The 269632-nt window shown below is 60.2% G+C and overlaps 14 protein-coding genes across 55 annotated transcripts in view; 8 read left to right on the top strand and 6 right to left on the bottom strand.

Moving 5' to 3' along the window:
• Nucleotides 1-36402, top strand: part of DPP9 (dipeptidyl peptidase 9) — a 40797-nt gene extending 4395 nt beyond the window's left edge. For 4 of the 14 annotated variants that reach the window (XM_042977826.1, XM_042977824.1, XM_042977827.1 and 1 more), the window contains exons 4-23: nucleotides 1264-1454; nucleotides 3663-3916; nucleotides 8895-9007; nucleotides 10025-10198; nucleotides 10281-10449; nucleotides 11180-11293; nucleotides 14504-14632; nucleotides 15711-15772; nucleotides 17170-17270; nucleotides 18929-19106; nucleotides 19297-19459; nucleotides 22462-22541; nucleotides 25329-25481; nucleotides 26009-26144; nucleotides 27732-27877; nucleotides 28827-28973; nucleotides 29688-29840; nucleotides 30521-30663; nucleotides 31956-32067; nucleotides 34802-36402. In XM_042977826.1, the coding sequence (XP_042833760.1) occupies nucleotides 1387-1454; nucleotides 3663-3916; nucleotides 8895-9007; nucleotides 10025-10198; nucleotides 10281-10449; nucleotides 11180-11293; nucleotides 14504-14632; nucleotides 15711-15772; nucleotides 17170-17270; nucleotides 18929-19106; nucleotides 19297-19459; nucleotides 22462-22541; nucleotides 25329-25481; nucleotides 26009-26144; nucleotides 27732-27877; nucleotides 28827-28973; nucleotides 29688-29840; nucleotides 30521-30663; nucleotides 31956-32067; nucleotides 34802-34894 (2688 nt within the window). In that variant the 5' untranslated portion in view covers nucleotides 1264-1386 and the 3' untranslated portion in view covers nucleotides 34895-36402. Of the gene's footprint in view, nucleotides 1-1263; nucleotides 1455-3662; nucleotides 3917-8894; nucleotides 9008-10024; nucleotides 10199-10280; nucleotides 10450-11179; nucleotides 11294-14503; nucleotides 14633-15710; nucleotides 15773-17169; nucleotides 17545-18928; nucleotides 19107-19296; nucleotides 19460-21784; nucleotides 22424-22461; nucleotides 22542-23816; nucleotides 24223-25328; nucleotides 25482-26008; nucleotides 26145-27731; nucleotides 27878-28826; nucleotides 28974-29687; nucleotides 29841-29963; nucleotides 30099-30520; nucleotides 30664-31955; nucleotides 32068-34801 lie in introns of those variants that run through there. The other 10 variants (XM_042977831.1, XM_042977834.1, XM_042977830.1 and 7 more) reach the window with 7 other exon arrangements.
• On the bottom strand, nucleotides 28864-40578 carry LOC102957255. 2 transcript variants are annotated; one of them, XM_042977844.1, is made up of 3 exons: nucleotides 40505-40578; nucleotides 38439-38665; nucleotides 28864-28958 (listed from the first exon to the last, which is right to left on the bottom strand). In XM_042977844.1, the coding sequence occupies exons 1-3, from the start codon at nucleotides 40529-40531 to the stop codon at nucleotides 28931-28933; spliced, it is 282 nt and encodes a 93-aa protein (XP_042833778.1). In that variant the 5' UTR covers nucleotides 40532-40578; the 3' UTR covers nucleotides 28864-28930. The 2 variants fall into 2 exon arrangements, with proteins under 2 accessions (XP_042833778.1, XP_007075210.2); XM_007075148.3 differs by lacking the exon at nucleotides 28864-28958 and adding an exon at nucleotides 36971-37849.
• Nucleotides 40386-52758, top strand: MYDGF (myeloid derived growth factor). 2 transcript variants are annotated; one of them, XM_007075204.2, is made up of 6 exons: nucleotides 40392-40971; nucleotides 42292-42342; nucleotides 47904-47965; nucleotides 49430-49511; nucleotides 50758-50830; nucleotides 52268-52758. In XM_007075204.2, exons 1-6 carry the CDS (start codon nucleotides 40435-40437, stop codon nucleotides 52345-52347), a joined length of 885 nt encoding a protein of 294 aa, XP_007075266.2. In that variant the 5' UTR covers nucleotides 40392-40434; the 3' UTR covers nucleotides 52348-52758. The 2 variants fall into 2 exon arrangements, with proteins under 2 accessions (XP_042833773.1, XP_007075266.2); XM_042977839.1 differs by lacking the exon at nucleotides 42292-42342 and having other exon boundaries at nucleotides 40386-40971.
• A 2949-nt stretch (nucleotides 52759-55707) lies between these two features.
• TNFAIP8L1 (TNF alpha induced protein 8 like 1) lies at nucleotides 55708-68373 on the bottom strand. Of its 3 annotated transcripts, XM_042977842.1 has the most exons (3): nucleotides 68231-68283; nucleotides 67788-67967; nucleotides 55708-56594 (listed from the first exon to the last, which is right to left on the bottom strand). In XM_042977842.1, the coding sequence occupies exon 3, from the start codon at nucleotides 56587-56589 to the stop codon at nucleotides 56029-56031; it is 561 nt and encodes a 186-aa protein (XP_042833776.1). In that variant the 5' UTR covers nucleotides 56590-56594; nucleotides 67788-67967; nucleotides 68231-68283; the 3' UTR covers nucleotides 55708-56028. The 3 variants fall into 3 exon arrangements, with proteins under 3 accessions (XP_042833776.1, XP_042833774.1, XP_042833775.1); XM_042977840.1 differs by lacking the exon at nucleotides 67788-67967 and having other exon boundaries at nucleotides 68231-68373; XM_042977841.1 differs by lacking the exons at nucleotides 67788-67967; nucleotides 68231-68283 and adding an exon at nucleotides 67068-67215.
• A 48340-nt stretch (nucleotides 68374-116713) lies between these two features.
• SEMA6B (semaphorin 6B) lies at nucleotides 116714-127310 on the top strand. 5 transcript variants are annotated; one of them, XM_042977823.1, is made up of 17 exons: nucleotides 116714-116984; nucleotides 117759-117908; nucleotides 118053-118176; nucleotides 119757-119817; nucleotides 119973-120035; nucleotides 120675-120776; nucleotides 121181-121271; nucleotides 121619-121738; nucleotides 122225-122313; nucleotides 122974-123191; nucleotides 123788-123919; nucleotides 124153-124302; nucleotides 124488-124670; nucleotides 124748-124894; nucleotides 125523-125600; nucleotides 125721-125779; nucleotides 126178-127310. In XM_042977823.1, the coding sequence occupies exons 2-17, from the start codon at nucleotides 117788-117790 to the stop codon at nucleotides 127134-127136; spliced, it is 2697 nt and encodes an 898-aa protein (XP_042833757.1). In that variant the 5' UTR covers nucleotides 116714-116984; nucleotides 117759-117787; the 3' UTR covers nucleotides 127137-127310. The 5 variants fall into 5 exon arrangements, with proteins under 5 accessions (XP_042833757.1, XP_042833756.1, XP_042833755.1 ...); XM_042977822.1 differs by having other exon boundaries at nucleotides 116714-117014; XM_042977821.1 differs by having other exon boundaries at nucleotides 116714-117132.
• A 4488-nt stretch (nucleotides 127311-131798) lies between these two features.
• LRG1 (leucine rich alpha-2-glycoprotein 1) lies at nucleotides 131799-133820 on the top strand. The gene is made up of 2 exons (XM_015543856.2): nucleotides 131799-131875; nucleotides 132809-133820. The coding sequence occupies exons 1-2, from the start codon at nucleotides 131844-131846 to the stop codon at nucleotides 133818-133820; spliced, it is 1044 nt and encodes a 347-aa protein (XP_015399342.2). The 5' UTR covers nucleotides 131799-131843.
• Nucleotides 133821-134966: 1146 nt separating this feature from the next.
• Nucleotides 134967-142966, top strand: PLIN5 (perilipin 5). Of its 3 annotated transcripts, XM_042977817.1 has the most exons (8): nucleotides 134967-135281; nucleotides 136226-136405; nucleotides 136943-137138; nucleotides 137702-137784; nucleotides 138297-138480; nucleotides 139795-139994; nucleotides 141449-141565; nucleotides 141826-142966. In XM_042977817.1, exons 2-8 carry the CDS (start codon nucleotides 136331-136333, stop codon nucleotides 142354-142356), a joined length of 1386 nt encoding a protein of 461 aa, XP_042833751.1. In that variant the 5' UTR covers nucleotides 134967-135281; nucleotides 136226-136330; the 3' UTR covers nucleotides 142357-142966. The 3 variants fall into 3 exon arrangements, with proteins under 3 accessions (XP_042833751.1, XP_042833752.1, XP_042833750.1); XM_042977818.1 differs by lacking the exon at nucleotides 134967-135281 and having other exon boundaries at nucleotides 136154-136405; nucleotides 138300-138480; XM_042977816.1 differs by lacking the exon at nucleotides 134967-135281 and having other exon boundaries at nucleotides 136154-136405.
• Nucleotides 142967-145774: 2808 nt separating this feature from the next.
• On the top strand, nucleotides 145775-157430 carry PLIN4 (perilipin 4). Of its 4 annotated transcripts, none has more exons than XM_042977810.1 (8): nucleotides 145775-145848; nucleotides 145960-146027; nucleotides 146551-146686; nucleotides 147562-147620; nucleotides 149450-151406; nucleotides 151704-153449; nucleotides 153547-153734; nucleotides 155073-157430. In XM_042977810.1, the coding sequence occupies exons 2-8, from the start codon at nucleotides 145977-145979 to the stop codon at nucleotides 155562-155564; spliced, it is 4629 nt and encodes a 1542-aa protein (XP_042833744.1). In that variant the 5' UTR covers nucleotides 145775-145848; nucleotides 145960-145976; the 3' UTR covers nucleotides 155565-157430. The 4 variants fall into 4 exon arrangements, with proteins under 4 accessions (XP_042833744.1, XP_042833743.1, XP_042833742.1 ...); XM_042977809.1 differs by having other exon boundaries at nucleotides 149450-152693; nucleotides 152793-153449; XM_042977808.1 differs by having other exon boundaries at nucleotides 149450-153449; nucleotides 155073-155159; nucleotides 155232-157430.
• A 4-nt stretch (nucleotides 157431-157434) lies between these two features.
• On the bottom strand, nucleotides 157435-178370 carry HDGFL2 (HDGF like 2). 4 transcript variants are annotated; one of them, XM_042977812.1, is made up of 16 exons: nucleotides 178198-178370; nucleotides 175751-175827; nucleotides 175519-175657; nucleotides 169289-169480; nucleotides 163498-163614; nucleotides 163322-163393; nucleotides 162234-162399; nucleotides 162044-162122; nucleotides 161661-161970; nucleotides 160478-160575; nucleotides 159774-159847; nucleotides 159559-159629; nucleotides 159172-159273; nucleotides 158751-159018; nucleotides 158084-158216; nucleotides 157435-157738 (listed from the first exon to the last, which is right to left on the bottom strand). In XM_042977812.1, the coding sequence occupies exons 1-16, from the start codon at nucleotides 178267-178269 to the stop codon at nucleotides 157636-157638; spliced, it is 2073 nt and encodes a 690-aa protein (XP_042833746.1). In that variant the 5' UTR covers nucleotides 178270-178370; the 3' UTR covers nucleotides 157435-157635. The 4 variants fall into 4 exon arrangements, with proteins under 4 accessions (XP_042833746.1, XP_042833747.1, XP_042833748.1 ...); XM_042977813.1 differs by having other exon boundaries at nucleotides 157435-157735; XM_042977814.1 differs by having other exon boundaries at nucleotides 158805-159018.
• A 7615-nt stretch (nucleotides 178371-185985) lies between these two features.
• Nucleotides 185986-196049, top strand: UBXN6 (UBX domain protein 6). Of its 2 annotated transcripts, none has more exons than XM_042977805.1 (10): nucleotides 185986-186126; nucleotides 188626-188789; nucleotides 189114-189178; nucleotides 190441-190569; nucleotides 193338-193435; nucleotides 193999-194074; nucleotides 194648-194732; nucleotides 194853-195203; nucleotides 195416-195564; nucleotides 195899-196049. In XM_042977805.1, exons 1-10 carry the CDS (start codon nucleotides 186044-186046, stop codon nucleotides 196025-196027), a joined length of 1329 nt encoding a protein of 442 aa, XP_042833739.1. In that variant the 5' UTR covers nucleotides 185986-186043; the 3' UTR covers nucleotides 196028-196049. The 2 variants fall into 2 exon arrangements, with proteins under 2 accessions (XP_042833739.1, XP_042833740.1); XM_042977806.1 differs by lacking the exon at nucleotides 185986-186126 and adding an exon at nucleotides 187091-187696.
• A 2318-nt stretch (nucleotides 196050-198367) lies between these two features.
• On the bottom strand, nucleotides 198368-224288 carry CHAF1A (chromatin assembly factor 1 subunit A). 5 transcript variants are annotated; one of them, XM_042977803.1, is made up of 17 exons: nucleotides 224109-224287; nucleotides 221102-221152; nucleotides 219444-220324; nucleotides 215817-215969; nucleotides 214506-214562; nucleotides 211751-211980; nucleotides 211526-211586; nucleotides 211143-211211; nucleotides 208381-208607; nucleotides 207678-207846; nucleotides 207452-207532; nucleotides 206896-206988; nucleotides 205721-205973; nucleotides 204929-204978; nucleotides 204488-204814; nucleotides 199541-199637; nucleotides 198368-198847 (listed from the first exon to the last, which is right to left on the bottom strand). In XM_042977803.1, the coding sequence occupies exons 1-17, from the start codon at nucleotides 224158-224160 to the stop codon at nucleotides 198747-198749; spliced, it is 2952 nt and encodes a 983-aa protein (XP_042833737.1). In that variant the 5' UTR covers nucleotides 224161-224287; the 3' UTR covers nucleotides 198368-198746. The 5 variants fall into 5 exon arrangements, with proteins under 5 accessions (XP_042833737.1, XP_042833735.1, XP_042833734.1 ...); XM_042977801.1 differs by having other exon boundaries at nucleotides 204488-204978; nucleotides 207452-207529; nucleotides 224109-224288; XM_042977800.1 differs by having other exon boundaries at nucleotides 204488-204978; nucleotides 224109-224286.
• A 2632-nt stretch (nucleotides 224289-226920) lies between these two features.
• SH3GL1 (SH3 domain containing GRB2 like 1, endophilin A2) lies at nucleotides 226921-257278 on the top strand. The gene is made up of 10 exons (XM_042977797.1): nucleotides 226921-227124; nucleotides 252020-252088; nucleotides 252393-252465; nucleotides 253393-253536; nucleotides 253880-254013; nucleotides 254109-254267; nucleotides 254570-254673; nucleotides 255188-255312; nucleotides 255411-255467; nucleotides 255914-257278. Exons 1-10 carry the CDS (start codon nucleotides 227080-227082, stop codon nucleotides 256108-256110), a joined length of 1107 nt encoding a protein of 368 aa, XP_042833731.1. The 5' UTR covers nucleotides 226921-227079; the 3' UTR covers nucleotides 256111-257278.
• Nucleotides 248873-251013, bottom strand: LOC122236544. 2 transcript variants are annotated; one of them, XM_042977799.1, is made up of 3 exons: nucleotides 250873-251013; nucleotides 250413-250592; nucleotides 248873-250238 (listed from the first exon to the last, which is right to left on the bottom strand). In XM_042977799.1, the coding sequence occupies exons 1-3, from the start codon at nucleotides 251000-251002 to the stop codon at nucleotides 249625-249627; spliced, it is 924 nt and encodes a 307-aa protein (XP_042833733.1). In that variant the 5' UTR covers nucleotides 251003-251013; the 3' UTR covers nucleotides 248873-249624. The 2 variants fall into 2 exon arrangements, with proteins under 2 accessions (XP_042833733.1, XP_042833732.1); XM_042977798.1 differs by having other exon boundaries at nucleotides 250413-251013.
• A 66-nt stretch (nucleotides 257279-257344) lies between the features above and the next one.
• Nucleotides 257345-265960, bottom strand: MPND (MPN domain containing). Of its 7 annotated transcripts, none has more exons than XM_042977790.1 (14): nucleotides 265885-265960; nucleotides 265478-265779; nucleotides 264512-264748; nucleotides 262734-262866; nucleotides 261909-261993; nucleotides 261638-261734; nucleotides 261285-261357; nucleotides 261128-261204; nucleotides 260903-260956; nucleotides 260169-260337; nucleotides 259949-260019; nucleotides 259362-259451; nucleotides 258607-258699; nucleotides 257345-257807 (listed from the first exon to the last, which is right to left on the bottom strand). In XM_042977790.1, exons 1-14 carry the CDS (start codon nucleotides 265889-265891, stop codon nucleotides 257721-257723), a joined length of 1575 nt encoding a protein of 524 aa, XP_042833724.1. In that variant the 5' UTR covers nucleotides 265892-265960; the 3' UTR covers nucleotides 257345-257720. The 7 variants fall into 7 exon arrangements, with proteins under 7 accessions (XP_042833724.1, XP_042833726.1, XP_042833727.1 ...); XM_042977792.1 differs by having other exon boundaries at nucleotides 260169-260250; XM_042977793.1 differs by lacking the exon at nucleotides 259362-259451.
• Nucleotides 265961-269632: the final 3672 nt, after the last annotated feature.

Raw genomic sequence — 269632 nt, 5'->3', positions numbered from 1 at the left:
GACTGCTCACGTGGGGCCAAGCCATTCTCTGTGGGGGCGTCCTGGGCGCCGTGGGGGGTGGAGCAGACCCCTGGCCCCCAGCCCCTCGATGCTAGGAGCACCCCTGTGTGACAACCACAGACGTCCCCGGACATCACCCGGTGTCCCCTGGGGCAGGATCCGGCCCGGCTGAGAACCGTTGGTCCGGAGGTTAGAATGTGGGCTCGGGGTCCGTCAGACTCGGGTGATATCTGATATCGGGCGGGTCATTTGATCCCTCTGAGCCTACTTTGCAGCCTCCCAGATGGGGCTGGCCCCAGAACTCACCTGTCAGGGTCACGGTGAGGAGTAATCATAACTGTCCACGTGAGGCCCCGGGGCACTTGGTGAGTCTCACGTGTGGGGCCGTGCACGAGACGGAGGCCACAGGAAGCCCTCCGGCCAGTGGGCTTCTAGCCCCCGTGGCTTCGTTTGCTTTTAGCCGGTGGGAGCGACCGGGCGGGCAGGAAGGGAACTAAAGAGCTCCTGGAAGACAGGGGTGACGTTGAGCAGTCTGCTTCGCTCCCCGGACGCGGGCTCCGGTGTCCGGTGGGGAAATGCATCAGCAGGTCGGCTGGTGACGGAGACCCGAGTGCCCCTTCTCACGGGCGTTAGGTCCCGGGCGGCCACGGCGTGGGCTGCAAACTGAGTCTGCGCCGGCCAGTCGTGACAGTGGGAGGCCCGCACGGTGCCGGAGGCAGGCCTTGGAGGGCAGAGCACGGCCCCACGGGGCCAGGGGCCATGAGGGCCGCTCAGGCATTTCCTCCCCGAGCACGGCGGGCCCCCGCCCCTCACCTCCCCGGCGCCTGCCTCCCTGCCCGCCTTCTCTCTCTGCGGTTGGCCGAGTGCTCCCAGACCTGCGGCCGGCACCGAGAATCCGCAGTTCCTTCTTCCTTCTGCCCGCTGCCCTCGTCACGGGCCCCGCTTGGGTCTCTGGCGGATGCCCCGCGGGGCGGTGGTCCTGGCTCTCGGAGCACCAGTTCGCGGGCCGCAGACCTCCCGTGGGGCCTTGACGGTGATGGCACCACTGGAGGGCCCGAGCCGCCTGCCCGTGGCCTCGTGGTCCGCGAGGCGTCCTGCCGACTGGCAGAAGGAAAGCGTAGGTGGACCCGGCCCAAGTGGCTTGGAATCCGCTTCCGTTTCCCCAGCTGTGTAAACCCTTGACTGGAGGAGCTCAGGCTGGCCTAGGGTGGGAAGCGGGGCACTTGGTCACCTGTTCCTCCCCTTCCCCCGCCTCCTCTGCAGTCTCTCTGCACTTCTGGGGAAGAGAGAGGTGAGTGGAGGACCAAGTCATAGCACCAAGCCTTGGCCTGTCTGGGAGCTCAGACCGCCTGGCCACATCTAGAAGATTCCTAGAAGTTTCTCCCGATGTTTCATTTCATTTCTCATCTCCTGGATCACATTTTTGCTCCTTGGGCTCTCTGCAGTGATCGGAGGCAAGATCATTTTTATTGTTCCTTGCTATGGAAATAAGCCACATGATTCTGTGAGCGTTTCTGCCCGGCTCTCAGCTTATGGGGTCCCCTTTGGGAACCCTGGAGGTTGTGATCGGTTTTGCTGCCGTGCGCAAGGCCTGAACGGTGGCCGCAGTTTCGGCGGGGTGGGGGGTGGGGTGGGGGGGCTGCTGGGCCGGTCGGAGGAGTCCCCTGGCCTGGTTTTCTGGGCTGGTTGTCAGCAGCGCTCGGGGCCATGTAGGTTCCGGAGCGCTCCGCCCATCCTGGCCCCAGCCCCTGCCTGACACTGCTCATGCCCAGCGCCGCCGCCCGTGGAGGTAAACCACAGCTCTGGGGGCGGGGTGGGGGGGGAGGACGAGGGCGGGCCAGGACTTGCTGCACGTGACCCTCACTGGGTCTCCCGTCTTTTCTGGCTTGGGTTCATTTGCCCCGAGGGTTCCCAAAAGCCCTGATGGCCTGTGATCCCTGTCTTCAAAGCCATCGTAGGAAGTTGTGAACCGAGGGCACTCTTTGTGGCTGGGGAGCAGGAACCGCCTGCTTGCCGTGCCCCCCGAGTCCTGGCTGGGTCCAGTAGGATGGAGTCAGGGAGGCTTTTCTGTCCCTCGTCTGATACAGGGTCGGGGTGGAAAGGGAACTCTGAAAATCGGCCCACAGAGGCCATGCTCAGAAGCGTCTCCTCTTGCCCCTCGAAGCAGGAGACAGGGGTCCTTTCTCCCGTATGGGGACTCGGGGGGGTGTCTTGCCGTGAAGGGGCAGGCCCTTCTGGGAATTGGAGGGCACCGTGTGAAGGTGGGCACAGCTCTGCCTGGTGCTTCTCTGAAGCCCTCGGCCTGGGCTGTCCCTGTCCCTGTGTAGCAGCAACAACTCCCACTTTTGACCAGTGAAGCCCGGGCTCCGCCTGTAAAGCAAAGCCACTAATCCCGGAGCAAAGCCGCTAATCCCAGAGCACAAGGAGGCCCAGCATTCAGCGAGACCTTAGGCCGGCCGATGCCCACGGAGGAGAGGGAGGCCGCCCTGCTCACCTTGGCGGCCTCGCTAGAGAGCCCGGCTCTTCCGGAACCGGGTCACTGTGGCTATGTTTAGATTTCCCTAAAGCAAATATTTGCCTGGCTAGTCCAGTCTGCTCAAGAAATGTGCCCAAACAGCCAGGGGGAGAGAAGGGAGGGACGGGGCCTCGGCCACAGCTGCTCAGGGAGCGGGGGAGGGGTGGGGGGGCTGTCCCGAGGGGCGTCCGTTCTCTCTGCTGGGGTACTCACACCGTCTGTGCACAGCTGCTTGTCTCTCTGAGCCTGTCCCGTGAGGCACGAGTTTCCCCCGCTGGACCCCAAGCTGGATGGCATGGGGGACGAGCTGTGCCGATTAATTCTTTACGCTCAGTTCTTTGCGTGTGAGCGAGCGTGTCTCCCCAAGGGCTTAATGCAAGATAATCATTCCACACGGCCCTCTGTGGAATGCGTCCTGGGAGCCAGGGGCCTCCTGAGGTTCTGGGGCCACTGCCATGAACGGGACAGGTGATCAACAGACAGCCCTTGTGCCAGTGCTCTGAGGGCAGGGGACATTAGTCGCTGACGCGCCTAATGGAGAGACCAGCCTCGGTACAGATGGTCATGGAAGGTTTCTGAGGACCCGACAGATACTTACACTGAGATCTGATTGGACGTTAGTCAAGCAGAGAGAGGGGAAAAGTGTTTCAGGCAGAAGGAAGCACGTGCAAAGGTGGGAAGGAGTCTGGCCTGTTTGAAGAGCCAACGGAAGGCCAGTTTGGCTGGGCAACTGATAAAAAGGGGATGAGGTTCGAGGGGCTGGCGGGGGTCAGAGGACAGAGAGCCTTGAAGGCCGTGACAGGGACTGGTTTTTACCCCCAGGACTGTGGAAAATCAAGGAAGACGTTTAAGTGATGGGGTCAGATCTGCGGTGGATGTGTTGGGTCCGTTAGCGAGATGTTGGGGTCATTCGTCACACAGGTGGCAGCGGCTTGGGTCTCGGAAGCATTTGTGGTGTTCGAAAGAAATAGAACGACGCATTTGGGACATATTTGGGGGGCTGGGATAGTTGCAGGGGGGCTGGGACAGTTGCAGGGGGGCTCGTCGGGGGGGTTCAGGAGCGTCTGACGAGGGGGCAGCTTGTCAGTGACACATGGGCGTCATCCTCCCTTCTCATCGTCTCCCCGCTGTCCCCTCCCCCTTACAGCTTGTCGCTGAATTCTGAGGGGACAGAGAGGATGGCCACTGGGGCGCCAGCGTCTGAGCGGGGTGACGCGGTCGGGACGGAGGACCCGGCCTCCCGCTTCCAGGTGCAGAAGCACTCGTGGGACGGGCTCCGGAACATCATCCACGGCAGCCGCAAGAACTCGGGCCTCATCGTCAACAAGGCTCCACACGACTTCCAGTTCGTGCAGAAGACAGACGAGTCGGGCCCCCACTCCCACCGCCTCTACTACCTGGGTAAGCTCTCCAGGCGCCCTCAGGCCCAGCCGGTCCTATCGGTTAGGAGGCCCAAAAAGAAGGGCCTGGCCCTGGGCAGATGTCCCATGAGGCCGTGCCACCGCGGTGACCTCCGTTTGCAGCAGAGGTCTGGCGCAAGGGTGCCGCGGGGGGAGGTGGGGGGGGGCAGGTGTGCAGGTGAGTGGAGCAGAGGGCGGCCCTGCCCCGTTGGGTTGCAGCCGTGCCGTGGCTGGGCCTTGGATGTGGCTCTGAGCCGCTGCGATCGTCTCCAGAACCAGGGCGGCTGGGCCTGCCCCTGAGTCGTTTCCCAGCCCCCTGGGCCGGGCCGGGCCGGGCCGGGCCGGGCCAGTGAGCGGCTCCTGGCCGTCGGAGTCACAAGTAACTCCCGTGGGTGCGTGCCGTGGGCCCACGCGTGGGAAGGCTGTTTGAGTGCGCCCGGGGATAAACGACACAAGCGGCTGGTCACACGATCGCGGTCCTCGCCCCAGACGCCTGGATAAGCACGTTACCTGCTCGTCGCTTCCTTCTGCGCCACGTGCCTCGGGGGTAGCACCGTCTGCATCCCCGGCGGCCGTTCGTGGGCTTGTGCTCCCTGCCGGCCCCGGGAGGGCCTGTGGGGGAACCGGTGGGGCCTCACGCAGGCCTGGCTCCTGGCAGGTGGGCGGCGAGTGTCTACTGAGCAAGCGGACGTTGCCTTGCTTTGCCCGAAGGTCTCGCGGGGCCCCTGCGGCAACAGGGCCGGGCGTGCCCCTGGGGAAGCAGCAACGGCCCACGATTGGTGACCCGGGGCAGGTGTTCAGCCTCGGTCCTCGACTCGACATTCAGGGCCTGACCGTCCTCTAAGGACCCACGGCCCCTCCGGGACGATGCTGGCCCCGGCCGGGCCCTCGGTCAGCATCGGCGTGAGGGGTGGCACGCGCCGGTCGGCGAGGGGCGTCCTCTGCCTGCGGCTGACCCCCGCCGAGGGCCACGGCAGCGACTGGACGCCGGGTGGCTCTGCCCTCCGCAGACTCGGTGCAGCACCCCTTCGTAGAGACAGACGTGTGTGGAAAGCACGTTGGTGGTTTGGTGAGCGCGGGGTTGGAAGAGGAGGGATCGGGAACAGAGCTCAGCAAGCGACCGCCGTGTGTTTTGGAGATCTGGTTGTGCTGGGCCTCAGCCGCCCCCATTCGTCTCTGTCCCCTCCGCGGCCGCTCCCGAGCGTAGTTGCGGCAGAAGCCGTGTGTCCCCCGCCGCCGCTGAAAATCTGCACCGCGTGGCCCTTTACAGAGAAGGGATGCCAGCTCGGGCCTGGGAGAGACGAGGATTGGGCGTGCTTCGGGCGACGGTCATCAGGGGGCGTGGCTCTCGGGGTCAGAGGTGGCCGGGACACGTGGACTGTGGCGGCCGCTGCTTCTCTCTTCCCCGTGGTTCCGCGGCCCCCAGCTCGGTTTTCCAGCCCTCGCCGCCTCAAGGCCAGGCTGCCGTCCTGGACCGGATACGTGTATGAGTTTCGTGGGGCTCCCGCTGTCGCAAATCACCGCTGACTCGGTGGCTTAAAACAAACAGAAACGTACTCTGTCGCGGTTCTGGAGACCAGAAGTCCGAACTCCGTCTCTCCGGGCCAAAGTCAAGGTGTCCGCGGGCCGCGCCACGCTTCCTGCAGAGGCTGTGGGGGAGGACCCGTTCCTTGCCCCTTCCGAGTTCAGCTGTGGCCGCCGGGGCACGGGGCCTCCTCCTCTACCTTGTGTCTGAGGTCTGCCTCTGTCTCCCTTATGAGGGCACGTGATTCCATTTAGGGCCCACCCGGGTAATCCAGGCTTCTCCCCAACTCCAGACCCTTAACTGCATCCCCTCCGCAGGTTCCCTCTTGCCGCAGAAGGTGACGTACTCACAGGGTCTGGGGATCAGGACCTGGGCATTTGGGGGCCACTGTTCAGCCAACCGCAGAGCTGCCGAAAGGGATGGAAACCCCCTGAGCTGGTTTGAACCACCAAGGGCACCTCACAGGAAGGACTCGGGTGTGCCGGGGAGCCCCCACCCCGGGCCTCAGGCCGTGGCCCTGGGAACCAGGAGCTGCGAGGGGCCCAGGCGTCTGCCCCGCACACGCTCTGCTCCACACATCCGCCCCCACTGGACACCTGCCTTCCACCGCCACGCGCCCAGGGTGACCCATCTCAGGTTCCGGCCACCCGCACAGATGGACGAGCTCTCAGAATTTCTGGGAGCGGGAACTAGGTCCGTTCGACGTAGGTCAGATGTCTTGTCTGCGGCCCGTGCGTGTGTCTGGGGCTGGGGTGAGTGGGTCCCTGCAGTCCGTAGGACGCCTGCCACCACGGCGGGTAGGGGACAGACGGCCCTAGACAAGGGCTGTGGACTTGGCGGAGACGCCAGAACCTTCCCCGGACATCTCCGAGCCATCCTGCTCTTTTGGGGTGACGTAGCTCACGTTTGAGGTCATCCGTCTGCATCACTCAGTACCTTCGGGGTGCCCCGAAGCTCACTTCGTGTCCAGGTTCTTGGGGCACGCCCCCCTGGAGCCCCCGAGTACTTTCGTGATAGGTCATTGTGCTGGTCTGGCCCCAGGAACGCTGCAGCCAGCCGTGTTTGTGGATGGAACAGAAGGGGCCTCCGAGGGCCATGCCGGCGTGCTTCCCCTGGGAGCCCCTCCCCCCTGAGTGAGCGCCGGCCTCGCCGTCACCTGGGCCTCAGGGAGGGCTTTGTCGGATGCACACGACGGATGAGGTCCGGCGCAAAGAAAATCAGCAGAGGAGGGAATGTGCCGGCTTCCGGGGCCGACGATGGTGGCGGTCGGGTTCCAGGGCTCGGACCGCAGCTTCTCCGGCTCCGCGGGGGTTGGTCGGCTCGTCCCCCTGCAGGTGGGCGTCTCCTGTAGGACAGAGGACGACGCAGGGCCCGTGACCACTCTGGGAGTCCCTCCGCAGGGGGTGGGGGCCTCTTGTGTCCTCGTGACCTGAGGAGAGCCCGGGCCCAGTGCGGGTCACATGCCCATCACGCTGGCTCCTGAGGCCACAGTGCCCGAAGATGGTGCTTGTGCACATCTGGGCCACCTGCCACCCCGGTGGATTTTGGGGGCTGGGGTGCTGTCCCCAGAGGTGGGGTGGAGCTGGCAAGGGGGGAGGCAGGGGAGGGGCAGGGGCAGCAGAAATCAGACCCCGGGCTTACACGCCCAGCGTGTGACATCACCGTCACAGGTGCCAGGGCGCCGCAGGGAATGTGCTGCTCTGTGCCATTTGGTGCCGTCACTTACTAATGCGCTGGGCGGAGGAGGTGGCTCTGATGTCCTTGGCAAGGCCGTTCTGTTGACTTCCTGTTGGGAAGCCTCTGGCTCTCCCGCTGAGCCCCGAGGACAGGGGTCCGGAGCTCGGGCTGCCGGCTGCTTCCTCCCGGCCCTCCACGCGGCTCCCGCGCGGCTCTTCTTAACGAGGTGTCACCCACAGAGCCTAAAACTCGCCCTTCTAAAGGTGGGCACCTCTGGCTTTTAGCGCACTCACAGCGTTGTGCAACCCCCACCGTCTAATTCCAGAACGTTTCCGTCACCCCAGAAAGAAACTCTGGACCCATTAGCTCTCGCTCCCCTCCCGCCCCCGGCTCCTGGCAACCATGAGTCCGCTTCCTGTCTCTCTGGGGTTGCCTGTCCTGGACGTTGCACGGAAATGGGGTCATGCACCGTGAGATTCTTGTCCCCACCTGTCTGTCCCCACCTGTCACATGAACTTGAGAAGGAAGGACGCCTGGGGTGGTGGGGGGCGGCGTCACACCTGTGCCTCGAGCTGGGGATGAGAGGCAGACGGCACAGTGTCGAGGGGCCTTGGCCGTGAAACCGTGGGTGTGGCCCAGGCGCACGTCTACATCACCTTTGCGTTTTCTCAGCGTGAGCTTCCTAAGGTTGCCCTTGAAACCTTTCCTCCTGAGATACGTTCTTCTGTTGCTAACTGAGCTTCCCGTGCCACGTTCTTCGGAAGTGGAAAGCCCTCGTGGATTGCCACATGAACCAGCTGCCCGTAAAGAGAGTCGTGACGAGAACAGACATTATCTGTCGGGCTCTGGCCCCAGAGGCGCCGAGCGCGGGGCCTCCCCGTCCCCCACTCGTAGAGGCGAGAGCGCGTACGAGGAGGTCCCCGAAGAGGCCGCCCCCGCCACGTGGAGTCTTCCCCCTGGAGGGCACGGGACCGAGAGGGGCCCGGCGTTGTAGCCCGTTAACAACAGCCCCGCCGTCATCCGTTGACTTGAAGACGCTGCGGGTTGGAAGAGAGGCTGTTGCTTCGTTTGCCACTAAGAACACGACCGCCCCTCTGACAGTAAGACGCAGCCGAGAGGCAAGAACACGAGAAACAGCGGCTTCACTGGCGAAGAGCCCACATCCCTCCGAGCGACCCATCGGGGACACCGCGTGACGCGCCTTCTGCGTCCGGCTCGTTTCGGCCACACGGAGTCCTCACCAGGCGGCTACTGTCCTCTTGCAGACAGGCTCAGATTAGATCAGTGGGGGGCATCTGGGGGCGTCTGTGGCTGTCCCCACCCGGGCGCTCCTGGTGTCGAGTGGGTGGGGGCCCAGCGGAGCCGAGGGGAGGGGTGCTGGTGGGGTGCACGGTCCCCGGCTCCCTTCCTACGTTTGCTCTTTCTCCGACCCTGGATTGGTCCTTGGCCTCCGCAGAAGCCTTTGACGGGAGCAGACACCCGAGCCCCGAGCCTCGCCTGTTGAGAGCTGGGTTTCCCCGACCCCTTTTGTTCTCTTGCGTGCTAGTCCTTCGGTAACTTAGCACAAGACGTCTGTCCAAACCTCTCAGATGTGAAAGATCCCATTACTGTTGCTAATGGGCTCGAACCCGGGGGGGGGGGGGGGGGGAGGTCGGAGAGGAGCCAGCCGCGGGGAGCCAGGGGAGCCAGCGTCACCGCTGAGGCCAGCCCTTGCCCCAGGCCCTCTCCTCGCCCTGGGCAAGGTCACCCATTCTGGTTTTTCTCTCTTCTCCCCAAGGGATGCCTTATGGCAGCCGCGAGAACTCCCTCCTCTACTCCGAGATCCCCAGGAAGGTCCGGAAGGAGGCTCTGTTGCTCCTGTCCTGGAAGCAAATGCTGGATCACTTTCAGGTGAGCCCGTGCTGCGGGGCTCCGGCCGGCGCTGCCCTGGGCCCCCCTCCACCCCGCCACCCCCACCCAGGGCGAGGGAGACAGGTGCAGGCCCCCCTGCCCACTGTGCTCCAGCCCCAGTGCGGGCCCTGATGAGCGCTCCTTACCAGAAGTTCCTTTTCCACGCCTCACAAAGACTTGGAACCAACCTGGTTCCTGCAGGGGAGACTTGGCTAGTACTTAACCGCATCCAAAGTCGGCTCACCTAGGGAGAAGAGGGCCGGCGAGGGACGGGGGTGCCTTTTGCCGTGGTTTGTGTTGATTTCTTTGTGGTCGTGGCAGCACGAGGTGCTGGGTGGAGGGACATCGTGCGTTTCTCCACAGCCGTGTGACCGCCCTCACTTCTGCCCCAGGCCCACCGGGCAGGGCGTGCGGGGGGCGGGGGCGGGGGGCAGTCGTTGCACTCCGGGTTCTGCTTTTCAAAAACGCGTTTCTTGCCGGGAACATTGCCCCGTCGTGTTCAGAGTTCTCCTCGGGGCAGCCGCGTGCCCAGACCCCTCCGGGTTGGGTGTTTGGGTGGCCAGGTGGTCCTGAATTTGCCCCGCTCCCCCCCCCCCCCCCGCCCCGTGCAGAAAGCAGAAGTGTGTGGTGGAGGGAGGGTTCACCCAAAGCTCTGGTTGGACGGGATGGTGCTCAGGGCAGGAGGGAGGGCGTCTGCGGCATTGGAGTTGGGGAGCAGGGGAGAGTACCTTGGGTAGCCGCCCGTGCCGGCGGCTAGGGGAGAGCCCCGTCTGCCTCAGAGAGGACCTCTGGGCAGATGTGGGCGCAGGCGAGCCCAGAGACGGGCCCAGAGGGGAGGAAGCCTCGGGTGAGCCCGGAGCCTGTCCACCAGCCCTGTTGCCGAGCCCGCCTGGGCACCTCATGGCCCCCGGGCTCGGGCCGCTCTGGCCTCCTGGTCGGGGAGCTGCGCCGGACAGCTGTGCTCAGCAGAAAGTTCTCTCTGGCTGCTGACGCGGGCCCGTCCGTGTGTGTCCCCAGGCCACTCCCCACCACGGAGTCTACTCTCGGGAGGAAGAGCTCCTTCGGGAACGGAAGCGCCTGGGGGTCTTTGGCATCACCTCCTACGACTTCCACAGCGAGAGCGGCCTCTTCCTCTTCCAGGCCAGCAACAGCCTCTTCCACTGTCGGGACGGGGGCAAGAACGGCTTCATGGTGAGCCCTGGTCACTGGCTGGGGGCAGGGCGGGTGGCCGGGCAACCTCCCGTCCCCCTGAGCCAGACCTCTGTGTCCCCAGGTGTCCCCCATGAAGCCCCTGGAAATCAAGACCCAGTGCACCGGGCCCCGCATGGACCCCAAGATCTGCCCTGCCGACCCCGCCTTCTTCTCCTTCATCAACAACAATGACCTGTGGGTGGCCAACATCGAGACGGGCGAGGAGCGGCGGCTGACCTTCTGCCATAGAGGTGAGGCCACGCAGGGGGCCGCGCTCCTGTCCCGGGTGGGTGCTCGTGTGGACGGCCGCTCCGGCCCCCAGCGCAGCTCCCAGAAAGGCCCCTGTTCCCACTCCCGTTACCCCCGACCACCGGGCGCCTTCTCGGACCCTGCTGTCCCGGTTCCCCCGCCCGTGTGTCCTGCGTGGCTCTGCCCCGGCCTCACGGGGAGTCCAGCTGCCTGGTCCATAGTTTTCTCTGTGTGAGTCAGCCGGGGTGGCCTCTCCCCCCACCAGGTCCTTGTTCTGCCTCTGCTCACGCGAACCCCCCCCTCCCCCCCCCCAGTTCCCGTCCGTCTCCTCCGAGTCAGGCTCGGGTCTCACGTGCTCCCTGAGTTCTCCCTCACCCCCCTGCTCCCCAGAAGTGACCTCCTTCTCCTGCATGTTGTGTGGAGCTCTGCCCCAGTCAGGGGCTCCGGTCACACGGCCCTTCCTGCCCGCAGCCCCAGCGCTCTCTCCCTAAACCTGAAGCTTAGCCCAGGCGGCACGGACGCCGGCCGCGTCCGGAGACACCGTTAGCTGTGGTGGCTGCTTAAGGACGCTCCTGGCATTGCGCGGCAGGGGCCAGGGCTGCGGGTCAACCCCTCAAGCGCTCTGGACGCCCTCAGCCGTAGGATGTTTCAGCCTCGAGTGTGCGCGGTGCTTGGGGCGGAGGCCGGCTGTGCGCCGGGTTCCTCACCTCGTGCGGCTCTCTCCCTGTCCAGGCTCACCCAGTGTCCTCGATGACCCCAGGTCTGCGGGCGTGGCCACCTTCGTCATCCAGGAAGAATTCGACCGCTTCACCGGCTACTGGTGGTGCCCTGCCGCCTCCGGGGAGGGTAGGCGCCCTCGCGTTTGCCAAAGCGCTTCCCGCGCGTCCCTTCTGGTAGCGGAGCCACGGTCTGCCTGCTTCTCTGCTCTCGGCTCTTTTCGCTTGAAACAAACCGCAGAGCCTTTTGTGTCGATAGTCGTGTCCCAAGCCGTTCAGGCCGCTCTGACAGGACCCCACAGGCCCGGGGGGCTGGGGAACAACAGACATCTTTTCCTCCGGGTTCTGGGGGCGAGCCGTCCAAGGCCGGGGCGCCAGCAGATACGGCGTCTGTTGAGAACCTGCCTCCTGGCTCACGACCACTGTCCTCTCCCCGCGTGCTCACAGGGCAGAAGGGCGGGGCACTCGCTGGGCCTCTGTCGTGAGGGCTCGTCTCATTCCCGGGGCTCCCGCCCTCCTGACTTAATCCCCTCCCGGAGGCCCCACCTCCCCCTACCAGCGCCTCCGGGTAGGATTTGACATTTGAATTCGGGGGTACGAACTTTCTGTCGGTTGCAGTCAGGACACAGAGGACTCTGATGACTAACTGTCCCTGGGGTGACGATGGGCCACGGCGTGTTTAACCGGTTCCACACCTACCGACACTTCGGCTGTTGCCGGTGTTTGGTTTGGGTTTCGCTTTTTATTGTAAACGGTGCTATGGCGAACATTTTTTTAAAAATTTTTTTAATGTTTATTATTTTTGAGATAGAGACAGAGAGCAAGCAGGGAAGGGGCAGAGACACAGGGAGACACAGACTCTGAAATGGCTCCAGGCTCTGAGACGTCAGCACAGAGCCCGACACGGGGCTCGAACCCACGAACCGTGAGATCATGACCTGAGCCGAAGTCGGACGCTTAACTGACTGAGCCACCCAGGCGCCCCTGAACATTTTTATATACACCTTCTGATCTGGGAGTTTCTCAGTGGCTCTTAGCCAGGGACGATTCTGCTCCCAGGAGACCCCAGGTGACGTCTGGGGACATCTGTGGTTGTCACGACTGGGTGGCTACTGGTACCGAGCAGGCAGGAGCCACGGGTGCTACTCTGCGCCCTACAGTGGCCAGGACGGCTCTCTCCCACAAGGAGTGATCCAGCCCCAAATGTCAGCAGGCCCGAGGATCCTGAATCCTGCCACACAGAAAATTCCAGCTATAAGAGAGCTGAGCGGGAGCTACACACGGCTTCGATCTTGATGGATTTCCTCTTTATGGAAGAAGCCAGATCAGTGGGTCCTTTTGTATCTCTGTGTCTTTGTCCCCGTAGTGCAGGGGGTATCTTGTCCCCTCCAGTGTTCGGTCAAGCAAGATCCATCTGCTCTGGGTGGGGGACTTGTTTCTGGAACGTGCCGGTAGCATCAGACCCTCTTGTGCTGCTAATTGATTTCTCCGTGGCCTTCGTACCCCTGTGAGCTTCAGCGGTGCTCACGTCCCGGCCCCGGGCTCCGGCCGTCTGCCGTCAGAGCCCCGTCTCCTGTTCGCTCTTGCCTCTAGTTCAACTCACCTTGTCCTTAAATTGACTTGAAAGAAGACTTTATGGTCCTGCCATCAACAGAAGCAAGACACTAAATCCTGTGATACAAAGAAGCCAGCACGATATGTTTAAGTTGGCTCCCAGGAACAGGAGGGGTCGCCCCATCAGAGGGGCACCTGAGGCCGCCTGGTGCTGCCCGAGACTCAGGCCGGGTCGCAGGTTACAGGGGACAGCGCCGTGACCTCTCCTTCCACCTGGGCCGGGCTCCTCAGCGCGCTGAGGAGTAGCCCCGGGGCCCGTGCCTCTGGAGCTAGGGTCCGGGGTCAGCTCTTTTAGCCTGTGGCTGTCTGCAGGCCTGAAGCGTCCCGGTCGGTAAGATGGGGTCCTTGGCCACGAACCGGATCTCTCCCCCTCGGCACTCTGGACTTCGGGGCTGGCTCATCCTCTGTGCTGGGGGCCGTCCTGAGCACTGTGAGGTGTTGAACAGCATCCCTGACCTGAGGTGTTCCTCGGGTTCTGACCAGCTCAGGTGACCGACCCCTGGGCACACAGAACGGCCCTTGGTTGGGGTCCGCTGGTCTAGATGATCTCAGAGGTCCTTTCTCTGGCGTGCTGGTGCCGGCTCAGAAACCCCTTCGAGGAAGACCCCCCCCCCCCAACTCCATGGCCGTCAGCCATCTGGGGTAGCCCCCTCCCAGACCCCACACCCGGGGTCACCTCCTGTGCTGTCTCGCGCAAAGGGATGGCGCTTTTCCTCGGCCACAGCAACCCGAGAGTATTCTTCCTGGCTGTCGGGGTCTGGGGCTCAGGAGTCCTTCGTGCGGGGCAGGTGGACGCAGAAGTCTGAGGCAGGGGTTCGGGCTGCGGTGCGGCCAGTCCCACCCCGTATGGCCTCAGGCCAGCGGCTCACCCCTCCTGTGCCCCCTCCCCCCCTGCAGACCGGGTGGGGCTGGGCCGCTGGTTCTGGAGGCACCATAGGACGCTGCAGATGGGGACCCTTTTCGGCAGCCTCAGGAGGAAGCAGCAGCCGTGGGCTCCCTCCCGTGAGGTCAGCACTGCCCGTGCCGCGTTCCTTTCCAAGCGGCCACCGCTCGGGGATTCACGCACTTCTCACGATGCTTATCCCGAGCCTTCTTGAGCCGAGCCCTGCGTGTTACTCCGCTGGGGCCGCCAGAAGCAAGCCCCCCAGACACGGCGGCTCAACAATAAGCATTTACCGTCCTGGTCCCGGAGGCGGGAGGTCGGCCATCAGGCATCCCCGGGGCTGCTTCCTCCTGGGGCCGCTCTCCTCGGTGTGCAGACGGCCGTCTTCTCCCCGTGTCCTCACGTGGTCGTCCCTCTGCGTGTCTGTGCCCTCATGTCTTGTTAATGAGGACACCAGTCAGATTGGATCGGGCCACTCTGATGACCTCCTCTCAAACTCATCATCTCTCTAACACCCTGTCCCCAAATAACAGCCCCATTCTGAGGTGCTGGGGGCTCCCCACACGGGATTTCAGTTCGGCCCCATAACACCACATAGAGCCACCTCTCATGCCATCTCCTAGGAACGGCTCAGTTCTTCCCATGGCACAGGTGAGAACACTGAGGCCCTGGCATGAGATGTAACGGTTACAGTAAACAGCAGGGCCAGGCTTCTAGCCCGGGGGGCTCAGGCTCTTATCCGGGCCCTGCCGTGGTAGAGCTGGGTCCCCTTTCTGTGCGGCAGAAGGTGGGGTGACAGCAGGGACGTCTGGCGCCCCCAGCAGCTCCCCCTGCCCCTTCCAGGTCCGGAAGGCTGCAAGACGCTGCGGATCCTGTATGAGGAAGTTGACGAGTCTGAGGTGGAAATTATTCACGTGCCCTCTCCCGCGCTAGAAGAAAGGAAGACGGACTCCTACCGATACCCCAGGACAGGTGAGGGCACTGGGCAGTGGCCCGGGCTGCCCAGCAGGGCAGGCGTGCACCAACCAGGACCCAGAGAGGCAGGCCGGGCTCGACAACGGCAGCGGGGCCGGTGCCACTATCGGTGATCTCGGGGCCCGGGGAGACGGTGCGAGAGGGGGGCCCTGGGGGTGCGGCCCCATCCGAGGGCGCGTCAGATCCTTGGCACCCCGTGAGAATGCAGGCTCGAGTTTGCCCTGTTCTCGAGGAGGCCAGAAATCCAGATGGCTCCAAGAAACCGCCTGCTTCTTAAACGCTCCTCGAATTATTTAAAAATGCTTGGCGAGCTAATTGAAAATACGTTGCAGCCGGGTTCGGCCTGTTTTTGGTCCCCTGGGAAGCGTGTGGGAAGCGCCTACTATGTGCTCCACCCGACAGGGCCTTGCAGGGATACTTCCAGTCCCTGGTGCAACTGGGAAAGGTCGGCCCTCCTCCTGCCCCGCTGCACGGGTGGGAAGCTGAGCCTCGGAGGGGCTGCCTGTCCCGGGGTGAGCACCGTGCAGGCCACGGTGGGGACTGATCGTAGGTGGGGCTGGAGCCTGACCCGCACCTGTCTGTGGCGAGTGCCATTTGGCCATCCCAGCCAGTAAGCCACGTGCCTCCCGACAGCTCGGGGCCCAGCTGAGGCACGGGGGACACGTGTCACCTGTCCGCATCGTTGACGGTCTTATTGTGGACGTGCCCTGTCTTTGCGACCAACTCTCAGGCTCTCCAAAGGCAGGGAGGCATGTTCTTTATGTTTGTCCCCCCACGACCCGCCTTCCCACCCAGCACGGGGTCTGGCCTGCGTTCTTAAATGGTAAAGACGGTTGTCACGGAACAAGGTCCAGGGCCAGAGTCAGAAAGGCCTGCCCGAGGGACTTTGTGCCCGGACCAGAGCGTTGACGTGCCCACGGAGAGACCTTTGGATACCTGGTCCCTTCCTGCCCCTCCCTCCCACGCTGGCTTTGTCACCTTCCTAGGGCATCACCCCACAACCTCCACCCCAGACACCTGCTCTCAGCCCTCACGGGCGACACCTGCCGGCCTCACCTCCCTTTCATTTCTGCAGGCAGCAAGAATCCCAAGATCGCCCTGAAGCTGGCCGAGTTTCAGACCGATAGTCAGGGCAAGGTGAGCGTGGCCAGGGTGCCCGGGGGGGAGCTGGGTGAGGAGGGGTGGGGCCGGGGTAGGTGGTGGAGATGGGGGGACAGTTGGGCGACATCAGCAGGCCGCTTGCCCCCTTTCCAGGGGCACGCGAACCCGAAAAGGCACTGCCTCCGTAGCGCCCCGTCACCCCGCCTCGGTCTCGAAAATGAGTGGTGGCCCGGCCTCATCTGCCTCTGGGTGGTCCTGGGGTGTGAGGAGGCGATGCTGAGGAGCGGCCCTTGAGCAGAAGGTCCCACAAGAGCTTCCAGAACAGTCTCCAGAGCAGAAAGCTCCGTTGGGTAGTCGTCCAGGGGACTAGAGCTCCGCCCCGGCCACTCCCCGTCCCTGGCATTTGGGCAGGTCCTCACCTATAACTTCGCCGGGATGGTCAGTGCTCCAGACGCTTCTCTCTGTCACCCCGGGGTCAGTATCGACAACAAGCGTCCTTATCACCCCGGGAGCACTCGCTCAGGACCCCGCAGCCGGGAGGGCAGGAGAGGCTATAACCGAGAAGGGCTGAGGGGATGCCAGGTCAGACGGAAACCACCTCCCCCCCCCTAGGTCAGAGGTCAGAGTACTCAGGCTGAGGAAGCTCTGGGACGTTTGTGCCGGAATGACTTTTTGTGTGAGGTTTCCCAAAAGGCGGAAGATAAAATGTGCTTATTTTCACGATCGGGGGTTAGGTTTTGGTTTCGGAATGATCAGACCCTGACCAAAACCTCCTTTCTACACTCCGTACCAGAACGTTCTGGCAGATCTTACACAGACCTGACGTTAGGTGGCTTCACTGAGCCCCTGCCAGCAACGTGGTTCTCGGCCCATCCTCCGGAACCGCCGAGCGCCGGCCCCGTTAGCCTCCGGGAAGCCGCGGCAGCTGGACGTTGTGTCGCCCAAGGCTGCCTGGCTCTGTGGTGACAGCCCAGGCCAGAGCCCTCGCTTTCCTGCCAACAGGCTGTCCTGACAGAGCCCCACATGCCGGGGGCTCGGATCACAGAAGCATGTTGCCTCCTGGCTCTGGAGCCTAAACGTCTGATAGCAAGGTGTGGGCAGTCCGGCTCCTTCTGCGGCCGTGACGGGGTCTGTTCCCGGCCCCGCTCCTCGCCTTGTCCTGCCTTTTGTCACAAGGTGTCCTCTGCCTGGCAGCTGAGTCCTCACATCCCCCTTACGAAAGGGGGCTACCCTATTCCAGCACCACCTTAACTAATGACACTGTAGCCGCCCCGCTTCCGAATAAGGCCCTTTCTGAGGCACCGGGAGCCAGGACCCCAAGATAGGGATTTGGGGGACACGGTATCCCCCCACCCCACCCCCAGCAGCGGCCATCTCCTCCCAGGCACCATGTGGTCGGGCCCAAGTGTGACCTGAGTCTGCTCTCCCCTTAGATCGTGGCGACCCAAGAGAAGGAGCTGGCACAACCCTTCAGCACGCTCTTCCCCAGGGTGGAGTACATCGCCAGGGCCGGGTGGACCCGGGACGGCAAATAGTGAGTGTTGCCTCGTCACTCACCTCGTGACCCTGCGGCCACATCAAGGGCAAGTCTCTGGAGCCGGGCCCCGGGCCACCGCACGCAGGCCAGGCAGCCCGATGTCAGTTTCCGTATGGCCCGCGAGCCAAGAGCGGCCTTCGTGCTTTCTAAACACTTAGAAGTCAGAAAATCCAAAGAAGAATACCTCCTCACACACGGAAATGATATGAAATCCACATTTCAGCGTCCAGGAATAAAGTTTTATGGTCACTGGGCCACACTTGCTGGTGTACAGATCGTCCGCAGCTGCTTTCACGCCACGTTGGCGGGGTTGACGGGCTGCTTTCGAAAGGAACTGTGTGGCACACGAGGCTGGAATATTCACTTGCCGGCCCCTGTATCACAGAGGCAGCCTGGACCGAGGTGCCGGGCCTTTGGCGGGCGGCAGGCTCTGGCTGGAATCTCCTGTCCCTGTGGCATCGCTCTTTGGTTTTAGTTGTTCTCGTTCCGTGTTGAGACTCAGCTTCTCTACTTACGGTACCGACATCTCCGTTTAGAACACATTGTCCGTTTACAGTCGGGGAAGGTAGAGGGGCACCTGGATGGCTCAGGAGGTTAAGCATCATGGGTTCAAGCCCCGTGTCGGGCTCTGTGCTGACAGCTCGGAGCCTGGAGCCTGCTTGGGATTCTGTGTCTCCCTGTCTCTGCTCCTCCTCCCCTGCTTGTCTCTGTCTCTCTCTCTCTCTCTCTCTGTCAAAAATAAACATTAAAAAAAGTTTTTAAAATAAAAATAAATAAATAAAATTAAAATAAAATAAAATAAAATAAAAAACAAAAACATAAGGCACCTAGGTGGCTTAGTCCGTTAAGCATCCGACTTCGGCTCAGGTCATGATCTCGCGGCTTGTGGGTTCGAGCCCCGTGTCGCGCTCTGTGCCGACAGCTCCGAGCCTGGAGCCTGGAGCCTGCTTCGGATTCGGTGTCTCCTCTCTCTGCCCCTCCCCCACTTGTGCTCTGTCTCAAAAATAAATCAGCGTTAAAAAAGAAAAGGTACAGAGAACTTTTTTCCCCCCAGTTTTGAGAAGTTTTATTTCAAAACAGTTGTTTTGAGGACAGAACATAATGATAGAGTAGCTCCCAAACGTGATTTTTAAGTGATACCTACACCAACGCGGGGCTCGAATTCACGGCCCCTCCACCGACTGAGCCAGCCAGGTGTCCCCACCTCCAACGGGATTTTGTCTTTTTTAAGTTGCCGTTTGCCTGCCTCTATCCCAAGTCCTTAAGGACTCCGGTGGTTTGACAGGATGAACAATTTTTTAACACACACACACACACACACACTAAAGTACAATGTCCATTCAGAGCAAAACAGGAAATAAAGGGTAGTGAAGGAGACGTCTTCGAAACGCTGCTCTGAGTCCTAATGACACGCGATGTTTCCAGAATGGTTGAGTTAGAGTCCTGTCGCCGCCCCCCCCCCCCCCATCTTCTCTGGAGGGCCTGTGCTAACGAGAAGCCTTTGTGTGCTACGGGGTTACCCGGTCGAGTGTAGGCCAGGCCGCCAGAGGAAGGGTGGTTGTGACGCCACGCGTTCGGAAAGGGAGGCGTCTGTCACCCGGCTTCCCCCGCTGGGCCCTGAGGCCTCCGGCCGCTCTCTCTTGTCGCCCCCTCAGTGCCTGGGCTATGTTCCTGGACCGGCCCCAGCAGCGGCTCCAGCTCGTCCTCCTCCCCCCGGCCCTGTTCATCCCCGCCACCGAGGATGAGCAGGAGCGGGTGGCCTCGGCCAGAGCGGTGCCCAGGAACGTCCAGCCGCACGTGGTGTACGAGGAGGTCACCGACGTGTGGATCAACGTAAGCGTGGGGAGACGCCGGGTGTTGCGCCCCGCCCGGGCCCCCAGATCCCCGGCTGGGCGGGGCCGGGGCGGGGGCGGGGCGGGGGCGGGGGCGGGGCAGCAGGCCGAGTTCGCCTTCCACGGACGGACGCCTGGCCACGCGGCGGCGGCCCGCCTCCTGACGCACGGTCCGCCTTCTGCCCGGACAGGTTCACGACATCTTCTACCCGTTCCCCCAGTCCGAGGGAGAGGGCGAGCTCTGCTTCCTCCGTGCCAACGAGTGCAAGACCGGCTTCTGCCACTTGTACAAGGTCACCGCCATCCTAAAGCCCGGAGGCTACGACTGGAGTGAGCCCTTCAGCCCCGGGGAAGGTGAGCAAGGCCCGACTGACCCCGCCCCGTGAGCGTGAGCGGTCCGCGAAGGGGCGGGGCTGGGAGGAGTCAGAAAGCCAGCCTCTCTGGAACGTCTTTCGCGGTCTGGCAGGGGCGGTCTGGCAGGGGTTCTCGGTCGGCAGCGTGTATCCAGCGCCGACCACGTGCCAGGCCCTTCTCACACCAGGGGCGGGCACACCACGGCCACAGATCAAATCCGGCCCGCTGCCCGTTTTTGCAAATAAAGTTTTATTGGCACACGGCCGCGCTCATTCATTTACAGGCTGTCTGTGGCTGATCTCATGCCGCGATGACAGAGTTGAGGAGGGTGGCGGCAGTGTGACCTATGTCTTGCATCGCTGAAAACGTGCTGTTTGGCCCCTTATGGGAAAAGCGGCCGACCCCTGCTCTAGGTGCCAGGGGTATGAATCTAAAGAGAGAAAGGAAAATCCCTGCTCTTGTGGAACTCTCTAGTGGAGGAGGGTGGGCAGCCATCCAAAAACAATTGAAGACCATACCTCGGGGTGAGTGTGGGAGCACGTGCAGCGGGACAGGAGGTTAGAGAGTGAGGGGCCTTCTTTCTAGCGGGGGGGGGGGGGTCAGAGGGGCGTCTCTGCCCATGGGTCATGCGCAGAGACCCGGAACAGGTGGCCGAGGCAGCCACACAGGTCATTCCAGGTGGAGGGCACAGCCTGTGCAGAGGTCCTGGGGCAGTAGCCGCCTGGCCTGGTGGACACACAGCAAAGAGGCCCGTGTGGCTGGAGAAGAGTGAGCTGGGGGAGGGGGGGAGGGGAAGAGGGAGGAGAGGGGCCAGGGCACGTTGTACCGGGCCTTGGGGGCCTCAGGGAGGACTTGGGCTTTTACCACTGATCTCACATCAGTTTAAGCGGTTCCTGGGGTTGCTGTGTGGAGTGTAGCCAGGGTGGGTCAGGGCAGCAGGCTGGGCCAACCCAGGCAGATTCGATTCTGGATGCACTTTGACCTCTGAGTCAGCAGTCTGCCGGTGGATTGGACGTAGGGTCTGAGAGAGAAACCGGAAGGTTTTTGGAGTGTCGGCGTGAGACAGAAAGAGTGTGGGAGGGACAGATTTAGGAGAGAAACGTCCAGTTGAGGTTTGGATGTGTTCACGTCGGAGTGCCCGGGAGTGGACATGCTGTGTGGGCAGGTCTGCGTGCCTGGAGTCCCAGCGAGCAGAAGGATACCCGCAGCGGGCATGCGGGGGTCCTCACGCAGATGGCGTCTCGGCCTCGGGACGGGGTGGGGAAGCAGCGTGGGCTGAGAGCCAGCCAGGGCCCCTCCGACACCCCACCCCCGGCCACTGCGGACGCTGGGCCGGGTGGTCCTCAGCGGGGACGTCGTAGGCTCTGTTGGGGGCTGAGCGGCATCCCTGACGCCCCCCCCCCCCCGCCCACTCAGTGCCAGGAGCCCCCCTCGTGACAGCCCCAGATGTCCCCGACATCGCCCAGTGTCCCCCAGCGTAGAGTCAGCTCCCGCACAGGGAATGGAGGCCTGAGAGCGTGTGGCCCGAGCGTCAGGAACAGGCGAAGCCTCGAACTGATGGGACTCGAGTAAGACGGCAACAGAGGAGTGACTGCCGTCTCGGGGACCTGTCACTGCTGTCACTCGGGGTGCAACACAGCACGGGCTGGCTAGGCCATCCCGAAGGCGGGCTTCCTGTGGCTCACTGCTCTTGAGCTTTCCCGTCGTGTGTCCCTCTGACTTGGCCGCCACCACCTGACGTGAGCTCGGGAGTCTTCGCTTGGAACAGCCTCATTCCTGCCTGTGGTGGTCGCTGGGTGGAGCTCGTGGCAGGTGCCCCTCAGGGACCTCCTGCCTTTGCAGTGGGCACGCCAGCTCTCCCTCCCACCCCGTGCGGCCCGCCTGGTCCCCAGCTCGCGCTTACCATCGCGTGGCTCGTGCCTGCTAGGCGGCCGTTGGGTAGCCGAGAAGGCGAGACCTCGGTCCCTTTGGACCAGAAGGCATGAGTTCTTGAAAGTTGCCATCGGGGCGCCTGGGGAAGAGGAGGGAAGGTCAGGAGCCTGGGGCGCCAGCCAGAAGTGGGACGCCGGCTGGGGCAGTGTGTCCAGGCCGCGCGAGGGGCCCTTCGCGGCAGAGGGTCCCGCGAGAGAGGGCCGAGCCCGTGTGGTGGGCAGCCCCTCCACTGAGAAGTGTGGCCTTGAACCCGGAAGGCTGAGAGGACGTGGCAGCCGGGAGGGCGGCGCATGGCCCGCCGTCAGCGGGTGCGCCGGGTCCTTCCCCAAGGGGCGGGGCTCCAACGGCGGCCACGAGAGGTTCCACTCCCGGGCCTGCACCCGCTCCCTGCAGGCCCGACGCCGGACGGGCTCCGGTAAGGATCTGAAGGAGCGAAAAGTCAGCCGTGTCCAGCCTCCGCGAGCGGGGACCGCGGGAGGAGCGTCCCTCCCTCCCAGATCCAGCTGTGACCAATCTCTGGGCCCAGATCTCTGCAGCAGGAGTCGATGTCTGCCGGGCCTCTGTCAGGCGGGCACGGCATGAAACCGCGTCACTCGTAAACCGTCTTAATAAATTTGTAATGTGTGCCTACTAGCATCCGTAGTTATTTGCCTGATGGAAATTCAAAAGTGAGATCTACCAAAACAACAAAAACCCCAAAGGTCTGTCATAGGATCTCAGCTGAGCCTTTGCTCAGCCCAAGCGTTCTAATCAAGACCTCGTTCTCCAAAACCTAACACATTCTGAGAGGTCACCGGCCGAGAGTCCGGAAGTTGCTGGTTTGGTCCGTGCCGGGTTCTAAAATCGGTGCTTCCGGTAAAAACGCAGAGGTCTGGTTTCCCCCGGGAGGTGCCAGCACCCTGCACTGGCCCCGCACCTTACCGTGTCCCAGGCTCGGCTGGCTCGGCCTCGCCTCCCTCCTCCCTCCTGGCCCCGGCCGCCTGGGCTCCGGTGGAGTTTGGCCTCAGTGCCTTTGCGTCCCCTTCACGGCTTCCTGGGCCCCTTTCACCTCTTCCTCTCCTTACTTGCAGATGAATTTAAGTGCCCCATCAAGGAGGAGATCGCGCTGACTAGCGGCGAGTGGGAGGTTTTGGCAAGGCACGGCTCCAAGGTACCAGAATCTCTTTGCAACCCTCCCCGCCCGCCCTGCACGCACGCTTGTACACACACACGTGCACAGACACACGCGTGCGCACGCTTCAGCTGCCCTGCCCACCCCGTGTGCCTGTGGCTTCTCTCTTCCCTCCTGGCTGCGTCCTCCTCCTGCTCTGCTCCGCCCGGCTCCGTCCACGGCTCCGTCCACGGCTCCGTCCACGGCTCCGTCCACGGCTCCCGCGGGCCCAGGGCCGCGGGGCTCCGCTTCCGGCCAGCCGGACAGCCCCGGTCCGGGAATCGGGGGCTGCTCTGTGCACCTGTGGCACCCCGTTAGCCTTCCCCGCTCCGTGAGACCACCTCTCCCTGGGAGAGCAGCTTATGGGACACTTGTCCTGCAGCTTCTGGCCATCGTAAGGACGTGGCAGGACTTGCCTCTGACCAAATCTTCACCTGGGTCCAGTTCTACAAAATTCCAAATATTATGGAGAAACCTCTCTTTTTTTTTTTTTAGTGTTTGTTTTACTGTTTTATTTTATTTTTGGGACAGAGAGAGAGAGAGAGAAAGAGAGCGTGCGTGAGCACACAGAGGTGGGGGAGGGGCAGAGAGACAGGGAGACGCAGAATCCGAAGCAGGCTCCAGGCTCCGAGCCGTCAGCACAGAGCCCGACGCGGGGCTCGAACTCATGAACCGTGAAATCGTGACCCGAGCCGAAGTCGGACGCTCAACCGACTGAGCCACCCGGGCCTTTCAGTGGAGAGAGCTCTTAATCAGACTTCCTGTGTCCCTTCTCCACACCAGCATAAGTGCCTCCCGGACCAAAAGCAGACGTGAGAGATGTTAGCCCACGTGCGTGCCTCACAGGGCCGTCCGTGCAGCCGCGGTGGTTAGTGGGCACTTGAGTGAGCAAGCGAGGAGTGACGTGGATAGGTCCAGGTCCCTTAGACACGGGCGTTGATTAGAGCATGCCCTCCCCCGACCGCGGACCCCTCCACTGACTTGGAAGGACGTCCCTGTGGGTTGTTGGAAGGAAGCCAGTGGGGACGCCACGTGGTACGTGCGGTCCTGATTCTGTCAGATTTCACACCCCGCTCTGATTTGCGAGGCGAGGTCGGGAGGCCGGGTGCCAGAAGGTTAAAGGCTGCCTCGTTTGCTCTGCTACGGTCGATGCGCGCGAAGAGGTGCCTCCTGCCTCTCAGCAGCCGGGAGCTAACGCTCAGTTCGTCGTCTGTGAAATGGGACCATCAGAGGGCTCTGGTCTGCTCGCGTTTACAGCAGAGTCTCTGCCCCCAGCGGGGCGTCCCGAGCACCGTGGGGCATCAGCAGCCTCCCCAGCCCCAGCCGCCCCAGGTGTGACAACCACAGAGGTCCCCGGACATCGCCGGATGGCCCCCGAGGGGACTTGAACCGGAAGCCCCCGGCACAGCGTCTGGCGGACCCACCAGCCAGGATTCTCCCCTTTTCCTCTGCCGCTGGGGGCGTTATGGTGTTTGCTCGCCTGGGTTTTTACCCAGAAATTAAAAAAAAGGAAAAAAAAAAAAAGCCGTGGCAGCACCTGATGTTATTTTTAACTGAAGTATGGTCGACGACGCAGCAGCATTTAAGACTTACAAAGGGAAGGGAGGGCCTCTCGCGTCCCCTCCGGAGGGTCTGTGCCGCCCGTGCTGTTTGCGGACCTGGGAGGGTCCCGAGCGCCCCCTTCGTGTGCCTCGTCTCACGTGGCCCTTGTGACAAAACCGGCGAATGACTGCAGGTGCCTGGGGGTTTTCCAACAACACCCTCTGTTTCTAGAAAACGTGCGTTTATCTCGAAACGATGGCGACAGTGGATACGTCGTGTTTGTTGTGCGGACTGAACCGTTCTGAGTGACCCTGCGTTTGCGAATCCCCTCACTTGCCTCACCCCAGACTCCCCGTAACCTCTTCCCCCGGGAGGCGACCGACCACGGTGGAAACCCCGGCAGCTCTTTTCTGTTTGCACACGGCTCCGCAGGACATCGTTTTAGGGGCTACGCAGGGTGTTTTTTGTTGTTTTTTGTTTGTTTTAGAAAATATGGTTTTACGTGGCCACGGAGCACTGTGCCGTAATTTTGAAAGCGATCTGTACTCGGGGATGTTCGAGTTGTTGTCTTTTTTTAGTATTAAGAACACAGCAGAGCCCTCTGGAACAGTTCCCGGGAACCTACTTGCTGCATCAGAGGACACACTTTTTTAAGGGTTTTGCCTCCGTGTTACCAGGTCGCGGGGTTGTTTCCTGCTTTCCCCGGAGGCTTCACCATGTCAACGTCACGCTGGAGTCTGATGGGGGTTCACCCAGGAAGCAGGCGGGGGGGGGCCCACTTCTTAACCCTGAGCACCTGGGTCCAAAGGGCGGGCTGACCCCTTGGGGGACCAGGCTTGGGGACTGGGGGGCCCTCAGGCAAGGCCAGCCCCTCCTTCAGCCCCTGTCCCAGGCCCTGTGCCCTCTGCTTCTGCGTCTCGGTCTGGGGTTGGCATTCCGACTTCAAGTCCTCCCAGAGGACACCCGGCGAGCTTAGCGAGGTCGCTGTCCGCTCCTGCCCCACCAGGTCCGAGAGGCGCTTCTCTCCTAGAAAGTTCTTCTCCAGCTGGTGGGCTAAAGAAACTGGGGAGAGGGCGAGTCTCCCATCCCCGGAACTCTGGGCCCTCCCTGTGGGGGCAGGGAGAAGAGCCTGGGTCTCTCCGCCGGGCATCGGCCCCCTCCCCCAGCCACCGCGGGAGCAAAGGCCTGGGGAAGTTCAGGGTCCGGCCTGGGGCTGCTTCACGAGGAGCCCCTGTGTCCCCACAGATCTGGGTCAACGAGGAGACGAAGCTGGTGTACTTCCAAGGTACGAAGGACACGCCCCTGGAGCACCACCTCTACGTGGTCAGCTATGAGTCGGCGGGCGAGATCGTGCGCCTCACCACACCCGGCTTCTCCCACAGCTGCTCCATGAGCCAGGTGGGCACTCCCCCGACGCGCCTGAGGGCACCATTCTTGCCCCCCGCCTTAGCCTGTGGGAACGTTCTAGAAAGTCAGCCAGGTGGGCACTCCCCCGACATGCTGGATGGCAGCATTCCTGCCCCACCCCCTTAGCCTGTGGGAACGTTCTAGAAAGTCAGGCCGTGAATGTGCACGGGGCTACTTCCAGTCCAGGGCAAGCGTTTGGTAGTTTGCCGGCTCTAGAGCCAGCGACGTGAGCACGCTCTGGCATCGGAAGGATCCGGGTGCGACCCTGGGTCCGTCAGTTAGCACGGGGGGTGGGGTGGGGGTGTGCCCCTGGCCAGAGGACCGACTCCTCTTGGCCTCAGTTTGCTTACCTGTGAAATGGGCGTGCCGGTAATAGCGCCCCTCTCGCGGGGGCAGAGGAGTTTGAAGCTTAAACAAGTGAGCACCCAGGGCAAAGACAGCAGATAGGTTGGTGGGTGACGGGGGGCGGGGAAGGACGCTGGTGTCGTGCGGTGCTCAGCGCCCCGTCCCGCCTACAGAACTTCGACATGTTCATCAGCCACTACAGCAGCGTGGGCACGCCACCCTGCGTGCACGTCTATAAGCTGAGCGGCCCCGACGACGACCCTCTGCACAAGCAGCCCCGGTTCTGGGCCAGCATGATGGAGGCGGCCAGTGAGTAGCCCCACATCCCTGGGGACCTTGACCGAGGCCCCCACGCCCACCAGGAACCTCGGCTTGCCCATCTGTGAAATGGGATGCCACCCTCTCAAGTAACACGATGAGAGGGGGCCGTCCCGGCAGCCTCGAGGCCACGAGGGGCCCAGGGTCTTGCCTGCTGGCCCCTCCCCGGAGCCCTGAGAGCTCTCCATTGGGCATTACCGGTGGCCCTGCCTGTCCCGTGGGGCCTGCCACCTGGACAGCGTCTCATTTCTGTGCCACAGTTAAGGAGGACACGGCACAGGGCGCAGATTCCGCTCACGACCGGCTGCCACACACGGGCAGGCCCCGTGCGGGGCGTCCTCACCCGTGGGCAGCTGTCTCCGAGGGCACCTGCCCGGGGCGCACGTCCCGATGGCTTTGTGTGTGGTGGAGCCGGGGGCGGGGGCGCGAACACGGCCTCGGGGGACACGAGGCATCTTGCGGTTTGCCCGGGAGCCCGCGGGGTGGCCCCGGAGCCCAATGCTGGCCGCGGAATCCTAGGCAAGGCGGTCAGGCTCCCTGAGATGTGTCCCTTCTCTATGAAATGGCACGATGGCAGGCGGTCCCTAGGAAGAAGGCCTTAATATTCCGTACCTCGCCTGGCACACGGGAATCACTCGCTAAAAAAGACACCCTTGCCTGACCCCAGAGCTGCCGTCTGCTAGATTTCCAGAACATTCTAGGTAATGAGAATCCCTGGTGTTTGTGGGCTGGAAAGCATCTTGTTACATCGTCACGCTCTGGGACCAGCTCGGTCCGTGACGCGCCCCACATCACCACGGACGTGACAGAGCAGGGACTCTGGCCCCAGTTTCACCGACGGGGACACCCAGGGGAGGATGGGGCCTACCGGGACACACGGCACAGCAGTGGGGACAGCAGTGGGAAGTCAGGTGTCCTGGCCCCGGGCTTGCAGGCGGGTGGACCGAGGCACCATGTCCCGAAACTCCCGATCTTGCCATGTTTGTAGACCGTCTCTATGAGAAGTCGGCGCGCCGTGGCCTGGGGGCCAGGTCTGGCTGCTCCCGGTCCCTTAGGTACCACGTTAGGGCCGCAACAGCACAGCTGTGTAGTTAAGACACGGAGACGAGAATACTTACCAGCTGACCCTTTACACGGAGCAGTTGCCAGCCCCCAACCTACCTTACAGTTGACTCGTTTTTCTTTTTAAATCGCCTTCCTCTATCTGCCACCTAAATAAACTTGCGAGATAAGCTTCAAAGATTTTGCCTCACTGTCATGATTGGAAAACCAGTGTTGCTTTGCAAAACCAAAGGTGAAAGTCAGAGAAGCAGACGATTAAAACTGGCTGCTACTCAGATCCCAGGGGTGGCGTTGACACCCCCACAGGAGGTCAGAGGAGCGGGTGTCAGGGGGCTGTACCCCGGGCACACTGCCAGGACCAGAGTCCCCCCGGGCCCTCGGATTGTGATTTAAACTGTCAGGAATCACAGAAGGCGCCCTCTGCAGCTGAGGGCCGGCCGGCGGAGCGTGGGGTTCGGCCAGAGTGCTTCGCGGGCGCCCCCGGCCCGAGAAGCCACAGCCGCTGTGTCTCTGCAGGCTGCCCCCCGGATTACGTGCCCCCCGAAATCTTCCATTTCCACACGCGGTCGGACGTGCGGCTCTACGGCATGATCTACAAGCCACACGCCGTGCAGCCAGGAAAGAAGCACCCCACTGTCCTCTTTGTGTATGGAGGCCCCCAGGTGGGTGCCGGCCCTGCTCCCCACACCCCCCCGTCCTTCGCGCCGGGACCCGGGCACCAGCCAGGCCAAAGAAGGGTTAGCGCACGGAGGCCCCGTCCCCAGTGACTGCACGGGATCCTCGGGTCTCTGTCCACCCCACCCTCCCGTGCAGCCCCCTTCCCCTTTCGCCTGCTGATGTTCCCTTGTCCCTCTGGGAAACCCCGCTAACACCCATGTGTCCTTCTGGCCCACCTGCCCAGCAGTGACCCCCTCTCGCCCCTGGTCGCCAGCTTGGGGACAGAGGTGGCCCTGGGCCCAGTTCTCCAGCAAGGAGACAAGACAGGCCCAGGTGGCCGGGTTGGAATTGGGGTCCATCTAAGACAGCAGTTCTCACCCGGGGGTGTTCCGTCCCCCAGGGGATACTTGGCGATGGCTAGGGACATTTGTAGTCATCACAGCTGGGGGTGGGGGCCTGGGTCAGTCAACACCCTGCGGCCCCTGACATGGCCCCCCATGACGGAGACCGATAAGGCTCCGGACGTCAGTAGGGCCAAAATGAGGAACTGGATGAAGTCAAGTGACTCAGGGAACACAGCTGTCTGGCGCGACAGCTCTCGTCTATTTTCTTAGAGGTGACTGCGGGGTAGAAAGAGGGCAGACTGTGGCTCAAGAAATCAGGGAGTCATTCCAGGGAAGGCCAGCGGGAGAGGCCCTGGCCGAGGAGGGAGCCTGAGCGGGGCTTTCCCTTCTGTTTTCCTGAGCACGGGCTTGGGGCAGAGTGGGCCCGTCTGACCCGCTCCCCCGTGGCTAGAACCCTTCCGGGGCAGTGAAGTGTCGATGAGGCTGTGAGACCCCCCGGCCCCGGCCCACCGGCCTCTGGCCCACCCGGCCCCTCCCGCTTGGTGTCACGCACTGGGTGCCTCTCCACTCGTCCGGAGCTCCATGGCCCCTCCTCGCCTTCCCCTCGCAGGTGCAGCTGGTAAACAACTCCTTCAAAGGCATCAAGTATTTGCGGCTCAACACGCTGGCATCCCTGGGCTACGCCGTGGTCGTGATCGATGGCAGGGGCTCGTGTCAGCGGGGGCTTCGGTTCGAAGGAGCCCTGAAAAACCAAATGGTAACATGTCTTCACGGTCTCTCCGGGCCTTTCTGCGTGGTGAGGGGAGCCCTGGGGTGTGGGGGCGGCCCCGGAGCCCCTCCCTGAGGGCAGGCCCGGCTGGGATGCCAGGAATAAGCAGGGCAACCTTTCGGAGCCAAGGAAGATGTGCGCTTTGGTGCTCCCCTTTGAGCGGCACCCCACGGGAGACAGGTATGCGCCCGTCCCACCTGGTGCCTGAGGCCCGGGTGAGCCAGACACCTCAGCATAGGCCCCGTCGGCAGGACGTCCCAAGGGCTGGGCCAGCCGGGGGCTGGTGGCTATGGAAGCGGTTCTGATGGTGATGGCGGTGGCGGTGATGGTGATGGAGATGATGAAGGTGATGTTCACCGAGCCCTTAGCAGGTGGCAGCCTCTGAGTGCAGGACACTCGGCGTCCCGTTTCCTCTTTGTGCCCACTGTGAAAGGGGCCCCATCGTGCCGACATCCTGTTTTAGGGATTAGGAGACAGAGGCCCAGAGAACGCACGTGACTTTCTCGGAGCCAGCCAGGAAGAGGCAGGGCAGGGCTGGCGCCGGGCCCGTCTGGCCGCCACCCCGGAGAGCAGGCTCGAACAGGGTCTGGAGACAGGGGCAGCTTCCAGAGACCCGTTTCTGGTCCACAAGGGACGGAGGCGGGACGGCAGGGTGCACGTGCGGAAGGAGTCCTCTGAGAGGTGCCCGGCCTCATCCCTCAGGGCCAGGTGGAGATCGAGGACCAGGTCGAGGGCTTGCAGTTCGTGGCCGAGAAGTACGGCTTCGTCGACCTGAGCCGGGTTGCCATCCACGGGTGGTCGTACGGAGGCTTCCTCTCGCTCATGGGGCTGATCCATAAGCCCCAAGTGTTCAAGGTGGGTCCCGCACCGTCCCCCCCCGCCCCCGTTCGCTGGCACCCTCCCGTGCCCCTCGGAACCCGCCCCCCCCGGAGAGGCATCTCGGCAGGGGCCTTGCCACGTGGCTGTTTCTCCCCGCAGCAGCCCCGTGGGGCCGAGCCCCCCTCCTCATTGCCCGCCACTGCTGACCCCAGGATGGCATCCGGCTGCACAAAACCCCACCGGCAGCTCTCTGTGGGAGGCTGAGCCCGGGACCCCGGCCTCGGATGGGCAGAGGTGGGGCATGGTGTGAAGAGCGTCGGGGGAGGGGCCCCCAGGCCGGCGGCGCTGACAGGGCACCGCGGGGCGGCGATGAGGAGGAGGAGGAGGCAGGAAGGCGGTGGGACCGGGGAGGGGCCGATCCCGGCCTGAACGTACTCGTTCCGCTCACCCGCCCTCCCTCGACGGCGCTCGATCCACGATCCACGGGGGCGCACGGTCTGAGGGCCCCCCCCCGCCAGCCCCCCCGTGCATGCCCGTTCCTCACGTCCTGCGGGGGAGGCCCCGGGACAGCCGGCAGGCGAGCGAGGGCTCCCGAGACCTGACCTGTGCGTGTGTGTGTGTCTCTCCTCTCCTCTCCTCTCTCTCTCTTCTCTCCCTCTCCCTCCCCCCGCCCCTCTCTGTCTCTCCAACCCCACTCTGTCCACTGTGGCCCTCAGGTGGCCATCGCGGGCGCCCCGGTCACAGTCTGGATGGCCTACGACACCGGCTACACTGAGCGCTACATGGACGTCCCGGAGAACAACCAGCTCGGCTACGAGGCGGGATCTGTGGCTCTGCACGTGGAGAAGCTGCCCAATGAGTAAGGCCCCGCCCGCTCCCGCCTTCTGGGTCACCAAGGGCCCCCCCCACCCCACTTTCTCTCCCACCACCCCTCCCCGGCCCCTGCCGTTTCTGTGTCCGGGAGGCCGCCCCAGGCCGCTCCTCCACGAAGCTGGGTGTCCACGGTGCCTCCCGCATTGGCGCCTCCCGCCCCCTTGAGGGCCTCCCTGCTTGCTGCCTACCGAGGCAGGTGGGCACCCGGGTGCTCTTGGAGGGAGGAGGCCTCGGCCCTACCCTCAGAACGATGGAAAGAAGGCCCTAGAGTCCCACTGCCTTGCACACGCGGGCCTCCCTCCCTCCCCAAGCACGTGTCCCGCTGTGGGGCCATCGGTCGGTCTTGAACCTGATCGGTCTCTGTTCTGTGGGACTTGACGTGCGGTGGTTCAGGACACAAGTCCACGTGGTTGTAACATCCGGGTCCGTGGGACCGGCTTAGACGCACCGAGTCACGCTTTGCTAGTGGCCTTTCTCTGAAGGAAGGAACTGTGTCGCCACCTTCTGGCGTGGCTCTGTCTGGCGAACGGCTGCCCTGGGCCCACGCCTTAGTGCCGGGCACTCCAAGCAGGCTGACCCCACCGGGCCCCCTGTCCCGGTGAGGCTGCTCTCCTCGGTCTGGAGTGTGGTCCGGGCTCCCTGGGGACAGCCAAGCTGGAACCCCAGTGCTCTGGGCCTGTGCCACCCAGTACGGAAGCCGGGAGCCGTATGTGGCCCCTGAATTTAAGCTCGCGTTTGTGCACAGCCACCAAACGAATAACTCCATCGAGGCAGATTGGTGGTTGTGGGAGGCCCGGGTTGGGGCGGCGGGGAGGGGAGGGCCTTTGCCAGAACTGGATGCAGGTGGCAGTCACACAACGCTGGGAATGCGCCAAATGCCCCTAAATCGTTCAGTTTAAAATGAGGTATTTTTAGGTTAGTTTTAAAAATCCACTTAAACAAGCCAACAAACTACTGTTCCTTGGCCACTCTTGCCACATTTTAAGTGCTCGGGAGCCACATGTGGTGATAACTGTGATAACCGCATTCGGTAGGGCAGGTCTAGAACATTCCATCGTCCCACAGCGCCGTGGGGCAGCACTGCTCTAAAAACTTCCCCGTAGCTCAGGGCATCCCACACGGAGAGCCCACACACCCGCGCCCCTCCTTGCCTGGAAGGAGGCGAGGGAGTCTCCAGACCCACCTGTGCCCCCGGTGCTCTCGCGCTCTCCTGGCCGCCCCTGGGGCCGAGTGTGTGAAGAGGGTCCCACCAGACCCTCACTCAGCCTTGTCTTCCAGGCCCAACCGCCTGCTGATCCTGCACGGCTTCCTGGATGAGAACGTGCACTTTTTCCACACAAACTTCCTCGTCTCCCAGCTGATCCGGGCCGGAAAACCTTACCAGCTCCAGGTGGGTGGCCCCTCCCCCCAAATGGCCTCCTCCAACCTTCCCCAGGCCCCGTGTCCCCCCCCCCGCGTCCATTCAGCAATCACTACTGATCACTGATGGTGCCGGGGGCCCCGCTGCCCTCCGTGCCGGGCACGCCGAGGGGACAGGCCAGACCCACCCCAGCCCAGCCTGGTGGAGAGAGGCCGGTGTTCTGAGAATCCTCGCTCACACGCCATTTTATCTGGAACCGAGAAACGGTACAGGGTGCTGAAAGCATCTGTGTGTGACTGGGCTCAGAGAAGCGCTCCCCCAGGAGGGGACACTTGAGGGTGCTAGAGAGTAGGGATGGGATTCAGCCTGGGGGGGGCAGTGGGGGCGGTGGGCAGACACCAGGCTCAGGACACTGTCAGAGACAGCAGCGCAGGGGCAAAAGACCGGGGTGGACGGAGGGAGCAGGAGAGGCGTTGGGGCCAAGGCGGGGCAGAGGGCGGCCCCTCTGGCGTGGGGTGGGGTTTGGGGCAGCAGGCTTCCCCGGCTTATAAGGGGCGGGGGGTTGGAGGTGAGGGGCGGGGCTTCAGTGGTGGAGGCGGGGCCTCGGCTGGATTTTGATCAAAGGGTGAGGAGAGGTGTCAGCCAGCTTCCGGAGTGACCAGCCTCTGGCTGCCTTGTGGACAGGGGCCCATGGGAACCAGAGGGACGTGAGCCATAGCCCGTTGTCCCAGCAGGAAAGGGGCCGGCTGAGCGAGTGGGAGGCCTGGTAGACTCAGGAGGAGTTGGGGAGGTGAGAGGGACAGATTTTATCACAGGCTGCCACCCCCAGATGCCTCCACGCGCCCTGTCCTCGGGGAGTGCCGTGTTGCCAGTTCAACAGATGGGGAAACTGAGGGCCACAGGGCAGTGGGGACGGGCCATAGGGACCTGTGGCTGGGCATGCCTTTCCAGACAGGGCCGGAGGGTAGGCAGGGCTCACTCTTGGGAGGCCCCCCCAGCCGCACACACGCCTCACAAACAGACCAGAGGCAGCTGCACATCAGGGTGAGGCAGGGCCAGGATGAAACCTCAACTGTCTTTTTTTTTTTTTTTTGAGAGAGAGAGAGTGAACACACACGTACACACAAGCAGGGAAGGGATGGGGGAGAGAGAGAATCTCAAGCAGGCTTCACCGTCAGCGAGGAACCCGGTGCGGGGCTTGATCTCACGACTGTAAAATCATGACCCAAGTGGAAATCAAAGGTGGACGCTTAACTGACTGAGCCGCCCAGGTGCCCCCTCACACATCCTTTTTGAGCGTGAGACCCTGAGCCGGGTGGCTGGGATGGCTTCCGTGTGTGGCCGTAGGTGAGGCTTTGAGGGCCAAATGGGTTCCCTCGGGAGAGCGTTGAGCACCCGGGTGGGCCCGTAGTCCTGTACCCCTGCCTCCCGGGGAGAAGCTGGAGGCGAGCTGAGACACTCCACTGGGGATGGGAGCCTGGCAGCTTGTGAAGGAGGTGGGACGCACCCCCCTTTTGTTTCACAGTTGGCTGGGAGCCTGGTGGCCCCAGGCCCTCCTTGTTCACACATCGCACTTGTCCCAGGCCAGGCCCGGGGCACAGCGGGGAATGCACAGACCCCTCTCCCTGCCCTCAGCCAAGAGGAGGAAGAAGTGACCAGGCAGCCAGGACCCAGGCTGGTGTGAAGGGTCTGTCACAGGCAGTGCTGGTGCCCAAAGTGTGGAAGGAGTGAGGCCTGGGAGGACGTAGGGGCAACGGGACTGGGGAGGCAGGTCTTGATGTCAGGCTGGCAGGTCCTTGCGGAGCTCTGAGCTGGGGACAGTGTGATCAGAGTCGGGCTTCATCGAGGGATGGATTAAAGAAGGCAAGGGAGGAGGAGGGGAGACCCCTGGGCACTTGGACATATTCTAGGGTAGTGAGCTGGGCCAGTGGCCATGGGCCTGGAGAGGAAAGAACAGTTCACAAACCTGCCTTGCCGGCAGGAAGAGGTGAAGAATGGGCCCCCGGCCCTGATACCAGCCAGCCCTGTCCCACTTGAGACCAGGGTTGGGTACTTTGGGAGAGTCTGGAGCAGGTTTCAAAGCTGTCCCGTGAATCCCCATGGTCTGAGGCCTGTTCGAGTGCCAGGGCCCTCATTTCGTGGTCGGAAGCAAGGCCCGAAGGCCTGTCACCGTCCACCCTAGGGCCTGGATGTCAGCTCCACCAGGTCTCAAGGACCGGGTGATTCCTTAGGTGTGGTCCTTGGCACCAACATGTCACTGCCCCCCTGTGGGGATAATGCCCCCTCGGGTGGTAAGACAAAGCCTGGGGCGGGACGCCTGTCCTGGGGGCCTCGGCACGTGCAGTCCTAATGTGGCCTTCCGGTGAAGTCGAAGTGGCCCCAGTGGACAGCAGCAAGTGTCCCTGAGACCTGCTGCAGCGCCCCTCTGTGTCCCCAGGTTTGGGGGGCAGCTCCTAGGCGGGTGGAGCCTGGAGCTTGGCGAGCCCTTGAAAGGACCTGCAAAGAAAGGCCCGAGTTCTTCATCCGGTTCATTTTGGGGGTGGGGCTGCCGTCAGAGAGCTCGGCAGGGGCCCAGGGTTGCACAGCACGAGGGTGGCGGACGGGGATTGGAACCCAGGTCCGTGAGCCCAGCGTACCTGCTCTTTCCTCTCCACGACCCCCCAGGAGCCCAGGGCGGGAGCGGGGAACACAGGATGCCGGGGTGGGTCAGCACCTGGGGCAGAGTCCCTCCGTGCCACCAGCCCCGCCTTCTCTGTTCCCCCAGATCTACCCCAACGAGAGACATAGCATCCGCTGCCCCGAGTCCGGCGAGCACTATGAAGTCACGCTGCTGCACTTTCTACAGGAGTACCTCTGAGCCCCGCGCCCTGGGGCCTGCACATTCAGAGCACAAGTGGCTTCGCCGCCGCCGCCGCCGCCGCCCCCGCAGGGGGAGCCGGCGGGAGGGGCCGAGTGGCCCCCGAAGGCCCCTCCGCTCGGCGCCTCCTCCCGCCGCCCCCGCCGGCCAGCCCCGCCCCGGGGCCTCCGCCTTCGCCGCCCCCGCGCCTTTTATCATTGTTTTAATGCTCCTGGCTGTTTTGCCTGCTGCTTCTCGGTGGCTTGGACGGCGAGATGAGGCCCGCGCCCCAGAGGCGCGTCCTCAGGCCATCCCCTCCTCCCCACGCTGCCCGGGAGCCCCGACTCCGCCGGGCACGGGGCGGGGGGGTGTGGAGGGGAGCGAAGACCCTGGGGGGACCGGGCCTCCGTCGCGGGGCCTCCCCACGCGGTCCCCGGCCCCGCCCCGCAGCGCGCCGGCCGCCACCGAAGCATGCGACTGCCTTGCCCTCCAGCCCCGCCCACTTCATGTCGCGTTCTGTTGTTGGGGGGGCGCTTCTGACGACTATTTAAGAGACCGAGCAGAGCAGAGGGTGCCTAAACCGGGGATGGGGTCCGCCGCCAGCCCCGTCCTCTCCCGGCCCGGAGCGGGGAGCCTCCTGCCCGGCTCTGAAGCGCGCGCAGACCGGGGGGCTCCGGGCTTGGGACGGAGCCGTCCCCGCCTCAGGGTTCGCCTTCCCCCTCCCCTCCCCTCCCCTCCCCGCCAAGACTCCTGCCGGGGGCGGGCGAAAAGGAAAACAAAAGAAGCAAAAAAACAAAACAAAAACCACACACACGAACGAAAACCCCCACCGGAAACGAACCACCTCTACATATTATGGAAAGAAAATATTTTTGTCGATTCTTATTCTTTTATAATTATGCGTGTAAGAAGTAGACTCATTAAACAATTCCGGACGGAAGCGCTGCCACCTGCCTAAGGTTCCTTCCCAGCCGCGGGGCCGCCGACGGCTGGGCCTCTGCCTGGGCCTCTGCCTGGGCGGGTCCCGGGAGGCGACCGAGCCGCGAGCTGCCCGGGCTGGAGGGTGCCCCGCCCCCATCAGGCTGGTCCCGTCGAGGACGGCCCCGGGGTCCTGATGCAGCCACCGCAAGTCGCCTAGGGACCCAGCCCAGGATGTCACGGCCGGCCTGCTCCAGCCCACAGGCTTCCTCAGGGCCACAGCGTAAGCCAAGGCGCAAGTCCTCCTGGCGGCCACTCTGCCCTGGCTGCCTCCACTTCCTTTGGTGCCTGTGTCTGTCCAGAGGCTTGACTCCGTGGTTGGGGCGTCGGGAAATGCCGACCAAGGAGGGCAGGCCGCTCCCCTCTCACGTCCGACCCAGCAGCCCTGACCCAGGGAGACCGGAGACTGCCTGAGCAGGTGGCACTCTGGTACATGAGTTCCTAACAGCAGGACGACCTCTCCTTGCGCCTTCACCCTCTCCATACTTTGGGAAGCTCCGCTTTTATTTTTAATGGCTTAAGAAATATAATAAAACTTGAGTGCAAAAGCATATATAGAGGAAACATGCCTTCGCTCCAGACAGGGAATCACATCCCAGTCTCTATTTTTCAATATCTGTATTCTATTCCTGCTTATGAATGTGCCATAATCTATTTTGCCAGGCACCTATCAAGGAGATAACAGGTTATTCGGGGCTTTTTGAATCCGCATAAATCAGGGGTCAACAGACTTCCTCTGTAAAAGGCCAGAGAGTAAATATATTCGGCTTTGCAGGCCAGACCGGTACAACCACTCTGCTCTCCTGGCCCCAAAGCAGCCACAGACAATATGTAAATGTGTGCGTTTGGCTGCGTGCCAATAAAACCTTCTTTACAAAACCAGGCAGCTGACCAGATTTAACCCCCAGGCTGTGGTTGGCCAGCCCCCAGTGTAAGTGATAACTGCTCACAGTCTTGTACACATTTTGGGCATATGTTTGAGTTTATAGGGGTAACTTCCTAGAACTACCCAAAGGCATATTCGATGTTAGTTTCACCGAGCATTGCCGAATTGCCTTCCAAAGAGAACACCTCAATGTAAACTTTTCCAACAAGGATGAAGTACGCCTGTGTCTCCATTTCTTCACCAGTACCACCTGTGATCAATTATTTTTTTTATCTTTGCCAGTGAGGTGTGGCATCTCACTGTAATTATACCTGCGGCAACATTTTCATGTTTTAAGATACTTGTTTACCAGTGACCATTTGTCCACCTTTCTTTTGATCTGTTGGCCTCAACGATTTGTGGACACTCTTTATATATGAAGGAAATCAGTCCCTTGTCATCCATGTTGCAAACTGAACCGTGTTGTCGATCTCCATGTGTTTTGCAGATAGGAAGCTCAGCCAGTGAATGTTTTAAAAAATCAGTCTTGGGAATAAGTAGTCTTTCACTTAAAGTCAAGGAGGGGACTGGTCACAAGTCACAGAATGACAGAACCGGTGGGAAAGGACACTGGGCGGGCTCCAGGAGCCTTGACAGCTGGAAACCTGCATTTGTCTCAAAGCAGGAACTCCTCGTCGGAAACTCCTACCCCTGCCTCCCACAGTCAGTACTCAAGACTGTCGTGAGACAGCATCCATTGGCCAAACTCCAGTCACATTCCTACCCTGACAGTGAAGCCCGGAAGTGTCAGTGGGGTGCCAACAGGAAGGAAGGATGGGTGAAGGGCAACTACAAGAGGACAAGTGTCCGCTGGCCGAAAGTCTCGGTCGCGGAGGTGGCAGGGAGAGGCATCTGTTTCTTCCAGGCTGATACGTGGGCCACTCTCCTCCACCACTGGCGGGGGATCCGTCAGCGGGAGGGTGCCCGGTACTGTCTGAGGTTGCCTGTGCCCGGGCTGGCTTGCTTTCCTGCTGGAAAAGTTCCTGTCTTCCCTAACTGGTGGGAACCCACACGTGATGGACACAAAAGCCCGTGTCCTGCTGGCTGGAGCTCTTTCCCGGTTTGTCATTTGCCTAACAGGTTTGTCGCGTTTCAACACAAACAGAAAACAAAGACACACAAGAATTTTAACTCTGGACACACAGGAAGTTGTGAAAATAGTACAGAGAATCCCAGGTGCCCTCCATCCAGCTCACATCTTACCTAACCCTCGGCCATTGTCAAAATCAGGAAACTGACAGGAGTGCAGTGCAATTAACTAGACTCTATTCCTGATTTGGATTTTATCAGCTTTTACATGTGCTGGCTGGTGAGAGCGTGTATGTGTGTGTGTCTTTTCCTTTCTGTCGCCCGCATGGATTCCTGTAACCAACACCCCAATCATAATACTAAACTGTTTGTTCTCCAGAAAGGAGCTCCTCCGTGCATCCCTGTTATGTCCACACCCACCCCATTTATGGTGTCCTGAGCAGAGAGAGGGATGTCCACTGACATTTGTGTCATCAAATGGTGTCCTTAAGGACTGCCAGAGTTCATGTCATGATTAAAAAGCAGGATCTCTGGAATGATGTTTATTTTTTCTTTCAATCTCTCCAGTATGTGTTTTGTTGTTGTTGTTGTTGTTTTTAGGCAAAAAGGAAAAACACGCACACGCCAACCTACCTCTCTTCGGTAGGAGACTCAAACAGCACACAGTTGAAGTATCTTGCTAGCAACGGCACATGGCCGCTAACTGAATCCTTCACAGTGAGGGGCCGAAGGTCAAACACAGCAGGGGAGGTAACGGGGAAGACATCAACGGAACCGGAACGTGCTCTGTGAAACACAGCAAGACTGTGATCATCTGGTTTCTGGAGCCGATTTCCTTTTAAGGGGTCCAGAGCAGGCAACTGCAAGGAGAAAGAGATTTCTTCAAGCAAACAGGTATCCCAAGTCAGGCCAGGCTGCCCATTCCCTGAAAATGGCCTTCACCCTCTTGAGGCCCCGAAAGTTTGCACTCGAGCTCAGCTTAGGGGCAACCTGTGAGATTTTCTTTCTGGATTCTGTTCTCTCAAGTCAGGAAGGACCAGGGAAACAAGTTTAATCCTGGACCCTCTGGCCCTCACCATTGTGGTGCTTCCTCGGAAACTCAAGCCATGTGTGACCAAAAAAATTGGAGGGGAAAGCTACAATTCAGAGTCCTTGTAAAAAATGTCACCTGCATGTTGTTCTCAGTTAATTATCCTGACAACCCCATGAGAGAGGGACTGTTTGCTTTTTAGTTTATTCTGAAATAACGTTAGGCTGACAAAAAAGTTGCAGAAACAGTACCGAGTTCCTAGATGCCCTCCACCCAGCTTCCCCTCATGTGAACATCTTAGGTAACCATGGTTCCATCAGGAAATGAGCATCAATACAATCCTGTTACCTAATGTGTAGAGGCCATTTCTCTGGTCCAGGATTGTTATGCACGAACCGGTCCCTCCCAAATTCCTAGGGTGAAAGCTGAGGTGGGCCTCCGGGAGGAGGTTAGGTCAAGAGGGTGGAGCCCCCGGGATGGGATGAGCGCCCCCACAAGAGACGCCCCAGAGAGCGCCCTGCCCCTTGCGCCCTGGGAGGACCGAGGACCCGGAGAATATGAGCACTGAGCTGCCTCCGAAGCAGGAGGTGGGCCTCACCTGACGCCAAATCTACCGTTGCCTTGCTCTTGAACTTCCGGCCTCCAGAACCCTGAGAGATAAGCATGTGTTTCTTTATAGGCCGCCAGATTGCGGTGTGTTTGTTAGAACAGACTGAACTAAGACAAGGAGCCAATCCAGGAGCCCGCATCGTGTTTTGTTGTCCTGGTCTCCCCATCCTGTGATGGTTCCTCAGCCTTTTTTTCTTTTTTTTTTAGGAGTACTGCCCAGTTACCTTGTGGAATGGCCCTCAGCTCCGCATTCTGTCTGACATTTGCTTATAATTAGATTGAAGTCATGCATGTGGGGCAGGAAGGCTAGAGGCGCCACTGAAAATGCCCTTCTCGGTTCACCCTGTGAGCGGCTCCGCGTTGCGGCCTCATTGGCGCCCTTAACTTAGATCACTGGGCTAAAGACGTGTCTTCGTTGTAAAATTACTATTTTTCCCTTTATAACGAATAACTATCTTGGGGGAAAGTACTTTGAGGCCACAGAAATAACCTGTTTCTCATCTTTTCCCCCACTAATTGTTAGATCTCTTAACCTTAAAAAATAAAACTGACAGTTATTTTACCACTAAAAACAGGAATGGCAGAGCACTGCAACCTGGGACAGGCAAACTAAGGACGGCAAAACCATTGGGAAAGCTGCAGAACAAGGGAGAGGGATATTATCTTACAGAAGAAAGAGGAACTTGCAAGGGCCTCTTCTAAACAAAAAGTCCGCTGCCCTACCTGCCAGGTGTGGTGGCTTCTCATTGGCTGGGCTGTGGCTGCCTCTCATTGGCTGGGCTGTGGCTGCCTCTCATTGGCTGCGCTGTGGCTGCCTCTCATTGGCTGCGCTGTTGTGGGGCAAGGGAAAAACTTCCTCTTGCTGGGCCTGCGCAGTAGTGGCTAACACACTGTGGACTTGCGAGGCGCTGGACTTCCTGTTGGGCCTGCAATTGACCAGAAGTCCTACGGTGCAGAGCTTTCCCTGCCGGCCTCCCCATTCCATTCTAAATGAGGTTTCCCGTTATTGAACTTCAGATCCACCCAGGGATCTTGGCTGCAACAATTACAAGGTATTTACCCAATGGCCATCGTCCATTTCCCTCATTCCGTCTACATGCACGAACTGGGAGAGCTGTAGGGTCAGTCGCAAGGCTGGGCATGGAGGCAGAAAGGCAGTCTATGGCCACTCCCCCCCGGAGACGCCCCCCCTGGAAGCCTAAGCCCCGCCCCAACATGGCGGCCAGAGCCAGGGAAGGGGCGGGGCGCGCCTGGTCACGTGCCCGCGCCGCCGCCGACGTGGCCTCCAGAGGTCGCCCCACGTGTCCCTTGCCGCGTCCCGTCGCCACCCTGCCCTGCGGATCCGATCCCAACATGGCGGCGCCCAGCAAAAGGAGGAACGGCGAAGGCGCGAGCTGGTGGGCTGCGTTGCTCCTGGCGGCTGTGGCGTTGAGGCCGGGGGAGGCGGTGTCCGAGCCCACGACGGTGGCGTTCGACGTGCGACCTGGCGGCGTCGTGCACTCTTTCTCCCAGAACGTGGGCCCGGGGGTACGTATCGCCGCCGCCCCGGGGGCTTGAGCGGTGGCGCCGGTGGGGGCGGGTCCTGAGAAGGGGGCCTGGACCGTCAGGGGCGGGGCCTGGCTTGGGAAGGGACTCTGGGGGTGCGGTCATCCCGGAGATAGGGCTGAATTTACGCGGAGCGGGACTTCCTGGGGTCTGGCGACTTGGAGGGGGTGGGTCACTAGCCTCGGTCCCTGTTTCCTCTCGCGTGCCTCGCGTGGGCAAGCAGCCCTAACTCCCAGACCGGCCGAGTCCCCGGCCATTGGAGGGCAGAGCCGGCCCAGAAGTGGGGGGAGAGGAGGCCGGGGGGTTCTTCACCTCCAGGCCCTGCAGAGGGTCAGCCTCGCTGCGGCTCTGACTGCGGAGGAGGTGGACAGACGTTGCCCCTTCTCCATTGCACCAGGAGAAGGATGTCCTTCAACCCTTTCACCGAGGTGGGAGGCCAGGCCCTCCTTAGCCGTCAGTCAGCAAGGCTGGGGCTAGCCCAGCGCTGCCCCTAGCTCCTTGGAGAAGCCCTTCCCCTCCCATCTTCATTTTCCCTGTCTGTTACAGGTGTCACTAGCTGCGACATACTACTTCCTCATAGCCAGATGTCGCCCCAAGTGCTTTATTTGCTAGGACCGTTTCACAGATGAGGAAAACAGACTCAGCAAAGTTTTCACTTGTCTGAGGCCCACAGCAGAGCAGAGAAGGGCCTCCTGGTGCCCCTGCTTCCAGAGTCCCCAGATGGGTGGGTGCTTGGGGGGTGGGGGACTTCCCCCTTCCCGTTCTCCCTCCCCCAGAAGCCACGTGGGCTGTTTGTCCTGACTTAGGAGCTCACTAGCAGGGAGACAGGCAGGGGAGTTCTAGGTCTGTAGACACTGGGAGGCCCTGTGGGGCTGGCCTCCAGGCACATCAGCCAAGCATCGGGCTCTACCTCCTTTCCTTAGTGCAGATGTTCAAAAGCCGGATGTTATTTATTTTTTTAATTTTATTTATTAGTATTATTTTGTTCGGAATTAGTATTTTTTAAATGCTTATTTACTTTTGAGAGAGCGTGAGTTGGGGGGGAGGGGCAGAGAGAGAGAGAGAGAGAGAGAGAGAGGAGGACAGGGGATCCACAACGGGCTCTGCGCTGGCAGGAGCAAGCCCAACGCGGGGCTCGAACTCACAAACTGCGAGATCATGACCCAAGCTAAAGTAGGACGCTCAACCGACTGAGCCACCCACGTGCCCCAAGAGCCAGATCTTCTGGATTTTGGATCTCGGAAGGACACCCGCCGTAAGCGCTTCCTAACAAACTTTTTTCCGTCTTCAATTTGTCTCCAGGACAAATATACATGCACGTTCACCTACGCTTCTCAAGGAGGGACCAACGAGGTGAGTTGTTCCCAATTCCACGTAGTTTTGTATGGCGGCATCCGTTGTCGTGGAGAAATGCTCTCCAGGGAACAATAGAGCTGGGTCACACCCACATTAACTCACACTCGTGGAACTGTTCTTGCGTCACCCATAAAAGAACATACTCCAGTTCACTAACGATGGCAGGTTTCCCCCTATAATGCCACACAGTGAACAAAAGTCTGGATGCGAAGAGGCACGTGAGGTGCGGCTCTGTCCCCGGGAGCCTCTGTCAGGGGCGTTTTGTTTGCCTTCCGTGATGCATGACCAATCATGATAAATTTAGCAGCTTAAAACAACCCCCATTTACTGTCTCCCGGTTCTGATAAGGTTAGAAGCCGTGGTCAGCGCGGCCGGGCGCTTCATAAAGCCAAAATCAAGGCGGCAGCCGGCCAGCTCTCATCTCCAGCCTCCTCCGAGTTGTCGGCGGAACCCAGTTCCTCGCCACGTACGACTGAGGTCCCCATTTCGTGGTGGCGGTTTTCTCCGGCGGCCGGTGGCCGGAGAGGAAATAAGATTCGAAACATAAGAAGGATGTGATTCACCCTTGCTGGCTGGGGGGGGGCGGGGAGCGCGAGGCAAGGAGCGCAGATGGCCTCTGGGAGCGGATGGCAACTCCTGGCTGGCGGCCGGGCGTCAGTCTTCCAGCCGCAGGAACTGAGCTCTGCCCCAAGCACGTTGGCAAGAGTTGGAAGGGGAGAGTCCAAGCCTCAGGTGGGAGTGCATTTCGCTGACACCTTGCGTCCGGTCTTGGGAGACGCGGAGTAGGGCCCACCATACCCGGCTTGCGTCGGGGACCGAGAGCTGCTTAGGGGGCAGTGAACTTGGGGACACACAAGGGTAGTGAGCTGAACGGTGCTCCCCCAGAAGCCACGGTCGCTTCCTAATCCCTGGAACCTGTGACTTTAACCTTACTTACGTATTTATTTTCATTGGTTTTTTTAACGTGTATTTTACTTTTGAAAGATGGACAGAGACAGAATGTGAGCAGGGGAGGGGCGGAGGGAGAGGGAGGCACAGGATCCGAAGCAGGCTCCAGGCTCCGAGCCGTCAGCACCCAGCCCGACGCGGGGCACGAACCCACGAACGGTGAGATCATGGCCTGAGCCAAAGTCGGACGCTTAACCGACTGAGCCACCCAGGCGCCCCTAACCTTATTTAGAAGAAAAAAATATATATCTGCAGGCGTAAGTTAAGGACTGTGCAACGAGGAGATCGTGCTGGGTTATCCCAGTGGACGCTGAATCCAATGACAATAACTCTTACAAGAGACACTCCGGGGAGATTTGATAGAAGAGGAGAAGACACTCAGAGGAAAAGGCCAAGTAAAGACAGGGGCAGAGATGGAGGGACGCGGCCACAAGCCAAGGGACACCTGGAGCCACCAGAAACCAGAAGAGGCGGGAAGGATCCTTCCCTAGAGCCTTTGAACTGTTCTTGCGTCACCCATAAAAGAACATACTCCAGGTCACTAACGATGGCAGGTTTCCCCCTATAATGCCACACAGTGAACAAAAGTCTGGATGCGAAGAGGCACGTGAGGTGCGGCTCTGTCCCCGGGAGCCTCTGTCAGGGGCATTTTGTTTGCTTTCCGTGGCAGCCTGGCGGCGACACCTTGGTTTGGACTTCTGGCCTCCAGACCTGGGAGGGAATACAGCGTGGCGGCTGTAAGGGAGGAGGTTTGTGATACTTCGTTACGGCAGCCCCAGGAAATAATGCCCGCGGCCACAGACTACGAAACAGCCAGGAACGGACGCACCAGTACAAAGAAGAGCTCCGAGAATGAGGTACTGGTTTATTCAGGAGGGAGAGCTTCAAGGGTTCGGGAAGAGGCGCAAACAGACTTTCTCAAAATCGTTAGAATTAGAAGAAAAAGGGAAGAATTCATCGTCCCTGTAAAAACCAGTAAACAGCATCTCCCTGTATCCCTGATTGTGCTTTGCTCCCAATCGACCGGACTTTGGGGAAAGCCTGCTCTCCTTCCAGAACAGTCTGTGGCATTGTGTCGCCCTACTGTGGCCGTTCATCGGGTGCCATGCGCTGTGCTGAGCCGTGCACACGTCTCATTTCTTCCTCTCCACGGCCCCAGGCGGCCATACTGTTCTGCCATGACCTAGTTTCACACACGAGGACACAGAGGCCCGGGGTCCCCCAGCTGGGAAGTGACCGAGGTCCCCAGGGCATGCACCCCTAACCACTGCTCTGTGCAGGAAACACCAGCAACTTGGAAAAGAGCGCACACGCACACACACGCACACACGCACACCCGCCACCGACGAAACTCTCAGAGCTACAGCATTGGGGGAGGGAGAGCCAAGTTCAGTCGCGCCGGCCGGGGTGACTGTAGGCTGCAGCCTTGTCTTGAAGTAGCCGTTGCGTCACAAACTGGAATTCCAGCACTGGGCTGCTTTCGTTCATCTTGGAGGAGCAGTTCGTTCATCCAGGCTCATCCTGGAGGAAACCACCTAAGAAAAGCAGGTGCGCTGTGGTGCGGACTCGTTCCAGGAGCACCCGTCTGGAACTGTGACCGAGATCACAGGTAGCCGGCTGCCAGGGCTGGTGGCGCTGTGGGAGCCCGACGGGGCGCTCGGTGGCTCCTCATCTCTCCGTGCCCGCCAGGAGGCCCGGCAGCTGGAGCGCTTGGCCGTGGCCGGTGGGGATGCAGAGTGGCCGTTTCTTACCAAGTCAAACGTACGCTTGCCCTGTAGCCCGGCACTTCCACTGCTAGGGGTCTGCCCGCTGGTAACGTGCACGACCGTCCCAGCAGCGGGATTCAGAATGGCCAACGAGGGAAACAGCCCGAGTGTCCTAACCCTAACCCTAACCCTAACCCGCGGACAGCAGCGAGGAGGCGCCCACACCCGCTGCCCCGTGACGGACCCTGAACACACGCCGCCCAGGGAAAGCACCAGACACGAGAGGCCCCAGAGTATATGATTCGACTTATGTGAAACGTCCAGAACAGGCAACGTGCGCGCGCGGGGGAGGGGTGACTGCCGAGGGAGATGGGGTTCTTTTCCGGGGAGGCGGAATGTTCCGGAACTAGGTCGTGGTGATGGGATGCACACCTGGGAACGTGCTAGAAAACACAGACTTGTTTGCTTTAGAAAAGCGAAAGGTCCGGTACGGAAATATTGCCCAACGAAGCCACTGAACAAGTGACCTGTGGTCGCCCGCAGCAGCGTGGGTGAGCGTCCGGGGCCGCGTGCTGAGTGGAAACGTGTATACACAAGACCTGCCTACTGCCTGATTCCTCTCGGAGGACGGTTTTGTAAAGGCCCAGCTCTGAGACGGGAGACGAGGTCTGCGGTTACCAGGATTTCGCGGGGAGGGGTTAAATGCAGAGGGAAGGGGCCGGGGAATTCGGGGAGACAGAATGGGTCTGTACCTTGATGGGGTGGGGGGACACACAACTGGAGGCGTTGGGCTCTGTCGTGTCCCATCTGTCGTGTGTGTCCTAATAAAAAGTGCTAGCAGCTGCCACTTAGGCGTCCTCTGTCACACCCAGCCACTTCTGTGCCCGGTTCCCCTAGCTGCACAGACAAGGTCCCAGGGGCCCAGGCTGTCCCAGAACACACACTCACGGGCGTCTGATGCCAGAGCCGGAGCCTTACCAGCTGCCCACCGTGCCAGCCACGAGACCACAGTCAAGTTCATGTAACCACAAGGTCACTCACAGTTGACCCTGCTGCTTAGAAGCTCTTGGTTTTAAATTGGGTTGGCGTTCATTTTTTCAAACCATGTTTAAATGTTTGCCTCGGGGCGCCTGGGTGGCTCAGTTGGTTAAGTGTCCGACTTCAGCTCAGGTCACGATCTCGCGTCCGTGAGTTCGAGCCCCGCGTCAGGCTCTGGGCTGATGGCTCGGAGTCTGGAGCCTGCTTCCGATTCTGTGTCTCCCTCTCTCTCTCTGGCCCTCCCCCGTTCATGCTCTGTCTCTCTCTGTCTCAAAAATAAATAAACATTAAAAAAATAATAATAATAAATGTTTGCCTCATTTTCAAGAACCTTTTCAGAGCCGTGGCAAACCTCTGTCTCACAGCATAAAACCATTTCCAGGTGCTCAGAGGCCTTGGGGCTATGGACAGGTGCTTTTAAAAGTTTTTTTCAGTTTTTAATTAATTTTAGACAGAGTGAGGGCATGATCAGGGGAAGGGCACAGTGGGAGAGGAAGAGAGGGAGAGGGAGAGAGGGAGAACCTTAAGCAGGCTGCATGTTCAGTGCGGAACCCAGTGCGGGGCTCAATCCCACAACCCTGGGATCTTGACCTGAACCTAAATCAAGAGTCAGGCGCGCAACCGACCGAGCCACCCGGGCGCCCCTGGACAGGTGCTAATTTTAAACAGGGAGGAAAAAAAGTCTGAGTCTGCGGGTATGGCCTGCAGCCGTCCCGCCAGAATAATCGGTCCCCACCTCCACGCTGCAGGCAAGCGGCATCTAGATGACCATTTACTCCCATTATAATTAACCTAAACACGGCCTTGCTCTCCTTAATGAAGACGCTCTAACTTTAAATCAGGAATGCCAGTACTCGGTGTCTATTATTAGTCCCGGGAGGGGACTGTAAACTCGCATTTTACTAGCAAAATACACAGATGCCGCAGGCAGCCCAGAACCGGCCGTGGTTGTCTGTTTCCATTCGCCGGGTTTTCAGAGGCCATGAAATCTAGAAGAAACTGGTAGCGGTGTATTTGGGAATCACAACGTTTTTGATTTAAAAGAAAATTTTTTTTAGCGTTTATTTTTGAGAGACAGAGACAGAAGAGGGGCAGAGAGAGAGGGAGACACAGAATCCGAAGGAGGCGGCAGGCTCTGTGCTGACCGCGGGGCTCGAACTCACGGACCTCGAGATCGAGACCTGAGCCAAAGTCGGCCGCTCAACCGACGGAGCCACCCAGGCGCCCCTTTAATTGGATTTCTAGAAAGCTAACACCTCCACGTCACTGAAAAAGAAAAACACATAAAAAAGCTTTCTGGTGCCTTCCATTGTCCAGGCCCCACCCACGTCCTCCGTGTAACCATGAGTATCACAGTCTTGGCATTTGCGCTGAGGACGTTATGGTCATTCAACGAGCATGAATATACTCTGTTGCCTTTTAGTTTTCTTGATAGGCTTTATTTTTCAGGGAAGTTTGAGATTCACAGCCAAAGTGGGCAGAAGGCACAGATTTTGATAACCACCCCCCCCCCCCCAGGTCCCCCATCCACGGCCTCCCCTGTCAATGACGGCCGCCACCAGAGGGGACATCTGTTAGAGTCGCCGAACCCGCCCTCCCGCGTCATTGTGAGTCCCGGCCCGTAGCGGACACTGGGGTTCACGCTTGGTCCCGCTCCTGTGGGTTTGGACGAACGTGTGAGGGCACGTCCCCACCGTTATGGCCTCACCGCCCCTGAGCCAGGCTCCAGCCGGCTGGCCCAGGGAAGGTTCGCTCACTTTGCAGAACCAGAGCTGAACCTGAAACCCACAGAGTGTGCCGTGAGCAGTGAGGCCGTGAGCAGGGAGGCCGCAGGCCCGGGGCCGACCTGTATCTTTCTCTCCCCAGAAGTGGCAGATGAGTCTGGGGACCAGCAAAGACCACCAGCACTTCACCTGCACCATCTGGAGGTAAGTCAGGGGTCCCGGGGTGGCGCCTCGCTGAGTCTGCTGTGGGTGCTCGCCTGGGGTGCTGGGAAGACAGGGTCCTACACCCCAGAGGGCGCACAGGCTGGGGGCAGACGTCACACAGGTACAGATCGGAGAGGGGGTGTGCCACTGTGCGGGGGGTCGGTGGGGCAGGGAGGGCGCCCCAGGCAAGCGCACTGACACTGAGGCCAAGAGGGGAGGGGGGAGGAAAGCAGCCCCAGGGGAGGGGTGGGGAGGGGTGGGGCTCCCCCCCCATCGTTACCCTCAGTCCCCCGCCCAGGCTTTGCAGTCCCGGAGCGCCACGAGCGAGCCACTGCCCAAGAAGGGACAGGAACGGGGGTGCTCAGCCCAGTGGGGGGTAGGGTGCTGGGGCTGTGTCCCATCATGTCCCTGCTCCCCTGGACCCTGTGGCCTGGAACCGACTTCTCAAGCACTGGTTGTGGGTCTGGCACAGTGCCGGCCCTTTGGGGGAGACACGGAAGTCCGGGCCGGGGTGCCCCCCTCAGGGGGCTGGGGTGAGCACAGGGGGACAGATCCACAGACAGGAGATACTTGGGTTGTGGCAGCAACAGCCATGAAAAGACATGGGGTGTTTTAATTCGCTCATAGGCGCCACCTCACAGTCCCCTGCCTGGTGCTTTACAGACAGCAGGTGCCTGCCAGCAGAGTCGGGGATCTTCTCCCCCACGCTCTGCACTGGCTCCTGTTGGCAACGGGCAGAGGCCCCAGGGGCCAGGAGCCCAGCGTCCTAGTCAGGCCCTGCCGAGAGGAGACCCGTCCGCAGCCCCCTGGCCTCAGAAGCGTCCCCGGGGCAAGGGGCCCCGGGGCGTCCGTCTGTCTGCAGATCACCGCCCGGCACCAGGGCGTGTGAGCACCAGCCCTCTAGGTGCCCAAGGACCTGCTGGCCGCAGGGCCACCCGCTCAGCAAGAGGTCACGCCTACCTGGGCTGGCCTCCCGGTTCCGGACACTGACCGATCAGGCCCTGGCAGCCACCAGGGCTTAGAGAATCTGGGAGGCCCCCTGGACCCCCCCCCCCCACCTACCCTCCTGGTGCGCCCCCAGGGGGGCTCTTCACACGGCACGCGCTGCCGGCCCCTCTCAGCCCCTCGCTGCTCTGGCCGCGCTGACCTTGTGGTCCTTCGCATGCCCCCATTTGCACCCTCCCCGGGACCTTTGCCCTCCGCCCAGGGCAGCTGTCTCCCTCCCCTGCCTAGTTAACTCCTGTACTTCTCACCGCCGGGGATGTTGCCATTTCTTGGTCCCCAGCACAATGCCTGGAAATGCCTTTGGCCTCTGATGACAAAGCATTCAGTGAATGAACATAAGGCTTCCCATCCTAGCACAGCTGGGGCCCAGAAGGAGAAACAGACCTGTCAGGAAATGAGCCGGACGAATGTTCTAGCAAAGAGGAAAGGCTGACCCTCTTGCCTGCCCCTCTTTCTCAGGCCCCAGGGCAAGTCCTACCTGTACTTCACGCAGTTCAAGGCGGAGGTGCGGGGCGCGGAGATCGAGTACGGCATGGCCTACGTGAGTACAGGCCGCGCGTGCGGGGGTGGCTGCCGCGGTTCGTGCCATCGCAGACTGCTCCTTTCAGACCACCGGCAGGGGTGGGGAGGCGGGTGGAGTGAGGAGACAGACCTCAAGCCCCCAGGGGGAGATTCTGTAACCCGGGAGGACACGGGATGCCTCGCAGACTCTGGACCCGGACGTGTCAGGGAGACGGCACTGGGCCCGGAGACCCCTAGAGACCCGCTGGGCGGGGCAGGACACCTGGCCTCCCTCTCCTACCACCTGCCAGTCTCTGGCCAGTGCCCCGCTGCTGGCCAGGCCAACAGGAAGCCAGAGGGGAGGGGCCCACTCTCAAAGTCCTGGATGCTCAGCCCTGGGGACAGGGGCAGGGAGGGCAAGGGCAGCAGAGCACAGGCGGTGGGGGAGGGCCCCACGTGCCTCGGCTCCCGTGACCTGCCGTTCATGGCCCGGGCAGCCCCTTCTGCCACGCTCCTGAGCCCCGCTGCCCCCGCCAGGGGCCGGCCACACTGCGGAGCCCCTCCCCTGGTCCCCCCTTCTGCATTTGGGTCAGAAACAGTTGGAAAACCACTTTATTGGTCCAAGAAGCGGAACCAGGAGGGACAGGCATGAAGAGATCTGTTGCCAGGAACTGGCAAGGCCCTTGCAAAGCCTGCAGGCCAGGCCGGCTCGCGGGGGGGCGGGGGGCGGGGGGCGGCTGGCACTGTAGGGACTTCTGCAGGGACCTCGGTCCTGCTCTGAAGGCCCACCCGGGGTCGTTGAGGATAATCTCCTTTTCTTAAAGTCGGCTCCCGATGGACTTTGATCACACCGACACAATACCTTCCCACTCTCGAGGGCCTGATTGCAGAACTGGGGCAGACAGACACGCCGCTGATCGAATTGCTCTCTGGGGTCCTGTCTTGCTTTAAAACCCATGTTTAGCTGACTTGAGACACAAGTCTGACGTTTAAAAATTACAGTCGAGAGGCTGCTGTGTTTGCGTCCTTTCCATACGTTAACTGAAGGGAAAAAATGAAGGAAATAACCTTCCTCCGAGGATTTGCAGCAAAGGTGTGACGTTTTAAGCCGGTTGACAATCTCTTAAGTGGATTAACCACCGGCTCCTCTGGATTTTCTTTCGTGCTTAGAAAAGCGTCAGGCGCCCCTTTGGTAAAAGCAGGTGGCTTTAGCCTGTGCTGCTCTGGGAAGCAGACCGGATCGTGTTCTTTCCTGATTAGAAAAGCTTCCACGGGTTCTTTTTCAGTCCAAAGCTGCGTTTGAAAGAGAAAGCGACGTCCCCCTGAAAAACGAGGAATTTGAAGTGACCAAAACAGCAGGTATGAAAGGATGATTGTTGGGGGCCCCTGGGTGGGGCGCAGTCGGTTAAGCGAGCGGCTCTCGGTTCCGGCCCAGGGCATGATCTCCCGCTTTGTGGGTGTGAGCCCCTTGTGGAGCTCTGCGTGGACAGCGAGGGGTCTGCTTGGGATTCTGTCTCTCTTTGCCTCTCCCCCACCTGCTCCCTCTCTCTCAAAATAAATAAGTTTTTAAAAAACACTTAAATAAAAAAAAAAAAAAAAACAAGGGATGTTTGGTGCAGATAGGCCCCAGGTACACAGGCAGAGAAGATGGGGGGGGGCAGGGCGCCCCCATCGGAGGGAGGGGAGGCTACCCCTCAGCGCCCCAGCTTATAGCCCAGCGTCTGCGGACTGTTGCCCGAAAGGGCCACTAGTTATTTTCGGCTTCGTGGGGCAGACAGCCTCTGAGAGGGCAAAGGCGATCCGTGAGGCGCCACAGGTCACTGAGTAGGCGTGGCTGCGTTCTAATAAAACTTTATTGTATGAACACGGAAGCGTGAACTGCCTATCCCTAAAATACCATTTTCCTGTCGGTTCTTGTTAAAGTTGTTTAAAATGTAGAAGCCGCCCTGAGCTCATGGCGCAGGCCACGCTTGGCCAGTCAGTCCCTGCTAGAGAACGGAGGGCGCGAGAGTCTGCTCGGAGCCCTGTGGCCCTTGGGGACACTCGGGGTCGCTCCACAGCAAGGGGTCCTGTGACACCCGCACGGCCTGGCCGTCCCGGGCTCTGTGACGAGGAAGAGTTCCTGTGCTTTTCACGCAGAAGGTGTCCGCGAGGCATCGAGGTTGCTGCCTGCCCCGTGTGTCACGGGGAGGCGGGGTTACCTCTGAGGTCGGGGAGCCCCTGGTGTCCTGAGCCGTGTTGGGCTCTGCGGGGCGGGTGCTGGGCAGGAGGAGGGGTGGGAAGCTCCACAGCCGGGGCTCCGGGGAGGGCGAGCGGTTAGGACGATGGACACGGGAGTGGGGCCATGTGGCGGGGAGCCCTGAGGGTCCTGAGGGACAGCAAAGATAAGGTGAAGGACCCCCGTGATTGTGGGAGTCACCAGGCATAGGGATGGAGGAGGGCGGTGCGGTGAGCGGCGGTTTGGGGCATGAGGGGCCTTGGGTCTGGAAGGAGCCCTGTCCTACCTGCAGGTCCTTGGAGGTGTGGGACTGTAGCGGTCAAGGACAAAGGAGGTGGGGTTGCCAGTGCAAACGGGAGGTGATGCAGCTCGGCCACCATCCATTTTTACAGGACGACCTCGGCTCTTCCCACGCTGAGCTTTCCGGGGGCTTCTGCTGCCCTCAGGACAGCCTCCCCTGTGTCCCTCACCCAGCAGACTTCAGGCCTGGCCTTTCCGTGTCGGGTCCACTGTGGGGACGGCGCCCGGGCCTGGCCCAGGGCCCGGAGCGTCTCACCCCAACGCTTCTTCTCTTGCAGTGTCCCACCGGCCCGGGGCGTTCAAGGCCGAGCTGTCCAAGCTGGTGATTGTGGCCAAGGCATCCCGCAGTGAGCTGTGACCGGGAGCCCCCGGCAAGGGTGGCTCTTCCCCATCCCCGCCGAGGGAGCTGGGCCCTGGGAGAGCTGGCGCGTTACTGGTCTTCTGGGGTGGGGGGGACGACTGTCGGTCGACGTCCTCTGAGCGTGGAGCACGGGTGTGGGACCCACTGCCCGTCTCTCTTACCGAAAGAGGCACTGACTGAGGCACTCGGTGGGGGACTCCCAGGGGGACTCCGGCTTTTCTGAAACCAGTGCGCGCCTCCCTGTGGATCCGGCCAGGCTCCAGGTCCCTCCCTGGAAGAGCGATCCTGCCGCCCTGCCTCCAAGCCTGCCGCTTTCTTGCAGTTTCCCTGGGGGACCTTCTTCCAGACTACCTGGGAGGAAATGAAGTGTTCTTTCGTATTTAAATAAATAAGACGATCGAAGAGCTACCACCCAGACCTGGCGACCGGCAGTAGGGGCTGCCTGTCTGGGCGCTCGGGGCTGGGGGCCCAGGGACGGGGCAGGGCCCGGGTGCCGGCACGCCCCTGCCTTGCCGGAGACCTGCGTCGGTCCGGGCACCTGCCCTCTCCGCGTTGCCCGCAGAAGCGCCGGGCCCACGGGGGCCGAGGGCTCCAGGGTGGTTGGCTCAGCTAATCTCCTGGATGGCGGCATGGCGACTTAAAACACGAGTGGGGACAAACACCCACAGGCAAACATAAATAAAACCCCCAAGTGTCCCAGCCACTCAGGAGGGCCCTGGTCCTCCCAGCGGTGGGCCTGGGAGTGTGACCCCCAGCTTGCCCGTCAGCCTGCCCTCTCACCGTGTCCTCTCGTGAGCACACGAGGGGAAGAGAAACCGCGAAACTCTGGGCTTTGGTCCGCCGGGCTGTGAATCGGATCCTTGCTAACGAGACGCACCTCGTGGGCTGGCCTCCCTCGTGCCGACCTGAGCAACGGGGCGCTGCGGTGACCCCAGTTGCCAGAGAAGAGGCGGCTGTTGGGGCTCCCGCCCAAGAGCGCACACCTACAGGAGGTGGGGTAGGCCCGCCACCCCGTCTACACCCGCGGCGGGCACCCGTGTCAGGAGCAATTTCAGAGCTCGGTGTGGGCGCGTGAACAACGGCTGTTTCCAGAACAAATGACAAAGGGGAACTTCGGGGGGCCCACTTGACCCGAGAATGGATGGGCTTTGAGGTCTGGTAAGCACAGGGACCTGTGGGTGTCACAGGGACCCCGGTGAGGGCCGGGAGCCTCTGCCACTCCTGGCTGTGAGGCTCGATGGACTGAAAAACCAAGTGAATCTCAACAGGCCCCCGGAGGTGGATGGCTGTCCGGGGCCTCCTGCAGAAACAAGGCAGCCGGAAACCGGCAGAAGGGACGCGGCCCCCGGGGCCGCTGAGGGTCACGTGGGCTGGACGCCGGCAGGAGGGACGGATGCTTCCACGGTCGGCCCGGAACCACCGAGCACGTCTGAATCCCTGGGCGTCCTCAAGGACGCAGAGCCCCGGGACGCGGCAGGACATCTGGACACAAACTGGTTCCTCCTCGCCCCCGCCAGCCACGTGGGGGCATCCCCTTGTAGCTTTCGGGCAAACCCGCAAAGGACGCCACGCTGGCCCCGGGGGCTGTGGTCGTGATGAGGGGCCGAACCCGACCGAGCCATACAGGCCAAGCTGTGCGGGCCCGCTGGTCTGTCCCGGCGCCCGCTGGAGCGGAAAGGGAACCCGTCAGCGAGGCCCACGGGTGGGTGACGTTGCACGCAAGCTCGACTTGAAAGGCAAAAGCCCCGAGCCCCGGGAGGACAGGAGAAAGCGGTCAGCCCCAGTGATTCAGTCGCCAGTTGCACATAATGCCGACCGAAGATGGGTGCTTTTATTTAGAGAGCCGTGTCGTGCTCTTTGGTTTTTCTAAAGTAAATCTCAGATTTATGGAAAGAGTCAAGGCAGGCTGGACAGCCCAGCAGGGCACAAGTACGAAGCGTTACGCACGTTGGTTGATGGAGTCCGCGTGCAAAGCTGAGGACAAAGGCTCTCATGGGGGGCTTCTCGGGTACTCAGAATGCGCGCTCCTTCTTGAACGTGAACTGTCTCCCGACGGAAGATGGGAGGACAGGTTTGCCTTCGAGGGCTGGGGCAGAGGTGGGAACAGTGGCTCTTGGGCAAGAGAACTTGGGCTTTTTCAGGGAAAAACCACAGAAAGGCCACCCTGCATCTGGGGCTGTAATGTCTTGTGGGCCGTTGCAGCAGGCCGGGGTGGGGGGAGGGTGGGCGAAAGGGCCAGGTGGGGACTGTGGCAGGCCAGGGGGGCCGCGTCCATGCGGCCTCACCAGCAGGCAGTGCAGGCTCAGGCCAAGTTTTCGAGAAAACTCCAAACCTAGATTGGTACGTGTAACTTCCTTGTTTTTAACTAATGCCAAACGTCTCGAACGATGGACGGAGTCAACCAAACCCATCTTCTGGCCTAAAAAGGCCTGCAGGCCTCCCGTGTGAAGGCTTCGCCCAACAGACCTGGCTCTGCAAAAAACGGTCACGGGACGTCATTTTCCTCCTCCCCGCGGGTGCCCACAGTAACCTTCCCGGCGCGTCAGGGGGCCGGCCTGTAGAGCGTTCTGCGGCCTGTTAAAACGCGAGTCCCCTTCCGACACACAGAAGTCACAGATTCACCCCTACACCCCACGTGCCCATCTGTGCCCCGAGGTGAGAGTGGCGCGTCTTCCGGGGCTGTCGCCAAAGCCAAAATTGGCTGAGCTTTGCTCTCGGAGGTCTTGGGAAAACACCTGCCGCCAACCACAAGTGAAATAACCAGTTTTAAACGGGCGCGCATCTCCGATGGCTTTCCCCTTGAGCCCCGAGCAAGGGGCACGCTCCGTCCCCTCCCGCGTGGGAGTCAGGGCAGCGATCCCGACCAAATGGAGGCATCCTCGCCCACAGCCCCCCCCCCCCCCCCCCCCCAGCGCTCTCCTGGCTGCCTGCGCGCGACCCCCAGGGCAAGAGCGGGAATCTGTGCCCTCCTAGCCCTGGAGGCGGAGGCGGGAGTCTGCAGTCAAGGTGTCCCTTGGGCCGGTTCCTTCCGAAGGCCGTTCGGGCGGCTCTCCCAGCTTCTGGAGGCTGCTGGTAGACCCAGCCATCCAGAGTGTGCCCCCACCTTCACACGGCCTTCTCTGTCTGAATGTCCCCTTACGAGGACACCAGTCATGCTGCATCAGGGGCCCACCCCCACTCCAGCGTGACCTCAACTGATTCCATCCGCGAGGACCCTATTTCCAAACAAGGGCGCAGAGGTTCTGGGGGCTAGAGCTTCAACCAAAGAATTTGGGGAGCTGCAGCTCACCCCCACAACACTCCCTTTCTTCCCGTTCACCACGACCCTGTCGGAAGGAACAGGCAACATCGTTAACATGACGAGGTGGCAGGTGCCAGCCTTCAGAAGCATCGAGGGAGTGTGGGGGTGCTGGGGGTCAGGTCAGGCAGGCCTGGGTGGGCAGCAGCCTCGGGGTGCGTGGGGAGGCCGCGCCCCCGCAGGCTGAGCTCTTCTGCTGTTGAGGCGGTGCGGGAGGAGAGGCGACCAGAGTCCTTAAAACCGCTGCCTCCAGCGGATCAGCATCCTCTCGGGGGGGACGGGCGCCTGTCCCGGGGATTTGGCCAGAATCGGGCGGGAGAAAAGAGGTTCCAGAACGACCCCCACCCTCCCTCCCCCCTCAGGAAACCCCGGGCCGGAGGTCATATGCTGTCCTCGTCCAGCATCCGGGTAAGGCCCTCGCAGATCCGGCGCAGGTGCGAGCGGTAGGGCTCGGTGGGGCCATAGAGCGCGGCCAGGAAGTCGCAGTCGGCCAAGTGGCCGAAGACGTGGTTGATGCGGCCGTGGGACTTGGCGGTCAGGTGCGCGCCCACGGCCTGGTGCAGCAGGTCCCGGCACTCGTGCAGGCCGGCGGCCAGCACGCGCCGGTCGAAGGTGAAGTCCACCTGGTGGAAGCTGACGGCCGTCATGGCGAGGCGGCGCGCCCCCTGGCGGAAGCGCTGCAGCAGCGCCAGCTCCTCGCCGCCCAGCTGGCCGCCGCGGAGCAGGACGCCCAGCTTCACGGCCACCTTGACCAGGTTCTTGACCATCCTCTGGGCCTCCTTGCGGCTGCGGGTGAACTCCTTGGTGGCGCGGTACAGCTCGTCCAGCACCTCGCCGCTCGCGTCGTCGATGAACACGGCCACCGTGGCCTTGGACGCCATCTTGCCCAGCAGCTTCTTCTGCGCCTGCAGGGCCAGGCTCTTGGTGCTGAACGTGTCCATCCGCCCTGCCAGGGGGAGAGGCAGAGGGTCGTCAGTCCCCGCGGCCCGTCGACTTCCGGGGGCCTTCCCGGAGGGCCCCTGTGGGGTGCTACCGCGTCATCCCAGTCTGTGAAATGGGCCCGAGCCCGCCAACCCACGAGCCCACTGCGAGGCACACGACTGGGTGCAGGGCGGGGGCACGTCGGCCGCGACCGGGAGCCACGCGATGCCACGGCGTGGGCTCCCCAGAGCTGCCGGGCACAGGCAGGCCTCCCGGAGGAAGCGACAGGTGAGAAAGCGGGCGGAGGGGCACTGCCGGGGCCGTTTTGTTTCTCCGTTTAAGGAAGCTCTGTGCCCAAGGCGGGGCTTGAGCTCAAGACTCTGATGCTCGGGGCACCTGGGTGGCACGGTCGGTTGAGTGACTCTTCGTTTGGGCTCAGGTCATGGTCTCGGGGTCGGGGGATCGAGCCCCACCCGAGGCTCCGTGCCTAGCGGAGGAAGATCCTCTCTCTCTCACACCCTTTCCCCACTCTCTAAAAAATAAAAATAATTAAAAAAAAAAAAAAAGGAAGGAGGGTGTCCACTCAACAGAGTTGAGGCATGACGGTGACATCTGGGCAGGATGTTCTGAAGGCCACCGCTTGCGGGCCCCCCAACAGCCTTGCCGCGGGGTTGAGGAGGACCTCGCGGTGCGTTGCGACAGGTGGATTCCAAGCCCCTGAGGTCCCGCCCCCATCCTGCAGTGCAGTGAGACGGGGTCCCAGGCCCCGGCTGTTCAGAGTGGCGGAGCCCAGTTGTTCCCAATCCCGCAGCCTTACTGGCCCTGTGCGTTTACGGCAGAGGGCCCGAGGCCCGCCTCCGGCGTGGGCAGCATCCTGGGCTGTGGGGCCTGGGGGGGTCACGAGCGAGGTTTCTAGAAACATTGCTCCAACGACACCGCCTGTGATATGGAAGCACTGACCTGTGACAGCTCCCACCCTTCCTGGGCTGGGACAGTGGCAAGGGGCGTGGCAGTCCAGCCCTCGGTGAACAGGGACCTGTCTCCATGTCAGACTTCTGGATTCCCCAGGCTCTGGAGCCTCCCTCCAGCCGCCTCCTTCCTATAGTGCCAGAATCTTCCTAAGCTGCACATCTGGGCATGGACCCTTTTCTTCTGAGGACACGGGTCCCAGGACCAAGCCCCACACCCCATTCAGATCCCGCCATCTTTGCCGGTAAACTCCTATTCACCCCCCAAAGCCCTGGCCCCTGAGCCCCGGCCTCTTCTCGAAGTTTCATCCCTCAGCTCCGCTTCGATACTGTCTCTAGGAAGCCATCCCCAAACAAACCCGCGGTGAGGCACGGCCACACAGTGCCCCTCCGTCCCCCATCACTGCTCCGCCCCTGCCCCGGGCTTCACTCCGCAACCGTCCCTTGTCACCAGCCCACGGGGGAGGGAAGGGGCCTGATTCCTTACCTGCTGTGCCCTTGGAGACTCCAGAAAAATGAATGAGGCGAGCCTGAGAGCCACCTCCGGCCCTCACCCATCGCCCCAGGCCCTGGTCGAAGCCACCCCCACCCCCGCCCCAGGCCAGCCGGACCAGGAATGCCCCGTGGGTGCCCACTCAGCCCGGAGCCCCCACAAAGACCATCTTTGTGCGAGCTCACACCCCGGGAGAAGTCCCCTCCGCCTGCGCTGCCCTCAGAGGTCAGGGAGGCCACGGCGAGTACTAGACCGCCTTCCCTGCCCCCCACACCAGTCACCTGAGCCCGGGGCTACGCGGGCCTGGGCCAGAGCAGGGGTGCTGCTGACTCAGCACCACGGGGCAGGCCCTGAGCCGGGAGCGTGTGACCGTTTCCTCATATCCGCCGGGTATTAGGCTGGCTGCCAGTTTGTTGAAGAAATGACACAGGCTCAGAGAGCCTGAGCCACTGCCCCAAGGCCACACAGCAATACCCTTGACCGCCCGCCTCTGCGTGCCTAACTTCCTCCGCCTTCCCTGCTTGACGCCTGCAAATCACCCGAGTTTCTCAGGCGCCGGGAGCTGTGTCAGCCACAGATCCAGCCCCCCAGGGCCTGACCGCTTAGCCAAGCAACATAACCGCCCCGTGCCTCAGTTTCCCCATCTGTAAAATGGGGAAGATAGAACTAACTCTGTCCTAGGGCAGAAGGTTGTGGTCAATCCAATGCCCCCCCCCACCCCCACCCAAGCTGCAAGCTTCCCTTGGGCCAGAAGCTGGATGCCATGGCCTAGAATTCTGCCATTCAAGCTCCCTGAATGCACACACCTACTTCTCTGTCAGACTCTCTGGAAAAAGAGCGGCTTGGCACAAGGGGTGCCCGTGCCTCCCCGATGCCTCCCACCCGTTTCTCTAGAATGTTCTGTCCTGTTCCCTCTACCGGGGCCCCTCCTCTCCCTATTACTCATCCTGTAAACTGCTCATCCAAATCTCAGCGTCACAGTCGCCTCCTCCTGGAAGGCTTCCTGGATGTCCCAGGCTGGGCCAGGTGCCTGGCGTGCTCCATTTTGGCCTCGCACGCTTCGGTTTCACTGCTCATCTCCCTGGCCTGACGGTGCAGGCCGGGACTGGGTCTCCCTTGTCCACACTGTGCCTCCAGCAGTCAGCCCGGGGCCTGGTACACAGCGGGCACCCCGCAAGCGTTCATTGAATGCATGAGGGAAAGGACGTCCGCGAACGCAAACGAGAAGAAACCCCAAGGTCTTGAGTCCGGTCTCCCCAGCTTACAGATGAACAAACTGAGGCTCGGAGAGGAAAAGGCCTTTCCCTGGGTCCGGGGATGAGGCCAAGGTACCTGACCCTAAGTGCCCTGGAGCCCTGGTCTTGCGGCCTATCTCAGTCGCTGTGTGACCCTCGGGAGGATTCCATCCGTCTCTGGGCCTTGGCTCTCCAATCTGCCAAGTCCTGAGGTGGGATGTGCCGGGAGGGGAGCTGGGCCCTCAGCAGGACCTGCCTCCTGAGCCCAGAAGGAAAAGGGAGCCTCCCTCTCGGCCTCCACACCCCTAACCCCTCCGGCCAGTCCCCAGACCCGCTGACACCTGGGCCAGCCCAGCTGCGTGACCCCCCCATCCCCGACCCATTGTTCTGCCAGGAACCCCCCATCCACGCAGCCAGACAGGGAGATGACTACTGTCCCGGGGGAGCGGGCCACAGACTAAAATAGACCCCGGCCTTCCTTCCTTCCTGTGCACTCACCCAGGTCTGAGGGCGGGCAAGCCAGGAGGCGGCCAGACGGCCACATCAGCCCTTCTGGGGCGGGGGCTTCCCAGGGACTGCCGAGGGGCTCGGGGACCAGACGGTCAAGTGTCCACAGTGCCTGATCACCAAATGCCAGGGCACCCCACTGTCCTCAAAGCTGAAAAAGCCTGCTAAAGGATCAAGGGCATGGCTGGACCATTCACTCGGTCACTGTATGAGCATTTATGGAACACCAACTGTGTCCCAGGCACTTGGGGGTACTGGAATGACCAAAAGAGCTCCCGTCCCTGCCTTCCGGGGGACTCCAGCCCTCTAGAGCCAAGCCACCTTGTCACTCACAAAATACTTTGGGAGGGGGCACCCAGCTGGCTCAGTCGGGAGAGCGTGCGACTCTTGATCTTGGGGTCGTGAGTTCGAGCCCCACCTTGGGTGTAGAGATTACTTAAAAATAAAATCTTTTTGACATAAATAAGGCTATGAAACAGATGGTGATAAAGGTGCACACTTTGAAAGGGTAAGTTTTATGGTTATGTGAATTAGATCTCGATCACACACACACACACACACACACACCCTCTAACCTCTCTCCAGAGAAGATCCATAAATGGCCAGCCAGCAGCTGAAAAGATGCTCAGCATCACTGGCCAGTAGGGAAATCACGATGACTTCACCCCCCCACACACCCCCCACCCCCCACCTCCCCGCCAGGATGGCGGCCGTCGCAGCAACGGACAACGGCAAGGGTCAGCAAGGGTGCGGAGACACCACGGCCCTCGGACACGGCTGGTGGGAGTGGGAAACGGGGCAGCTGCTGTGTAAACCGGTTTTCCGGCAGCTCCTCAAACACCCGCAGACTTACCCCCACGACCCAGCAATTCCGCTCCCAGGCATCTGCCCAGCAGACGTGGGAACGCAGGGCCATGCGGACCGCGCACGCCGCACGGCAGCGCGGTTCACGTGGCCAAGGAGTGGCGTCGGCCCGAGTGGCCGTCAGCGGGTGAAGGGACAAACAGGGCGTGTCCGCAGGGTGCTGGAATATTGCACTGGAACGTCACTCGCGCCGCGAGCAGGAGCGAGGCGCCCGCGGACGGACCCGAACACTCGCCACTCAGGGAGGGGACCCGACACGAGAGGCCCCACGGGCTGTGAGTGTGCGGGTGTGAAACGCCCAGAACGGGCTCGTCCAGGGACGGGAAGGGGCTCGTGGTTGTCAGGGGCTGGGGAGGGGGTGATGGCTGATGGGGATGGGGCTTCATTTGGGGGAGAGGGAATATTCTGGAAGTTGAACACTTTAAAGCAGTGAATTTTATATGAGGATTACATCTCCTCAAGCCAAACACTTCCTATATATATTAAGTGTATATATTTTACACCTCTGTGCCCCTTCCTGTATACACTTTAGGCCTCATTTTGTAAATGTTAAATAAATTTATCAGGATTTGGCCCATATTGTGGCACAAATAAAAGGGTGGCACGAGTTGAGATCCGTAAATCACTTCCACCTTGCCAGGCACACGGCGGGCCCCCGGGGATACGTGGCTGATCGACAAGGATTCCCTCCTGGCAAGGTCGGGCCCCCCGCGCTTGAGGACAGAGCGTCTCTTACAGGTTGGCATAGGGGGCGTCGCGGGGACCTTGTAGCTACAAATTCCCATCAGAGAGCATCCCCACCAGGCGCCTGGCTGGCTCAGTCGGTTAAGCATCCAACTCTCGGTTTCGGCCCAGGTCACGATCTCACGGTTTGTGACATCGAGCTCCAAGTCAGGCTGCACGATAGCAGAGTGGCACCTGCTTGGGATTCTCTCTCTCCTTCTCTCTGCCCCTCCCCCAGTCGTTCTCTCTCTCTCTCTCTCTCTCTCTCTCTCAAAATAAATAAACTTAAAAAAATTTTTTAAGTTAAAAAATAAAATAAAACCGTGCAAAACCCCACTCAGTGGTTTATGGTTTTGGTAGAACGTTAGGAAGCGGGGGCCCGGGGGCTGCTCCAGGCACGTGGCTGGCTGCCTCGTGTCTCTGGTCCCTGCCCCCCCCCCCCAGTGCCAGAACATCCTGTTATCATCACAAGCAAAAAGAAAGCCCTCCAAATTTCCAAAAAGGCCCCCAAGAGGCATCTCCTTTGCCAGAAGGCAGAGACACCAGAACCCAGTGAACACAAAACAAACAGGGTAATTTCAGAGAGAGAGAGAGGGGCCAAGGAGGGGGTGGTGGTGACAGCCAGGGACAGCAGGTGACCTTGGCCAGGGTAGTCAGGAAAGCCTCTCTAGAGGTGGAGCTGCTGGAACTGGGGCCTGGAAGGACAAGGTCTGGGGGAAAGGTGAGCCAGGCAGAGGACATAGCTAGTGCAAAGGCCCTGGGGCAGGACTGTGCCTGGTGTGTTAGAGGAGCAGCGAGGAGAGTGAAGGCCACCGTCCAGGTCCTCCCACAGCCCCGACCCCTCCCCACTGGGACTCCACACAGGCCCCATGCCCTTGGGGGCAGCTTTCCTATCTATGAAATGGGTGTCCAGGTACAGAGTCCTCGGCTCTGTTGACTCTTGCCCTGCCCCGGCACTCTAGAGCCCAGGCCTCCTCTGCCAACCCCACTTTGTCTTCTGGACTCCAAGCTTTGCCCTCGTCCCCAGTATGGACACTCCAAACGCCCTGCACTCTGGCCACCGACGCCGACCTTGAACCTGCAGACGCAAAGGTCGGAGGCAGGACTGTACCTGAGCCTCCCTGGGCAGGTGCAGGGCACACACCCGTCCCCCCCAGTGGCCCCTGTTCTGTCTGACCCCCTCGGTTCCCAGACTCAGGAGCCGGGCCAACCTCCCCCTCGCTCGGGCCACGACCCCGTCCACCAGTCTCCCCGGGGCTCAGTCGGTTCCAGCCTCGCCCATGCCCTCGCCGCCCCTGCGTGTGCGCGTGTGCGGCGCCTCCGGGGTTGGGGGTAGGGGGCCTTCTCAGCCTCGAGAACCCCCTCCCCCCCGCTCCGAGAGGCTCTCCCTGACGTGGCAAACCATTCACCCCTGGTGTCCCCCGTCCAACCTGGTCTCGCTACAACCCACCCACACATGCCCAGGGCACAGTCCCACTGCGGGGGGGCCCCTCAGCCCCCACACGTTTCTAGTTGGACACCCTGGGCGGGGGGACGACAGGGATGTGGAGGTGGGGGGCGGGGGGGACAGGGATGCCCCAGGGCAGGAGATCCAACTTTCCGGCGTCCTCACTGCCCCACAGGTGCCCCGCGAAGGCGACATCCCATTCGCCGCGCGCTGAAAGCTTCGTAACCGTTAGCAGCTTTCCAGAAGAAACAAACGTGCCCCCATATGTTTCTCCCCACATGAAGGACGTGCGCCCCACGATTTGCAAACACAGTAAACTCTACCGGCTCGGCGGAGCCGATCGAGTCTCACCAAATGCTCCCGATGGGTTTTGCCCAACTGGTTTCGGTAGCGAAACCAGGGGCGTGCTTGGCAAACACGTGCGGGGCCGGCACGGGTGAACAAGCCAGACGAACGTGAAACAGGGAGGACGAGGACTCCGCGCATCCATCAGCAGGGAGAGCAAGTTCCGGGCCGAATCCGACGGGTCGTTTTCCGACAGGGGGAGGAGACCGCCTCCTCGGGGCTTTGGTGCTACCCACAAGGACACAGCCGCAGATGGGACACTCTCTTAAGTTTAATTTTCCTCATCGACGGTTTGTTCGGCGCCGCTTTCTCGAGTCAGACCGGGAGGCGGCAAACCAAGGCAAACCACCGCCTGTTTGTATCAATAAAGTTTTATTGGCACAGGGCCGCAGCCACGGGCTCCCCTGCTCCCTATGGCTGTCTTGACGCTCTAACGGCAGCCGCGAATACACCGGACGCGACCCAACAGCGTAAGAAGCAGAAAACACTTACTACTGGGCCCTTCGTGGAAAAAGTTTGCCAACCCCGGGTCTAGACGACCGACCGAACAATAAATCACACCCCGATCTGTGGTAGTTGCCAATTTCCGTGTGTAAATTTCCCCACCGTGGCCAATTTCAAGCTTGCGACTGGACGTGAGCGAATGTGGGGGCTCACCGTTTCCCCCAAACACATACGGCAGATAAACGTGGCTTCAAGAGTGCAGATTATAGTAAGAGACGGGAGAATAATTAGAAAGTTACGATTTATGACTATCTAGGACTTTGCTTTTTGTAAGTTTTATCAACATACGATTCACATCCCATAAAATCCGCCCTTTAGTTTTTGAGGTTTATTCATTTTTTTTAGTAATCTCTGCACCCAACGTGGGGCTCAGACTCACGATCCCAAGATCAAGAGTCACGCGCTCTGTGGACTGAACCAGCCAGGGGCCCCAAACTTCGCCCTCTTACAGTGTACAAGTGAGGGGCACCTGGGTGGTTCAGTAAGGGAAGCTACCACCTCTTGATTTCGGCTCAGGTGGCGATCTCACAGTTCGTGGGATCGAGCCCCAGGTCGGGCTCTGCAATGACAGTGTGGAGCCTGCTTGGGATTCTCTGTCTCTCCCTCTCTCTGCCCCTCCCCTGCTTGTTTTCTTTTTCATTTTTTTTACATTTATTTTTGAGAGAGAGAGAGAGAGGGAGAGCCAGCGGGAGAGGGGCAGAGAGGGAGACACAGCATCCGAAGCAGGCTCCAGGCTCCGAGCTGTCAGCACAGAGCCCGACGCGGGGCTTGAACCCACGAACTGTGAGATCATGACCTGAGCCGAAGTCGGACGCTCAACCGACTGAGCCACCCAGATGCCTCCCCGCCCCACCCCCTGCTTGTTTTCTCTCTCTCTCAAAATAAATAAATTAACTTAAAAAAAAAATAAAGTGTAAAACTCAGCGGCTTTGATACCTTCATAGAGTTGTGGAACCATCACCACTAATTCCAGAACATTCCATCACCCTAAATAGAAGCCCCATCCCCATCAGCAGTCACCCCCCCCATCCCTGGCCCCCACGAAACCCCTTCCTGTCCGTGGAGGAGCCTGTTCTGGACGTTTCACACACGCGGACTCACGCCCCGTGTGGCCTCTCGTGTCCGGTTCCCTCCCTGAGCGTCATGTGTTCGGGGCCTGTCCGCGGGGGGGCGGGGGTGGGCGCCTCGCTCCTTTTTATGGCCAAATAATATTCTACACCTCCGTCAGAATAAACATTATTAAAACATAATGTATTGAACTGTAGGGTCACAGTCTGTCGTCTTTCATAAGGGCTGTGTTTAACAACCCGACCGTGAAATTCCTGACCGGGTGGCAAGTGACTCCCGCGGGCTGGGACGAGCCAGCTGCCGCAGGCCCCTGGTCCACGGGCACCCTGGCCCCACCACATGAATTCTTTATGTCCCACACAAAGGGTGTTAATAATTCATGAGCCAGCTCAGCAGGGCCAGGCCGCCACTCCACCCCGCGTCTCCGAGCCCCGGCTGCGGTGGCCCACGGTGGCCTCGGGGGCCCCAGGCCTCTGTCCACAGCAGCAAATGCCCCCGCCGTCCCTGTTCCCGCACGATACCCCCGCTGCCAACACGAGGGCACCCAGTGCGTCGGGCTCTGACCAACCGTCGCTCGGACCTCACACTCCGTGCCCGTTTTAAGGAAGGCAAGAGGAAGAAAGGAATCTCTGGTCTGAGGGGCCTGGGGGCACCCACGGTTTTCAGAGCGGGTTCTCCAGAGCCCTCGAGTGGCCTCCCCGAGGACGGGCGGGGTTTGGCCACCTGCTGGCGGCAGCGGGAGCCCGATTTCCGCTGAAGCAGAGCTTGGGGGCCAAGCAAGAGCGTCGGGAGACCACGGCCCACCCTCTGCAGGAAAGGCCAGGCCGGGCCGGGGCCCGGGCCAAGCAGGTGTTTAGCAGCAAGCGGAGGCGGCTTCAGGGTCCTGTGGCAGGAATGTGGACGCAGCCCCGCCTCCCCTCTTCACAGCCTGAGCTGGGCCCCTGGGCCCAGGGCCCCCCCTCCCCGGGATCCTGCTCTCACAACTCCCCATCAGGCCTCCCTGCAGCCGCCACCGGGGGGCGCCCGTGAGCACCTGAGTCAGGACCCAGTCTTCTGCCAGGGTAAAAGTCCAAGTTGTCCCCTTTGCCCACAAGACCGCTCGGGACCTGCCTCCAACTCCATCCCCTCGCTGCCCTCCCCTCCTCCCTCCTCCCCTCACTCACTGTGCTCCTGGGCCTCCTCACTATTCCTCCAGAACTCCAGGCCTGGCCCTGCCCCAGGGCCTTTGCATGGGTTGCGTCCTCTGACTGGAATGCCCTTCCCACCAGGCCTCCACGTGCCTGTTTCTTTCTTGCCGTTCAGGCCTCAGCTCACACGTCACCTCGTCAGGAGTCCCTCCCGCATCCCCCACCTAAACTGACTTCCACATCCCGCCCGTCTGTCTCTCTATCATCTTCATGCAGTTACAATTAAGCATGAGGATATTTCTGGATGGATGAACACCCATATCCCCCAAGTCCGATCTGAGAGCCAAGCGAGGGAGGGCACCGGCTCGGCCTTGGTCGGTGCTGGGTCCTCGGCGCCCTGCACCAGGCTGTGGCTCACAGCAGGTGTTCAGAACCTGTCGAATGAATAAATGACCTCCCAGCACCAGGGAGGGATAAAGTCCAGGAGCTCATACGAGGCCCTCACTGTCCAGCCAGGGAAACTAAGGCCCACAGAGAGAGACAGAGGCAGCCCAAGGTCCCATAGCAGTACAGCACGAGCCCCTCTAGAGGGGGGCTCCCCCAGGTAAATGCTCCCCAAATTCCACTACCCCACTGGCTAGCAGTGGAAATCGAGGCCCGGAGAATGGGGCCTTAGGAGATCCCAAGGGCTCAGCCAGAGGAGCTCCCAGGAAAGCTCAGGCGGGGGATCCCAGGGAGTTATCTCGTGGTGGGGGGCCCAGGGGAGGCGCCCCGGTACCTGGTCCTGGCCTGTCCATCTCTAGGACCCCACCTCTAGGTCTCTAACCCCTGGGGCTGCACCCGGACAACCTCCAGTCATTATTCAGCATCTGCCTCTGGGCGGGGACCTTTCCGCCACAGCAGCTGGAGCTGTGTCCTCAGGCACCCCCTCCTGGCCCCATGGGACAGACAGGGGCACTGAAGCCTCTGAAACCCCACCACATGGGATCACCAAGCAACGAAAGGCCCCTCTCCTCCCCAGGCCTCAGATGAGGAAACAGGTTCAGAGGGGCGTCTGACCTGCCCAAGGCCACACAGCCAGAGGGGACATCACGGGGCCTCCAATCTGCACCTGTCTGACTCATCTACTGGCTTAAGGACCTCCCGCCTTCATCAGAGCAGGGTTCAAGCCCCCCCTCGAGCACTCCCCCCCCCACCCCAGGGGCGTGGGCACTCACCCACCACCAGCATCCCAGACCACCAGGCCTGTCGAGTGGGAAAAGCACAGCCCAGGTGTTTGTGTGGCTGGGGCTTTGTTCCGGTTTCCATAGGTACGGCGTCCCTGGGCCGGGCCCTCTAGGCTCCTCCCAGCTGCCCAGCCCTTGCCCGGCAGTCCCCTGGCCCAGCCCATCTAGGCAACTTGTTATGTTTTAAAATTGGTGCCCACGGACCCGGCACAGCCGTGAAGGAACAGCCCGGGCAGAGACCCTGGGGCAGGGCCCCGTCTGGCGTGTTGGAGGAACGTGGAGGTTGGTCAGGCTGGAGCAGAGCGAATGAGTGAAGGGGAGAGAGGGAGGGCCAGGAGGAGACACATTCCTGCATTTAATCCTGGAAGCAGCCCTCTCCCCCAGGGAACTGTGGTCCTTCCCACTTTACAGACAGGAAACTGAGGCTCAGAGAATCCAATCACTGGTTTCTGATACAAAGGTGAGTGGCAGAGCGGGAACCTATCCCTCTGATTCCAAGGTCTAGACCCTACGACCACTAGGCTGAACTGCCCTCACCCCACTGTGCCCCCCCTCCCGGGCATTCAGCTCCCCAAGCTGGGCTCAGGTATGCTCAGGAAGCAACCTCGGAGGCCTGTTTACAGCTGTGACTGTCCCTCCTCCAGGAGAACGCCCCCAGGATAGAGGAGGCGGTGATGCGTGCGGATATGGGTCAGGTCACCCGCCAATTACCTTGGCAGCTACAGTCCCAATTCACAGCTGACAAAACTGAGGCCAAAGCTTCAGGGCACTGAGGAGCTCCGCCTGGACCAGTCAGAAGCCACACGCATGCCCATCGTCACACCTTTGGCCAGGCTGTCCACCACTGGAATGCCCTCCCGACTCTGGAATCTGGCCCTAGCGCCTGGCACCCTGCACCGTGAAAGGGGCAGAGTCCATCAGAGTCCCCAGGCGGGTGAGGGGACGCTGGACTCAGAGCACAGCCCCACGGTAGGGAGCGCAGTTCACCCAGTCTGCCTCCCCCTACCCCACACAGTCAGAGTGACAGGGACACCGAAGGAAAGGAAGAAACAGAGGCAGGAATACAGACAGGAGGAGCAGGGGCATGGGGGCGACACAGACAGGACGTCCAGACGGCCCCCGAGGTGCGGAGCGCCGCGGCATCGCTCGCTCACCTACTCTCCGGGTCCTGTCCGTCGGTCCGACCGTCGAGGCTCCGTAAGGCCGCTCCCGAGGGGCCGTTGCGGCGGCCGCGGGACTCGCGCGGGAGGACTGAGAAGGGACTGGACGGGCGGGGCGGGGCGGGGAGCTCGGCCCCGCCCCCATCGCCCCGCCCCGCGGCTCCGCCCCGCTCCGTCCCCGCCCGCGCGGAAAGGCCCGACGAGGGGCCGGCGGCGGGGGCGGGCGGAGGACGTAGGCTCAGCCAATGGCAGAGCCGGCGACGTACGAAGAGGCCAATGGGAGAAAGCCGCCGGGAGGGGCGGGGTCTGGGGCGGGGCCAAGCAGCTGCGGGGAGATTCCTCCGGAATCGTGAAATGGGCCGGATGCGGCGTGGGGCGGGGGCGAATGAGGCAAAGAAAGGAGAGGAAGGAGATCCTGAGTCGAAAACAGCGAGAGACCCGGTGGGGAGGGGGCGGGGAGACAGAGACTGAGAGAAGCAAAAACAAAAACAGGCCGACTCTGGCTCCGGGCAAGCCGCTTCCTCCCTTGAGACTCCCTTTACCCACCTGGGTAATTGGAATTTGGGCCGAGCACGTTTCTTAGAGTACGTCCCTGAGGAACCCTTTCTATGAGAATCACCTGGGAGCCCCTTTAAAAAATGTAGATTCCTGTAGCCCCAGATGGGCTGAATCTGACCCAAGGTTGGACATAAATCTTCCTGGGCTCAAGCAAATTCTCAGGTGAGGTTTGGGGCAGTGGCTGGGTGGACGGAGCCTGGAAACCCCACCAGGGGACTCCCAGATCCAGCCTCGATTTCCATGGGAATGAGCCGGCAGAGCACACTGGAGCCTCGTGGCCGCCAGCGGGTAAGGTGGCTGGGCCAGCTGCCCCCCCGCCCCCCCCAGGAGGATGCAGCTGTGAGTCCTGGGAACTGGCCCCAGGAGCGGCTCCCAGCTCCCCTGCTGCTCGGTTTCCTCCCCGCATCCCGGCTCTGGGTCCCAGTTCCAGCGAGGGCCAGGGGTGGTCAGGGGTGGCCAGGGGAGGCCAGACAGCACATGTCTGTGAAGCGCCTGCCGTGTCCACATGGGACACACACAGCCCCGGCACAGATTTTTGCTCATGAGGCAAAAATAAATGAAATGTCCCCTTATCCCATTTTGGACAGGGAAAACTGAGGCCCAGAGAGGGGCAGTGACTTGCCTGAGGGCACACAGATGCAGGTGGCTAGCCCATTCAAAGCTAGGAATGCTGGTCCCACCTCTTGCCCTCAGCCGGGTCCTGCCCTCTCCCTATCCAGTGCTTATCCTGGGCACTGTTGACATTCAGGTCCTGTATTCCTGCTGCGGGGGGTAGGGGGACGTCCTGGGCACTGTGGGGGCTGAGCAGCATCCCTGGCCCGCACCCACTGGCCACCAGGAGCCCCCTATCCCCCCTCCAGGTCCCGACAATTAAAAATGCCACCAGCCGTTACCAAGTGTCCCCTAGGGGGCAGAATCACCCCAGCTGAGACCCACTGTTAGAGCTCCATTTCTTGGAGCCTGGGCCCCAAACTGTGAACACCCCTTCTTTCGATCACGGTGGCTAATGAGGCCGCAGAGGCCCAGAGAACTGTTCTTAGCGTCTCATCAAACGACCGCAAATCGTTCCCGTGAGTCCAGGGTGGGGCCTGGGTGGAGTGTGGCCAAGGTGGGCGCGCACGCAGCTCTTTCATGGTCGGCCCGTACGTGTTGACCTCTCAGAGCCCTGGTTTTCCGAATCTGTGACGTGGGGGTAAGATGGGCTACGGGTTCTCGAGTGAGGACAAAGGAAAAGTGCCCACACGGATGTGAAGAAATCAGATCGTCCGCGCATTGTGGGTGAGAATGCGAAAAAGGTGGAGGCAGACGCAGTGGGACAGTCTGGTGGGTCCTCGGAAAGCGAAATGACCATATGATCCAGGAGATCCCCTCCTAGGTGTCTCTCTGAAGGCAGGGCCTCGAACAGATGATCACACGAATGTTCGTAACAGCGGTATTCACGAGAGCCAAAAGGTGGAAACAACCCAAATGTCCGTCCGCGGATGGACAGGTAAACAAAACACGGGCCAAACATACCCTGGAATACTATTCAGCCACAGAAGGAAGGAAGCTCTGACTCATGCCGCAACACGGAGAAACCTCGAAAACATACGTTTACGATGCCAGGCATAGGACAAGTATTGTATGATTCCAATTTCCTTTTTTTTTTAACTTAAAAAAATTTTTTTTTAAATTTTTTCAATGTTTATTTTTGAGAGAAACAGAGCGTGAGCAGGGGAGGGGCAGAGAGAGAGGGAGACACAGAATCCGAAGCAGGCTCCGGGCTCTGAGCCATCAGTACAGAGCCCATCGCAGGGCTGGAACCCACGAACTGTGAGATCGTGATCTGAGCCGAAGTCGGAGGCTTGACTGATTGAACCGCCCAGGCGCCCCTTTATTCCACTTTCTAGAGGGACCCAGAGTAGGCGAATCCATAGAGATGGAAAGTAGAACAGAGGTGACCAGGAGGCTGGGGGGAAGAGAATGGTTAGTTAGTGTTTAATGCACACAATGTGTTGGGGACGATGGAGAATGTCTGACGATAGATGGTGAGGTGGTCGAGACAACAGTGTTCGTGGGCTTAATGCCCTGAGTTAGACATGTAAAAATGGTTATAAGCATACGCTTTATATTGTATATTTACCGCAATTTTAGAAAACGAATAATGTAATATACCGAAACCACTGACTTGGATGTTTTAAATGGGTGAATTTTATGGTGTACGAATTACATATTTTTTTTTTAATACAGCTGTTTTTTTTAAGTGCCCAGCAGCATACCTGGTAAGAATAACATCAGAGCAAGGGGTTGTTTTTTTTTTTTTAATTTTTTTAAATGTTAAAATTTAAATAAATGTTATTTATTTTCAAGAGGGAGAGAGTGTGAGTGGAGGTGGGGCAGAGAGAGAGGCGGGGCTGGGGGCGGGGCCGGGGGGGGGTTGCGGTCGGGGACACAGAATCCGAAGCAGGCTCCAGGCTCTGAGCTGTCAGCACAGAGCCCCACACCGGGCTCGAACTCACAAGCCGTGAGATCATGACCTGAGCCAGGGTCAGACATTTAACCGACTGAGCCGCTCGGGTGCCCCTCAGGGCTAGTTTTTATCCAGCACCTATTACGTGGCAGTCACGGGTTGGCTTAAAGTTAATCACTGTACGTAGATTAATTCACCAAAACTTCACAGCAACTCTGCGTTGGGATACAAACGTCCCATTTCACCGATGATGACGTCGAGGCTCAGAGGAAGCAAGTGACCGTCCCAGGTGGTGACAGAAGTAGGCTCAGAACCTGGGGCAGTATGGATTGTGTGTCATGTGCACAGATCCTCTGGGCGGCCCCGACATCCTTGGGGTCTCCCCAGCTGGGCGGGGGTGGGGAGTGGGGGGCTACACCCAGCAAAAGACCAGGGGCTCTCTCTGGGGTCAGGGACTCAACTCGGAATGGAGGCTCGGCCCGGGATAAAGGGCTATATCCACGGCTGTGGCTCTGCCGGGATCGGGGGACACTCAGCGGGCGTCGCAGCTCAGCCCAGAGCTCCGGGCTCCACCGGGAATGCGGGCTCAGCGGGGACAGGGGCTCTGTCCCACGTGGCTGGGTCCTAGCTGCGCGGATTCCGGCCGCGCCCGACAGGGGGCGTGTTCGGCGCGCAGCCCGGGCCGCGGTGCCTTCCCTTTGCCCGGAATAGGCGGCCGGGGCGCGAGCGGTGTGCGTGCAGCGGCCGGGTTCCCACGGCCAGGTCACCCTAGACGACGCATCCAGTGTCACCTGCACCCCAAGACCAGGCCTCCCACCCCGCTGGGCTGTGTGACCCACTTCTCTGGGCCCCCGTCTTGCGCCTACGCGAAGGGAGCACCGTGGTGGGGCGTGCGGGAGGAGTGGGGGAGGTCGGTGCTCCCAGAAGCTCCCTGAGCCCCTCCGCGCCCTCCTGGCGGCTTCCCCCGTCGCCCCGGGCGCTTTTTATACCGGACTCGGGGGCCAGAGCACCCCAACCCCCCGCCCCAAGCCCGGGCGTAACTCCCACGTGCCGCGATCCCGCAGTGCTCCCAGCCCGTCTGCCTACCCGGAAAGACCCCTCCCAAGGCCGCTTAGGACGGGAGGACGGCGGGCAGGCCCAGAGGCGCCCGGGAGGAGGGAGCCAACCTTGCTGACGCCCCCACCGCGGCCCGGCCCCGGGGGGGGGGGGGGGGAGCCTCATGGACCTTGCCCGAGAGCACTCAGCAGGGAGGTGGGGGGCTGCCTTCACTCCGGGTCACGGCCGGCTGTAGCCTCGGGTCAGGGTCACGGGGCCCGGGCAGCTCTCTGCTCCCGCCGACGGGAAGGCGGAGGAAGGTGGGGCGGGACGGTCCCCAAGCAATTTCAGTGCCCAGCCTCCGCCGCCCCCACCGCCTGCGCCTCTCGAGCTGCAGCAGCCGGGCGCCGGGGCCCCAGCCGAGGAGGTGTTTGCAAGGGACAGCCGCGCAGACGCCGGCCGCCTGCGTGTGGGAGGCGGGCGTGCGCTGAGCCCAACCGCGGGTGTGGACGTGGGTGCGTGCGGTTCAGGAGGGGCTGGGCCCGACCTGCGGCTGCTTCTGCGGGTCGCGAGCCCCCCGTCATTCCTCGGCACGCACGAGAGGCCCGGCGGCAGCGACGGGGCTGTGATGGGGAACACACGGGCAGCTGTGGGAGCCCGGACCGGTCGCCTGACCCCAATCCGGGGAGGCTTCCGGGAGGAGGTGACTAGTGAGCTGAGCCTTTAAGCAAGGGCGGGAGTCAGCCATGGAAGAGGCAGGAAGGAGGGCTCCTTTTATTCTTGGCTTGCTGACCGTGGGCAAATCGTAGGTCCTCTCTGAGCCTCTGTTTCCTCATCTGTGAATCAGACCCATGATATCCGTCTTTGGGGGGCAGCTGCAAAGACTGGCAGAGAGGATTCGGGAAGGTGCTTACCCCGCTGTGAGGGCCCAGCCTGAGGACCCGCTCTTACTATTTGAGGCAGGTCTTTCCCTCCGGCCCGGAGCTCCCAGGCTAAGAGAAGGAGGCATAAAGACATTGTGGAAACGGCTGAGGTGTTGATGAAGGAAAGGCACTCCAGAAAAGGGAGGCTCCTGAGCAAGGGTACAGAGGTTGGGAAGTTCTGGAAGCTGACAGGAAACAGTGTGCCCTGATCAGACCACAGGGACCCTCGGGACATCAAAGGCTGGGTATAAAATTCCAGACTTCACCCTGAGGGCAACGGGGAGCCATGGAGGGTGTTAGAGCCCGAGAGAGATTGGGGTATCGGGAAACTCCTCTAGTAGCCAGAGTGGGGTAGACAGCAGGGGGCAAGACTGGAGCCGGCAGCCAGGGCGGAGGTGTAGGGAAGGAGAAGGGGGTGCCCTGTGACGCCCTAGCCGTTGGGGTCCTGAGAAGAGGACACTGCAGGCCCAGCCGGCGTGTGCGGGCACCTGGTTGGGCTGCCTTTCCCTGGGGACGTAGCTGGGGGCAGAGGCGACCGGAGGGAGTCATTGGCAAGATGGGAAAACCAGCTGTTGGGGAGACGGCAGGGGCCAAGAAGGGTCAAGGTCAGAGTTGGGGGCACAGTGGGTGCTGAGCTAGATTTGGCTGGGACTCCCCCACCTCCTTCCTCACCCCAGGCTCCCGGGATCCCACAGCCCTGTCTCTCCAGGCGGGTCCCCTCAGCTCACCTGTTCCCTACAGGGCTGGATGGCCCTCCCGCGCCGACTTCGGCTCGGGTCGTGATCTCACGGTTCGTGGGTCCGAGTCCCCTGAGGGTATGTCGGGTTCTGGTGGGCGGGCCCCCGTGTCTGCGCCGTGCCTCCAAGCTGGCTCTCGCGCATGGCTCTTGGTTGGGGACCTCCGCTCTTTACCACGTGGTCTGCCTGGGTGGCCTTGCCGCATGGCGGCCGGCCTCCCCCGGCAAGGGCGATGAGCCAGGGGAAGCCGGCGCTGCGACTCGATTTGGCATCACAGGAGAGGCGCCCTCAAACTGGGGAAGCATCGGGCCGGGATCGGCCGAGGGCCAGTCTGAGAGGCGGGTGCTCTCGGCCCAGAGGCCAATGGGGGACGGCAGAGCCGAGTCGCGGGTGGAGAGTGAGTTCCCAGGCTCTTTGATCAAGCTGTGCCTGAAATCCTCAGGCTTCCCGGCTTCTGGAATCCGCGGATCCAGCAAGGCCATCTCCTTCGTTGTGCTTCTGTCAGCACAGAGCCCGACGCGGGGCTCCGACTGGTGAACCATGAGATCACGACCTGAGCCGAAGTCGGACGCTTAATCGACGGAGCCCCCCGGGCGCCCCCAGCGGTCACCTTCGAAGGCAGGTCCCCCTTGATCTACCGCCCCTCCCCGCAAGCTGAATCAGGGCCTCCCCTGGGGTCCCCGGGGCCCCAGGTGCCCTCCACCAAATCCACGATCACCCAGCGTCCCGGCAACCCGGGGATACGTCCGTCTCTCTGCTCCGGCCTGAGTAGGCCTCGCTCCGGGCGGGTCCCTCCCTGGTGCTTCCCGATATTTGTTGAGCGCCTTAAGGAGGTGCGATACTCCCAACGGTTGGCTCATCCTCGCCTCTCCCCGAGGCACAGGGCACAGGGCACAGGCAGGAAGTCTATTTCTACAGCCGTCCTCACACCCACCCCTCTGACTTGGTGACTTCATCGGGGCCAGAACCGGGGTGGTGGGGGGGGGGGGCGGCTGACCTCATCCTCCCACCTCGGGGAAGATGTGTGAGCAGAACCCGGACACCGGGAAATACTAACTCAGCAGCCCCACGGCCGGCCAGAATCTAGGGCAACGAGCACTTTCTGAACCTTGTCTCAGAGCTCCTGCCGTGGCGCCTGGGGGAAAGGCCCGGTGAAGGCCCTTCTTTACTAGACAAGAAAACGGAGCCCAGAGAGGGAATTGGCTTGCCTGGGGACACACAGCGAGGGGGAGACAGAGCTGAGGCTGGTCTCCCCTCAGCCACTGCCCTCCCTCTCGCTGCATTCTCCCGGAGGCCACCAGAAGAAGCCTGCGAGGACCCGGGTCGGGTTACAGCCTCCCGTGACCCTGGGCCTCCAGAGTTCCCACCCCTCTGGGGGTAAAAGCCCAAGTCCTCCCTATAGCCCCCAAAGCTCTGCCCCATCCCCTCCCCGCCCGCCCTCTCTGCCCCCTGTTCACTCTGCTCCAGCCACTTGGGTCTCCCCACTGTTCATCGTGCCAGGCAGGTCCCGCCCCAGGGCCTTTGCACGACCTTCCCCTTTCCTGGGCGTCTGTTTCCCCATGCGTAAAACGGACAGGTCACATCTCCCGGAACTGTGCCAATGGTTTGTACCACGTTACACCCTCCCTAAGTCCGTGATCGTTTAATTAACATTGTCCTTGAAGCCCGGCCCACATTTGGAACACCAGTAAAGGTACTGGGATTTTTTTTTTAATTTTTTAATGTTTATTTATTTCCGAGAGAGAGACAGACAGACAGACAGACAGGGCATGAGTGGGGGAGGGGCAGAGAGAGAGGGGGAGACATGGAACCTGAAGCAGGCTCCAGGCTCTGAGCTGTCAGCACAGAGCCCGACGCGGGGCTCGAACCCACGAACCGTGAGATCATGACCTGAGCCGAAGTCAGACGTGTAACCAACTGAGCCGCCCAGGCGCCCCAAGGTATTGGTTTTTTCAAAGTCTTTTTCCTTGAATCGCAAAGAAAAATTAGCCTCCTCCTCGTGGCTGGGAGGTAACTGAAGGATGTCATCTGAATCTCACTGGTTACGGCGGCCTTCCGAACCGCTGGTCCCCTGGCAGGTGACAGAGTCACAGGTGGAAGAGATGTCACAGACCCCCCGGGACCCGACTGGGACTTGAGAACGATGGAAATGGCATTGAACTGAGCCTTCGCAACCGGATTTTAAGGTTATTCCGTACCCTGCTGAGTACCCCCCAGAGTCACGCTATGGGTGACGAGGGACGTGGGGCGCTTTGGGCAAGTCTGGCCACAAGATTCGGGGACCGGGTGCCGAGACGTCACCCTCTCAGGCAGGCCCTTCCGGACAGCGAGCGTCAGACACTCTGCTTCCTCGGTCGTGTTTCCTGTCTCTCCCTAGAATTTATGTCCGGGTGACTGTCTGCCTTGCTCCCTGCTGTGTCTCCAGCACCTAGAACAGCTTGGTATACAGCAGGCGCCAAATAAGTGTCTGCAGCACGAATGCATGCATCCAGGTCCGCATCTCCTCGTGCCTGGCAGAATGGCGATCGTCCCCCAAATGACGTCCCCGTCCCAGTCCCCGGAACCGGTGCCCGTGTCACCTCGCCATGGCAGAAAAGACTTTGCAGGTGGGATTCAGTTAAGAGTCTGGAGATCCTGGACTGTCCGAGGGCTGTTACCAGAGGGAGGCGTCTGAGAAGTGACAACGGAGGTGGAGAACCGCTTTCTCGATGTCACTCGAGAAAGACGTGACCGGCGCTTCCCGGCTTTGAAGGTGGAGAAGAAGGTCGTGGGCCAAGGAGCGCAGGAAGCTTCTGGAAGCTGGGAAGAGCAAGGAACCGGGTTCTCCCCTGGAACATCCAGAAGGAGTGGTATCCTGCTGACGCCTCGATGTTAGCTTAGGGGGAGCGCAGGATGGAACCATCGGGAAACAAAAGCGTCAGGACCCCGGAGAGCTGCCTCCAAGCCTGATACCTGCCCGGCAAGATCTATGAGACGCCCACCGTGCGCCGACGCTGTTCTGGGCGCTGGGGATACAGCAGTGCAGACGATGACAAAATTCCCTGCCTACACGGAGCCGACACTCCAGTGGGGAAGACACGCAAAACACAATGTAATAAAGCGCATAATATAACGGCAGGTCGTAAGTTCTCCGACCAGAGACCTGAAGGAGTAGGGAGCCACGTGGGTATTTGTGGAAAGAGCGGGCCAGGCAGAGCAGCAGCACGTGCAAAGGCCCTGAGGCACTAACTCCGGTGAGCTGGGGCGTGCGGGGGGCGGGTGGGAGATGAACGGGTGTTCACTGAGTGCACACCGCCAGTGCCCCGGAGATACCACCTTTAGCCCTCGTCCTTAGGGAAATCCTTTGCCAAGTACCCAGCGGGATGCGTAGAGGCTGTTCGCAGCAGCGCCGTTTGTCATATTAAAACCAGGCATTCACGTAAAAGTCCGTCAGGAGGTGAACAGGTACAGGAAGGCGTATTCATACGGTGGAAGCGTACAGAGCCGCCAAAGGTGAATTAATTAGATCCGTACAATAATTTCGGACATTTACTGAGCACCTACTAGGTGCCGGGTGCCACGCGAAGCATTGTACGTGTGATAACGTAGAACATCTCTTAGAAAGCTACTCTTGGGGCGCCTGGGCGGCTCAGTCGGTTGAGCGGCCGACCTCGGCTCAGGTCACGATGTCGCGGTTTGTGAGTTCGAGCCCCGCGTCGGGCTCCGGGCTGACCGCTCAGAGCCTGGAGCCTGCTTCGGATCCGAGGGGAGCCCGGGGCGGGGCGGGGCGGGTGCTCAGTCGGTCAAGCGTCCGACTCTTGATTTCGGCTCGGGTCCTGATCTCACAGTTCACGAGATTAGTCCCGCGTGGAGCCCGCTTGGGATTCTCTCTCTCTCTCTCTCTCTCTCTCTCAAAAACAAATAAAGATATTTTTAATAAAAATAAGAGGAAAAAAGCAAGCTGCAGGAGTACAGCAATGCATTTTTTTTTTTAGTAATGCGTATTTTTAATGCACAAAATAGTCGTATTCACTGTCGGTGGCCGTGACGGTGGCCACGCGAGCTGAGCGTCTCCTTAGTTCTAACGTTTTGTCTGCTCCTTACGAGATGCAAAAAAACTTGCAGCAAACAGGACAGGGGTTAACCCCTCATAGCCGGTCCTGGCTGGAAGGTGGACCGGCGTTTGCTAAATTCATCTTCGCGCTTTTTCTCGTTGCCTTTTTTTTTTCAAAATTAAAAAGAAATGATTCAAATGCGGGGAGAGAGTCTTGGGGGGTTGAAACAGGTGGCGCAGAGGCGGGGAGGGTGTCTCGGGCAGGAGCCCGGCTTCGGCAAAGTCCTGGCGGGAGCAGGGAGCGCAGCCTTGTGGGAAATGAGGAAGCCTGGAACCTTCGACCGCGTGCTGGCACGTCCCGGTCTTGTGCCCACCCCCCCGACTCCAGACCGAGCCCTTCAGACTCTCCCACGTTGTGGGGGATGGGCAGGGCAGGGCAGGAGGTGGCGGTCAGAGTCAACATCTCCCCAGCGGATTGTAAGAGGCACACACGGTTGGGAACCAGCGGATACACGGTCTAGTGCAGTAGTCGCTCAAAACGTGTGTGCTGAGTGGTGAAGGAATTATTTGGGGAGGGCAGCTGAGAAGGAGAACGAGATGCACAGGCTACGTCCGGTTCCCGCAGTTGTACTTTATGACTTGCTGTCGTGAGCCATGAGGATGGCAAGGGGACAAAGAGAACGTAACATGACGGCAGGGCGCCCGGGGAGCTCAGTCCGCTAAGCGTCCGACTCTTGGTTTTCGGCTCAGGTCCTGACCTCGCGGCTGCGGGTTGGAGGCCCGCGTCGGGTCCTGCGCCTACAGTGAGGGGCCTGCTGGGGATTGTCTCTTCCCCGCCCCCTCTGTCCCCCCTCCTTCCCCCCACCCCCCGCTCGCACTCTCTCTCAGAGTAAAGAATAAAAAATAAACAAACGCAAGAAGATGTAAGACGATGGCATAGAAAGTGAGTGGGGCAGCTTTCCGGGCTGGGGTGGTCAGGGAGGGCTTCCCGGAGAAGGCGACACGGGAGCTGAGACTGATGCGTGGGGCAAGTTGTGCCAGGTGGAGGGGACAGCCGAAGCAAAGCCCCAAGGAGGTGACAAACATATAAACAGGCGGGTTCCAGAACAGGGCGACCAGGGCTGTGACTGGGGACCCCAGAGATGACCCCCTGGCTCAGACGGAGGGGGGAGGGGGTCAGCGTCAGGTTTCAGGGAGGAGGCAACTGGGATCCGGGTGTGAATCTTCCCGACTCAGCCCGGTGCCCCCCGGCCGGAAAGCACGCCCCCCCAGCCCCGCCGCCCAGCACCCCGACAGAAGCAGCACCTGAATGGGGGCGTTTGTTATCTTTTTTCCAAGGAGAGTAAGAGTGAACGTGAGATCCCCCTGCAGCCATCCGGTTTTAAATTTAGCCCCGTGCGCATGGAACTCGGCTCGGGGAAAACAAGAAGTTACAAAAATACAATTCCCTTCTCCGTCGCGGGCAGTGGGGGGGAGCGGGGCAGGCCGGCCTGCGGGTAGTTCGAGGGGGAGACAGCTGTGGAGTCCAGAGGGCAGCCCCAGAGTGGGGGTTCCAGGACAGGGGGCTTCTGGGGTCTCAGCTCGGGCCCCCAACCCGCTCCAGTCCTGCCCTCACCCTGACAGCTCCGTCCCCCCCACACACACACAGCCAGGAGCCATCCAGAACCTGGACTCACCCCAGCCCAGCCCATCTGGCTCTCCCAGACCACCCTTGGCTCCCACCGCCCTGCGACCCCAGCCCAAACGCCCCCTCTCTGAGCCCCGGCCTGTCCCACGGCTAAGCCCCTGCCTCTGCGGTTCCCTCCGCCTCTCTCCCACCCCTTCCAGAAGCAGCCCCCAAGGAAGAAACCCCGCCTGCCGTCTCCGTCAGACGGAGACGTGAGAAACGACCCCGAACCTGGAGGCGTCGAGGAACACGTATTTCCTGTGGGTCCAGACCCCAGGCAGGGCTTAGCCGGGTGTCCTGCTTCAGGGCCTCACAGGACCACATTCCAGGAGAAACCGGGGTGTGGTCTCATCTGGGGGCACGACCAGGGCAGGCTTGGCTGCTGAGTCTGGTCGTGTGCATGTGGGTGGCGTTCGCTTTCCCGCCAGGTGGCCTTCTCCATCAGGACAGGCGTCTGAGAAGAGTCACGGGGGGGGGGGGGGGGGAGGAGAGGCGGGGTAGAGGGAGGGGGAGGTCCTCTGTCCCCCTCGCTCTCTGCCCCTCCCCTGCTCGTGCTCTCTCTTTCAAAAATAAATAAAACATCAAAAAATCATTTTCAAAATCGTGACAAGGGAGTTTTGAGTCAGTTTTTCCCCGTTGCTGTTAAAAAAGAAAAACGTGTATGTATAAACATCCCTCATAATCCAGTTCACAGCCCTGCCTCAGAGCCTTTACACATGCCGTGCCCTTGGCCCGGAATGCTCTCGCTTCGTGTCTCTGCATGGCTCCCTCCTTCACCTCCTCCAGGTCTATGTTCAAACGTCACCTCCTCAGAGAGGCCCTCCCTGACCACAATGTCTAAAATAAAAATCCCCGCGGGGCGCCTGGGAGGCTCAGTCGGTTGGGCGTCCGGCTTCGGCTCGGGTCACGATCTCGCGGTTCGTGGGTTCGAGCCCCGCGTCGGGCTCTGTGCCGACGGCTCAGAGCCCGGAGTCTGCTTCGGATTCTGTGTCTCCCTCTCTCTCTGCCCCTTCCCCGCTCATGCTCTGTCTCTGTCTCAAAAATAAATAAAACATGAAAAAAATTTTTAGTAAACAAAAATCCCCTTCCCCGACCCCCACCCTACCTGGTCTGGTCCCCAGCACGGCTCACCTTGTACATTTATCTTGTTAACCCTCCGTCTCCCCGACCGGAATGTCGACTCCATGAGGGCAGAGACTTCTGTCGGCTTTGTTCACTGTGGTGTTTCTCTTACCCAGCATACAGTAGGCGCCTCATGATGGATAGAACCAATGAATTCACACGCACACGCACACACACGCACATTCTCTGATTACTCTTGCCCCCCCACCCCCCAGCAGAATCCTGAATGTCGACCCCCTTTTCTCAAGTGCCTCCCCACGCCTGTGGCCTTGACCCTGTCTGTCAGCTCTATGCTCGTTGCTAGGCAACCCAATGCTCAAGGTGTCCCCAGCCCGCCACAATCCACCCTCCTTTCTGGGATAGAAACAGACCGGCCCCTGCACCCCCAGTCACCCTTCCTGGGAATATCCGTGTCTCCCCTGGGCCCCATGACTCCATTTTTCAAACGCTCTAGGCGCTTTCCCTGTGCTGGCTTGTTTAATTGCCACCCCTTGAGGCGGCACTCTCGCTGTCCCCAGACAGATGAGGAAGCTGAACTTCTGGGGGTCACACAGTAAGCAGGGACTGAGGCTGTGCGGGGGTGGGGGGTGCGGTTTCAGGCCAGTTGCTGTGTGACCTTGGGGAGGCTCCCTTCCCTCTCTGGTCCCTCCACCTCCACTCCGCCAGAAAAGGAGAAGGTGAGGCCACAGGATACATTCCAATGCCGCCTCCCAGCTCTAAGTTGAGTACCTGGGGAGCCGGGGGAACAGATGGAGGGACCTGGAAATAGAGGAAGGGGGGGCCCCCCTCGGTAGAGAAGGGGAAGGTGGAGCTCAGAGATGGGCAACACTGGGGGAGGGTGCCCAGCACATCCGATCTGAGATCCCTGCTACCAAAGACAGAAATAGAATGTCAGGGGAGAGAGGAGAGGCAGAGATGGGAGGTGGAGGTTGGGGGGGGGGCACGGCACTGATGAAACAAGGTCACACCCTCCATCCCCCTCCACCCCCCGCCCTGAGACCAGTGATGGAAGGGAATGCGGGCCCACAGCGGCGTGGGGGAGGGGAGAGGTGGGAGGGGGGCAGGGAGGGGCACCAGGAGGAAGAAGTTGAGGGAGGGAGGCAGGTGCCCCATGGGAGGCACAGAGACAAAGGGGAGAGAGAGGCAGACACAGAGGGAGGCGCTCGGGATCAGAGACGTGCACAGATGAGGAGAGAGCCTCGCAGAGATCCGGGAGAGCCCTGGTCTTCCTCAGAAACTCAGAATGACATTCAGATCATACGTGGTTTGCTGTTCTGTGTTCCTTCAGAAGCTATTTGGGGTGCCCGGGTGGGTGCTGAAGCCCAGGAAGTTCCTCCACAGACCGCTTCCTGGCCCTGGTGGTCAGGCTGGAGGGGAAGGAGACAGGGGCTCCTTGGGGAAGGGCAGTCCAGACAGAGGAAGCGCCCCGTGCAAAGGCCCTGGGGCAGCACCATGTGGCTAGAGCAGAGTGAGGGGGAGAGAGGGAAGGGGGGAGGACAGAGAGTGGATGGGGCGGGTCCTGCCCTGGGGGGCCATAGGGAGGACTTAGGCTTTTACCCCAGGGAGGCGGGAGCCCCTGGAAGGCTGTGGACAGAGGAGGGATAGATCCGATTTAGATTTCAAATTGATCACTCTGACTCCTTTCACATGAGAACAAAAACAAAAAGCTCAGGCAAAAATGACAAAACATGAACCGTATTCATTAACTGAGGTGGTCTTTATAGGATATGATTCTCTGGACTTCATTAAAAAAAAAAATCCTCCAGCCATAAATCAACTAATAAATGAGCCACAACAAGTTGAACCCTGGTTGGTCTCCAACTCCAGCTCCGGCTGGACCCCCTGACCCTGGGACATCCACATTTGACCCTTTCCTGGGCCTGGGCCCCCCCCACTACTACCCCCTCACCTTGAGCCTCTCTGGCAGGGAGACTGGCTTCTTCCCTGAACTCGTGTACAAATGCCTCAGCTCTGAAGGCCTAATTGTGCATGAAATCCAATCGAATTATCAGACCCCGATGAGCAATTCCCAAGATTATTTAGCTCAGTGAAGTAAATAATGACATTAGCATCCTCCTTCAGCTCCTGAAGCCCCCTCATTTCAGTCCCACACTCCAGTTGCCGCACAGTCTCCTGCCTGAGTGGTGGGAACAAAGGAGAGAGAGAGGAACTCAAAATCCAGATGTTAGCACAAGAGAGACTTGGGGCGCCAGGCGGCTCAGTCGGTTGAGCGTCCGACTTCACGCCCCTGAAGTCACACAGAGAGTTAGGACGTCTGGGATCTGTATGGACTTCTGCCATTCCAGCCAATGACGACCCACCCGGGCACACCACTCTCCTCTCCATCCCTGGGGGTGCATCGCTGGGACTCAAATACCAGACAAGAGTGGCATGCAGAGTGGAGGCGGGGTGGGGGGCAGTGTGCATGTCTGATGTGCATGAATCCTAAGACCTTGTCTTGTCGTCAGATGCAAAGAGACATTGATTACCTTTCTGCTATGATAAGCTAAGTATGCATGTTGGAACATATAAGGAGGACTGCCCAGAGGACAGGAGTAGAACCAGTAATTTCCGAATCACCAGAAGGAATAGAAAAGGAAATAAAGAAAACCCAACAAATTCAGCAGACAGTTGAAGAGGAGGAAAAAAGGAAGCAACAGAAAAGATCACATTGAACAGAAAACACAGTGAAAGAAGGTGATGACCATACATCCACATATGTCTGTTAATGCAATAAATGTAAATGAACTAAACTCACCACTTGAAAGACACAGACTCTCAGGCTGGATGCATGGAAACAACCCCAAACAAACAAAATCCATCTCTATGTTCTTTTGAAGACGCACACCTAAAACAGAAATGCTACATCATCAATAAGGAAATTGCAGAGAAAACAAGAGAAGGACGGGAACCCATAGAATAAAAGAGGCTTAAAGACAAATCAGCCAATGATGTGTGTGGATCTTACCTGGGTCCTGCTTTAAACGGTAAGAAAAAAACTATAACATTTCTTACATAATTGGAAATTTAAAGACTGATGAGCTATTCGATGATATTATGGAAGTGTTGTTAAATATTTAGCCATGACTCCTTATCTTTTAGAGAAACACACTGATCTATGCATGGATAAATTATATGCTAACTAGAATTTTCATCAAAATAATATCCGAAGAGGTGTTAGTCATGAAACAGGATTAGTCATGAATTGATAAATGTTGACTTGACTATGGGTAGCTGGGGTGTCATTACAGTATTTTCTCGTCTTTTATACATCTTCATGATTTTCCATAGTAAAATATATTTTTTAATTTTTTTAATGGTTTTATTTATTTTTGAGACAGAGAGAGACAGAGCATGAGCAGGGGAGGGGGAGAGAGAGAGAGACACAGAATCCGAAGCAAGCTTCAGGCTCCAAGCTGTCAGCACAGAGCCCGACGTGGGGCTCGAACCCACAGACTGTGAGATCATGACCTGAGCTGAAGTCAGACGCTCAACGGACTAAGCCACCCAGGTGCCCCATAGTAAAATATTTTTAAAAAGCGATGCAGATAAGCTTAAAAGTCAACGGATAGAAAAAGATTTATCAGGTAAATATGAAGCCCCCCAAAAGACCTCAAAATAATAAGCCAGATCCACCCCTGCATGGGCTGAATTGTCAGCACAGAGCCCGACGCGGGGCTTGAACTCACAGACCGCGAGATCATGACCTGAGCTGAAGTCGGACGCTTCACCCACTGAGCCACCCAGGCGCCCCACATGGGTGGGTTCTTATCAACATATCCACCATATTCCCTTCTTCAGTTCTTATAAAGAATCTTTACTCTGGTTCTCACCCCAGGCCTTTTGCACATGCTGTACCTCTGCCTGGACCGTGCTCTCTCTGCTCCCTATCCTTACTCAGCTTTCAGGTCTCAACTTCAATGGCCCTTGCTCTGAGCAGCCTTTCCTGATCCCCACACTGGGCCAGGTGCCTTGCCTGCCTCCCCAAAATACCTGGGGGGCCCCCATCATGGCCCTCATCATCCTAAGTTGTAAACCCCTGGTGTCAGTGCATCATTTCTACAGGACTGTGAGCCCCATGGAGACAGGATCCCCCAAACAGTCTTGGCCACTGCAATGAACCCAGAACCCCCAGCATAGGATCTGGCCCACGTAGGTACTCAGAACCATCTTCTGGGTGAATGAACCTGTGCCCCTTGACCATCCCTCCCTGTCTCTAGGCCTTGGTTTCCCCCCACTGTAAAATGGGTGACACCCTCCCACACAGGCTCTGGGTGAGGTGTTGGAGAGAAGGCAGGGAAAATGCCCAGGCGGTTGCAAACAGTATGGGTAACATAAATGTGGCCTGTCAGTTTAGGCCTGGTCAGTTTAGACCAGGTCCTGATCTCTGGCTCTGGCTGAGTTGGGGGGCCGGACCTTGATCCCCAGAGGGTCTCAAGGCTGAGCCCAGGACCTCCGTGGTGGGGAGACCCCACATTAAAGACTATGGCCCCTCGGGGCGGGGCCTCAGCCAGGGGAATGGGAAGGGGGCCAGGACAGGGCCAGGGGTGCCCGAGAGGCGACAAGGGGGCACCTGTACTGGGGGGTCTCCCACACACCTCTCTTTCTGTCTCTGCCTCTCCTCACCGCCCTCATCACTCCGCGTGGGCTCTTCTTCTCCCGGCCCACCCCCATCTTGGTGCACGTGGGGAGCCCCCCACCCAAGCACACATATCCTGAGTGCCTACAGTATTCCAAGCACAGGGGACACTGCGGGACCCAAGATGGGCCGAGCTCCTGCCCCCCTGGCGTTGGCACCTCACGGGACGAAACAGACAAAAGTCAAATATGAATCTGTTGCCTCCCCGGCCCTCAGAACGAGACCTTATCCGGAAATAGGCTCTTGGCGGGTGCGATCAGTCCCTACCTCCCGGGAGTGGCGGCTTCGTACCAGAAGGGGGAGGACGGTGCCTCACACCGGGGCTCGGCCGCGTGAAGACAGGGAGACAGGGCCACAGGCCAAGGACCCCCCCCAAGGTGTGCCCCAAAGGTGTGGCTTAAAACAACGCACGTTTCTTATTTTAAAGTTCTGGAGGTCGGAAGTCTGGCATCGGGTCTCGCCAGGTTGAAGCCCAGGGGTGGGCAGGACGGATCCTCCTGGAGGCTCCAGGGAAGACCCGTGTCCCAGCCTTTTCCAGATTCCTGGGCCCTGCCCTCCCTCCGCTGTCACACTCAGCAACTAGCCTTCCCACATTGCTTCCCGTGGATCCTTTTGCTTCCCTTTTATAAGAACCTCCGTGGTTCCCTTGGGCTCACCCGGATAATCCACAATAATCTGTTCCTTTTGACATCACCCGATTAGCAGCCTTAATTCCCTCTGCAGCCCGAGACGTCAGAGAACACACAGGCACAGGTCCCGGGGCTCTGGACGTGTCTCGTCTCGTCTTGCACGGTTGGTGATGCATCTGTAGACAACCGGAACTTGTGGGGTGATTCCTAACCACGCCACGATAGTCTCTCTCCCTTCCCTCCTTCAGGACTCGTTTCTATTCATCCTTCAGCTCTCGGTTTATGTATCACCTCCTCCGGGAAGCCTGCCCTGATGTCCGATGCCCCCCCGGTCCCCACTGCGCCCGTGCGTTCCCATCACAGCCCTTAACACCCTGTGTGGGTTACCTGGGGACACGTCTGCCACTCCCACCAGACCTCGAGGCCCCCGGGAGGGCACAGCCGCTGAGTCTTGCCCCCTGCCTGCCGTTCACAGCCCTTAACACCCTGTGTGGGTTACCTGGGGACACGTCTGCCACTCCCACCGGACCTCGAGGCCCCCGGGAGGGCACAGCCGCTGAGTCTTGCCCCCTGCCTGCCGTTCTCTTATACCCGGTCGCCCCAGCCCAGCCTGGCTCGGCCCAGCGGCTGCAGCCCGCAGAGCTCGTCCGGCCTCCTCATTAAAGGAAGCCTTTTACTTACGCAGCCCTGCCAATTCGAATTGATTACCTGCATCCCCGCGGGGGGACTCAAGTTCCCGAGGCTGGCAGCTGGGCCGGGGCCAGGCCACGGCAGGTGGACACATCCAGACAAACCCACATCCCACCAGATGCAGACAGACGCAGAGCAGCAGGGTCGCGGGGTGCCTCAGGGCCCCCACGGAGGCTTAGAATTAAGTTGGTTACCATTACCAAATGTGGGGCGCCTGGCTGGCTCAGTCAGCAAGCATGCGGGTCTTGATCTCGGGGTTGTAAGTTCGAGCCCCACATTGTGCATAAAGGTTGCTTCAAAATAAAATCTTAAAAAAAAAAAAATATATATATATATATATATATATATATATATATATATTTACGGTCGGTTAAACGTTCAAGCCGAGACCTTGATCTCGGCTCAGGTCACGATCTCGCGGTCGGTGAGTTCGAGCCCCGCGTCGGGCTTCGTGCTGACGGCTCGGAGCCTGGAGCCTGCTCGGGATTCTGTGTCTCCCTCGCTCTCTGCCCCTCCCCTGCCCGCGCTCTGTCTGTCTGTCTCTCTCTCAGAAAAGCGAACATTTAACAAATTAAAAAGAAGAAGAAGAATTTAAAAGAAGTCACTGTTGGAATGCGCCGGGGGTGGGGACAGAGGTGGACACGTGCATCCACACTCACAACCTGAGGGACTGTCATCGTTTCCGTTTCACGGGTGGGGTAAGTGAGGCTCCGAGAGGAGGATACAATGGGCTTGTTCGGGGCATGTGGCCCCCGGACCTTTGCCAGGCACCCTTCCTTCTCCCCTCCTGTCCTCAGCTCAAGGGTCTCTAGCTCCCTCTCTCCTTGTGAGTCTCTGATTCCTTAAAACCCGGGCATCTGGGAGCTGATTTCATTAATATCTGGCACAGCCACCACTGAGTTCCCAGAGTCCCAGACAGGCCCGGTACACAGTAGGCACTCAATAAATGTGCACAGGCAGAAAGTACCAGCATTCGGACCCAGTTACTTGAATCTGCAGGCTCCTGGGCTTTGAAACCAATGCATGAAAATGGAAACGACGCCTCCACGTGGACACCCTTGGGTCTAGACCTCGGGCTTCGAGCCCCTGGCGCCTGCTGTCCCTTTTAGCCCTTCCTTGGTGGGCTGAAGGCCGTGACAGACTTCGGGGCCGTTTGGGAGTTGCCCAAAGCGTCGGCAACTGATAATAACCGTCATTAGGATAATGATTTTAATTATTATCTAATAAAAGTATATTCAGCAGCGTCCGTTTGCTGAGCGTTCACACTGCTCAAGGCACTTTTGGTCTTTTTAAGCCCCTCTGGTTGATTCCTCTCCAGTGACCAACCCCCCTGCCCCCAACAGGAAAACACACTCCGGGAAGGTGGTCCCCGTAGGAGCACATGCCTTGGTGGCAGGGGACAGCCAGGCCCCACCTCTGCTCGGGGAAGCTGCCGTCACCTCACTGGCCTGGAGCCCTCGGCCCCCTGCACCCAGCCGACTCACGGCCCAGGAGGGGGGGAATAGGGGCTTTGCACCCCACTCTCTAGGGATTATCCAGACGGGCTCAGGGTTGGGGGAGGGGGCTTCCGGCTTCGGGGGCTCCGGGTCATTGATGTATCCACAGTCCAGAGGGAGGAGAGGGGGGCCGAGGTGGAAACCCCATATACCGCTCAACGCGCAGCGGGATCAGTCCCAGGCACACCCACCCCAACCCCTGACCCCAAGCCTGGGGGCCCGCGAGGCCCTGGGAGTACGATGCCCCGATACACACAGCACCTCTGAGCCTCGAAAAAGCCCCAAACGGAGAGGGAAAGGATACAAGTAACAGCGGCCCCCGAGGACGGTACTTCCCAAGGCCCCTTTACTGTCTCGGGAGCCTTAGGAAGCACATATCGGGACAATCCCCATTTTACGGATGAGCAAACCGAGGCACGGAGCAGCCAAGTGGCCTGGCCAGGTGCACAGCTGGTGAGCGGCCACCTGAGCTTGGACCAGCCTGGGCCCGGCGTCCTATTTCCCACGAGGGAGCCACGGGGGTCCACAGAAGAGTGCCGGGTGGCCCAGCTCCCTGCACAGGGGACAGAGCAGGAAACAGGTTCAGGGGACAGGGTGGGCGGTGCTGGGAGGAAATGCAGAGCGGGGGAGGGGGGTCTGAACCCCGGAACCTGGTCCCCAGACCACTCCAGTCACCAAATGGGATGACTGGGCCGGGGTTCCCCATGGCTAAGGTGGGTCTCGGGGCAGCACGCAGAGGGGAGGTTGGGAGGGGCGCACAGCACCCATGTTGGGTCTGGAGGAAGGGGGGCTGTTAAGTGAGTTGGGGGACGCAGTGCGGACAGCGCAGGGAAGAGGTCTCCCATGCCCCACCCACCCCCACTCACCTCTCTCCAACCTGGGGAGGTTAGATCCGCCTGCTGCCAGAGCCCCCCCTTCCCCAGCTGTCACCTAGCGCCCCGCCCCCCCCCCCCTCTGGCCGCGCCCGGGGGACAGCGCCGCCTCTGTGTCCAGGCTCGCGGGGCCAGCCGTCCTCGAGGCCTGCCAGCGTTGCCCAGAGACCGGTGGGCAGCAGGCGCGCTCCAGCCCCCTGCGCGCAGACCCCCGCCCGCCCAGCGCCGCGCACTCGGATCCGGGACAATGGGCAGGGCAGAGGGGAGCCGGGGCAGGCGGGGCTGGGGGCCTTGGGGGCCTGGGAACGAGGCGGCTGCGCAGGGAGGGGGGCTTGAGATCGGCCCCGGCCCCGGGGGGCTCGAGGGCGGGTGGGCGGGACAGGAGGGGGAGACTTGGGGAAGGGGGCGGCAGGAGGGGCGGGGCCTCGGAGAGAGGAGGGAGGCGGGGCCTAGCCCCTCTCCCACCACTGCCGCCCCCTGCCCCTGGCCTCGAGGCTCGTGCCGGGAACAGGTGTGGGGGGGGGAGGGGGGGTTCTGAGGGCAGGAATCGGGGACACAATCCGTTTCGGAAGTACAGCGACATGGGCCCTCTCCGCTATAAATACGGACACAGCTGACTGGGGGGTGGGGGGGGGATACAGCCCCAACCTGACCCGCAGTCTAGGGGGGAGCTGGTCGGTGGGCTCGTGGGGGTCAAAAGGCTGTGCCGGAGGCACCCAGGCAGCCAGGCGGGTTAGGGAGCCGGCGGACTGGGGAAGGTCTATTGCACAAGGTGCCACCTGAACAGGACTAAAGGCGAATCGGGAGGGGGGGCGAGGGAGGCAGCGAGGACAGCCAGTGCAAAGGTCCTGAGGCAGGAGCAAGAGCCCCCGGCCTGCCATCCCAGCTTTGCTGTTCTGACCTGGACAGGTGACCGTCTCTTTCTGAGCCTTAGTTTCACAGTGTTTAAGGAGAGGGCTCGGCGGGCCACATGGCACCCAGCGAGCGCTCCATAAATATTTGCCACATGTTGAAGGAATGGAGGCCCGGAGGACGGTCGTGAAAGACAAGGCTCAAGGCCCCTGTCTGGGGGTGGCTTCGTGGGGGCCGCGCATGACCTCGTTTCCTGGCCAAGGTGCCCCCCTTCCCCCCGGGCCCCTCCTCCCTGGCCCACCAGCCTTCGCCAGCTGTCCCTCCATGTGTGTGTGGCCTGTGTCTGGAACAGGCGCCTGTTCCGGAACACCTGATGCCTCGCTTCCCAGGGATTTCAGACGGGTAGATGCACGGAAGTTCAGCTGCCGCGCGGGCTTAACCCTGGAGCCTGGGTGCCGGGTCCTCAGAGGCCTGCCGCCGTCCCTCTTGACCCTGGGGACGCCCCTGGCACTGCTCTGACCTCAGCTCCAAAGACCCCACGTCAACTCCTGGCTCTGGGGCCTTGGGAAGCGAGTCCGCGTCTTTGGTCAGAGCCACCAGCAAGGGTAACAACAGTTCGGGGCGTCTGGGGGGCTCGGTCGGTTAAGCGTCCGACTCCGGCCCGGGTCACGATCTCGCGGTCCGTGGATTCTGTGTCTCCTTCTCTCTCTGTTCCTCCCCTGCTCATGCTCTGTCTCTCGTTCTCAAAAATAAATAAAGATTTAAAAAAAATTTTTTTTGAAATGACAAATGAGGCAGGCCGCCTCCCCAGGGGAACAGCTTCCCATAAGCCCGCCTCATTTTACAAATGGAGAAATTGAGGCCCCCGGAGGTGAGGTCTAGACAGGGTCTCTGCCCTCTCGTGGCCATCCACGGACACAAAATAAGAAAACAAGGAATGACTAAAATAATTTCAGATCATTATAAGGGCCAAGGAAAAAAAAAAAAAAACAACACAATGAAAAGCAGTAACCGTCTGGGGGCATCAGGGAGGACCTCTTGGAAGAGGTAACATCTGGGCTGAGACCTGAAGAAGTAAGAGCCCCTTGGGGGCAAAAAAAAAAAAAAAAAAAAAGGCAGAGGGAACAGCATGTGCAAAGGCCCTGAGGTAGGACGGTTCCTGGCGTGTTGGAGGAACCACGAGGAGATCCAGGAGGCCAGAGCAGGTGAGCCAGTGGCAGGGAGGGGGAGCAGGGGAAGGTGGGGAGAAAATGGGGACCATGGAGAAAAGTTTGGATTTTATTTCAGGGGCACTAGGGAGCCAGGCGAGAGTTGGGAGTGAGCAAGTGAGATGCTCTGATTTCACTTGCACAAAGGTCCTTCCGGCTGTCCTTTGGAGAAGATGTAGCCGGGGGGTCCCAGGGGGACCGTGGAGGTGACTGCAGTAGTCCAGGAGAGCAAGTCGGGAGCTCTGGACTCTGAACCCCTTCCCCTGAGCCCCTCCCCCCACCTGCCTCCTCGCCCCCCACTTTTTGGGGGCTCAGCTCATATCACCTCCTCCAGAAAGCCCTCCGGACTGCCCTGGCCAAGTCTCGAGTACCAGCCTCGACCCCGCCAACGTCCCAGTGCTCCGCACAGCCCAGAAGCCCCGCGTATATTCCCTGAGAGGAAGAAGGAAGATTCCGGGTTTCTGGGATCCGAAGATTCTGACAACCCAGTAGCCCTCACTTCTGGGCTTAGAATCTCATCTTCGCCTCCCGGGGGGACCGGCCCCAGAGGTCCTCCTCTCTTCTCAGTCGCCCGGCAGGGGAGGGAGGTTGAGCCCATTAGGGGAAACCGAGGCACCAGGAGCTGCTTCCCTCCACTGCTTTCCGGTAGGGGTCCCTGGGGCTGGGGGGCGGGGGGCTGGGGGGCTTTGGCCCAGCGACTGGAGTAGGAGCCCAGCCGGGAAAGATCCAGAGTGGGAGAGAGGCGAGCCCGGGAGGGGCTCGGAAACTCTATTTTTCCTCCTGCAGCTGTATTTATAGATTCCCTTTGATGTCCCAGCGGTTGGCTGACCTGGTTCTCGGCTGCGGCGGGAGGAAGACAGGTTCTTGGAGCTGCTTCTTGGAGCTGGGCAGGGGTGGGGGGGGACGGTGCCCGGGCGCAGAGAGCCCGTGTGTGTGTGTGTGTGTGTGTGTGTGTGTGCAGTGACCGGGCCCCTGGGCCGGGGAGGGGGAAGGCCGCGAGCCGGCCTCCGTTTCCCTGTCTGCAAAAAGGACTTCTATCAAGTGTCCCTGTGGTCTCATTTGCATGAAAAATAGGAAGAAGACACACAGGGTGGGGGGTACCTCGGGGGCTCAGTCGGTCAAGAGACTGACGCTCGATTTTGGCTCAGGTCGTGATCCCGGAGTCCCCGAGATCGAGCCCTGCGTCGGGCCCTGTGTCGACAGTGCGGAGCCTGCTTGGGATTCTCTCTCTCCCTCTCTCCCTGCCCCTCCCCGGCTCATGCTCTCTCTTTCTCTGTTTCAAAATAAATAAACTTAAAAAACAAAAACAGAAGACACACAGTGAGCTCCAAATGCGTGTTCCTGCCGCTACTGTTGGCTGGATTCTTCCACCCTGGGAACCATAGAACCTTGCTGTTTGCACATCTGTGAAATGGGGTCAACAATCCTTGAGGGGGGCTCCTGGCCGGCTCAGTCGATGGAGCGGGCGGCCCTCGATCTCCGAGGTGTGAGTTCGAGCCCCACGCTGGGCGTAGAGATTACTCGAAAATACGATCTTTAAAAACACCAAACCCAACGCCTGAGAACTCAGAATCTCGCTATAAGACAAGTTCCTTCGTAGAAAGGCTCTAAACGCGGTTCCAGGCACATGGCCGGGGCTGAGGATGCGGTAACTGTTATTACTTTTTAAAACATTTTTTTTATTTTTCATGTTCATTTATTTCAGAGAGAAAGAGAGAGAGAGACAGAACGTGAGCAGGGGAGGGGCAGAGAGAGAGGGAGACACAGAATCCGAAGCAGGCTCCGGGCTCCGAGCTGTCGGCACAGGGCCTGACGCGGGGCTCGAACCCGCGAACCGTGAGATCATGACCCGAGCCGAAGTCCGACTGAGCCCCCCAGGCGCCCCCTCATTTGTCATTAAATTTACTATTTCCCTTGCCGGTTGACTCCTTCATTATGCACATTATGCTAATTGTGCAGCTTTTATGTAAATGATATGTGAGTATATTATTCTCCCCCTCCCATCCCCCCGCCCCCCCCAGCAGCCCTCACCCCCAGAAGTCCCCACTGGCCTTGGGGACCTGGAAGCTGGGACATGAGTCTCAGCCCAGGGCCACATGGGGATCCACACTCAGGGGAGGGGGGCGGGAACCCAGAGATGCGGGCAGACTGGGACAGAGACTGGAGGAGAGCGAGAAGGTGAGGCGGGAGGGCATGGCAGGGGCCTCCTGCCGCCCCCCCACTCCCACCCCCTCCCCCAGCCGCACGCTTGCGTCACAAGAGTCACCTTCTGTCATCACCTCCATGGCAGCCTGTTGGAATCTTCTGGAAAGGGAAACTGAGGCTGGACGAGGGGAGCCACTGGCCTCACAGCAATTCCAGGGCAGGGCTGGGATGAGAGCCGGTCCATTGCTCTGTTGGACCCTGGAGGCAAGGAAGTTTCCCTGACACCTGCTGGGACCTTACCCAGGCAAAGGCCCTGAGGCAGGGGAGAGCGGTCCCCAAAGCACACGTGCCCTGCACGACCTGCCCCCTGCCCACCCCCCCCCCACCATTCCCTCCTCCCTCTTTCCCCCCTCACTGGCTCCTACTCTGGCGGCTCCAGCCAGAGGCCTCCTCTAACAGGTCAGGCCTGGTCCTGCCTCAGGGCCTTTGCACTGGCCGCTTCACACCTCCCCCTACCTGGAACTCTCTTCCTCCCATATGAGCACGACTCTTTCCCTCACTTCCTTCAGGTATCCGCTCAGAAGTCACCTCCTTTATGAGTCTTCCCCTGACCCCCTGTTTAAAATCCGCCACCACCCCCCCCGCCCCGACCCTCCCCATCTTCTTTCCTTGCTTAATCTTTCTCTTTAGCAACATCTGGCCCAGAAGCGACTTCACCCATGTCTACTGCTTCCTACGTCAGCTGCGCAAGGCTAGAGATTTGTCTGTTCTGTTCGTTGCTGGGCTCCCAGTGACCAGAACAAGCTGGGCACCCGGCATCCAGTAGGTGCTTAATAGACGCTCGTTAACTAAAATAATCTTCTCTCCGCCAGGACAGGGTCTGGCTCTGTGCTGGTCACCGAGGGATCCCCGGCAGCGCCCGGATCAAGTTCGCTGGGTAAGTAGACGTACGAGGGTCAGGGCCCCCGGGCTTAGCTCTGCCTCTAAAGACCGTGGAGGTTTTGCGACCGGGGCAGAGGCCATTGGGGGGGTGGGGGGCACAAGCGCACAAAACGTGTGAGCTCAGCACCCACCCACGGCACCTCCATACACTGACGTCAGCATCACTTGAGTCGAGAGCCCCGGTGGCAATGACAGAATTGCCACTAGCTGAGGTCATTCACACACACCCTCCGCTGTCGCCCGTCTGCTATTTCTCCCCGTGACAGTTTTGATTTTCTTTCTCTCTTTCTTTCTTTCTCTTTCTTTCTTTTTCTTTCTTTCTTCCTTTTTCTTTCCTTCCCTTTTTCTCTTTCTTTCTTTCTTTCTTTCTTTCTTTCTTTCTCTTTCTTTCTTTTTCTTACTTTCTCTCTTTCTTTCCCTTTCTTTCTTTCCTTCTTTCTTTCTTTCTGTCCTTCTTTCTTTCTTTCTTTCTTTCTTTCTTTCTTTCTTCTTTCTTTCTGTCTTTCTTTCTTTCTTTCTCTTTCTTTTTCTTACTTTCTCTCTTTCTTTCCCTTTCTTTCTTTCTTTCTTTCTTTCTTTCTGTCCTTCCCTCTTTCTTTCTTTCTTTCTTCTTTCTTTCTGTCTGTCTTTCTTTCTTTCTTTTTCTTTCTCTTTCTTACTTTCTCTTTCTTTCTTTCCCTTTCTTCTTTCTTTTCTTTCTTTCTTTCTTTCTTTCTTCCTGTCCTTCCCTCTTTCTTTCTTTCTTTCTTTCTTTCTTTCTCTTTCTTTCTCTTTCTTACTTTCTCTCTTTCTTTCTTTCCTTCTTTCTTTTCTTTCTTTCTTCTTTCTTTCTGTCCTTCCCTCTTTCTTTCTTTCTTTCTTTCTTTCTTTCTTCTTTCTTTCTGTCCTTCCCTCTTTCTTTCTTTCTTTCTTTCTCTTTCTTTCTTTTTCTTACTTTCTCTCTTTCTTTCCCTTTCTTTCTTTCCTTCTTTCTTTCTTTCTGTCCTTCCCTCTTTCTTTCTTTCTTTCTTCTTTCTGTCTTTCTTTCTTCTTTCTTTCTGTCATTCCCTCTTTCTTTCTTTCTCTTTCTTACTTTCTCTCTTTCTTTCTTTCCCTTTCTTTCCTTCTTTCTTTTCTTTCTTCTTTCTTTCTGTCTTTCTTTCTTTCTTTCTTTCTTTCTTTCTTTCTTCTTTCTTTCTGTCCCTCTTTCTTTCTGTCCTTCCCTCTTTCTTTCTTTCTTTCTTTCTCTTTCTCTTTCTTACTTTCTCTCTTTCTTTCTTTCCCTTTCTTTCCTTCTTTCTTTTCTTTCTTTCTTTCTTCTTTCTTTCTGTCCTTCCCTCTTTCTTTCTTTCTTTCTTTCTTCTTTCTTTCTGTCCTTCCCTCTTTCTTTCTTTCTTCTTTCTTTCTTTCTTTCTTTCTTTCTTTCTTTCTTTCTTTCTTTCTTTCCTTTCTGTCCTTCCCTCTTTCTTCTTTCTTTCTTTCTTTCTTTCTTTCTTTCTTTCTTTCTTTCTTTCTTCTTTCTTTCTGTCCTTCCCTCTTTCTTTCTTCTTTCTTTCTTTCTTTCTTTCTTTCTTTCTTTCTTTCTTTCTTCTTTCCTTCTTTTTATCGTGGTAAACTGTGCATGATGTGATATTTACTGTCTTAATCATTTGTAAGTGTGCTTTCCATGTTCCAACAGAAACCGTCCCCATGAAACGTTGACTCCCCACCCCCCACCCCACGCCTGGCTCCCAGCCTTCTGCTCTCTGTCTCTGTGGACGGGACTCCTCTGGGGACCCCCTGTGAGTGGGGTCACGCAGGGTCCTCCCGCGTCTGGACGGCGTACTATCCTCAAGGTTCGTCCATGCGGTAACGTGTCAGATTTTCCTGCACAGAGCACCCCCCTTCCAGCCCCAGCTGGCTCGCTTCGGACGAAGGGCAGCTCACCGCTCCGTTATTGGTTCGAAAACGGGTTGACAAGACGGTTTTCGAGGAAAGAGAACAGGGTGGAAAGAGCTGCCCTGGAAACACTGGCCAAGCGCGCAAGGATCTCCCCAAGCAGAAGGGGCAGCAGGTGCAAAGGCCCTGAGGAAGGACCGAGTGCTGTGTGTTCACTAGCCTGGGACACAGAGCCCAGGGGAGGCATAGGGAGATTTCGAACAGGAATAATGTGACACTCTTCCCCCCTCCCGTCAGGGGACGGCGGACCCGTGCCCTCTCTGTGCCTCGGTTTCCTATCCACAGCCAAGGACAGACCCCGGGAACTCACAGGTCCGTGGTTCCCTCCTCACTTCCCGCTTCTGTGACCAGGGTGTCCCCTGCCTCATTTGCACATGAAGCCTTGGGGGAGGGGGTCCTCTGGGGGGAGGATTTCACTGGTTCTGGGCTGAGGAAGTACTTGGAACTTCCTCGCACATCAGGCCGCGCATCCTGCAGCTTGTTTCTAATGTGTCCTGCGTGTGTGTGTGTGTGTGTGTGTGGCACTTTTAGCCCCTGTCGGACACAGCCAGCGACAGCCCCTGGGTCCAGGGGGCTGGAGAGGGGGTGTCTGGCCGGGCAGCCCTCAGCCAGTCCCCACTGCCTGCCTGGCTGAAGGCCTACTGTGCGCCCAGGCCTTGCACACAGCCTCTGTGGTGGCCGAGGGGGTCTTGGGCAAACTCTGGGGCCAGGTGTCCTGGGTTCAAATCCCCGTCCTGGCGGAAAATGTGCAAAGTGCCTGGGGCCTACTGTGCACACTGTAGGTGCTTAATAAATGTTCCTGTAATTATTATTTCACTGGGTACCCCTCCCCCGCCTGAAGAGGTGACCTCCTGTTGCCCTATTTTGCTACTGAGGGAATCAAATGACCCTGGGCTCCCTACTGAATGTCAGTCCCCCACTCCATACGATAAGAACAGCTTCAGAGAGCTCCTGGGCCCTCATTCATTCATTCGTTCGTTCATCTGTTCAACACACTTTGTCGAGTGCCTACTGTGTGCCGGGCCCTGTTCCAGACCCCAGGGACACAGTGGAGACCAAGGTCGGCTAACTGGCAGGGGATGGGGGTGAGGTCAGAAGAGAAAGAAAGAAACAGAAAGAAATGCCATCAATACAAAGTACAGCAAAACAACCACAACAGAGAAAAGGGAAGTGGTTATTTTGCCTTATTTCTTATGGTTTCCCCTTCAGTGGGATTTCCATTTTTCTTTTTATTCATTTGGTTTTTTTTAAGTAATCTCTACACCCAACACAGGGCTCGAACTCACAACCCCCAGCTCAAGAGTTGCACGGTCTACCAGCTGAGCCAGCCGGGTGCCCTAAGGGTCGTGATTGTTTAGATGGAGACATGTGGGGGCGCGGGGAACATTTGAGCTGAGACCAGAGTAGGTGGGGGAGGGAGCCATTCAGAGATCCAGGGGCAGAATATCTCCACCAGGCAGCAGGCATAGCCTGTGCAAAGGTCCTGAGGCAGGACTGTTGGGGGAACAGGGAGGAGGTTGGTGTGGCTGAAGCAGAGCGATGGGGGGAGGGCAGAAGGAGGTGGGGTCTGGGAGGGCACTTTGGATGAAGGGGGCACAGGACGGGGTCACGGACATACACCAAGACAGAACTACCACAGGGTCCTTCCCCCTGGCTGCCCTCCGCCCTCCAGCCCTCTATGCGTGCGCCTGTCCCCGAGGTTTCTGGAGACCAAGCATTTGTGGAGCACCTACTGTGTGTCAGGCAGTAGTTTCTAGGCAATGGGGATTCGGCAGGGAGCAGAACAGTGCTGGGGGGCGGGGGGGCGGGGAACAGGGTACAACATTTTGCTGTGAAAAATAAAATGAAGAAAACCAAAGCAGGGTAAGAGGACAGAAAGTGATGGCGCAGCTGTAGACGTGCCGGTGACATCTGAACTAAAACTTGAAGGGCGGAGCGTAGGCGCGTAGGCCCTATGGGAGATCTGCGGGGACAATATTCCAGGTGGGGAGAACACAAGTGCAAAGGCCCTGGGGCAGGATGGGCTGGGTATAAAACTACACCTTCGAAGACCCACTCAAGCCCTTGACAGCTACCCCCCCCCCCAACGTTTCAGAGCGGGGCTGCCTCCGCTTCCTCCTCAGAACTTCCGGATGACAGTGGCACCCAATGGGGCCAAAGAAGCAAAGGAGGGAGGGTCTGTGCCCCGCTCGGGGGGGGGGGCCCAAACGGAGGGCAGGGAGTGGCCACCAAGAGCCCGCTCGTTCAAGTCCAAGTGCGTGACCCCCAAGTCGTTTGCCTTCCAAGCTAAGGGGTCCCTAAGCCCCCCGGAATTATTAAAAGCACGGGGTTCAAGTTCCAGCTCCGTTTCCTGGCTGGGTGGCCTCCCAAGCCATTCCTCTCTGGCCACCAGCTTCTCCCAGCTCCTTCAAGAGCTCCTGGAGGGTATTTGAACTGGGGGGGGGGGGGGGGGTCCACAAGAGGAGCCCCAACCCACCCCGGCCTGCGTGGGGGACAGGGGGCAAAGGGCAAGGGGCAGGGCCATGCCCCACCCCCAGGCGCGCACACACGCGCGCGCACACACACACACACACACCCCTAGCCACCCACCGTGGGTTCCAGGCGGTTAGCTCTGCGGAGGGACCAGCTGGGCGGATTTAACCGGCGCATCTGCCGCCTGAGCAGCTGCCGTTCTGGGGGGGCTGGAGGGGGATTTGGGACGAGGGAAAAATCTGTCCGAGGAGAATCGCGTCTGCGCTGCCCAGCTGCCGCCTCGGGCTGGGGGCGGGGGGACACCCCGAATCCGCCCGGACCCCGGCCCCTCCCCGGCCGCGGCCACCCCCACGTGCCTCTGGGGGGGGGGAGGGGGCGTCGGGGAGGCCCTGACGTCACGCGCAGCCTCGGCCAATCGGAGCTGCCCTTTCCGAGCCCCCGGGGGATTCCCGGGGGCCCGAGCCGCTAACGGGGGCGCGACCCGCCAGCGACGACCCCCTAAGCCGGGTTTACAAGAGCGCCCGCGCGCGGCTGGGGAAACCGAGGCTGGGACCCGCCGGGAGGAGGGGGCGGGGCGGGGGGGAAGCGAGACCCGGCGACCTCTCTGAGGCGCTGCCCTCCGGCCCGGCTCCGGAGCGGCCCAGAGAGGGGCAGGGACCGGCGGGAGTCACACAGCGGGGCGGCGAGGCCGGGAGCGCTCAAGGGGGGCGCGCAGGCAGCCCGGCGGGGTCTCCCTGCCCCGCAGGCGCCAGGCACCAGGCCAGCCTCGGCCCCAGCCCACCTCGGGGGGCCCCCCCAGGCCTCCTGGGCCCCTCCGCGTCTCCCCCCGGCCCCCGCGGACCCTGGGCTGCAGCCGGGCCGCGCCGGGAAGAAGGTGTCGAGGTCCGCGGGCGCCGGGCAAAACCCGCACTGGAATCCGCCAGGGGTCGGAGCAGGACGGGAGCGCAGCGCTGCTCTACCCGGCGGCTCGGGCGGAGAAACTGAGGCCTCGAGGGGCAGGCTTTGCTCAGAGCCACCCAATTAGCAGGGTGTTGCTGGTGCCGGTGACCTCGGGCGAGGCCCTTCCCCTGCCCGGGCCTCCCTAGCTCCCCCGGAGGGCAAACTGTGAACTTCCTGCCACCCCCTCCAGGTCAGGGCTCAGACAGTCAGGAGCCCAGGGCTTGGGGGGGGGGGGGGGGGGAAGCGAGCAGCCGGCCTGACCTTGCCCTGGTCCAGAGCATGAAAAACCCATTCATGTCCTCCCAGGCCTGGGTGGCAGCTGAGCCGGCCTGCGGGGGGTGGGGCCTCCCTCAGGGCCTTTGTCCCAAGCAGGCCCCTCTAACTACTATAACCTTCCCACCCCCCACCCCGCATCCCGTGTGCATCGCCAGATCTGTCTGTGGTCCTTCTGTGGCCCCCAGATCACCCCCTCGTGGTCCTCCTGGACCCTCCCCTGGTCACAGTGCCCCCGCCCACCTCCGCCTGTATCTTTACCTTGAGTTCTGCCCCCCCCCATTCTTCCATGCGCCCCTCCCCCACTCTGAAGGTAGGGGAGAACCTGGCATACAGTAGGCGTCCAATAAATGTTTGTTGAAGGAATAGACTGCAAAGGAGTCCAGTGGGGCCAAGGCCACGGGCAAGGGAGGGCAAGCCCCCGGGGTGGGCATAGATAGTGGAGTGGAGGTGGCACCAGGGTGCAGAGCCTGGGGGCCAAGCTGGGGTGCTGAGCTTAGCCCCCTCGCTGGTCGGGCAGGCTATCTTCCCAGGCGGGCAGGACACAGGGGTAGGGCTGGTGGAGAGCAGGTGCCGGCTGATTTGCCTGGGACTCGGGGTTCGGCCGGAAAGCGGGTCAGGGCAAAACCACTGGCAGGAAGGCCTGGCGGCCTGCGGAGGCTTGTGGTCTCAGGGACGGCCCCCTGGCTGGTCCCTGGACTAGGGGACCTGCAAAAACTGGGTTGTCTCCACAGATGCCAGGGAGGCCGCAGGTTCCCCCGGACCCAGTGTATCCTGAGGAGTAGGGTTCAAAGTCTGAAGCCCACTTCCCTGCCGCGTGCGTGGCCAACGGGAAGCCACATGCCCTGTCCGAGGCAACCCCCCACCCCCACCCCAGGCTGCTGGGAGCCAGCGAGGGGACAAAGTGGGTAAGGCGCTCAGTAACCAGCAGCAAGAGAGGTAATGCTTTCTTCTCATCCCTGTGTGATGTCAGGCAAGGTCCGTGACCTCTCTGTGCCTCAGGGTGCCATCTAGGGCTGCCTCCGTGGGGCTTCCGTGAGGAATGAATGAAATGATTTGTTTACTGGTCGTTCCGAAGAGGCCAGCGTGCTGCGTGTGTGTGTGTGTGTGTGTGTGTGTGTGCGTGCACGCGCGCCCAAGAAGTGTCCCTAGATAAATACATAATAGCATCAAACATTTATTGAGCACCTACTTTATAGCGGGGATGCCAGAGGGCCCAGGACAGCACACGACCCAGTGGGGGAGATATACATGTCACACTTGCCCCCCCCCCCAGGGTCTCTTGCTGTCCTAAGGTCACAGAGGGTCAGGGAGTCCTCCCAAACCGAAAGAGGGGTTTGTCTCAGAGTCCTGAAGGCAGGGGGCGGGGCGAGAGTGCTCCCCACCGACTCAGGGAGGCCTGCAGCCCCCCCCCCCCCCCGGAAAACCCTTCCGGGACCAGGCCCCATGGGCGCTGGACAGAGGGCAGCCCGTGCGCCAGGATGCGGCCGGCTCGCCCAGGTTCAAGTCCTCGTTCTGCCAATTTCTGACTGGGTGACCTTGGCCGAGCCGCCTTCCTGTGCCTCAATTTCCTCACATGTCCACTGGGGGTTGTTGAACATTATGCCTGTGGGTTGAATAAATGACCTCATGGATGAGAGGGGCCCCGTAGACCAAGGGGTTCGTGATACCGCATCACCTCCATCATCCCCTTGGGTCTGATTGGGGATGGATCCCGGAGACGCGAGTCTGGCCAGAGCGCACGAGACCGGGGAGTCGGGGGGGGGCAATTAGGCCCCCCTACCTAGACAAAAGCAGGGTGCCTTCTCTTGGGCCGCTCCCCTACCCCCACGTCCGCCTCCAAGCGCCTCCTGCCGCCCACCAGGCTCCTCCCTCCGTTCCGCGCCGCCGTAGCTCTGGGCCGGGTTTTGCGTGGCTCCAGCCCCGCTTTGGGGTGGGGGGGGGTGTCCGAAGCAGGGGGGGGGGGGCGGAGGTGGCGGAGCCGCGAGTCGCAGCGGCGGCCGCGGCGGGCGGAGGAGATGCGGCCGCGGCGCGCCCCGGGTCCGGCCGCCGCGCAGCGCCCCCCCCGGAGCCGACGCCAGCGCGCCGGGGGCCGGGGCTGAGCCCCCTCCCCCAGCGAGGCGCCGCGGGCCGGGGGCGGGGAGAGCGCGCGCCCCCAGCCCCCTCCCCGCTCGGGATGCCCGGCTGAGCCGGCCGGGCCGGGACAGGTGCGCGCACGGACCCCCCCCCCCCCCCGCCCGCGCCCTCCCGCCCTCGCGCTCCCTCCCGCGCACTCGCGGCGCGGCGGCTTCGAGGTAAGCGCCCCGGGGCGTCTGCGAGAGGGGGTTGGGGGAGGCGCAGCCCCGGGGTGTCCGTCGGCACGCAGCAGGGGGGCTCGATCGCTGGCCCGGGTGGCCGGGTCAGGCGCCAGGATGGGGGCCTGAGGGCCCCGCCGCTCGGAGGGGTGATGGATTGGGCCGGTGAGGGGGTTTGGGGAGCGCTATCGCGGGAGGATCTGTCAGCAACGCCACCGGGGAGGGGGCTGGGTTTTAGGGGGGTGGCTGCATGGATCGGTGTATTGGGGGTCCGGCGGCAACGCCGGGAAGGGGCTGGATTGGGGCCTGGGGCGCTGAATGAGGCACCATAATGAGGGAGTCTAATGGCACCGCAGCTGGGGGGGGCCTGGATGGTTGCCTGGGGGCCTGGATGTGGAGCTATAATGGGGGTTCTGTCGGCACCGCAGCGGGTGGAGACTTTGTCCGGGGGGGGGGGCCGGGGGAGGCACAATAACGGGGCTCGCGGCTGCGCCGCCGGGGAGCTGGATTTGGGCCCAGGTGGGGGGGTTCAGGGCCGGCCGGGGCCTGCTGGCCGGGGGTGGGGGGGGGTGGTGGTGGTGCTGGGGGGGCGGAGCCCGGAGAGCTAAGTCGAGGCCGACCCGGCACCGGTGTGGTGGTCCCGGCACGGCGAGGCCCCTCCACCCCACTCCGCGGTCCAGCCGCCGCACCTTGGGTGCCCCTGAGCCCTTTCCAGCCTCACGCCCGGCCCAGAACGAGTCCAGGGCGCGGGCCGCGGGGGAGGGGCCGCGGGGGGGGGGGAGAGCCAGCCGGTCCGGATTCCCCCCCCCCCGTTGCAGCGGGGGCCCCGGGGTTCGGGGGCCCCCCAAGAGCTGACAAAGGGACAAAGAAAGCGTCTCTCTCCGAGCGCGCCGGGAGAGGTGGGGGCGCCGAGTGTGGCCCCCCTCCTGCGGGCGCTGATTGGTCCCCGGGGTGGGGGGTCACGTGCCCCCCCCCCCCCCCCGCCCTGCTCTCCGCCTGCAGGCGCGCTCCGAGTTTAGGGCACCTCCCAGAGGGGGCGCTGCCGGAGGACTCCCCCCCCCACCCCCATGCCCCTGCCCCTGCCTGGGACGCGTAGATGCCGGAGCCTGGAGTGCGATCCACGGACCCTCGCCCGCAGTTCGTTCGGCTCTCGCTGGCTGAGGTCTTTGGCACCTCCCCCTAAGGTTGTTACCTTTGACCCACGGACCAGAGGGGAACTGAGGTTTGCAGTCAGGAGAAGGGGCCCTCAAGCTTTGGGGGTCTGGGTTTGGGCTTAAGGAGGAAGGTGGGGGGGGTGGCTAATGGCTGGGACCACAGAAGGGACCCCCCCACCCCGTTTACAAAACTGCATTTCTTGGTATTTCTCTGGGTTCCCTCAGCGTGTCACAGGGTCCACATTGTCTCTCCAAAATCAAAGTTGGGTATCGCTGGGCACCCCCCCCCCCCGCCCCACTCTATGGGCTCCCCACCCAGCCTCTTTCCCACATCCTCCTAGACGCTGTTGGTCTCCTTCAGGGGCGAATTCGGGGATGTGCGTGGGGAACTGCTCAAAACTCTATGCAGACTGAGTGCAGGATGTGGCTGGGGCTCCCTGGTGCGGTCAGGGCCCACCTGGGAGAGGGTCCCAAGCTCTCCGGGAAGTTGGCTGGGAGGTCGCTGAGGCCCCCAGGACAGGTGGTAGCAGCCTGGCGGAAGCCTCATCGAAATGGTGTCAGCCCTGAGTTGGCCCCGTTCCCGAGAGTGGATGGGGAAACTGAGGCCCAAGAAATTGGCAGAGCGGGCAAAGAGGGAGGCCGGGCCTGGCCTCTCCCGGGCTTGCTAGACAGGGTGAAGGAGGGAAGGAGGCGTCACATCATTTGAAACTGGATCCCACCCCCTGTCCGTTCTGGGCTGTGTGGAAATTTAGACCTGAGGCTTCCAAGGCCCCAGCCCTCTCCAAAAAGGGACAGGCTGGGACTAAGAGGAGGAGCGCAGCTGTGCGACCTCAGACAGGTGTCTAACCCTCTCTGGGCTGCCATCTCCGCGGGAGGCGATCTTGGGGTTTAGGACCTGAGCGGAGGGAGATGAGACAGAGAGAGGTCAGGCAAGAATGCCCTGGATTCGCCCCCCTCCACTCTCCCTGGTTCCCACCTACCTTCTGCCAGAGCTGAGCACCCACGGTCCTCGGGGTCCTGTCATCTCCGCTTTGAGGAGAGAAGGTGCCCGGGAGGGGCTACCCCACTGCTAGGCTTCTGTGCCCGCCTTTGTCCACTGGGCAAAGAAGGTGCTGGAGACGGGAGTTGCTGGGGTTACCTGGGGCTGGACCTGGAAGATAGAAATCAAACTGTCCTTGGAAAGGTGACCCTGACGTCAGCCAGCAGGACAGGTGAGCTGGGTCCCTGGAGGCTGGAGGACATGCCGGTCGCTCCCGCCTCCTGGGAAAGTGGTATCCCTGGCTGACCCTGGGGTGTGGCCCTGTCCCGTGTGCCTGGCCCTTTGTCAGGAGATGCTGGGTGTCCAGGGAGGCCTGGAGCCAGCGTCGGGACAGGTGGAATCAGGGAAGACTGCCTGGAGGAGGGGGAGGTGGCATCAGACTTGAGGGAGGGGAAGGATGTTGCCAGGAGAAGAGGGGGACAGGGATTCGAGGTCGAGGGGGTGCCCAGTAGAGCCACGGCGGGGTGTGTTGGGGGAGCCCTGAGCGTCTGGCCCATTTTAGGGGTGGGAGACCACAGGCAATAGACCCGAGAGGTGGCTGGGGGCTGAGAATGCCAAACTGAGGAGCGAGCTTTATCCCAAGAGCAATTAGGAGCCATGGGAGGTGTTAGAGCAGGAGAGGGAATGGGCAACGTTTTAGACCTTGAGCAGCCAGAAGGAAGGGTAGCTACCAGGCTCCTGGAAACCAAGGGAGCTGCCTGATGAGGGGTTGGGGGGCGGGGGGAGAGTTGTCCGTCCCGAGAGGTTGGACAGCCGTCTTTGCAGAACCCTGGAAAAATCATTCTGGCATCGGTCAGGGCCCAGGTGACCCTCCACATTTCTTTTCTTTTTTTTAACTTTTTAATGTTTCTTTATTATTTTTGAGAGGCAGAGCGTGAGCAGGGGAGGGACAGAGAGAGCGGGGGGAGACACGGAATCCGAAACAGGCTCCAGGCTCTGAGCTGTCAGCACAGAGCCGGACGCGGGGCTCGAACCCACGGACCGCGAGATCACGACCTGAGCCGGAGTCGGACGCTCCACCGACGGAGCCACCCCGGGCGCCCCCTTCCGAGTTGCTTTTCAATGTCCAGGTGCCATGGGTGTTTTGAACTGTCATGGTTAGGATCCGGTAATTCTGAAAGTCTAAGCCACTTGAGGGGCTGGGGACCCGTAGGCGGATTCCTCCAAGGCCCAGCAGTGATATGGTTTGACCGCGAGCGTGGCCTCATTTAGCAGAAGTAGGGAAATTGAGGCTCAGGGCAGCCCCAGACGCGGGCTCCAGTCACCTGCCCCCCATCCTGTGGCTGAATTCCCCGGGAGCCGGCTGCAGACCGACCCCCCCCCCCCCCGGTCCTAGACACCCCCACCGTTGCCCACAGCGCAGGTCTGGCCTGTCAGAGCCAAGGTTCAGCGGGTGGCCTGATAGGTCTGGACCCGAGCCATGTATTCTCTCCTTAGCACGCTCATTGTCACCTGGCCTTTGGGGGTGTCCACGTAAAGTGACAGCCATTAGATTATGCTACAGAGGTGACTTGGGAGGCCAGAGACTCTCTTCCATTCCTTTGGGCAGGGATACGGGGCCCCCCACCGGCTCTGCCTCTGTGACCCTTCACTGGTGGCCGTCCCAGGGCCTGCCGGGAGGGAGGCCGAGGCTGGTGAGGACTACATTTCCCAGGATGCACCTTGGCCCTGGCTGAGCCTGCCTTCCAAGGGCAGATCTAGGGGAGAACTTCCCAACTGCAGGAGCCCAGAGGAGGATTGTGGATGATTCTCAGAGGAGCCCTGGGGGAGACCTGGTCCCGGGGAGTTCGGGAGACGCTCCTGGTGGCCCCCGTGTGCCGTGCTCCATGCCGGGTGACACTGGGATCCCCGAGAAAGAGGCTTTAGCTCTAGTGCTTAGTGAGCTCTCAAGGGGCTTCCAGGCTGGAGAAGAGGAAACAGGCAGACGCCAGCCTTTTCTGCCACGTGGAGTCAGAGCCCAGGCACAGGGAGCAAATGGGGCCGGGAAAACTTGGTCTCTGCCCAGTGGATCCGAGAAGATGAGTGGAGGAGGGGCATGGAAGCTAGGGCCACGACGGATGTGTAGGAGTTCCCAGTGCAGGCGGCTACACGTTTTCTGAGAGTTCCAGACCCTCCTCCCTTTCCCGGAGCCCCAGGAGTCAGAGCCCCTGGGCAGTTGAGACAACCTCACTGAATTATTGGCCTTAGAGGATTGCCCACCTGGATCAGACTTACCTGGGTTGGAATCCATGGCTTTGCCCTCTTTGAGGCTCGGTGTACCCATCTGTAAAACAGAAATACTATTCTCTCTCCTTTACGGTTGACCATTTGAAGACGGAGACACAGGCAAGATGGCAGGGCAAAGTCGTGTTGTTTTTCTTCAGAAAAAGTAACAAGTTTGAAAAGCAGGAACTTGTAGCCTCTGGCCCCGACCTCGCTTGGTGCTGTGCGGTCTTTGCTTTCATCTGATGAGTTGACACATATTTAATCAGTGTCTGTCATGTGCTAGGTGCTGGGTCCCCAGCAATGACCAAGACAGATTGGGCCCTGCCTTTGTCGAACTCACAGCCGGATGGGGACACGGATCCCCACTAGGGAGGTAAAGTAAATTCAGTATAAGTTTGCTGAAGACGATCATCCGGGATGATGTAGCTGAGAAGGGCGGGGCTGTTTTAGCCGATGGTGTCAAAGAAACGTGTCTCTGAGGAGGTGGCATCTGAGCGGAGACCCGGAAAATGAGAAGGAGCCAGAGATCTGGAGGAAGAGCATTCCAGGAAGAGGGTATAGCCAGTGCAAAGGCCCTGGGGCAGAACCGTACCAGGTGCGTTGGAAGCCCGTGTGGCCGGAACAGAGTGAGGGGGAGAGGGGGAAAGAGGGGGGGGCAGATTGTGCAAGGCCTTGGGGGCCTCAGGGGACGGCTTGGGCTTTTACCCCCAGTGAGGATGGAACCCTGGAGGGCTGAGGACCAAGGAGGGAGGGCGGCACCTGACTAAGGTGCCCACAGGCGCCCTCTTATGACTGACGTGGGGAAGACAGTCTGGGAGCGGCAAGGGCCGGGAGCTGGGAGGCCAGGGCGGAGGCCACTGCGCTGGTCCAGGCGAGCGATGCTGGGGACCAGACAGGCTGCGGCAGGAGAGAGGGAAAGGAGTTGGCGCATGGGATAGACTTGGGACTTGCCTACAGAAGGATGTGGCGAGAAACTGAGGGCCCCTTTCTCTGAGGGGTAGGGAGTACTGGGCTTAAGAGTGTAGTGTCTACACCATCTGGCCTGGGTTCAAGTCCTGGCTTGGCCATTTCCTGGCTGTGCAACCCTGGGCCTGTCACTCACCCACCCGGGCCTCAGTTTCTTCGACTGTAAAATGATAAGAAGAACCCCTCCCACCGGAGCACAATACATGGCCCGAAGTGTTTGCTCTTACTTCCCGTTGCAGGTCTGAGCTCTGGGGGGAACGGGGCACAGACCGGGGTGGCAAATCTCCCGGGGTCACCCAGCAAGCAGGGGCCTCCGGCCCTCACTGTTTTTCTCCACTGATGCGCCGTTCTCACGCCCCATCGTCACTCTGCCAGCATTCTCTGCCATTCCTGAGCCCTGACTCACCAGGACTTGTGGTCCATTCTGACCCCAGGGCCGTCCCCCAGGACCTCTCTCCCGCCTTTGTCTTCTTCAAGTTCATCCTTTCCCAGCAACACTTAGCCCAGCCCCGCCTGCCCGCCACCCACCCAGCGCCTCTTAAACGCTGTCCCCTTGCAGACCTGTCCTTCTGGTCCCGTCCCCCTTGGGGATCCCTGTGGCCTTCCAGACGGCACCTCTGGGGAGGGGCAAAGTGACTGGACGAATTCGGGATGGAGGGGTGAGCCTGAGTGGGGGGGAGAGGAGGGCTCCCAGAATCCCAAGAAAGGAGGACCGGGCTGGCCGTCTTCTTGGACCCCAAGGGCAAGAACCGTATCTCTTTGTCCTCCCGGGAGTAGACCCCCTGGGGCCAAGCCTTATACCCCTCTGTCCCCCTAAACTGGGCCCCAAGAGCAGGGCCCAGCTCCTGTGTATCTCCTTCAACTTGGGGCTGAGCACGGGGTCCGTCTGCCCCCCCGGGCCTACTTGGGAATCTGTGGGTGTCTGCCCCCCCCAACCCCAGCCTCACTCTGGATTCCCTAGGAGCCCCCAGCCCCCTCGAGTGGCCCCCCTCCTGGGCCCTCTAATTACCCGCTGGGTATAAATGACACTTTAATTTCCTCAGAATGGTCGCCGCATCACGGAGAAAGGAGCCCCCCCTTCCCCGTTCCTAATTACAAGTTGCTGCTTCCGATTTGCCTCCTGGCGGCCCAATTTCCAAACAGTGATTAAAATTAATTACCCGGGAGCCCCCCCCCCTTCCCCGTCTGGGCCTGGAGCCCCGGGGGCCTGTCCGTGTCCCCTACTTGAGGTCCTGCCGTCGTGCCCCTGCCACCTGTTCTCCACCCTGGCTCCCCGAGTGGCCTGGGGACAGGAGAGCCTCTCTCGGGGTCTCTGCTCGCTTATCCGCAAAACATTCATTGAGGCTGTGCAGGCTCGTGGCCAGATGGCACTTGGTGGGCCCGCGGCAAGAGGCAGCCTAGCCCCGCGGCCTGGGTTCGGATCCCGGCCGCACCCTTCTGTGGGCTGCGTGACCTTGGCCACGTGGCTTGGCTTCTCTGGGCCCGTTTTTCCCACCCGGGAAATGGGGATGATGGTGCCGGTCTCTGCCCCACTGGGGTGGGGTGGGCAGGATGTGTGAATGAAGCCTGGGGCACCGTAGGGGTTTCATAAAATCTTAGCTGAGGTCCCCGCTCCGCTGGGCCGCTGGGGGGCGGACGCGGGAGGTGACTCGGGTGCTCTTGAGTTCTGTCCCCTCCAAGTGCAGCACGAACTGCGCGTTTCCTGCTGCGCCGAGCCCCCCGCGACCCCCCCACCCCCCCACCCCCCGAGCATGATCCCCACGGAGACTCCTGCCGTGAAGGTGCACAGAACAGGTGCTCAGAGAGTCTGGAGCAAACGTGTCCTTGCGGCTTTTTGTACAAGTAGGGACTGCTCGCGGGACACTGGTCCAGCCGGTGTTAGTGGAGCACCTACTGTGCGCCCCGGAGCTGGGGCCGTCATCCCCAATTTGCAGAGGGAGGAAGCAGAAGGGTAGGCCGCTGTGTCCCGGGCCGGGGAGGGATGAGTTAATCGGCATCGGGCAGGCGTCGGGGGGCGAGGGGGCCTCTCTCCCAGCCCCTCCGTGGCCAGGGCCCCAGGGACTCCCTCTGGGTGCTCTGCCAAGTTCCTAGACAGCCCCGAAGCCCGGCTGGGCTGAGACCGGGGGCGACTGAGGCAGCTGGAGAAGGCAGCTGTAAGCAGAGCCGGTAACTGGACCTGGATGGCACAGGGGCCGGCTGCCGGGCCGGGTTACTCGATCCCCCCGGGGACACCGGGCCCCGGAGCCGGAATCCTGGGGCGGTCAGGCTGTCAGGAGCTCCTTCTATGGAACTGGAAACGGGCATCCCGCCCCCATCCTTGCCGTGGCAGATGGAGAAACAGGGGCTCCGAGCCTGGCCCCGAGTCACCGAGTCGCATGCCCCTGTCTCCCCGCTGGAGCCCCACAGGGGCAGGGCTTTGCCTGGAACTGTGCCTAGCATACAGCTGACACTCAATAATTGCTCCTCTCATGAGTCACTGAATAGCTCCCAAGGTACAGGGAGCCAGAGTTGGGGAGTCGTCTCCAGGATGGGGAGGGGTGGTGGCTGGGGGAGCCCAGGGAGTGTCAGGCTCAGCCAGGGCAGTCAAGGAAGGCTTCCTGGAGGAGGGGACATCCGCATGTAGCTCATAGGGATGGCGAGCAGGAGTTGGCTCCAAGGAGGGAAAGCAAGGTTACTATGTCTGGGTGATTGAGGGGTTCCTGGGGAGCAGCTGGGCCTTGAGAAGGCTGAACACGTCCCTGGCAGAGGAAGACAGCCTCAGCAAAGACCTGATGTGGGACTGGTGAATTCTGGGCATGCGTGGCAGAAGATGAGGGCAAGTGAAGATTAAGGTCATTGCCAGGGCAGGAGGGGTCCTGAAATGTCCGCGGATAGAAATCGGTTCTCTCTTCCGTGGGGGTACTAGGGAGCCATTGCAGGCCTTTGAGCAGGGTGTGGGCTGAGCTTGTGAAGCCCGGGAAAGAGTTGCTTGCGGGGAGGGGGATCGGAGAGGAGGGTGGCACTGCCCTTCGAGGCGAAATTCTCAAAGGCCCAGGGGGGGGAATGCCCAGCTTGGGGTCGAAACTCCAACCTCCAGGCCTTTTGCTTCTGGGAGCCTCCGGAAGCAAGAGGGGTTTCTGGGAGACTGGAAGGAGAACTTCCCTGCTAAGGCCCAGAGGATGGGAGGCCTCCCCCAGGGGCCCCCCGCTTATTCCTGAGGAGCAGTGGCCACACCCCCCAACCTGCACTTGGAAATCAGGGGTGATGTTTGCATAATAACAGCGACGATGATAGGGGCGCCTGGGTGGCCCAGTCGGTTGAGCATCCGACTTTGGCTCAGGTCACCATCTCGCGTTTCCTTGAGTTCCAGCCCCGCGTCGGGCTCTGTACTGATGGCTCAGAGCCTGGAGCCTGCTTCGGATTCCGTGTCTCCCTCTCTCTCTGCCCCTCCGCCGCTCATGCTCTGTCTCTCTCTCTCTCTCTCTCTCTCTCTCTCAAAAATAAACATTAAAAAAAAATTTTTTTTTTTAAATAACAGCGACAATGATAGGAGTGACCACTGTGGGCCAGTCACTCTGTTCAGCGCTTCCTCTGGAGCTGGGCTGTCCGGGGCCACTGGCCACGTGTGGCTGTTGAATCACGTGCGGCCGGCCTGAATCCAGATGTGCTCTCAGTGTGAAACACCAGATTCCAAAGATTAAACGCGAAAAACAGCGTGTTGAAATGTCTCGTTAATCATTTTCACATTGATTACTTGTGGAAATAACAGTATTTTGGATCCATTGGGTTAAATAAATTACTAAAACGAGTTTCCCCCTTTGAGTGTGGCCACCAGGAAATTCAAAGTGACGCATGTGTGCACACGGCTTTCTGCTGGATGGCGTTGGTCTGGATTCTGCCTGCCTATCGCCACAGCAACAGTGTCGGGTTGGGCTCGTGGCCGCCTGCTGCGTATAGGTGGGGAAACTGAGGCCCACACGGGGGAAGTGGCCGTCGGAGGGCTCACAGCGGACAGGAGGAGGCAGTGCCGGGATTCGGACCGGGGCCATACGAGTCTGGAGACTGCTGCCCTGGAGTTCTTCAGCTGGCAGGGTTTTCTGTCCAGCCCTCATTCTGGGCCTCAGTTTCCCCAACTCACCAAGATGGGGTGGGGTGGGAGGGTGGGTAAGACCCCGGGGTTGGCCAGCTGGGTGCCCACAGTTAATTGAGGTCCTTGGAGACAGTTTGAGGGCCAGAAAGCCATCAGTGGGGGTCGCAGGCAGCAGCCTCACGGGGGGCACGTGCACACACAGGCAGACGGCCTGCCATTGCTGGGGCACACGCGTGTGCCGTGGGCGCATCTACGGATACGCGTGAACACACAGAAGCTCACAGGGGCCCGGGGGCGTCTGCGGGGAGGACCCACACACCTGCAGACACTTGCGTGTTGTGGGGGTGACAGGCAAAGTGGAACCAGGGAGGAGGGCAGATCCGGATTCAAGCCCTGATGCTGACACTTGGTGCATTCACTTACGAGCCATTATTGAGCACCAACGGTGTGCCAGACGCTGTGGGGACACCAGTGGACCGACACACACCCAAGACTGCCTGCCGTCACAGGGCTTGGCGTCCAGGGGGGCGGATGGGTGGGCGACTAGGTATCGACGCATAAAGTTTGACGTGCGCCCCGATCCCTGCGAGATCTGACTACAAGCGGCCTCCGGTTGGGCAGGTCTGGGTGGGGCCCTGGGACTCTGCATTTCTAAAAAAAAAAAAAAAAAGAATTTTTTTTTTTTAATTTATTTTTGAGAGCGAGAGAGAGACAGAGCGTGAGCGGGGGAGAGGCAGAGAGAGAGGGAGACACAGACTCGGAATCAGGCTGCTGGCTCACAGCTGTCAGCACAGAGCCCACCGTAGGGCTGGAACTCGGGAACCGCGAGATCATGACCTGAGCCCAAGTTGGGCGCTTGGCCCCCCGAGCCCCCCCCCCCAGGCGCCCCCTCCCCCATTCTGTATTTCTAAGGGCTCCCAAGTGAGGCTGATGCTACAGGTCTCAGGAGTGGCAAACGGGCTAAATCGGACCCTTTGGGAGTGTGACACCGGGTAGGGAGGGGAGAAGGGGTGCGGGGAAAGGGTAAGGGCTACTAAGGTGAAAGGAGGTGGGAGCCCTCGAGGGCTGTGGGCGGAGGCGGGGGGGGGGGGGGGCAGCGGGGCGGGACCTGACTCCGGTGCTCACGGGCGCCCTCCGGTGGCCGCTGCGGGGAGGACGGCTGGGGGCGAGGGCGGGAGCCTGAGAACCGGGGTTGCGGGGGGGACCGCGCTGGTCCGCGCGGTAGATGAGGCGGGCGCCCCGGGAGCGGACTGGGAAGGGAAGGGGTGAGAATTCCGGATAACTGTGAAGGCAGGGCCCACGGGGCTTGCCGGCGTTGGGCGTGAGGGTGAGGGAATGAGGCTGGGGGCGGGGGAAGATCCGCAGGCGGGGCCTGAGGCATCAGCGGAGGCAGGGATGACGGCGGAGGGGGGAGGGAGGAGCGGGGGGAGCACCGGCTGGCAGTCAGCACATCCACCTGATCTGTATGATCGGCACCGTTCCGGTGAAAACCCCGCCAGGTTTTGTCTTCTCTGTGGTTTGCAACTTACCAGCTGATCCTAAAATTTATACCGAAGTGCCGGTGGGGGTGGGGCGGGGAGCGTAGCCCCGACGCCTGGGCCTGAAGGAGGGCCGGGTGGGAGTTTTCCGGAAGGAAACTGGACCGAGCCTCAGAGCCGTAAGGTGCGGGGCAGACAGGAGGGCCTCCGGACCGGCGGAGGAGGTGGAGAAGGCTTGAGGGATGTCTCCGTCCGCCTCAGTCTTCCCGTCTGTACAATGGGAGGGTGCGCCAAGAGGTGGCCCGATGGTCGGGGTTCCAGGGGAGAGGCCCTGCCCCAGCGTGAGCCCTCCCGGATGGGGGCTGACGCTCTATTGCTCTATGACCGTCCCTTCTGCTCCCCAAGGGCACGAGTGTCTGTCCTCGGGGCTGCTGGCAGGGGCGCCTCGAGTTTCATGGAGAGGAGCAGGTGGTCGGGGAGGGGGGGGACGGGGGGGACGTGCTGAGGCCTCTATAACCCCGGGTCAGGGGGTAAACTGAGGCCACGCGCAGCGGGTGGGCGTCCGAGGAGCCCGGGCTTCCCAGAAAGGGCATGTGGGTTTCAGTTCTGCATTATAATCCAAATAACTAATGTGGGCCGAACAGGTTTCAGTCTCAGCTCCGTGCTTCCATTTGGGCCAACGCACCTCAGTCTCCCCGTCTGCGTAAGGGGCACGTTAACGGCACCCACCTCTTGGGTTGCGTTGTGCTTGGATTCAATGAGTCCACTTCGGTTTTTGCAATGCCCGGCGAGGAGCAGGTGCTTGGCGTTTGCCACCTGTATTTTTTTCTTTTAATTAAAAAAAAAATTTTTTTTATAACGTTTATGCATACTTGAAAGAGAGAGGCAGAGCGGGGGCGGGGGAGGGGCAGAGAGAGAGGGAGACACAGAATCCGAAGCGGGCTCCAGGCTCCCAGCTGCCGGCACAGAGCCCGATGCGGGGCTCGAACTCACGAACCAGGAGATCATGACCTGAGCTGAAACCGAGAGCCAGACACTGAAACGACTGAGCCACCCAGGCACTCCTGCTGCCTTGATTATGTATTGAGCTCCCACTGTATGCCGGGCCCTGCCCTGGGTGGTGGGGACACACAGCAGCCAAGACCCTGTCCTGCCCTCTCAGGAGGCCCACAGTCCAGTGAGGAAGACGGACAGCTGGTAGGCTGATCAGGGCACTGATGGGGGGACACACAGGCCCCTAGGAACCTGGAGGAAGCCCATTTGGGGTGATCTGGGAAGGCTTCCTGGAAGAGGCGGCTGAGACCCGAAAAACAAGTTTACCAGGCTACTGGGAGCAGGAAGGTGAACCAGGCAGAGGGAACAGCGTGTGCAGATGTCCAGGGGTGGAGACGGAAAGGTGGGGAGAAGCTGGGATGTCATTTTGAGGATACTGGGGAGCCATAGAAGGGTCTAGCGCAGAAGCGTTCAGCTGGGGGTGATTTTGCCTCCCAGGGAACACTGGACAATGTCTGGGGACATCTGTGGTTGTCACACTGCAGGGGGACCCTGGCATCAAGTGGGTGGGAGCCAGCCTGCTGCTCGACACCCCACGGTGCCCAGGACAGCCCCCCCCCTCCCGCCCCGAGAGAACAGTGGCGCGTGAATGCCACGGGTGCCAAGGGCAAGAGACCCTGGTGAGATCTGCATTCTAGAAAGATTCCTTCGCTACCTCGAGGGGCATACTGAAGGGGCAGGAGGCGGGACTGGAGGCGGGAGCTGGGTTACAGAGCACTCAGGGCAGGGGAGGGGCGGGGAGGTCGAGACCCCACTCTTTGCCTAGGGGACCACCGGACTGTCCTTAAGTAGGGAAACTGGTAGGAGCAGCGGGTTCCGGCGAGAGAAGGCCAGTTTGGGACCCAGGGGTCCTTGGATGGATCCGTGGGGCAAGGGGCAGGTGGACAGGAGGAGGAAATGAACTTCCCAGCCTCCAGGTGCTGCATCACAAGGTTAAGAAAACCAGGAGAAGAAATTAGCCTGGGGTCCCACCCCAACCAGGGCCTCAGTCTGCCCATCCGTGCACTGGGTCTTAACTTACTGCCAGCCCCTCTGGGTGGAGGGTCGAGGGAATGGCCTGGGTGATTATTAATCTCGCGACCAGTTGTATGCTCAACAGCTAGGAGCAGAATCCTGAAGCCAGAGAGCCCTGGGTTCGACCCAGCCGCCACATCCTCTCTCGTGGGGCCATAGCCCCCGACTTGGACCCTCAGCCTTCACATCTGCAGAGTGGGCCGAATATTCCACCCCTCCTACTACAGCCACCGGGGGGCTCTGTGAAGTAATTCCTGGGAACCCCCCAGCCTCGCTTCTGGTATTTACTATGCCAGCAGCAACAACAGGAATCAGAATAGTCAGCATTTATTGAGCACCTATGGGGTGCTAACACCCACCACAGGCCTATGAGATCAGCGCTGTCACTGTGCCCAGTTTACAGATGAGGAAACTGAGGTCCAGAGGCGGGGGGGGGGGTAACCTGTCCAGAGTCACACAGCCTGGAAATGGCAAAGCTGGGATTTGGACCCTTGGAGCCTGGCTCCGGAGCCAGGCTCCAGAATGGAATGGAAGGTTCGTTTGACCCCACTCCTAGGCACGCACCCACAGGAGTTGAAAGGAGGGTCTCAAAGAGATGTTTGCCAACCCACCTGCACAGCAGCATCACTATCACGATAGCCAAGAGGTGGAAACAACACACGTTTCCGTCGACAGGTAGACGGATAAATAAAATGTGGTCCATCCACACGCTGGAATATGATCCAGCCTTAGGAAGGAGGGACGTCCTGCCGCCCGCCACCACGTGGATGGACCCAGAGGACACTGTGCGCGGTGACGGAAGCCGGACACAGAAGGACACGTCCCGCGTGACCCCACGCACAGGGGGCCCTAGAGGCGTCCCGTCCACAGAGACAGAGAGTAGATGGTGGGAGCCAGGGCTGGGGCAGGGGCGGGGAGTCCGTGCTTCATGGGGACACAGTCTCAGTCTGGGGAGATGGAAAGTTCTAGAGACGGAGGGTGGGGGTGGTTGCACGACAGCGTGAATGTGCTTCACTGACGTGTATACTTAAAAATGGTTAAGATGGTAAATTTAGGGGGCGCCTGGGGGGCTCCGTCGGTTAAGCGGCCGACTTCGGCTCAGGTCATGATCTCGCGGTCCGTGAGTTCGAGCCCCGCGTCCGGCTCTGTGCTGACAGCTCAAAGCCTGGAGCCTGCTTTGGATTCTTTGTCTCCCTCCCTCTCTGCCCCTCCCCTACTTGTGCTCTGTCTCTCTCTCTCTCTCTCTCTCAAAAATAAATTAAAAAATGTAAAAAAAGGTTTTTTAAGATGGTAAATTTATATTATATACATTTAATAAAAGGGCAAAAGAAAAATGTTTGAAAGACAAAAAAAAGGACAGAATCCCTGAGAAGCCAGGGTGACCCAGGCAGGTGTCGGGGAGGAGGTCAGGGGTCCAGCAGCAGGAGGGTTGTGGGACTTGACTGCTCTGCGGTGGCTGTGGCCCGGGGCCTAGATCGGGGTCACTGGGAGCCATGGGTGGCTCCGGAGCAGGGGAGGGGCCAGGGAAGGAAGCTCTTAAGGAAGCAGAACCATGTCCCACGAACATGTGGGATCCGGGCGTCTGCTGAGTCACAGATCCCGGAAGCCCAGGGTCATGGAGAGGAAGCCACGCTGGTCCACGCAAGGCCTTCCTGTTTTTTGGCCCCAAATCCTCAGAGGCAGGGACTCCAGGGCCAAAGTTCCCACGCCACCTTCACCTCCAGAGGTTCAGAAACCTGGAGCTCCGAGGCCAGGACACCGTGTGCCGATGTCCCTGCTGCTCAGACGGGGAAACTGAGGCACAGGGCTTGCCCGAGGCTTCCCGGAAGGACGAGGCTGCAGGTTTCTTACTCAGGACGTCCGGACTGCACCCCTGCGGGTAGGGGTGTGGCGGGCTGGGTTCCAGAGAGTGAGTTCTGCTCACTTCTATCAACCGATCGTTACGTGAGGGGAAGTCTCCACTCTACACACCGGGAAGGTGCTTCAAATTATCTTCGACGGGAGGGTGACGCCAGCTCCCTTAAGAGGTAGTGAGGCGCCTGTCACAGAGGTATTCCAGCAGAGGCCAGAAAGGCCGGACTTGGGAAGGAAGTCAGACTAACGGGGGGCCTCTGAGGTCCCAGGCCAGCTGGCATATTCTGCGATTCTCGTGTGGCAATTCCCAGATGGCGGTTTATAAAATTCCACGAGACTTTGAGGGTTGTTGTTGTTGGTGTCGTTGGTTGTTTGAGCCTTTCATTTTACGAATGTTGTGTTTTAATTCGAAGGATTCTTGAATACATGTTTTGAGGCTGAATTATTTAAATACGTGTCTTGAAGTGTTGTTGTCTATCGTGACCGTTCAGCGTTTTACAATGATTGAAAACCCCCTTTGTTTAAAAGTTATTTAAACATTGTCACTATGAAGTTGTTGGAAACCGTTTCCTGAGCTTTCACTGCGCTGTGGCCGGAAAGTTTTTCGGATAATTAGACTGAAGTGCGGGCATTACCGTTATTGCCGTGGTTGGGGGTGTTTTTTTTGCCATCGTCCCCCATTGATGGGGAATTTTTTGGCTGCTTGAAGGGCCAGGCCGCTGCGGCTCGTGTGCGCCATCTCTCGGCGGTGGGCGGGACTGCAGGTCGCGCCGCTCACCGCCAGGCCCTTCGCTCTCAGGTGTCACTTCTCGTCACCCCGACCTCGCCATGCGGACCCCGCGAGCGCCCCCTCCTCGCCCGGCCCCACTGCTCCTACTGCTGCTACTGGGGGAAGCTAATGGCCTCTTCCCCGAGGAGCCGCCGCCGCTCAGCGTGGCCCCCAGGGACTGTGAGTGGGGGGGTCCCAGGGGAGGGGGAGTCGCGAGGGAGGGTCTTGCTTCCCAGCTGGGTCTGCGGCCCACTTTCCTCAGGGGCTCACCAGGCCAGGCTCATCCCGGCCCGGGATCACACCCCTCCCCAACCCCTCCCCCAGACCTGAACCACTACCCCGTGTTCGTGGGCAGCGGGCCAGGACGCCTGACCCCAGCAGAGGGTACTGACGACCTCAACATCCAGCGGGTCCTGCGGGTCAACAGGACGCTGTTCATCGGGGACAGGTATGAGGGATTGTCGGGCAGAGTGTGCAGGGTGAGGCGTGGAGAGCAGGTGATAGCATTTGGGGGAGGTTTGCATGATGGGGCAGGTCGTTGGCTGGAGTACAGATTTGTGCCCTTGGGGTGTGATTTTATAAAGGGTGCTGACTGAACTCTCTTGTGGGTACAGCCCGGTTTGCCCCCGGTGGGGACAGCTCTTTGGTCAAAATTCACTGGGTTTCTACAGAGGGTGCCGATGTGGGGCACGAGGGCTTCTCTGGGAGGGTGACATTTGAGTTGAGACCTGAGTGGGGTCCCCAGGCTTGGGGACATCTCAAGGGGGAGGGAGGAGAAATCTGCGTAGAGAAGCATAGTCTGTGCAAAGGCCCTGGGGCAGGATCCGGCCCGGTGTGTTGGAGGAACATTGAGGAGGCCCAACTGACTGGAGCAGAGTGAGCAAACTGGGAGAGGGTGAGGAGGGAAGGGCAGGGAGGGGACAGAGTGAGAAGGGAGCCCTGGAGGGCTGTGGGCAGAGGAAGGCAGGACCTGACCCAGGTGCCCACAGGCACCTTCTGGTGATGGCTGAGGGGAGGACGGACGGAGGGCAGGAGCAGGGGCACCAAGGCAAGGCTACCGCCCTGGTTCAGGGTAAACTAGGGTGGTGGCCGCGGAGGGCATGAGAAGTGGGTAAATTCTTGATAGACATTAAAGGCAGTGCACATAGTATCGGCTGATGGGTGTTGAGGGTGACTCCTAAGTTGTGGCCTTCGTCCCTGGAAGCAATGAGCAGCCTCGGCCAAGATGAGGGACAAGGCAGGAGCAGGTGTGGGGGACAGTCGGGTGCAGCGTGGCCAAGCTGAGTGTGAGATGCCCGGGAGCCCCCCACACGGAGACTCCAGGATCAGCCGGACCCCGAGTCTGGAGCTCCAGGGGAGGCCCGAGCTGGAGACAGGGCTGTGGGCATGTGGGGCTGAGACGCGGTTCCAGTGCTGAGAGTGGACGAGGCTGCCCTGGAGAAGAGGCCCGAGGGCCCAGCCTGCGCACCAGGGAAGGGGTGGGAGACGGAGGGGACTGGAGAGATGGGAGGAAAGCCAGGTCCCCGAGGCGCTCCCAGCCGGAGGGGGGACGGGCCAGACGCTGCGGGCTAGGGGGAGGAATAGAGACCATGTGACTGCTGGACTTCGCACGAGGTCGCCAGTGACCTTGACCAGGGCAGTTTCTGCGGCCTGGGGGGGAGGGGAAGAGCCTGGGGGAGACTGAGAGGTGCTGAGAGGGCACCCGATGAAAGGGCTTTGGACAGTTCATCACGTTGGGTGTAGCCCCCTACGGCAGAGGGGCGTGTGAACGTGAGGTGGCCTATGTCAGGGTATGTGGGGCGTGCTGGAACCTGTGGGTCACTTTAGGGGACGAGGAGGCATGTGGTGCCGGCGCAAGCACACGAAGGCTCGTTCGGTGTTGCAGTTGCTTGGGGCTGAGGCTCTGGCACAGCCCTGCGTGTTGGGTGTTGGATACGACTTCTGCCCCAGGGAGAAAGGAGAGTGGGGGCAGGGGCTGGAGACTCCCTTGCTCACGAACTATACCTTCTCCGCCCCCCCCCCCCCCAGGGACAACCTGTACCGGGTGGAGCTGGAGCCCCCCACGACCACGGAGCTGCGGTATCAGCGGGTGAGGAGGGGACACAGGTGGGAGAGGTGGGGGCGCACTTGAGGCTTCTGCCTGGGGGGTGGGGCCTGACACGGTGCTGGGGAGCAAGAATGGGGCGCGGCCCCGCGGGGGTTCCTAGGGCTGCGGGGATCCCTCACCACTCCCTGTGCCCTCAGAAACTGACCTGGCGCTCCAACCCCAGTGACATCAACGTGTGTCGGATGAAGGGCAAGCAGGAGGTGACTGGACCCTGGCCACGCCCCCAGCCCCTCCCCGATCCCGCCCAGCCCGGGGCAAGTCTTCCTCTGCCTTCATCCCAGGCCAGCTCCCTCGTGTGGCCACGGCTCCGCCCAGAGCCTGGCCACGCCCCCATAATGTCCTCGGTCCTGGTCACGCCCACATCCCCGCCCCGCCCTCCACGGTCCTAGATCTGCTCTGTCCCGCCCCGCCCCCTGCACTGGGCACGCCCACAGCCTGGCCCCGCCCCGCCCCCTCCCGGATCTGCTCTGCCCTGCCCCCGCCCCCTGCACTGGGCACGCCCACAGCCCGGCCCCGCCCCGCACGCTCCCAGATCTGCTCTGCCCTGCCCCCGCCCCCTGCACTGGGCACGCCCACAGCCCGCCCCCGCCCCGCCCCCTCCCTGATCTGCTCTGCCCTGCCCCCGCCCCCTGCACTGGGCACGCCCACAGCCCGGCCCCGCCCCGCACGCTCCCAGATCTGCTCTGCCCTGCCCCCGCCCCCTGCACTGGGCACGCCCACAGCCCGCCCCCGCCCCGCCCCCTCCCTGATCTGCTCTGCTCTGCCCCCGCCCCTGCACTGGACACGCCCACACCCGTGACCACGCCCACCATGGCTTCTCTCTCCCCGCCCCATCCCAGGGCGAGTGTCGGAATTTTGTAAAGGTGCTGCTACTTCGCGACGAATCCACGCTCTTCGTGTGCGGTTCCAATGCCTTCAACCCCGTGTGTGCCAACTACAGCGTGAGTCTCCGCCCTTCGAAGCCCCGCCTGCCCCAGGCCCCAACCTCCTGGTCTTTGCTCACCTGCCCTCTACCGGCCCTACTCTTGCCTCAGGCCACATCACCTCCTTCGGGAAGTCTTGCTGGATAAGCCCTCCTCGGCCCCTCAACGGGAGCTTCCAGAGGAGGCTTCCAAAGGAGATCAGGGAAGCCACAGCTACTTAAGCTACAAGCCAGTTATGGGATTAACTAGGATCGACTCTTAGACCCGTTCACAGATCAGTAAACTAAGCCCTAGAGGGGCTAAGTGAGCAAATCACACAGCATCCAGGGTAGAGCCACGATTCCCTGGGGGGGGTGGGGGGGGACGGGGCTGCCAGGTGTGGCCAGGAGCTCTGTTACTCAGGTCCTGTCCCCCCCCTGCAGATGGACACACTGCAGCCCCTGGGGGACAATATCAGCGGCATGGCCCGTTGCCCATACGATCCCAAACATGCCAACGTTGCCCTCTTCTCTGGTGAGTGTCCCCCAACTCTGACCGTCTGATGGGACCCCAGCCCTGAGCACCGTGTGGCATTTTCCTCTCTTGGAGTTGGGTTATTATGAAGGCGGCTGGGAGACCATCTGTCCAGCTGGGAAGCGGGTAGAATCTCAGCCACAGTCAGGACTCAGCCAAGGTCAGGGCTCAGCTGGGGGGTTGGAGATCAGCCTGGGTTCGGGCTTCGATGGGGTCAGGGCTCAGCCTAGGGACAGGGCTCCCCTGGGCTCTGGGCTCAGTCTTGGAAGATCAAGTACTGACCCACCCCACCCCTGGCCTCTATGATCTAATTTCTCACCTGCTTCCCCCCACTCACACCCATCCAGAAGGGATGCTCTTCACGGCCACCGTTACTGACTTCCTAGCCATCGATGCCGTCATCTACCGCAGCCTGGGGGACCGGCCCACTCTGCGTACCGTGAAACACGACTCCAAGTGGTTCAAAGGTGGGGTAGGCATTCATCAAATCCCCCCACCAGAATAAGAGTCCCAGCAGAGACGGAGGCGGGGGGGGGGGGCTCCTATCTCATCTTTGCAACTCACTGGCCTCTTTGAGGATAAAGCCAGAGGAAAGATTTGCGTTGGAGCTAAAGTAGAACTTGCTGGAAGCGGGTAGCTTAGAAGCCTGAAGTAGGAATCACAAGAGGGGGGATGGCAGGAGCTTAGCTCTTCAACACATTAGGGAGGAAGGTGACCAAAATAGTAGACATTGCTGTTTGGGGAGGGTAGACAGAGTGATTTTAGGATTCTGACACCCCACCCCACACCGCCCCCCCCTCCGAAAATTCTTTGAGTCTATTTTATTTTGCCTGGGTAATCAGCGAATGTCCCCCCTTCACTATAAAAGCAGTCACCCCAGCCGATGTGTTCACAGCCCCAGAAACACCATTTCTCGTATCGGGGGCTGGCTTCTGACCCCTCCTCTCCTACAGAGCCCTACTTTGTCCATGCGGTGGAGTGGGGCAGCCACATCTATTTTTTCTTCCGGGAGATCGCGATGGAGTTTAACTATCTGGAGAAGGTAAGGTCCGATCCTCACCCCTACCCTCCCACTGAGAGGCCCTTGCAGTGGGGCCTGGAGCTGAGAGGCTCTGGTCAGGGGCAGTGGGGAGCAGAGGGGGATCCCCGAATCTCCACCTGGGGCGAGAGGGTCCGCCCTCTACCTCCAGTCCTCAAGACCCTCCACTCCAGCCAGGACCCGGCCTCTGAGGCCGGAAGACATTCAGGGGTGCGGTTCCTGGGTTTGAGGGCAGGCGACACTTCTGGCTCCCAGTCCTAGCGCTGTCGCTGTTGGCCTGTCCCCCCGCCCCGTCCCCCAACCCTCTGTCCATCCTCTACCCGCTGCCCACTCCTCTGCCCACCCACCAACTCAACATCATCCGACCACGCATCTGTCCCTCCCCCCCACCCACCGATGCACCCTCCCGCCCATCCGTCTCTACCCATCTGTCCACCCATCCACACACGGATAAAGTCCCTGGTCCATAGTGGGCGATCCGTAAACAGACGAGGTTCAGGGCCGCGACGATCTTCGCTGACGTCCCCCCGTTTCCGCTGGGGAACGCGTTGCTCGGAGGGGTGTGGCGACTGGGATCCCTCAGGGCCACACTCCTCCGTCGTGGCCTGGCTGGCGGACACAGGGCTCAGACCCCCCCCCCCCGTCTGTCTGCTGTTGCACCAGGTGGTGGTGTCCCGAGTGGCCCGGGTGTGCAAGAATGACGTGGGGGGCTCCCCCCGGGTGCTGGAGAAGCAGTGGACGTCCTTCCTGAAGGCGCGGCTCAACTGCTCCGTGCCTGGCGACTCCCATTTCTACTTCAACGTGCTGCAGGCTGTCACGGGCGTGGTCAGCCTGGGGGGCCGGCCGGTGGTCCTTGCTGTCTTCTCCACCCCCAGCAACAGGTCAGAGGACCCCGATGGGAGCAAACTGGGGCACTGGGTGGACGTGAGCGGAGGGGTCCCACATTCATCATGTAGTTCCCGGGTCCGTTCCAAGTTGGAGGAATAACATGTGCAAAGGCCCCGAGGCAGCCGTGAGTTTGGTAGGTTTCACCAATAGAAAGGAAGCCCCTGTGGCTGGAGAGGAGCAAGCTAGGGCGACGCTAGAGGATATGAGGGCAGAGAGGTGACGAGCCACTGGGAGAAGAGTGGACTATATCCTGAGAGCTCTAGGGAGCCATGGGAGAGTGAGGAGGAAAAGAGAGACAAGGTCAGATTTGCGTGTTTGGAAAGCCCCCTGGGGAATGGTCTGGAAGGAGCCACGAGTGGCATCTGGGAGACTGGACGTCAAGCAAGTCATGGGGCGGGGGGGCGCCTGGACCCCGGTGGCCACAGAGGAGCCCTGTTCAGGAAGCAGAGCGACCGGGATGGGTGGGGGCATCTCCGGCCCAGGGGGCTGGACATCCGACAGCCTCCCAGGGACAAAGACTCTCTCCCACACGCGTCCAAGGCACTGCCCTCCGTCGGGCTCACCGCTCCCTCTCACCTAACTCCCCCAGCATCCCCGGCTCGGCTGTCTGCGCCTTCGACATGACGCAGGTGGCCGCCGTGTTTGAAGGCCGCTTCCGTGAGCAGAAGTCCCCCGAGTCCATCTGGACCCCCGTGCCGGAGGACCAGGTGCCACGGCCCCGGTAAGAGGCCCCCGCCCCCCCCCCCCCGGATCCCGGAACGGGTGCCCGGGTGGGGGTCCTGACCCCGCGGACCGAGGGCTGGGACTTCCAGGTGGTCATCTGTGGCTGAGTTCAGCTGTACCCATTATACAGATGCAGAAAGCTGAGGCCGTTTGGGCAGGGCGGCAGGTCCCCCTGGCAAATCAGAGCCCCTGGGTGGGGATGTTCAAGTCCACCGCTTCCTCCCCACCTAGACCTGGGTGCTGCGCGGCTCCCGGCATGCAGTACAATGCCTCTAGCGCCTTCCCCGATGAGATCCTCAACTTTGTCAAGACCCACCCCCTGATGGACGAAGCGGTGCCCTCTCTGGGCCACGCGCCCTGGATCGTGCGGACTCTAATGCGGTCAGTCCCCATGCGTGGCGGGGGCGGCGGCGGCGGGGCGGGGGGGGGGCGGGCAGGCCTAGACCGGAGCCCGGCCTGGTGGTCTGTCTGTCCCGGATACACACCCACGTCACCGCCCCCGTGTCTGCCTTGCCTGGCCCGGGTGCGGTCTCGTCACGCCTGACCCCTGCCCGCCCTGGCCCCAGGCACCAGCTGACACGAGTGGCTGTGGACGTGGGCGCCGGCCCCTGGGGCAACCACACCGTCGTCTTCCTGGGTTCCGAGGTGGGCACCGTCCTCAAGTTCCTCATCTGGCCCAACGCCAGCGCCTCAGGCACCGCTGGGCCCAGTGTCTTCCTAGAGGAGTTCGAGACCTACCGGCCGGACAGGTGGAGTGCACAGAGGCGGCCCGGCGGGCGGGGCGGCGGGGCGCACCCTTGACTCTTACCAATCCGCTCACCCCTAGGTGTGGACGGTTCAGCAGCGGTGAGGCGGGGCGGCGGCTGTTGAGTCTGGAGCTGGACACGGCCTCGGGTGGCCTGCTGGCAGCCTTCCCCCGCTGCGTGGTCCGCGTGCCCGTGGCCCGCTGCCAGCAGTACTCAGGGTGCATGAAGTGAGTGCCCCTTGGGGCGGGCTGTGGAGGTGACCGGGGGGGAAGCAAGGGGCAATGAGCACGGGAAGTGGGGAAAGTCCAATTCAAGTCCGGGGCCCGGCAGCCTCCTGGCTTAGTGAAGAATGAGCCAGGCAGGGGACACCGCCCGTGCAAAGGCCCTGGGGCAGGATCGGGCCTGGTACGTTGGAAGAACAGCAAGGAGGCCAGATTGACTGGAGCAAGAGTGAGCGAGGGGAAGAGAGGGAAGCAGGGAGGGCAGGGAAGACCTGGGCTTTACCGAGGTGGGAGCCCTGGAGGGTTGCGGGCAGAGGAAGGCGTGAGACCTGGCTGACATCTTTAAGAGCATCAGGTGCGGAAGAAGCTGGGGACCGGGGAGGCAGCTGTCTCCCCGCCTTTAAAGTGGGTGCCAGGAGCAGGTGTGCAGGCTGAGACCCCCTAGTCTCAGTGTGAGCGAAACCTCAACGCGGCGAAACCCTTTCCTGAGCCCGCTGTCCCGAGCCTCATCTCTAAGGGGGGGCGGGGGGAGGGATAGGAGCCTCTAGTGCCGATTTGTCACAAGCACCCCTGGAATTGACACTGAAAGGTGCCTCCTAAGGGACTGTGGTTGATGGGTCACCGTCTGCTCTAGGAACTGTATCGGCAGTCAGGACCCCTACTGTGGGTGGGCCCCTGATGGTTCCTGCGTCTTCCTCAGCCCCGGCACCAGGTACTGGGGGACAGGGGGTGGGGGAGGGGGTGGGGGAGGGGGTCTGCCCCCCCCTCTGACCATCAGGCTCTGAGAGAGGTTTCTGCTGACTGCCCCTCTCGCCCCCCACCTCCCCGTCAGAGGCACCTTCGAGCAGGACGTGTCTGGGGCCAGCACCTCAGGCTTAGGGGACTGTACAGGTAAGTGGAGAGCGCGCGCGCGCGTGTGCGTGTGTGCGCGCGTGTGTGCGCGCGTGTGTGTGTGTTGGGGGCGGGTGCCGGCCTCCGTCAGGGCATGGGAGGGGCGGGGGGCCTCACTTCCAGCAGGGGTGGCGGGGGAGGGACACAGAGAGAGAGAGAGAGAGAGAGGCCAAGAGACAGACACAGACTCGGAGAGGACACACGGACCCCAGCGGACAGAGGGACACAGAGATGCTACCGAGCGGCCGGACGGACTCACTGGCGGAGGGCGGACGGCCGGCGGGGCCGGCGGGGCCAGCGGGGCGCGGCGGCGGGGGGGTGGGGGGGGCGGGCGGTGCGGGGACCCCAGCGTCCCCGCCGCCCCGGCTCACGCGGCCCCGCCCGCCCTCCCCGGCCAGGACTCCTGCGGGCCAGCCTGGCGGAGGAGCGCGCCGGGCTGGTGTCGGTGAACCTGCTGGTGACGTCGTCCGTGGCAGCCTTCGTGGTGGGCGCCGTCGTGTCCGGCTTCAGCGTGGGCTGGTACGTGGGCCTCCGCGAGCGGCGCGAGCTGGCGCGCCGCAAGGACAAGGAGGCCATCCTGGCGCACGGCGGCGGCGAGGCGGTGCTGAGCGTGAGCCGGCTGGGCGAGCGCAGGGCGGCCGGGGGCCGGGGCGGCGGCGGGGGCGGCGGCGGCGGCGGGGGCGGCGGCGCCGGGGGGCCCCCCGAGGCCCTGCTGGCGCCCCTGATGCAGAACGGCTGGGCCAAGGCCACGCTGCTGCAGGGCGGCCCCCACGACCTGGACTCGGGGCTGCTGCCCACGCCCGAGCAGACGCCGCTGCCGCAGAAGCGCCTGCCCGCCCCGCACCCGCACGCCCTGGGCGCGCGCGCCTGGGAGCACGGCCACCCGCTGCTCTCGGCGTCCGCGTCCTCCTCCCTGCTGCTGCTGGCGCCGGCCCGCGCCCCCGAGCCGCCGCCCGCGCCCCCCGCGCCCCCCGTGCCCGGAGAGCCGGGCCCCGACGCGCGCCTCTACGCCCGGCCCGGCCGCGCGGCGCACGGCGACTTCCCGCTGACCCCGCACGCCAGCCCGGACCGCCGGCGCGTCGTGTCGGCGCCCACCGGGCCCTCGGACCCGGCCTCCGCCGCCGCCGCCTCCGCCGACGGCCTCCCGCGGCCCTGGAGCCCGCCGCCCACGGGCAGCCTGCGGAGGCCCGGCCCCCACGGCCCGCCGGCCGCCGCCCTGCGCCGCACGCACACGTTCAACAGCGGCGAGGGCCGGCCGGGCGACCGCCACCGCGGCCGCCACGCGCGGCCCGGCACGGACTTGGCCCACCTCCTCTCGTACGGGGGCACGGACAGGACTGCGCCCCCCGTGCCCTAGGCCGGGGCCCCGACGCCTCGGCGGTGCCAGCCACGGGAACCAGGAGCGAGAGGGCCGGCCCAAGCCCTCCAGTGGGTGCTCACGACCCCCGCCCCGCCCCGCCCCGCGTGGGGGGCCCCCTCGGCCGCACGGAAGCACAACGAGCTCGGCGCCCCCGCCCCGTCCCGCCCGGGGCCGCGGGACACTGAGGCGGCGGTGGGGGCGGGGGTGGGGGCGGGAGGAATGTGCTACGGATTTGAGGTTGACCTTCTGCGCGTGGATTTGGGTTTGTTTTCCAGTTGGCGTTTCTTTTGCAGATTTCTATCCAATTGCACAACTCCGTTCTTGGGGTGTCAGCCGGGGGAGGGGGGGAGGGGGACGCGGGGCGGGAACGCTTGGAGGCGGTGGGATGGGGAGGGGCCGCGTCTGCGACCCGAGCTCCCCACCCCCAGCCCCACCCCCCACGCCCCTCCTCAACCCAGGTTCCTGGCGTGTGTGGGTGTGTGTGCGCGTGTGCATGCCGTGTTCGTGTGCAAGGGGCCAGGAAGGGGAGGGACGTGTGTGTGTGCGCGTGCGTGCGCCCACGAGGGCTGCTGCCGGCGTGTGTGTGTGTGTGTGTGTGTGTGTGTGTGTGTCGGGGCGGGCCGCGCGTGCCGTGTACGTGTCCGTGTGCGAGGCGGTGGCCCCAGTGGCCTGGGCGTTGGCTGAGCCGGCGCCGGGGCTTCCAGAAGGCCGGGGGGCCTCCAAGGTGCCGGTTAGGACTTTGAGGGGAGACAAGCAGGGGTTTCGGGCAGGGGGGCCGGGAGGGCCTGCCCGGAAGTCACATTGGCAGCAGCTGTCCAAAGGGCTTGGTGGTCCGGGGGCGGGGAAGGCGGGCGGGCCCCACTGTAAATACGGCCCCAGGGTGGTCAGAGGGTCCCATGCCACCCGTCCCCTCGTGACCTCCCCCTCCACCTCCAGCTGACCATGCATGCCAGCTGAGTGGCCAGCTGAGTCCTGGACCCTCTCTGGACTTTGCCTCCCCCAACCCCCTCCCCATCAATAAAACTGTTTACAACCACCGGCACCCCAAGGCTTTGGCTCTGCTCTGTCTCCTGGGGGCGGGACCTGGACCACGGTATTGCCCAGGGGGCAGCTGGGAGCCCCTGTGTCACTCTCGGTGGCAAGCAGAATTCTGGGGAGCTGGGTGTGGAAATGGGGGGGCATCTTCCTCTGGATGGGGCCGGTTCCCGATTCGTTCTTGAGCAGATATTTACTGTGCACCTGCTATATGCCAGGCACCGTCGGGGACAAAGATCCCTGTCCTCATGGAGTTCGTAGCCTAGTTGGGGACTTGCAAATTAGGACTGGACTTGAAGGAGTGATGCATGCAGTGGGGAAAAGGCCAGGTAATGTGCTAGGTAGAGGGTGAGGGTGTGGGGGGTGGCCAAGGAGGGCCTGTCGAGGTGACCCTTGAGCTGAGATGTGCTGAGTGAGAGAGCAGCTGTGGGGAGGCGTGCGGGCAGAGGGAACAGTGTGGGGGACGTGGGAACATGCTTGGAGGAGGGGGCGAGGTGGCCACAGCGGCCCCGGCGGGGGGGGGGAGGCGGCAGGAGCGGGTGCAGATCAGGAGGGAGAGGAGGGCCAGGGCTCGGGGCAGGCAGGGCCCCACAGATCAGGAGCGTAAAAAAATGTTTTTATTGTGGCAAAATCCACATAAATCCACATGAATTCAAATGCACCATGGGAAGTGTTTTAACGTGCACAGTTCGGGGGCGACCAGGTGGCTCAGTTGGTTAAGCATCTGACTTGGCCTCCGGTCATGATCTCAAGGTCCGTGGGTTCGAGCCCCGTGCCGGGCTCCATGCTGGCAGCTCAGAGCCTGGAGCCTGCTCGGGATTCTGTCTCCCTCTCTCTCTGCCCCTCCCCTGCTTATGCTCTGTCTCTCTCTCTCTCTCTCTCAAAAGTAAACATTAAATTTTTTTTTTTTTAAGTGCACAGGTCAGTGGCATGAGGTCCGTTCACACTGTTGGGCACCCATCCCCACCATCCATCTCCAGAACTTTCTCATCTTTTCCAAACTAAAACCCTGCCTCCATTACACATTAACTCCCCATCCTCCTCCCCCCAGCCTGATGGAGTTTAAGTGGGACAGGGAACCACCCGAGGCTTTGAAGCAGGGGCGGGCTCTGCACGTTCTGAGATCTCTGTAGCATTTTGCCTTTAGGGCTCACACCCCTTCCTTCCCGCCCACTTCCGATGAAGCACCTACTGTGTGCTGGGCTCTGGGGGTGGAGCAGTGGAGGAGACAGATCTGGCTCCCCCTTGTCCCAGAGGAGACTGTTAGCCTAGTAAACAAATGCAAAACACCGGGAGGACATCGCCTAGCTTCTCCTGGACGCGTGAGAGGTTTGACCTACAACATTGTGTAAGTTTCAGATGTTTGATACATGCCAATATCGCACCATGAAATGTTAACAACATCCATTACTTCAGGTACTTCTGTGTGTGTGTGTGTGTGTGTGTGTGTGTGTGTGTGTCTGATGGGACCATTTAAGATCTACTCACCCACCGGGCGCCTGGGTGGCTCAGTCTGTTAAGCGTCCAACTCTTGACTTCAGCTCAGGTCATGATCTCAAGGTCCGTGGAATCCAGCCCTGAGTTGGGCTCTTCGCTGCCAGCGCAGAGCCTGCTTGGGATTCTCTCTCTCCCTCTCTCTGCCCCACCCCCACTCTCTCAAAATAAATAAAATTAAAAAAAAAACAAAAGATCTACTCTCTTAGCAATTTTCAAGTATGTAATACAGTAACGTTAATGATAGTCACCGGGCTGTACGTTACAACTCCTGGATGTATTCGTCTTGTAACCATGCATTTGTACCCTTAGACTCACATCTCCCCATTTCCTGCACCCCCAGCTCCAGGCAGCCACCATTCTACTCTCTTTCTAGTTTTTTTTATTTTAAAGAAGTTTTTTAATGTTTATTTTTGAGAGAGAGACAGAGAGACAGAGTGCAAGCAGGGGAGGAACAGAGAGAGAGGGAGACACGGAATCCGAGGCAGGCTCCAGGCTCCGAGCAGTGAGCATAGAGCCCAATGCGGGGCTCGAACCCACAGATCATGACCTGAGCCAAAATCGGATGCTTAATCGAATGAGCCACCCAGGCGCCCCTTCTGTCTTTTTGATAATAGCCGTTCTGACAGGTGTGAGGTGGTATCTCATTGTGGCTTTGATTTACATTTCCCTGCGGATGAGTGAGGCTGAGAACCTTTCATGTACCTGTTGACCATCTGCATGTCCTCCTCGAGAAACTATTATTCGGGTCCTTTGTCTATTTTGTGCATATCTGTTTTTGTGTGTCCATCTCAACGAGTCTGTTATTCTGTCCTGCTTTGTCTGTGTCTCTGTGTTGTATCTGTACCTGTGTATTCATGAGGGTATTCACCCGTCTTTCTTTACACCTGCCACGGTCAGCTTGCACGTATGTCTCTGAATCTGTATGCCCACAAGACAGAACTCACATTCATTCTCACCGTTCGAGACAAAACTCTTCAGAGATTGGGCTGTGGAGAGACTGGGCCATGGCCAGGCGTGACCAAAGTCCAGGTGCATGTAAAGTTAACACATCACCCCTGAATGTTTAGAACCCAACAAGAATGAAAGCGCTGAGTAACCAAACCCGTGAGATGCAGCCAAAGCAGTTCTCAAAGGCACATTTGTAGCTTCCGGATGCATTTCTTAGGGAATGAGGGAGACCCCAAACAAATAGCTCATTAGCCTTCAGATGAAGAAAGAAAGAGCAGAAGGGGCCCTTGGAGACTTGAGTTCCACTTCACGGATGTGGAAGCCGAGGCCAAGAAAAGTTAAGCCGCTCGCCTAAGATCACAAAACAGAGCAGTTTCTATAGATCTGGGAGCCGGAGCATGATTTAGTCCCTCCCAGGCCATTGTTTGAAGACTGTGGAGACTTTAGGCATCACTCCCTTTTGAATTCTATTTTTTAGAAATTATTTCACTTGGGGGCACCTGGGTGGCTCAGTCGGTTGAACGTCCGACTCTTGACTTCGACTCAGGTCATGCTCTCACGGTTGTGGGATTGAGCCCCCCGTCAGGCTCTGTGATGCGTGTGGAGCCTGCTTGGGGTTCTCTCTCTCTCTCTCTCTCTCTCTCTCTCTCTCTCTCTCTCTCTCCCCCTCCCTCTGCCCCTCACTCCTGCTTGCACGCTCTCTCTTACTATTAACAAAACAAAACAAAACACCCAGAAATTATTTCATTTAGAAAAAAGGTCAACAACAATATGTCATGAATTCAAGACAAGTCCTCTTTGTTCCTTCCATTGAACTTCCTGGTTGCTTAGATTTATTGCAAAGACTAGCTCTTGCTTAGAGAGCTGTCCCTCCCCTGCCCAGGAACGGAGCCTTGCAAACGTGACCCTTAATTCCTGGAGTGGGGGGAAGTGAGGATTCAGCCCCAGAGACTCTGGGAGTACTCACCCCCCAAAAGCAGGAATCAGGGGGATGAAACACCAGGGAGAAGCAGGCGGAGAAGGGAGCACGCCCCTCCCCTGCCAGGAAGCAGTTTTGCAATTCTGACCACCCCCTTTCCCCTGCCTGGCTCAGGGCCAGCCACCAACGGGAACAGGATGTGGGTGAGGACTTCCCTGGGGCGGGAGGCCCTGCCCCCAGTCCAGGCAGGTATCAGGCTACCTCACCGGGCTGAGCGAGCCCAGACGGAAAAGAGGGAGGCCATCATGTCTTCTTGGAGGCCACAGCGAAAGCACAGGTGAGTCCCCCCACCCTGCCCATGGTGGGCAGAACTGGATTCCAGGCAGTTCCGTCTGATGCACGGAGGTCACGGGGCGAGATGTAGACCCACGGGCTGGAACAGAGCGACAGGCTCTAACCGTGGACAGACTCGCTGTCACTCACCCTTGCTACAGCAGTGCTCCACGGGCCACACAGAGAGCGGGAGGCCCACCAACGCCTCCCGACCAACACCCCACCGGAGGCCTGCCGGAGGGACCGCGAGGGGCAGAAGCCCAGCCCTGGAAGGATTATGGTGCCGCCTGTAAACCACCCCACCCCAGGGCCAAATGCCTGCTCCGATCTGCACAAAGCTGGATGCACTTTCCGTGTCCAGGGTTCCCTTTGGAGCCCTGGGTTGCCCTCGAGCACTTTGGAGCAAGATAGAGCTGGACACAGCAAGTAACCTTGTTTGGCCGGCGCTGGGCAGAAAGGGCAGAAAGTTTCCCAGAGGGGACAACTTGGGAAAGTCGGAGAAAGTTTCACGGGAAAGGGCGCATCGGAGCCGGGGCTTTGCAGGACAAGTAGGAGTTCGCTGCCCCGGCCTTCAACATATGGAGCCGGGGAGGTAAGAAATGACCCAGAAAACAAGCTAGAGCAGAAGGAATTAGCCCATGTGACTGTAAATAATGAACAACCCGTTGGGGCAAGGCTGGCAGTCAGGGGGTTGGGTAACACTTATGGGTCAGACTGAGAAACGCAGTCTTCAGAGAGTTCGAATTCTCTCTGGAACAACAGCTACCTCTGGCAGCTGTGAGGCATGAGGGTGGAAGCGAGGAGAGGAACAGGAGGTGACTGCACTCGTCCCGGGGACCAATGCGGTGGCATGGTCCCGGGTGGTAGACAGGAACGGGCTGGCTGATTCTGGGGACGTTTTCACCAAGCCGGGTGTCTCTTCTGTCGTTGCCCGCAGCTCCGGAGGCCTGGACCCCCAGCTTTCTAGAACGCTGCTCCTGCTGCTGCTGTCTACGGCCTCCGCCCAGGAGGTCGCCCCCAACCGTGCCGCCTGCGTGGTGTCCCATGCGGTCAACGGCAGCTCCGTCTCCTGCCACCCCCCTGCCCAAATCCCCCGCCGCTTCCCGGCCGACACCGTCTACCTGGTGGTGGAGTTCTTCAACCTCACGCGGCTGCCAGACGACACCCTCCGGGGCCTCGCTCGCCTCCAGGAGCTGCACCTGTCCAGCAACCAGCTGGAGAGCCTCTCGCCCAACTTCCTGCTGCCCGCACCTCTGCTGCAGGTGCTGGATCTAACCCGCAACCGCCTGGCCCGCCTGCCCCGCGGCCTCTTCCAGGCCTCGGGTGCTCTCCACACCCTGGTGCTGAAGCAAAACCAGCTGGAGGCTCTGGAGCCCTCGTGGCTGCTCGGCCTGAAGGCCCTGCGGCATCTGGACCTTTCCGAAAACCGCCTCCAGACCCTGCCCCCAGGGCTGTTGGCCAACGTCACCTCCCTGCGCATCCTTGACCTCAGCAATAACCAGTTGAAGGCTTTGCCCCCAGACCTTCTGAAAGGCCCCCTGCGGTTGGAAAGGCTGCATCTGGAAGGCAACAGACTGCAGGTGCTTGGCGAGGGGCTCCTGGCACCCCAGCCAGACCTCCGCTACCTTTTCCTGAATGACAACAAGCTGGCCACCGTGGCAGCGGGCGCCCTCCGGGGTCTGCGGCAGCTGGACTTCCTGGATCTGTCCAACAACTTGCTTACCGGCACGCCTAAGGGGCTCTGGACATCCCTGGGGCAGCCCACCCGGGACATGAAGGATGGCTTTGACATCTCTGGTAACCCCTGGATCTGTGACGAGAACCTGGAAGACCTCTACGGGTGGCTTGTGGCCAATAAAGACAAGATGTTCTCTCGGAACGCGACGCGCTGCGCTGGGCCTGAAGCCTGGAAGGGCCAGACGCTCCTGGTTGCAGCTGAGTCCCACTGAGGCCCGGGGCTGGGCTGGGGAGACAGGCCTGGGAGCACGCTGCCTGCCAGTTAGCAAAGAATTCACCTCCAGCTTTCCAGAGCTGCTGGCTGGACCCGCCTTGGGCTCTCTGGCCTCCTGGTACCCTCTCCCAAGAAAGCCTTTCCCTGTTTTCCGGATCTCTTGGCCTCCAGGCGCCCCCAGCCTGCACGGCCTCCCTCTGGCCCAGCCCTGGCCACACTGGGGTTGTCTCTGTCTGGCTCTGTCTCCCCCACTTTGAGGGGCTCTCCGAATGCAGGGCCTGGGGCCGGGGTGCCTTCTAGCCAGCATCACTCAGTTTGGGGTCAGAACGGAGGGGTTAATAAATAACTGTGGAAAGGGACTGGGCGTACTGGAATTCAGTGTTACAGGCATCTCCCAAGTTGACTTCCTAGGTCTCCAGGGGGAAGGAGAAGGAAAGAAGAAAGAGGAGAGACCCAGGGCCTGGGGGCGCAGGACACAAGCTTCTAGAGCTTCTAAAGGGATTGCAGTTGGGATATGATGGCCTGTGGCTTCCCCTCTCCCTCCCCCCATCCAGGACTTAACTCCAAATAAAACCCTGACCGTTGCCCAGAGTGTCATTTGACCGGTGGATTCCTGCCACAGCTGTGTCCTGGGGAAGGTTTAAATTAAACTGGATGCTTCAGGTCTCCAAACAATTCATCATGCTGGCCGGTGACAACCTAGGGGGATAGCCACCCAGGGCAGGCCTGAGCAGGCTGGGCGAAGCTGAAGGCTGTGTTCTCCCAACTCGCAACCTTGAGCCACCTGCTGACACAGGGCTGGGCATGCTGGAGCCCGAGTCAGACTTGGGGGACCCCTGGGTGTTTGGGGGACATGCCCAGTGTTTTCAGCTCCCTGGAAGGAGGGTCGTTGGTGGTCATTCCAGGTATGATGACGAAAGCCAGAGAGGGGCCTGGAGTCTGGCAGAGAGGGGTTTGAATCGGATTCCTCAATTTGCTCATCTGTAAAATGGGGATCCAAGGGAACGGGCCGGCCTGAATCCTGGCTGAGTTCCACGGCAGATTTTTCTAAATAAAAACGCCTTGAAGACTTGCCCAAAGTCACTCCTCAGCGACGGGGTGGGGGCTGTGATCGCCCACCACCGTCTGCGTGGCAACGGCAGGGTGACGGGAGGCCAAACCTGGTCAACGGAAGTAGTCCAATCCTGGGGCATCCAGCGCCCCCCAAGTTACCATGACAACCGCGGAGCGCCGGCGAGAACCCCAGGGAAGCGCCGGGAGGTGGGCGGGTGGGCTGGGTCGCTGGAGCCCCGCCCCCGGGCCACGCCTCCGCACGGCCTCTCCCCATTGGTCAGTAGGGAAGGCCCCACCCTCTCCCTCCAAGAGGCTATAAGGCGGGCGGGGCCGGCGGTGGGCGGAGCCTCGAGCCCTAGTCGGGGGTCGGCGGCGGCGTCCGGGGGCTGTGGCTGCGCGCGCCCGGGTGAGTGCCACGTGGGGGCGTCCGGGAGGACCCCGCAGGTTGGGGGCTCCTGATCGGGTGGGCGGGAGAGGACCCAGCGGCGTGACAGGGGCGGGGGGTGAAGGGCTGGAGCAGGTGGCCGAGACCCTTGGCCCAGTTGGCTAAAGCTCAGGACCCAGTTGAGCGGCGACCAGGGCCCTGAGGGCACAGGGTGGGGAGAGGGGAAGAACTTCGAGCGAGCGGGGAGTCTCGGTCGAACTCCCCACTCTGAGCCTGCTCACATGTGTGGTCCTGGAAGCAGCATGGACCTCACCTCGGGGTGCCTCAGTTTCCCTGTCAATCTTTAGGTTTATTGGGATCCCGCAGCTACCACCTCCACCCCTGCAGGGGGCTGCTTGTGCAGTTCTGTCCGGGGCGGGGGGGGGGGGGGGGGGAGGGGAGGGGGAGCTGGGGGGTGCGCAGGGGTAAGGGGCCTCTTCTCCTTTGCCGAAGAGGAAAGAGCTCAGAGAGGGGAAGGCACTTGCCCGAAGTCACACAGCAGGTAACGGCAGGATGTGAACCCCAGTCTTTCTCTTTCCAGAGCCCATGCTTTGAACCCCTGCAATGTCCCCACCTTGCCAGAGGCTCTCTGTGTGCACCTAGTGTGTGCAGAGCCCTGTGCATCCAGTGTCCGTGTCCCTCACAACGCTGCGAGGAAGGGTACTATCATAACTCTCTTTTGAGGGGCGCCTGGGTGGCGCAGTCGGTTAAGCGTCCGACTTCAGCCAGGTCACGATCTCACGGTCCGTGAGTTTGAGCCCCGCGTCAGGCTCTGGGCTGGTGGCTCGGAGCCTGGAGCCTGTTTCCGATTCTGTGTCTCCCTCTCTCTCTGCCCCTCCCCCGTTCATGCTCTGTCTCTCTCTGTCCCAAAAATAAATAAAAAACGTTGAAAAAAAAAATTAAAAAAAAAATAACTCTCTTTTGAGGAAACGGAGGTTCCAGGAGGGAACAATACTTTGCCCAGGTCGCAAAGCCCAGCGGGACAGACCCCAAGGCCTGGAAGGCCCTCCCACTCGGCCCTGCCCCTCAGGATGTCTGCAGTCGACACGTCAGAAGATGAGCCTGTGCGGCCCCCCAGAGACAGCCTGTGGGAGCAGGACAGGCAGGTGAGGGGCCGCCCCTCCCGAGGACAGGGGCACAGGGAGGGGTGGGGGGACTGTCCCTCCCGGGACAGTTTCGGGCCAGGGGCGCCCTCCCATGCCCATCCTTGCTGGACCTTGCGGGGGAGGGCTGCTGGCACACGCTACCCACCTCCCAGAGGGGCGCGCGAGGCCCGGGGCGGGGAGCATCTCTGCCGCCACACCCGGCTCCCCCTCCCCCACCTCGGGGTCTCTGCCCCCGGGTCTGTCTCTGTGCCCACCGTCTCGGCACTCTCAACGGCAGCAGCACGAGTGACAGCGATCACAGGACCTGCTCTGCACCGGTCCCCGTTCCACGCGCTTCGCGCACGTCGGCTCCTTGAATCTCCCGGCTCTAGAAACCCATTTTACAGATGGGGAGGCCGGAGCCCCAAGCTAAGCATGCAGCCCCACCCCCACCCCCTCGCTCGCCCCTCAACCCGGCCCAGAGAAGGGCAGCGGACCGAGGGGCGGCCGAGCTCCCCGCACCCCCTCGGGCCCCTCTGATGCCACCCGTCCCCGCAGAACGTGGTGCAGCGCGTGGTGGCCCTGCCCCTGGTCAGGACCACGTGCGCCGCCGTCTTGGAGGCTTACAGTGCCGCTAAGGACAGGCACCCGCTGCTGGGCTCCGCCTGCCGCCTGGCCGAGCACTGCGTGTGTGACCTGACCGCCCGTGCCCTGGACCACGCCCAGCCGCTCCTGAGCCACCTGCAGCCCCAGCGTGAGCACCCCCCCTCCCCGCCACCGCGTCCCTGGGTCCTGCCTTTGATCTCCTGGACCTCCACCCTTAGCTGTCTGCTTGTGGCCCCCTCATTCTGTGTCCTGACGCCCTCCCTCGTGGCCTGACGTACCTCAGGTATCTGCCTCCCCATCTGCCTCTCTGTCCTTGCCTCTGCGTGTCCTGAGCCCCACGTGCCCCCCGGACTCCTGTGATCAGCTGAGGGGTCCAACCTGACAGACGGGTGGGGGGCACAAGACCCTTGGCCTCACGTCTGACCCAGGAAGGGGGTCACCCCCTCCGCTCGAGGCCTCCCCCGCCTCCTTCTCAGCCAGTGTGCGTGACCTTGAGCCTGCTCTCTGGGGCATCTGAGCCGGCGAGGAGTCACCTTGGTGCTGGCAGCAGCCGGGTGGCAGGGGCTGAGGCGGGGAGGGAAGCGCAGGTGGGGCCCGGCCTGGTGACCCACCCACACCCTAAGGGTCCCCAGCCCCTCCCAGGGTGGCCCGGGCCTCCCTCTGCCTCTCCCTACGTGTCCCTCCCTCACTCCCTGACTCTCCCCCCTCCAGTGGCCTCCGTGAACAATCTCGCCTGCAGGGGTCTGGACAAACTGGAAGAGAAGTTGCCCTTTCTCCAGCAACCTTCGGAGACGGTGCCGTGGGGACCCAGAGGGGGCTGGGGGTGGGAAGGAGCAGGGTAACCTCCTCCGGGACCGGACCGGTCGGGACTGCACCAGCCAGATTAAAATAATCAGCACCCGGGGCGGGGGAGAGGGGAAAGGGGTGACAGGCATTGAGGGCACCTGTTGGGATGAGCACTGGGTGTGTATGGAAGCCAATTTGACAATAAATTACATTTAAGAATAGAATAGAATAGAATAGAATAGAATAGTAGAGTAGAGTAGAATAAAGAAATTGAAAAAAAAACCCAAAAGTAATAATAATAAACAGCACCCGAGTTTACTGAGCATTTAACACGTGCCAGGTGGTGCTGGTAACGCCTTCCACGACCCTGTAAGGGAGAACTTTCTTACTTTCCTCCATGTTTTAGAGGGGAAACTGAGTCCCAGAGCCAGGAAGGGCCAGGGACCCTGGGCACCCGGCCCCAAGGAGCTGGGGGAAGGGAAGGGAAGGGAGCCCAAACCTGGAAGGGGACCCCTCTCAGCAGGTGGTGACCTCGGCCAAGGACACGGTGGCCAGCAGTGTGACGGGCGTGGTGGGCCTGGCCCGGCAGAGCCGCCGCTGGAGTGTGGACCTGAAGCGCTCCGTGAGCCACGCCGTGGATGTCGTGCTGGGCAAGTCAGAGGAGCTGGTGGACCACTTCCTGCCCATGACCGAGGACGAGCTCGGTGAGCCCGGCTCGCGCCCACCCTGCCCCCGAATCCTTCTGCCCACTCCCCATCCCCAGAGGTTACGGATCAGAGAAGCCCGGGACTTGGCCAGGGCCGCACAGCAGTTCAGGAGGAACCGCCCGGGGCTGGAGCCCAGGCCTGAGCCCCCCCGGGCATTCCCACGGCCCCCCCGCCCCACCCCCTGCGAGAAACCAGACCACGCAGACCCTAGGGCTGTACGGGGCTTGCAGACTTGAGGGCCCCGGTCTCAAACTGGTGTCCCCTCCGATGGTCACACTGGCTTAAGCAGTGCCTTTAAAATGCTTCAGTGCATCGTGTGCATTTAACAATCAGATTTTGCCCTACAAGTCCTGATTTGTGGCTGGTCCTCAAAAACTAAACACTTGGGCTGAACGGCATCTGCCCCTTCATACGGTTCCCGTAGCCCCACCATTGTCACAGGGCTCCAGGCTGGCTCAGTCAGTGGAGCATGTGACTCTTGATCTTGGGTTTGTAAGTTCGAGCCACACGTTGGGGGTAGAGATTACTTAAAAAAAAGAAAAAATCTTAAAAAAGCAAAACAAAAAAACAGCATTCTCCAGCTTTCTACATCTTGTTTCTGACCCCAGAGACGATCTGACTTCTCTCAACCCCTGCTTTAGGGGGGCGAGAAGAACGTGCCGATGCACTCCCTCCTCTGCAGAAAGGCTTGGAGGCATTTATGAGGCACCTACTGTGTGCCGAGCGTTTGTAGCATACCCTTTTTTTTTTTTTTTTTTAGGATTTTTTTAAAGTTTATTTTGAGAGATCGCTTCTTGGCCTGTTGGCTAAGATCGAGTGTAGTAAAGTTTATTTTGAGAGAGAGAGAGAGAGAATGGGGGAGGGGCGGAGAGAGGGAGAGAGAGAATCCCAAGCAGGCGCCTCACCATCAGCGCGGAGCCCGACGCGGGGCTCGAACTCACAAACCATGAGATCATGACCTGAGCCAAAGTCAAGAGTCGGACGCTTACGCAGCTGAGCCACCCAGCTCCCCATAGTATATTCTTAACAGACCGTTTCACAGAGGGGCTAAGAGTGTCTGGGTTGGAATCCCGGGTCTGCCTCTTGCACACTGTGGGGCTTCATCGCCCCTTGCCTCAGTGTTCCTCATCTGTAAATGGGGCTAATGATAGTGCCTACGTCATAGGGTTTGGGGAAATGAGTTGATGTCCCTAAAGGAAAACTATAAATTTGGGAGCCCGCGGGCTTGTCAACGCACAAGGAGGGTGAGCAGACGTGGAGGGGGCGGCCATGCTGACCCCCATCCCCCCCCCCCCCCGTCCCGTCCTCCAGCGGCCCTGGCAGCGGAGGCCGAGGGCCCGGAAGTGGGGTCCGTGGAGGAGCAGAGGAGACGACAGGGCTATTTTGTGCGCCTGGGCTCCCTGTCGGCGCGGCTCCGCCACCTGGCGTATGAACACTCTCTGGGGAAACTGAGGCAGAAGAAACACCACGCCCAGGACACGCTGGCCCAGCTGCAGGAGACCCTGGAGTTGGTGAGATCCTTCTGTTCACTCCTTCCCCGTGATGCGGGCCGGTGAGCGTGGATCGAGTGCCAGCTGGGGACCCGGTCCTGAGCTGGTCTGACGGGGGAGGCAAAGCCGGGCTCAGCTGCCTCCAGCCCGGTGTGTTCAAGGCTGGGGCGGAGAGGGCACATGGGTCTGGGGGAAGCTCAGGGGGGTCGAGGTTCAGCCTGGGGAGACAGGAAGGGGCTTCGGTGGGGGGAGAGCCAGCAGGAGCTGGAATTTACAGGTAGTTAAAGTAGTTCAGGAGAGAAAGAAAACACCCCTCCCCTTGCTTTCCTGCCACCAATCCCGATCCACTCCAGCTTTTAGGTTCCAGTCTCTGCCCTCACTGTGTGTCCCTCCCTGCTCCAAAGGAACACGGAGCCCCCACTTTTTTTTTTTTAACTGTATTTATTTTGAGAGAGAGAAAACATGAGCAGGGGAGGGGAGGAGGGAGAGAAAGAATCCCAAGCAAGCTCTGCACGCTCAGCGCAGAGCCCCCGGCGGGGCTCGAACTCACAAACCGGGAGATCGTGACCTGAGCGGAAGTCAGAGCTTAACCCACCGAGCCACCCAGGGGCCCGCGGGAGTTCCCGCTTGGCTCAGCTCGATGACGTCAGACACCCCCAACCTGCTCCCGCATCTGAACCTCCATTCACCTGGGGGGGGTCAGGTCTCGACTTCCCGCTTCTCCGCACCCACATCAGACACCTCAGCCGGGATGCTGGCTCCGCCCACAGATCCCCTCCCCCTTCCTCACCCCCAGGCCCAGCCCCCCAAGCGGCACCTGGTCCCCCAGCTCCGTCCTGGTCCCAGGCTGTCGTCCCCGCAGCGGCCACCAGAGGGCGCCGATGCGCGCCCGAGTGGGTTTCTATCCCTGAACACCAAGTCCTCAAGGTCAGGTGTCAGAACGGGCTTCCTTTTTAAGGCTGAATAATACCCCAGAGTACAGATGGACCACAATTCCTGTTTGTCTTCTAATACCTGCCCCGTCCTGGGCACCGAAGGCACAGTGGCCCCGTCCTGGGCACCGAAGGCACAGTGGCCCCGTCAGGACGCTCAAAGCGCAGTAGGGGAATGAAGGTCATGATGAAAAAACATACCAGGCGCTGGGGCATCTGCCCAGCCAGGAGGCAGGGAGGGAAGACTTCCGTCCGCTCGGAAACACTGCAATGAGCCAGGCAGGGGTGTGGGGCGGAGGGAGGAGTGCACCTAGCCCGCCGGCCGGCGTGGCCGAAGTGAGTCTGAGCGACGGCGGAACCGCGAGTGGCGGCGTCTGGCCAAGAGCAGAGGAGAGAACGGGCCGGTTGGCCAGGCTGGATCAGCAGGGGAAGGTTGCAGGGAAGAATGTTCTCTACATGGTTATCGAGACCAGATCCACGCTAGGGTCCTGGCTCCCCCGAGCCCCCGGATCCCCAGCTGCACCCCCGCCCCTGTCCCCTCAGATCAACCTCATGCAGTGTGGGGCCACACCCACTGCCCCCGCCCGCCCTGGGAAGGTGCACGAGCTCTGGGAGGACTGGAGCCAGCGCTCCCCAGAAAACGGCCGTCGCCGCAGCCAGGTAGGGTGGCGGCGAGAGGGTGGGCGGGGGTGCGAGGGGGCGTTCTGGATCTATCCAGGGTGGCAGGGAGGGGGAAGGGTGGGGCCGGGCTCCAGCCGTCTCAAACCAAGGGCTGAGGTCAGCGGTTTGGAGTGTCCACGGGGAAGCTGGCCGGATGGTCCTACGGGGTGCCCTGTGGGGAAACTGAGGCAGGGCGCTGGTCCTGGGGGCGGGGGGGGAGCGCCCGTCGGGGACGCTGAGGCCCCTCCCCTCCTCCGCAGGCAGAGCTGGAGACGCTGGTCCTGTCCCGGAGTCTGATGCGGGAGCTGCAGGGCACCATGGACGCGCTGGAGACCAGCGTGCGGGGCCTGCCCCCCAGCGCCCGGGAGAAGGTGGCCGAGGTGCGGCGCAGCGTGGACGCCCTGCAGTCCGCGTTCGCCGACGCCCGCTGCTTCGGCGATGTGCCCGCGGCCGCCCTGGCCGAGGGCCGGGGCAGCGTGGCCCGGGCCCACGCCTGCGTGGACGAGCTCCTGGAGCTGGTGGTGCAGGCCGTGCCGCTGCCCTGGCTGGTGGGGCCCTTCGCGCCCATCCTCGTGGAGCGGCCCGCGCCCCCGCCTGACCTGGAGGCTCTGGTGGACGAGGTCGTGGGGGGCCCTGACCCCCGCTGGGCTCACCTGGACTGGCCGGCCCAGCAGAGAGCCTGGGAAGCCGAGCACGGGGACGGGCCAGCCCTCCCAGGCGACACTTCCAAGGAGGAACCCACGCCCCCCAGCCGCGCCAAGCACACCCTGATGCCAGAGCTGGACTTCTGACCAGATGGGGCCACGGGGCAGCAGACGCGGCCCTCGGGAGGTCGCCCTGCACCGCCGCCCCCCCACCACCCCGAGGTCCCCGCTGCCCCCTAGTGGCCATGCACGTGCAGTAACAGGCCGCAAGGGGGAGGTCGCCCTGCCCCCCCCCAGGTCCCCGCTGCCCCCTAGTGGCCGTGAATATGCACTAACGGACTGCGCGGTGGCCTTGGCCCAGGTGCGCGGTGGCGGTGGGGGGCTAAATTCAGACGCCTAGACCAGCTTCACTGATCTCAGACGCGCCCCAGTCTTTCCCTTGGACACAGGGGGACTGGAACCCAATTCAGGTCTCATTAGCCCCAAGCTGGGTGCCTCTGTCTGTGGTCCCCGGCCCTGCACCCCCCAAAAAAGCGGATCGAAACTCCCCAAAGAAACACAGTTTGCCCAGCGGCTGTCTGGGGGTTTGGAAAAGTAGGCACCCTCCCTCCACCCCCCCAGCTTGTACATCCTGGCCGGGGCGGGGTGGGGGGAGGGGGGAGTCCCTGAGAATATCCAGCTTCATCCGCTGGGCCTGCTGGATCCACGTGATTTGCCCTTTGGGGTCCACGCTCCAGAATAAAGGTGCTTTGTGTTGTCCAAAGGCCTATGGGCTCCGTTCGGGTTGGGGTGGGTGTTGGTTCCAGGGTGCGGGGGGCCTCAGGCGTGTGGGGCCGCAAGGCCCAAGCCAGGGTTCAAGGTTTGAAAGGAGTGCTACTCCTCCCCGGGCCTGCGGGGGCTCATCGTGCTGTGATTCCTCCAGCCGCACTGGTCCGGATGGGGCCGAGCGAGGTAGGGGAAGGGCCACAGGCCAGTCTCCTGGGGGCCCTCCCATCCTTTCACCGAATTCTCAGCCGCCCCCGAGACTCCCCTGTGGCCGGGTGGGGTGTTAGGAAACCACAGTCTGATGTGGTGAGGTCAGGGTGGCCCCTGGCTTCCCTAGGACCCGGCCCAGGGACGGTTCTGGGAGGTTGGACCACTTCCCACCGGCCGGATTCACTTCCCTGCCCCTGCGTAGAAACCTCCATGGCTCCCAGTCACCCTCAGACCAAATATCCAAACTCCTTTGCTGAGGCCGTGCCCTCCCACCCTCCCACCCGTCGCTCGGACTCGTCCATCGTGGAGCCCCAGCTCCAATGCCGCCGCCTCCAGGAAGCTCTCCCTCACTCCGCCCCAGTGGCCTAGCTCTGACAGTCCACAGTCCACCTTCTTGGGACCCCAAGCCCCCTCCACCTGCACTTGGGGCCACAGGCAACCTTGCCTTCTCTTCCCCTGGTGCGGCTGGGGGCTCCCGGAGGGCCAGGCTGGGTGAGGATGGGCAGAATGGCACACAGGAAGGGCATTTTGGCAGAGGGAAGGGCCCAGGCAGAGGCACGGCGGTGGGGGAATCAGTCTGACAGGAACAGAGTGGGGAGGGAAAGATAAAGGGTCGAGGTAAGTCTGGGAGCGGGGGGAGCGGGAGATAAGGTCCTGGGGTTGAGTCTCAGCCTTGCCTACGCCTGGGTGGGCAAGCTCCTTCCCTTGCTGAGCTGTGCCCGGCAGGGAGCAAACCAGATACGAATCCTGCCCTCGGGGACCCCACAATACAGTGGGAGAGACAGACGATAAACAAGAAACAGACGGAAATCATCTTGGTGTTAGTAGGGGATGAAAAACATAACAGGGCTGAGGGATGGGGAGCGTGTGAGGGCAGGAGGAGGGGTGTATATTTTTTAACTGGGGACGAAGGGGCCAAGAAGACTTGTCTGAGGAGGTGAGATAGAAGCAAAGACCAAGGAGCGTTCCAGGCAGGGGGCACCACCGGTGCAAAGGTCCTGGGGCAGCAGCGGGCCGAGTGTGTTGGAGGAACAGTGAGGAGGCCCGTGTGTTTGCAGCAGAGTGAGTCAAGGGGAGAAAGGGAAGAGGGGAGGACAGGGAGGTGATGGGGGCCAGGGGCGGGAGGAGGACTCAGGTTTTCCCCCAGGGAGGGCAGAGGCTTGGAGGGCTGCGGGCAGAGGAGGGCGGGACCTGACTCCGGTGTTCTCTGATGGTCTTTGCTGGGTTTCTCCGCCATCATTGTGCTGCGGCGGCCCTGTGGGAAGGGGAGGGGCCCACCCAGGGGTTCCCGCCTCCCCTGCCACCTTTGGGAAGCGTTGGCTGGGAGGACAGAGTTTGGGGGACATCCGCATTTTGTTCCCCAACTGTTTGGTAAACACGCGATTGCTCCAAGGAGATGACCTGGGGGTCATCGGGCTGTGTCTGAACCCTCCCTCCTCCCAGCTCAGCGCCCGGAACGGCCAACTGGGTCTCCACCAGCGTGCAGCTGGGGCCCCTGTCCCAGGAGCGGGCAGGGGGGAGACTTAGCTCGGGTTGAGAGGTCATTTCTCTGCCGGCCTGTGCCCCTACCCACCGTCAGCCCACCCCGTCCACAGGCTCTGGGTCTGGGTTTGAATCCCGTCCCTGCCACTTCCTGGCTCTGTGGTCTCCCGCCCAGGATGCCTCCTCCAGGAAGCCACCCTGGGTTGTCCCAAGCCCACCGGGCCGGCATCTCACTGCCAGGATCCCCCTGCTCTTTTGACACCCTGTATCCATCCGCGTTTCGGCCCTAATTTATCAAGGGAAGTCCCTCCCGGAGAGTGACGCATCCCCTCCCTGCTCAGGCGACACCGGGCTCCTCTCTCCCCGCCCGGACGATGCGAAGCTCGCGTTTGTTGAGTACCTGCTCGGTACCCGGCACTGGGGTAAACAGGTCCCGTGCTTGACCACATTTCACACTCGGAACTATCCTATGAGCTGGCCCGTCCAGCCAAACATCCCTTACAGGCTGACCGAGTGCCAGGTCCATTTCTGCCGCAGGAGACGTAGCTCGGAGTGAAACAGGCCTGAGGGAGGGGAGCTGTGCGTTGTGGGGAAGGGCTCCGCGGGTAGCGAGAACAGCATGTGCAAAGGTCCCGGGGCAGCACCTTGCCTGGCGTGCTGGAGGAACCGTGAGGAGTCCCGCGTGGCTGGGGGAGAGCGAGCGAGGGGGAGAGAGCTGGAGGAGGGGAGGGCAGGCAGAGAGCAGGACCCTGCGGGCCACGGGGAGGGCGTCTGGAAGACGAACCTGAGGCCGGTGGATGGTAACTGGCCAAGGGGTCGCGGCAAAGCAGAGCTCTGAAGTGTACTTCGCGGGTGGAAACCGGAGGCCGAGACAGCCTGTGGGCAGGGCCTTGGGGGCAGGGGATGGTCCGCAAATCCCTCGGCCTTGCTGGGGGTGGGGGGGCGTGCCGTGGGCAGAGGCCGCCCGGTGCGGATAGCAGGGGAAAGGTCCTGGGCCCAGGGCCCACGCCGGGCTGGGCAGGCTGCACGTGACCGCCCAGGGCCCTCCCCCGGCCCGCTGGCCGCCTGCCTCTGCCGGCCGGGCCCGGGCCTGCCCCAGACCCTATAAGGCCTGGTAGCCGAGAGCAGAGCCAGCCCCCAGCTGCACCGCCTGTGGCTCTGAGGGACCCTCCCGCACCCCAGGTGAGCAACGCCAGGGTGAGGCTGGGCCGGAGGGGTGTGGCCGGCGCGGGAGGGGTGCGGCAGGAGGCCCGGGAGCCCCCCGATTCACACACCCTCTCCGCCCCTTTCCAGCTGCTCAGAATATTACCATGTCTGCCCCAGATGAAGGAGGCCGGGATCCTCCCAAACCCAAGGGCAAGGTGAGGGGAGGTGCGGTGGGGGAGATCCCTGCCGGGACGTGGGGACCCCCCCGGAACCCTGGGAAGGTGACCTTCACGGTACCGGGGTCCGGAGGGCCTGGGAAGGGTGGGGTGGGAAGGCTCTGCGAGCCATGGTACCAACTGTCCCCTCCGGTCCCAAGCTGAAGGGTGGGGGGAGCGGGGGGACACAAGCAACCCTCAGCTCCTTCCCTACCATGTGATCTGGAACCAGCCGTGGCCCCTCTCTGGGCCTCAGTTTCCCCATCTGTGAAATGGGGGGGGGCGTGGAGGGAAAAGGCCTTTGGAGACCCGGAGGATGAACTTTTCCTCTGTCTACGGGAGGCAGGCTGACTCTGCCCGTGGCCCAGGCAAAGAAACTGAGACTCAGAGAGGCTAAGACACCCTCCTGGGATGTACCCAGGATGAAGGGCCCGAGGGGATGCAGGAACCCAGTGCTGTCCAAAGCATTCCCCCCACCCAGCACCCTGGCCCTGCTAACGCTTCCCCCGCCTGCCCCGTGTAGACCCTGGGAAGTTTCTTGGGGTCCCTGCCTGGCTTCAGTTCTGCCCGGAACCTGGTGGCCAGCGCCCACAGTTCTGCGAGAGAGGTCCGGCCGGTCGCCGACCCTGCGGGTGCGTCCGCGCAGCCCCAGGCTCAGGGTGAGTGGACAGCTCCGTGGGGGCGGCGGCTCTAGAGGTGGGTCCCGGGAATAAACATCCCCGAGCAGGGACTTTTGATCATCTGGGGGGGGTGGGGGGTGGGGTTCACACGTGCCAGCATCACCTCAACAGACACTCCAGGCTGGCGTGCTCAGGTGGCACCAGATGGGGAAAACTGAGGCCTACGTAGGGCAGGAGAGGGGCCCAAAGTAGCATAACCAGCAACGGCGAGGGTGTGGACACAGCCTGTCTCTCTGCTTTCTCAACCCCTCCCCTGCATCCCACCCCATTTCTGATGCACCGGGGACTGGGTGCTCCCCATGTCTGAGCTCACTGAAGGTTTCCATCCTGGTTCCCAGCAAAGGGGGCTGGCTTCCCTGGGGTCACATAGCCTTGGCGGCAGGGGCTGGGGGGGGAGGGAGCGGGGGACTCCCTATCCTCCATTTGCTCAGCGGGGCTGATGCCGGGGAGCGTGGGCCTGGACGCTCGCTCACTCTGGGCCCAGCGCCCCAGGCCAGTGACTCCTGCCCCACATACCCAGGCCAGACAGGCAGCTGCGGCTGGGGCGGGGCCCTTAATACCCTTCCTCGGGTCCCCTCCGGGGTGAGTGTCCAGGGCCCGGGACCCGGGCATAGAAAACTCCAGAGAACTCCCGTACCAGCAGCCCAAAGCCCCAGGGCTCCAGGGGAGCCTCCGGCAGGGCTCAGTCACTGGCTGTCGATGTCACCTCCTGCTGTCCCTGGCAGGGCGGCTGGGACATTCCTGACCTTTCAGGCTGTGCCCACCAATTACGCAACGGGCCCCAGGCCCGTTGGCTGATGCCAGCCCACGTCCCTCGCCCTTCCTGGTTGCCTGACCAGCTCCTGTGCCCACAGCAGCCACCAACCTGGAGCAGACGGCCGGCGGGGAGAAGCAGCCGCCGCCTTCAGATAAGGTGAGAGGGGCTGGTCGACCTGAGGCCTGATGGCCTCCGCCTCCTTCTGGCGCTTCTCGGGGGAGGTTTCGGTTCCTGCCTTCTGAGGGGCTGTCGTAGGCCAAGGGGAGGGCAGACACCCCAGTGCGTCCTGCTGTGGGATTCCAGGCGTAGACTCCCCTCTGAGCTTCCGTTTCCACATCTGCGAAATGGGTGCAATGCCGACCACCGCCCACCTGCCCGGCGCGGCAAGGCTGCGCACGGTCTCCCGCTCTGTCTAGCAATAACGGGCCGGAAACACGGGCCCCTCGGCGCACGCCAGGCTCGGGGCTGCGTGCTTTCTGTGTGCCGCTTACTGGTGAACCTGCCCCGCGAGGAAGGGAGCGAGAGTACCCCACACCACAGCCAAAAAGCACAGAGAAGCCAAGCCGCTTGCTGAAGGTCACACAGCCAGGCGTGGCTAGGGAACCTTCCTGCACCTTCCATCCATCTCAGATGAACAGGGCTCTCCCCTCGCTATCACGTCCCCAAGGCTGGGCCAGACGGAGTGACTGATGCGCGACCGCTAAGGGCCACAGCAGGGCGCCACAGCCCTGTTAGGACTGCTTCACTGGGCACACTTAAGGGCCCATCCTGGAGTCTTTCTTTTTCTTTAAAGTTTATTTATTTATGTTGAGAGAGAGAGCGAGTGAGAGTGGGGGAAGGGCAGAGAGAGAGAGAATCCCAAGCAGGCTCCGCACCGTCAGTGCCGATCCCGATTCGGGGCTCGAAATCACGAACTGTGAAATCGTGACCTGAGCCGAAGTCGGACCCTTCACGGACTGAGCCACCCAAACGCCACCCCACCTCCCCCACCCCCCGCCCCCCTGCAGTCTTACTCTACTCCCCTCTGCCCTCAGCTCAAGGAACGAGGAACGCCAGTGGCCCTTCTGGCCCAGATTACAACAGACCGGGACAGCCAAGGCCACACCCTGTTCCCTCCCCGGCTTCTCCTGCAAAGTGCTTCAGGCACCTTGACTCCCTTCCTCCACAATCCTTGAAGGAGGCAGTTGTGTTAGTCACCAGGCTTCAGCCAAAAAGCTCAGAGGGGATGTGTCTTGCCTGAGGTCACACAGCGGGGGGCTAGAGAGGGGCGGAGGGCTGAGATTTGAACTCAGGTCTCTGCAGGCACACAGCCCAAGCGCCCACTTGAAACGAGGCAGGGTAGCAGGTGGGCAGAGGTAAGAACAAAATTTCGGGGCTCCCTCCAGCTCAGTATTGTGGCCATTTGTGGCCAGATCCCTCCTGGTTGTGGTACGTCCTGGGCGCTGCGGGGGGGATTGCACGGCATCCCTGTGCCCTGCTCGCTCGACGCCTGGGGCACCCTGTCCCCGAGTCGTGGCAACCACAGATGTCCGCAGACGCCACCCAGGGTCCCCTGGAGGGTAGAATCACCCCGGTTAAGAAGCTCTGGATTACAAACAGCACACTTGTGGTTGAAAGTGAGTGGTGGCGACTCAGGCCGCCACAACCCTTTGTTAGTTTGACCAGATTAGAGAAACTGCCCTTTGAAGAGTAGGCAAGACGAACCAACTATGTCACCCGGCACCCGGCACTGAGCCCAAGGCCAGGGGACTTTGGCAAAGGTTCTGGGGGTGTGGGGACCTGCCACTGGGGGCGCAGGCCAGGCCCTGGAAGGCCATGGCTGGATGACAGTGTGAGAGCAGAGTATGTACAGGCGGGAGGTGACGGGCAGACTCTCTGGGTGACAGTCCTTCGCCCTAATGCACGCGAGGGATCGGGCTGGCTGAAGTCTGGGGTGCGGAGCGCCTCGGGCTCTCCTCTTGACCACGCGTGTCCTTTCTTATCAGATGACCCCTGGGGCAAAGGACCTGGTGAGCTCCAAGATGAGTAAGACCAAGGACACCATCTCCTCCGGGATGGCCAACGTAGTGGACGCAGCTAAAGGTGTGGTGCACGGAGGCCTGGGCATGACCCGGTCTGCCCTCTCAGGTGCCAAGGAGACTGTGGCCAGTGGCGTCACAGGGGCAGTGGGTGTAGCTAAGGGCACGGTCCAGACCGGCCTGGACACTTCAAAGACCGTCCTGACGAGCACCAAGGACACCCTATCTACTGGGCTCACAGGCGCACTAGGCATGGCCAAGGGCACCGTCCAGACCGGCCTGGACACCACCAAGAATATTGTCACAGGCACTAAAGACACAGTGTCCGCTGGGGTGACAGGGGCAGTGAACATGGCCAAGGGCACCGTCCAGACCGGCCTGGACACTTCAAAGACCGTCCTGACAGGCACCAAGGACACCCTATCTACTGGGCTCACAGGCGCACTAGGCATGGCCAAGGGCACCGTCCAGACCGGCTTGGACACCACCAAGAATATTGTCACAGGCACTAAAGACACAGTGTCCGCTGGGGTGACAGGGGCAGTGAACATGGCCAAGGGCACCGTCCAGACCGGCCTGGACACTTCAAAGACCATCCTGACGGGCACCAAGGACACTGTGTCCACGGGGCTCTCAGGGGCAATGAACATGGCCAAGGGCACCGTCCAGACCGGCCTGGACACCACCAAGGCTGTCCTGACGGGCACCAAGGACACTGTGTGCAGTGGGGTGACTGGTGCCATGAATGTGGCCAAAGGGGCTGTCCAGACCGGCCTGGACACTTCAAAGACCGTCCTGACGGGCACCAAGGACACCCTATCTACTGGGCTCACAGGTGCACTGGGCATGGCCAAGGGCACCGTCCAGACCGGCCTGGAAACCACCAAGAATATTGTCACAGGCACTAAAGACACAGTGTCCGCTGGGGTGACAGGGGCAGTGAACATGGCCAAGGGCACCGTCCAGACCGGCCTGGACACTTCAAAGACCGTCCTGACAGGCACCAAGGACACCCTATCTACTGGGCTCACAGGCGCACTGGGCATGGCCAAGGGCACCGTCCAGACCGGCCTGGACACTTCAAAGACCGTCCTGATGGGCACCAAGGACACCGTGTGCAGTGGGGTGACTGGTGCCATGAATGTGACCAAAGGGGCTGTCCAGACCGGCCTGGACACTTCAAAGACCGTCCTGACAGGCACCAAGGACACCCTATCTACTGGGCTCACAGGTGCACTGGGCATGGCCAAGGGCACCGTCCAGACCGGCCTGGACACCACCAAGAATATTGTCACAGGCACTAAAGACACAGTGTCCGCTGGGGTGACAGGGGCAGTGAACATGGCCAAGAGCACCGTCCAGACCGGCCTGGAAACCACCAAGAATATTGTCACAGGCACCAAAGACACCGTGTCCGCTGGGGTGACAGGGGCAGTGAACATGGCCAAGGGCACTGTCCAGACCGGCCTGGACACTTCAAAGACCGTCCTGATGGGCACCAAGGACACCGTGTGCAGTGGGGTGACTGGTGCCATGAATGTGACCAAAGGGGCTGTCCAGACCGGCCTGGACACTTCAAAGGCCGTCCTGACGGGCACCAAGGACACCCTATCTACTGGGCTCACAGGTGCACTGGGCATGGCCAAGGGCACCGTCCAGACCGGCCTGGACACCACCAAGAATATTGTCACAGGCACTAAAGACACAGTGTCCGCTGGGGTGACAGGGGCAGTGAACATGGCCAAGGGCACCGTCCAGACCGGCCTGGAAACCACCAAGAATATTGTCACAGGCACCAAAGACACCGTGTCCGCTGGGGTGACAGGGGCAGTGACCATGGCCAAGGGCACCGTCCAGACCGGCCTGGACACTTCAAAGACCGTCCTGACAGGCACCAAGGACACCCTATCTACTGGGCTCACAGGTGCACTGGGCATGGCCAAGGGCACCGTCCAGACCGGCCTGGACACTTCAAAGACCGTCCTGACAGGCACCAAGGACACCGTGTGCAGTGGGGTGACTGGTGCCATGAACGTGGCCAAAGGGGCTGTCCAGACCGGCCTGGACACTTCAAAGGCCGTCCTGACGGGCACCAAGGACACCCTATCTACTGGACTCACAGGTGCACTGGGCATGGCCAAGGGCACCGTCCAGACTGGCCTGGACACTTCAAAGACCGTCCTGACGGGCACCAAGGACACCCTATCTACTGGGCTCACAGGCGCACTGGGCATGGCCAAGGGCACCGTCCAGACCGGCCTGGACACCACCAAGAATATTGTCACAGGCACTAAAGACACAGTGTCCGCTGGGGTGACAGGGGCAGTGAACATGGCCAAGGGCACCGTCCAGACCGGCCTGGAAACCACCAAGAATATTGTCACAGGCACCAAAGACACCGTGTCCGCTGGGGTGACAGGGGCAGTGACCATGGCCAAGGGCACCGTCCAGACCGGCCTGGACACTTCAAAGACCGTCCTGATGGGCACCAAGGACACCCTATCTACTGGGCTCACAGGTGCACTGGGCATGGCCAAGGGCACCGTCCAGACCGGCCTGGACACTTCAAAGACCGTCCTGACAGGCACCAAGGACACCGTGTGCAGTGGGGTGACTGGTGCCATGAATGTGGCCAAAGGGGCTGTCCAGACCGGCCTGGACACTTCAAAGGCCGTCCTGACGGGCACCAAGGACACCCTATCTACTGGGCTCACAGGTGCACTGGGCATGGCCAAGGGCACCGTCCAGACCGGCCTGGACACTTCAAAGACCGTCCTGACAGGCACCAAGGACACCGTGTGCAGTGGGGTGACTGGTGCCATGAATGTGGCCAAAGGGGCTGTCCAGACCGGCCTGGACACTTCAAAGGCCGTCCTGACGGGCACCAAGGACACCCTATCTACTGGACTCACAGGTGCACTGGGCATGGCCAAGGGCACCGTCCAGACTGGCCTGGACACTTCAAAGACCGTCCTGACGGGCACCAAGGACACCCTATCTACTGGGCTCACAGGCACACTGGGCATGGCCAAGGGCACCATCCAGACCGGCCTGGACACCACCAAGAATATTGTCACAGGCACTAAAGACACAGTGTCCGCTGGGGTGACAGGGGCAGTGAACATGGCCAAGGGCACCGTCCAGACCGGCCTGGACACTTCAAAGACCGTCCTGACGGGCACCAAGGACACCCTATCTACTGGGCTCACAGGTGCACTGGGCATGGCCAAGGGCACCATCCAGACCGGCCTGGACACTTCAAAGACCATCCTGACAGGCACCAAGGACACCCTATCTACTGGGCTCACAGGCGCACTGGGCATGGCCAAGGGCACCGTCCAGACCGGCCTGGACACCACCAAGAATATTGTCACAGGCACTAAAGACACAGTGTCCGCTGGGGTGACAGGGGCAGTGAACATGGCCAAGGGCACCGTCCAGACCGGCCTGGACACTTCAAAGACCGTCCTGATGGGCACCAAGGACACCCTATCTACTGGGCTCACAGGCGCACTGGGCATGGCCAAGGGCACCGTCCAGACCGGCCTGGACACCACCAAGAATATTGTCACAGGCACCAAAGACACAGTGTCCGCTGGGGTGACAGGGGCAGGGAACGTGGCCAAGGGGGCAGTGCAGACTGGTCTCGGCACCATCCAGAACTGGTTACCTGGCACCCGGGACCCTGTGTGGGGCGCACTCACCAGTTCCAGTGCCCCCCGCAAAGGAGGGGAAGCTCTGTCCCCCGGAGTATCCAGCGCCCCGGACACACTTGGTGCAGGCCTGGACCCTGTCCGGGAAGCCACCGCTGAAGCAACACGTCCCCAGGGGGCCACCCTGGGCAGGGAGGATGCGGGGCACGTGGCCACCGCGCGCGGCCATGAAGGAGCCACGAGCTTCGCGACACTCCGGGACGAGCTGAAGGAGCTGGGGGATGTCTTCCGGCCCCTGGATGCCGAGGAGCAAGGTAAGAACGGCAGGGCCGGCCCACCTCCCACGGGGCTGGGCTTCTGTAAAACCCATCCCGGGGCCTCTCGGATCCAGTGATCCCCTCTTCCCTGCAGCCCAGCTTGCCGCCTCCGAGCCTGAGCCGAGGGTGCTCACGGCCGACCAGCGCAGCTACTTTGTGCGTCTGGGCGACCTGGCCCCCGGCTTCCGCCAGCGGGCGTTTGAGCACGCCCTGAGCCACCTGCAACACGGCCAGTTCCAGGCCAGGGCCGCGCTGGCCCAGCTGGAGGACGCCTTCAAGCTGGTAAGAGCCTTCCCCTCCCCACGCTCCCCCATCCCCGTGTGGTGACCCGACGGGCATCTACTGAGCCCCACGGAGGCTTCTCCACGACGGACAGCTAACGTGTCGGCTCCTGCTCTGTGCCAGGGGCGGAGCTGAGCCCAGTCCAGCGGCAGCCCCCTGTGGCCAGTGCAGACGGCGAGGCTCCCCCAGCTCTGAGGACCTCCCGGTCCCCAAGGTCATGGCTCTTAGACGTTTAGATGCACATGCAGTGAAGAGCTCAGCAATGCTGCCTGAATCCAGATCTCCAGGCTGCACCCACACAACGGTGATTTCAGTCGGTGCCCCACGGTCTCTGGTGGGCCACAGCACGAAGACCGCGGGTCCGATCCAGCGGGATCTCCACAGGAGTGAACAGGCCCCTGGGACACTGGGCCATGTCTGGGGACATCTGTGGCTGTCACAACTGCAGGAAATGGTGCTCCTGGCCTTGAGTGGGCGGGGTCAGGGACGCTGCTCAGCCCCCCACCCCCAGTGCCCAGGACACCAATAGTACAGCACACAGAATGATCCAGAACCAGTGCCAGTGTTAGCAGGGCCGCGGAGGGGAAAGCCAGGGTTAATTATGGGGGAAAAATAACGAGTAAAGCTGTGCTCACCCCAGACACCGGAATGCATCTCCAAGTGGTTAGATGGCATCACCCAGGGTGACCTCAAGGTCTGTAAGTCACTGCCCTGTGTGTGCAGCCTCCCATGACCTCAGCAGGTGAGAGGTGGTCAACATAATGTAAAGGCTCCTGGGGGCCAGTGGAACCCCTTAACCTAGGAAGTGTCCCCTGGGGGGGGGTGATTCTGTTCCCAGGGACACTTGGCAATCTGTGGGGATGTCTGTGGTTGTCACAACCGGGGGGGGGGGGGGACTCCTCCTGGCATGGAGGAGGTGGGGACACCAGGGATGCCCCCCAGCAACCCCCCCAGCACCCAGGACTGAGGAGTGGCCTGACCCCACCTAGCTTTTTCTAGGGGGTCACTAGCTGCTGATGGGAGAACGGGCTGGACCCGGGAGATTCCTGCAAAACTCCCGGCACGTGACGGACAGTGGGGCCTCTGGGGTGGCTTCCATGGCAGCAAGAGGCACCGGGTTCAGAATGCGCCTCCGAAGCAGGGATGGGGGACACGAGAGAGGGGGACTCTGTAAGGCACCTCCGAGACCTTCTCATTCGTTTCTTATCAAAGGATTTTATTTTTTTGTGGCTTTTCCACCGTGCCCGGGAAAGGTCCAGACGTGAGGCTCCAGGGCCAGACCCAAACGTCCCCAGGGGACCAGCTGTAATGTCTCCGCTGGCGTCTCTTTCTTTCTAGATTCAGAAGGCCGAGCGGGCTCCAGAGGGCCAGTCACCTCCAGACCAGGGTCCGAGCAGCAGCGTGGAGGAAGGCGCTCCCCACGAGGTGCGTGACCGAACGCCGAGGCTCCCGCTCTTCTCCCTCCGCCCCCGCTTACCTCGCTCCCCGCTCCCGCAGGTGCCGGACGCCGGGGCCCTGTCCAGGGCCTGCAGCCTCGTCCAGCGGCTCCACGTGGCCTACAGCTCCCTGGCCGCCGGCCTCCAGGGCCTCCCCGAGGAGCTCCAGCAGCGTGTGGGGCGGGCGCGGCACAGCCTGTGTGAGCTCTACGGCCTGGTCTCCTCGGCCAGCTCGGTCCAGCAGCTGCCGGCAGAGCGCCTGGCCCGGAGCCACGAGGGCGTGGGCCGGGCCTGGCAAGAGCTGGAGCAGGTGCTGGACAGCGTGCAGCACGGCCCGCCGCTCTGCTGGCTCGTGGGGCCCTTCGCCCTGCCGCCCGGCGGGCAGCGGCTGTAGGCCGCTCCCGGCCCACGGGGGCCCTCTGCGGGGCCTCCTCCCCGGCCCCAAACCGGCTCCCCCTCCTCCCCGAAGGTCTGGACCCTGCTCTGCCTCGCCCCAGCGGGGGCACCAAGGACCGTGAGCTCAGCCGCACCACGCACCCGGCTCTAGGCCTGCCCGCACCGTCCACCCCTTCTCCTCCGGGTCTGGGGGCCCAGGGTTGCTAAGACCGCCGACGGAGGGCGTTTGCCTGAGGATCTCAAGCAAGCACTCCCATTAAGGAAGAGGAACGCACACGTGCCTAAGTCTAGAAGGTTCCGTCCAGTTCGCTTGCTCCTCCCTCCTGGGCTCCCGGCTCTGTCCTCGCTCTAGAAGCATACGCCCTCAGCAAACCATGTTCCGTTGCAGCCGGATGTACCAGAAGGCCACTGTCACCCCGAGGCAGGCTCCTACCGCCTCTGCCAACGCTCGGTGTGGCCAAGGGGCTTCGTGAGGGTCAAGCTGCGGCAGCCAGCAGCCATGGCTATGCCCCGGGCCGGCTGGAGGACTGGACGGGGGCGGATATAAAACCAGCCACTTCCCACCTGGGCCTACCCGGAGCTGATGCTCTGTGGCCCTCCAAGCACCTGGGCTGAGGCCTCTGAGGAAGGACCAGCAGAGCTTCCCCGCAGGGGACGGGGCCCTGGGACAGTGGGGGGGACAGCGGGACAGTGACCGCAGGTGCTCAGCATGTTCAGGTAGGCCCCACACTTGGTCGAGGCTGGAGAACAGCTGTGACGCAGCACCCCGTCCTTCCGGGCCACACTTCCCCAAATGCCCAGGGCAGCCACGCCGGGGTGGCACGTGGGGATACAGGACGCCAGGCGCGCCCTCCCTGGGCCTCACCTGTCCTCCGGCCGGGGGGGGACCCTGGCCAAGGAAGCCCCCGCTTCCCAGAACCCGCATCCCACCCTCGACCCCCCGGTCAGGCCCCAGGACCACAGCCCCTTCTCACACACGATGCGGTGCTCTGAGCCCAGGACGCGACACCAGCCTTCCCCCAAAGGGTCGCCAGGCTCCTGGGCGCTGGCCATGTGAGACACGGGGAACGGGTCAGGAAGCCCCTCGGGCCCGTCCTTCCTTGGTGTCCCTCACGCACTGTCATCACAGGAAGAGATGCTAGCTGGAGCTCCAGTCCAGCCAAACCAAACGAGGGGCGCCAGGCTCAGGAAGTCCCACCCTGACCACGGCCCCGGTGGGAACGGAGGCTCCTGGCCAGGGCAGGGTAAGTCACATACAGTGGACGCCACTGTTTAGCCAGCAACTGCCCAGTGCGGGTGTCGGTCTGAATCCGCGTGACGGCCCCGTGAGCCTGGGATCCTTACACAGGTGAGGAATGAGAAGCCCGGGGTGGGAGTGCCACTCATCCAAGGTCACAGAGCAAGTCCCGCCCCCAGTGCTCACACCCTTGGAACATCAAGGACACTGGCCAGCCCACAGCGGCCCCCAAGCCTGAATGGCTCGAATGCCCCGAGCTACCGCTTCTGGGGACCCTGAATCTTGCCTCAGGGGTCCCAGAGCCACCTGCAGCCTGGCTGGGAACAGAGAAGCACGGTCTCCACCCTCCGGGCCCAGGCCCGCCCGCTGGGTCCCTGCTCCCGCCTGGGTGCTGGGCGGCCGCACGCAGGAGGGTCAGACCACAGCCTCCACTCGAGCCCCCATTACTTCTATAAAGGCCCACCCCCCACCCCCACTCTCCCTCACCGTCAGCCCTGCAGGGCCAGGCCAGGCAGGGGCACCTTCGCAACCAAGATCACGTTCGCTGTGAATGCTACGGCTTAAATCCTTCGTCCCTGGACGGGTCCTGGACAGCTGCCCCAGCAACACTAAACAACCAAGTCAATAAAAGTGACTTTCATTAAAAAAACCCTTTATAGTCATTTCATGTTGGTTGGAAATCACAGAAGTTAGGCAGAAAAACAACCCAGGGGACAGATACAAAGGGACAGCACAGCGCTTCCCCAACGGGTCTCTGCTCCTTGGGTGGTGGGCGGGGGCCGGGGCAGGCCTGGGGCATCTACGTGCGACGGGTGGGCCTGGCCGCCGGGGCTCAGCTGTCCTCCTCGTCCAGGGACTCTGAGGCTATCCGCACCCTCGAGCGCTCCTGCCGCTCCTTCCCGGGCACGTCCAACTCGGGGGCCTCCTGCGCGCTGCTGGTGGGGACACAGCACGGGTGCGGGTGAGCGCGCGGCCCTCCACCGCCAGCAGGGACCCAGCGCCCGGGGAGCGCGGCCGTGTCCGGAGCGCCCTCCGCCGCCCCAGCCGGGCCGCAGGGCGGACCCCGGGTCCTCACCACGGCGGCGTCCGCACCCAGGAGCCCACGCGCCCGTTCCCGGCGCGACGGGAGGAAGCCGCCCTCCCGGGGGGCCGGGCCCAGAGCAGCTCCCCGGATGGGGGACCCACGGGTCAGCGGCAGGGGTGGCGGGTGCGAGCAGCCCGCGCAGTGGGCGCCTTCTCAGGAAGCTGCCCCCGTGGCCGCGGCCCCCGGCGATACTTACTCGTTGTGTAAGGGCTCTTCAGAGGAGCCGCACCCCAGCCCCTCCTCGGAATTCTGTCCTTCCTCCTGCTCCTTGTCCCCCGCGCTCTCCCCTTTCTGGGACGTGGCCTCGCCATTCACCGGGGCTGAGAGATCTGGGTGGGAGAGGGGGACTCGTGACCCCGTGGCCCTGCCCGCCGGGAGCAAGCGAGCGAGCTGGTTTGGGGACAGGAGCCCTAAAGGAGCCTGCAGCCCCCTCGAGGGCCCCGGCGCAGAGCGCCCACCACATGCCCCCGGGCCACACCTCCCAGACCCATCGGGACTGCTCGTCCGTCAGGCTGGGGCTCCGGGCCCCCGCACATACAAGCCTGAGACAGGGAGCGACTGGTAAAGGAGCGGGGAAACACGTGTGCGGGGTCTGGGGACAGAAATAAGGAGACGCCCCCTGCAGGCCGGCCCTGGGGCTGCGGAGGCTTCAGGTCTGAAGAAGGAGCGCCTCTCCGCAGCCCCCGTCAGCACCACGTAACCCTAGCAGGAAGGACAGCGCGACAGCCCCTTTGTCGCTGAGGGACCCAGCACCACTGTCCCTTCGGGAAACACCCTCTTTCTCCTCTCAGCCCACCCCTGGCCCTCCCAGGTCCAGCCAGCCCGTCCCGCGACGCTCCCACATGCGGCCCCCACGCACTCACGGCTTCCCGTGCCGTCTGGCTCGGAGGGTCTACGAGGGCTCCCGCCCTGCTCACCAGCGCTCAGCTCGTCCTCCGCCCTCTCCGCGGGGGCCTCCTCTCCAGCCAGCGCCTCCTCTGCCTTGTCCACCTCGGCCCTCTCCTTCTCCGTCCCAGTTCTGGTCGCCTTCTGGATGGCCTCGATCTTCGGTCCCAGGACCCGAGACTTGAGCCGGGTGTAGACCTCTGCGGCCTTCTCCATCACCTCCTTGTTGGCCTTATAACGGCGGATCTGACCCACGAGAGGCCCGCTCAGGAGACGCAGCGGGTCTCGCCGCCCCCGCCAGAGCCCCGCCTCCAAGGCCGCCACCGCCCAGGCCGTGACCCTCGGGACCCCTACCCCCGCCGGCCACCGGGCCCTTCCGCTGCTAGGATCCCACCGCACCTTTTTCAGTGTGGCCACCACATCTGTGTTCTTCTGGAGGATCTGTGAGGTCACCTGCAGGGTCCCCAGCGCCTCGAGCGCATTCAGACACCTCTTCACATCCTGCAGGGTGGGGAGAGGGGGAGGGGCGGCACCTAGCTGAGGGGGCCCTAGGGAGTGCCCTGGGGGGCAGGCGGAGCGACAGGGACCCCCAGGGGTGGTGGTTGAGACCCAGAACCTGGAGGACTAAGCAGCACAGCCCGGGTGGCGCCCCCTGCTGGAGGACGCCAGGTGAACCGAGACCCAGGGTTTGCCTCAGTTTCCCAGAACTTCTCAGGGGCTCCACACACGAGGGGCTGGGGGACTGCCTGGCCCGGAGGAACCTCCGCACCCCGAGGAGGGTCTCACCGGATTGTCGACTTTCAGGGCGAACTTGATCTCGCTGTGCAGCTTCTGCAACTTTTCCTCCACGGAAGGTTCTGCGGCCAGAAGAGAACGCAGCACCTGCACGTGACCGCAGCCGCAGAAGCCACCCTGGCCCGGTCCCGCCCCCCGACCAGCTTCCTCCACCTGTGCACGTGCACGGGAGCAGAGGACCTGCCCTGGTGGCCCGCCCTCCTCACCTTTCTTCTTCTCCACCTTCCGGTCGGGCGGGAACCCTTCTGACCGCTTCCGGGTCCGCTCCACCTTGGGGGGCCTGTGGAGTCACACCCCTTAGCCCTACCCTCGCCTGCCGCGTAGCCCCCCTGCCCTGCCACGGCCCTCCTGCCCCCGGGGGCCTGTGTGTGCGTGGTCGGGGAGGAGGAGGGATCAGGGCCCACTGGGACCCGGTCTAGGCAGCCGCCAAACTCGCATCGGGAAGGTTCATTCGCTGATGCTAGATTCCTGCTTAGCAAGCGGGCAGGGGGATGGGCTGTATCCCCCCGGCTTGGATTTCCAGTCTGAGGACCACTGGTCTGGGGGACAGGGTCCCCCCCCTCAGCACTGCTGACAAGGGGCCGGTCGCTCTCTGAGGAACATCCGGGCCCTGTGGGGGTGCTGGGCAACATGATGGCCCCACCCCCTCAATGCGAGGAACACCCCCAGGGTGACAACCAGATACGTGGCGTGGTGTCCACTGGGGGCAGAACCTCAGTCTGGAGCAGTGGTTCCTACTGACGGGGCCCCACTTGGTTTGGATCTATGTCCAAGACTGATTTCGGAAGTCGGGTCCCTCCTGTACGGGGTGAGGGGTGACGGATCCCCAGGAGGCCGGGAGCCGCAGGGACCAGAACGGGGCAGGTGGGCCCCCAGGTAGCCGCGGGAGGGGAGGCAAAGCGGGTCCGACCTGGCTCGGGGCCTCTCCTCGGGGCGCCCTCTCTTCTCCTTCTGGCTGGGTCTCCTCGAGGGCTCTGTGCTTTGTGACTGTCTGGCCGCCTTCTTTGCCTGCAGTGTCCAGAGAGAGACAGGGCTGTGGCGGGCAGCGGGCGCTCCCTTTAGAGGTTCAGCCTGCCACCGCCTGCCATCACCGCACTGTTGGGAACTGGCGGACCGGGCAGGACGGGAAGAACGACCCCTGGGTCCAGCACGTGCCCCAGGTGACAGCGTCTCAGGTCCTACAAGGACCACTCACTCGACGGGAGGGGCGGCCCCACAATCTGCACTTCCTGTGGGAGGGATCTTGGGCGCTTTTTTGTGACCCAGGGAAAACAGGGAGAGTAAGGTTGTCCTCTGTCCCGTGGGGCTCGGTCTAGAAGGTGACAGGCCTGGAAGTGAGGCTCAGATCCAGGCAGATTGCGAGTGCCAGGAAAGCGGGGTGTTGATGAGCCTGCAGGACTGCCCTGGGCCTGCAGGTCACCCCTCATGCTCACAGAGGCCTATCTGCTCCCCACTCATCCCAGAGTCCTGCCCCCCGCAGCACCCAGAGGGCACCTGTGAACACAGGAGTCAAGTCTGCCCTCCTCGGCCCACAGCCCTTCAGGGCTCCCACCTCCCTGGGGGAAAAGCCCAAGTCCTCCCTGAGACCCCAAGGCCCGGGACGACCTGCCCCATCCCCTCTCCTCTTTCTCCCCCCTCCACCTCTCCGTTCTACCCACACGGGCCCCCTGGTTGTTGCTCCAACACACCAGGCCTGGTCCTGCCCCAGGGCCTTTGCACAGACTGTGCTCTCAGCCCGGCGCGCTGTTTCCCCAGATACCTTCCCAGACCACCTCTCACTTCATTCAGATCCTTACTTCACGGCACACGGCATCTTCTCAGCTAAAGCCTTTAGGGTTTACCCCACCTAAAACTGAAAAGCCCACCCGGCGGCTCACGCCCCTTGACCTGCCTTCTTGTCTTTCGCACCCAACGTGCTGGAACGCACCTCCCGTTGTCCCCCGTCTGGCCCCCTCACGCGAACCCCGGCTCCTCCACGGCGCAGGTCTCTGTGTCTCGTTCACCGCTTCACCCCCACCCCCACCCCCACCGGCGCCGCCGACCCCGAGCTCCCGGGTAGCGGGCAGCGCCGCATCCGCGCCAGCAGGACGCACCTCTCGCTGCGGCTCGGCCTCGGGCCCCGAGTCGGACGACGACTGCGGCCCCCGCCCCCGGCCCTTGCGGCCGCGCTTCCTCACGGGCTCGTCCTCGTCGCCCGGCTCGTCCCCGCTGCTGCCCCCGCTGCCCCCGGCGGGGGCCTCCCCGCGCTCGCGCTCCCGCCGCCGCTCCTTCTCCTCCTTCTCCTGCTCGCGGAGCCGCCGCAGCTCCTCCTCCTGCTCCCGGCGCCGCCTGGCCTCCAGCTCCCGCCTTCGCTCCTCGTCCCGGCGCTTCCACTCGCTGATGCGGTCCACCTCGTCGCTGTCGCTGCGGAGGCGCGCCCGTTAGAGGGCCCGGGGGCGCGCCGCCCACCCGCCCGCCGCCCCGGCCTGCCGCCCACCTGTCGCTGCTGCTCGAGCTGCTCGGGGGCCGCTCTGGCTTCGGCTTCCGGCCGCGGGGCTTCGGGGGCGGCTTCTCAGCTGCAGGGAAGGAGGGGGGGGGGGGCGGTCGGCGCGGGATCTCTCCCCCAGGACGGCGGGGGGGGGGGGGGGGTGGGGGTGGGGGAGGGGGCGCCCCGGCCCGCGCCCTACCTGGCTTCCGGCCCCGAGGAGGCTTCTTTACGGACACGTCCGAGTCGGAGGAGGAGGAGGCAGAGGAGGAGGCAGAGGACGGCGCGGACCTGGCCACGGCCACAGGCTCGCCCTTGGCCCCGTCGGATTCCGCTTTGGAGTCGGAGTCGGAGGCCGAGGGCGCCTTCTGAGAGGCGGGGGGTGCAGAGGTGAGGACACAGGACACGGGCAGCCCCCTCCCCGCAAACAACCGCCTCTTCCTTGGGCTCGGCGTGGGGGGTCCCGGGCCTCATCCCCTCGGGGAAGCGGGGGGGGGGGGGGGGAGGCAGAGGAGAGCCGCCGCGCTTTCCGGGGCTAGAGCTCTTGGTTGGTTTTTTAATTTTTTTATTTCAGATAGAGCAGGCACGTGAGCAGGGGAGAGGGGCAGAGGAAGGCAGAGCATCTCGGTCAGGCTCCCCACACAGTGCAGAGCCTGATGCGGGGCTCGATCCCTCGACCCTGGACCACGACCTGAGCCGAAACCAAGAGTTGGGCCTTCGACCGACTGAGACCCCGCCCCCAGGCGCCCCTACAGCCCTTCCCAGTGCAGAATAGGGGCGGGAGGCCCGGTGAGAGGAGGGCCCTCCTCCTGTCTCCGCCCCCATCCTGCTCCCCACTCCCATGCACGCTCACACACACCCAAGCACGTAACGCACACACTGGAACACACGCACACCGTCCGCGGGATGCGGACACACAACACGCCCACTCTCCCTGCCTCACACGGGGCCCCTAAGGACACCCCCCTCCCTTCTGAGGCCAGCGTTCCAGCACCCCAGTTTCTGCACCGGCCTCTGCGTTCCTCTCAGGAGTGGTGGCAGCCGGGCGGCCTCCGGGCCCACAGACGGGCCCTGCACACTCCACCCTCGGAAACCACACACCTCAGAAGCCATCGGTGGAGGCAGAGGCGGACGGTGGTGATCCCTCGTGGCCTGGGCCCTACCCTCCTCCAGAAAGGACAGACTCTACCCACGGGCAGTGGCTGGTGACCACACAGAGCCTCTCGGGGGTTCCCGCAGGCAGGCAGGCAGGCAGGCAGGTGGGAACAAGACACGAAAAAAACCCTCTACCTTTTTCTTCCGTCCCGCAGGGGGGCCCCGCCGAGGCGCCCGCACCACAGCTTTCTTCTCGGGGGTGAAGTCCTGGGCGGAGAGAGAGAAGGTGCTCAGCGTGGGCCCCACGGACTGGCCCCGGCTCGGCCCCCCTGCGTGCGCCCGCCCGCCCCCGGAGCCAGCCACCTGCTCACCTGGTCACTGGTCTTCTCTGACTCAGAAGAGCTTTCTGAGTTCTCCTCCTCGGATGGGGACACGCTGGCTTGATCCAGGTCGCTGGAGGCCTTTCGAGCTCGTTTTGAGACCGACATCTAGAAAGGGCGCAGCCCGAGCACAGGAGCCATCAGAAATTTCGCCTGTGTGCTCGGCACAGCCGTCTCCCGCCTGGCCGCTCACACCCCGGAGAAGAGCTGAGGTTCTGGAATCCTTGGGAGGTGGCAGGGACCCCTTGCAGGATCTGACTAAAAACCAGGGATCCTGGGGTGCCTGGGGGGCTCAGTCGGTTAAGCATGAGACTCTTTTTTTTTTTTAAACGTTTATTTATTTTTGAGAGACAGAGAGCATGAGCGGGAGAGGGGCAGAGAGAGAGAGAGAGAGAGACCCAGAATCTGAAGCAGGCTCCAGGCTCTGAGCTGTCAGTACAGAGCCCGACGCGGGGCTCGAACTCACGAGCCGTGAGATCATGACCTGAGCCGAAGTCAGACGCTCAGCCGACTGAGCCACCCAGGCGCCCCTAGCATGAGACTCTTGAATTCGGCACAGGTCACGATCTCATGGTCCACGGGTCTGAGCCTCGCATCAGGCTCTGTGCTGACAGCGCGGAGCCCGCTGGAGATTTTCTCTCCCTCTCTGCCCCTCCCCCACTCACACGTGTGCACACGCTTGCTCACTCTCTCTCTCAAAAAAAATAAAACAAACAAAACAGGGATCTTGAACCTTAAGTACACTGTGCACAGTGACAGAGGCCAGACACAGAAGGACACGTCCTGCGTGACCCCACTCACAGGGGGTCCCTAGAGGAGTCCTGTCCATAGAGTCAGAGAGTGGATGGTGGGAGCCGGGGGTGGGGAATCAGTGCTTCACGGGGATAGAGTCTCAGTTTGGGGAGATGGAAAGTTCTGGAAAACGTGGGGGGATTTGCAAAACAGTGTGAGTGTGCTTAATGTCCCTGAGCTGTACATTTTATTTTTTTTTAAGTTTACTTATTTATTTTGAGAGAAACAGCACGAGTGGGGGAGGGCAGACAGAGTGGGAGAGAGAATCCCAAGCAGGCTCCGTGCCACCAGTGCAGAGCCTGACATGGGCCTCAAACCCACAAAACTGCGAGATCATGACCTGAGCCAAAACCAAGAGTCGGACGCTTAACCGACTGAGCCACCCGGTCGCCCCAGAGCTGTGCATTTTAGAATGGCTGATTTTTTAATGTGAACCTTACCTCAATAAAAAGATTAAAAATAAAATAGGGGCGCCTGGGTGGCTCCGTCAGTGAAGTGTCTGATTTCGGCTCAGGTCATGATCTCACAGTTCACGAGTTCGAGCCCCACACTGGGCTCTATGCTAACAGCTCAGAGCCTGGAGCTGCTTCAGATTCTGTGTCTCTCTCTCTCTTTCTCTCTCTCTGTCCCTCCTCTGCTTGTGCTCTCCCTCTCTCTCAAAAATAAACAAACATTTAAAAGAAAAAAATAAATTAAAAATAAACACACACACATACACACACACAAACAAGCTGAATTCAGTTTCAGGGGTCCACACATTCTCTGACATCCACCCAAAGAAGCCAACGTAAGAATCTTTAAGAAGAGAGACCTGAGCTTTAGAAGTAGATCTCAGCCCGGGAAAACCCAGGCCTCCCCAGCCAGCCAGTGCTGAGTTCTATGGCACTTTGCCTCTGTTTTGTCACATCGGAGACGCGGTGGTTCTCCTAACCACTGTCACCAGAGCATCTCCCCTGCTCCGTGCCCTGTCCAGGGCACGATGGGCTGGAATGTGTCCCCCTAAAATTCACCTGTTGAAGCCCTGACCCTCAGGACCTTAGAACGGGACTGTGTTTGGAGACCGGGTCTTTAAGGATATAATTAAGTTAAAATGATGTCACTGGAGTGGCCCTAATCCAGTGGGACCTGTGTCCTTATAAGAAGAGATCAGGACATGGCCACAGAGGGACGACCACGTGAGGACACGGGATGGGGGCACGGCATGTGCACGCCAGGGAGAGGCCTCAGAAGGAACCAGGCCTGCCAACACCTTGATCTCAGACTTGCTGCCTCCAGGAATACTGACTGGTGTGCAAGCCGTCTAGTGCACGGGACTCTGTGAGGCCAGCCGGCACACATGTACACTCAGTGACCCACTGGGGAGACATAAGGCCCCCTACTGTCGCACAACATGTTCCAGCCAGGAGAGGCAAACGGAAACATTCCGTGCAAATGTGAGAGAAGGGTTACTCGCGTATGGGGGACCAGGACGGGACAGAGGGAGGACAGAGAAACGGAGGGAGGACGGAGGGATGGAGGGAGGACAGAGGAAGGACAGAGGGACGGAGGGAGGATGGAGGGACGGAGGGAGGATAGAGGAAGGACGGGGGGACAGAGGGAGGACAGAGGGATGGAGGGACGACGGAGGTACAGAGGGGGGACAGAGGAATGGAGGAAGGACGGAGGCGAGACGGAGGGGCGGGAGAGACGGCAAGCACAAAGCCCCACAGGGGAAGGCAGCGTGGCTAGTGAGTGGTCAGGGAAGGGACGGGGACTGTCGGGGCCGGACCTGCAGGGCTGTGTGGTCGTGCGTGGAGTCTGGCCCCCCTTCATGGGCGGCCGAGCTGAAGCCCGGGGCACTTCGTACTCCCTCTCGGGACACAGACGGCCTGTAGCCTAGGGGCGCTGTACACTCTCCCTTCTCAGAGCGGGCGCTCAGGGGATCCAGTTAGAGGGCAGTTCACGTTCTGCCAGAGTCGCCAGGCAGTTCTAGGGGAAGCGTTTCAAGCCGGCTGTGGCCTCCTTCCCCAGACCAAAGGGCGTCACAAAGACCAGGGTGACCCAGGACCCTCCCTCCTGACGCCAGGGGAAGCAGTGGCGAGGGGCCCTGAGCTGCGAGATCTTGGAGCCCCGGAGAGCACAGAGACCCCGGCTGGGCGGGCAGGGCCGGGACCCCGTCCCCAAGAGCTGGCGTCGGGATCTGCCTCACGACGGAGGCCGTCCGTGGAACCACTCAGAGGACAGATGAGAAGACCAGGATGCAGACCCATAGAACAACACCCACAAGTTGCTGGCTGAAGAGAGAATGTATAAAGCCAGCCCCGCGGGAAAACCACAGCCCCTCACAGATCGGAGAAAGGAGAGAGCTGCGGATGGGCTGGGGGATGGGGCTCCCGGGGAAAAGCGCTTTTAAATGTTCCCCGGTGTGGTTAAATGGGGTTGTGGTAAGAACTTGTACCGGTTTAATGCAAAAGTGACCCCAAAAATCTAAGCAGTGACTTACAAACGGGGGTTTAGGGGCGCCTGGGTGGCTCAATCAGTTGAGCATCTGACTTGGCTCAGGTCATGGTCTCAAGGTTCATGAGTTCGAGCCCCACGTCGGGCTCGTTGCTGTCAGCACAGAGCCTGCTTCCGACCCTCCGTCCTCCTTTCTCTCTGCCCCACCCCCAATCATTCTCTCTCTCTCCCTCTCTCAAAAATAAGTAAATATTTTAAAAAATTAAGTGAGAGGCACCTGAGTGGCTCAGTTGGTTAAGCGTCTGACTTCGGCTCAGGTCACGATCTCACAATTTGTGGGTTTGAGCCTTGCGTGGGGCTCAGTGCTGGCAGCTCAGAGCCTGGAGCCTGCTTCAGATTCTCTCTCTCTCTCTCTCTCTCTCTCTCTCTCTCTCTGCCTCCCCTGCTCACATTCTGTCTCTCTCCCTCAAAAATGAATCAACATTTAAAAAATAAAATAAGTAAAAATTCATGGGGCGCCTGCATGGCTCAGTCAGTTAAGCGTCCGGCTTTGGCTCAGGTCATGATTTTGTGGTTCATGAGTTCAAGCCCCACATCGGGCTCTGTGTTGTCAGCACAAAGCCTGCTTCAGAGCGTCTGTCCTCCTTTCTCTCTGCCCCCTCCCATGCACTCACACACGCACTCCCTCTCTCTCTCTCTCTCTCTCAAAATAAATAAACTTTAAAAAATTATTAATAAAAAAACACAAAAAAACAAATAGGGGTTTATCTCTCAGGGGTGGCACGGGGCAGGGTTGTTTTCTACGCATTTCTATTTAATGTCTCCAACAACCGTAAACAGAAATAATGGGGAATTTGACAAAACAATGCCAAGCACACCATAAAAACTTGGAGCTAAATGCCCATCAAATTTTTTTTCCTTTTTCTTTTGTGCGTTCGCTTTTGAAAGAGCGAGAGAGGGCAAGCGAACAGGGGATCAACAGAGAGAGAGGGAGACAAGAGAATCCTCAGCAGCCCCCACGCTACGAGCGCAGAGAAATCGTGGCCTGAGCCAAAATGAAGAGCCAGACACTTAACCGACCGAGCCACCCAGGTGCCCCCCTGAACGCCCGACGGTCTTACTAACGTACCGGTGAGAAATCACAGACTGCTTCTCGACCACTGAGGACCACGTCGTAAAACAGTACTTCGTGACCAAGAAATGCTCAGCAAACAGACACCGTGTGGACGGCTGCCGATTCTGTGCTTCGACCCCCACCCCTGCACCCCCACCCTCACCCGCACCCCCACCCGCACTCACACCTGCACCCCGTGTGAGGCACACTCGGGATCGCGGACAAACCCGCCAGGGCGTTTCCAGTCCCCGGCACGGCAGCCCGCGCACCTAACACGGGTATTTTCTACCAGCTTCTCCGCACCTTTCGCGTCTCATACCTGACGACAAGCACGGCTTATCATGAGGATTGGAGCCAAAAGCAAACGTTATTTTTATCAGTAATGGTAGGAAAGCCTGTCAAAGAAAGTGGCCGCTAGGTCCCGGCCTTTTCATCCCGCACCCAGATGCTCAGAGGCAGTCAAAAGGCAGGGAAGAGAAAGGGCAAGAGACTGTCTCCAGAACCGACAACTCACGTCCTCACGGAAACCTGCACACGCACGTGCACAGCAGTGTGTTCACAGCGGACCAGAGTGGACACAACCCAGATGTCTATCAACTGGTAAATACGTGCCCACCGCGCACGCGCACATCCCTCGACCGCGAGCAGGAGTGAGGCGCCCACACCCACCGCCCCGCGGACCGACCCTGAACACATGACGCTCAGGGAGGGAACCAGACACGAGAGGCCACGCGGGGTGTGAGTCCGCGTGTGTGAAACGTCCACAACGGGCTCATCCACGGACAGGAAGGGGGCTCGTGGGGGCTGACGGATGACTGCTAAGGGGGACGGGGTTTCTTTTGGAGTGATGGAATGTTCTGGAACTCGCCGGTGGTGGCGGCTGCACAGCTCTGTGAATGTACTAAGAACCAGTGAACTGTGTATTTTGAAAGGGTGAATTTCGCGCTATGTGAGAGGTATCTCCATTTTCAAAAAGCATGTTAAACACCCAGAAAAATTATCTGCATATTCAGGTTACGGGCATAATTTCAGCTAGGAGACTCCTGGGAGGGAAAAGCCAAGAGCGAGCACGTGCATTCTACTTCTGCTGGGATCTGTTCAGTCTGGCTGGTGTTGAGTAAAAGGTCGGGTTAATAATACGGGAAGGCATTTCAGCTCACACTACAGACCCGGGCTAAGCACACCCCCTCCTCGAGATGACAATCTATGAAGCGGAAACAGTAATATCTACTGAGGAACGTTATAAAGAGTAATGAAATGACATACGTAAAAAATGATAACAAATAAAAATAAATGAAACAAATCATGATGGAACCGTGCATTGAAAACAAGAAAGGCAGGTGGGGAGCCCAGGCTGCTGGGGGCGGGGGGCAGAGAGAGGCTGGGCTGCCACCTCCCCCCGCCCCCCCACCAGGCCAAGGGCTCCCGCCCCACCCCTACCTTCAGGGCTGCAGCCTTCCGTTTCAGGCCACTGTTGTCGCTGCTTTTGTCCGAGTCGGAGTCACTCTCCATCCTGTCGCTGGCCGCTGTGGCGGTCACGGCTGTGACGGCCATGACCCCCCGGACCTCGTCGTCCTCGCTCCCGCCTGCCGGGTCGGCTTCGGGGGCCTCGCTGTCAGAGGAACTCACCGGCTGGGGGGGCGAGACGGTGGGGGGGGGGGGTGCACAGACCAGTCACCAGCAGGCTTGGGCGGATTCCCCAGCCGGGACGGGGACCCCGAGGACAGATCCCACGGCGGGGTCTCAAATGTCAGGGTCTGCCCCCCCAGCTTTCCAAACGGGGCGGCCCGGAAAGACTAAAGAATCGAGGCTCAAAGGCAAGATGCGGTGGGTGCCAGGGTTCAAGATCAAACCTCGGGCCAGTCTGTGACTTAGCTTCTCGGGACCTCAGTTTCCACATCTGAGGGAGACGGGTGGCACGATTTTGGCCTCACGGGGCTATGGCAAGGATGAGGCCGGAGTGGCACGTGGCATTCTTAAGGCAGTGCCCAGGCTGGCAAGAGGTCCCCCAAAGTTTGCCAGTTCACTGTCGGTACGCCCATCACGATGCAGACAGGACCTCCAGGCCGCAACTTCCAGGCTCTGCTATTTCTGCTTTACCCAAAGTGCCCGCTCGGGCAAGAACAGCCACAGAAACACTTGTGCCGTGCTCGGCACGTGCCGGGCTCCTTCACACGCTCGGGGGGCGTTCGCGCAGCGGCGGGTGCCAGGCACGGTGCTGGGCGGGCAGGCAGCGAGCACACGCAGATGTGAAGGCAGGGCGGCCCCTGCCCCCGGGGAGCTTACCATCTAGCGGGAGAGGCCGAGAACAGCCATTTCGGCAGAACAATGTCTCGCGGTGGGGACGGGGAGAGAGGAATGTGGCGGAAGAAAGGCTGGAGGGCCGGGCCAGGGCTGATGCAGGGTTATGGAGGATGTAGGGGACCCAGCAGTCGCACAAGGACGGTCAGGCCACAGGGCTCTCTCGGGCCTGTTTCTGACCCCGTTCTGGGTATCTCGTTTGTAGGAGGAACACAGATGAGCCCTGGTCAAACCCATCCAGTGAGTGCCACAGAACACCCACTGCCTGAGGCCTCGTGCTGCGGCGGGGGCGAGACGGTGTGAGACAGGGTCCCTGCCCTCGGGGAGCTCACAGTCTAACGGGGAGAAAGACAAGGAAACACAGAGAGACGACACGGCCTGAGAGGGGGTGCCGCTCCGTTCCTGGAGCACCCAGCCGACTCCGAGGGTAATATCTGACCACGTTATTTCATGGTACTTCTTTACCGAGTAATTAATTTCTTTTAAGACAGAGACTGTGACTTTTTAGAGCTACGGTCTGCAAAAAAAACAAATTTCCACCTACTAATAAATAGACAAAGTGCAGAGCAGCTATAGGACAGAATACTATTCAGCCGCGAAAAGGACTGAAACTGATACGCGCTACAGGGTGGATGAACCCCTGAAACACGCACAGTGAAAGATGCCAGAAGCATAGAAGCACACAGAATTCCATTTCTATGAAACCTGGAGTATGCAAATTCATAGGAACAGAAAGTTGATTAGGAGTTCTCAGGGGCGGGATGATGTTCTCAGGAGATGCTCAGTTGGTTGAGCATCCGACTCTTGACTCCAGCTCAGGTCGTGATCCCAGGTTTGTGGGATCGAGTCCCACGTTGGACTCTGCACACGGGGCATGGAGCCTGCTTGGGATTCTCTCCCCTCCTCCCCTAATCGAGCTCTCTCTCTCTTTCCTTAAAAAAAAAAAAAGGAGTTCTCGGGGGCTACAGGAAGGGGAGAATTGGGGGTGACAGCGAACAGGAAGGGGGGGTTTTCCTTGTGGGGTGATGGAGTGTTCTCGATTAGAGAGCAGTGGCGATTTCACGGCACTACAAATGTATAAAACCCACTGTAGGACACGTTCAAAATAGTTAAAACAGCGAATTTCTCAAATTCATTAAAAAAACTTACAACAAGAGAAAGGCACACTCCCTTGGTGGAACCACAGCCGGGGATCGACGGATCGGGCCGGGGCCGCACGCCGGCCGAGATACAAGCAGGGAGGACGGAACGCGGTCCGAGTCCGAGCGAGGAGCCTCGGGGGCCGCGCCGACTGGACACAGGAGGCCAGACCAGGACCAGGGAGCAAGGAGGCAGGAGCACGGGCGGCCGGGGGGCCGGGAGGGAAGGGAACCGGGGTCAGCGCTGGACACAGGACCAGACAAGCGCTTGGTAGGACATCAGCACAGAAAGGCACAGAAGAGGGGAAACGTGGCTGCCGGAGAGGAGACGGGAGGACCCCCGGCCCGACCGATCCCCCGTTCCCTGATCTCTTGCGGGAAGCCCCCCAGGCCTTCCCTGACTGAGGGGTCCGGAGCCCACCCTGGCCTTCACACAGCCGGGTTAACAGGCGAGGAGAGTAAGGGCCCGCTGTCGACAGGACCTCGCGCTCAGCACGCAGCACCTTCTGTCTCCCCTGAGGCACCGTAACAGGGCCCACCCTGGATATGCTTGACGCTAGGTAGGGCAGGCCCCAAACCTAAAACGAGGGGGCAGACGTTACCCGAGCTTGCTGTGTGTGTGTGTGTGTGCGCGTGTGCGCGCGTCCCGGGTGCGAGCCGTCACCCTCATTTTGCAGACGAGCAAAGGGTGACACAACAGCTCAAGATCACGGCGAGTGTGACAGAGGCGAGACGCCAGCCGGGCCTGGCTTGGCCTCTAAGCCGGGGCCACCGGACGCAGCGACTGCTCACGGAAACCCCTCCTTGCTCCTGACCAACCGGGGTCCGGCCTGTGCCTCTCACGTCCAGCCAGGTGGCCGGGCTGGGTGGGCCTGTCCCACAACTGGGCAAGTGGACGCTCCAGAAGGTAAGGGGCCGGCCCTACGCTGCACCTGTACATAAGGCCGGGAACGCTGGATCTCGGGGCGGGGGTCAGCCCATGGGGTCTCACTGCCTGCCAGCAAAGCCTTGGGGAAACGTGACCCCCACGGAGAAGCACGAGGCACAGGGAGGAGCCAGGAAACACGGCCAAGAGCCGGCCAACCTGCAGCCAGCGCGAGCCCAGAGGTCTGGTGAGCGAGGCGAACCTCAGTTTCTCTCACGGCCTTCACGCGTCAGGAGGGCAATGGGGGGATGGAAAGGGAAGGTCACATCCGGCCCGGCCTCGCTCCCGACCCCGCCATCACCTGCCCAGCACCGTGTCACTGCGCTAGGTGCCTGATGTGCGTCTGCTCACGGGGTTCCCCCCACAGCCCTGTGACACTATGACACTACCATGAGCCTCTGCCTTAGACGAGGACACAGAGGTTCAGGGAGGCGATGTGGATTCCCAAGGCACACGGTAAGCTGGTGGTAGGCCCAGAACTTGAGCCCAGGTCCTTGTGCACCCACAGCAGGACGCTTCGCCTCAGACCCGCTGTGTACAGGTTATTCTCTGGGCCCTCCTCCAGGGCCCCCCAGCCCCCCTCCGTGCCCGATGAAACTCAGCCGGAGATACAGAAGGCCCGGGCTTCGGCCCCAGCTCACTCTCACTAGGCTGAGAACACTAGACAGGTCTCTTTCCCTCTTCCCCTATCGAGGGACAAGGATGCATTTCTAGAAAATCCTCCGTCGATGGTTCTCAACCAGGAACGACGTCTGTCTCCTAGAAGACATTTGGCAATGTCTGGGGACATCTAGGGCTGCCGAGACTGGGGGTGCTCCTGGCATCGAGTGGGGGGTGGTGCTCAGGGACGCTGCTCAAAACCCCACAGTGCCCAGGGCCCCCACCCCATGAGAATGATCCAGGCACGAATGTTGAAAAACCCTGGTTTAGGTCTAAGATGTCTCAGATTCTAGCTGGGTCGCTCTGGGCCTCAGTTTGCTCATCAATAAAACGGAAAAGATGCCACCTGCCCAGGCCACCCTCAGCACTGGATCAAGACCATGAAGTTGGAACCACACTCAGATGCCATTTCCACCTCCCGGCTTGGCAAGGGGGTGAGGGAACAGGGCTAGTGGTCACCTCTTAGTGCGAGAGCCAGCTGAGTTAAGGCTGTCGAAAAGAACGAGGCTGTTCTCTGCACAGAGACCAACAGTCAAGATAAATTTGGGGGGAAGCCTGGTTGGCTCAGAAGAACATGTAACTCTTGACCTTGGGGTTGTGAGTTTGAACCCCACGACGGGTGCAGTGATTATTAAAGATAAATAAACAAACATTAAAAAAGGATGTATTTTGGAGAACAAGAAGCAAAGTTAAGAATTCCAGGCTTCAGGGGCGCGTGCGTGGGTGCCTCAATCGGTTAAGCGTGCGACTTGGGCCCAGGTCACGATCTCACGGTTTGGGAGTTCGAGTCCCACATCGGGCTCTGTGCTGTTAGTGCAGGGCCCGCTTTGGATCGTCTGTCTCCCTCTCTCTCTGCCCCTCCCTCCCCACATGTGCACACTAGTACTCTCTCCCTCTAAAATAAACATTAAAAAAATAATAATAATATTCTAGACTTTAGAACGGAAAAGCTGTGTTCACGGCTTGACGTGAACACAGAACTTGGGAGAATGTATCAGGAATGAGGAGCTGTGGCTGTCTTGACCGGACGTCGCGGCACCGTGACCGGGAGGGAGGGCTGACTTCCCACTCTCCATAGACACGCTCTCTCGTACACCCCCTTTTCCATTTGGTACCCCGAGCCTGCCTTTCCACTCAAGATGTAGAGATACACGAGAAACGTCAAGAGGGAACAGAGAGAACGCCCAGGTACCCGTACAACACTGCTTCCGGAAGCCCGCCTATGGCCTGGCTCTGCCGGAGACATCCAGGCTGGTGCTTGGGAAGAAACACCTCAGGGGTCCCGGGCCTGAGCCCTTCACGCTGACCCTAAAACCTCTGCAGGCGGGGCCCAGGAATCTGCATCTTAAACAGACGTTCGGTTTGGAGCCACGGGCTCGGTGGGAAACCAAACAGCAAGACGAGCTCTCGCTCTTACAGCCACTTCTCACCCCGGGGAGTCTGTGTGGGGCCAGTTCAACGTCAAGGTTGCACCACGGTTGAGTTTCTTTCCTCGAGGCCAGGCATCCACACAGCACTTACCAAGCTGCTGGTGTGCAATAAATATTAAACGGTGTGATGATTCACCAGCAGGCGAGAAGCTTACCGCGTAACCAAACAGAACTTGAGCCGGGGCCAGAAAAGGATCACGCAGAACCCAAATGCCTTCAAGACCTTCTGACCCACTGCCCCATGATGGGAAGGGGGCGGGGGGCGGGAAACCGGGACAGACAACGGGCAGCAAAGCGGGGGACCTCCTTCTCCTAGACCCATCCCAGGAGGCAAGAGGAAACCACCACCAACATCTACTAAATTCTGGACCGTGAGCTCCCGGCTCAGGGGGAGCCTGAGCCGCAGGACAGCACAGGCTGGAGACCCCAAGTTCTCACGCAGGACTAGACGCTGCAGACATCCTGGGTCCGTCGCTCCCTCGAACCAGAGCCTCTGTGACTCCTGCGTCCCTCCCCACGGACCAGGCCAGGCCGCAGGGCCTTTCCTTCCCCAGCTGGCCGCTCTGCCCCTGGCAGGCAGTTAGCTCCGCCTCCCGGCCAACCTCAAGCCCACCCCTCCTGAGGCCAGACCGCTCTGCCTCCTGCAGAAAACCCCGAACTCGGTGGCTAAAAGCAGAGCAGAGAACCGCAGCCCAGCCTCCCCTCATCTGCACCTCACCCCCAAACGCCCAGAGCGAGGTAGCTCTCTGCCTCCTTCTGCAGCCTTCCAGGCTTTCCATGAATTTCACTTCAACTTCCCCCCCCCCCAGAACAAAAGGCTTTTTCAGAGCTGTAATACCACTATTATAAACCCAAGCTAATTCCAGAGCAGTGGGTTTCACCTGGGGTGATCCCGCACCCCTCCACCCCACCCGGGGGGCACCCGCCAACGTCTGGAGAGGCGTTCGGTGGTCGCGACTGGGAAGGGGAGGTGACGCTAGTACGGAGTGGGTGGGGCCGGGGACGCGACGCAACTCCCACGAGGCCCAGGAAGGCCCCGACGGAGACAGAGAAGGATCGGCCGGAGGTGAACCGTGTCAAGAGGGGGAGTGAGCCCGCCCTCCTCGCCTCCGGAGCAAGCTCAGACCACCTCCGGTGCCCGGCGTGTGTAAGAGCCCCGCGTGACGTGGGCTCGGCGGTCACCACGCCAGCCGCTCTCCACCCCCAGGTACTCACCAGAGGGGCGCTGTAGCTGGCGTGGGGATTGTTCTGGATCTCCCACAGTCCTTCATTGAAGCCTTTCCTCTTGTTGGGCTTCCCGTACTTATCTTTACATTTGTCGTAAGGGAACAGGTCCTTGGGGCCCAGGAAGGCTCTGGAGAAGGGAGGCACGGGGCCAGCCCCGGGTGAGTCAGGCCACCCGGGAGGCACCAGGGGGGACGGTCAAGCCCCACCTGGGGACACTTACGTTTCGTGTGTACCAAAGAAGAAGATGGGGTACTTGTTGGGTGGGGGCTTCACGGCACCGTCGGCGATGTCATCGATCTGCAGGGAGACGCTGGTCAGGGGGTGGCCGTGGGGGGCAGCGTCACCCCCTGAGCCAGGAAATGGCCAAGACATCAGCCAAGTTACTTGGGGAAAGCATGCTGGGAGAAAGGGAGCCTTCAGCTGAGGGAGACAGGGCTCGTTCCGGTTAGGCATCTGCATTCTTCTGCGTGACCCCCCTCCTCCATACACACCTGTCCCCTCCCCCCAGAGTGTTCTGCCTCCAAGGCAGGTGCTGCGCCTGAGCAGAGCCAAATACGGGGCCCTGAGTAGCCAGGAGGTGGGGCCAAGCTCAGCTTCTGCGAACTCCCAGGACCCTCCCTCGGGACCCCCTCCTGCACAGAGGCGATCGGTGGTCTCTCTCCCAGAGGCTGCAGCTGGCAGCTCCAAGGATGCAGCGGGTGGGGGGTGGGCTGCAGGAGACAGGCCCTGAGCATCCAGGAAGTCCCACCCTCTCCCTACAGGCCCATGGGCCCCGGCAGCTGTCAGTCACCTCCCCACAGGAGGCTAGCAGCCCCTTCACTTCCAATCAGGTGCTTGGAAATGTTCCGGGCTTGGAGAGCCGGCAGGAGTGGGGGGGGGGGGGGGGGTGGAGGAGAGGGAGAAGCTGGTACTCTGGAAAGAAGGGAAGTGCCCGTAAAGTTTCATGGCTCCTGGGTCCCCCCAGGAAAACAAGCCCAAGCAAATCAGGTTAAAGTGAGTTTTCTGGTCCCCGTCAATTCCTTCCCATCCTCTTCTACGCCTGGGGGCTGCTGGAACCTTCCCTGCCCCCCCCCCCCAACACACACCCCAGGTTCCTTGCCCGGTTCTCTGGGCTACTTTTCAAAGTCCTTGGTGGCTGGGCCTCAGCCCCCCATGGCCAGCATCCCCGGCACAGACGCCTCCAGCAACTTCCTCACCCTGAGGACCAGCCTCTGCCATGCCTTCCAGGCCCGGCTTCCAGGTCACCCAGGACCCGCCTCTGAGCCTGAGGCTCAGACGTGCCAGCAGCAGCTCCAGCCCCTGGCCCCTGCCCGACCTCCTGTGCAGCCTCTCCCCACCCAGACCCCCAGCGCCGCGAGACGCCCGCCCGCCGGCCCGCCGCGGCTCACTACCCAGAGGGAGCGCGGCTGAGATCTCCAGCCATCGGGCAACTCCTGGGCTCCTCCCGTTCCAGCCTGATCCTTCCCATGCCCCCCGCTGCCGCCGCTGCTCCCACCCCCCCAAACTCCGTCTGTCCGGTCACGCATACCCCACCCACCTAGCTTCGGGGGCGACTTTACCCCTAGGACCCGGGGAGGACAACCCCCAGGCCCTCGTCCACACTGGCCTGCCCTAGACAGTGCCTGGGACTCCACTCTCTGGGACTCCCAGACTCAGGATGCCCTTCAGACCTGCACCCGGCGGACCATCCGCGTCCCCCGGATCTCAACCTTTCCTAAAGGGGACCCCCAGAGTCCCCTTGGCTCAACCCCTTCCCTCAGATGCCCTCTCTCGGGCTTGAAGCTGAAAAGGTGTCTGCTTCGCGCATCAGGGGGGGACCACCCCCAGATCTCCCTCAACCCCACACCCCAACCAGACGATGGCGAGGGGATCCGTACAGAGCACCGGTCCCCAGGGTTCAAGTAAGTCCCACTCCAACCTCTGGGCCCCGATACCCCGCATTCTCAGAAGAGTCCTCTCGGCTTCAGTGACCTTGTGAACACAGCTCCCAGCCCCCTTTCCAGCCTTGACCTCCCTCAGCCCCCCTCAGCCTTGACCCTCAACCCTTCTCCCTCAGGTACCCCACAACCCTAGCCCACCCGCACAAACGGCCTGCGGCCCCACAATGAGACCCTTCAGTCTGAAGCGCCCCCTTCCCATCAGTCTGATTCCGCTCTTTAAACCCCATTTTCCTCCGCTCCCCTCACACCACCTACTCGCTCAAATACTTGAACTTGAACTTGAACCCTGCCCCCTCAAGCCCCAGGTCCCTCAAACCCCACGACCCTTGGAGCGATTTGCTCAAGACTGCCCCCCCCCCCCGCCACAAACCCTCCGTTACGCGCGTCCCTGAGGCCCGGGGGCCCCCAGGACCCCGCTACGCGGGTCCCTCAGGACCGGGGCCCCCAGACCCCCGTTATGCGGGTCCCTCAGGCCCGGGGGCCCGAAAACCCTGTTGCTCGGGTCCCTCAGGCCCGAGGGCATCCCCCAGACCCTCGTTCCTCGGGTCCCCGAGGCCCGGGGCCCGCAGACCCCCGTTACGCGGGTCCCTCAGGCCCGGGGCCCCAGACCCCCGATGCACGGGTCCCTAAAGCTCGGGGACCCCCAGGCCCCCGGTGCACGGCCCCTCAGGCTCGGGGCCCCTCCTGCCCCACCCCCCCGCCTGGCCCATCTCCCGCGCGGCCTCACCCGGGCCGGCCAGTGCGGGTAGCCCTTCATCTTGGCGAACACCAAGTCCCCGGGCTTGAAGGCATGCGGCATGCTGGCGGCGGGAGGCCCAGGCCGCAGGAAGCGGCGGCGGCGGCGGCGGCGGCAGCGACTACGGCGGCGGCGGCGGCGGCGGCAGCGGCAGCGGGAGGCGAAGCCGGGGGCGGGAGCGGGGCGCCTAGGGGGCGGGGGCGGGCGCCTGGGCAGAGAGCCGGCGCCTGCTTATTGGACTGCGGGCTTCCGGAAGTCCCGCCCTCCGGTCGTCACGGGCGGGAGACGCCGTCGCTCAGAACCACGTGCGGGGATAGAGGAGCATGAGGACCAATGAGAAGAGGGGTTGGAGCAGAGCAAGTTAACGGGATTGGGTAACGGGCAGAGCCAAGAGGCGTGACCCAGAGGCCTAATGGGAGCGGGGAGGAGGTTATGGGAGGTGAAAGGGGAAAGGTGGGAGGAGGGAAACGGGGGCTTTCAGGGAGTGGTGAGGCGGCCAGCCAAGCTTCTTCAGGGCGGGGCTTAGGGCAGAGGGGCGGGCCATAGGCCGCCACGGAAAGAGGGCTTTAAAAGTAGGAGGCAGGCCATTGGCTACCACCGAAAGGAGGCCTAATCAATGCAGGGGGCGGGGCCCTGAAAGCCGCCCGCTCCACGAGCCGGGGCTGAACGGAGGGCCGCAGGCCATTGGCTACCACTCGAAAGGGCCTCAAGGTAAGGAGCAGTCATTGGCTACCACAGGGGGCGGGGCTAAAGCAGCTGTTCGCCATTGGATATGGTGATAGAAGAGGTTCAACTCAAAATAGGGACGCGCCGTTGCCTGCCCGAGGGGCGGGGCTTGGGAGGGGCGGGACTTGAGGTGTTCTTTGGAGTAACAGCCACAGAGCGCACTGGCCAGGAACTTCTTCCCTCCCGGGAATGTCTTGAGCCGAGCCACGAGATACCCGTTATGCATATTCATTTTAGAAAGCTGTTGCGCACTGCGTGGCCAAATTCCTTAAACTCCGTGCCTTAGTCTACCGACCTATAAAATGGGACTCATAAGGGTGCCTATCTTAGAGGGGCGTAAAAGTGAAAATTAGGGTGATTTCATCACCCCTAAAGCGCTGTGAAGTGTGCCTGGCAATCAGAAATACTGGGAGTACTAGAAGTTGTTAGCCACTTAATTTCTTTGTAATTAGGACCCTTTGTAGGAACTCAAAAGAGCCAGAGAGCTTAAGAAAATGCTGAGTAGTGGGGGAGGGAACAGGGAGGGTTTTTTTGCAGGATGTGGTCTAACTGGAGACTGGCAGGATGAATAGAAATTGGTCAATACGGCGAAGTGGATACTGAGAGGGCGCTTAAGGCAGAGCTGATAGCAAGTGCAAACGCCTAAGCTAAAGATGATGGAGTGAATGAATGGGACAGGCAGGTAAGGCTCTAGGGGTCTACTGAGGACCTGTCGTAGTGCCTTGTGGACATTTGTGAGAAGTTTAGCTTTTACTTAAGCTTCGGGTTCTTAAGTTTTTATTTTTTTAACGTTTTATTTATATTTGAGAGAGAGACAGAGCACGAGTGGGGAAAGGGGCAGAGAGATATGGAGACATAATCAGAAGCAGGCTCCATCCAGGCTCCGAGCTGTCAGCACAGAGCCGGTCGCAGGGCTTGAACTCACGAACCGTGAGATCATGACCTGAGCTGAAGTCGGACGCTTAACCAGCTGAGCCACCCAGGCACCGCAAGTTTTTATTTATTTATTTTGAGAGAGACAGTGTGAGCAGGGAAGGGGCAGAGAGAGAAGGAGAGAGAATCCCACGCAGGCTCCACACTGTCAGCACAGAGCTGGATGCGGACTCCCAGCGAATCATGACCTGAGCAGCAACCAAGAGCCAGATTCCCAGCCAACTGAGCCACCCAGGCACCCCTACTTTAGCTTCTTGGGAAAACATTGGACAGATTTGATCGCAGGGTACAAACATCATTCTTTAGTCTCAAGATACTTCCTTATACGTGTGAAATATATCTCAAAAATACTTTTATTTTTTTTTAAAAATTTTTTTAGCGTTTTATTTATTTTTGAGACAGAGAGAGACAGAGCATGAATGGGGGAGGGGCAGAGAGAGAGGGAGACACAGAATTGGAAGCAGGCTCCAGGCTCTGAGCCATCAGCCCAGAGCCCGACGCGGGGCTCGAACTCACAGACCACGAGATCGTGACCTGAGCCGAAGTCGGACACCCAACCGACTGAGCCACCCAGGCGCCCCAATACTTTTCTTTTAGAGTTAAACAGACTTAACCACGTGACCTACCAGTTCCATCTCGAAGTGTCTACCCAAGAGAAATGAAGATACACTCCACATAAAAACTGGCACGCCAGTAGACGCCACAACATGATTCTCAACAGCCAAAAAGCGCCAACACCCAAGTCTCCATCTACAGGTGAATGGATAAACCAGACGTGCTCTATCCTGACAACAAAACACTATTCAGTAATGAAAGGAGCATTGACCCACTACAACCTGAATGAGCCTCAAAAACACTAGACTCAGTGAAATAAGCCAGACAAAAAGTCACATATTCTCTGATCCCAACGTCATATGCCATTTGATGGAATGTCCAAAAGGCAGGGCGGGGGGGGGGGGGGGGGGGCAAGGCAATTCTTTCAAGACACAAAGCAGTTGCCTTGAACAAGCGGTAGAAATCCAGAGCGAAAGTTATAATTCCACAAAAAGGGCCATGAGGTTTCTTCTTGGGGTGATGGATAGGTTCTAAACTTAGATCGTGGTGCTGGGTCTTACTACTTTGCAAATATACAGTGAAATTCGTTGAATTGTATCCTTAAAGATAAAATTCAGAATGCCCAGTTAAATCTCAATTGTCGATACACGACAAATGCTTTTTCACCGTAAGTATGTTCTCTTTGTCTCATGCAATATTTGTGATATCTCTAAACTAGAAAATGATTTGTTACACATCCTACAATGTGGATGAACCTTGAACACATCATGCTCAATGAAACAAGCCAGACACAAATGACAACTTCTGTAGGATCCCACTCATAGGAGGTCCCCAGAGGAGTCCCATTCTACTACAGAGTAGATGGTGGGAGCCAGGACTGGGGCAGGGGCTGGGGAGTCACTGTTTCACGGGGACAGAGTCTCAGTTTGGGGACACGAGAAAGTCTGGAAGACGGGTGGTGAGGGTGGTTGCACAACAGTGCGAATGTGCTTGATCTCACTGAGCTGTGCACTTAAAACGGTGAAAATTAGGGGCGCCTGGGTGGCTCGGTCGGTTAAGCGTCCGACTTCCCTCAGGTCACGATCTCACGGTCCGTGAGTTCGAGCCCCGCGTCGGGCTCTGTGCTGACCGCTCAGAGCCTGGAGCCTGTTTCAGAGTCTGTGTCTCCCTCTCTCTCTGCCCCTCCCCTGTTCATGCTCTGTCTCTCTCTGTCTCAAAAATAAATAAACGTTAAAAAAAAATTAAAAAAATAAAATGGTGAAAATTATAAATTTTATGTTATATATATATATATATATATATATATGTTTTACCACAGTAAGAAAAATAATGGTAAATATTATCAAATAAAAGTATCTGACTCCTAGTTCTTTAAAATGGTTAAAATTGTCGTTTAACGTTACATAGATAACGTTAACGTGTTTTTATCAGAAATTCAGATACGATGGGGTGTCCTGTATTTTGTAACTGCTAAGTCACAAAAGGGACAAATGTGGAAGTCAAACAGGGAATGAGGAAGACGGTGCAGAGGGGCCTGAATTAGGTCCCGCTGGAGAGACTGAAGCCCAGAGAGGGGTATGATTTGCCTGACGTCATACCTCAAGTCCAAGGACTCAGATGCCACTTCTGTGGGGCCCTGCCTCCAAAGCCCTCCTGATTCGGTGCCCACTTTTCCCCCAGACCTTGAACCAGCGCAGAAAACCAGACGTCCTGCCCAGAATTCATTGAGCTACACGGAGCGGCTGGGAAACGATCAGGCTCTGATGAGAGCTGGGGCCGGGGTTCTCCCAGAAGGTGGGGGAGGGCCCCCCAAAGTGGCGGGCAGAGGCAAGAGAGGAAAACGGCCCCTCTAATCAGCAGGTGGCCTGAGCACCTACTGTGTGCTACAGACTTGGCCTCCAGTTTACCAGGGGACTGTCATTAGGAAATATTTACCGCACACTTAGCCAAGTACAATAATAAGTCACATTTAGGGGCACAGGGCTGGCTGAGTCGGTGGAGCGTGGGATGCTTGATCTCGGGGTCACGGATTCAAGCTCCACGTTGGGTGTAGAGATTACTTAACAGTAAAATCTTGGGGCGCCTGGGTGGCTCAGTCGGTTGAGCATCCGACTTCGACTCGGGTCATGATCTCACGGTTTGTGAGTTCGAGCCCCGCGTTGGGCTCTCTGCTGTCAGCCCAGAGCCTGCTTCAGATCCTCTGTCCCCGCCCCCCCTCTCTGCCCCTCCCCTGCTCATGCACTTTCTCTCAAAAATAAATAAATATTTAAAAAATAATAAAATCTGTTTTTAAAAAATCGGTAACGTTTATAGAGCAGCCAATATGTTCCAGGCCACATTATTATTATTATTTTTTTTTCAAGTAACCTCTACCCCCAATGTGGGGCTCAAACTCATGACCTTAAGTTAGAGAGTCACATGATCCACCAACTGAGCCAGCCAGGTGCCCCCAGGTCACCTTATGTAGTAGGTTATTAACATTTCATTTCTAGATCAGTTATTTGTCATCCCTGCTTTCCAGATGGGGAAACTGAGGCAGAAGGGTAACACTGGGGTTTGGACGCCCCCACACCCCCCGCCACAGAGTGTTGGATTCCACTTACCTAAGAACATTTCCCTGCCTGAGCTGTAATAGTAACATATTCATCTCTTACAGGGTTTTGTTTTTTTTTTTTTAAATGTTTACTTATTTATTTATTTTTAAGTTTATTTATTTAATTAAAAAAATTTTTTTAACATTTATTTATCTTTTGAGAGACAGAGCATGAGCAGGGGAGGTGCAGAGAGAGGGAGACACAGAATCAGAAGCAGGCTCCAGGCTCCGGGCTGTCAGCACAGAGCCAGATGCGGGGCTTGAACTCACGAACCGTGAGATCATGACCGAAGCCAGTCAGCCGCTTAACTGACTGAGCCACGCAGGCACCCTAAATGTTTATTTATTTATTTTGAGAGGAGGCAGAGGGGCAGAGAGACAGGAAGAGAGAATCCCCAGCAGGCTCCGAGCTGTCAGCACAGATTCCCACGCCGGCCTCGAACTCACAGACCGTGAGATCATGCCCTGAGCTGAAATCAAATTGGACGTTCAACCAACTGAACCACCCAGGCGCCTCATAACGTATTCATCTATTATGGGCTTGCTCAGTGCCAGGCAAGTTTCAGTCCTCCTAGACCAGCCTCCTGCACTCTCACGTGGGGGTGGGAGGTGGGGGTGTGGGGGTGCAGAATCATAGCCCCCTCAAGATCTATGCATCAGAATGTACATCTAAAGAAGCTCTCCATGGACCTGGAGTGTGCATTACAATTTGAGAAGCACCTCAGTGAAGTGTCGTTAGATCTGCTGGTCCTGGGTTCGAATCCTCCCTCTGAAAGCTGTGGTGCTATGGACAAGCGTGTTTGGAACTTTGTAAACTCCTCTATAAATTGGGGAGAAATAGCAGGACTTATTTCTTCGGGTTATATGGCCTAGGGGTTGCTTTTGCTACCTATTTACGTAACAAATTACCGCCAACTTAGTGACTTAAAACAATGCAAGTTTATTGTTACCATTTTGGCGGGAAAAGTCCAAGATGAGTCCCACCGAGATACAATCCTTCTGTTGGCTGAATTGTACTACTTTTGGAGGTTCTGGGGGGGAATCCATCTCCTTGCCTTTCCCAGCTTTCTGGAAGCTTCCTGCGTTCCTTGGGTCAGGCCTCCTTCCTCCATCTGAAGACGTTTTTCCAAAGAAAACATACAGACGGCCAACAGGTACATGAAAAGGTGATCAACTCATCGTTAGGAAAATGCAAATAACACCCATAAACTATCACCTGACACCTGTTAAAATGGCTACGATTTTTTATTTTTATCTTTTGAGAGAGAGAGAGAGAGAGAGCTCAAGCCGGAGAGAGGCGCAGAGGGAATGAGATAAGCGGGCTCCATGCCCAGCATGCACAGAGTCCCACATGGGGCTCAGTCCTACAATCCTGTTGCAGCACGATTTACAATAGCCAAGATATGGAAACAACCCAAGTGGCCACGATGGATGAACGGATAAAGAAAATGTGGTATGGACATACAATGGAATATTAGCCCCCCCCCCCCCAAAAAAAAGAACGAAATCTTGCCATTTGTGACAGCATAGATGGACAGCAAGGGCATCAAGTGAAATAAGTCAGAGAAAAGCAAATACAGTATGATCTCTCTCGTATGTGGGATCTACACAAACAAAAGTACAAGCGAAAAGAGCCCCACCAAAGTCATAGACAAGAACTGGTTGGTGCTTGCCAAAGGCAGGGGGGTGGGAGAAATGGATGAAAAAGGTCAAAAGATAAAACAAAGCCCAAATGGACCATAACTACCACGCCACTATCACTCCTATGAAAAGTCCAGAAGTGGGGCGCCTGGGTGGCTCAGTGGGTTAAGGGTCCAACTTCGGCTCAGGTTATGATCTCGTGGTTCATGAGTTCGAGCCCCGCGATGGGCTCAGTGCTGACAGCTCAGAGCCTGGAGCCTGCTTGGGATTCAGTATCTCCCTCTCTCTCTTTGCCTCTCCCCCGCTGGGCTCTCCCTCTCAAAAATCAAATAAACGAAAAAAGGTCAACAACAGCCCCTTTCTATCATCTACCGCCCAGACACATTCACATTTCCCTGGTGGTCCGAAAAATGTCCCTTTCTTGCACCCGACCCCCTTAGTTGATGTTGCAAACTGTCCACTTTTTCTCTCCAGCACGTTAACATCGTCCCCTCGGCCGTAAACTTTATTTATCATGTTGTCTGTCTTCTCTCCCCAACCCCATGGAAAACATCATGAGGTCTGCGAGGTCAAGGATTTCCTTGTTTTCTTCCTTGCTGGTACAGAGCCGACTCCCAAAAAACCAACAAAACGGAGTAGATCATCTTAAAGCGCTCCATTTATTGAATGATTTCTAACGGCATCGTTACCCTTATAATCCTCCAACGACGTGGACGTGGGTGCTGTTCTTATCCCCAGCGCGTAGGAAGTTAAAGGAAGGTTGGTTTGGGCTGCACCGGATTCTCCCCCTAAACACTGCGCAGGCCCTCAGGATGACGTCAGAGCTCCGTAACCCAGGCCCCTAGGGGATGCGCCACCGTGGGTCCCCAGGCCCCGGCTCAGGCGCCCCTTCCCACGTCCCCCACCACGTGCGCCTGACCACCGGTGCCAGACGCGGGGCTGGCTCGTTACGGTCCTGCACGGCCCCCACCCTGCACTGCATGCGGGAGCCAGGGAAGGTTTTCGGTCCGGGGAAAGGTCAGGGCCAGCGCTGTCTCCGTGGGCTCTGCGGGCTTCTCCCGCCCTCTCCGGTCACCCCTCTGGGGAACGAGGTGCAGGGCGCGCGGGCACAGCCACCCGCTGGAAGCGAGCTCGTCGCCCCTGGCAACTGAGGCCCGACTAACCACCGAGACGCGGCCGACGGTGCAGAGCGGCCGCCGTGGGCCAGCGAGGCGCGGAGAGCTAGAGAGGCGCACCGGGCCGATTGTCACGTGGGCGCCGGCGCGAAGGTGGGACTTCCGGCAGCGAGGTATTTTCTTTCCGGTTGTTGGCTCCTGCCGGCCCCACCCCGACTGGGCCCTGCGCCCCCCCCGCCCCCCGCGGCCCCCTGCCGCCGGGCCCGCCGCCACCATGAAGAAATTCTTCCAGGAGATCAAGGCTGACATCAAGTTCAAGAGTGCGGGGCCTGGTCAGAAGCTCACGGAGTCCGTGGGGTGCGTGACCGGCGCTGGGGCTTGAGATCCGGGGGGCAGGGGCGGGGAGGGGCGTCCGAGGGTGGGGAGAGACCTCTGGGGGCGGGGCACGGGGGGCCAGGGTGGGAGTAAGGGGGAGGGGTGGCCTCCGGGGGCGGGGCACGGGGGGCAAGGGTGGGAGTAAGGGGGAGGGGTGGCCTCCGGGGGCGGGGCACGGGGGAGAGAGGCCCGAGGGGGAGGGGCTGGAGGCGGGGGCTAGGGGGGCGGGGTTGCAAGCAGCTGGGGGTCCGCGGAGAAACCGTAGGAGAGTAGGCGGGCGGAGAAGGGGCCCCCAAGAGGCGTCATCCAGTTTTGGGGGGGGGTCTCTGTGTACAGAGATTGGACACAGAGCCTGGAGAGTCAAGTACAGCTGGGGCCGGGGAGAGGGGAGAGGCTTCGCGTCCGTGGCCTTAGGGGTCTGGGCCCTGGCTCTGGAGCGCGAGGGAGGACCGGGTCAGAGAGCTTAAGTCCAGGGAGCCTGAGGCGGGGTTGGAAGAGGTCTCAGAGGATCGGGGGAGCGGGGGTTGAATTGGCTGAGGAAGGTCTGGGAGGGAAGAGGAGGGGAGTGGGTGGAGGTGAGCTGGAGACATCTGTGACAGGGAGGAGATGGGGGCCTTGTGGGTGACGGTTGAAGCCGAAGGCAGGTCCTGAGAGAGACGTGGGAGGAGAGGGGAGAAGAGGGAGGTCCGGCAGGGCGCACATCCAGGCGTCTGTGGCTTGTCCGGGGAGTGCCTGGGGAAGAGAAGGACGCGGGGGCGAGACTGGAGACCCAGTGGGGGAGGTGTGTGACAGTGAGGGCTCTGGTGGGCCGGGGGTGGATTGAGCAAAGGAAGTGCAGAGGGGGTGGGGCCCCTGAGGAATAATGGAAGGGATTGTGAAGAGGTGGGGCCCGGAGTGGTAGGGGGGGAGAGGCAGGGAGGCGCCAGGGGGGACAGGGTAGCAGGGGTGGGTGAGGGAGAGTGGGTGCATGACATCAGTGCATCTGTCGCGGGGATGGGGGCTCCCGGGACTGGCCGGAGGAGGCCCACGAGGGCCTGGTTCATGAGTCAAGGAGGGAAGGCCGGTGGACAAGATCAGGTCCCGGGAGCCTGAGCGGGGAGAGGAGGGCAGCCTGGGAGAGGGCCAGACAAGGGGGTGCATTCATTTGTTGAACAAGTGGTGGGGGTTGGTGCAGCAGCGGGGACTGAGCGTGACAGGAAAGACGCGGGGGCCGTGTGGGGGATGGCTGTGGGAGATGAGAACCCGGGAGGAGAGAAGAGGGGAGCAGTGTGGAGATCCAGACTTCTGTGACGCGCGTGGGGCAAGACGAGGCTCGGGGTGTGTGACAAGCGCTGTCACCATGCGGCTCAGAGAAGGTTCCTGCTGTCTCAGGGCTCATCTTCTAGTGGGGAGAGGTGGACAGCTAAATCGGGACAGGGGTGGTGACAGAGCAGTCGGTACTCAGGGCCACGAAGAAAAATAAGCAGGGGCAGGAGATAGCAACGGCTGGGGGCCCTTAGGTGGTCTGGGAACACCTCTCCGAGAAGGAGACATTCGAGCTGAGCTGGATGAGGTGAGGTGCAGCCAAGTGGAAATTGCCTCCCCCCGCCCCCCTCCCCACCACACACACACAGACCCTGAAGCCGCCCCAGCTGCCCCCAGACTTCTTTCCTCACCCCCGCCCCCCATCTGCAGACTGAACAGTTCGGCCAGAAAGTGCAGAAAGTGCAAAGGCCCTGTGGTGGGAGCCACTTGGGCCTGCGGGAGCAGCAGTAGGAAACCAGTGTAGACAGGGAGGCGTGAAGGAGGGGAGCGGGCGGGTTGTGAAGGGCCTGCAGGCCCAAGGGGGCTTCAGGATTGTGTTGTGCATGGGGCCGAAGGGCTTGGTGCAGAGGAGTGACGAGCTCCGGCTTAGGTTTTAGAACGGTCCCCGTGGCTGCCCAGCGGGGCCTCGAAGAGGGCAGGCGAGGCGTCTTGAAAACCGTGTTTTTGTAGAACTAAGTAATCACAGGGGGCTGGGGTGTGGCCACGTGGGGGGAGAGGAAACCCAGCCCCCGCCACGTGGCCTGGCACGTGGCCGGGCACACGGTCGGTGCTCCCTAAGTGAAGCCGTGCCACCTGGCTGTCGTAGGCTGGAAGGAAAGGGATCGAGGAGGGGAGGGACACCTTTGAGTCTCACCGGTTCCTGAAGGCGAAAGGTGCCCCCTCACGTGCATCCGTGGCGGCCGGTGGGGGCGGGCCTCTGTCCCCCCCTTGCCCCCCCGTTAGCTGCCTTGACCCCAAGGCCCAGGCCGCTGCGGGACTCCCCCCAAGGGGTGGAACTGGAGGCGGAACTGCCGTCTGTCTCCAGGGGCCTTTCTTTCTGCGTTAGAACCATCGCGTGGCTGCGGGTGGTCCCTGGGACAGAGGGACGTTTCTGTCCGATGGGGCAGAAGTGGGAGAGGGACAGAGGCTCTTGCGCCTGAGCCCGTGTCACCCCGCCTTCCCTCTGTCTCTTCCCAGGGAGAGGGCCCCCAGAGGGAAACCCAACCAGCCCGCGCTCCAGCAGCCCCGCCAGGGACCCACCGACGAGGCCCAGATGGCAGCCGCGGCAGCCCTGGCCCGGCTCGAACAGAAGCAGCCCAGGGCCCGGGGCCCCACGTCGCAGGAGTCCATCCGGAACCAGGGTGAGCTGTGGCCGTCTTCCGGTGCGGCGTGGGGACGTGAAGCAAGGTCTCACGCGAAATCTCACTTGTGAGAGTGGGGGGTGCAGGGTGGAAGGCACCGGGGCGCTGGGGTCTGAGAGGCCGAGGAGGGGAGACGGGAGCGAGACGGGGCCATCGTCGGGCCGTCAGGTGAAACCTAGGGGCGTGGAGAGGTGGCTCAGGCAGGGGGGCCTGACCGGGGGAAGGACTAGAACTTGACCCCCTTGGGATGTGCGGGGGCGGGGGTGGAGTGTGCCTGGGGCCAGGGCAGGGCCCCCAACTGACCCGTCTCTGCCCTCTCTCCAGTGAGAAAGGAACTTCGAGCCGAAGCCCCTGTCAGCGGGAGCCCAGAGGCCCCAGGGACCAACAGGGTAAGCACATCCACGGGGCAGCAGGACACCTGAGGGCCATCCTGGGGCAGGGAGCGGGTTCTGTCCCTCATTGGTCAAATCGGCGAGCCTCGGGCAGTAGGCACGTGGGTGCCGGGGCGGATAGAGGTCACGTCTGGCCTTGGGCAAAAGGAAGCTTGTGAGGCACGCCAGAACAGTGGAGGCAGGTTGTGGTTGAAGGTGGTGTTGACTGGGACCTTCGCACTCAGCTCCTGCCCTCTGCTGCTTGCCCGGGGGGGTGGGGGGGCCCTTCAGAGACTGGTGTAATCAGGGAGGCCTTGCTGGGGGAGGTGGGCTTTGAAGGAGAACCTGGCAGAAAGGGTGTTCTGAGCAGCTTGACCTTTGAGGTCACACTGAGGGTTTTTTGTGTTTTGTTTTTAATGTTTCTTTATTTTTGAGAGAGAGAGAGAGAGAGAGCTTGAGCAGGGGAGGAGCAGAGAGAAGCAGAGACATAGAATCAGAAGCAGGTTTCAGGCTTTGAGCTGGCAGCACAGGGCCCGATGTGGGGCTCGAACTCACAAATTGTGAAATCATGACCTGAGCTGAAGTCAGAAGCTTAACCGACTGAGCCCCCCAGTCGCCCCTGTTGAGTGATTTTTTTTTAAGTATTTTTTTAATGTTGATTTATTAAAGACAGTTTTTTTAACGTTTATTTATTTTTGAGAGGGAGACAGAGACAGCGCAGGGGAGGGGCAGAGAGAAAGGGAGACAGAGAACCGGAAGCAGGCTCCAGGCTCCCAGCTGTCAGCACAGAGCCCGACGCGGGGCTCGAACCCACAAGGGTAAGATCGTGACCTGAGCCGAGGTCGGACGCTTAACAGACGGAGCCGCCCCAAGGTCTCACTGAGTTTTAAGGACCGAAGCGGCCCTAGACGATGCCTAGGAATCGAGGTCCAGAGGGAGGTCTGGACTCATCTGGGCCACCGTGACTCCCGAGCCCTCCACCAAAGGCCCTTCCTCACCAGGGAAACGGGAACAGCCAGAGCCGTTGATGGAGCGTTTGCTCCGTGTCCGAAGCGGCTTCACACTTTCTGTCCCTTTCTCGTTGGGGTGCGGCGGCCCTGCAGAGCCATTTACGGGGCAGAAGGGGCCCAGTCACTGGGCCAAGGTGTCCCACGGCTAAAGAAGCAAAGGGGGGAAGCGTCGGGACCGGGGCCGTGCGGCTGCCGGGGCCATGCTGTCAGCGGCTCGGGCCGGCCTCTGTCCGCAGTCCGGGGTCAGCCGCCTTCGCCCCGTCCCCCCAGGTGCCTGAGCCCAGAGAGGAGGGCTCGACCCACCTGGCAGTGCCCGCGGTGTGCTTCACCTGCCCGCTCACGGGGGCCACGCTCAGGAAGGACCAGCGGGATGCACACATCAAAGAGGCCATTCTCTCGGTGAGTGGCAGCCCCGTGTCCCCCCTCCTCCACCGCCCTGCCACCTAGAGGTCCCGGCGCCAGAGCCGGGAGAGCTGGGTGGCACGGACCCTCGGTATCGTCTGCGCCTGCCTGTATCGCGTTTGCTTCCGTCTCTCTTCAAAGGCAGGCTTTCCGTGGGGTCCGAAGCTCAGGATACAGACGGGTGGGTAGAGAAAAGCCCCCGCTCGGCCACCCTTCCTGGAGGCGGCCCCTGTAAGGCGTGCAGGCCCCCTTCCGGGGAGAGATCGGTCGCAGGTGCACGCAAACTGCCGAACCCCCGCATCCCCCGCACCCGGGGCTCGGGTTTCCCGATCCCGTTAGAACAGGTCGTCGCAAAGCGGGCGGCCTCGTTTATTGTCTCACAGTCCCTGGGAGTCAGAAGGGTGACGTGGGTCTGGCTGCCCCGACTCAAGGCGGCGGCCGGGCCGACTTCCTTCTGGGCGCTCTGGGGGGGGGGGGGGCGCGCGCGTCTGGGCCTTTTCCTGCTTCCAGGCTTGTCTGTGTTCCGTGGCCGTGGCGCCTTGCTCAGGCTGTCCCCTCTCTTGTCTCTTCCCCGTAAAGGGACCTTGAGGTTGCATTTGGCCCTCGGGGATCATCCAGGCTCCTGTCGCTATTTTAAGGCCCACTGATCAGCAGCCTTAATTCCGTGAGCCTCCCTAATGCCTTCGCACCGTGCAGCCAGCCGTTAACAGTTTCGCCCCGTTCGCGCGGTCGTCCCTTTCTGGCTTGTTCTGAAGCATTTGGGAGAAAGTTCTGCGTTCTTGTTAGCCAGCCTCACCGTACGCCCTGCTCCGTAACTGTCCGACCGGCTCCTTGCCGATGAGCATGTCGGAAGCTCCCCGTCCTTCCCTAGTGACAGCAGTCACGTGGTGGAAAGCCTTGGCTGTGGCTTCTCTGAGCCGTGGGCTCGGTGCGGGCGCGGAAGCGGGACGTGCGTGCGGGGTGTGGACGGCGGTGGCCGAGGAACCCGCGTAGGCGCCGTCCCGACTCACACTGCACCGGCAGCGTCGGGGAAGGTGCCCACGTCACCGGCCCCACACCGTCACTGTGGGCGCACAGACCCTTCGTCTTCTGCCGGAAGTGACAGTGGAGAACATCTCGGGACGGTTTCCGTGCGCGTTTCCCTCAGTTTGGCCCGGACTGGCCGTATTTTCCTGTGAGAATGCGCCCTTGGCCCGGTTTTGTGTCGTGTAGTTGGACTTTTTCTCGATTTCTAGGCTTTTTTTTTTTTTTTTTTAGTGTTTATTTATTTGAGAGGGAACAAGCACGAGCGTGCATGTGCGAGCAGGGGAGCAGCAGAAAGAGAGGGAGGGAGAGAATCCCAAGCAGGCTCCACACTGTCCGCGCAGAGTCCGACTCGGGGGCTCGATCTCGCCAACCGTGAGATCACGACCTGAGCCGAAATCGAGTTGGACGCTCAACCGACTGAGCCCCCCAGGCACCCCGATTCACGGGCACCCTTCACCTGTTAGGGAAGTTGGTCTTTTGCCTATAATATGCAGCATGAATATTTTCCCCTCGGTTTTCACTTTCCGGTTGTGCTCGTGGTCACCTTGCTGTGTAGAAATTTTCGATCTCTGGTTAAATGTGTCGGTCCTGTGACTTCTGTGTTTTGTGGCACGCTCGGAAAGGCCTTCCCCACTTTGCTAGTGCTTTTCTGTTTTGCTTTTTGTTGTTTTTTTAATTTTTTAAATGTTTCTTTATTTTTGATAGAGACAGAGCACCAGTGGGGAAAGGGGCAGAGAGAGATGGAGACAGAATCTGAAGCAGGCTCCATCCAGGCTCCGAGCTGTCAGCACAGAGCCGGACGCGGGGCTCGAACCCACGAACCGTGGGATCATGACCTGAACCGAAGTCGGAGGCTCAACCCACTGAGCCACCCAGGCGCCCTGCTTTCTGTTGTTTGTTTTAACGTTTGAAGCTTTGATCCGACTAGAGGCGCCTTGGGTGGCTCAATTGGTCGAGGGCCTGACTTTCGGTATCAGTTCAGGTCAGGATCTCGTGGTTTGTGGGTTCGAGACCTGCACTGGGCTCTGCACTGACAGTGTGGAGCCTGCTTGGGATTCTGTCTCTCTGCCTCCCTCCTTCTCTCCCTCCCTCCCTCTCTCTGCCCCAGCCCCACTCACATGGGCTCTCTCTCAAAATAAAAATTTGAAACCCCCCCCCAAAGACTCTGATCTGACTAGAAGCTATTGCCCTGCGGAGTATGAGGCATACGGACCACTCTTTGTTCCCTGACACCTACCCCGTGTTGCCCCCCGCACGCACACTCCCTTTTTTACTGAAAACGCCTTTTTGGTCATAGCTGTGGCACATGTCTCTGTCACCAAGCGAATTCCCGTATGGGTTTCCCTGGGGGTTTGCGATGGTCCCGAGGAGGCTGGGCCGGTCACACAAGCCTGGGAACTTCCCCTCCTGCTTTCTCCGTCTTTCTGTGTCCCTGCCCTCTTCCCTCCCACGGGCAGAGTTGTCAGATGGGTGGACCCCCGGAGGCATAATCTGGGCTGTGACGCCCCTCTTCCCTCGAGGCGAGGGCAGGGCTGAGGCTCAGGATGGGGCCACCGAAGGGCTTTCTCCTCCTTTCTTGGCTGGGAGCGTCCAGTTGAGTTTGCTTCAGTGGAATGTTCCTGGCCTGCTGTCACCTGTTGTCACCTGAGTCGAGAGGCCAGCTGCTGGGGGAGGGAGAGGTGCCTGCGGGCCTCCAACCCCCAGGTGAGCGCTTCCGGTGCGTCCCCTCCCTCCCCCAGCACTTCTCCACCGACCCCGTGGCTGCCTCCATCATGAAGATCCACACGTTCAACAGAGACCGGGACAGGGTGAAGCTGGGTGTGGACACCATCGCCAAGTGAGCAGCCGCAGCCCTCCCAGCTGAGTGTCCCCCGCCCCGACAGCCGGGCCTCCGCCACAGCCTGCCGGGGGGTGCCCGGAAGGAGCTGGGCACTGGGGCTGCAGCCAGTCCCCGCCCTGCACTCCCCCCCCCCCCCAGGCCCTCTGGGCCTCAGTTGACCTGCCTGTAAAACGAAGGGGTTTACCAAATCAGGAGGTCCCGACCTGCTGCTTTCCTCCGGGATCACTGTAGGAAGGTGGGAAGGGGGCGGGGGGCGGGGGGGGCAGGGTCCCACCCCCTCCCCTCGTCTGGGCGGGGGGCGGGGGGCAGGGTCCCACCCCCTCCCCTCGTCTGCTCCAACAGGTCTGGGGGGGGGGCAGGGAGCGCCAGGAAGTGCACGTTGCTTGTGAGCCCCGGCCCCCGGCCACGGGGCACCCACGGGCTTTAGTGGTCCGTTAGCCTGGCCCTGCCACAGCCCCCTGTGCGTTCGCTGGTGCCCTCGAGGGGAGGCAGGAGCGGGGGGGGGCCGGCGACGGCCCCCTCTGGGCTCACTGTTCCCACACGGCCGCGGGCCCCCCCAGGTACCTGGACAACATCTGCCTGCACCCCGAGGAAGAGAAGTACAGGAAGATCAAGCTACAGAACCGCGTGTTTCAGGTGCACACGCGGCCCCGGCGTGGGGGTGGCGGCCAGACCAGGCAGCCGCGGGGGAGCGAGGGCCCCGGGCACACGGGGCGAGCGTCGTGGTGTTTGGCCCGCTCTCCCCCTCGCCCCGGCTGTTCCGACTTGAATTTGAATCAGCGGGGAGGAGGTCGGCGCTGGCGAGATTTCTCCCGCGAACACAGACTTCTGGTTTCTGTGGAGAAATCTCGGGGTCCCGCCACCCTGGCCCGTGTTACCTGCGCCACTGGCGGGGCACCTGCTGTCTGTCTCCCGGCGGCCCCTTCCCGCCCCCGGCTTCCCACGCAGCCACCGCCCCCACCCCTGGGCCCCTCCTGTTGTCCTGTGGCTTCTCGGCCTCCTTCCTCACCTGGTCGGTGACCTCCTGGGGTCCCGTGCCCTCTGCGAGCAGCTGGGGGGCGCCCTGCAGCCCGTGTTGAGGCGAGCGCGTTCGTGCTCAGCCCTGCGGGCAGCTTCCGCGGCTTCGCCCGTCAGGGCCTAGCGGCTGCTGCGAGGCCGGGCGGGCGGGGCGGCCAGCAGGGCCCTGGTGACCACTGGCTCCACTCCCAGGAGCGAATTAACTGCCTGGAAGGGACCCACGAGTTTTTTGAGGCCGTCGGCTTCCAGAAGGCCCTGCTTCCGGTGCCCGATCAGGGTAAGGCAGGTGGAGCAGGGCGCCGGCCGTGCTGGGAGGAGGGGCGGGAGGGCCCCTCCGGGCGGCAGGGGTGGGGTGGGGGGCTCTCCCTGCCGCAGCAGTGACCCGCGCCTGCCCCAGAGGGCCCCGAGGAGTTCTACGTGCTGAGCGAGGCCGCCCTGGCCCAGCCCCAGAGCCTGCGGAAGCACAAGGAGCAGCTGCTGGGCGCCGAGCCCGTGCGGGCCACGCTGGCCCGCCAGCGCCGCGTCTTCCAGCCCTCGCCCCTGGCCTCCCAGTTTGACCTGCCCGGGGACTTCTTCACCCTCACGGCGGAGGAGGTCAGGCGGGAACAGAGGCTCCGGTCCGAGGCCGTGGAGCGGCTGAGTGTGCTGCGGACCAAGGCCATGCGGGAGAGGGAGGAGCAGAGAGAGCGGCGCAGATACACCTACACGCTGCTGCGCGTCCGCTTCCCCGACGGCTGCCTGCTCCAGGGTGGGTGCGCCCGGGGGGGCCGGGGCTGCGGGCGACGGGGCCCGGCTGGGTGCCGCGGGACGGGAGCCCAAGGCCTCCCCGGTCTGTGCTCATCGTGGGAGGAGGCATCACAGTCTGTCCTCCCTCCCTCGGGAGCCGGGTGGGCGCGGGCTGGGGTGGGGGCCGGGGTGCTCCCCTGAACTCCGGCCCCACCGACTGTCCCGCCCACCCAGGCACCTTCTACGCCCGGGAGCGGGTGGCCGCGCTGTATGCCTTCGTCCGGGAGGCCTTGCAGAGCGACTGGCTGCCTTTCGAGCTGCTGGCCTCGGGCGGGCAGAGGTTGTCGGAGGAGGAGAGCCCGGCCTTCGACGAGTGCGGGCTGGTGAGCGAGGGGGCTGCCCGCGGGCGGGTCTCTGGATGTCCTGGAGGCACGAACTCCAGCGCTGGGCGGCGCGCGGCCCAGGGGTCCGGGGACGGGGCTGGGCTCTCGGGTTCAAGTCCCACCTTCCCGCCTACGTGCCTCCCTCTAGTCCCCGGCTCTCGCCGGGTCCCTGCTGCGGGACTGGGCTGATGGCGGGGACCGTTGTCCCCTACGGGCAGCAGCTGGAGCGAGCCGGAGCGAGCGGGGTCCCGGCTCTGACGGGGGGCGGTCGAGCGGGAAGACGGGAGAGTCACGTCAAGGCCTGAGCGAGGCTGAGGCTTCCGGCCCACCGCAGGTGCCCTCCGCCCTCCTGACCTTCTCGTGGGACGCAGCCCTGCTGGAGGACCTCAGGGCCGCAGGGGCGGAACCGGACTCTTCTATCCTGAAACCTGAGCTCCTGTCGACCATCGAGAAGCTCTCGTGAAATAAAAGCAGGGTTGGCTTTACCCCGCGTGGGTCTGTCTCATGCTCTCCTGCGGCCTCCACCGCTCCGCTCCCCCCGCACCCTTTCTCCCACCACCCAGGGTACCCCGCTTCTCCAGAACTGCTCGCCCTGGTCCACAGAGCCCTGCAGGCACGGGGCACGGCGCTGGTCGGCTGCGACGGGGGCCTGGGACCGCCACCTGGAGAGGGCTCTCAGGAGGCGGCTGCCGGGCTGTCCTCCTTCCTTCCGCACTGGGTGTCAGCCGGCTACGGCCACTGTCACCTGATCGCAGAACTCCCGGCAGGAGAGTAGGCCTGTGGCACGTGCCCTGTCCCCACGTGCTGTGGTCCAGGTGGCCGCCGCTGGCCCTGACGTCGAGCCGCGGGGTGGCTGGGGAGGGCGACGGAAGAGGGAGACGCGGAGCCTGTCGGGACTCGGTCCTGTGATTACTGAGTTACGAACCCAAATAAACGGGACGTGTGTCTAGTCTCCTGGTGGTGAATTGGAGCTGGTGCCACACAGGGTAGGGGCAGTGGCTGCGGAGCTGCCCGCGGAGGAGGCCCGGGCGTGGCTCCCAGTGGGATGGGACCAGGTAGATGGATACCTGCTGATGGCAGGCCTCCCAGGGACCCGGCGTGAGGGGGCCAGGGTCCCTCGAAGGCTCTGTTTTACTGTGGTCCTGTGCTGGGCAGGACAAGGTCCCTGCAGATGGCCCGTTCTCGGTCCCAGTCCCTGTAATTGTCACCTTATGGAGAAGAGGGGCCGCGGGTGCGATTGATGGTCCCCAGATGGGGAGCGTCCTGGCTATCCCGGTGGGCCCAGCATCACCACAGGGGTCCTCGCGTGGGAGGAGGTGAGAGACGCCAGGCCGCAGGTGTCAAAGAGGGAGGAGGGAAGAGGGGCCCGAGTCAACACCCGCACCTCGGGGAGCTGGAAGGTAGGGAAACGGCCCCCCTCCGGGATGTCCAGGAGGCACGGAGTTGTAACCCGAGGCCCACGTGAGACTTTTGACTTCCCCGAACTGTAAAAGCACGTTTGGTTTTAAGCCAAATTGGCAGTGATTTGTTACAGCAGCCACAGGAAATGGATAAACGGGGAGGCGCTGTCCCTGGTCCCACCCCAAGGTGAGATGCCCGTAACCGCTCACCTGCACTGTCCCCTCCTCTCCCCCCAGACCGGCCCCGCTCCAGCCCTTCCGAGACCCTGCCCGCCCCCGCACAGAGGCCCGTGGCAGCCGGTTCTCCGGCCACCGCCAGCTGGGTGACGGACAGACGTGAAGCTCGGAGGCCCCGGATGGAATTCCAAAACCAAGCGTCGCCCGTAGACCCCCAGCCAGCGGACAGCCCCCGCGTGTGCCTTTGCTTCCCACCTGGGCCACCAGCTACTCTGTTCTCACACGGCAAGACCTGGGACTGTCCTCCTTGGCTCTCCCATCTTGGAAACCCAACACGACCTGTCCCCCTGGCCCCACGTCCCCTCCCTGCCCCACTGCTACTCGGAGCTGACTGCAAGTGGTTGGGTGGCCGATCAGAACGGGTTTCAGGGGACCCGAGGGGTTTGAGGTGGTCCCGTTCACAGATGTACTACAGCTGTGCCCACCCCTCCCAGGGAGCCCCGGTCAGGGCCCGGGCCCTCACCCCGCAACGGGGGTGTTCATCAGCCCCGCCCAAACGGGTGGGAGAAACGGGGCCCTCGCCTTTGAGTGCCCCGAGGGTGGGGTGGGGTGGGGTGGGGTGACCCTGTGTTGGCCGCATCCGGTCCACGCAGAACACGGACTCGGCAGCTGCCTCCCTCGTCTCCCGTGGGGGCGGCAGGAGCAGAAACGGGGAGCCCGGGCCGAATGGAGTCCACGAGCTCTGCCAGAATCTCGGCTCCCCCGGGTCTCCGATGTGCTCAGATGCCTCTGGGGGGCCTACCACAGCCCCAACGTAGAGCCGCCGCGGGGCCTCGGTGACCGGGGCGCCCAGGAGCCCACAGCCACCTGCACGCTCTTCCCAAGCCGTGGCCCGACCCCGATGCTGATCTGGAAGCACAGTTCGGGTCCCGGCGGCCGGACTGGACTGGACTGCTCACCTCAGGGACGGGCAGGGGGGACTGGCTGGCGTGGGTACCTTCTGAGAAGCCTTCACCTTGAACTAGGTCAGCACAGGGGTGAGGCTTTGACGACAAAGCTGGGATGGTGCTTTCGCAAGGTGCAGGCCTCCATACGAAGGACGGAGGCGCGCGTGGGGTAGGGGGGTGCCGGCTGGGCACGGGCAGCGGGGCGGCTCAGGCCCCAGGTAACCGCACACACCCGCTCACGAGAAACGACGTGTCCGAAAAGATGACAGACGCGCTGGGTCAGGGCTGGACGACAAGTTTATACACACCCACGTGGGGTCTGGGAGCCGCAGCGGGCTCCAACTCATTTACAAGCATTTCATCACAGTGCCTGCTCCGGGGCCCGCGGGGCGCGACCAGGCTCTCCCTGTACAGGTCCTCACATCGCGATAATGCTTTATTAAAGGGCAGATTAATATGCAGCTTTTGGGGGGAACGTTTTTACAAGTATCAAAAGGAACCGATCCAGCATCCTATATAAAACTCTCCAGACCTCAGGGGAGGTCTGCGAAGCAGGACAAAGTGCTCTTCACACAGACTCGCAGGACTTTCAAGTATCCGAGAGGCGTTTGTGAATCCCTAAACCATCCTACACGCACGCGCCGGGCCGGTGGGGCACTCAGCAGGGGCCGAGCGAGCTGGCGGGCGGGGGACTCTCGCCGCTGTCCATCCCCACGGACCCCCCAGCTCCGGAGGCGGTTCCACACGGGGCCTGGGCCTCTGCAAGGCAAGAGAGGGAGGGGGCTTTAGCCGACCGCACCCCAGCACCGGGCAGGGGCTCAAGCCGCTGTCCCCCACATGCCCCCTCGAGACAGCTGTAGTCACTGCCCTCAGACCCTGTCCCCCCTTAGTTCACTCAGCAAGCTCAGTTCGGCCTCCCTCACCACCCATACCAGCCCTGCTGTGCGTCCTGTCCTCACAACTGACCCTTGTACTTCCGATCCCCCCGGCCCCCCGCCCCCGCCCCAGAAATCCACCGGGCTCCCACCTCTCCCCCGGGGTCTCCCTGAGCCCTGTCTACGGCCGAGAGCACCCCAGGACTCCACCACTCTGCCTCATGGCACTCAGCCCACAGGTCAACGCCACAGGGGCGGCCCTGTGGATTCTCTCAGAAGCTTCTGGAAGTGCCACGACGTGGTCACAGCACCCAAATGCCAGACCATTACCGCACCCGTTTCTGCTACGGCTACCGTAATCCAGTCCTGATGTGCCCACGGCAGCTTTCAGACCAGTCAGACCCTCCAGGGCCCGCACTGGAACCCACTGCCCCCACCCACCCCGGCCCACCCAGTGCCTTTTGAGGTCCCATCACGCAGCCTCGCTGTTTACAGACAAGAGGCGCGTGGGAGCAGAAGGGCACGTTCTTCCCTTCCGGCCAGGCTGATGAAAGAGGAGGGCTTGGGCCTTTCTCACCCCCAACATCCGAGATGTCCAGGATCACACAGTCGCCGTCCTCCTCTTCCTCCTCCTCCGTGTCTGCCTGGAACCCATCCAGGTCCCCAGCTCCAACCTGGACAGACAAGGCGCACAGGCCATCAACAGCAGCAGCAGAAGCAGACGCCACGGGTGGGGCAGGGGGGCTGTTGCGCCCCCCCCCCCCACCTCTACCTGTTCTGGCAACAAATTTGAGGAGTCTGCTTGAGAGCCTATCAGCAAAGGAGCCCCGGGGGATGGGGAGTTTCTGTCAAAAGACCTCACTCAGATCCCCGAAAACTACCACCAGCATTATCTGCGAACTGTCTCTGACTTAGAGACCTGGATTTCTGGTCCACTCATGCTTAGGTCACTTCTGCCAGGGACAACACCATCCAAGCAACTGCGGGCGGGGGCCAGGCAGGGCCTCCACTGACAGCAGAATTTCCATCGGCATCCTGGAGCCGTTTCCATTGGCTTTCACCAGAGAGGACGGAAAGCGTGAAAGGGAGGACTGATTTTAAACACCAACCATCCACACGGGCGCCTTTGTGAACGACAAAGAACCAGCCGAGGCAGAGGTGGGCCTATTTCAACAGAAGGCCTGTTTCTCACGACACTCTTGGAACTTCTCCGCTACAGAAATCTGCCTTTGCCGGAGAAGGGGTGGCAGACGGCACAAGGTCATCGGGGGTGTGCAGACTGCCGCCGGGCCCAGCCGGGCAGCCCCACGGACACGACAAGGGCCCCAGAGCGAGCCGTGCTGCCAGCGGCCGGACACCAAGGGGAACTCCCAACCACCCGTGTCAAAAGAATCCCCGGGCTGAGGACAGCAGACGGCCCGGCCCTCAACTACGCCGCTCAGGAGGTGCTCGGCTGGGTCTGCCAGGCAAGAGGGACCCGCCCATCGTCCCCGCTCACGGGCCCCGCAGACGGGACACGCGAGTGCAGGTGAACGAGGCTTCCCACGGCTCCGCCGGTTTTCAGATGAGCCACCAAGCGCAGCCCTCCGGGACGGGCCAGGCTTCCACCGGGAGACTGTGGGAGGACACCCCGAGTCCCGCTGTGTGGCCACGGCAAAGCTCGGCAGCTGGGAAGAACCCTGTTCCGGGTCATCTTGAGCACAGACTTCTGACAGGAGGGAACACAGAACCTCTCCCCGCTTTAAACTAAAACCGAGGCGCAGAGCTCGCGTCACCCTCGGGCCGCACGAGACGTCCGGCGGCAGGACTGGTGCCCCTCCTCGGCCTGCTCAGCTCACTGACCACACACCAGGGACTACTTTGAACTCACACAGACTTTTAAACTCCCACAAATGAAAACAGCCCAACCCAGTCTAAAAGCTCTATCTGCACACCTCTAGGGTCTGCGACAAGTACCCCCCAGGGTACAGAAGCACCAGCGGCGTTACCGAAACGCACTCTGTGCTCCTGCGCCTTCAAAACTACCTTCTAGAAGTCTACCCGGGTCTTCCGCTTTATGTGGGTGCCGTGCAGTGGGGGGCCTGCTCAGCGCGTGCCCCAAAGCCATTCCCCCCTCCCCGGCTTCTAAAACAGAGCCGGAGTGTTGTTGGGGGCTGCTGGCCAGTCCCTTTCCCAGCCTCTCCCGCAGCTGATGGGCTGTGCCAACGATTCTGGCCAGAGAGACTCAGGAGGAAGTCTGTCGGGGACGGTGTCCCTTTCCAGCTGAACGGAGCCTCTGCCACCTCGGTCCTGGGGGCAGGAGGGGCGACAGCCATCCTGTGACCATGAGGACCAAGGCCACATACTAAGGAAGGAGGGAGCGGGACACGGGGAGCCCATCAGCACAGGAGCCGAGGACCTCTCGTTGCTGAGACAAACCCTCCTGTATTGATGCCGTGGCTTTGGGGCCCCATTACCGGTGGCCCGACACGAGGGGATCGTGGAGGAGGGTGTCCCACTCTGCAGAGCAGGGGCAAGGCTAGCTGCCCACGGAACCACTCCCAGAGCATCCCCAGAGCCAGGTGTTCCGGGCTTCTCACCCCGTGACGCACACACAGTGCAGGCCCACACTGCGGTCCTGGGCCCGTCACGTGCCATTTCCTGAGGGGTTTTTAAAATGCAGGCTTTAGATTCCTCCCTCAGACCTACTGAGTCAGAACCTACTGGGTCCAGCAAGCTCAGGACTCCAAAGATTTGGTCTGCTCTGAGTGGTGCTTCTGTCCAGAACAGTCTTAGACCCCCAGGGACAGCAGGTGAGCCGCACGCAGGGCCTGGAGCGTGGTTCACGTGCCGTGTGGCCTTCGGCTGAGTTCCCCACGCCGCTGAGCCTCTGCAAGGCCTCCCCCGTGAACGGGGAACGGAAGCACGGGGCTGCTGTTCACATGGATCATCAGATGAGACTCCCCGTTTCATGGATTCCCAGACACACACTTTCTCATGCATCCACGAGTCCCCTGGGGGGTCACCCTAGGTTAACTGGGAGCATTTTTTCTTTCCTGGTGTCTCAGTAAGATGATGAAGCATCTCGCCAATGAAACACGGGGATTCATATAAAGTGCCGACTACAGTCCCTGGCATGTAAGGAAACGTGTAACAGGGGCTAAAATCAAGGTTTTCCGTGCAAACGTGGGTCATGAACACAAATGAGGACGACCACAGGTGAAAGAGCACAGTGGGGCTCAGGACGCAGCCGTGACCGTCACGCGAGGACGTGTGACCCTCACCCACCCCAGTGAAACAGACAGGGACACAGCAGGGCCCTGAGGGACGACAGAAGGGCAGAGGCCTGCAGATGCTGCTCAGATAGGGGGACAAACTAGGCTGTTTTCCAGCCCAGCCATTTTCAAGCCAGGTTCCCACTGCTGCTCTCAACCAGAGCCAGTCACACTCAGGTTCCTCCTAAGACTGTTTGGGTGACAGCAGCACGGACCACGAAAAGGTCCTACTGCTCAAGCAGAGCTTGAACACAAAACAGATCTAACAGGACAGCCGGGAGCCCGACCCCCTCCCGCTCCCGCTCCCGCCAGGCACCGGCACTCACTCTGCTGGTCCCTCTTCTCTCGTTTCGGCTCATTTCGGCTGAGGTCCGGGGAAGGAAGTTGTTCGTGGGTCTGAGGCCCCGACCCTAACCCAGTGGGCTCCCCATGGTATAAGCCGTGTCCACAGGCCAGGCGGAGCCCTGCACACAGCCTTGCACTGAGGACAGGTAACACGGACAGTTTGAAAGGAAGGTTTACGACGTGTCAAAGGCCTGGGGCGCCTGGGTGGCTCAGTCGGTTAAGCGTCTGACTTCAGCTCAGGTCATGATCGCACAGTTCACGAGATCGAGCCCTGCATGGGGCTCCGTGTGGACAGTGTGGAGCCCACTCGGGATTCTCTCTCTCTGCGCTTCCCCCACTTGTGCTCTCTCTCTCTCTCTCTCTCAAAATAAATAAATAGACTTAAAAACAAACAATAACCGACATACCAAAGGCCTCATCTGTCTGCTGCCAGCAGGGAGGTGGGCTGACACCCCCCCGGGAGTAATCTCTCCTGCTTCCGTTCTAATGGCCACTTTATTTCCTAAGCCAGATGGTGACTAATGTCAGAGAAGCAGTGGGCAGGAGCGGGGCGTGAGGGGGCATCACCATCCGGCCTTTGGCACACAGCTCCCCAAGCCACACCTCCCCTGCAGAGGACACCGGACGTGAGCAGGAGACCTGACTTTTAAGGCCCCCCGTCTCGTCCCCATAAAACCTCTAACTCTGAGTTGCCTGCCTAAAACGAGGACCCAGTGCTCATCCTGAAAATAGGTTTCCAGTGAGACTCAGAGGCGGGATAGAAAAGAAACTCCTTACACTCACTGTCCAGGAAGGAAAAAAACAGACACACCCAACATCAGCGAAGGCTGCCGCTGGGGCACCTGCCCCTCGGGGCACGCAGAGGGCCCCGGAGGCCACTCCGCGCGGGTGTCCCCAGGAGGCCGCCCATCCCCCAGGTCCCCACACTCTGCTCTGGGTACTTGCTCCCGAGCTGCCTGTTTGTGATTAGGCCACTATTCCTGTGACAAATTCCTATCTGCGCCTCCCATCCGATGGGTTCTGCTCATCGCCACCTACAAAGTCTAGCAGGGTCCCTGATGCAGAATAAATGCTTAATAGTCACGTTAAGTGAATGTAAAAGCAAAAAGAGATTTAAAAAACTAAAAACTGGGGGTGCCTGGGTGGCTCAGTTGGTTGAGCATCCAACTCTTGATTTCTTCTCAGATCACAGCCACGGTTCGTGGGTGGGATCGAGCCCAACGCGCACCCTGACAGTGGGGGGAGCCTGCTTGCGACTGTCTGTCTCTCCCTCTCCCAGTGCCCCTTCCCCACTCATGCTCGCTCTTTCTCAACATTATTTTTAGAAAGTTAAAAACAAGACAAAAAACTCAACTAAAAAGTCATTGCACGGAACTCTGTCGGGTGCTAAAAGGAAACGAGCTATCCAGCCACGAAAAAACATGGAAGAATCGGACACACACAGAGCGACGCGAGAAGCCAATCCGAAAAGGCTACACGCTGTGTGCACCCAAGCCTGTGATTCTGGAAAAGACAGAACGACGGGGACAGCAGATGCGTGGTCCCCGGAGTGTGGAGGGAAGGACGGATGAGCAGACGGAACCCAGGGCACGTTTAGGTCCGTGGAGGTGCTCTGTGGTGGACACACGCCATCGTACGCCTGCCCAAACCCGCAGAACACGCAGCATCGAGGCAGGACCCCTAATGTCAACCGGGACTCTGGGTGAGAGGGACACGTGGACGTAGGCTGTCCGTGACGACAGACGCACGGCTCTGATGCCGGGTCAGCAGTGGGGAAACTGCGGCTGGGGACGGGGGGGGGGGCGTATGGGAAACCGCTATGCTTTCTGGTCACTCTTGCCGCCGATCTAAAACGGCTCTAAAAAACGCACTTTATTGCAAACAAGAAAGCCCTTGGGGGGGGATCGCCCCGCCCCGCCCCTCACCTGCCCATCGTGCCTGCGCTTCTTCATGAACTGGGTGATGCACATGCTGCCCGCGGACTTCCTCTTCAGCGACATGGGCGTCCCCTGGCCGGGCCCCGCGGCCGGGATGCTGCCACTGTCCTCCCTGGTGGCCGAGGGCACCACGGTGACGTAACTCCACTGGCACGGCACGGGCAGGTGCTCCTGGTCAAAGCTCTTCAGCACCTGCGGGTGGACGTACCAGCACATCCTGAAGTCAGGCCTCTTCTCGTACACCGAGTTCTCAGAAATGATCCGCTTGAGCCTGGCCTTGGAGGGGACGGCGGCGTCCTCGCTGCTGGTGGGGGTCTGTGGGCGGGAAGAGCCGGGGCTCGGCGGGCTGGCGGAGCTGCTGTCGGGACTGCCCGTGTCCTTGCCGAGCAGCCCTCGGCGGCAGCACTCCTGGAACTCGCGGATGATCACCTTGCTTCCGTTCACGTTCCCGTGCAGCAGCGGGAGCAGCTGGGCCAAGACTGGCAGGGGAAGGGGACACAGGGGGGCGGGAGACACGAGGAGAAAGAGAACAAACATCGCACGCTGCTCCCTGGTCGGTCACCAAGGTTAAGACACACGGTCAGCTTTGAGAGGGCCTTTTTTTTTTTTTTAATAAAAGACAAAACAAAAAACCACAACTTTATTTCTAAAGCAGGCTCCACACCCAGTGTGGACCCCGATGCAGGGCTTGAACTCACGACCCTGAGATCAAGACCTAAGCGGAGACCAAGAGTCCGATGCTTAACTGAGCCCCAGGCGCCCTCGGGTGGCCTTCTAAGGGCAGGTTTAAGACGCAGGAAGTAGCTACAGAAAGTCTGTGAAGGCCAAGCTTCTGGGGGGTGGGGGGTGAGGGGGGTGGGGGGTGGGGTCTCTGGCTGAACCAGCACGCCTGACGCCACGAGCCCACTTCTCCTTAGTTATGGCCGCCACACTCTCCTTCTGGGTCGCCGGGCCTCCCCCAGCTCTGAGGAGCAAGGAGGCACAGTCGGCAGGCATGTGTGTGGCCTCGGCCAGGCTCTCCGGGGAAGCGTGCTAATTAAAGTAGCTGCCCTGTGCGGCTGGTGCATTAAAGGGTGAACAGGCGCGCTCAGCAAGCACTGGCTTTCGTTCTCTGTTGAAAGACCCTGCACGGTTTAACCCAGACACCTAATAAAGTCTTCCTGGGCCCAGGACAGCCGGGAGCCCGACCCCCTCCCGCTCCCGCCAGGCACCGGCACTCACTCTGCTGGTCCCTCTTCTCTCGTTTGGAGGCCTTGGGCGTCTGCTCCTCCTCCGAGGGGACCGTCTCCAGGAGGCAGGCCGTGAACTGCTGGAGCACCTTCAGGTCGGCGCCCCCGTCCTTGTCGGCCGCCCAGACGCAGCCGATCTTCACAGGCTGGAGCACGCGGAACCTCTTCCCCTTGGCCAGAAACTCGTCCCACTCTTTGGCCTTCAGTTTCTGGCGAACCTTGTGGTTCTCTGGGTCGGCACACTCCTTGCAGGTGGGAGAACGACGCTTACTTTGGGGTCCCCGGGGGGCCCTCTGCCCTCTCATCCCGCCTCCGGAACGGTGAGAAGGAAGAAGAGCGTGCTGGGGCGGCGCAGGGCCGCCCGCAGTCAGGGCCGCCGCACCCCCAGGCCCCACTGCGTCCCGCACCCCTCTTCTAACGCTACCAGCCGGGAAACGACCGAGGGTTTTCCTAGACTCAACAGTGACTGGCACGTGTGCCCCTTGCTGTCTGGAAAGCATTCCCTCTGGCCACGACCGGCAAAAGTCTCAGGTATTTTCCTAATGTCACCAGTAAGCCTCTCAAGGCCACTCGGGACTTCCTGGTGAGTGTGTCATGCCAAGGCTCTCAAATCACCAACCCCAAATCTCATGCCCAGTTCAACCGCCGGGCCCGGCACCTTCCACACCAGGCCCGGCTCCATTCTCAAACACCGGTGAGCTCGTGGACACCTCAGACGTGCCTACCTCGCTAGCTGGAAGCACGTAAGACGCATCGACCCCTCCAGTCTGACTTGGAGACACAAAACCTACCCCCCCTCCCCCCGCCCGGGGCTGTTTCTCCACTGCCCAAACGCTGCATCCCGACAGGCCATCGAAAGTTCCACTGTCTGGCAGGCTCCAGAAAGTCAGTGGTGGGGGTTGGGGGTTAACCCAGGGGCACGGGGGTACCTCCTGGAGAGACGGAGAAGTCCGAGACTTCATTTGGGGTGATGGATTTACAAATGCCAATTGTTAAAGCGCGCTGCACGTCTTCTTGTAAGTTCTAACCTTAGCTAAGGAAGCGTAAACAGACCCGACGCGGTCTAGTGCCCTGACCCGCAAACCTCGTGGCATCACTGTCCCAGGCCCAGGCCGGGGCCCGGCCGAGCTCTCTCGGGGACCGTCACCTCCCCGCTCGCCCCCTCACCTCGGTGACCCCCTCGTCCTCAGACAGGTACCCGTGGGGCACGAAGAAGCCATCGTCCTCGTCTTCATCGTCTCCCACTTCGTCGTCATCATCCTCAAAAGGAAAACAAAGGACGTTCACGACACGCAGCCCCAGAGTGTCGATTTCGCTCGGAACGCGAATCTGCGAACACCTGGCAGATGTTTTTCTGGACGCAGCAAGCACCGGGAGAAACTTGGGGACCAGTCCCAGTGGCTGACAGCGGGCCGGCGTCAGGTACCACACGGCGCGCGAAGCCGCCCAGATGCGAGACGGGGACGGGGGGTGCGGAGACCACAGTGGACCAGGGGGCAAGTGGGCCCCAGGTAACAGCGGGGGACGCCTCTTGCCTCCACTGCCAAGCGGGCTGGTGTCACCAGCTAAGGTTTCCTAAGACAAGCTGGAAATGGGGACGTTCGAGGCTGCCCGAAACGTTCAGGCAACCCCGTGGGCCAAGCGGGGGCCGTGTGTGCGAGTGGACTCAGCCCGGGGCCTGCCTTCCGGGCGAAGCCTGAAGCCAGCGCGGGCAGGTGCTCACCCCCTCACTGTGGGACAGGGACTCTCCCGGCTCTTCCTCCTCCCACTCCTCGTCGCTGTCCACCTCGTAGTCCAGGAGCTTCTGGGAAAACAAAGGCACCGTGCGTCAGTCAGAGCAGAAAAGCGACAAGACTCGTGGCATCCAGGACACCCGCGTGCAAAAGGCAAGACGAGAAGGAAACGCAGACAGGCGTGCCTGGACCGTCGGCGGTGTGCCACGTGCTCACCCTGTCTTGCGCCCAGGGGTCCCGCGGGTGGATGACGGTCGTCTTCTTATTCCACGTGCCCCAGTACGCCGGTCGGTGATTCTCGGAAAACTGCAGGAGCTTCATCCTGCCAAACTTCTTCCTCTCGGGAACGCCGTCGACCTTGCCGCTCTCCACGATCACCACATCGCTGAGGGGGAGCCAGCAAACTCAGGAACGCGCCTGCCCCGCAACGCGCCCGCTTGCCGCCCAGGCTTCCCGAGGAAGCAGGCGGTAAGCATCTTACGAAGACGGGTGACCGCCTGGTCCCAGCGAAGCTAAGGAGCATTTACTCCAGGGACACAACGCCGAGGAGGAGGGAGAAACAAGATTGCTAAGTTGCTGGCCCACAGCATTGATACAAGTAGGGTGGTGCAGAATAAGCAGACCAACAAGAACGGGGAAACGTCCCCCCAGGGAGGCTGGCACGGAACCAAGATCCCTGCCCCGAGAGTCCGGGAAGCCAGGACAGGAATCCGCACTCCACAGCAGCGGCTTTCTGCAAAAGCCACTGCACACGGGGCTGCAAGAGCTCATGGGACGCCCGAAGAGGGACAAGTGGCCCAAAGCCAAGCCAGCGGCAGACCAGAACCCAGGGCTCTGTCCCGGGCCCCTCCCTTCCCGGCCTCTCCGACCGTGCTCTGACTTCACCAACAGGCAGACGACCGTCCCCCCGGCCACTAACCTGTTACAGGTGTCTGTGTCCCGGTTGGAAACCACGGTGGGTCCGGACCTGAGGGGCTGCCGGCCTTTCAGATCCTTCAGGAAGGAGAACTCGCCGTTCTGCTGCCGGAGGAGCTGGTCCAACTGATCACAGAGGTCCTGGTCGAAGGCGGTCCGAAACCGAGGGGCAAGGACCATGTGCTCTTTAATTTCAAAGGGGGCAAACTTCCCGCAAGAGCCGGCCAGGGTCTGAAACGGAGAAGAGGGTGTGACGGCACTCCCGCGTGCTGGGACGGCCGCCTCTCGGCAGCAGCGAGGACGAGCCGCTGGACACACAGCGCACTGCTCTTCAGATTCTTCCGGGTTGGGAAGTCCCAGGAGACACACAAGAGGCCACATGCCACGTGACGTCACCTACACGGGTTTCTGGAAAAGGCAAAACTACGGGGTTGGAGGTCACATCAGCAGGTGCCAGGGGCTGGGGATGGGGGGAGGAGGCCGTGGACCGTCAGGGAACCCTATGGGGTGATAGAAATACTCTAGATCTGGACTATTCGGGTGCCGTGGAGTCCCACACGTTGTCAACCTCACTGAACGGGCAAATTTTCCTATAAACACCTCAATAAACACGACTCTTTAAAAAAGTAGCAGTGAGGGATGCCTGGGTGGCTCAGTCGGTTAAGCATCTTACTTGGGCTCAGGTCATCTCACGATTCCAGAGTTCAAGCCCCATGTCAGGTTCTACACAGACAGCTACAGAGCCTGCTTGGGATTCTCTCTCTCCTTCTCTCTGCACCTCCCCTGCTTGTGCATGCACACCCCCTCTCTCTCAAAATAAAAAACAAATGAAAATAATAAATTAAAAAAAGTTTCTTAAATAATGAAAAGAAAGAAGGGGGGTGGCGAGTGATAAAAGCAGAGCTCCCAGGTGAGGAAACCGAGACCCGGGAGAGTGACTCTACCCAGAGCCGCACCACAGCCTGGCTTACGGCCTGGAGCCCATCCCCCCACCGACCCCACCAGAGGCTGCCGTGGACCTGACACATCAGCGTCTGTGTCCGAAGTCACATCCACCGCAGATTCCGGTGGGCTTAGTGTCCCCTCCCAGAGCTCCTTCGGCACCAGCAATGTGTTTGTCAGTGGATCCCAAAGCTGGCAGTGCACGAGGACACGGGCAGTGGGGAGGACAGTCCATGGCCGTGACGTTCGTATAAGAAAGCCAGGCTTCAACCTCACGGAGGAAAGAGTGCTGCGGCGGACAGCCTGCATCACGGCCACGTAGCAGGCCGTCCAGGGGCTGCCGAAATCCCCGCTGCCCACGCCAGGGCTCGTGGGATGCTCTGGGACGGGATCCAGGCTCCATGACTTTGTAATCCCTCGTGATTCCAACTCACAGCCCGAGGTGAGAAGCAGCAGACTGCCCGCCTCCCTGACGAACACGTGCTGGGACACCGGGTACCACACAGGACAGAGTTAGGGCCGTGCCCCACACGACAACTACAGAGATCAGCCAAGCTAAGGGACCACACATAAAAGCACAACGAGCAAAAACTAAAACAAAAGAACCACAAACAAGCAAAAAACAAAACACACTGGGAAAGAGAATGTATCTGTCTATGGCCACAGGGTACACAAGGCTCTGCAACCACACGCAAATAAAAAATCTTAAATGTTGCCATTAAAACAAAAACCTCCGTACAACAGAAGATGCCACGAACAGGTTAGACGGCGGGTAACAGACTGAGAGGGAGTATCTGCTGTGTGTATCACCAAGAACGAAAATCCTGGCTGCATAAACAGCTCCCAGAGGTCAGAGGAAAAGCCAACCTTGCAGAAAAATGGGTAAAAAATAGGAATTGGCAAATCACAGAAGGAAGAAAATGGTAAACAAATACAAAACGGTGTCTAACTGGAACCAAGGAAAAATGTGAAGTGAAAAAGGGTCTCGGTTTCTTTTGACCCATTGGGTTAGTGAAGTTAAAAAAACCGAGCGTCTGGCCCGCTTCTAGGTGGTTGTCCTAAAGGAAGGTACAGGTACAGAGAGGAGTGTTAGTGACACTCCGTGTGCCCCTGATGGGGCATCAACAGGGCAATGGACACATAAACTGTGACACCATCCACACTATGAAAGCTCAAGCGGCAATAGAAAGAACAAGCAGACCCAAGCGTACCAGCACAGAAAGAATCCAAGATACGGCTACAAAAACAAAGCAGGGACATGACAGTTGGTGATTTATTACGTGTATAAGCACACAAACATATGAAGGGATGTAAATGCGGAGAAACCGTTAGACGGACACCCTTGCACCGGGGGAGACGGGTCCCGTCCGGAGCACGGAGGGAGGGGGAAGGGAGTCTGGCGTCTCTGGAGGCAGACGCTGGTAGAAGGGGACAGATGCCAGGCTGAGGAAGCCGAATTCTGTGCTGAATTCGGAACTGTCCTTTTATGCCTAGTCTTGCCTCCCATCTGGAGCATCAGCTCCCTGAGGGTGACGACTGGCTCTTCCCGGACATCCTCCCCGACAGCTGCTAAGGCAAAACTGTTTAGGAAGCAACCTCCAAACACCTGGCAGTGGTTTGAGCAAACCTGACACTTTTCGCCTGGTGAAACGACAAAATACCGAGCCCGCGGATTCTACCAGAAATAACAGCTCCCTCCAGGAGGCAAGCAGGGACCCCCTCTTGCTGAAAGGGAAGCTAGCTGGCCAGAAGCTGGCCTTATATTTTCCAAAGGAGGAGCAGGCCAAAGACAAAAAGCCAAGCCAGAGGAGGCCGGCTGCTCACCTTGGGGGCCTGTGGGGTCTTTGGTTTCTGAAAGAACCTCGTGATTTCAGCCTTCTCTGCTTTCATGCGCTGCAACGGAAGAGAAGAGAAGCACGAAGAAATGGAGAGAAGCAGTGTGTGTCTGCAAACACGCCGAAGGCCCCGGCATTTTTGAGCGGAAAGCATCACTTTGAGGTCTGCTCTCGAAACCCACCAACCCCACCCCCAGCCGGGCACCGGCCCATCTCCATGCCAGGCGCGGAGTGTGGGGAGCCTGCCGGCCACCGGAGGGTATGTGCACACGTGGCAGTCCCCGCGAGGGCCACCTGGCTTCCCAAGACGAAGCAACGCCGGGCAGCAGTCGAGCGGACTGAACTCAGCAGTCCTGGGAGAACGGCCTCTACCTTCTCCTCTTCCCGCAACCGTTTCTCCTCTTCCTTTTTCCTCTTCTCCTCCAGCTTCGCCCTGGGAGACGTGAGACACAGCTTCAGCCCAGAGGCACGGTTGCACACCAAGCCAGCCTGAGCTCGCCAGAGGCCGCTCCAGGGTCCCAGGCGGCCTGGGGGTGCACGCTCCCGCCCCCAGCGCCCCCCCGCCCCCCCACCCCCCCCCCCCCCGGGCACACGCACTCCAGCGCCTCCTGTCGCTCCTTGCGCCGCTCCTCCTTGAGCCTCTGCTTCTCCGCCTTCTCCTTCTCATCCTTCTCCCGTTTCTCGCGCCTCTCCTTCTCCTTCAGCTCCTTCTCTTCCTCCTTCTTCTTCTTGGCTTCTTCCTTGGCCCGCTTGGCCTCCTCCCTCAGCTTCTCCTTTTCTTCTTTCTCTGCCCGTAGCTTGAGCTGCTTGCCGAGACGCTCCCTGTCCTGCGGCCGAGAGACAAGGCGCGGCTGGGCCCCTGCGCGTCTCCCAGAGGGCCAGCCGCCCGCCCAAGCCGCCTCTCCCCACTCCCCGGACTGGGAGAAAGGTGAGGGCCACCAGCCACTTGTCAGGGACCTTGCTGGCAATTCGAAGTAAGAGTCTTGGTGTGCCTGGGTGGCCGTGGGCTGAGCATCTGGCTTCTTGCGGTCCGTGAGTTCGAGCCCTGCGTCGGGCTCTGTCTGGGCTGATGGCTCAGAGCCTGGAGCCTGCTTCTGATTCTCTGACTCCCTCCCTCACTGTCCCTTCCCCGCTCACGCTCTCTCTTTCTCAAAAATAAATAAACCTTAAAAAAAGTTTAAGATTCATTCAAAATACCATGTATCAACGTGGGCCAGAGTTACTCTCTTTTTCACTAAATTAAAAAAGATTAAAGGGGCGCCTGGGTGGCTCAGTCGGTTGAGCGGCCGACTTCGGCTCATGTCATGATCTCGCGGTCCGTGAATTCGAGCCCCGCGTCGGGCTCCGTGCTGACAGCTCGGAGCCTGGAGCCTGTTTCAGATTCTGTGTCTCCCTCTCTCTGACCCTCCCCCGTTCATGCTCTGTCTCTCTCTGTCTCAAAAAATGAATAAACGTTAAAAAAAAAAAAAAAAAAAAAAAAAAGATTAAAGAAGAACCTCCAGGGACACCTGGGTGGTTCAGTCAGTTAAGCTTCTGACTTCAGCTCAGGTCGTGATCGCACAGGTTTGTGGGTTCGAGCCCCGCGTCGGGCTCTGTGCTGACAGCTCGGAGCCTGAAGCCTGCTTTGGATTCTGTGCCTCCGTCTCTCTCTGCCCCTCCCCCACTCATGCTCTGTCTCTCTCATCAAAAATAACATTTAAAATTTTTTTTAATTAAAAAAAAAAAAAAAAAAAAAAAGAACCACCTCCAGGCTACCTGCTGTTAGGCTTGAACCACATTTATTTAACCAGAAAGCCGTGATAAAATACAGACAGAAATGCCTATAGGTTCTACTTCTCTATCTTTAAAACAAAAGCATTTTTCCTTCGTTCCTCCCCAAACCATGTAAGATTATAGGGTTTTATTTCCTCTGAAATGGAAGAATGGGATGAGATGAGGAGCAGGAATGTGCTAAATAAGGGGGAAATAAATGAGAATAAACAGTAAACCCAAGAAATGACTTTATCTTTACATCGGCTTCTCATTCCAAACAGCTGGTACATGGCCCGAGGCACTGCGCTATTCTGTAACCTTGAACTCCTCCTGAACAAGCTGGCCTGCCAGGCAGAGAGGTGCTTCCTTTTGCCACAGCAACGGGTCACTTTCAAGGCCCATTTCCATCAGAAACGGGTTTCCCAACATCAGGACCCTGGCAACTCACTTTTTGTCTAGCCATAGGACTATGCCCTTGTCTACACCCTCTGCCCTGAGAAACCCCTGGTTGCTTTAACAAAAGCCATGGCGGCATGCCATGAGAGACGTCTGGACTGTTCCAGTTCTCACACCGTTTCCTCTGCATCTTCCTGTGACGCACAGGACACTTGAAGAAGGTGTCTGGTCTGGGGATGGAATGACACCAACAGTGTCTGTGCAAGGGGATGCCCTGCTTCTCATTGCTAAATAAGACAAGGCTTCTGGAAATCAGCCATGCTGGAGCCCCGTCTCCATCCCCACCCCACCTCGGAGATTCCGACAAAGAATGAGATAAACCCTAAAAACGCCGTCAAGATCTGACCCACAAAGGCCGAATGCCACCGTGAGGTGCACGGCACAGGGAGCAGCCGGTGAGCACACGGCCCGCCCCTTCCACCAGCTGGCGTGGGGGAGACGCCCGCTGGCCCTCTCCTCCACGGCAATCAGAAAAAAGTGCTCTGCTTTGCAGTGTGTGACATGAGGTGACCCCAGAAAACAGAAGTGAAGCCTCAGAAGGGATCGCCGCACAAGAATCACCCGTCTGGTGTCGGGGCCACCAAACCAGCACAGCAGGTGGGAAGGGGCCTGGGACGCAGGGAGAGGGACTGGATCCTTTGGAAGGCAAGGCTCAACCACAATGGGATGCCCAACTATCCAGCCAGTAGTGACAACAACAATGATGAGAAAAGTCTATGAGCAAAATCTTCGGACGATTTAGCAAAGCTAAAAATGATGCGACCCACGAGTCCCAGGGCACAGTTGTGTGAAACGAAGCAACTATCAGTGATGGTCAGGACAAGCGGGGAAAGGGGACAACAGGACCTTGGCTGACTGTTTCTTTTATTTATTTATTTTAAGTTTATTTATTTTTGAGACAGAGAGAGACAGAGCATGAATGGGGGAGGGGCAGAGAGAGAGGGAGACACAGAATCAGAAGCAGGATCCAGGGTCCGAGCCATCAGCCCAGAGCCCGACGCGGGGCTCGAACTCACGGAGCGCGAGATTGTGACCTGAGCCGAAGTCGGACGCTTCACCGACTGAGCCACCCAGGCACCCCGCTTGCTTACTGTTTAATGCAAAAAGCACAGGTTAACGTTCTACTTCAAGGGGAATGTCTTACTCTTTGCAGTCTGAGCTTGTCCTTCTCTGCAGAAGCTTTGACCAGTTTCTTAGTTATCTGAAATGAGAGACGTTTCTCTTTCAATACGGGTTGTTTCAGTCACTACATCACATAGAACAAATCACACACTTCTTTGGGCAAGAAAGGGGGCGGGGATAAGGGATTCACACGATTAAGAACTTCTTTACGAAAAGGCTACAATGTTCCAAGTGACCAGTTTCCACCAATTAGAACCAAAACACTAAAATGTCCTAGTGAGGTCGTGACCTGCGATGAACACATACATGCATGCCTCTGGGGATAAGACTGAGGAGACAGATGACAAAAATGAAGGGGGCCAACCACGGAAAAACAGGGCAGGCTCAAAACTAAACGCAGTGGACAGCCAGCCTCGGTGTCAGGCAGGTGACACGGAGTAGAAGGGTTTGCGACAGAGGGCAGAGGATGCACCCCGTCCAAAAGGGACAGAGCTCTTACTGGCCTGCAGCCCAGCAGTCCTGCCCCTTCAGATTTTTCCAAGAGTGGCTGATGTTGGGAACTGTATTTAAATCTTGTAGGTAATGTGTAAAAATTAACACTACGTGAATTAAATCAAACACATCTATGGGCTGGATTCCCATGAGCCACCAATCCGCACTCTCGGCCTAGCGCGGCTTCGAGAATGTGGAGTGAATGTTCAGGAGAAAAGCTCGGCTTGCCAGAGGTGGCGATCTGGTCTAGTCCCCTATATCCTAGAGTATGACATTCCCTATCATCCTGCTGCAAAGCGAGCCTGGGCTGGGAGGACTCACCAAGACGCACCGCTGGGTTCACTCACCAGGCTGGCGGCGTGGCCTCAGGTAGGAGTATGAGCAAGTTCAGACTACTGGCCTAAGCTATCTCCAGAGCGGGGAATCCTGAAACCCAAACCATCAGCTGGCCGAACAGGAGGAGAGAGAGCTCAGGCCAGAAAAGCACTAACTGCCCAGGCTCCTTTGAGCCTTGGAGAGGCAGCCAAAAAAGGGGACTGACTTGGAACTGAAAAACCAAAGGCCTGTTTCTCTTGAAACGCTCTGACACACTGACAAAAACTGCATGGCGATGATCTATTCGGGAAAGTCCAAAACCTCTTCCAGAATAAAACTTACAGACCAATACGTTCAACAAGACATCCTTCCCACCGTGAATTACATCTTCCCTCAGGAAATGGCTGAGCAGAGGCATATGAAAGCCACGCACACTGTGCTCGAGCCTGTCTGCCCTAAGCACGTAGCAGCGCAAACGCCCAGTTACCAAAGCAGCTTTACCAAGGGCTTGAGAGAATGCACCTGCCTCCTCCAGAGTCACTTTGCCTGCCATGTCTGTGGTCCTCACCCCCACCATAAAGGACTGAACAGCAGAGTCTGCACGTTGCTGTATCTGTCGTTGTCCTGTGCGTTCAAATTTACAGTATTGAATGTGATCCAGACTGCTGTGCGAGAGCACCTGGGGAAAGCACATTGGGTCAGTCTTGCCCACACTTGGTGAGTTTCGGTTGCAAATTCAACGTCCCCTCCCGCCGTGCTGAGTCCAGGCACAGCAGAGTTGACAGGATTCCCAGGAGCCGACTAAGGACATCCAGCAATCAGAGCAATTACGATTTCGTGCAGAACCCGTATCTATTGCTTCCCTGGGCTCTCAGGTGGACCTTACTGGTCTGATATAATGTTATCTCCTTGATATTCGGCCCAAGTGCTCATGGAACTCTCTCCAAGTCTAGGCCGTATGTGTTACCTATTTGGAATTCAGCTGCCAAAAACAAGATCCACGATCCCAGAAGGAAGCTGAAATACACACGTCAACTATCCCATGTCATCAATACTGATTTAACTAGATGCATGAACAGCCTTGTACTTTATTTGGCAGGATCCTCTCAGAGCCGCTTGTTCTGAATTTATACATAAGGAGACCTCATTTCTTAGCTCATAAGCAGCAGTGAACGAGGTGCAGAGTAGTGGGCATGCAGGAGTAGCTAAAAACCCAATCACAGGGAAGAGATACAACCCAAATTGGTCCAGCCATAGTCGAGGGCAAGCAGGCAAAAATTAGTGTGTGCATTCCTGGGACCTCGAAATTCTACTCCACAGCAGCCCAAGGAAACGTGTAGAAGGAAGCACATTGTTCTGTCTTGGCTGAGAATGAGAAATGGAACCATCCACAAACCAGAATGAGTCTGTGAGCTAAAGTCTGTCCACACGAGAGGTGTAAGATATGGCAGCTAACAAGAGATACATCATCCCAGCCCAATGATTTCACACCCCAGAATGAAAAAGAAACATATTTACAGCACATGGCTCAGGTGAGGAAACAAAATGACACTGTATATTCCCAAGGGAGGCCTCACATACACCACACACAGAAACGTAAAATGACAGCCTCCCAGGAGAGACAGGGGGGCCAGAGAGGACTGCCATGCTTCCTTTATGTTCTTTAAACACGAAGAACTTAATACTCGTGTCATTTAAATTCTGCAGGGAAAAGTTCCAGCGATCTGGGTTCATTTGTATAGATGCAAAGATTCCAGGAACACAGCTGTATCAACATCATCATTTATGGAAAGATAATCTTGAATCTCCAGTAAAGGAGGATCAATTACAGTTAAAATGCAAACAAACTTGAGAAATGGTTCTATCCCAAATGGTAAAACACTCTTGCTAAATAGCAACCGTTTGGCTAGTTTCTGACTTGTAATCTGACCCTGGATTACTTAAAATAGGTGTTCATAAATGACTGTTTTTTTCAAAGTGAGATTCTCTAGAACCCTGAGAGTACTTAAAGCAACAACACAAAAACCCCAACAGAATGAAGCTCTCTGGGTAGACTACATCAGACTCCCTTGGGAAGAGACAACAGGATCTGCATTTTAACAAGTGCCCTGAAAGGGAAACACACACACACACACACACAATACAGGGCCAGCGAATGCCTAGCGATTCCAATGCAAAAATCTTACAGTACCGACTCCAGGAATGATAGAGCCAAATAAAACCGAACATGTTACAGTGGTATGAAAACTCCTGCTGCAGAAGGGGAAGGCGATAAAGTACAAGGCTGCGGGTGTCGTTGCAAATGGTCTGTCTCCAGCCACTTCCTCAGGCTGCGTGGCCCTCTGGGCGCCCAGAGGCTCCCCATGATCACCTCATTTTGCTCATCCTTTTGGTGCCGACCGCCATCAGGGGGCGCTACCTCTACCCTTGTGATGGACCAGCCCACCTGTGGGTAGCAGGGGCAATTCTCTGCCACAGGCTCTGGGGTCATCTGAACCTTGGCCACTCACAGCGTACGATTATTTGCAAAGCTGTGTGAGAACACCGCCTTCTAGAGCATTTCAAAAGTGCAAGCCTACGTTCAGAGTCAGACCGAGCATCTTAGGTGCGGGCCTTCCTAGCTGAGCACCCTCAGCTGTCTGGAGTGCTGTGTGGGCCAGCAGACAGACACTGAATTGTTTCATGACAAGGCCCAACTATGTCACTTCCCGATTCTGGGGCCTTGCTGTGGGAACAAAAACAAACTTAAAAAATGAAGTGATTAAGAAGAATGGAAACACGTGTACGCGGCCTGTTCTCGAGGCTAACTGGCTGCACCGTGTCACGTGACAGTGTTCCTGCAAAGCAGAAGCAGCAGAATGGAAGGATTTCAAGCGATTGGCTGGCCCAAACAAGATGGCTGACAACAAAAAGGGACTTCAGCCCTGATTCTGAGAGTCTGATTAATGGCTCGGGCAGAAGTTGGAAAATGGACATCCATCTGCAACATTTAGAAACTTGGAAGAAAAAAAAGACTTCCACTTTTGATATTTTGAAAGCCTGAAGTGAAAGCGATTTTCTTCTTCTCTCTTGCACCTCTCAGGATATAAATGACATGAAACCGTCTAGAAAAATAATTTTTCCTCCAGAGATCAAACTTCAGAAAGTGAGCAAGGTCAAATCAAGCGGGTAGATATTGAACGATCCAACCAGGATCTAATTTACATTAAACAAACAAACAAACAAACAAACAAGCAGCGGTGGGGGGGCCGGGGGAGCGCCTGGGTGGCTCAGTTGGTTAATTTTAGCTCAGGTCACGATCTCACGGTTCGTGGGATCGAGCCCCAAGCGCCACGTCAGGCTCTGCACTGAGAGTGCTCACAGCACAGAGCCTCCTTGGGATGGGTGACTCCTGACGCTGGACGTAGAGCTTACTTAAAACAAACAAAAACAAAAACAAAAACCTAAAGTAAACAAAAATTCTACCAACACAAAAAACCAAACAACAAAAAAAACACCCCAAAAAACCCAAAACAAAACACCGTTAAACACATCTCTGGATTCTTGACTGATATTACCAGTTTCAACCACGAGACCCTATGGGCAGATGAGAACAGAGACAGCCGTCATCGTGCTCATCGCAAAGCGGTGACAACAACAAGCATTTCAGAGGCCATCCTTCTGTGGGCCTGAAAAACGGTGCCAGGTTTTTCCTTTGTTCTTGCTGCTCTGGGGGAGGTTTTCAGATGGCTGGCTAGGCGGACGAGGGCTGACCCTACAGAACCCCCAGTTTATCCTTCCTGTGGCCTTGGGGCCTTTCCACCAACGCTGACTGACCATCAAGACCCTCACGGGGCTCTCGGAACAGGAAGAAGAAATGGAGGGAACTCACATTTGCCATGAGGGCTCATGGTTGCCTGCTGACAACCGTTCCGTCGCTAAAACTGCTGAGTTACTAGCAGCATTCGTGAACGACCACGGCTACCAAGATGGCACTTGACACACTGGGGGCTAACAGAGCCACCCCCGAACACCCCTAATGGTTCTGGATATCAGAAGAATTCCGCATCTGCTTGCGGCCCCACCTGCTTGGCCACCAAGCACCTGGATGACACGGCGGTCCCAGGCGACTCCTGTCAGCACTGCCACACTGGCACTGAGCAGAGATACTTACTCTGCGGATGGGTGTGGAGGCGGGGAAGGGTCCGGGACTGCTGGGATGCCTTTTGGGAGCAGACTGCCCCTCGGGTGAGCTGCTAGGAGAGGAAGAACCCCCGGACGAGTGGCTAAGAACAGAGTCTTCCTCGGGGCCGGACTCCAGCATCTCGCTGTCAGAGGGCAAGCCCTGGTCTGCAGGTGGCATGGGAGGAGACTTGGTTCGGGGAGGTTTTGCAGCCAGTATGTCCTCCAAGACCACCACGGGCACCTTCCCTTTGAACAGGATGCCCCTGGCTTCACTCCAACCGTCCTGGTCCTTCTCGGAGCATGTTCTCAGACCACCCGTCAGCTCGGGGCAGCTCTGGAGCGAGCCTTCCTGCCCCTCTCCACTCCTCTCTGCACCTCTGGAGCCAGCACCCTCCTCCTCACCCTCCTCCTCTGCTTTGCATGGAATGTCTGAAAGGGTCTCTTCAGGACACGTCAGCTCGTCCTTCAGACTGGCCTCCGGCAGCCCCTTCTCACCTCCAGCTTCTTCTCCGGCCCCACTCACGGCCTCCTCGGAGGGAGAGGCGGCAGACTTTAGTTTACTGAGGGCCGCGACGCCATCTAGCTGGTCACTCGAGTCCTCCGTCAAATCAGTGATGACCGTGGTCTGGTCAATACTGGTTTTGACTGTACTTCTCAAAAAGTTATCTAAGGGACCCTTCCCATTGACAAGTTTTGGATTAAAATCTATGTCAGAACCCATATGACAGCTGTTCTCCAAGTTGTCCAAAGAGGTCTCTAGATGAGGGACTCGGCTTTGTGCAGGGGCACCCTCAGGGCTCCTCGTGTCATCTGACGCGTCCTCACTTTTCTCCTTTGGGACAAGGTTCAGGCGCTTGAAGGGCAGGCGAGCTGAAACAGAGAGGGGGGGGCTGTCTTTACAGGGGAAGTGTGGAGAGCAACAGCCCATCAGTAGTCTAATATTCCACGTGCTCAGCAATTCTCAGCCTTGCTGGGCTCGAGGCGGGGCTGGGGGGGATTTCTCTAGAAAACACTCCTCTGTCCTCGGGTGCCCCAGTTGGCCCCTGCCCCTAATCCTTTCACCTCCGACACTGCTGCCCTTAACGTGATTCCCCTCAACACCAAACTTGCTATCTGTCCCCACAGGAGGAGGGAAGCTGCTACAGGGAACCAGATACCGAGTTTGAAAAACCAGAAACCACGGTCTTGTATACGGTCCGGTCTGCCCTGAGGGCAGATATACTACCCTTCTCACACAGAAGGATTTGGACGCATTTATCTTCCTGTACAGTGGTTCAACCAGGGGAAGGTGTGCCTGTCGGGGAAGTCTGGAGACGTCACTGGTTGTCATGACATGGGCAAAGTGACCAGGGACACCGCTAAACTCTACGATATACAGAACAGAATGTCAACAGAGCTGAAGTAGAGAAACCCTACAAAAGGCAGTGACCGCTGGATTTGCTCCTGGAAATCTAAGAAAATCAGGAATGCACCTCCTTCCAGTTGGAGGTGCGAGCGTTTATCTCCCACACCCCCCACGGGCCCCTTGATGCTCCTGCCGACGACCCCAACAGAAGGCCTCTGCTCGAAGGAAAGTAAAAACACAACCGAGGAGACCATGAAAGATATAAATTGTGAACAGTATATAACCCCTTCCCGGAAAGCTACCTTGTATTAACTTCTTGACTGGAAAAGCTGGTCTGTCTTTGCAATCCATGGCTGTGAATAAAAGTACCAAAGGACAAGTTACTAACAGTTGGAAATCCTGAAGCAGTAAATGCATATGCAGCACCTAATATGTCCAAAGTGGTTGTCCCGTGGGGGCAATTTTTGTTTGCCACCCCTACCCCCAGGGCCTTTGGCAACGTTTAGGGAAATGTTTGGTTGTCTTGCGGCGGGGGGGGGGGGAGCATCTAGGGGTTAGAGGACACAGATCCTGCTAAATATCCTAAAATACACAGGACAGTACCCACGACAGAATTTTCTGCCCCAAATCTTAATAGGTCGAGAAATTCTGCTCTCGACACGGTCACATCTTCTCATCTCCTTGTGGCACTTATCGCTCTGAAAGTTACATTGTTTATTGTGTCTCCCTCCCAACAGGAAGCCTGTAACAACAGGGAGACGAGTTCCATACCACACCCCTGGCACCTAGCTCAGAACTGGCACTCAGTGGGAAACCAACGAGTACGGTAATAGGCACAGCGGAAAGGGGAATGATGGGGCACCCGCTGGCTCAGTTGTGGGGCATTACTTAAGAATAAAATCTTCAATGGGGCGCCTGGGTGGCTCAGTCGATTAAGCATCCAAATCTTGATTTCAATCAGGTCATGATCTCTTGGTTCGTGAGATCAAGCCCCATGTCGGGCTCTGCGCTGACAGCGTAGAAGCTGCTTGGGATTCTCGCTCTCTTTCTGCCCCCACCCCTTGCACTTTTGTCTTTCTCTCTTTCTCTCTCTCTCTCCCTGTCTCAGAATAAATAAAATTGGAAAAAAAAATCTTTAAAAAAAGAAAAAAGGAATGAGTGCAAGCAAAGATGAGAGAAAATAATGTGTTAGCAATTTCACCATTAATAACCCCAAAATGTTCTCCTCCAATCCAACCCCTCCTCATTACCACATCTATAAAATCAGAATAGGGCTTATTGTTTCAAAATAAGAATCTATAAATCTTGCCAGGCTGGAGCTAAAGTGCTGTCAGGAAATAAAGGAGAATGTTTTCCTGCATGAAAAAAAAAAAAAAATCTCAGGAAAGGCATCTAATAATAATATCAGAGCTGATACAGAAATGACGGCAAACAGAGCTAAGTCTTTGGGAAAAAATATCCTTAAATCGGTTAGAGTAAGTTTGAAAGCGGACACCTGCTAGGATATCTGGCTTGAAAAAACTTACCTGGGGCATGCTACATAAGTTTTGTAAAAGATACATACAAGGGAGCATTTGTAAAAAGCTAAAAACCTCGGCTGTCCCCCAAGCTGAGAAGATAAGAAAAGTACCTCGAGGATGCACATTTCCTTTCTACCCAATTCAAGACAACATCATCCTCAAGTTCTGTTACCCAAGTCATGTTCTTCCCCTCTTAACTGAAGATACATGATCTCTAGCTACTTACATTTACTTCTAGGACAACCCCAAGTATTCCTGGTGTGGCCCCGAGTCACCAGCTCTGATGCGAGCGGAAGGCAAGTGACCTGGGCCCCAAAGCTACAAGCTGACACAAAACAGTAGCCCACCCAGGGATCCACATGGTTCAGCGGTACACGTCCAATTCACACACACTCGTGTGTAGTCACCAATGCTCTTCATTCTAAGATTACACCCCTCCTAATTTTATCTAGCCTTTAAACATCCCTTCCTTTTATGAGAGGAGGGTCACAGTAGGTAGTGCTTTTTAATTTTTTTTTTTTAACGTTTATTTATTTTTGAGACAGAGAGAGACAGAGCGTGAACAGGGGAGGGGCAGAGAGAGAGGGAGACACAGAATCTGAAACAGGCTCCAGGCTCTGAGCTGTCAGCACAGAGCCCGACGCGGGGCTCGAAGTCACGGACCGCGAGATCGTGACCTGAGCCGAAGTCGGACGCTTTAACCGACCGAGCCACCCAAGCGCCCCTAATTTTTTTTTTTTTTTAATTAAACATTCTTACGGGACCAAGTGACTGTCGATGACAATCAGCCGCAGCTTTATTTATAGGGATTTTAGGTCTCTGAAATTTCAAAGTCGGGAAACAATTGAAGGAATGGTTCTCAACTAGGGGGCGATTCTGCGCCCCCCACCAGAGGCCCCTTGGCAGTACCTGGATACGTATTTGGTGTCACAAATAGGGAAAAGGGGTTGGCACAGGGATCTAATGGGCGGAGGCCATGGATGCTACTCAACACTCCAGGAGTGCACAGGATCGCCCCCAATGTCAACGCTGCCCAGGTGTTGGGGTTAGACTAGTTGATTTCCTTGTCAACCCTTATCTATCGGGCACTTCCTATGTGCCAAGCATTGCGTCAAGGGCTAGGGATACAATGGGAGTCAAGCAAGGTAGACAGGCAGTCTGGTCTTCCTTGGTTCGCCATCCCACGTTTCGGAGGCTCTGCCAGGTGCCAGAAAGCCCCCCTTCCAAGATGGGGTGGGGGAGGGGAAGACAGGTCTTCACCTTGCACGACAGGCAGGATCAAGAACCCCCGAGTCCCAGCTCCCTGGCGATCCCACCAGCCAGGGCTCTTACCTGGGCTTGCCCTGAGCCGCAGACGCAGCGTTCTGGTCCCCGAACCCGTGTGACCCCGGGCCTCAGTTTCCCCACCCGGCCAGAGGGCCGCTGCACGGTCCGACTTGCTCAGGGGGCACAAACGCACTCGGCAACCTGCAAAGCCAGCCCTTTCGCCTCCCTGGGCCTCAGTCTCCCCTCCTGGCCACACCGACCCGTCACCGCAGAGAGCCCTGGAAGGACGAACTGACGCAAAAGCGCCGGGAAAAAAATGGTCGCGGCGCAACAATAACGTCAAGGAGGGCGCCCTGCGGGTCGCGAAGGCCCTCGCTCAGCTTGTAACGGCCGCACCGACCAAACGCCCGCCGAAGAGGAGCGGGCCCGGGGCCGGGAGGCCCGTCCGCCCCCAACCGCCACCTCGGCCTGCGCAGGCCGCGCGCCGCGCCCCCCCTTCCCCTCGGCGCGGGCCCGAACCGACCTGCGGCCGCTCCCCTGGCGCCCGGCGCCCCGCACTCCAGCTCCTCCAGCATCGCCCCGGCGGCGGCTCGAGCTCCCCTCAGGCGGCGGTGGCGCGGGCTCCGTTCAGGCGGCCACTGCCGCTCGCCCTCCCGCCCGCGCCGCTGCTGCCGCGGCCGCCGAGCTCGTATTTGGCGGGAACCGCGGCGACCCCCGCAGCCCGCGCGGCGATTGGGCGAGGCCGCGTCACGTGACAGCCCGCCTCGGGAAGAAGGGAGCGCCGGGAGCATCCTCGCGAGAGTCGAGGCTTCTATTCCTCCCCATGGCTCCCTTATTGATATTCCCGCGGACGACCGGGGTTTCCTCTCGGCCGCCTGTCATTGGCGGGGAGGAGGTGCCCTGCGATTGGAGGCGGAAGATGTCAAGCCGAGAGTTCGACACTGTGATTGGCTGAGCGTGTGGGCGAGGCCTGAGGGAGGAGGAGGGCCAGGCTCCTACGTCATGACGAAACGTTTTACGTAGGGTGACGGGTGACAACCTGAAACTGCGGTTTAGCGAGAACGAAGTTTTTGGTTTTTTCTAATTGGACATCGACTGAATATAGCAGCAGAAATTAGAATGATAAGTTTCTTTTTATAGGAACAACAGAAAGAAGATGTTACATGCAGAAAAAAAGTTAAAACAATAAAAAGGCTATACAGCAAAAAGAAGTAAATTCTGTGCAGCCCTTCAGAAGCATTTAATATGCACTAAATATGTTCAGAGGGAATGAATGAAATGGATCTTACTGACTTAATCCTCGGGATTTTTGCAAACACGGTTTCCTCGCCTAGAAAACTCCGCAGCTCTTTTCCTGCCTGGTTTCCTTCCTAACTTTTGGATCTTGGATAGGCACCTCAGGACAGCCTTTCCTCCCCTACAAGGCGGATGGAAGTTCCTTACAAACAGTTTTTTTCCTTGAAGCAATTACAGCTTATGTTTGATTAGCGCCTTATTTGATTTATTTTCTTTGTCACTAGCTCCACGAGAGCAGGAATAACTTATCACTGTATCCCCAGGACCTCTCAGTGACTGACACACTAGCAAGCACTCAATAAAGAGTCACTGAGCAAATGCATAAACTTCATTTGATTGGACCCTGTGATCGTGTAGGTTAAAAGCCTCCCACAGAGCAGAGGTCTTCTATCAACCTGTGAGCCTTAGAGTAGGTTTTCTTTAGCTCCAATCTGAGAAGTGATGAAAGAACACTGAAATTTAGTCCAACTTTGGGATTCTATCCATTCTGTAGATTGGATAATTAAAGCCAAATTGTTCGGAAGTAATGTGGAGAAAGAGGGAACTTAGGAATATCACTTTGGGCAAGTCATGTCTTACTCAAGGCCTGAGTTTCCCCATATGAATCGTGACATTCTGGCATTAGGCAATGCTTTAAGCCAGTGGATCACGATTGAGAGTGCCTTGCAGAATCACGTGGGAAATTTTTTTTTTAATTTTTTTTAACGTTTATTTATTTTTGAGACAGAGAGAGACAGAGCAAGAACGGGGGAGGGTCAGAGAGAGAGGAAGACACAGAATCTGAAACAGGCTCCAGGCTCTGAGCGGTCAGCACAGAGCCCGACGCGGGGCTCGAACTCACGGACCGCGAGATCATGACCTGAGCCGAAGTCGGCCGCTTAACCGACTGAGCCACCCAGGCGCCCCACGTGGGAAATTTTTAAAAACTATTCACAACAGTCTCATCAGGACCTTTGGGAGGGAGGTTGCGGCATATGTATTCTGAAACAATCCTCTTAGTGCAGTATCCTCTGTTGAGGCCATTGGAAGCTTCCAGCAGTCTTTGCTTGAGAAAAAGCACCCAAATCTGTCGGAGATCTCGGTACTGAAGTCGCAAACACTTCAGCTCTAGCACTTTCTTGTTCCTCTTTTTGGATTAACTTGTTCATTCCAATTCATTAGTAACTTCCAATTAATTGAATTCAATAAAAACTGATGTAAAAACTATCAAGTAACATGTATCAATCTGGGAAGACTTCCTTCCTGAAGACGGTGACATTCCAAACAGATTTCTCTTTTACACATAGGATCAGGGGGAAAGGTTGGGGGAGAATACGCAAGAAAGGAACAACATTAGCAAAGGTCAACAGGAAACAGGGATCATGGGTTATAGAAAAGGAAGAGAGCTGAAGCCCGAAGGGTTGATAGAGCCAAAATTTGCAAGCTTTGTAGGCCATGCTAGGAAGTTGAGGGTATTCTGAGGTCAGTAGACTGATATGATAGAAATTGTGTTATAGAGCATCTTTCTGTCTGTGTTTTAGGGGGGAAATTAGAGGGGAACCTGCAGGTGGGCATACCAAGAGGAGGCTGGTGGGATGGTCTGGTCAGGGCAGGGAGGACAGTGGGTATAGAAAGGAGAAGTGACACGCTGATGTCTGACTTGGGCCACTGAATGGATGAGCATGTTGCAGGGTGGAAGGCGGTGTGTGGGGGAGGGACTAACCGCGCGGAGAACCGGGTTAGCCGAGATTAGCAAACAGGTGTCTGGAGATTTGTAAACCTTCAGCCTCCCAACCTCCCCGGAAGGATTTAAGCGCCTTTCCTTTAAACGTTAAGACTACCTCCGCGACCCCAGGGGTCGCTGCAGCCTCCACGGACTCTCTAGGCTCGCTCCTGTCTCCTCGCTGGCGGAGGCGGCCGCCCCAGAGCAGGCGAAGTGCGCGTGCGTTCTCGGGCCGGCAGGGGGCGCGCGCGCGCAGTCGGGGCCCGGGGCGCGCGCCAGCCGGCACCGGAAGTGTGCGGTTGCCATGTAATATCCTGGCCGCGCGGGCGCGCGAGGGGCTGAGGCGGCGCTGGGGCGGGCGCGGAGCTGGCGAGAGGGCGGTGGAGGCGGCGCCGAGGGGGCCCGCTGAGGCGCGCGGGGTGTCGGCGGCGCCCGGGAGCTTGTCGCTTGCGCGGTCCCTCCGGTTCGGGCGGGAGCCCCCACGACGGAAGGCAGCATGTCGGTGGCGGGGCTGAAGAAGCAGTTCTACAAGGCGAGCCAGGTGAGCGGAGGCCGAGGCGGGGAGTGAGCCTCGGGCCCCGGGCTGCCCGGAGTCGGGGGTCAGACCAGGCCCGACCCCGACTCGGGAGGGGGCCGCGGGCACCGAGGGGGCGACGTTGGCACGCGTGCCCCGCTCGGTGAGCAGAGCCCAGGAGGGACAGGGGCTGCGAGCGAGGGGACCCAGGCCCAGCCCGCCATGTGGGCTCCAGTCTCCTCGAGGAGGGTGGGCAGACCCCCGGGGGGGGGGGGGCGGAAACGCACCCAGAGGTTGACCCGGGACTTGGACCCCTCTTCGCCTCCCCTCCCCTCCTCTGAAAGGTCAAAGAGGGAGGAAAGAAGGAAGGGGAAGAAACCCTCCGGAGGCTGTCGACTCGGGACTCTTGCCAGAGAGCCCAGGGGCAGGGAAACTTTGCGTCTGGAGTGGTACTTAAAAACAAACAAACAGAACCCCCCTTTGATGGACCCGGTACAAGGTTGTGCCAGAGGGTGGAATGGAAAGTCAGTTTCCCCCTCTGGTCCCTCAGGCGTCCCGTCCCTTTCCCCGGTGGCAAAGACGGTCACGGACGATTCATGCCTCCCTCCGAAGATATGCTTACGCCTTTCCTTTAAAAACACAGAGTCCTGTGTGCTTTTCCTTCAGTGTCTTGGAGATGACATTACAGCTGGAATTCTCCATCTCAAATGGTTCCCTGCCGTGGGGGCAGCCTGGCCCTCACCCACTTGCTTCCAGAAGACCCCCCCCCCATCCTGACAGCACAGATACCTCCCTGTGCTACCAGATGCCCCCGGAGAACTCCCCTCTTACCCCTACCCCAGGACTACGGCCCTAGAACATACCCTAGAATTTCTTTGGTCTCTTAATGGGCTCATGGTATACCAGGCGTCTGTTGACGGGCGTGTAGATTGTTTCCAGTCGTTTTCTACAAACAATACTGATCTGAATAGCCAGTGACTGTCTTTTTTTTTTATTAAAAAAAATTTTTTTTAATATTTTTATTTATTTTTGCAGGAGAGAGAGAGAGTGTGCGTGTGAGCTAGGGGAGGGGCAGAGAGAGAGAGAGAGAGAGAGAGAGGGAGGGAGGGAGACACAGAATCGGAAGCAGGCTCCAGGCTCCGAGATGTCAGCACAGAGCCTGATGTGGGGCTCGAACCCTCGAACCGTGAGATCAGGACCTGAGCCGAAGTCGGCCGCCCAACTGACGGAGCCACCCAGGCGCCCCTAGCCAGTGACTGTCTTTGGTCACGGGTGGGATTGGATTTGTAGGATAAATTCCCGGAGGTGGAATGCCGAACCCAGTCGTTGATGTGCGTTACCTGTGACCGATAAGGATAGGTTTTTTGGAACGGCCAGGCCCCACTGCTCATTAATCTGGTGAAAGCTGGGCACGTGGGAAATTCAGTTTATTAATTGCGATCCAGGAAGCCCCAGATTCCTTGAATCCCACTGGTTCCTCCATCCCAGCTTCAGAACCGTAGGTGTGGACTTTGTGTGGGTAGAATCCACAGAACGAGCGACCGTCTTAGGGATTGTGTGGGCCCCGCTGGCCAACCAGGCTTTTCCCACAATTTGGAGAAGTCCAGTGGGAGGGAAGAGAAACGAGTCCACAGTCACACAGCTGGTACCTTTTGTCCCTTGATGGATAAAGTCATGACCCTCGTGTTCAGGGCAAACCCCAGATGATGGCTGACCCCTGGGGGAACAGAGACTAAATCCAGAGGGGTTCTAGGATTATTGCTGAGGGTACAGCCCTTTGCCCCAGCAGGATGGAATTAAGTGACCCGGCCCTGGGTTAGACCCTGCCCAACAGGCGCCGGACCCCCAGGGCTTGACCAGAGCACCTGGGAATGGCTGCCTGCTGTCTGGACCTTGATGTAGTCCCTCCTGCAGGAGAAGCCCTCTCCTCCCAACCCCCAGCTATCAGGGCCCATGCTGGTGGCCCGGACTGTCCCACGCAGACACACTGTGCCAGAGGAGCTAGCTAGGCCGCTCAGACCGGCCACCAGGGCTCCTTCTCTCAGGGGGAAGCAGGTGGCCCGCATTCAGATCTGTGAGAAGCGTGTCGAAACCTGGAAAGCGCGGTGTGGATCGGTTTGTGATCTCACCCTTCCGTGAGGCCCGTCCCCCAAGAATGGCGATGGCCACGTCCTACTCTGGGAGCGGTTGTCTTGGCCTCCTGAATCCCTCTGCTGAGTCGTGCTCTCAAGAATCATGCTGGCCGCGCTCCATTCCCTTCTGCAATAGTTTCCGCAGTCCCCCAGCATCTCTTGTTTATCAGGACAAGTCCAGCGTCTCCCTGTGGGTTTCTTGTCTGCGCTCAGTGACCCCCCCTCTCATCCCCTTGTCCTCAGAAGAGGGTCAGCTGTTGAAGAGGGTGTTCTGGAGAATGGTATGAGGAGGCAGCTGATGTCTCTTGAGCTCTCACGGCGTGAGCAGGCAATAATGCTTTCCGCCGGCCAGTCTCCATCTGGCCTGAGCGTAAATGCACTCCCCTTTTACACAAAAAGACTTGGGGACATTTCTCTCTACTCTCCAGGAGACATTGGCAATATCTGGAGGCATTTTTGGTTGTCACAACTTGGGTTCCTATTAGTATCTAGTGGGTGGAGGCTCGGGATGCCGCTCAACACCCCGTAACGCACTGGGCAGCCTCCACCCCCAAGAATTATCTGGGCCCAGACGTCATTAGTGCTGAGACTGAGAAACTCTGCTTTAAGATTTGAGAATAGTGAGAATAATTACACCAAAACAAACAAACAAAAACAATACAACAACAACAAAATCTCTCCTGGGCCCTTCTTGTGATAGCTACCTGCTTTTCTTAGTTTTCAAAACACAGATAACCGCGTATACCCAGAGAGACAGGCACGTAAAACTCAGCATCCAGATCCCACGTCGTCAGAACCCCAGAGTGTCTTCTGGCACCTGGTATTTTTAAGAAGGTAGAAGCTTGCATCGTTGCTTCTCAGCTGGGGTGACTAACCCTGCCCCCCTTCCCTCTGCCCCCTACCCCCATGCACCCGCTTAGGGACACTTGGCAATGTCAGAGACGGTTTTTGGTCGTCACTGCTTGGGGAGAGGGTGCTGCTGGCATCGAGTGCGTAGAGGCCGGGGATGGTTGCTAAACACCTCACGGTACACAGCCAGCCTTCCCCACAACAAAGAATTATCCGGCCCCAAACGTGAAGATCGCTGAGGTTGAGAAACAGTGCTTTGAAACAGGCTCTTCGTGGCAGAGGCTTGTAACAGTGTTGTTTCTAAATTGAGAACTAGAAGCCAGGTGGATGTGGGAGAGCCAGGGGCAATGGAGAGGCTTGGTTCCTAGTTGACGCTGTGATATTGATTAAAAGTTTCTGATCTCACTGCGGATACTGGTAACAAACCAGTTGTTAGTATCTGGCAATATCCCGGCAGAGTCCGTGCCAGTTCACCTCTGGTGACAACGTTCAAGTCTCGCATAAGGTTGGTTTGGACTTGAATGGGAAGTTCGTGAGCTTTTCTTGTTGCACACTGGACACCGCTGGGCTGAGGCACGGTGAAGGATCTGTAGCGGAAAATGCTGGAAGGAACAGGCATCTGTCTGAGGCCTCAGTCCTACCACCCATCTGGTACTTATGTACATATAGAACTGGGGGGGATGCTTTAGTCTGAATATTTCTGGGGACCTAAGGAGGGTAAGGAGACCCCACTAACAAGATCCAGACTTGGAAGTTCATTTCTCATTGTAAATGACATTAATTTCCAGACCTAAACTGCTAACTGCTTTCTGATATTTCTTGTGGCTGGGCCAGATTTGAGAGTGTAACTAGGGATAGAGTTGGCAGCCGCCTGGAATGCTGGCTTGACTTTTTTTTTTCTTTTCTCTCTTTCTCTTTCCTTTTTTTTTTTTTGGCCTGAAAGGAGGGAGAGAGTTTGAACTGAAAGATTGGTTCTGTGAGAGCTAGGAGGAAAATTCATGACTGCCATATCCCAGAGCTTTGAAGTTCGTTGGATGCTTGCTAGGCCCTGGGTTTGTGCCTAGGAGGAAAGATCAGACTTCCTTTGAGAGGCATGAGGTGGGGAAAGGGCTGGGGCACCCAGGACCCCAACCTTTAGAGTAATTAGTATCAGGGAGATGTGGCTGGTGTTTGGAACGTCCCCAGATCCTGCCTGCTCTGACCTATTTTTTAAACCTTATCGTGTGGAATCCCACTTGATTTCCTAGCAAAGGGTTTAGCCTGTTAAGTAATAAACATGGAGTGATCTTAGATGCAAAAAATCTGGACCGTGGAGCTCCCTCATCAGCGGGAATTAAAGCACGGAACCTGTGTGCTGAGCACAACAGGCAAAGTGGGGTCCCTGCCCCAGGCCCTTGAGCTCAGCAGCTGCAGGCTAACTGCCGGAAGACCCTCTGCCTTGGGGCAGCAGACACGGGGATGGCTTTGGTTGTTACTGTGTCCACGTGAGATGGGATCTGGATTAAGTCCAACTTTGCCGGAAGCAACTCTGCTGACTCCCCTTGTAAGAAGACCTTTGAACTAGCGACATCCCTGTGGGACCCTGGACCGAGATGTTCCCGTCCCGCTCCATTGGTGGACAGACCAGCCTGGTGTTTCAGGCCTGGACTGGGGAGCTACAGAACAGGTGTGAGACTGCCCTCCCCCAAAGGAACCTGGGACCTCCTTAAACCCCACCGTTCCCAGGCCTGTCCGTGAAGCTGGGTGAACCTGACCACCTTCACAGGACCCTGTTCGCCGTCACGGAGGCTCTCTGTAATCAGGCAGCATCCTGCGTATTCTCGTTAACAAAGCAGGACCTCTCAAGCGGGCATCGTGTTCTGCTTCTGCTCCCCGTGCCCGCCGAGCGTGAGGTGGCAAGTTCACCTCTGACTCAGAACCCTGTGTTGATTAAAGACCAGTCAGCGTGCCTGGGCGCTCTTCTCCCTACTTAGCTGGCTCTGTGTGAAGGCAGAGCCATGGGACACTTAATTATAGTCCACGTGCCTCTGAATAATAGCATGTGAGGTGAGGAGTTTCCTAGCAGCTCCCTGCTCAGTTTCAGAAACTGGGGGCTGTCACATTTCTGAGACCCCAGAACTCAGCGAGTGAACCGAGGAGCCAGTGCTGTTTACCCCTCGACCCATCCCCCCAGCTTTCCCTTTGTGGAGCCCCCATCTGAGCGCTAGTTCGTACGGATGGTTCTGAGTTCAGCGGTTCACCCCTCAGGTGCCCGTATGCACATCTGCTCGAGTTTTTCCTCCGAGGAAACGCCGGTTGTGACCAGGCCTACTCAGGCCTGCCCTTTGCCTCTGGCATGCGTCCCATGGCCTTTGACCCAAGGACACGGGCCGGTTAGCTGTGCTCTGGCCTGTCTCAGCCCTTCTCCTCTTCTGTTGTTGCCAATATTTTGAAACTGATCCAATCTGGGGAAACTCGGCTTTTATTTATTTGTTAGAGAGAGAACAAGCGGGGGAGGGGCAGAGAGCAAGAGAATCCCAAGCAGGCTCTGAGCTGTCAGCCCAGAGCCTGGTGCTGGGCTCGATCCCGTGAACCGTGAGATCACGACCTGAGCCAAAATCAAGAGTCAGACGCTTAACCCCCTGGGCCCCCCCACCAGGCACCCCAAAACTTAGTTTTTAGTTTGGCCCCGTGGCCCACTTCTTTCATGGGATTTCGGAAGCAAGCGTGTTGCACGTTCTGGCTCTGTGGCAAGTGGGAGCCAGGGGGTTGGCGGGAGGAAAGTAGTCTTCTGTTTCTTATTTCGAAGGTGAAATTTGTAAAATTTGTAAGCTGTAGGCAAAGTGTGATGCTGAAGTTTTCGAGCCACAGACCTTGTCTGCCCCGGGGGTTGGGAGCTGTGCAGGCCGGCTGAGGCGTCTTTACCCTCGAACTCCAACCCTAATGGCGTTTCCTGGCTGGCGAAGTGTGAGGGGCAGCTTCTTCTGGTGCTCTTTCAAGGCTGCCCCTGGCAAGCTGGGTGGAGAAGTGTGTCAGGCTGGCAGCAGCTGGCTTCTGTCTTCTCTCCTTGCTCTCTCCTCTCCCTCCCCCCTCCCTTCCTCCCTCGCCTGGTCCCTGCCCTACCCCCGTCCCAAGCTTTCGCAGGCTGGATTGGGTGGCCACTTCTCACTTCTCAGGAGCACTGCAGCTTGGGTACATTTCCGCTCGTTTCCTGTTAGGCAGTAACCAGGGTTCCAGAACGCAGGATCCCAGAGGACAGCTCCACCTTCCTTTTCCGCTCAGCTCCTAGAAAAAACCTGCTGACGGGGCCCTGAGAGTGGGGTCACGCGGAGACTCCCAACCACAGCAGGAAAATAGATGTGTGATTTCCTCCGAAGGACCTGACTCAGCATCGGGCCGCTGCCCAGCTGCTCAGAGTTCCACACCTGGGGATCGAGCACCTCCAGTGGCCTCACACACCCCGTGTCTGAGACCGCCAGCCCCGTGGCCACTGTCCCCACAGGGCTCACAGTCGTAGGGAGTGCTGTCCAGCCAGACGATGTGACGTGTCCACCGAGGGTCACAGAGGCTGTGGGTGGTTCTCCCACACCCGGCAGCCCTCCCTGCCCTTGGCCTGGTGAGCCTTAGTTCCCCTCCCATGTGTCCCTTCAACCTTCCCACAGCATCTCCCCAGCCCCCCGGCAGTCAGAGCCCCTGTTCCTGTTTCTCAGACTCCTGCATAGTTGCCTTCCCAGTCAAGGGCTGGGATTGACGTCTTTGTCACTGGATCCTAAGTCTTTGCGGGTAGCGCCCCGTGTAGTTCTGCCGTTGCCGTGTGCCCAGTTGAGCCCAGCCCCTGGCCTGTCCCGGACACTCAGTGTTGTATCGGATGGGCGGACAGACGGATGTTTGCGCACACTAGTGAGCAAATGGTTGCGTCCTGGGTTGTGGGTGCAGATGCCGGAGCTTTGGTGTCAGCACGCCTAGAGGAAGCAGAGCCTGGGACAGGCGGGAAATGTGAGCATCCCCAGCTGGCCTGGCATTCAGGGCCTCCTGGAGCCCTGCCTGGTCCCGGTTTTAAGTCCCACCCCTTCCCTTTGTGGGTGGCACACTGCAGTCCGACCGGTGTGTCCGCCCAGCCGGCTACCTTGTACTACTGCCTTGTACCTTACCTTCCCCACCCAGCCCGGTCTCCCTGTCCACTTCCTGTTTGTGTCTTTGTGCTTGCCATCTCCTGCGGCCACCCGCTGGAAAGACTTGTCCGTGCTCTGAGCATCCGGCCCGCTGGTCTCCACCCACGTGCCACCCACGTGCCACCCACCAAACACATCCTCACACCAGAGTGTGCTTTTCTTCTCATCAGACCCGAGCTCCTGAGGGAGCAGGGCTTGCCTGGGCCATGGCTTGCTGGCCAAGTTGTCGGAAATGGTGGGCTTCTGAGAGCGGGAGTGGGGCAGGACAGTGACAGGGACGTGGCTGCTGCTGTGTCCCTGGGGGCGGCTCCTGCTCAGGTCCAGGCGGACCTCCAGGCGAGCAGAGTGGCTGACAAGCCTCCATCAGGAACAGGTCCAACTGGTTTAAAAATAATTCAGAGCTCAGAGACTGTCCCCTTGGCTTTAGATTGGCACGACAGAATGTGCACGATTCAGTCGCTACTCCCCAGGAGTTCCCAAGCATCACCTCGGCCCATAATTCACATCTTTGCCAGTGCCCTCCACCCAGCCCTGCTTTTTCAAAAGTGCAACAGATGATGAACTTTCTGTCATTTTGGGCCTTAGCCCCGGGATTGAGCAACGACCCACATTCTTAGGAAGCCCCTTGGGAAGGAAACTGGTAACTTCCTGCTCCTTCTTACCCCCAAGGACCCAAAGCTCCTCCTGGTCCCCTCCGCCCGCTCGCCTTCCCCGCTTGAGGCCCCATGGCTGCCTGAAGGCAAACGGGCAGGCATCCGTCAGCCCGAAGGCCTCACCCCATCAGAGCCCGGGCTTTGTGGAGGCAGCCGTGCAGCGCTGGCCCTTCAAGGCCAGTCTTTGTGATTCAGAAGAGGGCCGCTGAGGGGCTGGGGGTGGATTTCTCCATCGCTTAACCTCACCTGCCCGGCCTAGGGTTCACCTTTCCCTCCTGGGAGCTCAGGAGCCCTTGCTGTGGTTAGTCTCTTCTTGCTCCCCTGCGCAGGGCGGCCTTTTGCCCATCTTCGAGGGGTTTAGGACTTGCTGGGGCTCCCCACTGACTGCCAAGCTGGCCTCTGGGTCAGGGCCCCCAAACGCATGCAAGTGAGGCCCCCCATAGAGGCGGGCTGCGAGGTCCTGGACGTGAAGATCCAGGTGTCTGTCTCCTCCAGCTGTGGCATGGAACATCGTCGCAGCGGAGAAGTGTGAGGCGGTCGTCCCAGGCTCCCAGCCGGGCGTCTCTGGCTCCAGCGCCTCCAGGGCACCCGGGTGTTCTCTCCCTGCCTCCCACAGCAGGCCCCGGCTTTGTCCCAGAGCACGGCTTCGGCTCAGGGCGGCCGGGAGGCACTGGCAGCCCCTGCTGCTCGGTGGGACCTCTCCACCACCTGGGGATGAGCAGGCGTGGGAGTCTTAAGTGGAAGCTGCCGACCGGAGGGGTGTCTGGGACTCGGGAGGGCGCGGAGACGGTCCTTTTGCCCGGTTGCCTCCGCCGTGCCCCTGGAGTCCAGGAGTCGGCGCGGCTTTCCAGCAGAGCCCACGGGGTTGACCTCTGGGAGCTTCCCCTTGGTGGCTCACGGCTCACGCTCACCGGGCCCGGAGCCAGCCGCCGCTGGGGTGTTGCGGAGGGACGCCCCTTCTCCGGCGCCTCGCTGAGTTGTTGCTGTTGTGATCAGTATTGATTACTTTTCGCTGATCGCATCGTTGTGTTCTATTGACGTGGTCACGTGAACGTACTCTGCGTCACGATACGTCACGTCGTGTTCCGTCAGTAGCCGTTATCTAGCTAACGTTAAGTTACATGCTTACGTGTGAAGTTAGGCGCAACGCGTGTCTTACGTTGTGTCCCTGCTATCGCTGCCGGATCGTGACGTGTTCCAAGCATAGAGATAGAGATGAGGAAGGACCGCAAGGGCCAAGTGCCCACAGGAGCTTCGTGCAGCACGAATACAGTCACAGTCAAAGCCCCCGCCCTCATTTGCACCTTTGTTGCACGGAAGTAACGCCAAAAGTGCGCAGGATCGTTTTTGCGAGTTCACCCCTCCTCCAAGTGGCGTGAGGTGCTCGTGTCGCTCAGCACTGTGGGCGTGTCCCCTTCGCGTGTGTCCCCAGACGCATGTAACTCTAGGTTCACTGCTCGGCCGGCTGGCTTTCCTCGGTATGACGGTGCCACGGTGCACTTATCCGGCCCCTGCCAGTGGGCACTTAGGGCTTTGCGCGCTTTTGTTCTTCCGGACCGTGTGGCGGTGAGCTCTCTTGCAGGTGTCCCCTCCGGCACGTGCCTCAGTTTTTCTGGACTTATACCTCGTTTAATGAAGCCATATAGGTTTTCGGCGGTACCAGCCTGGAAAACGAAACGAAACCCGTACTCAGTTTGCATGACCCAGAGTCCTGAGCCCAAAGCTGGCGGGAGTCACGTGTCTGAACACTCACAACGGTGATGTTTCAGGCGATGTTTCAAGTGTGCTGCCCAGGGAGCTCAGCGGGGGGCACGGAGGCTCCGAGGCACCGGCTAAGCTGGGGGTCGTCCAGGGGGAGGGCGAACCGTGGGTAAACCCGGGGAGGCAGCCCAGAGCCCTGCATCTGCCCTGTGTCCTCCTCACAGAATTAATCTGGTCCTCGGCCTGTCACCTCCTCAACAGCTGTGTCCTCAGTCCTGTTCTCCACAGCGAGGCTGAGTTCGCAGAAAGCGCCTGGCATCCGGTCTTGCCACACGGGGCCACTTGGGCTGGTGCATCCAGTCAGAGCTCACCTGCCCGCTAGTATCTGTCTGTACGTGGGCACTTGGCAGTCATCAGAGCGGCAGAGTCTCCCGATGTGCCGATTCCCAGCTGTGCCTTCTGGTTTCGGCTCCGGCTGTTAACCAGCGTCCTGTGGCAGTGTGTTTAGTGGAAACCTGTGTGCGCCGTGAGCTTCCTTCGGGACGGGGTTACCGCGCTGTTGGCTGAGTTCAACGTTGATGAGTCAATAGCGTGTATGAACTGTGGTGTCTTTAAACAGAAACGCACGTGATGCAAGCTGATGTATTGATCGGCCGTGACTAGAGGCTCACAGAAACCTAACCCCAGTATCTCTCCCAGGAGCAGCGGCTTCACGTTCAGCAGTTCAGTGTTTGCAGGGACTTTCTAGAACAGAACTGCTATGAATGAGTGGCGAGAACCGCCTGCAGTTCCCGTGGCAGGCGGAGTGACTCAGGGTGAACCTAAGGGTGTCCCCACCCCACAGAGCCTGCGTGCGTGCTGCCTTGGCCAAGAGCCCTTGCTGGTGGGATCCGCAGCATGGAGCTGCAGATACAGAGGCCACTCGGAGTTAACCGGGTGGGCCCCGTCTGCTGATCAGGGCTCCTTAAACGCAGGCTCCTGTCCCCTCTGGGGTGAGAGGGAAATGTGACTGCAGAACAGAGGACCAGGGAGAATGGAGCATGGCACGTCGGCTCCACAGCCTTTGGGGACAGGACAGGCCACAGCCAGGGAACGCAAGCTGCCTCTAGAAGCCAGGAGAGGCGTGGAAACCCCCAGAGCTGCCGGCACCTTGGTCTCAAGCCTGGTGAGGTCCACGTCGGATTTCTGACCTCTTTAAGATTTTTGTGTTGTGTCAGCGTCGGGTCGTTTAACGTGTCGTATTGTTTAGAAACTTGTGTTGTTTTGTCACTGAGGTTACAGTAATTTGTTGTGGCAGCCAGAGGGAATGCAGACAGGTCCCCCGCCTTAAAGCCTTGTCCAGAGACGGGTTTTCGGCTCAGTCTTTAAGGGGTGGGTGTGTGCACACACGCACGTGTGTGTTTTCTCCTCCGTTAGCTCTCGCCTCCAACCTGATGGCCAGACTCCACCAGAAAATAGGTCTGGTGCACTTGGCCAAGTCCACTTAGGGGGTCACTGTGCTAAGAACAGTTCCTCCAAGAGCCGCTTCCACTGAAGTGCTCTTTGGAGCAAATCGGAAGCTCTGCAGGAGTCACTCCCTGGTTCCTGGATCCCCCACCTTGGCGACTTAAGAGCTGGTGAATTCGTAGACAATCCCCCGTCACCGTTGTTTAATGTGCATTTGAAAACTGGCTCTGTGCTCAGGCTTTACGCAAAAACCACCGTGTCAGCCTCAGGGTGCCGCGGCACAGGAAGCATCTCAGTAGGGTCTCCATCTCCCGGGGCTCCTGCCAGGTGTGTAGAAGGAGGCTGGCAGCTCTCGAGTCCAGTGGCACCTTTCTTCCCATTGTGAAGCCCGGAAGCTCACACCAGACACCCTTTGCTTAACGACCCCTCACATCTTGAGAAGGGGCGCTTCAGAACCCCGTCCTGGGCATCTGTTTCCGTGCCAGCCCTCAGCTCCCCTGCCCTCGGCACTGGTTCAGGTCCCCGTGTCCCCTTGTCTCTGCCTTTACTCACTCCATGTCCCTTTCTCCTTTCTGCACCCAACCCATCCTTCAAAGTCCAGTTCAGGACCATCTCCTTCGTGAACCCTGCCTGGTTCTCTCCCCACGAGGAGGAAGCAGGCTCTCCCTATCCCTTGGCATAGATCTCTTCTATTATCATTTTTTTGGTGTGGCTATATTATTAATTTTCCCCCTCTACCACATCTGGCACATCTAATGATTATGCGTTGAATGAATTGGGCAAGTTTCTCAAAAGGAGGAATCCGGGTTTCTGACTTTGACCCCAGTTGTCCATCCCCATCCGGACAGAGCAGATCAGCTCAGGGTAGGAGTCTGCAGGGTGACTGAGTGATTGAAATAGGGCTGATACAGTAACCCAGGGTCCTATGACAGGAGACTGAAGGGAGGGACCAGGGACGATTCCCAAGGTGATGACCCTGGGCGCTGGCTTTGCGTCTGGACGTGGGAAGGAGAAAGGAAAAGAGGACACACGCAGCTAGAGTGAGGCCCCAGCGTTGGAGCCTCAGGGCCACTGGCCTGCCCTGTTGGGTTCTTACCCCTCGTCCGGGAGCCCAGACACAGTCTGTGGAGTCGGTCCTTCCGGGGAAGCGGAGGCAGCCCCGGGTGCTGGGACATGGCCCTGGCTGCTAGACCCGCGTCACGAGGCGGAGAGGGATTTGAGCACTCTTACGGCTCCGAGCTTAAGAAGCGGCAACGCCAGATGTGTATCACATGGGTGACGACAGAGAAGGAAGGCCGGGGGGAAAGACCACCAGACTGGGAGGACAGGCTTGCTTTTCTCCTGCAAAAAATAAAAACAGCCTCATTGAAGAGTACCTTGAGTCAGAATTGCACTGCCGTCTTGGCCAATGCAGCACGACCCTGACCCCACGTCGTGGGGGTGAAACTCCGTTCCCTGCGTGGAAGTGCGGCCTGGATGCGCACAGCAGCGCCATCCGGGAGAATGGGGAGGACGGGGATCTCGGGTGGGGGCGCTGGGGGCAGGAATCCCATTAGCCCGGATGGAGGGTAGAAATCCACTTGGGGGTGGTGAGGGCCGGCCGGCAGGCGGGCTTGGTTGGCTGGGTGAGAGCGGGAAGAAGAGGGCGGACTGGAGACTGGTGGAGCAGTTGTGTGCCAGGGGCCCCTCTCCACTGGGGGTTTCCTACCCATTCCTTCCAGCTCGGTACCCCGCCCACCCTGCCCCACAGGTGGAGCTTCGGGATTGGGTACAGCCCATCAGCTGTGTGGTTGGTGCTGTGAGATTTCTTGGAGTCGAGGTTCCGTCACTGTCCCCTCGGGTGGGGCTTCTGTGGCAGAGGAAGAGCCGTCAGGTCGGCCTGCTGTGGACGTGGTTTTTATCCCTGCCTGGGTGTGTGGGAAGCCATGGGTCCCTCCTAGGAGGGCTCCCCAGAAGGCCTTTCACCCCAGGAACGCGGACTCGTTACTGCCCCTGTCACGTGGGCCCCACGGCAGATCCTGTTTCTGGGCCTTGTCGGAGTCGTGGGGCCCTGCACACGGCTGCTGCCTGCACACAGCCTTCCTGGCCGCCTTTCCTTGGGTCTTGTGCCCCGCAGCCAGCAGCAGGCGTGCGTGCGTCGGGTGGTCTGTGGTTTTTAAAGCACGTTCACACTGAGTCCCACAGCACGTCGCCCCCACCTCCTGTGGTACAGGTGAGGAAACTGAGGCTCAGAAGGGGCTGCCTCTTGCATAAAGTCATGGGGCCGAGAGTGCCCTCCCAGGAGCTCCCGGAGGGCGGGCTGTGCGTGCTAACGGTATCTGTTGTCTCAATGGATATTGGTTGTCCCGGTACCTAATGGGAGCCAGGCCCCCGCCACCCTCCCAGCTCCTCACGGGAGGCACGCTGCCCACTGGAAGTTGGTGTTTGGGGGTGGGGAGGGGGGTGAGGCTGTCCCAGGTGGCATTGCTGGAGTGAAGATGAGCCCTGAGGGAGGAGAAGGGGGCCCCTGAGAACGGCTCGTCTCCGTCTGTGGCCCGCAGCACGGTCCCCGGGTGCTCGCCCACTGCCGGGGCACGAACGGTGACAGCGAGTGTGTGTGCGTGCGCACGTGTGCATGTGCGAGGCCTGACCGCGCATCCTGAGAAAGGACAGGTCTGCCTACTCCGTTCACTAGAAGGGTGGGTGGCAGCTGGGGGCCCAGGAGCAGTTTGCCCCGGTGACCGCCGGAACTGCCGGCCTAACCCCGGCCGCTCCCTTCTCCTCGGCCCTGCTGGTCTGTGCTGCGGTGACTGTGCCGAGATCCCGAGACTCCTCCCAGCTCTGAGTTCTCGAGACTGACTTTGCAGTTGAGAAGGGCGAGTGCCCCTGGACAAATTGGGGGGGTGTGTAGGGAGAGGAGTGGTCGGGCAGGGTCACGGCCATAAACACACAGCAGGGGTTGGTCTCCCGGGCTGAGAGCTGCTGATGGCTTCACCTCTCCCTGCTTGCCACGTGCTGTCCTGGGATCAGCACCTGCCCAGGTGCTTTTGTAGCCACGCTGGAAGAAACCGGTCTTGGGGACCGTGGGCCACCGTGGCCGTGAGTCACCTGTTAGCCAAGCCTGTTGTCACCGCCCTGATATGACAGGCGAGCAGTCGAGCCGGGTGAGGGTACATTCCTCAGCACGCACTCAGAGCCTCCGCCTGGAGCTGTGTCAGGGAGCTGCGTGTCGGAGCTCTGCCCTCACAGCGGCCCTCGGCGCCCCGAGCGTGTGTGGGCCCGGTCCCACACAGCTCCAGCCTGGCGTGTTTCTGTTTGGTCTTTAGAGGCTCTTTGCCTGCCAGCCTTCCTTTCCTGTGTTCTGTGCTCCCAAACCACAGACTTGTGGCTCTCACGCGGGTTCCTGTCGATAAGAAACCATTGCCGTTCCGGGAGTGGGGTCCTCTGGATGCGAACCAGCCCGGGCCTGGCTTGCTCAGATTTTTTTCTGTGCAAATTTTCCCGAACCTTTGCTCTCTGGTGAGGGAGCCAGCTGTGGGCAGACCTGGGGTGGAGAGCAGGGAGCTGGGCTGGCGGCCTCCAGCCAGAGTGCCAGCCTGGCCTGAATTTCCCACAAGCAGACACCAAGGGGAAGTTGGGGATACGGACAGGTGCTGCCGTCCGCTAGCTCCTGAGTCCGCTGCCACCGCGGAGCGGTGTGTGAGGTCGTGTCAGGTCCTTCCTGGTTCAAGCGTGGGCACAGCAGTGATGGGGTTGCTCACTTCAAGTTCACAGTCCGGCGGGCAGAGGACCATAAAGAGATGGGAATGAGGCGGTGCCGTCACCGAACAGAAGACGCAGCTCGAGTGAACCTGGTCCAAGGTGATGTCTGAAGGGGGTGGGGGCTTGAGAAAAGAAGGGCCAGTAGTGCCAGGGGACAGGTGGCCAGGGGCCACATCGCTCCTGCCTAGATAAGGAGGCAGGTGATAGAGAACCAGGAGGGCTTCCTGGAAGAGGTGGCTTCTCATTAGTTAGGCTTTTAAAAATGGAAGGGGTCTTAGAGACAGGAGCGACGGCCTCTGTGTTCCAGGAGGCAGGGGCGCTGGGCTTTAGATCGATTCATCGGTCACCTTAGCTCGTCGTGGTTGGGGTACTCACGGCCCCTCATTGAGACTTGTGCCCGGGCGCCTAGCCCCTTGTGTGGTAAGCTGTGCTCCCCGTGTTTGATACTGACCTTGCGTCTGTGCCTTCCAAGCAGGATTTCCAAACTTCATCTCCTGTCTCTTCCTGAAGAGTTAGTCTTACGTCAGCTCTGCCATCGATAAAAGAGGAGTTCGTGGAACACTCTTATTGTCTCTGCACACGCAGAGCAGAATCCTGCTTCGCCACCCTGACTGTGGACCGGCAGCTGGCGGCCACCGCACGGCACCCGCTGAGCGACGCGGGGCTGGCGCCGCCCGGCCAGGCAGGACTCGGGGGATTTATTACATTTGCCTGTGGGCTGGGTGTTTCTTTTTTATAAGTTTTCGTCTGAAACTGACTTTCCCAGTTGTGTGACCCACAGCCCTCCTGCCTCATCGCCAAGATGAGACGATAAAACGCACAAGGCTGATACATATCCAGACATTTTAGCCCTGTCATGAATCCCACGTGTGGCCTTTTCCAAGGAGACGAGCGTCAGACAATTGCTGGCATCTTGGTAGTTGGTAAAAACTGTCTGGACGGTCAGGGATGCCGGCTGGGATCAGGCCCAGCTCAGAGTCCCCCCGTCGGCGGGCCTGGTTCCTTCCACCTGTCCTGGGAGGAGGCAGAGGGAGCTCACAGCCTGAGCCCCCACCCCAGTCTGCTGGTCCCTCTGCCGGGCCTGTGGCTTTGCTTCTCCCTTTCCCAGGGTGTGTTCTGGGCAGAGCCACAGTCAGCAGGTGGGGGCGAGGGAGTCCTATCCAGTTCTTCCCAGGTTAGCAACACCGTGCCACGGGAAGGGTTCTGCATGAGGGAGACTGGTGGACCCCCCCGGAGAGCTCCAGTCTGGCACACCCCTGGTATTTGTCCAGGGCTCTTTGGTGTTTGGGAGCTTTGGCCTCGTGTCAGCCCTGAGCCATGGGTATTGTGTCAAGTTCCAGAAGGCTCAGGACAGAGCCGGCCCTTGAATTCAGGTCTCCTGCCCCTGGGCCAGCATAGGTAACTTGGGTCCTTGGCCTGACATCCAGGAGCAGGAAAGGTCCTCCCGACCACCCGCTTGCAGGGGCCTAAGATCAGCCCCACACTTGCTGGTGGGAGGGCTGGGGTTTGCAGCCCACCCCAAGGGCCGACCTCAGTCCCCAGCAGACCAGTGCTCGTTATTAATCAGCTCCCTTGCACCCAGAGCCCTGACACCCAGCCTCTGAAAATAAGGAAATGGGCGCCTGGGTTGCTCAGGTGGTTGAGGATCCAACTTTGGCTCAGGTCATGGTCTCACTGTTCGTGGGCTCGAACCCCGCATGGAGCTCTGCCCTGGTGGTATGGAGCCTGCTTGGGATTCTCTCCCACTTGCTCTGCCCCTCCCCGACTTGTGTTCTCTCTCTTAAAATAAATAAATAAAAAGAAAGAAAGGGAGGGAGGGAAAAGAAAACAAGGAAACAAGCCAGAGAAGTGCAGGGGCAGCCTCCGGAGACGGGTGATTTAACACTTTCGGGGCTCAGTCACCCCTTCCGCCCGGCTTGGTCTCACTCACAGCGTGCACCACACTGCCTGGCCCTGAGCAAGGCACCTCGCCTCCTGGGCCTTAGTTGTCCTGTTTGTGAGGTGAAGGTAGTTGCTCAGAGGCTGCAGCTGGGCCCGGTGGTTGCTGGAGGTCTCAGGTGGCTCTTTCCGTTACTTTTGGGGTCTCAAGGATGACAGAAGGACCGCGGAACATCATCATCTGTGCTGTGTGACTCTCAGCTCCTGCTGTCCTGCCTTCCTCTCCAAGCCATGAGTGTTTCAGCTGGAAGCCGGCTTTCCCCAGCACCCAGCAGGGCCACTTCCTCCCCCAGATTCTGTATAATCGATCAGCGACCTGGTTAACTGTGGATGAAAAGGAGGGCCAGTTTTGTTAAGTGGCCTCTGCTTCCTTGTGGGGAAGCTCTGGCATCTTAATGGAAATCCGAGGATTGTCGATCTTTACAGTTGAACCTGGGCCAACACTCCATTTCATTGACAAGGAAACCGGGAGGGTCCCCAGAGGAGCCAAGACTAGGACTAGAGGTCACTGCTCCACCACGGTGCGTGGGGAGGGTGCTCAGTCCTGTGGCTCCTGGCCAGACGGACTGGGAGGGGAAATCCCTGTCTGTAGCCAGTGTTGGCCAGCCTGGGCCCTCCGCAGGCCGACACTCAGCCTGCCCTGTCCCCACACCATGCACGTGGAGCCCAGGCCGGGCAGGGCGAGTTTCTGGTTACTCCATCTCCTAGGACTGCTGAGTCACCTTGGGGGAGGGACAGGCACTTCCTTGAAGCAGGGCTGAGGCCAGCTCTGTACGTTTGGTGGCTGGGACCCTGAAGCAACAGGAGACGACTTGCAGCTGCCTGTGCCCATTCTGCCTCCTCTCGGCCCCTCACTTGGCCTCCGGGAGGGTCCGTGCCACTGCGCCTGTGTTTCGTTAGCCCCTCCTCGGGAGGCGGGGGGGGGGGGGGGGGGGCGGCCCTGAAGGGAAGCAGCCGGGGCACGGCCAGCACACCACACTGACCCTGTCCTGTCCAAGAGCGACCCTTTGTAGGTGGGAAGAGGGGCCAGCCAGTCCGATGGTATCCATCAAGCCCATGCAACCTGCTGGCTTGGGGCAGAAAGCAAGACACATGGTCCCTGCACCCTGGGAGTGTGCTGTCAGCTAGGGACCAACGTGGTATCCAGAGTTAGGGAGAGTGCTCTGAGGGGGGGGCCTGGGGGCCTCTAACAGGACATCACACTGAAGCTGGGGCCTCTGGCTCCCCCCAGCAGTTAGGCCGAAGTGATGGACTGGGGGCACGGAAGCAGTCCTGGGGGTGCAGGCAAAGCCCGGGCAGGTGCCTGGAGAGGGTGGCAGGCCCTGACTTGGCTTACGGAGAGTCCTGGACAGGAGGCAGGAGCAAGGCCCGGGGAGGGAGGCCAGTGTGGAGGCTCCCCGGGCCCCAGGGAGGGGTGAGGAGAGTCCGAACCAGGGAGGGGGCAGGCCTGGTTCAGGCACGTGGAGGGGGCACGAAGGGACCTCGTGACAGACTCCTAGGTGTCGTGAACCTCATTAGGAAATTCGTGTGACCGTGTGGGGGAGGGTGGGCCGGGACTTAGCAGTCAGTGAAGAAAAATCCTTTTAGCTGGAGCCGAAGGGGCAGCTTCCTGGGCGTCTGCCTTGTGGGAGCCTCTCCCGGCTGGTGCTCGGACTGTGTTGCCTGCAGAAGCAGAGGTCGGGGCTTGAAGACCAGGCCTCAGCGACATCCCTCTTGTGTCTCGGGGACAGCGACACCCAGAGCTTCGTCACCTGACTCGTCACTCCCTCCGCCTTGACAGTCCCTGAGTGATTCTCCCCGTCTGCCTCGCCACTTCCTTCTCCAGTCGGTTCTTCCCGATGCTCGCTTCCTGCTTTGCTCCCAGTGCAGTGGCCATGGCTAGCTCAGACTTCTGGATTAAGCCAGACAGGTGACTCCAGGGCCTTCCCCCGTCATTTGAACAGCATGTGCCAGGCAGGGAAGCGGCAGCTGGGAGTTCACGCGGCATTCGGCTCACCGCCTTCCAGACAGCAAAGTGTCGATCTTCCCGGGCCAGCCCGGGGGCCCTGCTCTTCGTCTCGAGGAGCCAAGCGGTACGGGGAGGTGGGAGGCTTGAGCCCGCCTGAGACGTGACCTAAACGCCGGTCCTGCAGGTGGCAGAAAACCACGGGGGTCCAGATGGCAAGAGGCCAGGTCCGACCGGGGCCCCCATGCCAGGCTCCTCTGCACAGCTTTCCTGGCTCTTTCCCCAGACGACAGCCAGTCCCGTCTGGCCGGGAGACCGGCAGCTGGCATGTCCCTGCAGTCTGGGGGGCCTCCGGCTTCTGCTTCTGAGCCAGCGTCTCAGCCGCTACTGCCCCTTCTGCTGAGGGAACGCCCCGGCTTTCAGAGGCCACTGTCTTCTGGCACCAATACTAGGCTCCCGTGAGGCCCTGCCATACTGCGTGCGGAAGTGTGTCTGCTCGCCGGGGCCTGATCTGGTGGCCACCATGCCCAGTTTGGAGCCTCTGTGTGGAACGTAACGTCGGGAGACTTTTCCTGGTTGATCGCTTCCACTGCTCCGTTTCACCAAAAGCTGCAGTTGAGGAAACACTGAGTTTTGATCTCTAGGAGGAGAGGAAGTGTGCGTCCTGAGCCCGAAGGGTACGGGGAAATTGCAGAATTCCCGGTACGCCTAAGGAAGTTCTGACTTGTCGGAGCCCTTCCCTCCGTGGGGTTTACCAGAGGGGGTGGCGACTTAGCGCACAAATATTTACGAAGCGCCTGCGACGGATAACGTGTCGCTCGGTGCCAAGACCTCCAGTCTGTCGCTGACACGTCTTCACATCCTCCTGCTCCACCCACGAGGGGCGGGAAGGTTCATTTGGGCACAGATGATGTTTCTGTGGCCCCTACTTCAGTGGCACCTCTCCCTCACCCCCGGGGCGGTGGCCCAGCCCTGCGTCTTGTGACCTTTGCTCTCAGAGCCAGTGGGAGCTCCGCCCCAGTCAGCGAGCGGTTCTTCAGTTCTTCGGAGAACTCACGAGGCCCCGAGGGCCCGGCCTCTGGAAACTGTCCCGAGTATCCTGGGCACGCCGGGGGCCACGGAAGGTTTCCGGGTGGGAACGGACACATCGAGAGAAGGCGGCTCTGGGGCAGCCGGGCACCACACACGTCGCCTCCGCAGAAGCACACTCGGCTCGCCTCGCCTTGCCTTTTCAGAAAGAGAGAGTCCCGTTAGGCAGAGAGGACACCAGCTGTGTCTCTGCCGGCGCCCCTAGGTGGGGGCGCAGGGGGGTGGGAGGAGGAAGGAGAGCTTGGAGGAGCCCCGCAGTTTCTCGTTGGGCAGGGCAGCAGACAAGCTCAGCCCCGCGCCCTGCGCGTGCCGTGGTTCTGAGTCATGAGACGGAAGACCCGAGAGGGGCCGCTCTGCCGCGTTTGCTCAGAGCGTTCCAGATGTCAGGAGGCGGCAGGGAGGGCGGGCCAAGTGGGAAGGGGTTTGGAGAGAGTGTGTCCGTCCTCGGGTCCCTCCCCATGAAGTCACCCTGGCTCAGGAATTTCTCAGCTCTGCCTGTGGCCTCTTGGGGCCTCCCACGTCCAGGCCTGGTGCACACCGCATTCTGACCCCTCCTCATAGCCCTGGGAGGCCCTGTGTAGGCCCCGGGCCTCACCCTCCTTCCGTCGCTCACCGGTCGTCCAGTACAGGGCACCGCGTAGGCGGACCGGCAGGTCCCGTGGGTCTGAGCACAGCTCCCGTCTCCACATACAGCTCCACGGCCTGTCACCCTCGTTTCCTCATCTGTTAAATGGGCCCTCTGGTCCCTGCGTCCTCATTGAGTAGATACGGGGCCCGGCACTGAGTAGTCCAGGAACGGCAGCCCTCGTGGCCCGAACCTGCGTCTCGCCCATGTCTCTCTCTGCCCACCCGGCCTGGCCCTGCCATTTGGGACCCGGCCTTTCAGGTCCGGCTCAGACAGCACTGGCTTTGCGGCCACTACCTGCTGCCCTTTGGGCGTATTGACACCTCCTCTGTGACTCTTACCACGTTCTTCTCTCCGTTGCTCTTACGTCTGACGGTCTCCTCTCCCGTGCCGGAGGGGCGCTCCTCAAGGCCAGGACGGACTCCCGTGCCCGGTCCATACCGCTAGTGCCGGCCTGCCACCCCCTCCTGACAGCCGTCGCTGACTGGGGCAGCAGGTGCTCACACCTGAGAGCCAGGAGGCCTGGTCACTGGCCCGGATCCCCAGGATGGCAAGTCGAGGGCCACCGCCCTAGTGGCCGGGCTAGAGTGACTGGGCCTGGGCCCTCCGGGCTCCCCTTGGCCCCTTGTTTCCATCACCTATTCCAGGCCAGTCGCTCGGGCTCTCCAGCAGTGCCTACCGGCAGCTTCTCCCCTCCACGCCTGGCCCTGGGCTCGCCCTCACGTCTGAGGATGGTGTGGGGAATGTCACCCTAACGCCCACAGATGGGCAGGACCAAGTCAGCTAGGCAGAGGCAGGAGGGGAAGCGTGCGCCGGGAGAGGTCAGGTGACTTCCAGTGTTAGCCTGGGAGGTGGTCCTTGAGCGTCACAAGTAGGCCACCAGGGCACGAGGTGGCTGGACACAGTGTAGGACACGAGTAGGAAAACGTTAGCCCCCATCTGAGACCGTGTGGCCCCGAGCAGCCCCGCTCGTCCCCCCTTCTCCCCGCTCCTCTGTGCCAGCCTCCTCTTCCTTTTTTTTTTTTTTTCCCCTTAAGCCCTTAGATCATCAAAGCAGATCACCTGCCCAGGTCATTGAGCCTGCAGATCGGCCCCTTCATTTTCCGTGTCATGTGTATCGATCAGGTTTCCTTGCAGAGATGATTCGGTTACGAGGCTGCTGTTGGCTTCCTCCCACTCAGCAGGATTCGTGCCACTTCCCCAGCTGCCACCAAGTGGCCGCACACAGATGTGCCTGCCGGTGTGGACAGTTGTCCCCGTGCTTCTCCCCCACCCCCCATGAAAGACCCTGCCCTGGCCTTTCTGTGTTCCGCTTGACCACTGCTCATGGCACACGGCATCTCTGTTCCCTCTGGGGATCATTCTGCATACGCGCGCTTTCTCTCCCGAGTGTCCCGATCCCTCACTCCCCAAAGACGGCCAAGACTCTGGAACAATAAGGCCAGTCTTTGAAAGCACAGCCCCTTGCCCAACTGGTCTTTGGTACTGAAGCCCACAGGCCAACACCCACCCACGGGAGTCACGTGGGTGCTCTGGGCTGAGGATTCGGCTCCGTCCCCAGCTCGCTCCCCTCCCAGGTGCCCAGTTCACAGGTGGCGCCGTGAGGTCCACTGCTGATAAACACAAGATCCTGCGACAGGCCGCCGTCTGCCCGATGCAGCCGCTTGTGGACACAGCCTTGCATATGCGATCATTGAAAGGCCGGGTGGGATCTGGGCCCACGGAGTGCCCGGAGAGCAGTGCGGGGGGTCGGGCGAGCAGGGAGGCGTACAGGGAGCGGGGTCTCTTCCTCCATCACCGGCAGCAAGCGCCTCTGCAGTCTGAACTCGGGCATGGAGCCACGGATCCCTGTCCCGCCCTGGGGTGCCTGCCACCTGGGCCGGGGGCAGAGCGTGCTCTTCCCGAGGGTCAGAAGCAGTACGGGAGTAGTATCAGGCCAGACACGTGGTGAGCGTCCATTCGTGCAATTTCCAGAACAGGTACCACTAGAAGAGAGGGAACTTCCTTCCTGCTGGAGGTGTTCAGAAGCCTGGCAAGGCGCTGGCACTAAAACTCCTCTAAGGGTAACTCACGGCCGGCAGCTCGTGGGATAGGCCCACGGAATCTTGGTAAAGCCATTAAAGCAGACGGACACCGGAACCTCACCGCTCAGAGGTGCCCCGGAGCACGGTACTCACACAGCGGGTGCCTGGTGGCCCAGCCATGGTCTTTATTAACACAGCCGCCCAGCCTCCCCCAGGAGAGACCCCACCCCACCCTAGGCCCTCCGTGGACACGGTCCCCGAGTGCTAGCCTGAGGCCCACCGTGTGGGCAGAGCCAGGCCAGGTGGGCGAGGAGCGCGGGTGGACACGGAGATTCGCCTCCGGAGGCCGCTGCCAGGTCCCACCGAGTCTCGGCTCGTGGGGGCCACGTGGGGCACAGGCTTGTGTCTGAACTGAGGCAGAGCTCTGGAGATGCTCTGGCCCGGGCTGGGCTTCGTGCTGGCCCCCGGGAGGTGCCAGCACGGGTTTCACGGCGGCTGCCGTCACGGAAGCGCTGCCGGTGATCGGTGGGGCCCAGGAGGCTGTGGTTTCCACGCACCAGCGCGGCCATCGCGCTGCAGGAGCGGGTCCGCAGCCAGGCGGGGCTCAGCCAGTGGGGGGACGGTCCCTCCACACCGTGAGCCCGTGGGAGTCCCCGGCTGTGTCTCAGACGTGGAGGGGAAGAGCGGACCCACCAGGCGTGGGAGGAGGACAGGCTGTGGTGAGCATCGAGCGAGGGAGCACGGAAGGAGAGCTCCTCTTCGTCTGGGGCGCAGACTTTACAGGCGGAGGTGTTGTCTCTGTGATGGCGTCTGCTGCTCTCGTCGGGTCCGCTTTTCCTGAGCGGCACTGAAATGTCGGGTTTGCAGCCTTCCCCACGGACGGGCCCTTTGGGGCCCTCCAGCCCCCTCCACCCAGACAGCATCCCAGCCCCTGAGCTTCCGGGGCTGGCTGCTCAGTGATAGGAGGCCTGTGCTTCCTAGAAAACCCCGTTCCTTACACCCAAGGGTGCCTCCTCGTTACCGACATGGCTTCCGGCTTTCCCTGTGGAGCCCTCGGGGCCTGTCCACTGGACGCGGCCCGGGGAGCCCACACGCAGAGGTGTGGATTCTGATGCTGCGTTGCCGTGTGGCTCCTTTGGTTTTCCCTGTGGGCCTCTTGTCACGCTTTCATCCGTTTGAGCTGGTTCCAAGACCACGAGCCCTGGAGGGAAAGGATGTAGGGGACAGTCACCTGCTACCTGAGGGACTTGAGCCCCGAGCTCCCGGGCAGGGTGAAGGGAGGCTAGGAGGGGCCCGGGTGCCTCCAGCATGGCCTCCCGTGTGCCCAGGTGCAAGGATGGCCCGGAAAACCCATCCCTACGCATGGTGCTGAGGAGCTGGGGGCTCCCAAGGGAGGCACCCCCACCCCCCGCCCCTGGAAGACTGCAGGGTCGTCCCGTGCCCCTCCCCTGGGGGGAAGGCTGTGGCTCCTGCCCCGAGACCTGTCCCTGTTGGCCCCGTGTCCCTGTCGTCCTGCACCCGGGCCCGGAAGGTGTGGTTTTGAGCACTGTTGCTCCAGCTTCCACCCAGTTCACCAGAAGAGTCTGGTCTCACGTCAGGCAGAGAACTCATTTCCCTCTCTGGCAACCACTGAATTTGAGCATGTCCTGTTTTATCATCGTCGAAAGAACTGAAACCGTCCCATGAAATAAAATGGAACGCCCCGTCAACGCCCAGGGAGACACCAGGGTCTTTCCTCACCGAGTGGCTAGCAGAAGCAGGAGGGCGGCCCCTGCCCCTCCTACGAGGTCCCTGGGAGGATGGCGTAAGGCCCAAGCCGCTCCAGGTGGCAGCAGTCCTAGGGCGGGCCCTGCACCAGCCCGCTTCCTTCCTGCCCCCCCCCCCCACCCCCCGCGGTGGCCTCACCTGCACCCCAGGCCCTTCCTGGACTCCCAGGCTCAGCCTAGTAGAAAGCCCCTGACCCACTGGGCCACTCAGCCCCGTCTCCTCTTGACGCTGCCTGGGGGGCAGAGGCCACAAAGAGACGAGGCAGTTCCCACATCCGTTCAACCACAGGACCTCCTCCTCACTGCAGATCTGTTGGTTTCCCAGAGGCGCCCAGGGAGAATCCATATCGGGGAAGTGTCAGGCCCAGGGTTCCCGAGATTCCTTCCCAGAAATGCAGGGAAAGTGGGAAGAGGGAGGTGTGTGATTCCCTGAGCAAAGAGGCTTTGGCGAACCTCTTCCCCATGCCTAGAGCTGAACCGTGGCATCACTGGCTGCGTGTGAGCACTTCAGCCCCATGAGGGAACGTCACTCAGCTATTGGCTGGCCCCAGGCAGGTCTCTGGGGGTGGGGGGCACTCGAGTAGGCATGGCCAGGGAAGGCTTCTGCCTTCTAGCAGAAGGTGCCCCCCACCCCCCCACCCCCACCCCGCAAAGCCCTGGGTTTGAAGGTGTGGGTTTGGAGTCGGGGCCTTGCTCGGCCACCCATCTTCCCACCAGCTGTCATGTTCGGCATCCTGGGGAGCCATCGTGGATGTGCTGACCCCTCGGTCTGCTCCCACTGGTGGTGGACGTGGCTGGAAAGCATCCTTGGGCCTCTCCCTCCTCTGAGGCTCACACTGTTTTCCCTCCTTCTGTCCCCCAGCTGGTCAGTGAGAAGGTCGGAGGCGCCGAAGGGACCAAGCTCGATGAGGACTTCAAGGAGATGGAGAAGGTACAGGGGAGGTGGTGCGCCCGGCCTGGTGCTCAGCACCGTTTGCCAAGTGCCCGTGGCCACAGCGCCACATCTGGGCTGCGGGTGGGGCTCCTGGATGGACAGATCCCCCAGCCACGGGGGACCCGCGTAGCGAACCACAAGTAGGCAGGGAGGCCAGCAGCCCTCCGAGCGGCGGGCGGCCCTTGTGTGGGCTCTGAGGCAGGCGGGGCGAGGGAGCGGGGCGAGGGCTGTCCAGGGGCTCCGGGTTTGGCCTCCGGTGCATGATGGTTATAAAACCCCCACACGCTGCCTCCCTTCACAGAAGGTGGACGTTACCAGCAAGGCTGTGACAGAAGTGCTGGCCAGAACCATTGAGTACCTGCAGCCCAACCCAGGTAGGGGTACCAGCCAGCTAGTCTGGAATTTTCCCCTTACTGGAGCTCGCAGGAGGAACGTACGAGCTCAGAGAACTGAAATGCCCAGGGTGGGCAGGTTGTGTGTGTGGCTGGATCCCAAGGGTCCAAGGGATGTCCTCAGTCCTGCACTTTTTCCACTTCATCCGGCGGCTCTCGTTCTGCGTGGCAGTCCTAGCCTTAAATCACCCTTACGGCTGACAGTCCCAGCAGAAAAGAGCGTCTTTCCCACATGACCAACTCACTAGACCAGTTGGAATCGGTCGCCCACCCATGCGCCAGGCCCCAGCCACCTGCCCACCCTTGGAGCATGAGGTGGGGTCCCCTAGTCCGAGAGGGAGACAGGGACCTTTCCCTGAGGGAAATCCAAGGGCCGGTTCCCATAGCAGGAGGTGGTGGGTGTGGGACGTGCGGCGACACCAGTCACGTCCACTCGAGGCCTGTGCCGCGGACGGCCTGGAGCAGGCGGAGGGAAGTGCGTGGCTCCCCTCCCCCCACCCCAGCGGAGGGCTGTGTCTGGGGCACCTGTGCACACCTGCGCCCGCCCCCCACGCCTTCTCTGAGGTGCTCCTCCCGGGCCAGGGAAGGCAGCTTCTTGATGACAGCTGGGCCGCAGGACGAGGGGGCCCGGGGGGCCCAGGGGAGCCGGTCACCTCCTGCCTCCCGCCAGGGCTCCTTTGTGGCTGAGGTGAGCAGAGAAGGGGAGGTCTGTGCAGGAGCTTCTTCGCAGAGCCTGGCTGTCAGCAGGCATAGGAACCGAGGTCCCTCGGGCCAGGGCAGTGCTTTAGAAAGAAGGGTGCTGGGGAGAGGAGGAACCCAGAGAGGAGCAGCCGGTGGCCGGTCAAGTGCAGGCCTCCGGGCTTCTTGAGCGAGACTGGCCGCGTGCCGACCCAGCCTGTTCTGTTCCAGCATCACGGGCCAAGCTGACGATGCTCAACACGGTGTCCAAGATCCGCGGGCAGGTGAAGAACCCTGGCTACCCGCAGTCAGAGGGCCTGCTGGGCGAGTGCATGATCCGCCATGGCAAGGAGCTGGGCGGCGAGTCCAACTTCGGTGAGGGCCGCGGGAGGCCACTTCCCTGCCGCTGCGGAGTTTTCTGTGGGGACGAGCGAGGATCGCAGTGTTGGCTGTAGGGCCACAGCCGCTGGCAGGCCTGCCCTCCAGCCGCAGCTGATTCTGGGGAAGCCGGTCCTTGCGGTGGGGGGTCGTTTGACACCCGTCCTCGCCAGCTCCTGGCTGCTGGGGCTCAGGATCAGACCATAGGGTCCCTCATGGGGTCCTGAATTCTGGCATCTGGGCCCCGGGGCGGGAGGACAGTTTAGAAGTTGGGGTGTCTTGGGCCCCTAGGCTGCGGCCTCCTGTGACAGTTTCTTGCCCATTCTGGGTTCTGCCGCAGGCGACGCCCTGCTGGATGCAGGGGAGTCCATGAAGCGCCTGGCAGAGGTGAAAGATTCCCTGGACATAGAAGTCAAGCAGAATTTCATCGACCCCTTGCAGAATCTGTGCGACAAAGACCTGAAGGAGATCCAGGTGCTGCCCGCGTCCCTCCCCCCACCCCCCCACCCCCCCCGCCGCGCCCTGCCCAGTGTGGCTCCCCAGTTCACACACACAACCCCCCACCCCAGCACCACCTGAAGAAGCTGGAGGGCCGCCGCCTGGACTTCGACTACAAGAAGAAGCGGCAGGGCAGGATCCCCGATGAGGAGCTGCGCCAGGCCCTGGAGAAGTTTGAAGAGTCCAAGGAGGTGGCGGAGACCAGCATGCACAACCTCCTGGAGACGGATGTGCGTCTGGGCCCCACTGGGGGGAGCCCGGAAGGCGGGGCCGGTGGGCGGAGTCACGTGTGCCTCGCCCGCAGCGGGTTCGGCGCCCCGGTGGAGCCTCCGGGACCTAAGGGGGCAGCCACCCTCCCCTCAAAGCCCCCTAAAGCTTTCTGGGCACCTCCGCGGGCAGCGGTAGGGTCAGGCAGATGGGGAGAGGGCCGGCCCCCTGCGCCAGGAGCGTTCTGGAGAGGCTCCCTGAAGAGGCGGCCTTGGGGGGAGGGGTCACAGGGAGAGCCTCCCCTTCAGCAGCCGGTCGCTTGCAGATCGAGCAGGTGAGCCAGCTCTCTGCGCTGGTGGATGCCCAGCTGGACTACCACCGGCAGGCCGTGCAGATCCTGGACGAGCTGGCCGACAAGCTCAAGCGAAGGTGAGCCCCGTCCTGCTTTGGGCCGGTCTTTCAGGGCACCCGGGACATGCCACCGGCTTCTATGAGGGTGCACTCAGGGTGGAGGTTCCAGGAGAAAAACCTGTCGGGCTTGTCTCACTTGTCAGAGGGGAGGGCTGGAGTGGCCTCGGACTGGGGGGGGGGGGGGGGGGGGGGGGGGGGGCAGGGTAGGGCTCCTGTCTCCCGAGAGTCCTAGTCCAGTGCCTGAGAAGGGGAGCCTCGCACAGCCATGTTCCCAGGCAGGGTGGGCATGCTAAGGGACTTCAGGTCTGGCAGGACCTGGCCAGCCAGCAGGCTCTGAGAAGGGCCCGGGGGGGGGGGGGGGGGGGGGGGGAGGGCTGAGGGCCTTGTGGTTATTAGACCCATCGGGCCTCTGCGCCCAGGCCTGGCCCCGGGGGGGCAGCAGCACAAAAGGCGGGAGGCGGAGGCGTCCCTTCATCGTGGATAACACGGGGTTCGGCCGCCGGCCACTCCCCGCTCTCCTCCCTGCACACAGGATGCGGGAAGCCTCCTCTCGCCCCAAGCGGGAGTACAAGCCCAAGCCCCGGGAGCCCTTCGACCTTGGGGAGCCCGAGCAGTCCAACGGGGGCTTCCCCTGTGCCACGGCCCCCAAGATCACAGGTAAGGAGCGGGGAGGGGGCCGCCCCCCCCCCCCCCAAACCGCAGAGCCAGGCCCCGCCCAGGGTCTTCAACCCCCTCTGTGCTTTGTGTGTGAGCAGCTTCGTCTTCCTTCCGATCTTCTGAGAAGCCCATCCGGACCCCCAGCAGGAGCATGCGTGAGTGTCCCCGCAGGCGCGGCCCCGCCCTTACATGCTCCCGGCCTGCTAGTCCATTTCAGGAGGGCCTCCCTCCTCCCCTCCTCCGGTAGGAGTGGACACCCCTGCTGCCAGTCCTCTCGGCCCGTCTCGGGCGGGGGGGGGGGGGGGAGCTCGGCGCCAGGGCCAGGCGGCACGCCCCCCCATCGGCGTGAGTGTCCAGCAGGCTCCGGGCCCTCTGAGTGGCACGGTCATTCTGTCACCCCGATGCCCCCGCACAGCCCTAGCTCTTCCCAGGAGCGTTTTGGTGACCGCTCGTGGAGCCCATTCCCATCCCTCATCCCTGGTTCTTGCTGACAAAGCTGGGCGGGCAGGAGGAAGGAGCAGCTGCCCTTCGGGGGACAGGAGCCCCCGGAGAGGCGGGGGGGGGGAGCAGCCAGCGGTCTGAGCCAAGCCCTCACCCCCAGCCCCGCTGGACCAGCCGAGCTGCAAGGCTCTGTACGACTTCGAGCCCGAGAACGCCGGGGAGCTGGGCTTCCACGAGGGTGACGTCATCACGCTGACCAACCAGATCGACGAGAACTGGTACGAGGGCATGCTCCACGGCCAGTCGGGCTTCTTCCCCCTCAGCTACGTGGAGGTGCTGGTGCCCCTGCCTCAGTGACCGCGTCGGCCCCGTCCACGTCGGCCCTCTGCAGCCGGGGCGGCGCCCGCGGGCGCTCCCCGTGGGGGAAGGCAGGCCTCGCTGGGGCAGCAGGGCTGGATGTCGGGGAGGGGCCCGCTTCCACGAGGGCCCCCCCCACCCCGCGGTCCCCGCTCCAGGCGGCAGTCTGGGGGCCGGGCAGTATTTTCGCTCCCCGACCCCGCGCCCCGAGGGGGCGAACACTAAGGTGCTCTTAGAAACACTAACTTCCTCCCACGCCTCCAGGAGCGGGTAACTCCAGGTGGGCCCCCTCACTCTCACACGCGCGTGCACACACACACCCTCCCCCCCCCCCCCCCCCCCAGGAGACCTGCCCTGAACAGGAGGAGATGGGGGTTCTGAGCAGGACCCCTGGCCGACACTCACCACCCTGCTTTTCAATTCACCCACAACACTCCTTCCCAGCCCCAACTCCAGGGCTCCCCAGGCCCTGGCACACCCGTGGATGCCACCTCCCTGGGGAGAGATGAGCCTGGGGTCCTCAGGGTTCCCCTAAGGCCGGCCCTCTCTGAGCAGCCTCTGAGGTGCCGTCGTCTCCCTCCTCCAGTGCCCTCCACCCTGCCCCGCACCCCCTCCTCGCCTCCCAAGTGTAGGGTGCCCCGCCCCAGATAAGCACACCGGACGATCCTCTGGCACAAACCGCCACCACCAGCCGTGCCCACGGCACACGTGTGCACCACAGACGGGACCACAGGAGTCTTGTGGCCTCTGTCCTGCAGGTGGTCCCAGACCCCTGGGATCACCCTGAGGAGGGTCACAGGCGCCTCCCCAATCCCAAGCCAGCCACTGTCCCCACTGCTGACAGCGGCCCCAGCCATCTTCCGACAGACAGACCAAGGCAGGCAGCCGCCCTGACCAACAGAGCCGAGCCCCGCAGCTACTTCCTCTCTTGTCTAACCCAAAAATTGGCGCAACTAGGGGACCTCGGGACTGGATCACATTCCCCTCCTCTGATGACCTTGCAAAGGCCCCAGGGACACCTGGCTCTGAGGCCCCCTCATTGCCATTACATGGGGGAAGCACAGACCTCCCGGCAGACATGAGCAGTGGAACCTGGGCCACGATCGGCAGATCGAAATGTAATCCTGATTTTTTTTTTTTTTTTAAGTATTAAATGTCTCTTTCTACAGCCTCTTGCTTGGTGTGGTGCAGGGCGGGTCTTCCTCCCCGGCTCTCTGTGAGTCTCCAGGGGAGCCGGGGGAAAAGTCATTTGCCCAGCCACCAGCACAGGCATCACGTCCTCCAGATGTCCCTGCAGCCCCAGGAAGCCCGCAACGTGGGCGTTCCGAGCAACCCCTCCTGCATCGCTGCCCAGACAGCAGCCTGTGTGCCCAGGGACGAGTGTGGGGGGCTCCCCCTCCCCCCAGGGTGAGACACACACACCCAGGCTATTTGCTTCTGTCTTTTATTATCCGTGCCCCAACCACCGCACAGCTAAGTTGCACAGGAACAGAGCGGCACAGCCCCCAAGAGAACCCCCTGGTCCCAGTCCCCCTCAGCCCAAACCACGGTGGTGGGGGGGGGATCAGAGTCTGACCAAGAGGCTCCCCCAGGCCCTGGCAGGCGGGGCCTCAGCTCCCTTGTTTAAGAAGGCTGTAAACCTGCTCCAGCACGGGGCACAGGCCCTGGTCCTTGGGTGTCCTGCTGGCCAGGGAGATCTGAAAGGAGCAGGGCTGGTGCCTCAGGGCTGTGCCCGGTGGTTCTGGCCTCACCGGCTCCCCTCCATCCGGGCAGAGGCTCTCCTAACCGACTCACATGGTAGCGTCCCCAAGACAAAGTTTTATGTTTAAATGAGGAGGCCTGCTCACGCGGAATGTTCTGGGTTTGGGGAGAGGAGGACTATCTGCACACTCCAAATCCTACTCTCTTCCTAGCTGCCTCCTGCCTAGGCTCTCACACCCTCTGCGCCGGGGCTGCCCCCTGCCCCACCAGCCCAGCAACGGGATGGAAGTGACCCGTGGCAGCCGGAAGCTCTGGTCACTCTTGAAGTTTGAGCAAAACAAGCAAACGTGCAAAACTGCATTTCTCTACAAGGCAGGAAGCCAGTCAGACACCCCCGAGGCCGCCGAGCCCTGCCGCGTCCCACTGGCTGTAGGGCCGGCGAGCTGGAGAGACCTCTGCTCGCCTCAGCTCTGCCGGCGCTTGAGGCTCTGAGTCAGACCCCTTGTGCACTCGGGTGGGCGCCCACGCCGTGACATAGGGCCCAGTGTGGCTTCTCCATCCCCACGGCCCAGGGTCTGCGGGTTCTCCCCTTTCTAGCTGCTCTTGAATAGCTCTCCCCGTCACCGTCACCACCCAGCTGTGACCCAACAATGCTGTTGACAGCGTTGACACCCAGCTGAAATAATACGGGACTTAGGACACTGTTTCTCAGGCTGCCCGCGGGTGGATTCTCGAGGGCTCCCCCCAAATTGTCTTCCTACGGAGTCTGCACGAGACAGGGGACACGAGTCTTACCTTCAGCTTGTCGAGGTACGTGTGCTCCTGGCTCCAGGGCTCCTGGAACCTCACGAGGTCAGGGGCGCCCTTGTAGAATTCCACCAGCAGCATCTGGGGGACAGGGGGCCGATGGGACTCCTCGCTCCTGCCCTCCCGCCTGTGCCAGGTGCCGGGGATACGGCGGTGGGCAGCCTGTGGGGCTTCAGTCCCATATGGCACGTAGGTGCCCAGGACCCCAAGGGAGACCGCCCACTGAGGAGTGCCACCAGGGAGTTCGGCAGGAGGCCCCTGGAGGGGGACCGAAGTAGCCCCAGGCAGAGGGAGGCACACTGAGTGTCGCACAAGCCTGACACGGACCCCTTGCGCAGCCTCATCCAAACAACAGTATCCGGGATCCCACAGGTGTGACCAACTAGCTTTTTTCAAACGCCACTTGGAACATCGACACTAAAAAACAGCTGGGGGACCACCTCAAGTCCCCTCACGTGCCTCCATTTGGAGAATCAGTGCAGGTGCAGAGGCCCGAGGCAGGGGCACCTCCGGTAACTTCCAGAACAGCAAGGCCAGGTGGGGGGAGCAGGTGGGCAAGGATCAGGGACTTGAGCCTAAAGCCACAGGTGATTTTCAGCCCCGGACGAGGAGTCTGGCCTATGCCCCGATGTGGCGCCTTCAGCCACCCTGAGTCCTGCAGTCTCGCCACCGTCCAGCGGGGTCCTTCAGCCCCACCCGCCCCTCTCAGGGGCCTTGTGCGCCCCGCCCGGGAGTGAGCTCACCATCTCATGAAGGATGTCATTAGTCAGGAAGTTGTCCTGGACGTAGGCCATCTCCACGTCCATGGGGATGCCGTAGTCACTGGGCCTTTGCTGGCAGGGACACGAGCCAGTCACGCCCAGCCTCCGATCCCACGAGGGGATGTGTCCTGGGCCAGCAGTCAGAGAATCACACTGCGACCAGGTTCAGAGCCACGTGGGTCCTCCACGGAAGGCTGCCGTGCGACTCCGGAGGCAGCGTGGCCCTGCCCCCAGCAAGAGAGGCCGCCAAGCGAGCCACGCACCCTGGAATGGCTTCCCAAGCCCGATTTCTGACCCCAGGACAGATGTGGGGAATGGCACTCGGCAGAGTTTGGGAGGGAGGCCGTGTTAGTATCAAGGGCTCCACGTGATGCCCGCGCCTTTTCAACATCCAGGCCCTCCGGGGAGCCCGGGACAGCGCGACGGTTATGGTCCCGTTTCACGGGGGGAAACGGAGGTCCCCGACCCCCTAAATGAGCCCAGAACCAGAGTCCTGGCCACGGACCATCGACAGGCCCCTCCTGGCCCGCAGCGCCGCGACCCTGCCCTCCCCCCACAGCCCCGCCTACCTCGGGGGGCGGCATCACCCAGAAGGGGGAGATCTTAGACTCGGGGCCCGGGTTGCCAGAGTAGTAAGGGGCTGCGGGAGGACAGTGAGAGTGGCGACGGCCTGGAGGGGTCGGCGGCCCCGAAGCGCCGCGCGCAGCGCGCGCGCGCGCGCGCACAGACGCACGCGCCCGACGCACGCGCAGGACGCACGCGTGCGCACGCGCGCGGCCCAGGCCTTACCGCAGAGCAGGGCGAGGCAGGGCTGGAAGCCGTTGCTGGAGCCCTGCAGCCGCAGCTGGTAGTCCATCTGCGAGTCGATGTCCTGCAGCGACGGGAGCGCGGGGCTGTGCGGGTGGCTGTGGTACCAGCCCACCAGGGACAGGCCCCGCAGGAGCAGGCTCTGGTAGATCTGGGGGCACAGGCGAGGCTGCGGTAGAGCCAGGGGCTCCCCTCCCAGCCGCCAGCGCACCTGCCGCATCCCATCCCCATTCGAGGCCAGCACTTAATATGTGCCTGCTGTGTGCCTGGCCCGGGGACACAGCGGTACCAAGACAGAGCCCGCCCCCGCCCTCTAGGAGGCCAGGGGAGGGGGAACAGTCAACAAATACATAAAAAAGATGCACCTGTCACAAAGCAAAGGCAAACGTTTATTTTAGGCAGGCTGTATCGCCAATTCCCGGCTCGCAGCGGGCACTCAAACAGTTAAACAGATAGGAGGATGTGTGTGTGCACTTGGGCAGGAACAGGCATTTCTGGACGCCTTCAGCAAGCAGAGGCAAGTGCTGGCGTAAGGAGCAAGAAAGAGGTGGGCCGAGAGACGTGCGTGCAGAATCCGCACCTATTCGCCTGTCCCCATGGGTCACTGCTGGTGCCAGAAGGTGGGTGTGGTGCACGTTGCACAGCGCCAGGCACATACAAAGCACCACTATGACAACGCTATTGACAGTGGCAGCTAATATTCACCGGGCTCTTACTATGTGCCAGGCACGGCCTGGAAACCGAGGCTCGGGGTAAAGAGGGTCGGCCACCTGTGCAGAGGAAGCAGGACCACGGACAGGGTCACAGCCACCGGGCGGGCGCTCACACATACTCTTTCGCACACTCGTTTTTGCACTACTAGCCACCGGGACAGGGTAGCCAGGACAGCTGTGTCCACACGAGCCCTCCCTACAACGCCCTGACCCCCCGCACCCCCTCACCTCCTCTTCCACGGTGGCCGCCATATCCGCGTCCCCCAGCCGGCTCCGACAGGGGAAGGCTCTCAGCACCGTGAGCACTGCGCAGAGGCGAAGAGAAGGTGTAGACATCAACCCCAGCCCCAGACACCCCCCTGCCCACCTGGCCCCAAATACCCACTCTGGCTGTTGATGTCCCAGCGGCCCCCCAGGTACCCCACGACCTCGCTTCGAGTCAGGTGGCTGTGGAAGTCCTGGGGAGGGGACGGACACCAGAAGAGCGGCTCAGGCTGCGGCCCAGCCCCAAGTGCCTCTCCTCGGGGCCAGAGCCCTTGCAATGTGCCGGGACCACCCCATCGGCCTCCTCCTTCCTTCACTGATTGAGTGCCTACTGTTTAGCAGCAGTGAACAAAACAGAAAAGGTCCCTGCCCTCGTAAGAGCCAACCTCCCAGGGACCCCTTCCAGGTGCCCCAGCCACCTGCCCAGGTCTGGCCCTTGGCCCTCAAGGGACAAGGTGACAGCTGGGCACACACCAGCAGGAACAGCACGTTGCTGGAGATGGCCACGTTGAACGGCTGGAACTTGTTGATGGCAGCGAAGGATGTTACTTCCACCAGGGTGTGGGGGTTCCTGTAGGAGCCAGAGGGTCCCGCAGCTTCAGGAACTCAGCCCTGAGCTAGCTCCCCGGCCCCCAGAGCCAGCGCTAAGGATGTGAGGCCTTGTGTCCCCCCCCCCGCCCCTCCCCCCCGCAAGAGCTAGTGAAATCTGGGGGCGGGGGTGTGGCGGGCACAGAATGTGTCTGACCTGGCAGAGTCTCGACTGCCCAGCATGCAATACCGCACAGGCACCCGGATCTTGTTTTCCACCCGCTTCCCGGGGGGCACGGCCTCTGTGGGGCGGGCGAGGGGGGAAAAGGCAGCCTCAATCCCTCCCAGCCCAGAAGTGGAAAACAAAGACAAGGCGGCCCAAGAAAAAACCTCCAGAGGCAGCTTTAAAAATCAGGCCCCGGAACAGAGAGATCAGGTGGCAGGTTAACAAACTGGAAAAAAGGAGATTAAAATACCAGAGGAAGGGCTTAGGAAATCAGGCAAGGACCCCAGGAAACCAGGCAGGGGGGCCAAAGGAACCAGGCAGCGAAATCCTATAGGGGAGCGTGGAAATCAGGCAGCATAGTGAAGAAATCAGGCCACGGGACCAAGGAATCCAGCATTAGAGCTTAAGAAGCCAGGCAGGGGGGTGGGGGGCGCTGGGGGGCTCAGTCCGTTGAGCATCAGAATCTTGATTGCGGCTCAGGTCATGATCTCAGTGTTTGTGGGTTGAGCCCTGACTCAGGCTCTGCACTGACTGCACAGAGCCTGCTTGGGATTGTTCCCCCCACCCCTCCCCTGCTCACGATCTCTCTCTCTCTCTCTCTCTCTCTCAAAATAAATAAATAAACATTAAAAAAAAAAAAAAGAAGTCGGGCCGCGAGAAAGAAATTAGGCAGAACTAGGAAGTCCGCCAGGCATGTCGGGAGTGCTGAGAAAAACGCAAGATCTGCACCCCCCCCCCCCCCCCCCCCCCCCCCCCCCCCCCGCCACCTCCTCACCCGAGTTCTGCCCGCCTCCTGCCCTCCTCTAAGCCTCTCACCTGGGTGCGCAGGCTCCAAGGGTCCCTTGGCAGGTAGTCTCCGACTCTTGTCCTCAGTGGAGACCCCTGCCAGAACCTCCTCCTCTTCTTCCTCCATCAACAGCTCCTCCTCCTCCCCTTCACTGGCCGGGCTCTGGTGGGGGCGGGGCGGGGCAGGCGGCAGGACCCTCAGCTGGGCGCCACCCACCCTCCTCACCAAGTTCCACTCAGACCTTCAGCTGGCCTTAGGGTCCTGCCATTGCCCCAGGGGCCCACTAGAGGGAGCGAGTGAGCACAGGCGGCCTGAGGTCCTGGTGCCGCTCAGAGATCTGAGCACCTTCCAGCAGCTGCCGGGCGGAGTTTCAAACCTCTCCTCCGCTTTTACAAGCTGTGCAGCTTCTAGCAAGCGCCCTAACCTCTCTGAGCTCTCTTCTCCTCATCTGTAAAAAGGGGCTAATGACCTCCAGCGCACAGGGACAGCATCAGGGTGAAATAAAATAATGCCTGCAAGGCAATTAGCACACCTCCTGTCGATCCATTACCAGATTCTCTCAATAATCTCTCCCGATCTGCCCTCAACTGCCCCTGCTGGGGTGACCTCCCAGTGTCCAAAACCCAACAGGCACATGGTCGCTGTACTCTTCCTCCTCGCCGCAGGGTCTGGCTGGTCCCGGCTCCTTCTTCTGGGAGCGCCCCAGGGACCCAGCTTCCCTCCCATCTCTCCAGTCCCCTCCATCTCCCACCCCTCCCCGGTGTGCAGGCTGGGTCCTCGGGTTTGTCTCCCTACCTGCTCTCCTCCGGGGCAGTCTCCTCCACTCTTGGGACTGGAACCCTGTCTCTGGCCTGACCACCCCCACAGTCCTGTCTCCAGCCCAAGCCTCCCCTGAGCTCCAGACTCAGCGTCCGGCTGATCCTGGAAGTCTCGGGGAGGGGGGGGGGGGCGGGGGGACGGGGGTGCTCCCAGGCACCTCCACTCAGCTCTATAACCACGCTGCACCTGACTGTCCCCCAATCCTCCCCAGTCCCTATGGCAGCCTCATCTCTTAACACCGACATCTATCTGATGCAACCACAAATCCAGTGAGATCCACTTTCAAAATCGGCCAAAACTTGCCCGCTTCTTGACCCATCAATTGTCCGCCGGGTCCACCCCATCATCTCCTGCCTGGACCGGTTCTGTCAACCTGCATCCTGGTCCCCAACTTTCACCCTGGCCACCCCCCAGTCTTTGTGCCAGACGGCGGCCACCAGGGGGTGCGTGTGGGCACCAGAGTCAGGTCTGCCCATCCTCTCTGCCCTCCTGGGCTCCCACCCACCTCAGGGAAAAAGCCCAAGTCCTCCCCGCCTGTTTCCAGCCTGCCATCGGCCCTGCAGGTTTCCGATCTGCCAGCAAGATATACATATATGACACATACGGATACTGTTAGGATCTTCACTTACATACGAAGGAGAATTAGCACCCAGAGACGACCCTAGGCCAAGCTCACCAGCTGGTGAATATTCAAAGATGTTATTACTCTCATAGCGTTAGAAACTCTCCCCGATCTGGTCCCTGCCACTGTCTCCAGTCCCCTCAGCTGCTTAAGACACGTGAGCCTCAGGCTGCATCCGCTGATCCCGGTTCCCCAAGCGCTGTGTGGCTTCCTACCTCCGCGGCCCTGCTGTCATCGGCTCCCTCTGAAAACTCCTCCCTTCGCCTCGTTCTGACAAACTCACCGTCATCCCACAGGGCCCAGCTCCAATGTGCTCACTCTGGGTACTCCTCATCCAACAGCGCTTCAGGAGGCTGAGGGACGCACCTCATCGGCGGCAGCCGTGGGAATGTGCAGCTGGTGTCGCCGGAGCCAGGCCGCCTTGTACTTGTCCAGTTTCTGGCCCTTGTACTTGACAGAGGCCCAGCCACAGCCGGACTTCTTGGCCGGGTTCACCAGCTTCTTGCAGTGGGTGGCCCAGGCGCTGGGTGAGTTGAACACCTGTCCCGTTTCCTGCCACACGATCCTCCCGTCGGGCTGTAGGTCCCCCATGAACTTCTTCCCCTGCAGTAACAGCAGCCTGGCTTCCACCCGGGCCCTGGTACCCACCAAGCCACCTCCAGGAAGTCCTCCCTGACTCCCCCCCCCGCCCTGCTCCCCGGAGCTCGGCACCCACTTCTGCCCACGGCATCCCTCCCAGGAAGCTGACCAGCTTACATGCCTCCCGGTCCCTGTATGTCCACAGGGACATCAGCCTGGATTAAAACTGCCCAGCTCTGTGTCTGCCCACCCGCTCACTGGACCGTGAGCCCCCAACGGGCAGGGACGGGGCCTGCTTGGTCCCTAACACACAGCACACAGCCTGGCACACAGCAAGTGCTCCATTCATGAACTGCCCCCACTCACAAGGCCCAAGGAAACAGCAGCAAACGTGTAAAACATAGTGTAGCAGGCGGCCTGCTGGGCGCTGTATTCCTTTGACCCTCCTACAACCCCGCGACAGGAAAAATAAAAACCCATTTTATAGATGAGGAAACCAGGATATGGAGAGGTTGAGTAAGGTCACACAACCAGGAAAGCGGTGGTGTCCTCTCCGAGCCTCAGTTTCTCCTCTGTGGAATGGGCTGTTTGGTAAACGATGCCCTGCAGCCCAGAAGGGTCCGTGCTGGGTCTGGATGCTTGTTTCAATTTCCCCTCCCCACACCTGGGCTTGGCCGGTGGGAGGAGAGCTCTGGGCCTCAGTTTCCCCTTCCTGCCCCAGCCGGGACGGGATGGGGGATAGGGGACGCTCACCAAGTAGTAGATGGACAGCACCCCGGCGCCGGGCTCCAGTAGCGCGTCTTTGAGGAGCACCCGCAGCGTGACCGCGCGCCGGGTGAGCGCGCCCCCGGGCCCGCCGCAGCCCCCCGGGCCCGCCCCGGCTCCGGCCCCGCCGCCGCCGCCGCCGCCGCCGCCCCCGCCCCCGCCCCCGCCGCCTCCGCTGCGCGCGCCGCCAGCTCCAGCCGGCCTCTCGGGGTCCTCGGCCTCTGCCTCGTCCTCGTCCTCATCCGGTGCCTCCTCGCCCGCGCCACCCGCCGGGGACAGCGGCTCCGGAGCTGCGGGCAGCGACAAGCTGCAAGGGGCCGCGCGCCCCCAGCCGCCCCGGCCTCTCGACCCCACCCCGCCCCCCACCCCCGGACCCCCAGACGGGCCCGCCGTACCTGCCATGGCCGCTCCGCCCCAAGCGCCCCGCGCCCCGCGCCCGGTGCGACTTGCGCGCCGCTGGCTCTTTCTTCCCGGCACGTGACACGGCTCCGCCCCGAGGGGGAGGGGCCCCAGCCTGGGGGCGGGAGGGGGGCTCGGCCTGCCCGCGCGAGTCGGGACCCGGAGGCCTCGCGCCTGTCCACGGGCAGAGCCGGGGACTCATGCCTCCGGGACCATCGGGAAAAACGGAGGCTCGAGGTCACCTTCCGCGGGAGGCGCGTGGCAACCTACCAAGCGGGGAAACTGAGGCCCCGGGCCTTTCGCTTTCCGGGAACTAGTGGCTCCACTGGGGCGGCCTGTTATTGGATTTAGACCCGGAGCTGGGGGGCGCGGGGGACTCAGTTCACTAGGACCGGGAGGGGTGGGACACTTGAGGGACCAGAAGTCTCAGCTGTGGAGACCAGGGGAGAAACCCCCGGAGAATGAGCCACAGCGCCCTGGGGCTGCAGGCCGAATGGGGAAGGTCTAAAGCGCCCAAGGCGGAGCGCCCGGCTGGCTCAGTCCGTAAAGCAGGCGCCTGTTGATCTCGGGGCTGTAAGTTCGAGTTCCATGTTGGGTTTAGAGACTACTTTAAAAATAAAAAATTTTAAGTAAAAATAAAAATAAATAAAGCGCCTAAGCCGGACGTCAGTCTCTAAAGGGTTAACTCCCATTCCCCTGGGCCGATTCCAAGGTTGGGCCCAAGCGGAGCCCAACAACCAATTATAGGAGGGTCATTTAAACTTCAACCAATAGGCAGCAGTCGTGGGATTCCCTCCAGCCAATCAATGTTAAACCGCTGCTTCCGCCAAGCGCGTAGCCCTCGGCCAATCACAGGAGCTCCCGGGCCTCACGTATCCATTCGGTTGTAGAGTTAGGTCCTGTGCCAGCCAATCAGATCCCGGGTCAGAACGTGCCCTCAGGCTGGCGCGCCCCCTGACTTCCCACGCCTCCTCGCGCCGGGCTCTCGGAGGCGGAGCCGAGTTGGGTGTTCGCGGGTCGGTTTCAGTGCCGTCCTTTGTCCCTGGCCCCTGGCCCAAGACCTTTGCTCTGCGGCGCAGCGGCACCTCCCAGGACTAGGAGTCCCCAGGCCCTGGCCGGGCTGCAGGCCGGGGGTGGGGCCTTTCCGAAACGGCTGGGAGTTACGGGCTCGGCTCAACCCCGGACCGGTGTACTCCGCCCAGTTTGAAAGCGGGGACGGGACGTTGGGGGAGGGGGGGATGTTATGGGACGGTGGTCTGCAATCAACGGACCTGGCTCCAGATCCTGGTCCACCACATCCCAGCCCTGTGACTTTGGCCAAGTGGCTCCGCGTCTCTGTTTCACCATGGGGACGATCATAACGACTCCCTCAAGGTTGTTAACGAATGGGGCATCACAAGAATTAAGAGCTGGACAAATGGGAATTAATACTCTTTTTTGTCAAGCCCACGCCTCCTGCTGCAGGTTCCCCACACAGACACCCCCCACCGCAGGTCCAGCCACCAACTGGGCATTCCCCAGCAGCCCTGGACTCTTGACCTCAGTTTATTCCCCCATGTCCTTGCCCACGTTCCTTTGACTCTGTTCCCCAAATCCTGGACCGGACCTCCTCCTCCCAGCTGGGCCCTGGTCATCACCTTGAGCCTCAGACCTCTATACACAGCCTCCACCTCATCCACCTTCCACACTGGCCCCAGAGGGATCTTACCAAAATGCAACTGTGACCACCTCCCTCCCCTACTCTAAATCCTTCTATGGCTCCCATTGCCTTTGATAAATACAATTAAAACAAACTGCTGTGACCTTATTAACCATTTATGGCACCCCCTTTTGAAAAAATTTTTAACTAAATTTAATTTTTTTTAAATATTCATTTTTGAGGGAGAGAGCAAGTGTGAGCACTAGTCGAGGAGAGGCAGAGAGAGACAGAATCCCAAGCAGGTTCCACGCCCAGTGTGGAGCCTGATGCAGGGCTCTATCCCAGGACCCTGGGAGCATGACCCGAGCCGAAGTCAGACACTCAACTAACTGAGCCACCCAGGTGCCCCTATGGCATCCCTTTATGGCAGGCATTGTTATTAACTTTATTAGTTCATCAGATGAAAAGATTGCCAAGTCACACGGCTCTTGAGTGGATTGCAAAGGCTATTTTTTGCTATGTGTATAAAGTCCAGGCAGCCCTATAATGATTAAGGAAATTGAATTTGTAATTTTAAGACTCCTCAAAAATAAATCTCCGTGCCCACATGGAAACTTGTACCAAAGATTCAGAGAATTAACACCACTTAAAAAAAAAAAAAAAAAAAGTGTCTTCCAGAAACTTGAAGAAGAGGGAACATTTTCCATTTCATTTCATTTTTTTTTTTTTTTGAGAGAGAGAGAGAGAGTGCGTGCGTAAGCGGGGGAGGAGAAGAGAGTGAGAGAGAGAGAAAAGAGAATCCCAAGCAGGCTCCACACTGTCAGCACAGATCCCTTCTCAGGGCGAGCTGAAATTAAGAGTCAGACACTTAGGCGACTGAGCCACCCAGGCGCGCGCCCCCCACCCCCCAATTCACTTTATGAAGTTAGCATTACCCTGAAACCAACACCAGATAAGGACGATACAAAAACATTTTAAAAAGAAAGAAAACGACAGACCGTATTCCTCGTGATTACGGGCACACACACACACACAAAATCGCTAACAAAATATTAGGAAGTAGAATTTGGCCATATATAAAAAGAATTACTCACCATGAGTGAGTGGGGTTTACTCCAGGGATGCATAGCGGGTTCAGTATTCAAGAATCAATCAATGTTAGCCATCATATTTAACAGGCTGTGGTCGTGGAATAACGGTTCCCTAAAGATGTTCATATTCTAATCCTCAGGACCTGTAAATATGTTAGATTACACGGCAAAGGGGATTTAAGGTGCAGATGGAACTTAAATTTCTAATCAGCTGCCTTGAAAATAAAGAAATTAGCCTGGATTAGCTGGGTGGGGGCGATGCCATCACAGGGGTCCTTAAAAGCAGACGACAGTGGTCACAACAGAAGAAATTCGGAGTGATGTGATGTAAGGATTCTGGCTGTATTTGCTGGTTTTGGAGATGGAGAAAGGGGACCATGAGTCAAGGAACCCAAGAAGCTTCTAGAAACCGGAAAAGGCAGGGAAATCGAGTCATCTTCTGAGCCTCCAGAAAAGAATGCATCTCTGGCAACCCCTTGATTTCAGTTCTGTGAGATCCACATAATACATTTGTGTCGTTTTAAGCCTCCACGCTTGAGGTGATTTGTCAGAGCAGCCACAGGAAACTAACACGCAAACTAAGGAAGAAACGTCTCCGACAAGATCATTTCAACTGATACAGAAAAGGCATTGGACAAAACTCAACACCCATGCATGGTAAAAACTCTCAGCAAACTAGAAACAGATGGAAACCAACTCACCTGCAATTAACATTGTACTCGATGGGGAAAGACTAGACGCTTTCCCCGTAACAGAGGGAACGGGGCAAGGATGTTCACGCTCGCCACCCGTATCCAACGCAGTCCTGGAAATTCCAGCCAGTGCAATAAGACAAGAAAAGGAAATGAGGGGCATACCGATGGGAAAGGAAGAAATAAAACTCGCCCTGTTTGCAGATGATAGGATGGTCTTCCTAGAAAATGCCAAGATGTGAACAGGAATACCTCGTTCTAAGGCGCTTCACAAATAGTGCTTTTTTTTTTTTTTTTTTTAATAAATTGAAGGTTTGGGGCG

Source organism: Panthera tigris, chromosome A2 (genome assembly GCF_018350195.1).
Source record: "Panthera tigris isolate Pti1 chromosome A2, P.tigris_Pti1_mat1.1, whole genome shotgun sequence".
Taxonomy (NCBI): domain Eukaryota; kingdom Metazoa; phylum Chordata; class Mammalia; order Carnivora; family Felidae; genus Panthera; species Panthera tigris.
This window is presented reverse-complemented; position numbering and strand designations above follow the sequence as displayed.

Excerpts from the sequence above, each read along its gene's own strand:
- MYDGF (XM_007075204.2), top strand. The coding sequence starts at position 40,435 with ATGAGGTTTCCCGTTATTGAACTTCAGATCCACCCAGGGATCTTGGCT. Across the intron at positions 47,966-49,429 it reads TTCACCTGCACCATCTGGAG|GCCCCAGGGCAAGTCCTACC; the intron begins GTAAGTCAGGGG and ends CCTCTTTCTCAG. Across the intron at positions 50,831-52,267 it reads TGAAGTGACCAAAACAGCAG|TGTCCCACCGGCCCGGGGCG; the intron begins GTATGAAAGGAT and ends CTTCTCTTGCAG.
- LOC102957255 (XM_007075148.3), bottom strand. The coding sequence starts at position 40,531 with ATGAGGGAAATGGACGATGGCCATTGG. Across the intron at positions 38,666-40,504 it reads AAATGGACGATGGCCATTGG|TTGCCTGCTCTGGACCCCTT; the intron begins GTAAATACCTTG and ends TTCTCCTTGCAG. Across the intron at positions 37,850-38,438 it reads GAGTCTCCTACCGAAGAGAG|GCAAATGACAAACCGGGAAA; the intron begins GTAGGTTGGCGT and ends CAAACCTGTTAG.
- TNFAIP8L1 (XM_042977841.1), bottom strand. The coding sequence starts at position 67,158 with ATGGAAACCGGAACAAAGCCCCAGCCACACAAACACCTGGGCTGTGCT. Across the intron at positions 56,595-67,067 it reads GTCTGGGATGCTGGTGGTGG|GGCGGATGGACACGTTCAGC; the intron begins GTGAGTGCCCAC and ends TCCCCCTGGCAG.
- SEMA6B (XM_042977823.1), top strand. The coding sequence starts at position 117,788 with ATGCGGACCCCGCGAGCGCCCCCTCCTCGCCCGGCCCCACTGCTCCTA. Across the intron at positions 120,777-121,180 it reads CCGTGTGTGCCAACTACAGC|ATGGACACACTGCAGCCCCT; the intron begins GTGAGTCTCCGC and ends CCCCCCCTGCAG. Across the intron at positions 124,303-124,487 it reads ATCGTGCGGACTCTAATGCG|GCACCAGCTGACACGAGTGG; the intron begins GTCAGTCCCCAT and ends CCCTGGCCCCAG.
- LRG1 (XM_015543856.2), top strand. The coding sequence starts at position 131,844 with ATGTCTTCTTGGAGGCCACAGCGAAAGCACAG. Across the intron at positions 131,876-132,808 it reads AGGCCACAGCGAAAGCACAG|CTCCGGAGGCCTGGACCCCC; the intron begins GTGAGTCCCCCC and ends CGTTGCCCGCAG.
- PLIN5 (XM_042977817.1), top strand. The coding sequence starts at position 136,331 with ATGTCTGCAGTCGACACGTCAGAAGATGAGCCTGTGCGGCCCCCCAGA. Across the intron at positions 137,785-138,296 it reads TCCAGCAACCTTCGGAGACG|CAGGTGGTGACCTCGGCCAA; the intron begins GTGCCGTGGGGA and ends GACCCCTCTCAG. Across the intron at positions 138,481-139,794 it reads CATGACCGAGGACGAGCTCG|CGGCCCTGGCAGCGGAGGCC; the intron begins GTGAGCCCGGCT and ends CCCGTCCTCCAG.
- PLIN4 (XM_042977807.1), top strand. The coding sequence starts at position 145,977 with ATGTCTGCCCCAGATGAAGGAGGCCGGGATCCTCCCAAACCCAAGGGC. Across the intron at positions 146,028-146,550 it reads CTCCCAAACCCAAGGGCAAG|ACCCTGGGAAGTTTCTTGGG; the intron begins GTGAGGGGAGGT and ends TGCCCCGTGTAG. Across the intron at positions 146,687-147,561 it reads CGCGCAGCCCCAGGCTCAGG|CAGCCACCAACCTGGAGCAG; the intron begins GTGAGTGGACAG and ends CTGTGCCCACAG.
- HDGFL2 (XM_042977812.1), bottom strand. The coding sequence starts at position 178,269 with ATGCCGCATGCCTTCAAGCCCGGGGACTTGGTGTTCGCCAAGATGAAG. Across the intron at positions 175,658-175,750 it reads TTCTTTGGTACACACGAAAC|AGCCTTCCTGGGCCCCAAGG; the intron begins GTAAGTGTCCCC and ends TCCCTTCTCCAG. Across the intron at positions 162,400-163,321 it reads CTGCGGGACGGAAGAAAAAG|AAGGCGCCCTCGGCCTCCGA; the intron begins GTAGAGGGTTTT and ends CCCGCCTCTCAG.
- UBXN6 (XM_042977805.1), top strand. The coding sequence starts at position 186,044 with ATGAAGAAATTCTTCCAGGAGATCAAGGCTGACATCAAGTTCAAGAGT. Across the intron at positions 189,179-190,440 it reads AGGCCCCAGGGACCAACAGG|GTGCCTGAGCCCAGAGAGGA; the intron begins GTAAGCACATCC and ends CCGTCCCCCCAG. Across the intron at positions 194,075-194,647 it reads TACAGAACCGCGTGTTTCAG|GAGCGAATTAACTGCCTGGA; the intron begins GTGCACACGCGG and ends CTCCACTCCCAG.
- CHAF1A (XM_042977800.1), bottom strand. The coding sequence starts at position 224,160 with ATGCTGGAGGAGCTGGAGTGCGGGGCGCCGGGCGCCAGGGGAGCGGCC. Across the intron at positions 214,563-215,816 it reads GCAAAGTGACTCTGGAGGAG|ATAACTAAGAAACTGGTCAA; the intron begins GCAGGTGCATTC and ends CTCTCATTTCAG. Across the intron at positions 207,847-208,380 it reads GACACAGACACCTGTAACAG|CGATGTGGTGATCGTGGAGA; the intron begins GTTAGTGGCCGG and ends GCTCCCCCTCAG.
- SH3GL1 (XM_042977797.1), top strand. The coding sequence starts at position 227,080 with ATGTCGGTGGCGGGGCTGAAGAAGCAGTTCTACAAGGCGAGCCAG. Across the intron at positions 252,089-252,392 it reads ACTTCAAGGAGATGGAGAAG|AAGGTGGACGTTACCAGCAA; the intron begins GTACAGGGGAGG and ends CTCCCTTCACAG. Across the intron at positions 255,468-255,913 it reads GACCCCCAGCAGGAGCATGC|CCCCGCTGGACCAGCCGAGC; the intron begins GTGAGTGTCCCC and ends CCTCACCCCCAG.
- LOC122236544 (XM_042977798.1), bottom strand. The coding sequence starts at position 250,755 with ATGCGTAGGGATGGGTTTTCCGGGCCATCCTTGCACCTGGGCACACGG. Across the intron at positions 250,239-250,412 it reads GAAAGCCGGAAGCCATGTCG|TGCCGCTCAGGAAAAGCGGA; the intron begins GTAACGAGGAGG and ends CCGACATTTCAG.
- MPND (XM_042977790.1), bottom strand. Across the intron at positions 260,957-261,127 it reads CGGCCACCGTGGAAGAGGAG|GTGGCCGACCCTCTTTACCC; the intron begins GTGAGGGGGTGC and ends TCCTCTGCACAG. Across the intron at positions 257,808-258,606 it reads CGTACCTCGACAAGCTGAAG|ATCTCCCTGGCCAGCAGGAC; the intron begins GTAAGACTCGTG and ends TGCTCCTTTCAG.